The following is a 288,358-nucleotide window of genomic DNA, read 5'->3' on the forward strand; positions in this document are numbered from 1 at the left end:
AAAATTATGCAGCATTACCAGTTTGTTAATGGTCATCTCATGAAAAAATAATAATGTTTTTTTAGGCGGAAATCTAAATGTTGCCCTATCATTCAAACCCATTTAAAATACTGAAACTATACTGGAACAATTATCATTGACTCCAAAACGAACTAAAATATGTTCAGATTTATGTTCAGTTCTAGGTTTTTTTCTCCACATTTTGGGCAAAAATTGAATGGGGTTTTCTAGGTTTTTTCAAATGGAGTTTAAGCTTCTGAACCTGGCAGGTCACACTAATTTAAAGGTTGACTAAGCGTGATGTTGCAGCACCGCAGATTGAGATGAGACGCAAGACATTGTTCTCACACAGAGTATCCGAGCATGTGCACAGGTACGCTTCACACTGCTTCAACGTGGTAGCTACCGGATCAAAAGAGTGAAGAAGTTTAGTCTCGCCTTCAACGCTACTGGTTGTTGCGGAAATGTACCTAATAAATCTCAGTGGAGGCTGCTGAGGGGAGGATGACTCATAATAATTTCCCGGAACGGAGCAAATGGAATGGCATCAAAAACATGGAGACCATTCCGCTCCAGCCATTGCCACGAACCCTTCCTCACCAATTAAGGTGTCACCAACCTCCTGTGCTATAACTGTTTACTTTGTGCATCTACGTCATCTCGCAGAATCTACGTTTAAACCTAACCTATGACCTGACCTTTCGCCTTATGCTGTGTCAGAGTTATCGGAACCTCCTAGAAATTCTACTTGAAGTCGGAATTACAAGTGGCAAACTCTGATAAAATGATGAAATGTTGATGTTTCTCCACTGACCTTTTACCCACTTTCAACCAAAGATTACAACAAATACATTTTTGACATACTGTCAATGTTAAGCAAGCTAACTGACATTATAATGAAGAATTGTTCAGACTTCAAAAGCACTTGAACACAATCATGTCGGACGACCCCATCCCAAATCAGGAAGGACTGGAAAAGATTTAGACTCCAGCCACCTAAGCTCAATGCTTTCTGTGGTGGTGAGGCAGCCAGCGGGAATATACGGAGCGCAGGTGTTGGTAATGTTCTCTAGTTGCGCCGTGATTAGCTCAACGTGACTGCCAAGTCTAAGGGTAGAGTTGGAAAATTCAAGCCCCTTGGGTTCTGCCATAGAGTTACACTCGAAGTGCCCATCCAAGGAGGTCTCAAGGTCATTGGCCACAGATAAAAGGATGTCAAATTACGTTATATCTACCGCATTGATTGGACTGATCATGTCAAAATCATACTTTCAAAATCTTAGCTAGCAGTCATCATCATGAATCAAGTCGACAATCTACTGGCAAATATTGTTAATCCTTGCCATATGAAGAGAAATTATAGCTTAAACGTATCGGTGCTCAACGGCCATTGGATATAAACATTTCACAACAAGTTGGAAATCGCAAATTGAACAATGAGTAGTTTGGAAGGAGTCAGTGGCTAACTGCAAGCATTGCAAAGCAATCTCTAGCCTGCTATTCAGTGGACTGGCTGTGTGGAACCAAATCTTGGATTAAGTATCTCTTTTCCAAGTTTAAAATAATTAACATTCAACTTTGCCATGCTGTCAATGAAGCATGATTTGTGCCTCGCTCAAAACAACAGTTAACTCAGAACTGCGAAAACTTGACTTCAGTGAGTTCAAGACAACTGGGACCTCGGGGGAAAAAACAGGCTCCGACTGGAAAAATACGTTTTGAACGGTCATCCATTTCGGAATTTGAGCTGATTCCAGAGGCCGACCTAAAACAACGCCGCCAGAGGAGAGGGAGCTGGAGCAGTCTTCTAGTCAGACCTAGGAGGCGCGCGCACCCTTCACCGCTTCCGAATATATTACTCGCTAATATCCAGTCCCTAGATAACAAAGTTGACGAGATCAGGGCAAGAGTTGCTTTCCACAGAGACATCAGGGATTGTAACATACTCTGTTTCACGGAAACGTGGCTCTATCGGGATATCTTGTCAGAACCGGTACAGCCAACTGGATTCTCAGTGTATCGCGCTGACAGGAATAAACAACTCTCTGGGAAGAAGAAGGGCGGGGGTGTATGTTTCATGATTAACGACTCATGGTGCAATTGTATCAACATACAGGAACTCAAGTCCTTTTGTTCACCTGAAATATCAATCAATCAAGCTTATTTTATATAGCCCTTCGTACATCAGCTAATATCTCGAAGTGCTGTACAGAAACCCAGCCTAAAACCCCAAACAGCAAGCAATGCAGGTGTAGAAGCACGGTGGCTAGGAAAAGCTCCCTAGAAAGGCCAAAACCTAGGAAGAAACCTAGAGAGGAACCAGGCTATGAGGGGTGGCCAGTCCTCTTCTGGCTGTGCCGGGTGGAGATTATAACAGAACATGGCCAAGATGTTCAAAATGTTCATAAATGACAAGCATGGTCAAATAATAATCAGGAATAAATGTCAGTTGGCTTTTCATAGCCGATCATTAAGAGTTGAAAACAGCAGGTCTGGGACAGGTAGGGGTTCCATAACTGCAGGCAGAACAGTTGAAACTGGAACAGCAGCAAGGCCAGGTGGACTGGGGACAGCAAGGAGTCATCATGCCCAGTAGTCCTGACGTATGGTCCTAGGGCTCAGGTCCTCCGAGAGAGAGAAAGAAAGAGAGAAGGAGAGAATTAGAGAGAGCATACTTAAATTCACACAGGACACTGGATAAGACAGGAGAAGTACTCCAGATATAACCAACTGGCCCTAGCCCCCCGACACAAACTACTGCAGCATAAATACTGGAGGCTGAGACAGGAGGGGTCAGGAGACACTGTGGCCCCATCCGATGATACCCCCGGACAGGGCCAAACAGGAAGGATATAACCCCACCCACTTTGCCAAAGCACAGCCCCCGCACCACTAGAGGGATATCTTCAGCCACCAACTTACAATCCTGAGACAAGGCCGAGTATAGCCCACAAAGATCTCCACCACAGCACAAACCAAGGGGGGGCGCCAACCCAGACTATAGAAATAGAATTCCTCACAATCAAATGCCGACCGTATAATCTCCCAAGAGAATTCTCTTTGGTTATTGTCACAGCTGTGTATATCCCCCCTCAAGCCGAAACCACGACGACCCTCAAGGAACTTCACTGAACTTTATGCAAACTAGAAACCATATATCCTGAGGCTGTGTTTATTGTAGCTAGGGATTTTCACAAAGCAAATTCTAACAGCATATTGACTGTAGCACTCGCACTGGACCACTGCTACTCTAACTTCCGGGATACATACAAGGCCCTCTCCCTCCCTCCTTTCGGCAAATCTAACCACAACTCCATTTTGCTCCTCCCTTCCTATAGGCATGAACTCAAACAGGAAGCACCCATGCTAAGGACTATTCAATGCTGGTCTGACCAATCGGAATCAACGCTTCAAGATTGTTTCGATCACGGGGACTAGGATATGTTCCGGATAGCTTCCTAGAATAATATTGACGTGTACACTGAGATGGTTACTGATTTCATCAAGAAGTGTATAGGAGATGTTGTACACACTATGACTATTAAAACCTACCCTCACCAGAAAACATGGATAGATGGCAGCATTCACGCAAAACTGAAAGCACCAAGCACCACATTTAACCATGGCAAGGTGACTGGGAATATGGCAGAATACAAACAGAGTAGTCGTTCCCTCCACAAGGCAACCAAACAGGTAAAACGTCAATATCGAGACAAAATGGAGTCACAATTCAACTGCTCAGACATGAGACGTATGTGGCAGTGTTTAGAGTCAATCACGGACTATAAAAGGAAATCCAACCACCGACGTCTTGCTGCCAGACAAGCTAAACATGTTCTTTGCCCGCTTTGAAGATAACACAGCGCCACCGACGCAGCCACAACCAAGGACTGTGGGCTCTCCTTCTCCATTGCTGACGTAACTTAATTGAATTAAAACAAGTTAGTTGAAATCAAATAAAAGAATTTAAATATAGTAAGACATTGTTAGTTTGGCAAAAAAACCTAAGCCAACATTTGTGGGTTACATCTTTTGTCCAATGCAAAATAATTGCAAAAAAGGCAGATGACCTATGTAGCAAATTAGGCTAAAGTATCATTTGAGGGCTCACTAATGCAATAAAGTGAGCAGAAAGTAAACAAAATGTACACTAAATTGTTTGTCTTTCACAGATACCATTTAAAACAATCTCAGACACATAATAAATTAACACAATTAAGTTGAATTATTCTTTTTAATTAATTAGAATTAGACATTTAAACTTGTTAACCATCTCAAGGCTGCCGGCCCAGGTGGCATCCCTAGCTGCATCCTCAGAGCATTCGCAGACCAGCTGACTGGTGTGTTTACAGACATATTCAATCTCTCCCTATCCCAGTCTGCTGTCCCCACATGCTTCAATATGGCCACCATTGTTTCTGTACCCAAGAATGCAATGGTAACTGAACTAAATGACTATCGCCCCGTAGCACTCACTGCTTTGAGAGACTAGTCAAGTATCATTTCACCTCCACCTTACCGGTCACCCTAGACCCACTTCAATTTGCTTACTGCCTCAATAGGTCCACAGACGATGTAATCGCCATCACACTGCACACTGCCCTATCCCATCTGGACAAGAGGATAACATACAGTGGGGAGAACAAGTATTTGATACACTGCCGATTTTGCAGGTTTTCCTACTTACAAAGCATGTAGAGGTCTGTAATTTTTATCATAGGTACACTTCAACTGTGAGAGACGGAATCTAAAACAAAATCCAGAAAATCACATTGTATGATTTTTAAGTAATTAATGTGCATTTTATTGCATGACATAAGTATTTGATACATCAGAAAAGCTGAACTTAATATTTGGTACAGAAACCTTTGTTTGCAATTACAGAGATCATACGTTTCCTGTAGTTCTTGACCAGGTTTGCACACACTACAGCAGGGATTTTGGCCCACTCCTCCATACAGACCTTCTCCAGATCCTTCAGGTTTTGGGGCTGTCGCTGGGCAATACGGACTTTCAGCTCCCTCCAAAGATTTTCTATTGGGTTCAGGTCTGGAGACTGGCTAGGCCACTCCAGGACCTTGAGATGCTTCTTACGGAGCCACTCCTTAGTTGCCCTGGCTGTGTGTTTCGGGTCGTTGTCATGCTGGAAGACCCAGCCACGCCCCATCTTCAATGCTCTTACTGAGGGAAGGAGGTTGTTGGCCAAGATCTTGCGATACATGGCCCCATCCATCCTCCCCTCAATACGGTGCAGTCGTCCTGTCCCCTTTGCAGAAAGGCATCCCCAAAGAATGATGTTTCCACCTCCATGCTTCACGGTTGGGATGGTGTTCTGGGGGTTGTACTCATCCTTCTTCTTCCTCCAAACACGGCGAGTGGAGTTTAAACCAAAAAGCTCTATTTTTGTCTCATCAGACCACATGACCTTCTCCCATTCCTCCTCTGGATCATCCAGATGGTCATTGGCAAACTTCAGACGGGCCTGGACATGCGCTGGCTTGAGCAGGGGGACCTTGCGTGCGCTGCAGGATTTTAATCCATGACGGCGTAGTGTGTTACTAATGGTTTTCTTTGAGACTGTGGTCCCAGCACTCTTCAGGTCATTGACCAGGTCCTGCCGTGTAGTTCTGGGCTGATCCCTCACCTTCCTCATGATCATTGATGCCCCACGAGGTGAGATCTTGCATGGAGCCCCAGACCGAGGGTGATTGACCGTCATCTTGAACTTCTTCCATTTTCTAATAATTGCGCCAACAGTTGTTGCCTTCTCACCAAGCTGCTTGCCTATTGTCCTGTAGCCCATCCCAGCCTTGTGCAGGTCTACAATTTTATCCCTGATGTCCTTACACAGCTCTCTGGTCTTGGCCATTGTGGAGAGGTTGGAGTCTGTTTGATTGAGTGTGTGGACAGGTGTCTTTTATACAGGTAACGAGTTCAAAAAGGTGCAGTTAATACAGGTAATGAGTGGAGAACAGGAGGGCTTCTTAAAGAAAAACTAACAGGTCTGTGAGAGCCGGAATTCTTACTGGTTGGTAGGTGATCAAATACTTATGTCATGCAATAAAATGCAAATGAATTACTTAAAAATCATACAATGTGATTTTCTGGATTTTTGATTCCGTCTCTCACAGTTGAAGTGTACCTATGATATAAATTAGAGACCTCTACATGCTTTGTAAGTAGGAAAACCTGCAAAATCGGCAGTGTATCAAATACTTGTTCTCCCCACTGTAAGTAAGAATGCTGTTCATTGACTATAGCTCAGCATTCAACACCATAGTACGCCCCAAGCTCATCATTACGCTTGAGGCCCTGGGTCTCAACCCCGCCCTGTGTAATTGGGTCCTGGACTTCCCGACGGGCCACCCCCAGGTGGTCAGTCGTCTTCAACACCCAGGGCCCCACAAGGGTGCGTGCTCAGCCCACTCCTGTACTCCCTGTTCACCCATAACTGCGTGGCCATCATCAAGTTTGCAGACCAACAACGACGAGGAGGGAGGAGGTGAGGGCTCTCGGATTGTGGTGTAAGGAATATAACTTCTCACTCAACAAAACAATGGAGATAATTGTAGACTTCAGGAAACAGCAGAGGGAACCTCAGGAGGCTGAAGAAATTTGGCTTGTCAATTAAAACCCTCACAAACAGCCCTCCAGGACACCTACAGCACCCGATGTCACAAGAAGGCCAGAAAGATTATCAATGACAACAACCATCCGAGCCACTGCCTGTTCACCCCAGTACCATCCAGAAGGCGATGTCAGTACAGGTGCATCAAAGCTGGGACCGAGAGACTGAAAAACAGCTTCTATCGCAAGGACTGTTAATCAGCCATCACTAGCACAGAGAGGCTGCTGCCTACATACAGACTTGAAATCATTGGCCACTTTAATAAATGGAGCACTAGTCACTTTAATAATGCCACTTTAAAATGTTTACATCTTACATTACTCATCTAATATGTATATACTGTATTCTATACGGTCTATTGCATCTTAGCCTGTGCACTCTGACATTGCTCATCCATACTGTATATTTATATATTCTTAGTCCATTCCTTTTCTTAGATTTGTGTTTTAGGTATTTGTTGTGGAATTGTTAGATATTACTTGTTAGATATTGCTGCACGGTCGGAACTAGAAGCACAAGCATTTCGCTACACTCGCAATAACATCTGCTAACCATGTGTATGTGACCAATACATTTTATTTGATTTTTGATTTGAATTGTAAATTCGGAACTCGGACCCTTTTCTAGAGCTATGAGCTGAAGATCACTGACGTCATCATGATTCGACCTTGTTTTTTTCAGAGTTCCCAGTTGTCTTGAAAGCACCATAAATCCAGAGAATGACAGACTTTGATGACAACATTTGCCCACAAGAAGGACCTCCGTGTCATCTTCCTTTTCAAGTGAGCACAGCACAACAAGATGAGTCCAAAAATGTATTGTAATATGCAGGGAAGATATGTATACTGTAGCTAAGAAAGTAATAGTAAGTGTATGTTGTGTAGTAAGCTGTTAGTAGCCCATGTGTCTCACCCTTAGAATTTGGTCCCTCTCCCCCTCAGGACTTAGCCTACTGTTCTGACTAGGTGGTGCACATGTAACCTGTAGCCTGTTTTTGAGAAATGTCATCTATTGAATATTGTAAGAGCTTTCATTGTCTGCTTATATGCCCCCGTTATTTGTCCTACAGGTCTGACTTGGTATACAGGGAGAATAATGTAAGAACGACCCATGTTCTGAAATCTGTCGTTGTACATTTAAAAAGTGCTGAACAAATAGTTACAGTATATCGACAACTCACTCATTAACGTCTTAAACAAAATTACGGCTTGCCTGTTATCCGCTCATCGTTCCCTTTTGCAAAAGTTTGTACATCTCAATTGTTATATAGCTTATATAGGTCTATGTCATTAATATCTTATTCATCATTTTAGGCAATGTTGGAATGATTTCATTGTTTTGCTTACTTTGTGTATTATAATTAGCTGATGTGCTTTTCTTGATGAGGAGGAGATACTATATAATGTTGTTGGGTCTGTAACCATGTTTGCCAGTGAGTCTCTTCGCAATCAAATATTTATTTTTAACAAAAAGTTCAGCAATAGACCCAAGTAATTCCAGTTGAAATTGTGAGGGTTGTTTTGTTTGCGCAATGCACTGTCTGTGCGTCAGTATATTGTCTACAAAAGTTGATACTCGTGATTGTATTTTCCTTCCTTTTTTGACCAGATACAGTGCATTTGGAAAGTATTCAGACTCCTTCACTTTTTACACATTTTGTTACATCCTTATTCTAAAATTGATTAAATATTTTTTTCCTCATCAATCTACAAACAATACCCCATAATGACAAAGTGAAATAAGTTTTTTAGACATTTTTGCTAATTTATTACAAATATAAAACAGATATACCTTATTTACTTAAGTACTCAGACCCTTTTCAATGAGACTCGAAATTGAGCTCAGGTGCATCCTGTTTCCATTGATCATCCTTGAGATGTTTCTACAACTTTTAAAACACAAAACTATAAAAACCTTGGAAGAAAGAGGAGAGGAAGAGACAGGAGGAGAGGAAGAGAGGGAAGAATAGGAAGAGAGGAAGATGAGGGAGAGAGTGGGGAGAAGAGAGAGAGAGGTGCAAGATAGACATGAGCTTATGTTTACATGATATCTCAGCATTTATATACACTCCACTTTACTAAGCTCTTTTTTGTTTGTCATGATTATCTAATGTCCATTCACCAACAATCACTAATAAACTGTTCCGGTTCTTTCACCTACTTCTTTAATTCAGGATGTCTCCCCACAGAGGGGCAAAGTATTTGGTTAAATTACTTTATTATACTACACCTTGAAGATGGTTACTTATACAGCACAGAACAAAATAAATGTGTACACTTCCATGCTATGTAGCATGAAATAGAAACTTATGCAACTTTCATGGAAGTGTATGAGTTTCTTTTATAGCCTGTATTCTATAGGCAAGGAACTTCAAGCCCAAGATGGGAAGTTATGACAATAAAGAATGAACTAAAGGTCGCTCAGCCATGAGGAAGTTAGTCAACTAAACAGATGATACAGTAACCACAGACACACACAGCCTACCACCCACCCATATTTAAATGGGGAGTGTTCAAAGTCGGATTAGTGGCTGACGCATACACATATTGTGCATTACATTTCCTGGTAAATTATTATCTGGAAGTCCCAGGTAGAGTACAAAATTTGCAGAAGGCTCAACAAAACACTGCTGACCAGCCATATCACCTCTTACTGTACTACAAACATCCTTCTGTCCTCTGAAGATGTCCAGCTCTCAAACAACCACCACTAACGAGGCGGTGGTATTCACCCATGTCTACCCCTATGGGAACGGGATGGGGGTCGCAGGGGTCGCATCTGCTCCTCACTGTCTGGGACAGACGGTCTCTTCAGTGCTGGGAAGTTTCCGGGCAGGGCATCCAAAAGCGCTGGGAGTAAGAATTTATGTTTTACATCATTTGAAAATGATTTTTCATTTTGGTTGAACGAAGAGAAAAAATTATTTTCTGCTTTGTTTTTCTCTCACAGACCATACAGATCATGATTGGTTTGATGATGCTGTTGACAGGAATCGTGATGACTGCCGGACCACAAGTAGACAATATTGGAGTATTTAGTGGAATATTTGTCTGGGGATCTATCATTGTGAGTGAGCTGCTCTGTCTAATAATAATTTCTTACATTTCCTGTCTGTCGTGATGCAAACAAAACATCCTAATAATTGAATGGTCATATTTTGAAAAGAAATGCATTAAAAACAATACAGTATGTGCAATTAAAAAAAAATATATAAAATCTTTAATGTATAATGAATGACTTAACAAATTACTTTTATCAATGTATATGTATTTGGCTAGGCCTGTGCCATTCATACACTCATGCATTTCAGTTTCTGTTGACTTCTCTGTGGGAGGAATTCAACTTGAATTTGAATTTTGGTCATACTGTAGAAATATTTTTGTCCCACATGGTACTCTACTCCCTATATAGTGCACTACTTTTGTAGTGTACTATGTAGAGAATAGGGTGCCATTTGGTATGTAGGCTTGTATAATCTCTTCCCTGTTCCTTCTCAGTATGTAGTTGCAGGCTCTCTAACTGTTGCTGCTGACAACAAACTGAACAAATGTCTGGTCAGTATCAACTATTTTTGTCTCAATAAAGTTTAGGCTTTTGATTTATAAAGTTCCACTCTATTTTAAAAACATAGAATCTACTTCACATATAGGCACTCATGTTTTCATTCAACCCGTTTGTTTTCCTCCCACAACACAAGCAGTGGGGTGGGCACTGACGATTCAGCAACTGCGAATTGCCCCTTTAATAAAGACTTGCAATAATGATTGTCAACACACTGTATTTTATATTGCATTTCATTCTTCACAACCAATCATTCATTCCCATGTTCTCTTTCTGCTCTCTGTCCCTTAGGTAAAAGGCTGCCTTGGAATGAATGTTGTCGCCACTGTTACTGCTCTTATTGGCACCATTTTGCATTCTTTAGACAGTGCTGTGATCCTCTTGTACTACTACCACTACTGTGACTATCCAGGCAATCCTTCATACGACCCTCCATCCTATCTCTACTACCCTACGTCCTCTGTCTGTCAACAGTATCGGGTATATACCAAATGCTTATTCCTTTGGTCAGGAGATATTTGTAAATCGGTAAAGGGGTATTTATCATCTATAATCGTATTACTAGACTAATGTACGTACTGTTTAATGTTTTTTATTCGTTTAAATTATACTCCATGTGGAGCAGATATGTGATATCTCGAACATGCAAGCAATAGTGAATTAGATGCTATTGAGTTGCTATATAGATGCTATGCTATATAGATGCTATTACTTATACTTCTTGTTAGCCCACAGTGAAACAGGAGTCAAAGTTTAGTTGTACATAATTGCTCCAAACTGGAGGTGTAGTCTAGTTAAATGCTGTTTCCTGTTCCTCTCTGTCTATAGGTCAGGTCCCAGGGAATATCAGGTGTTTTGGCTGTTTTCTCCATGCTGGAGTTCATAGTGTCCATCTGTGTCTCGTCATTCGCCTGCAGAGCTGTCTGCCTGTGCTGCCGTTCCACGCCTGAGGTGAGTCTTTGGACATAGATTTCTGTCAAAATGTTGTCCAACATTTAGACAAATCTAGTTCCATATACAGTGTGGCCCGAAATTATTGACACCCTTGATAAAAATGAGCAAAAATGACTGTTTAAAATAAATAATACAATACTGAGATGCATCGTATGTGCCCAAAAATGTGTATTAATACAATTGCTCAGAGAAAGTGTTTTTGCTTAACAAGTAGTATTTTTTATTTCTAACAGGTATGGGTCAATATTAATGACACCCCTGTTTTCAATACCTCACTGTGCAAGGATAACAGCACTGACACGTTTTCTAAAATGTTTTATGATTTGGAGACCCCATTGGGAGGGATCTTAGACCATTCATCCATACAGAATACTTCCAGATCATTGACATCCTTCGTCTGCACTTATTTAATGTTTTTTTCTTCTGCTTAATGTATTCTTATTTCAACACCAAACCCACCACTGGTGTGTGTGAGGCGAAAGAGCTCTTTGTTCATGTCATCTGATCAAATCACAGAGTTCAATCCAAGTGACAATGCCGTTTAGCAAACTCCAGGCGTTTACATTTGTTGGATGACATGAAAATAGCTCATTGACCACACACACCAGTGGTGAGTTTGGCATCGAAATGGGAATGCAAGAGCAGAAAATATCACCATACCTACTGTAAAATATGGTGGTGGATCTTTGATGTTTTTGGGCTAATTTTCTTCCACTGGTCCTGGGCCCCTTGTTAAGGTCAAGTGCATCATGAACTTTACCCAGTGTAAGAGCCAATTTGGGTGTATCTTATATTATGGTATTTTTTAGGCAATTACACTCCCGACCACTAGGGGAAGACAAATGGTGGTAAACACACATCAGGTGATCTATAAAGACACAGGTGTTTGAACGTATGGTGTGTGTGGATGGTGAGAGAGCTTACAGTTTCTACCGAAATCAAATCAGAAATTTGATGAACAGACTTGTTGAAAAGATGGCATCCTATGACGGTGCCACGTTGAAAGTCACTGAGCTCTTCAGTAAGGCCATTTTACTGCCAATGTTTGTCTATGGAGATTGTATGGCTGTGTGCTCGATTTTATACACCTGACAGCAACGGGTATGGCTGAAATAGCCGAATCCACTAATTTGAAGGGGTGTCCACATACTTTTGTGTATATATAGTGTATGTTCTGGCAACTGTAAGAGCACTGAGCAGTCATGACACCTGTATATTCGATAATGAATTACTAGAATTGGACTTAAAATTGACATGTCTGTCTTTTAGCAAGTGTTCATCATTGGGAATCAAATACCGGTACCTCATGGCAGCATGACTCCAAGCAACGCACCTTACCCTCCTCAGAACAACTACGAGGTATGACATCTTTTGGAGGTTGAACTGCAGGGTCGCCATATCAAATAGGCTGCTCGTTATCTAAAATTTGAATGAAAAAGATCTCACCAGTGTCGTAGTTACTGAGTTTCTGGGGTAATTTTTTACATTTCCACTGCGAAAACTTTCATTTCAAATTGTGTAATCACCAAAACATTGGTCGCTGTATGAAATTCTGTGGGTCCGTACTTGCGAACATTAGAAAACGGTTGAGTTGAAGTTTAAGCGTCGTCCAATTAAAATCGTTGACGTGGTTGCAGGTGATAGAACCAATGTGTATAAACCCTGTATGACTGACAGGGGTTGCTGTATTGAAGCCACCGCACAGCCATCTTGGCTTTCCTCCTCCAATGTAAATAAGATTATGTAAGCTATCGAAATGCTTTTATTAATGTCTACATTTGTTTTTGACATGTTTATTCTATTACAGACACCTTAATGCATACTTTCACATTGTATTATGTGAGCTAAACTTCAAAGCTCTCAATGGCTAATACAATCCAGGGTTTATATACATCATTAGAACACTTTTCCATCACCTTAAAAACAGTCAAACAGAACCATCTGCTAATCAAAGTTACTAAAACACAACAATTTTCAACTAAACGATTAGCCCCTGGTGATTTTTGCCATTTGTGACTTTATAATTTTAACCTAACCATAGCTCTTGAGAACCCAAGCCGATACAGCCATAGGGTTCTAATTTGAACAGTTAACCACAGCAGGGCCAACATGTTAAACTTTCCCGATGCTCTGTCTAACCGTTAATAATCACTGCGTGCAATACGGTTTTGGAAAATTCTACTTTCATATCACCCCAAAATGATTTTACAAATGCAAAAGACACACTTACTCTGCGCTGTTTTAACACAGATTCCCACGGAGGTGTTTTGCATTGCACTTCCTGAGCTAATGGAAACTCGGAAGAAAAGAAAGAAACCTTTCACCTTTGTTATTTCCTTCCCTATATCTGTCTCTCCCCCAGCTCTGTTTCCCGTCTTCACATTAATGTTTGTACGTCGTTTTGTTACCTGTGTGCTGACGCTTTTCCTGTCTTGTTCCTTGTCTGTTCCTCATTAAATGTTTGACACCCCGTACCTGCTTCTCCACTCCAGCGTCGGTCCTTACATTATTATTAAAATATTAATGTGGTACTGACTCAACTAAATGAGAAGTCACACAACTCTACTTTTTTAAGTTGTGATTTTATCCCCCAGCATGCTCTACTGCATGTAGATTTTTGGGGGAGGAATAAAAAATAAAAAATGCATATACCTTGACTGATTGATTGATTCATCTTGAGCTACACATAGATAAATAACATAACACATTTTCTAAACGAATCCAATAATTTAGTTCGATTTTTTGCTTCCATTACTGAAATGGTTGTTCTAGTTTATTAATAAATGGCTTAGGTTGTCTCCTAACCCTGGCAGTAGTTATTCATTCAGGTTGCAGGTGATTAAAATGTTAAACTGTTGGATATTGTAACTCTGTAACATCACATTGCAAGCCAGCATAATATGATTAGCAGGTAGGGTGGCAAATTTCTGGTAAATTTCCCAGGTTTTTCAGGAATCTCAGCTGGAATTTGGGAATGTTACTGGAAATTTGCAACCTTACTTGCAGGCCACTGAAATAGGGTAAAGATAGGCCTCAAAATAAGGCCTCGTGTGTTTTCATGAAGTTTAAATATAATGATAACATTTGCCTTGCAACTCACAGGTGAAGGCCACAGAGTGAAAGTGAAAAATGTAACAACCACATCTCTGTCACTAACAAATACAGTTATGGGTGGTAACTCTACAATTCACTTGAAAAGGCACACTGGGAAGGCTTAGTGGTGGGGGGGGGTTACTCAGAATTTTCAAGTTGACATAACTCAAATCTGGTCCCACTACTACAGGGTCCAGTTCTGAGTAATGACAACAAAATCACCAAGTAACTGTACTCTGGAATATTAAGTGCAACAGGTTTCTTAAAATAAAATAGCAATGACAGCACATTGGGGTTTACAATTTGTGTTATACAAAAAACCTCAGTGGAAATGTGTGGTAAAACAGAAAACAGTAAGTGTATCTTTTTGTATTTCTACGGTTATTTTTGGATGACAATTTAACTGAGTGTTCATGGTATCCAAAACCACATCGCAATCAAGAATCAATTGTTTGTAGATGGAGCATTTTACAGTTGACCAAATCACCTCAGCTATTCAAAAGGGACATGGAATGACTCCAATGTACAGAAATGTTTTTTTCACATTTATTTAACTAGGCAAGTCAGTTAAGAACAAATTCTTATTTACAATGATGGCCTACACCAGCCAAACCTGGACGACGCTGGGCCAATTGTGCGCCGCCCTATGGGACTCCCAATCACGGCCAGTTGTGATACAGCTGGATTCGAACCAGAGTGTCTGTAGTCTAACACTGAGATGCAGTGCCTTAGACCGCTGCGCCACTCGGGAGCCCAAAAGGGCTAACCAAACCCATGACCTGACCCATCACATTATGTGTTACTTCCCCCCGTTTGCAAGAAGTGATATCCCAAAAAGCACTCAAAAACGATACAATCCAAATGGCTCCTATCCTCCCACGCCATGCTTTCTGGGTACTAGATGGCACTGCAGTGGATAGCAAACATTTTACGGGCTACTGACCAATTCTGCTATTATTGTGTTTTATTTTTTTAGATTGATGGTAACTTTTGCTGTACATAATGTCTCTGTCATTTCCTATGACCAAAAACAGCTTCTGGAAATCAGATCATAGATCACTAACCTCGAATTGGATGGCAATTTCTACTTCAACAAGTCGGCAGCGCTGAACGTTCTGCTTACTCCAGACCAGGCCCCGGGACTCAAGAGGAAGTGACGGCACAAGAGAAGCCAAACGAGCCAGCATCCTGACAAGACTATGTTGGCAAGCAAATAAACCGCCCCTAACCTCTGTTCTATATCTGACCATAACTCTATCCTTCTGATTCCTGCTTACAAGCAAAAACTCAAACAGGAAGTACCAGTGAAAAGCTTAATACGAAAGTGGTCCGATGAAGCGGATGCTAAGCTACAGGACGATTTTGCTAGCACAGACTGGAATATGTTCCGGAATTCATCAAACTCCTCAATGTTAATCACATCAGTTACCGGCTTCATTAATAAGTGCATTGACAACGTTGTCCCCACAGTGACTGTACGTACATATACCAACCAGAAGCCATGGATTACAGGCAACATCCATACTGAGCTAAAGGCTAGAGCTACCACTTTCAAGGGGCGGGACACTAACCCGGACGCTTTTAAGAAATCCCGCTACCACCTCCTCAAGTCATCAAACAGGCAAACCATCAATACAGGACTGAGATTGAATCTTATTACGCTCTGCAGGGCTTGCAAACTATCATGGACTACAAAGGGAAACCCAGCCACAAGCTGCCCAGTGACGCAAGCCTACAAAATTAGCTAAATGCCTTCTATGCTCGCTTCAAGTCAAGAAACACTGAACCATGCATTAGAGCACCGGCTTTTCCGGACGACTATAAGTAAGACCTTTTAAACAGGTTAACATTCAAAGACAGATTCACAGACGGATTGATAGAGTGCATAATCAGAGCATGTGTTGACCAGCTGGCAAGTGTCTTCATTTCCATTTTCAACCTCTCCCTGACTCAGTCTGTAATACCTACATACCTTGAAGCAGACCACCATAGTCCCTGTGCCCAAGAACACCAAGCTAACCTGTCTAAATGACTATTGCCCCTTAGCACTCATATCAGTAACCATGAAATGCTTTGAAAAGCGGGCCATGTCTCAAATCAACACCATTATCACAGACACCCTGGACCCACTCCAATTTGCATACCGTCCCAACAGATCCACAGATGACGCAATCTCTATTCAAAACCATAGTGCACTACAATCTCAGGTCCCTGGGACTGAACACCTCCCTCTGCAACTGGATCCTGGACTTCCCGACTTGTCGCCCCAGGTGGTGAGGGCAGGGAACAACACATCCGCCATGCTTGGTCCCGTGTGGCTCAGTTGGTAGAGCATGGCGCTTGCAACGCCAGGGTTGTGGGTTCATTCCCCACGGGGGGACCAGGATGAATATGTATGAACTTTCCAATTTGTAAGTCGCTCTGGATAAGAGCGTCTGCTAAATGACTTAAATGTAAATGTAAATGCTTAATTTCAACACGGGAGCCCCTCAGGGGTGTGTAGTGTCACGGTGCTGACTTTTGCCCGTTGCCTGCAGCAAAAGCCTCTATCCCGTCCTCTGGCTCGGCAGAGTACTTTAGGATTTTAGTTACTTCGGTGTAACAAGGGCCTAGCCGTGCGGCCCTACCAACCCTTCTATTTATTCAAACTGGCCCTTCTCGTGAGTTGGGTTTGTTCCTTCGTTCACGTTGTCACTCCCTTATTTCCCCGGTCTAGTGTGGGGCCCCGGTCTAGTGTGGATAGATGAGTACTTTATTACTTTATGTTTATAGATTCTTCCTATACTCCCTTACCTTGTGTCTTCCTCTCTTATATATCAATACCTAATAACTAATCTTCCGTTTGTTATTATGCTCGTCAGCTAGTAGTCACTTGGAAACTAGTATTGTTATGTTTGACTTTTCCAAAGATATATTATTGTCCACACAATGAAATATTCTTTAGTGCAATCACTTTAACCTATAACCAGGGTCACTTTCCGTTCAGTGAGAGTGTCAGAGGCGTTTGCTCTCCAGATCGTTACTCTGGCCTAGTTGTCAAAGTTTCAAGCTTTTATTAAGTCACTCTGTTTTTTGTCTTATACACGTTATTACAGTTAAATGGTTATACAGTCCTAATACATCAATAATGCTCAATCAATCCTTAATGCGTTATGCTGTGCCAGATAATATTGCAAATATAATCAGCTTAAACACTTCTTATAACTCTTAAACAAAGCAAATAACAATATATTTACCTTAATGCTCTATTCCCTCGGTCCTTCCCGAAACTGGTGTCTATAAGAGTGATATTGGCAGCCTCTGCTGTGTATAATATTTCAATCTCTTATTGTCTCCAAATTTCTTATGGTCACACTTTTCACTGCCTACTGCCTAGATATGGACCCCTTTCTGATGACCCTTGGCTCTCTACGAGGCTTACTTATATCTGGGCTTTTTCAATCCTTCAAACTGAAATTGTCTCTAGTACTCCAAAAGATAGAACTTGTTGCTCTCCAGGAGATTTCTCTCCTACACAACCGCGTCCTTTTACTCTTTTTAAATGGAGTGATTTTCCAGGATACAACACAATTCTCAAGATATACCAGTCAATATATTGCTCGTGCCTTAATGTCAAAGTAGTCAATACAAGCAGAGTATAGTGAAAGGTAATTTACCTTGTCTGATGATTCTCTATGATATCAAAATCATGTATAGCGAGGATCATGCCCTAGGCACTGACCTCTCCTTCTTTTATACCTCTCTTAGATACTCAGTTTGGGGAAGACACTTGGGAGTGCAATCAATTTTATCACATTGTGCCACTTCTCTTGCAGTATACTCAAAATTTGGTGGGACTCAGTCCAATGTTAAGTCTTTCAGCACTGATGCCCATAAGTCTTCTTCCGTTGGGGCATCGGTTTGGTAGAGCTGTTCATACCACTCTCCCTCAGTCTTCATGCCGATTGATTCTTGTTTTATGTCCAGTTCTTTTAGATCCTGTCCATTTGGCTCCCTCTGCTGGTTGATTTCTGTTGTGGCAGTCATTCCCCAGTCAATAGTTGGTCCTAGAGCCCACGGGTGTAGCTCTGGATCTGGACCGGTTACTGAGGGAGGGGTCTGATCTCTTTTGATTTTTGCTACAGTACTTAGTCCCCTCCTGTACTCCCTCTTCACCCACAACTGCGTGGCCACGCACAACTCCAACACCATCATCAAGTTTGCTGACGACACAACGGTGGTAGGCCTGATCACTGACAACGATGAAACAGCCTATAAGGAGAATAGCAGTGACCTGGCAGGACCTCTATACCAGGCGGTGGTAGAAGAAGGCCTTAAACATATTCAGACTGCAGCCACCCAGGTCATAAACTGTTCTCTCTGTTACCACATGGCAAGCGATACGGATGCACCATGTCTGGAACCAACAGGACCCTGAACGGCTTCAACCCCCAAGCTATAAGACTGCTAAATAGTTAACCAAATAGCTACCCGAACTATCTGCATTGACCCCCTTTTTCACAAACTCTTTTGACTAATCACATACGCTGCTGCTACTGCTTATTATCTATTGTGTTGCCTGGTCCACTTTACCCCTACCTATATGCACATATCTACCTCAATTACCTCGTACCCCTGAACATCGACTCTGTGCAGGGTACGGGTACCCCGTGTATATAGCCATGTTAGCATTACTCATTGTGTATTTATTCCTTGTTTTATTATTTTTCAAAACCTTTTCTATTTTTCTCTCTGCATTGCTGGGAAGGACTCGTAAATAAGCATTAGACTGTTAGTCTACACCTGTTGTTTACGAAGCATGTATCAAATTAGATTTGATTCTGTACCTAACACTAAAAATACAAAATGAATAATATAATAATGAAATGTAAATGTTTTAATTCAACGTAAACTAAATTTAAACGAACAATATAGCTCTGAAAACCTAACTGACACTAAATTCAAAATAAATATTGAAAACGAATACATGTCATTTAAAACGTAACTATATAATAACCTTGCAAGGATGTGATGATCATGCATTATTGGCACTCTACAGGCTCAATCCAGTAAGTAATCAGTTTCATTTAAAGATCCTGAGCATGTGTACTGTTGCTTTTTTGTTAACATCTCTTTATTGTAGAATTTCTATCAGCATGCAACCCAAACGGCTTCCTAATCCCTATATAGTGCACTACTTTGGCCCAGTATACTATATAGGGTATATGGTGCGGGCTATGGTCATAAGTAGAGCACTATATATTGGGAATAGGGTGCCATTTGTAACATAACTATACAGTAGTTAAGGTCATATATGTACTGTGTTGTTTCTACAGACTGGGAACTACCCAAAGGGTCCTGAGGGAGGCGATATGGGTACAGGGTTTCAACAGAACCACCTGCCTCCTCAATACACTCCTCTCATCCCTTGAGAATTGGGCCTCCGTGAATACATTGTTCTTTTTCTTGTTGAAATTGTGTTCTCTGGGCCTATTTTTCTGATCCAAGCCAGGCAACGGTTAGCACCACATTACTGATCTGAATAATTTGACAGTTTAATATTGATAGTGTATTGTAATGCAATGTTTCAGTATAATGTTTAGGTTACTATATGGTTGATTTTATAACTTCATGTTTTTGTCATTTCTATCTTTCTTTAATTGATATAATTTCATCATAATTTCTTATATAAAAGTATAATAGATTTATCAACTAAAATCAACCACTGCTATATGACAAAATATGATGCATCATTTTAAATAACACACAAATGCATATTTAACTTAATTAATGTCTTGAAACAATAAAACTGACAGAATATTTTTTTAGTTTGAAGTCACTTTTATCTTCTATACAATGTAATTAATGACATTCATATTTCGGGTAAATATTGATCTTTAAACTAATGCTAGACCTAAATAAATGTATATTTTTTGAGAAGTGGTTGAAGGGTCTGAAAACATCCTTATAAGGAGGGAGTGGTGCGTGGATGTTTACATTGGGCATTAGCCTATAATCTTTCTATCTTGAGTTTGTGCAACATTAAAGTTCATGAACAGTCAAAACCATGTGTTTCATGAAATGTTATGATCTTTTAAGAAACCAAAGTATGAAAAATGACTGTTGCTTCTACAGTGCCGTGAAAAAGTATTTGCCCCCTTTCTGATTTTCACTATTTTTGCATTTTGTTATATCGAATGTTATCAGATCTTCAACCAAAGTCAACTATTAGATAAAGAGAATCTGAGTTTACCAAAACAATATACACAAAAATATACACAACACTCCCTTCACAGAACAGTGCAAACTGGCTCTAACCAGAACAGAAAGAGGAGTGGGAGGCCTCGGTGCACAACTAAGCAAGAGAACAAGTACATTAGCGTGTCTAGTTTTGGAAACGGACGTCTCACAAGTCCTCAACTGGCAGCGTCATTAAATAGTTGCAGCAAATTACCAGTCTCAATGTCAACAGTGACGAGGTGACTCCGGGATGCTTTTGTAGGTAAACTTTTGAAGGGTAGGGTACTTGAGCTTGTACCTTTAAAAGGGAATACACCTCAGCAATTTATTGAAAGGTGAGTTTCAGACCTTTCTAAAATTATGCAACATTACCAGTTTGTTTATGGTCATCTCATGAAAAAATAATAATGTTTTGGTATGTCTATTTAGGCGGAAATCTAAATGTTGCCCTATCATTCAAACCCATTTAAAATACTGAAACTATACTGGAACAATTATCATTGACTCCAAAACGAACTAAAATAAAACAAACGTCATGATTTTTGATCAGTTCTAGGTTTTTTTTATCCACATTTTGGGCAAAAATCAAATGGGGTTTTCTAGTTTTTTTCGAATGGAGTTTAAGCTTCTGAACCTGGCAGGTCACACTAATTTAAAGGTTGACTATGCGTGATGTTGCAGCACCGCAGATTGAGATGAGACGCAAGACATTGTTCTCACACAGAGTATCCGAGCATGTGCACAGGTGCGCTTCACACTGCTTCAACGTGGTAGCTACCGGATCAAAAGAGTGGAGAAGTTTCGCCTTCAACGCTACTGGTTGTTGCGGAAATGTACCTAATACAACTCAGTGGAGGCTGCTGAGGGGAGGATGACTCATAATAATTTCTCGGAACGGAGCAAATGGAATGGCATCAAACACATGGAGACCATTCCACCAATTCCGCTCCAGCCATTACCACGAACCCTTCCTCACCAATTAAGGTGCCACCAACCTCGTGTGCTATAACCGTTTACTTTGTGCATCTACGTCATCTCGCTGAATCTACGTTTAAACCTAACCTATGACCTGACCCATCGCCTTATGCTGTGTCAGAGTTATCAGAACCTCCTAGAAATTCCACTTGAAGTCGGAATTACAAGTGGCAAACTCTGATGAAATGTTGATGTTTCTCCAATGACCTTTTACCCACTTTCAACCAAAGATTACAACAAATACGTTTTTGACATACTGTCAATGTTAAGCAAGCTAACTGACATTATAATGAAGAATTGTTCAGACTTCAAAAGCACTTGAACACAATCATGTCGGACGACCCCATCCCAAATCAGGAAGGACTGGAAAAGATTTAGACTCCAGCCACCGATGCTCAATGCTTTCTGTGGTGGTGAGGCAGCCAGCGGGAATATACGGAGCGCAGGTGTTGGTAATGTTCTCTAGTTGCGCCGTGATTAGCTCAACGTGACTGCCAAGTCTAAGGGTAGAGTTGGAAAATTCAAGCCCCTTGGGTTCTGCCATAGAGTTACACTAGAAGTGCCCATCCAAGAAGGTCTCAAGGTCATTGGCCACAGAGAAAAGGATGTCAAATTACGTTATATCTACAGCATTGATTGGACTGATCATGTCAAAATCATACTTTCAAAATCTTAGCTAGCAGTCATCATCATGAATCAAGTCGACAATCTACTGGCAAATATTGTTAATCCTTGCCATATGAAGAGAAATTATAGCTTAAACGTATCGGTGCTCAACGGCCATTGGATATAAACATTTCACAACAAGTTGGAAATCACAAATTGAACAATGAGTAGTTTGGAAGGAGTCAGTGGCTAACTGCAAGCATTGCAAAGCAATCTCTAGCCTGCTATTCAGTGGACTGGCTGTGTGGAACCAAATCTGGGATTAAGGGTCTCTTTTCCAAGTTTAAAATAATTAACATTCAACTTTGCCATGCTGTCAATGAAGCATGATTTGTGCCTCGCTCAAAACAACAGTTAACTCAGAACTGCGAAAACTTGACTTCAGTGAGTTCAAGACAACTGGGACCTCGGGGGAAAAAACAGGCTCCGACTGGAAAAATACGTTTTGAACGGTCATCCATTTCGGAATTTGAGCTGATTCCAGAGGCCGACCTAAAACAACGCCGCCAGAGGAGAGGGAGCTGGAGCAGTCTTCTAGTCAGACCTAGGAGGCGCGCGCACCCTTCACCGCTTCCGAATATATTACTCGCTAATATCCAGTCCCTAGATAACAAAGTTGACGAGATCAGGGCAAGAGTTGCTTTCCACAGAGACATCAGGGATTGTAACATACTCTGTTTCACGGAAACGTGGCTCTATCGGGATATCTTGTCAGAACCGGTACAGCCAACTGGATTCTCAGTGTATCGCGCTGACAGGAATAAACAACTCTCTGGGAAGAAGAAGGGCGGGGGTGTATGTTTCATGATTAACGACTCATGGTGCAATTGTATCAACATACAGGAACTCAAGTCCTTTTGTTCACCTGAAATATCAATCAATCAAGCTTATTTTATATAGCCCTTCGTACATCAGCTAATATCTCGAAGTGCTGTACAGAAACCCAGCCTAAAACCCCAAACAGCAAGCAATGCTGGTGTAGAAGCACGGTGGCTAGGAAAAGCTCCCTAGAAAGGCCAAAACCTAGGAAGAAACCTAGAGAGGAACCAGGCTATGAGGGGTGGCCAGTCCTCTTCTGGCTGTGCCGGGTGGAGATTATAACAGAACATGGCCAAGATGTTCAAAATGTTCATAAATGACAAGCATGGTCAAATAATAATCAGGAATAAATGTCAGTTGGCTTTTCATAGCCGATCATTAAGAGTTGAAAACAGCAGGTCTGGGACAGGTAGGGGTTCCATAACTGCAGGCAGAACAGTTGAAACTGGAACAGCAGCAAGGCCAGGTGGACTGGGGACAGCAAGGAGTCATCATGCCCAGTAGTCCTGACGTATGGTCCTAGGGCTCAGGTCCTCCGAGAGAGAGAAAGAAAGAGAGAAGGAGAGAATTAGAGAGAGCATACTTAAATTCACACAGGACACTGGATAAGACAGGAGAAGTACTCCAGATATAACCAACTGGCCCTAGCCCCCCGACACAAACTACTGCAGCATAAATACTGGAGGCTGAGACAGGAGGGGTCAGGAGACACTGTGGCCCCATCCGATGATACCCCCGGACAGGGCCAAACAGGAAGGATATAACCCCACCCACTTTGCCAAAGCACAGCCCCCGCACCACTAGAGGGATATCTTCAGCCACCAACTTACAATCCTGAGACAAGGCCGAGTATAGCCCACAAAGATCTCCACCACAGCACAAACCAAGGGGGGGCGCCAACCCAGACTATAGAAATAGAATTCCTCACAATCAAATGCCGACCGTATAATCTCCCAAGAGAATTCTCTTTGGTTATTGTCACAGCTGTGTATATCCCCCCTCAAGCCGAAACCACGACGACCCTCAAGGAACTTCACTGAACTTTATGCAAACTAGAAACCATATATCCTGAGGCTGTGTTTATTGTAGCTAGGGATTTTCACAAAGCAAATTCTAACAGCATATTGACTGTAGCACTCGCACTGGACCACTGCTACTCTAACTTCCGGGATACATACAAGGCCCTCTCCCTCCCTCCTTTCGGCAAATCTAACCACAACTCCATTTTGCTCCTCCCTTCCTATAGGCATGAACTCAAACAGGAAGCACCCATGCTAAGGACTATTCAATGCTGGTCTGACCAATCGGAATCAACGCTTCAAGATTGTTTCGATCACGGGGACTAGGATATGTTCCGGATAGCTTCCTAGAATAATATTGACGTGTACACTGAGATGGTTACTGATTTCATCAAGAAGTGTATAGGAGATGTTGTACACACTATGACTATTAAAACCTACCCTCACCAGAAAACATGGATAGATGGCAGCATTCACGCAAAACTGAAAGCACCAAGCACCACATTTAACCATGGCAAGGTGACTGGGAATATGGCAGAATACAAACAGAGTAGTCGTTCCCTCCACAAGGCAACCAAACAGGTAAAACGTCAATATCGAGACAAAATGGAGTCACAATTCAACTGCTCAGACATGAGACGTATGTGGCAGTGTTTAGAGTCAATCACGGACTATAAAAGGAAATCCAACCACCGACGTCTTGCTGCCAGACAAGCTAAACATGTTCTTTGCCCGCTTTGAAGATAACACAGCGCCACCGACGCAGCCACAACCAAGGACTGTGGGCTCTCCTTCTCCATTGCTGACGTAACTTAATTGAATTAAAACAAGTTAGTTGAAATCAAATAAAAGAATTTAAATATAGTAAGACATTGTTAGTTTGGCAAAAAAACCTAAGCCAACATTTGTGGGTTACATCTTTTGTCCAATGCAAAATAATTGCAAAAAAGGCAGATGACCTATGTAGCAAATTAGGCTAAAGTATCATTTGAGGGCTCACTAATGCAATAAAGTGAGCAGAAAGTAAACAAAATGTACACTAAATTGTTTGTCTTTCACAGATACCATTTAAAACAATCTCAGACACATAATAAATTAACACAATTAAGTTGAATTATTCTTTTTAATTAATTAGAATTAGACATTTAAACTTGTTAACCATCTCAAGGCTGCCGGCCCAGGTGGCATCCCTAGCTGCATCCTCAGAGCATTCGCAGACCAGCTGACTGGTGTGTTTACAGACATATTCAATCTCTCCCTATCCCAGTCTGCTGTCCCCACATGCTTCAATATGGCCACCATTGTTTCTGTACCCAAGAATGCAATGGTAACTGAACTAAATGACTATCGCCCCGTAGCACTCACTGCTTTGAGAGACTAGTCAAGTATCATTTCACCTCCACCTTACCTGTCACCCTAGACCCACTTCAATTTGCTTACTGCCTCAATAGGTCCACAGACGATGTAATCGCCATCACACTGCACACTGCCCTATCCCATCTGGACAAGAGGATAACATACAGTGGGGAGAACAAGTATTTGATACACTGCCGATTTTGCAGGTTTTCCTACTTACAAAGCATGTAGAGGTCTGTAATTTTTATCATAGGTACACTTCAACTGTGAGAGACGGAATCTAAAACAAAATCCAGAAAATCACATTGTATGATTTTTAAGTAATTAATGTGCATTTTATTGCATGACATAAATATTTGATACATCAGAAAAGCTGAACTTAATATTTGGTACAGAAACCTTTGTTTGCAATTACAGAGATCATACGTTTCCTGTAGTTCTTGACCAGGTTTGCACACACTACAGCAGGGATTTTGGCCCACTCCTCCATACAGACCTTCTCCAGATCCTTCAGGTTTTGGGGCTGTCGCTGGGCAATACGGACTTTCAGCTCCCTCCAAAGATTTTCTATTGGGTTCAGGTCTGGAGACTGGCTAGGCCACTCCAGGACCTTGAGATGCTTCTTACGGAGCCACTCCTTAGTTGCCCTGGCTGTGTGTTTCGGGTCGTTGTCATGCTGGAAGACCCAGCCACGCCCCATCTTCAATGCTCTTACTGAGGGAAGGAGGTTGTTGGCCAAGATCTTGCGATACATGGCCCCATCCATCCTCCCCTCAATACGGTGCAGTCGTCCTGTCCCCTTTGCAGAAAGGCATCCCCAAAGAATGATGTTTCCACCTCCATGCTTCACGGTTGGGATGGTGTTCTTGGGGTTGTACTCATCCTTCTTCTTCCTCCAAACACGGCGAGTGGAGTTTAAACCAAAAAGCTCTATTTTTGTCTCATCAGACCACATGACCTTCTCCCATTCCTCCTCTGGATCATCCAGATGGTCATTGGCAAACTTCAGACGGGCCTGGACATGCGCTGGCTTGAGCAGGGGGACCTTGCGTGCGCTGCAGGATTTTAATCCATGACGGCGTAGTGTGTTACTAATGGTTTTCTTTGAGACTGTGGTCCCAGCACTCTTCAGGTCATTGACCAGGTCCTGCCGTGTAGTTCTGGGCTGATCCCTCACCTTCCTCATGATCATTGATGCCCCACGAGGTGAGATCTTGCATGGAGCCCCAGACCGAGGGTGATTGACCGTCATCTTGAACTTCTTCCATTTTCTAATAATTGCGCCAACAGTTGTTGCCTTCTCACCAAGCTGCTTGCCTATTGTCCTGTAGCCCATCCCAGCCTTGTGCAGGTCTACAATTTTATCCCTGATGTCCTTACACAGCTCTCTGGTCTTGGCCATTGTGGAGAGGTTGGAGTCTGTTTGATTGAGTGTGTGGACAGGTGTCTTTTATACAGGTAACGAGTTCAAAAAGGTGCAGTTAATACAGGTAATGAGTGGAGAACAGGAGGGCTTCTTAAAGAAAAACTAACAGGTCTGTGAGAGCCGGAATTCTTACTGGTTGGTAGGTGATCAAATACTTATGTCATGCAATAAAATGCAAATGAATTACTTAAAAATCATACAATGTGATTTTCTGGATTTTTGATTCCGTCTCTCACAGTTGAAGTGTACCTATGATATAAATTAGAGACCTCTACATGCTTTGTAAGTAGGAAAACCTGCAAAATCGGCAGTGTATCAAATACTTGTTCTCCCCACTGTAAGTAAGAATGCTGTTCATTGACTATAGCTCAGCATTCAACACCATAGTACGCCCCAAGCTCATCATTACGCTTGAGGCCCTGGGTCTCAACCCCGCCCTGTGTAATTGGGTCCTGGACTTCCCGACGGGCCACCCCCAGGTGGTCAGTCGTCTTCAACACCCAGGGCCCCACAAGGGTGCGTGCTCAGCCCACTCCTGTACTCCCTGTTCACCCATAACTGCGTGGCCATCATCAAGTTATCAGACCAACAACGACGAGGAGGGAGGAGGTGAGGGCTCTCGGATTGTGGTGTAAGGAATATAACTTCTCACTCAACAAAACAATGGAGATAATTGTAGACTTCAGGAAACAGCAGAGGGAACCTCAGGAGGCTGAAGAAATTTGGCTTGTCAATTAAAACCCTCACAAACAGCCCTCCAGGACACCTACAGCACCCGATGTCACAAGAAGGCCAGAAAGATTATCAATGACAACAACCATCCGAGCCACTGCCTGTTCACCCCAGTACCATCCAGAAGGCGATGTCAGTACAGGTGCATCAAAGCTGGGACCGAGAGACTGAAAAACAGCTTCTATCGCAAGGACTGTTAATCAGCCATCACTAGCACAGAGAGGCTGCTGCCTACATACAGACTTGAAATCATTGGCCACTTTAATAAATGGAGCACTAGTCACTTTAATAATGCCACTTTAAAATGTTTACATCTTACATTACTCATCTAATATGTATATACTGTATTCTATACGGTCTATTGCATCTTTGCCTGTGCACTCTGACATTGCTCATCCATACTGTATATTTATATATTCTTAGTCCATTCCTTTTCTTAGATTTGTGTTTTAGGTATTTGTTGTGGAATTGTTAGATATTACTTGTTAGATATTGCTGCACGGTCGGAACTAGAAGCACAAGCATTTCGCTACACTCGCAATAACATCTGCTAACCATGTGTATGTGACCAATACATTTTATTTGATTTTTGATTTGAATTGTAAATTCGGAACTCGGACCCTTTTCTAGAGCTATGAGCTGAAGATCACTGACGTCATCATGATTCGACCTTGTTTTTTTCAGAGTTCCCAGTTGTCTTGAAAGCACCATAAATCCAGAGAATGACAGACTTTGATGACAACATTTGCCCACAAGAAGGACCTCCGTGTCATCTTCCTTTTCAAGTGAGCACAGCACAACAAGATGAGTCCAAAAATGTATTGTAATATGCAGGGAAGATATGTATACTGTAGCTAAGAAAGTAATAGTAAGTGTATGTTGTGTAGTAAGCTGTTAGTAGCCCATGTGTCTCACCCTTAGAATTTGGTCCCTCTCCCCCTCAGGACTTAGCCTACTGTTCTGACTAGGTGGTGCACATGTAACCTGTAGCCTGTTTTTGAGAAATGTCATCTATTGAATATTGTAAGAGCTTTCATTGTCTGCTTATATGCCCCCGTTATTTGTCCTACAGGTCTGACTTGGTATACAGGGAGAATAATGTAAGAACGACCCATGTTCTGAAATCTGTCGTTGTACATTTAAAAAGTGCTGAACAAATAGTTACAGTATATCGACAACTCACTCATTAACGTCTTAAACAAAATTACGGCTTGCCTGTTATCCGCTCATCGTTCCCTTTTGCAAAAGTTTGTACATCTCAATTGTTATATAGCTTATATAGGTCTATGTCATTTGTGTATTATAATTAGCTGATGTGCTTTTCTTGATGAGGAGGAGATACTATACAGTGAGGGAAAAAAGTATTTGATCCCCTGCTGATTTTGTACGTTTGCCCACTGACAAAGAAATGATCAGTCTATAATTTTAATGGTAGGTTTATTTGAACAGTGAGAGACAGAATAACAACAAAAATATCCAGAAAAACGCATGTCAAAAATGTTATAAATTGATTTGCATTTTAATGAGGGAAATAAGTATTTGATCCCCTCTCAATCAGAAAGATTTCTGGCTCCCAGGTGTCTTTCATACAGGTAACGAGCTGAGATTAGGAGCACACTCTTAAAGGGAGTGCTCCTAATCTCAGTTTCTTACCTGTATAAAAGATACCTGTCCACAGAAGCAATCAATCAATCAGATTCCAAACTCTCCACCATGGCCAAGACCAAAGAGCTCTCCAAGGATGTCAGGGACAAGATTGTAGACCTACACAAGGCTGGAATGGGCTACAAGACCATCGCCAAGCAGCTTGGTGAGAAGGTGACAACAGTTTCTGCGATTATTCGCAAATGGAAGAAACACAAAAGAACTGTCAATCTCCCTCAGCCTGGGGCTCGATGCAAGATCTCACCTCGTGGAGTTGCAATGATCATGAGAACGGTGAGGAATCAGCCCAGAACTACACAGGAGGATCTTGTCAATGATCTCAAGGCAGCTGGGACCATAGTCATCAAGAAAACAATTGGTAACACACTACGCCGTGAAGGACTGAAATCCTGCAGCGTCCGCAAGGTCCCCCTGCTCAAGAAAGCACATATACATGCCCGTCTGAAGTTTGCCAATGAACATCTGAATGATTCAGAGGACAACTGGGTGAACGTGTTGTGGTCAGATGAGACCAAAATGGAGTTCTTTGGCATCAACTCAACTTGCCGTGTTTGGAGGAGGAGGAATGCTGCCTATGACCCCAAGAACACCATCCCCACCGTCAAACATGGAGGTGGAAACATTATGCTTTGGGGGTGTTTTTCTGCTTAGGGGACAGGACAACTTCACCGCATCAAAGGGACGATGGACGGGGCCATGTACCGTCAAATCTTGGGTGAAAACCTCCTTCCCTCAGCCAGGGTATTGAAAATGGGTCGTGGATGGTTACTCCAGCATGACAATGACCCAAAACACACGGCCAAGGCAACAAAGGAGTGGCTCAAGAAGAAGCACATTAAGGTCCCGGAGTGGCCTAGCCAGTCTCCAGACCTTAATCCCATAGAAAATCTGTGGAGGGAGCTGAAGGTTCGAGTTGCCAAACGTCAGCCTCGAAACATTAATGACTTGAAGAAGATCTGCAAAGAGGAGTGGGACAAAATCCCTCCTGAGATGTGTGCAAACCTGGTGGCCAACTACAAGAAACGTCTGACCTCTGTGATTGCCAACAAGGGTTTTTCCACCAAGTACTAAGTCATGTTTTGCAGAGGGGTCAAATACTTATTTCCCTCATTAAAATGCAAATCAATTCATAACATTTTTTACATGCGTTTTTCTGGATTTTTTTGTTGATATTCTGTCTCTCACTGTTCAAATAAACCTACCATTAAAATTATAGACTGATCATTTCTTTGTCAGTGGGCAAACGTACAAAATCAGCAGGGGATCAAATACTTTTTTCCCTCACTGTATAATGTTGTTGGGTCTGTAACCATGTTTGCCAGTGACAGTCTCTTCGCAATCAAATATTTGTGTTCAACAAAAAGTTCAGCAATAGACCCAAGTAATTCCAGTTGAAATTGTGAGGGTTGTTTTGTTTGCATTTTGTCTGTGCGTCAGTCTATTGTCTACAAAAGTTGATACTCGTGATTGTATTTTCCTTCCTTTTTTGACCAGATACAGTGCATTTGGAAAGTATTCAGACTCCTTCACTTTTTACACATTTTGTTACATCCTTATTCTAAAATTGATTAAATATTTTTTTCCTCATCAATCTACAAACAATACCCCATAATGACAAAGTGAAATAAGTTTTTTAGACATTTTTGCTAATTTATTACAAATATAAAACAGATATACCTTATTTACTTTAGTACTCAGACCCTTTTCAATGAGACTCGAAATTGAGCTCAGGTGCATCCTGTTTCCATTGATCATCCTTGAGATGTTTCTACAACTTTTAAAACACAAAACTATAAAAACCTTGGAAGAAAGAGGAGAGGAAGAGACAGGAGGAGAGGAAGAGAGGGAAGAATAGGAAGAGAGGAAGATGAGGGAGAGAGTGGGGAGAAGAGAGAGAGAGGTGCAAGATAGACATGAGCTTATGTTTACATGATATCTCAGCATTTATATACACTCCACTTTACTAAGCTCTTTTTTGTTTGTCATGATTATCTAATGTCCATTCACCAACAATCACTAATAAACAGTTCCGGTTCTTTCACCTACTTCTTTAATTCAGGATGTCTCCCCGCAGAGGGGCAAAGTATTTGGTTAAATTAAATTACTTTATTATACTACACCTTGAAGATGGTTACTTATACAGCACAGAACAAAATAAATGTGTACACTTCCATGCTATGTAGCATGAAAAAGAAACTTATGCAACTTTCATGGAAGTGTATGAGTTTCTTTTATAGCCTGTGTTCTATAGGCAAGGAACTTCAAGCCCAAGATGGGAAGTTATGACAATAAAGAAGGAACTAAAGGTCGCTCAGCAATGAGGAAGTTAGTCAACTAAACAGATGATACAGTAACCACAGACACACACAGCCTACCACCCACCCATATTTAATGGGGAGTGTTCAATGTCGGATTAGTGGCTGACGCACACACCTATTGTGCATTACATTCCCATTTAAATGATTATCTGGAAGTCCCAGGTAGAGTACAAACTTTGCAGGAGGCTCAACAAAACACCGCTGATCAGCCATATCACCTCTTACTGTACTACAAACATCCTTCTGTCCTCTGAAGATGTCCAGCTCTCAAACAACCACCACTAACGGGGCGGTGGTATTCACCCATGTCTACCCCTATGGGAACGGGATGGGGGTCGCAGGGGTCGCATCTGCTCCTCACTGTCTGGGACAGACGGTCTCTTCAGTGCTGGGAAGTTTCCGGGCAGGGCATCCAAAAGCGCTGGGAGTAAGAATTTATGTTTTACATCATTTGAAAATGATTTTTCATTTTGGTTGAACGAAGAGAAAAATGAATTTTCTGCTTTGTTTTTCTCTCACAGACCATACAGATCATGATTGGTTTGATGATGCTGTTGACAGGAATCGTGATGACTGCCGGACCACAAGTAGACAATATTGGAGGATTTAGTGGAATATTTGTCTGGGGATCTATCATTGTGAGTGAGCTGCTCTGTCTAATAATAATTTCTAACATTTCCTGTCTGTCGTGATGCAAACAAAACATCCTAATAATTGAATCGTCATATTTTTTTAAAGAAATGCATTAAAAACAATACAGTATGTGGAATTTTAAAAATATATATAAAATATTTAATGTATAATGAATGACTTAACAAATGACTTTTATCAATGTATATGTATTTCGCTAGGCCTGTGCCGTTCATACACTCATGCATTTCAGTTTCTGTTGACTTCTATGTGGGAGGAATTCAACTTGAATTTGAATTTTGGTCATACTGTAGAAATATTTTTATCCCACATGGTACCCTACTCCCTATATAGGGCACTACTTTTATAGTGTGCTATGTAGAGAATAGGGTGCCATTTGGTATGTAGGCTTGTATAATCTCTTCCCTGTTCCTTCTCAGTATGTAGTTGCAGGCTCTCTAACTGTTGCTGCTGACAACAAACTGAACAAATGTCTGGTCAGTATCAACTATTTTTGCCTCAATAAAGTTTAGGCTTTTGATTTATATAGTTCCACTCTATTTTAAAAACATAGAATCTACTTCACATATAGGCACTCATGTTTTCATTCAATCTGTTTGTTTTCCTCCCACAACACAAGCAGTGGGGTGGGCACTGACGATTCAGCAACTGCGAATTGCCCCTTTAATAAAGACTTGCAATAATGATTGTCAACACACTGTATTTTATATTGCATTTCATTCTTCACAACCAATCATTCATTCCCATGTTCTCTTTCTGCTCTCTGTCCCTTAGGTAAAAGGCTCCCTTGGAATGAATGTTGTCGCCACGGTTACTGCTTTTACTGGCACCATTCTGCATTCTTTAGACAGTGCTGGGATCCTCTTGTACTACTGTGACTATCCAGGCAATCCTTCATACGACCCTCCATCCTATGTCTACTACCCTAGGTCCTCTGTCTGTCAACAGTATCGGGTATATACCAAATAGTAATTCCTTTGGTCAGGAGATATTTGTAAATCGGTAAAGGGGTATTTATCATCTATAATCGTATTACTAGACTAATGTACGTACTGTTTAATGTTTTTTATTCGTTTAAATTATACTCCATTTGGAGCAGATATGTGATATCTCGAACATGCAAGCAATAGTGAATTAGATGCTATTGAGTTGCTATATAGATGCTATGCTATATAGATGCTATTACTTATACTTCTTGTTAGCCCACAGTGAAACAGGAGTCAAAGTTTAATTGTACATAATTGCTCCAAAATGGAGGTGTAGTCTAGTTAACTGCTGTTTCCTGTTCTTATCTGGCTATAGGTCAGGTCCCAGGGAATATCAGGTGTTTTGGCTGTTTTCTCCATGCTGGAGTTTATAGTGTCCATCTGTGTCTCGTCATTCGCCTGCAGAGCTGTCTGCCTGTGCTGCCGTTCCACCCCTGAGGTGAGTCTTTGGACATAGATTTCTGTCAAAATGTTGTCCAACATTTAGACAAATCTAGTTCCATATACAGTGTGGCCCGAAATTATTGACAACCTTGATAAAAATGAGCAAAAATGACTGTTTAAAATAAATAATACAATACTGAGATGCATCGTATGTGCCCAAAAATGTGTATTAATACAATTGCTCAGAGAAAGCGTTTTTGCTTAACAAGTAGTATTTTTTTTTATTTCTAACAGGTATGGGTCAATATTAATGATACGCCTGTTATCAATACCTCACTGTGCAAGGATAACAGCACTGACACGTTTTCTAAAATGTTTTATGATATGGAGACCCCATTGGGAGGGATCTTAGACCATTCATCCATACAGAATACTTCCAGATCATTGACATCCTTCGTCTGTACTTATTTTATGGGGTTCTTTTCTGCTTAATGTATTCTTATTTCAACGCAAAACCCACCACTGGTGTGTGTGGCGAAAGAGCTCTTTGTTCATGTCATCTGATCAAATCACAGGGTTCAATCCAAGTGCCAATGCCGTTTAGCAAACTCCAGGCGTTTACATTTGTTGGATGACATGAAAATAGCTCATTGACCACACACACCAGTGGTGAGTTTGGCATCGAAATGAGAACGCAAGAGCAGAAAATAACACCATACCTACTGTAAAATATGGTGGTGGATCTTTGATGTTATTGGGCTAATTTTCTTCCACTGGTCCTGGGCCCCTTGTTAAGGTCAAGTGCATCATGAACTTTACCCAGTGTAAGAGCCAATTTGGGTGTATCTTATATTATGGTATTTTTTGGGCAATTACACTCCCGACCACTAGGGGAAGACAAATGGTGGTAAACACACATCAGGGGATCTATAAAGACACAGGTGTTTGACCGTATGGTGTGTGTGGATGGTGAGAGAGCTTACAGTTTCTACCGAAATCAAATCAGAAATTTGATGAACAGACTTGTTGAAAAGATGGCATCCTATGACGGTGCCACGTTGAAAGTTACTGAGCTCTTCAGTAAGGCCATTTTGCTGCCAATGTTTGTCTATGGAGATTGCATGGCTGTGTGCTTGATGTTATACACCTGACAGCAACGGGTATGGCTGAAATAGCCGAATCCACTAATTTGAAAGGGTGTCCACATACTTTTGTATATATAGTGTATGTTCTGGTAATTGTAAGAGCACTGAGCAGTCATGACACCTGTATATTTGATAATGAATTACTAGAATTGGACTTAAAATTGACATGTCTGTCTTTTAGCAAGTGTTCATCATTGGGAATCAAATACCGGTACCTCATGGCAGCATGACTCCAAGCAACGCACCTTACCCTCCTCAGAACAACTACGAGGTATGACATCTTTTGGAGGTTGAACTGCAGGGTCGACATATCAAATAGGCTGCTTGTTATCTAAAATTTGAATTAAAAAGATCTCCCCAGTGTCGTAGTTACTGAGTTTCTGGGGTAATTTTTGGAATTGGTAGGCCTGTGTCCTATCAGGTGTAAAAGCAGTCCTGCTCCTACTCTCTTCTGCTAAGGGCACTGCATAGAACCCATTTGCCAGGTCCAGGCATGTTTTATACTTGCCAATTTTCATTTCTGTTAGTGCCATGTTAGGGTCTATGTATGACCCCTAGTGTCTGTTTAGGGCCTTAAAATTACACCCCAGTCTTACTGTTTTATCTGGTTTAGGTACCCATTGCATAGGTGTATTAGTAACTGGGTTGGTTATCCTATCAATCTTTCCTTGTTGTTCCAGCTCTGCCAAGCTGATTAAGGCCTCTTTTGTGTCTGGCTATTTTGCATTGCTTCACTGGCTTATGTACTCCTCCAATTATTTTGTGTGCGAACTCTGGTCCCAGGGTTCCACAATCCTTTTTAAACTGCTGTATTATCTTACCTAGCTTTTCTATTATTTGATTAATATTTTTCTCTGGTAAGTCCGTTTCTGTTCTGACTCCCTCTATTGTTCTGGAACATTTACAGGTTAAAAATGGTTCATATTTATGACTCCCCTTGCTTGTAATTGTTTAGCGTCCGATAAGCTGAGGAGATTTTCTTCTCCTTGTCGCATATTTATCCCTAAGTGGTTTATTATTTTCATATCTTTTTTATGTCCATCCTGAGGTTTTACCCTGAGGTGTCCACTCTTTGCTCTGTGGTTGTCTTTTTTCTTTGACTAGCCTTTTCTAGGTTAGCCTCTCTTTGCATTTATTTGCTTCCATGTAAAGTCCCATTCCCCTACTCCTGTGCCAGTGTCTAACTGACCTAATAAATTTGCACATGGGTCACTATCTGTCTCAGCTCTTTCAATGTAGTTATGTCTATGTTTAACTTCCTCTTAACTGCTGCTTTAATGGCTGGGGTTTAAAACCGGCCTTTTTCGCTTCCGCTTCCTGTTGCCACAGCTAATACTGTCAGTACCAGATATGGTTTCTGTTTCCAAATATTGACTGACTGTCTCACTGTCTCCCTGTTTGCACTAATGAATTTTAAAGAACTCAACATTTCTATGTAGTAACCTATAAGATAATTATATAGTTCAACTTAATTAACCCGATACTCTCAATGATCCTGGGTCACAACAGATGCCATATATTCTTGTCATCTTTCTACTATTTAAAGACAAACCTTCAAATGATTAGCTAAGGCTATTAGCTATTGTTTTCTGTACTAATAAAATCTCTCTTTCGGGAGTCCACTGTATTTTATCTAACAATAATCTGGGTTAATCTTAACTCAGTCTCATCAATAATTTTATATAAGTTGCATAGTATGGGACCCATTATCTACAGTAATTTATTATCCCTAAGAACTGCAACATATTTATTTTCATAATTAAATTTAGTGCTTATAAAATCAAAAAATTTCTACCTTCATCTTTTTTTCTGCCCTGTTGGCTTAAAATATGTCCTAAATACTTAACATGAGTCTACCGGCATGGCTCTCAACATTACACTAGTGTCTCCTAGACTCGTTGGAGTCCCATCCTGTAGCAGGGCCATTGCCATGGGGTACCAGGGCTGTGCATAGAAGGCCACTTTGCCACAATACACACTTACATCCTCTGGCCCCCCTTCTTTTTCTGGGATGACTTTTATTAGAACCCAGTTTCGTATTACTACGAGTTCTGCCTGCCTTCCCCCTATTTCTGCTTGGGTTTTTAAGGGCTGGTTGCCATTTAAAGGTTAATTCCGACCATTTTTTTTTTTTTAAGGGTAGACTAACTCTCCATTGCTCTTTACCTTTAAATTTTATTTAGATTTCCTATTTAGTTCTAAACTCTATAGTACTCTCTTATTTCTCAGGGATTTTTTTTTATCATATAGTGTGTTACACACCCCATTCTGAGGTTAAAGTTTCCCTTACTTTCTCCCTCAAGTGGTATTACTTTCACTATGGCCCAGTCCTCTACTTGGCCTATCATCAGATCGCTGGAGGCGATAGTCCTTCTTACAAAGTGTTTATCATCCCAGAAGGTCTGTCTGCCTTTCCACCCGATCATTTATTTTACTGATGACTGCTCATTTCGTGTTAGATCTTTCCATTCATAACCTGGTACACATATGGCAAATCTACATTCTGGTAGACTAACATGTACCCTGAGCTCCCTTTCCTGCTCCAGACTACCGGCCTGGGCAGCTATTTGTGCCAGCGTTGCCTCTCCTAGGTCGAGTGCTGCTGCCATAATGTTTTAGTTTCTAGGTCGTATAGGTTCTGTTACTTAATCGCTTTTTAACTCTTCTATCGGGCCCCACGTTGGGCGCCAAGTGTCACGGTGCTGACTTTTGCCCGTTGCCTGCAGCAAAAGCCTCTATCCCGTCCTCTGGCTAGGCAGAGTACTTTAGGATTTTAGTTACTTCGGTGTAACAAGGGCCTAGCCGTGCGGCCCTACCAACCCTTCTATTTATTCGTACTGGCCCTTCGCGTGAGTTGGGTTTGTTCCTTCGTTCACATTGTCACTCCCTTATTTCCCCGGTCTAGTGTGGGGCCTTGGATAGATGAGTACTTTATTACTTTATGTTTATAGATTCTTCCTATACTCCCTTACCTTGTGTCTTCCTCTCTTATATATCAATACCTAATAACTAATCTTCCGTTAGTTATTATGCTCGTCAGCTAGTAGTCACTTGGAAACTAGTATTGTTATATGTTTGACTTTTCCAAAGATATATTATTGTCCACACAATGAAATATTCTTTAGTGCAATCACTTTAACCTATAACCAGGGTCACTTTCTGCTCAGTGAGAGTGTCAGAGGCGTTTGCTCTCCAGATCGTTACTCTGGCCTAGTTGTCAAAGTTTCAAGCTTTTATTAAGTCACTCTGTTTTTTGTCTTATACACGTTATTACAGTTAAATGGTTATACAGTCCTAATACATCAATAATGCTCAATCAATCCTTAATGCGTTATGCTGTGCCAGATAATATTGCAAATATAATCAGCTTAAACACTTCTTATAACTCTTAAACAAAGCAAATAACAATATATTTACCTTAATGCTCTATTCCCTCGGTCCTTCCCGAAACTGGTGTCTATAAGAGTGATATTGGCAGCCTCTGCTGTGTATAATATTTCAATCTCTTATTGTCTCCAAATTTCTTATGGTCACAATTTTCACTGCCTACTGCCTAGATATGGACCCCTTTCTGATGACCCTTGGCTCTCTACGTGTCATGAATCCCGTTTCCTGAGTCGGGTTTTTGCCTGTGTTCTGTCCTGGAGTGTTTTTTCCGGCGTCCTGGAACGCACCCTGTCTGGTTGCCGGGCAATGTAGCCAGTTGGGAGTTTTGATTACCCGCACCTGTATCCCATCAGCTATCTGCACACCTGATCCTGATCATCATCTCTCCTCTTCATAAGCCCGGACCTGACATCCATTCCCTGCCGGATCGTTATCCATGAACATTACTCACCCGGATCATTTACCCCATTCCCGCCTGGTCGTCGGAGGATTCCGCTACCCCATTGGATTCACCTATTTACTCCCATCAACTCACCACCGCTGCGCCACCTGGATATATCTACCCATTCACATTCACTTGTAAATAAATACTCACCTTCTTCCTACTCTCCTTGTCCTGGTCTGCTTCTGGGTTCGATTTTGAAAGAACGTGACACTACGAGGCTTACTTATATCTGGGCTTTTTCAATCCTTCAAACTGAAATTGTCTCTGGTACTCCAAAAGATAGAACTTGTTGCTCTCCAGGAGATTTCTCTCCTACACAACCGCGTCCTTTTACTCTTTTTAAATGGAGTGATTTTCCAGGATACAACACAATTCTCAAGATATACCAGTCAATATATTGCTCGTGCCTTAATGTCAAAGTCAATACAAGCAGAGTATAGTGAAAAGTAATTTACCTTGTCTGATGATTCTCTATGATATCAAAATCATGTATAGCGAGGATCATGCCCTAGGCACTGACCTCTCCTTCTTTTATACCTCTCTTAGATACTCAGTTTGGGGAAGACACTTGGGAGTGCAATCAATTTTATCACATTTTGCCACTTCTCTTGCAGTATACTCAAACTTTGGTGGGACTCAGTCCAATGTTAAGTCTTTCAGCACTGATGCCCATAAGTCTTCTTCCGTTGGGGCGTCGGTTTGGTAGAGCTGTTCATACCACTCTCCCTCAGTCTTCATGCCGATTGGTTCTTGTTTTATGTCCAGTTCTTTTAGATCCTGTTCATTTGGCTCCCTCTGCTGGTTGATTTCCATTGTGGCAGTCATTCCCCAGTCAATAGTTGGTCCTAGAGCCCACGGGTGTAGCTCTGGATCTGGACCGGTTACTGAGGGAGGGGTCTGATCTCTTTTGATTTTTGCTACAGTACTTAGTCCCCTCCTGTACTCCCTGTTCACCCACAACTGCGTGGCCACGCACAACACCATCATCAAGTTTGCTGACGACACAACGGTGGTAGGCCTGATCACTGACAATGATGAAACAGCCTATAAGGAGAATAGCAGTGACCTGGCAGGACCTCTATACCAGGCGGTGGTAGAAGGCCTATTCAGACTGCAGCCACCCAGGTCATAAACTGTTCTCTCTGTTACCACATGGCAAGCGGTACGGATGCACCATGTCTGGAACCAACAGGACCCTGAACGGCTTCAACCCCAAGCTATAAGACTGCTAAATAGTTAACCAAATAGCTACCCGAACTATCTGCATTGACCCCCTTTTCCACAAACTCTTTTGACTAATCACCTACGCTGCTGCTACTGCTTATTATCTATTGTGTTGCCTGGTCCACTTTACCCCTACCTATATGCACATATCTACCTCAATTACCTCGTACCCCTGAACATCGACTCTGTGCAGGATACGGGTACCCCTTGTATATAGCCATGTTAGCATTACTCATTGTGTATTTATTCCTTGTTTTATTATTTTTCAAAACCTTTTCTATTTTTCTCTCTGCATTGCTGGGAAGGACCCGTAAATAAGCATTTCACTGTTAGTCTACACCTGTTGCTTACGAAGCATGTATCAAATTAGATTTGATTCTGTCCCTAACACTAAAAATACAAAATGAATAATATAATAACGAAATATAAATGTTTTAATTCAATGTAAACTAAATTTAAACTAACAATATAGCTCTGAAAACCTAACGGACACTAAATTCAAAATAAACATTGAAAATGAATACATGTAATTTAAAACGTAAAAACTATATAATAACCTTGCAAGGATGTGATGATCATGCATTATTGGCACTCTACAGGCTCAACCCAGTAAGTAATCAGTTTAATTTAAAGATACTGTTCATGTGTACTGTTGCTTTTTTTTATCAGGATGTAACCCAAACGGCATCCTAATCCCTATATAGTGCACTACTTTGGCCCAGTATACTATATAGGGTATATGGTGTGGGCTTTGGTCATAAGTAGAGCACTATATATTGGGAATAGGGTGCCATTTGTAACATAACTATACAGTAGTTAAGGTCATATATGTACTGTGTTGTTTCTACAGACTGGGAACTACCCAAAGGGTCCTGAGGGAGGCGATATGGGTACAGGGTTTCAACAGAACCACCTGCCTCCTCAATACACTGCTGTCATCCCTTGAGAATTGGGCCTCCGTGAATACATTGTTCTTTTTCTTGTTGAAATTGTGTTCTCTGGGCCTATTTTTCTGCTCCAAGCCAGGCAACGGTTAGCACCACATTACTGATCTGAATAATTTGACAGTTTAATATTGATAGTGTATTGTAATGCAATGTTACTGTAACGTCCTGACCAGAGTTCTTATGTGTTTTGCTTGTTTAGTGTTGTTCAGGGCGTGAGCTGGGTGGGAATTCTATGTTGTGTGTCTAGTTCGTCTGTTTCTGTGTCCAGCCTAATATGGTTCTCAATCAGAGACAGCTGTGAATTGTTGTCCCTGATTGAGAATCATATATAGGTGGCTTGTTTTGTGTTGGGGATTGTGGGTGGTTGTTTCCTGTCTCTGTGTTTGTGTTCTGCACCAGATAGGACTGTCTCGGCTTTCACGGTTGTTATTTTGTAGTTTGTATAGTGTTCACGTTATTGTCATTCTTTATTAAACATGTTGAACACTAACTGCGCTGCATTTTGGTCCTCTCCTTCATCTCAGGAAGAAAGCCGTTACAGTTTCAGTATAATGTTTAGGTTACTATATGGTTGATTTTATAACTTCATGTTTTTGTCATTTCTATCTTTCTTTAATTGATATAATTTCATCATAATTTCTGATATAAAAGTATAATAGATTTATCAACTAAAATCAACCACTGCTATATGACAAAATATGATGCATAATTTTTAATAACACACAAATGCATATTTAACTTAATGTCTTGAAACAATAAAACTGACAGAATATTTTTTTTAGTTTGAAGTCACGTTTATCTTCTATACAATGTAATTAATGACATTCATATTTCGGGTAAATATTGATCTTTAAAGTAATGCTAGGGGGCCTCCCGGGTGGCGCAGTGGTCTAGGGCACTGCATCGCAGTGGAACACAGGAGTGATGGTTGCTGATAATGGGCCTCTGTACGCCTACGTAGATATTCCATAAAAAATCTGACATTTCTAGCTACTTTTGTGATCTACAACATTAAAAATGTCTACACTGTATTTCTGATCATTCTGATGTTATTTTAAATGGCCCCAAAAAATTCTGACATCTGACATTTCTAAGTGACCCCAAACTTTTGAACGGTGGTGTATATTTATTTTTTGTAAACTCAGATTCTCTTTATCTAATAGTTGACTTTGGTTGAAGATCTGATAACATTCGGTATAACAATATGCAAAAATAGAGAAAATCAGAAATGGGCAAATTCTTTTCATTTTTCATACTTTGGTCATCATACTTTGATCTGGTTTCTTAAAAGATCATACAATTCCATGAAACACATGGTTGATCAATTTGATGTGTTTTTAATGGACAAAAAATGTGCTTTTCTTTAAAAAACAAGGACATTTCTAAGTGATCCCCAAACTTTTGAACGGTAGTGTACTTTTATATTTAATTAACAAAGTTACGCAACAATGTGCAATTCCCCTGTGTGAAAAAGTAATTGCCCCCTTACCCACAAAAACTGGTTGTGCCACCTTTAGCTGCAATGACTGCAACAAAATGCTTCCTGTAGTTGTTGATCAGTCTCTCTCATCTCTGCGGACGAATTCTGGCCAATTCTTGCATGCAGAACTGCTTAAACTCAGTGACATTTTGTTATTTTATTTCACTTTTATTTAACCAGGTAGGCAAGTTAACAACAAGTTCTCATTTACAACTGCGACCTGGCCAAGATAAAGCAAAGCAGTGCAACACAAACAACAACACAGAGTTACACATGGAATAAACAAACATACAGTCAATAACACAATACAGAAAAAGTCTATATACAGTGTGTGCAAATGAGGTAAGATAAGGGAGGAAAGGCAATAAATAGGCGATAGTGGCAAAATAATTACAATTTAGCGTTAACACTGGAGTGAAACATGTGCAGAAGATGAATGTGCAAGTAGAGATACTGGGGTGCAAAGGAGCAAAAAAATAAATAACAATATGAGGTAGTTGGGTGGGCTATTTACAGATGGGCTATGTACAGGTGCAATGATCTGTGAGCTGCTCTGACAGCTGGTGCTTAAAATTAGTGAGGTAGATATGGGTCTCCAGCTTCAGTGATTTTTGCAATTCGTTCCAGTCATTGGCAACAGAGAACTGGAAGGAAAGGCGGCCAAAGGAGGAATTGGCTTTGTGGGTGACCAGTGAAATATACCTGCTGGAGCGCGTGCTATGGGTGCTATGGTGACCAGTGAGCTGAGATAAGGTGGGACTTTACCTAGCAAAGACTTGTAGATGACCTGGAGCCAGTGGGTTTGGCGACGAGTATGAAGCGAGGGCCAGCCAAAGAGAGCGTACAAGTCGCAGTGGTGGGTACTATATGGGGCTTTGGTGACAAAATGGATGGCACTGTGATAGACTGCATCCAATTTGTTGGAGGCTATTTTGTAAATGACATCGCCGAAATCGAAGATCGGTAGGATGGTCAGTTTTACGAGGATATGTTTGGCAGCATGAGTGAAGGATGCTTTGTTGCAATATAGGAAGCCGATTCTAGATTTAATTTTGGATTGGAGATGCTTGATGTGAGTCTGGAAGGAGAGTTTACAGTCTAACCAGACACCTAGGTATTTGTAGTTGTCCACATATTCTAAGTCAGAACCGTCCAGAGTAGTGATTCTGGATGGGCGGGCAGGTGCAGGCAGCGATCGGTTGAAGAGCATGCATTTAGATTTACTTGCATTTAAGAGCAGTTGGAGGCCACGGAATGAGAGTTGTATGGCATTGAAGCTCGTCTGGAGGTTAGTTAACACAGTGTCCAAAGAAGGGCCAGAGGTATACAGAATGGTGTCGTCTGCGTAAAGGTGGATCAAAGAATCACCTGCAGCAAAAGCGACATCATTGATGTATACAGAGAAGAGAGTCGGCCCGAGAAAGGAACCATGTGGCACCTCCATAGAGACTGCCAGAGGTCCGGACAACAGGCCCTCCAATTTGACACACTGAACTCTGTCTGAGAAGTAGTTGGTGAACCAGGCGAGGCAGTCATTTGAGAAACCAAGGCTGTTGAGTCTGCCGATAAGAATGTGGTGATTGACAGAGTCGAAAGCCTTGCCCAGGTCGATGAATACGGCTGCACAGTATTGTCTCTTATCGATGGCGGTTATGATATCGTTTAGGACCTTGAGCGTGGCTGAGGTGCACCCATGACCAGCTCTGAAACCAGATTGCATAGGGAGAAGGTACGGTGGGATTCGAAATGGTCGGTGATCTGTTTGTCAACTTGGCTTTCGAAGACCTTAGAAAGGCAGGGTAGGATAGATATAGGTATGTAGCAGTTTGGGTCTAGAGTGTCTCCCCTTTGAAGAGGGGGATTACAGCGGCAGCTTTCTAATCTTTAGGAATCTCAGATGATACGAAAGAGAGGTTGAACAGGCTAGTAATAGGTGTTGCAACAATTTCTGCAAATTCTTTTAGAAAGAGAGGGTCCAGATTGTCTAGCCCGGCTGATTTGTAGGAGTCCTTTCTCTGTTCATAAAAGGCTCATTTTACCATCCTTTCAGAATTTTCCTTTACAACACACTCTCACTCACTCTCTCTCCCTCTCTTATTGACGTAATAATTTCTCTTAATTCTCTGAAGGTAAGTTTTTCTTCTTGCAGCTTAAATAAACATACCTGGTTTTGTACCTCTTAAGTACTGCCTGTGTTGAGCACAAGGAGCTGTGGGCTTCTGCTATGGTGATGGTGGACCTCTGGAGACAGGCAGACAGGTTGCTCAGGTGTGTTAGTGTGTCATGCAGGAAGCCACATAAGCGGATAACAGCCGAATTGCAGATTTTGCAGCTCTTTCAGAACATCAGAACATCAGCTATCTGGATTTGGAGAAATGGGGGAGGCTTGGGCGAGTTGCTGTGGGGGGTGCAGGGCTGTTGACCAGTGGTAGGGGTAGCCTAGTGGAAAGCATGGCCAGCCGTATAAAAATGCTTATTGAAATTCTCAATTATAGTAGATTTATCGGTGGTGACATTGTTTCCTAGCCTCAGTGCAGTGGGCAGCTGGGAGGAGATGTTCTTATTCTCCATGGACTTTAGTGTCCCAGAACTTTTTGGAGTTGGTGCTACAGGATGCAAATTTCTGCTTGAAAAAGCTAGCCTTAGCTTTCCTAACTGCCTGTGTATATTGGTTCCTAACTTCCCTGAAAAGTTGCATATCACGGGGGCTATTCAATGCTAATGCAGAACGCCACAGGATGTTTTTGTGCTGGTCAAAGGCAGTCAGGTCTGGAGTGAACCAAGGGCTATATCTGTTCCTGGTTCTACATTTTTTGAATGGGGCATGCTTATTTAAGATGGTGAGGAAGGCACTTTTAACGAATAACCAGGCATCCTCTACTGACGGGATGAGGTCAATATCCTTCCAGGATAGCCGGGCAGGTCGATTAGAAAGGCCTGCCCACTGAAGTGTTTTAGGTAGATTTTGACAGTGATGAGGGGTGGTCGTTTGACCGCAGACCAATTACAGATGCAGGCAATGAGGCTGAGATCTTGGTTGAAGACAGCAGAGGTGTATTTGGAGGGCAAGTTGGTTAGGATGATATCTATGAGGGTGCCCGTGTTTACGGATTTGGGGTTGTACCTGGTAGGTTCATTGATAATTTGTGTGAGATTGAGGGCATCAAGCTTAGATGGTAGGATGGTGTGTTAAGCATGTCCCAGTTTAGGTCACCTAGCAGCACGAGCTCTGAAGATAGATGGGGGGCAATCAATTCACATATGGTGTCCAGGGCACAGCTGGGGCAGAGGGTGGTCTATAGCAAGCGGCAACGGTGAGAGACTTGTTTCTGGAAAGGTGGATTTTAAAAGTAGAAGCACAAATTGTTTGGGAACAGACCTGGATAGTAAGGCATAACTCTGCAGGCTATCTCTGCAGTAGATTGCAACTCCGCCCCCTTTGGCAGTTCTATCTTGTCGGAAAATGTTATAGTTAGGGGTGGAAATTTCAGTTTTTTTGGTGGTCTTCCTAAGCCAGGATTCAGACACGGCTAGGACATCCAGGTTGGCAGAGTGTGCTAAAGCAGTGAATAAAACAAACTTAGGGAGGAGGCTTCTAATGTTAACATGCATGAAACCAAGGCTTTTACAGTTAAAGAAGTCAACAAATGAGAGTGCCTGGGGGATGGGAGTGGTGCTGGGGGCTGCAGGGCCTGGGTTAACCTCTACATCACCAGAGGAACAGAGGAGGAGTAGGATAAGGGTACGGCTAAAGGCTATAAGAACTGGTCGTCTAGTACGTTTGGAACAGAGAGTAAAAGGAGCAGGTTTCTGGGTGCGCTAGAATAGATTCAAGGCATAATGTACAGACAAAGGTATGGTAGGATGTGAATACAGTGGAGGTAAACCTAGGCATTGAGTGATGATGAGAGAGATATTGTCTCTAGAAACATAATTTAAACCAGGTGATGTCACCGCATGTGTGGGAGGTGGAACTAAATGGTTAGCTAAGGCATATTGAGCAGGCCTAGAGGCTCTACAGTGAAATAAGACAATAATCACTAACCAGAACAGCAATGGACAAGGCCTATTGACATTAGGGAGAGGCATGCGTAGCCGAGTGATCATAGGGGTCCAGTGAGTAGTTAGGCTGGCTAGAGACACTGCGATTCAGACAGCTAGCGGGCTGGGGCTAGTAAGCTAGCAGAAGGGCCTTAGAGGGCCGTCACGACGGAAGAAGTCTGTTATAGCCTCCTCGTGCGGTTACGTCGGCAGACCAGTCGTGATGGATTAGTAGGGTTCCATGTAGTAAAGGGGGGTCCAGTCCAATTGGCAAAATAGGTATAGTGGCCCAAGATATTGGCAGATGGATCTCTTCAGCTAACAGTCCAATATGCTCTAGACAGCTAGCGGGCCGCGACTAGCAGGCTAGCAGATGGGCATTCAGTGGACGTTGCGACGGAGGGGCCTGTTGAAAAGAAAACCTCGGGCAGATTACATCGGTAGTCCAGTCGTGATGGTTAAGCAGGGTTCCGTGTAGTAAAAGGGGGCCAGGCCAGTTTGCAAAATAGATATAGTGGCCCAAGAAATTGACCGATGGACCTATTCAGCTAACAGTCCGATATGCTCTAGACAGCTAGCGGGCCGCGGCTAGCAGATGGTCATTCAGGGGACGTTGTAGGCAGTTGAAGAACCCCCTCGGGCATATTACGTCGGTAGTCCAGTCGTGAAGGATCGGCGGGGCTCCGAACCGGCTGTAAAAGGGGTCCAGGGTCCATTAAATATACAATTATGTTATCCAATATAGCTGGCGGTTGATTGTGCTAAATTAGCCTTCTACCTTTTGTTTACTTAAGGATCAACACTATAAGGCTGGTAAAGTCAATTGTGTCACAATTCTTTAAAATGTAAACAGCATCTGGAGACAAACATTAAAATAGAATGTTATATCAGTAGGCCTATCATTTTATATTTATATGAGGTGAACCAAAGCTTATCAAGAGCTATGAAATAACCTCCAATACTGAACCGCGTCTGCTAAATAGACTTGAAAAACAAGCTACAAAAGTACTAGTCTAGCTACAAGAGTAACAACATTTTCACTTACTCACACATCCACTCAAAGTCAGAAAGTAGTCTCGCTGTCACGTTCCTGACCTGTTTTCTCTTATTTTTGTATGTGTTTAGTTGGTCAGGGCGTGAGTTGGGGTGGGCATTCTATGTTATTTGTTTCTATGTTGGTTAATGGGTTGCCTGATATGGTTCTCAATTAGAGGCAGGTGTTTTACGTCTCCTCTGATTGAGAACCATATTAAGGTAGGTTGTTTCACATTGTTTGTTGTGGGTGGTTGTTTCCTGTGTCTGTGTCTGTATGCACCACACGGGACTGTTTGTTCGTTCGTTTTGTGTAGTCTATTTTCCTGTTCGTGCGTTCTTCGTGTTATGTAAGTTCGTTTGTTCAGGTCTGTTGACTTCGTTTATTATTTTGTATATTCTCAAGTGTGTTTAGTTTTCGTCTTGTTTAATAAATCATTATGTCATATAACTACCACGCTGCATATTGGTCCTCTGATCCTTCTCGCCTCTCCTCGTCTGAGGAGGAGGACGAAGTAGACGATCGTTACACTCGCCTTCTTGCCAGTGGCATGTACAGTCCTAAACAGTATCTTCATCTTCGTGCTGGTCTGCTCTGACATTGCCATTAGCTCCGTCACAGAGAGGGTCAAGAGGAGAGGCTCCGACTGAGCCCAGGACACAGACACACAGGCAATATGACACTTGCTGTGTTCATGGTCACGAATGTTCTCCAGCCTCATTGTTTTATTTCCGATGACAAATGAGTTGTTTCTGCTTTTATCTTTAGAATACTGGCGACACATAGAACAACTCATCACCACAGCCTCAGCATCATACTGTAGCCAGCCTCTTGAAACTCCTTTATCTCCAAACCTCCATTTCTCACAAAACGTTCTTTTTTTTTAAGTGATTCGTCCTCCTTTTCGGTGGTGGGTTTTTTGTTTCAATGGTTGGCTTATTCCAGGTAAATGTCACAACAGAACAGCTATTTAATGAACAGTAGCTAGCAGCAGACCCATGGCAAGTGTGTTTTTCGATGTCGAGTTGCTGATGTCCCGTACGGCAAACAGTGCCGCAAAACTAGGAGCGCTAGAGACGGTCTGTGGTTGGCAAACATGAGTAATTTCCTCCGAGCCATCATGCCAGATATTTTATTACATTACTATTTTGGTACAAACATTTACCCGCCAGTGTGGCGAATAGCCTTCTGAGATTTACTCGACAAACAGAAAATCTACCCGCATTTGGTGCTTGGCGGGTGTTCATTTTGGACCCTTGCATTACAGCACAGTTTTCTTTCGGAAATCTTATTTTCACCTCAGAGAGAAGCACATCAACAATTGGAATGAATGAACCTGCCTGAAATGACTCCTTATCTGTGTTGACCTGTAATACCCTTCAAGCCTAGAGCTTGGTGTGACCTGACGCCCTGGACAGCCTGGAAGTGCTACACCAATGTTGCATTGCTCGGCAAGGGTCACAGTATTTTCCCAAATCTCATTAAAGTGAGATCCCGCTCTATAACTGTTCAATGTGTCAACAAGATAATCAACCAGGGTAACAGCCGTACCCAAATTGAGTTGTGGGGACTGTTGTGGAGTTGTGGGGACAGCTCTGTCCCCACCAAAAACGTTGGTGAATGTTACAAGGAGGCCAACACACTTCAGATCTATTTGGGCTAATATACCTCTTGCCTCTACAGCTCTGTCCCCATTTCTCTCTTCAGATATTTCTTTCAGTAGACGTATGATGGCTGGCAGTCTGTCCCTCACTGTCTTGCAAGCATTGTATCTACATGCCCACCGTGTCTCTATCAGCTTTTTGTAACTCTCTCGGGGGCCCCTGAAACATCTCCCTCTGTACCTCTAGCCACCTTTGGTGCACATATGTCATATTGGTGCGGCTGGCTTCCGGGTTGGATGTGCATTCCGCTTCGCTCCACAGGTAGTATTACCATTTTCATTTTCATTACAGTACAACGGTTTGATTTGTTTGATCTTAGCTAGCTACATAGCCGTCTTTGTATCAAAGATAATTGTGTAGTTATTGAGGTTCGCTAGCCAGCTATTTTCGTCCTAACTTAACGTAACGTAGTCAACACTGCCAGCTAGCCAGCTAGCCACCGAATAGCAGCACTGGAGAAACGATTACATTACAACGGAACGACTTGATTAGTGTAGTGTTAGCTGGCTACATAGTTGTCTTTGCTATCTTTGTATCTAAGATAATTGTGTAGCTTAGAGTAGTTTAGAGTAATTATTCGGTTAACTAGCCAGCTATTTTCGTCCGCCGCGCTGCCGTTCTCCTACCTAGTCAACACTGCTAGCTAACACTGCTAGCTAGCCAACTTCTACCGAATAGCAGCACTGTAGAAACTCACATTACAACTTACATTACAACGGAACGACTTGATTAGCGTAGTGTTAGCTAGCTACATAGTTGTCTTTGCTGTCCTTGTATCCAAGATAATTGTGTAGTTTTGAGAAATTGTCGAGGTTACCTAGCCAGTTAGAGGTTACCTAGCCAGCTACACTTTCAAACAAAGTCAACAACGCAGCCACTGCTAGCCAGCCTACTTCACCGCCAGCAGTACTATATCATTTTAGTCAATAAGATTTTATTTTATTTTTGCAACGTAAGCTTAACTTTCTGAACATTCGAGACGTGTAGTCCACTTGTCATTCTAATCTCCTTTGCATTAGCGTAGCCTCTTCTGTAGCCTGTCAACTATGTGTCTGTCTATCCCTCTTCTCTCCTCTCTGCACAGACCATACAAACGCTTCACACCGCGTGGCCGCCGCTACCCTAACCTGGTGGTTCCAGCGCGCACGACCCACGTGGAGTTCCAGGTCTCCGGCAGCCTCTGGAACTGCCGATCTGCGGCCAACAAGGCAGAGTTCATCTCAGCCTATGCGTCCCTCCAGTCCCTCGACTTCTTGGCACTGGCGGAAACATGGATTACCACTGATAACACTGCTACTCCTACTGCTCTCTCCTCGTCTGCCCACGTGTTCTCGCACACCCCGAGAGCTTCTGGTCAGCGGGGTGGTGGCACTGGGATCCTCATCTCTCCCAAGTGGACATTCTCTCTTTCTCCCCTGACCCATCTGTCTATCGCCTCCTTTGAATTCCATGCTGTCACAGTTACCAGCCCTTTCAAGCTTAACATCCTTATCATTTATCGCCCTCCAGGTTCCCTTGGAGAGTTCATCAATGAGCTTGACGCCCTGATTAGTTCCTTTCCTGAGGCTGGCTCACCTCTCACAGTTCTGGGTGACTTTAACCTCCCCACGTCTACCTTTGACTCATTCCTCTCTGCCTCCTTCTTTCCACTCCTCTCCTCTTTTGACCTCACCCTCTCACCTTCCCCCCCTACTCACAAGGCAGGCAATACGCTTGACCTCATCTTTACTAGATGCTGTTCTTCCACTAATCTCACTGCAACTCCCCTCCAAGTCTCCGACCACTACCTTGTATCCTTTTCCCTCTCGCTCTCATCCAACACTTCCCACACTGCCCCTACTCGGATGGTATCGCGCCGTCCCAACCTTCGCTCTCTCTCCCCCGCTACTCTCTCCTCTTCCATCCTATCATCTCTTCCCTCTGCTCAAACCTTCTCCAACCTATCTCCTGATTCTGCCTCCTCAACCCTCCTCTCCTCCCTTTCTGCATCCTTTGACTCTCTATGTCCCCTATCCTCCAGGCCGGCTCGGTCCTCCCCTCCTGCTCCGTGGCTCGACGACTCACTGCGAGCTCACAGAACAGGGCTCCGGGAAGCCGAGCGGAAATGGAGGAAAACTCTCTCCCTGCGGACCTGGCATCCTTTCACTCCCTCCTCTCTACATTCTCCTCTTCTGTCTCTGCTGCTAAAGCCACTTTCTACCACTCTAAATTCCAAGCATCTGCCTCTAACCCTAGGAAGCTCTTTGCCACCTTCTCCTCCCTCCTGAATCCTCCTCCCCCTCCTCCCCCCTCCTCCCTCTCTGCGGATGACTTCGTCAACCATTTTGAAAAGAAGGTCGACGACATCCGATCCTCGTTTGCTAAGTCAAACGACACCGCTGGTTCAGCTCACACTGCCCTACCCTGTGCTTTGACCTCTTTCTCCCCTCTCTCTCCAGATGAAATCTCGCGTCTTGTGACGGCCGGCCGCCCAACAACCTGCCCGCTTGACCCTATCCCCTCCTCTCTTCTCCAGACCATTTCCGGAGACCTTCTCCCTTACCTCACCTCGCTCATCAACTCATCCTTGACCGCTGGCTACGTCCCTTCCGTCTTCAAGAGAGCGAGAGTTGCACCCCTTCTGAAAAAACCTACACTCGATCCCTCCGATGTCAACAACTACAGACCAGTATCCCTTCTTTCTTTTCTCTCCAAAACTCTTGAACGTGCCGTCCTTGGCCAGCTCTCCTGCTATCTCTCTCAGAATGACCTTCTTGATCCAAATCAGTCAGGTTTCAAGACTAGTCATTCAACTGAGACTGCTCTTCTCTGTGTCACGGAGGCGCTCCGCACTGCTAAAGCTAACTCTCTCTCCTCTGCTCTCATCCTTCTAGACCTATCGGCTGCCTTTGATACTGTGAACCATCAGATCCTCCTCTCCACCCTCTCCGAGCTGGGCATCTCCGGCGCGGCCCACGCTTGGATTGCGTCCTACCTGACAGGTCGCTCCTACCAGGTGGCGTGGCGAGAATCTGTCTCCGCACCACGTGCTCTCACCACTGGTGTCCCCCAGGGCTCTGTTCTAGGCCCTCTCCTATTCTCGCTATACACCAAGTCACTTGGCTCTGTCATATCCTCACATGGTCTCTCCTATCATTGCTATGCAGACGACACACAATTAATCTTCTCCTTTCCCCCCTCTGATAACCAGGTGGCGAATCGCATCTCTGCATGTCTGGCAGACATATCAGTGTGGATGACGGATCACCACCTCAAGCTGAACCTCGGCAAGACGGAGCTGCTCTTCCTCCCGGGGAAGGACTGCCCGTTCCATGATCTCGCCATCACGGTTGACAACTCCATTGTGTCCTCCTCCCAGAGTGCTAAGAACCTTGGCGTGATCCTGGACAACACCCTGTCGTTCTCAACTCACATCAAGGCGGTGACCCGTTCCTGTAGGTTCATGCTCTACAACATTCACAGAGTACGACCCTGCCTCACACAGGAAGCGGCGCAGGTCCTAATCCAGGCACTTGTCATCTCCCGTCTGGATTACTGCAACTCGCTGTTGGCTGGGCTCCCTGCCTGTGCTATTAAACCCCTACAACTCATCCAGAACGCCGCAGCCCGTCTGGTGTTCAACCTTCCCAAGTTCTCTCACGTCACCCCGCTCCTCCGCTCTCTCCACTGGCTTCCAGTTGAAGCTCGCATCCGCTACAAGACCATGGTGCTTGCCTACGGAGCTGTGAGGGGAACGGCACCTCCGTACCTTCAGGCTCTGATCAGGCCCTACACCCAAACAAGGGCACTGCGTTCATCCACCTCTGGCCTGCTCGCCTCCCTACCTCTGAGGAAGTACAGTTCCCGCTCAGCCCAGTCAAAACTGTTCGCTGCTCTGGCACCCCAATGGTGGAACAAACTCCCTCACGATGCCAGGTCAGCGGAGTCAATCACCACCTTCCGGAGACACCTGAAACCCCACCTCTTTAAGGAATACCTAGGATAGGATAAAGTAATCCTTCTAACCCCCCCCTCCCCCTTAAAAGAGTTAGATGCACTATTGTAAAGTGGTTGTTCCACTGGATATCATAAGGTGAATGCACCAATTTGTAAGTCGCTCTGGATAAGAGCGTCTGCTAAATGACTTAAATGTAAATGTAAATGTAAATATGTCCCTGACACAAAGACATAGTTTCTGCAAAAGAGAAAAGAAACAATAAGCTTCAGGGATGCATTTCACACTGTCAACTAATACTACATTTAAGGAATGTGCATTGCAGTGAACATAAAAAGCTAACTTGCTGATTTAATGTGTGCTTACACACCTGTGTTCTTTCCACTCACGACAGAGGCATCATCATATGCTTGCCCTACTAGGTAGTTCCTGTAGTCAAGGCCATACTTCTGCAGTATTTGGACAATTTTCTGTGGAAGTGCTGCAGCATCCAGGCTGCTTCAAAGGTGAGGAAACGTTCACATATTGACCCATTGTAATAGTATCGAATTACAAAGGACATGTGTTCCTTCTGGCTAATGTCTTTGGTCTCGTCGACCATAATGCTAAAAGCCTCACTTTGTGCAACTTCACTAATTATCGAGGTGTGGACCATTTCAGCCAAGGTATGTTGCATTTCTATGACTTGTCAATTTTCTTTTGCCTGTGTGATCATGCATGGCTAGCAGTTCCATAATAGAGAGGACATTTCCTTTATTCTGACCTGTGCTCTCTGTGCAGTGTTTTGCGTAGCTGTGAGGAGCAGGGTTTCTCCAACAGTTTTAATGTACTCTCTATTTTCCCTCACTAATTGATCATATTCTGCATTTAAGGAGGCTGAGAGAGAGGATTTGCTTGCAGTCAACTTTTCATATTCTGCCCGTGCTAACATAGCATTAGTATGTGATTCTGATTTGGCATGGCCTACAAATCCCACATCTTTGTAAGTTGCTTTTTTCCCAATTTTTTAACCCCTCTTCAGTTGTAAACACTGAATCACCTGAGGAGGGAGATACTGAAGTGCCGACAGGCATAGCAATAGGCAGAGTCTTTACTCTGAGAGTATTCCAGCCATTTATGCGTACTGTACCACTCTTTCATGAAGCCCCGTCTTCAATCCCCCTGAAGGGTAATAGGGAAAACTTCAGATGTGGCTGTTTAGGCCCCTCTGCTATTGACTGGGATATACAGTTGAAGTCGGAAGTTTACATACACTTAGATGGGAGTCATTAAAACTCGTTTTTCAACCAATCCACAAAATTCTTGTTAACTTCTCTGGGATAGGTGGGACGGTAGCGTCCCACTTGTTACGTAAATGGAAAAAAGCTGTCCTTGAAAGTCTTGATATGTTCGTCAAAAGAGAGATCAGGGTCCAGAGTAACGCCGAGATCCTTCGCAGTTTTTTTCTTCACAGGCTTCCAGCGAGGGCAATTTTGGGGCTTCACCATGTTTCATTGAAATGTACAGCTGTGTATCATCCGCATAGCAGTGAAAGTTAACATTATGTTTTCGAATGACATCCCCAAGAGGTAAAATATATAGTGAAAACTTTAAACAATGCCACTTTAAATATTGCCACTTTAATAATGTTTACATATCTTACATTACTCATATCACATGTATATATTGTATTTTTCACCTTGCCTTGCCTCTCGGCCATCGCTCATCCAAATGTATATATGTAAATATTCTCATTCACCCCTTTAGATGTGTGTGTATTAGCTGGTTGTTGGGCGAATTGTTAGATTACTTGTTAGATATTACTGCACTGTTGGAACTAGAAGCACAAGCATTTCGCTACACTCGCATTAACATCTGCTAACCATGTGTATGTGACCAATAACATTTGATTTGATTTGGTTTTGATTTGGACAGTTGGAAATTGGATTTGAATATTGAAATAATGTTGCAAATCTTAGAGAGACAGATAGTAAGGTTTATACAAATCTCCGCTGTTAAAAACTAAATGTTAGTCTAATCGTATTGTGAGATATTGTCTAGATGATTTTTATAGTGGAGATCAAGTTCACAGCATTGACCAACACTGATGCCTTTTGGACATCTCATATGTCTTTTTTGGTGCCATCTGGACAGGTCTTGATTTCCATATCCACGGATGTTGGTTTTTGGTCCACTCTGGACCAAATCTGAACTAATCATAGGCGTCTGTGTTTGGTTCAGATTTTGTCCGGTCTGGGCCAGTCTTGATTTGGCCCAAACGTAGAGGTCTACAAGTTATGTATTTTCAACTTTCAATCAGAACCGAAAATGAACCTGATTTCAACATCTGGAAAATACTATTTTCACCTTTCAGAAATTGACTTAAACGTCTGGAAAAATACGTATTGTAGACGTCTTTTTAACGTAATTTTGCTTACTGGGACTATTCTCGGAAGGGGCGGAAATGTAGTCCTCTCGCCTAGGGCGGCAGAGTGGCCAGTACGCTACAGTCATATGTGCACTTTCACTTTCTAAAAGTAATTTGAAGTGGCTTCCGTGCTGGCGGGAGATCTATTTTATCTTCGAAAATAACAATAACAACATGTTGTAGGCCTACAGATGAAAACTTTTTGATTGCGTCCATCGTCCAAACTGGAATGTAGACTATTTTCGTCTCGAATGCTTTTGCGCGTCTATCGTCTGAATGAATCTATCCACCCTGGGCCTGTATTGAAATGTAAATAGCCTACAATCATACTTTAATTTCTGAATCTATATGTGCAACCCAATTTGAACCGGTTCGTTAATTATTAAACTGTTAATAATATTCAGTCACATGGTAAATATATAGCTTTTTTTTTTCAACAAAGAAAACTGAATTGAAGAGGTGAACTGCATTTGCGATCGGCGCCAATGGACCCGTTGGATTTTTTGACAGATAAGCAGTTACTGCAATTTTTCCGCTGTAGTAGGACAGAAATGTCGTGCATGGAGCAACCACACACCTTTCTTAACCAGCTCCGAGACCACCACTTCATTCCAGAGAAAATGTACAAGGTGAGCAGTAGAGACCGCAACATTTCGACAGACATACCCGCCCACTCAAAGGTTCAATTTAATCCCATCGGTCACAATACCGAAAAACAACTTTTGTAAGCCTACTTTTGTAAGCTAAAAAACAAATAAATTGTTGAAATGTTTAGATATTTTGTTTAATGTTTAAGGGTCTAATTTACATATGTGCCTTAATTTTCAATGCGTTTACTTTAAAGGGGTCGTTATGAATTTGAAGGGGTCGTTATGAATTTGATTTATTGGCTGCTCGGTGGCAAGTAAATTCTGTATTTAATATTAAAGTACACCTACTGTAATATAAATACAGTAGCATAGCAAGTACTGTGTAATGACACAGTACATTACTGTAAAATTGACTGTGTTAGGTCTATACTGTAAAAAAAAAAGTTAATGATACCATCATTGAAATGAATGAATGATTGGATGAATGAATTACATTTATTGAGGTGAGGGTTTGTATTTTACTGTAATTACAAGGGATTGGTGCAAGATTTGACCAAATATTTAGGAAGAGGTCATCATCTGAGGAAGTCTGTGAAGGAAGAAACCAAATGGAAAAAGTGGTAAGCAAGTTATGTCCAAAAAAACAGATTTTCACCAAGTCAAATACATTCATTGTGTTAGAGGTATCATGATACTTGTATCTAAACCAAAGTAGATCATTACAAGATTGTTCTATACATCACATTAGTCGGGGTCTCTGTAAGCTTCAATATGAGTTCCTAAACCTAGCATAAAAGTGCTTCCTTGTAGCTGTGGGGGCTAATATATAAATGTTTGCCTTCTGGTAAATTGAGCCAATGACCATGGGGTAAGTTGAGCCAATTTAAGTGTTTTCTTCCCAGGCGTAATGCAAGGCATTATTGCTGGGAAATGAGTCAACAACAGGGCCTGGACTATATTAGAAGTGTTTGTTAGGTTAACTCACATTAACTCAGCACCGGGATTAAAAACTATAATTGAATATGTACAGCGGGATCTGTTAGCAGAAAAAGTATTTTATTAACAAAAGGTAAACAAATACATTTTCTTAACATAACTTTTTTGTTGTTGCAGTTTTACAGCAAATTTCCTGCAATTCTACACATTTTCCCATGTGGTGGGGAGAAGTTTTTGCATTTTTAAAAGCTATTTATGTGACATGGGCTAATTGAGTGAGTGACATAACGAGGAAATCTGCTGATGCACAACCAAGTTTCGAAATTGCATCTTGTGTATTCTACTATTCTAACTCTCAACAGTAAGTTGAGACCCCGACTGAGTCCCCCCCCCAAAAAAAGTATTTTTTTTTTTATTCGAAAAAAACATCTACACCTGCATATCTCAGCACTAAAACCCATATGAACCAGGTTTACACCTGTGGCTATGTCCCAATACTCTGATAAACCAGGGACCCTTGTGACTATTCAGCAAAACTCACATAAGGTCTACCATTGTGTAAGAGACACTAAACAAACATTTCATACCTCTGTGTCCTCATACAGTTGAAGTCGGAAGTTTACATACACCTTAGCCAAATACATTTAAACTCAGTTTTTCACAATTCCTGACATGTATTCCCTGTCTTAGCTCAGTTAGGATCACCACTTTATTTTAAGAATGTGACATGTCAGAATAATAGTAGAGAGAATTACTTATTTCAGCTTTTAATTCTTTCATCACATTCCCAGTGGGTCCGAAGTTTACATACATTCAATTAGTATTTGGTAGCATTGCCTTTAAATTGTTTAACTTGGGTCAAACTTTTCAGGTAACCTTCCACAAGCTTCCCACAATAAGTTGGGTGAATTTTGTCCCATTCCTCCTGACAGAGCTGGTGTAACTGAGTCAGGTTTGTAGGCCTCCTTGCTCGCACACGCTTTTTCAGTTCTGCCCACAAATTTTCTGTAGGATTGAGGTCCGGGATTTGTGATGGCCACTCCAATACCTTGACTTTGTTGTCCTTAAGCCATTTTGACACAACTTTGGAAGTATGCTTGGGGTCATTCTCCATTTGGAAGACCCATTTGCGACCAAGCTTCAACTTCCTGACTGATGTCTTGAGATGTTGCTTCAATATATCCACATCATTTTCCTACCTCATGATGCCATCTATTTTGTGAAGTGCACCAGTCCCTCCGGCAGCAAAGCACTCCCACAACATGATGCTGCCACCCCTGTGCTTCACGGTTGGGATGGTGTTCTTTGGCTTGCAAGCCTCCCCCTTTTTCCTCCAAACATAATGATGGTCATTATTGCCAAACAGTTCTATTTTTGTTTCATCAGACCAGAGGACATTTCTCCAAAAAGTATGATCTTTGTCCCCATGTGCAGTTGCAACCTTAGTCTGGCTTTTTATGGCAGTTTTGGAGCAGTGGCTTCTTCCTTGCTGAGCAGCCTTTCAGGTTATGTCGATATAGGACTCGTTTTACTGTGGATATAGATATTTTTGTACCTGTTTCCGCCAGCATCTTCACAAGGTCCTTTGGTGTTGTTCTGAGATTGATTTGCACTTTTCGCACCAAAGTACGTTCATCTCTTGGAGACAGAACGCGTCTCCTTGCTGAGAGTTATGACGGCTGTGTGGTCCGATGGTGTTTATACTTGCGTACTATTGTTTGTACAGATGAACGTGGTACCTTCATGCGTTTGGAAATTGCTCCCAAGGATGAACCAGACTTGTGGAGGTCTACAATTTATTTTCTGAGGTCTTGGCTGATTTCTTTTGATATTCCAATGATGTCAAGCAAAGAAGCATTGAGTTTGAAGGTAGGCCTTAACATACATCCACAGGTACACCTCCAATTGACTCAAATGATGTAAATTAGCCTATCAGAAGCTTCTAAAGCCATGACATAATTTTCTGGAATTTTCCAAGCTGTTTAAATGCACATTCAACTTAGTGTATGTAAACTTCTGACCCACTGGAATTCTGATACAGTGAATTATAAGTGAAATAATCTGTAAACAATTGTTGGAAAAATTACTTGTGTCATGCACAAAGTAGATGTCCTAACCAACTTGCCAAAACTATAGTTTGTTAACAAGAAATTTGTGGAGTGGTTGAAAAACGAGTATTAATGACTCCAACCTAAGTGTATGTAATCTTCCTACTTCAACTGTATGTAGCTACGGCCCTACTGTGCAGGGGTAGACCTGCTTTACAGTGTATGAGTAATCAGGCTTAGTTAACTAATTGGTGTTATACCACTGTACTATGGGTTTATCTATGAAATGATACGTGTATACAGGTCAAAGGTCACATGACTAAGATATGCAAATAACAGGGTTGGGGTGTGCAGAGAATAGCTGGATATACAGGTAACTGAAAAAATATAGGAAACACATAAAATTAGAGTTCTGGCGGCTCTGTTATCTGGGTGTTAGGGTTAGGGCATCGGGTTAATGGGGCTGGGGTGTGTGAGTAATTGGTTTTAGGTGTGTGGGTAAGTGGGCTGAAGTACAATGCCAAGCGTCACGTCTGGAAGAAATCTGGCACCATCACTACAGTGAAGCATGGTGGTGGAAGCATCATTCTGTGGGGATGTTTTTCAGCAGCAGGGACTGGGAGACTAGTCTGGATCGAGGGAAAGAGGAACGGAGTGCTCAGGACCTCAGACTGGGGCAAAGGTTTATCTTCCAACAGGACAACGACCCTAAGCACACAGCCAAGACAAGTAGGAGTGGCTTCAGGACAATTTTCTGAATGTCCTTGAGTGGCCAAGCCAGAGCCCAGACTTGAACCTGATCAAATGTCTCTGGAGAGACCTGAAAATAGCTGTGCAACGACGCTCCCCATCCAACCTGACAAAGCTTGAGTGGATCTGCAAAAAAAGAATGGGAGAAACTCCCCAAATACAGGTGTGCCAAGCTTGTAGCGTCATACCCAAGAAGACTCAAGGCTGTAATCGCTGCCAAAGGTGCTTCAACAAAGTACTGAGTAAAGGCTCTGAATATTTATGTAAATGTGATATTTAATTTTTTTATGTCTAAAAAATGTTTTTGTCATTATGGGCTATTGTGTGTAGATTGATGAGGGGAAAACAAAAATGTAATACATTTTAGAATAAGGCTGTAACGTAACAAAATGTGGGGGTCAAGGGGTCTGAATACTTTCCAAATGCACTGTATATAGATATTGCGGCTTAGGCGTAGGGGTAAATGTGTTTTAATTTTATTATAGTCAGAGCACTGCATGTTCCCATCAGTCACAATTGTGACTGAGATTAAAACATACTTTTTACATGGTTTTCAATATAAAATATAAAAAGCAATATGGATTACATGTTAGGGTTACTAATGGCATAAGTTTTGCATAGTGGCATGTCTGGGGAAAAATGGGTTAATCAAGCAGCGATAAATTAAATCCCACTAAGCACGAACCAATGTCGATGTCTTTTTTTATTCTTGTCCGGACTTCTTTTTTTTTTATGTCTTTTTTTTGGTGTGGTCTGGAGCGGCCTTGATTTCAACATCCACAGACGTAGATGTTTGGACCAAATGTGAACCAATCATAGACGTCTATGTTTGGTTCAGATTTGGTACTGTCCCGACCGGCCTTGATTTAGCCCAAACACAGATGTGTATGATTGGTTCATATTTGGTCCGGACTATATTTGTCCCAAACATAAATGTATATAATTGGTTCAGATTTTGTCCGGTCCGGACTGGACAGTACAATGCAGGGGAGTGCAGTACAATACAGTAGAGTACAGTACAATACAGTAGAGCACAGTACAGTAAATAAAACAAGTATAGTTCAGTACATTAGAGTACAGCACAGTAGAGTATAGTTCAGTATAATGTATTGTTGAATAATTTACTCTAATATACTCTACTGAACTAAACTGTACTATACTGTACTCTACTGATTTAAACTCTACTGTACACCTTACTGTACTGTACTGTGGTACTCTACTTTACTCTACTCTACCGAATAAAACCCTGATCCAACCTTGTAACAAAAATATTTTTAGAATACAGAATTCTTTGGTAAAATTCTTCTTCCTATTTTGCGAGTAAATGTTCCTAGAAGAACCTTTTGGGTTGCCACACTAGCGGAACCTTTCCGGTTGAAAAAGGTTCCTTGAGGAACCGCTCTGAAAAGGGGCATCGAGGGTCTTTGAGGAACCCCTGTGTAAAGGTCAATGATGTGTATAAACTCTGGATGACAAAGTGGGTGCTGTATTGAAGCCACCGTGCAGCCATCTTGGTATTCTTCCATTGTAAAAAATACATACATTTTTGACGAGTTTATGTGAGCTAAACATAAGATAAATATAAAACCATTTTCCTTAAACTATTTGGTTTTTGAGTATTAATGTTACTGTGGCCACTACAACAAAAAATACTTAAATACATTTCATTTTGTCCTGAAATACTGTATTACTGTATAGTAATTCCATTAATTCCTCTGGAGGACTGCTGTAAATCTCTCACGGAGAAGGTGACTTTTATCAATATATTTGGCTCTATTTACACTCAGATTCAAAAGTTCTAATTAGCATCAAAGTAGACATCCTGCAAGACTACAAATCCTTGCAAGCTCCTGCATGTCATTTCTAGCTGACACCTTTGCTAACAGGTATTGTCAATTTTAAACTTGCACAATACACTTCACAGAATTGTCCATTTAAAGAAATGTAGATAATTTATTCATGACTACATTTAGCTAACATTAGATAGTTAATCCAGAGATTCTTACCTTTGCCTCGATTCAGCAGTCTCGTCCAGATCATCATGGCATTTGTGGTTCTTTATGATAACTACATTAGTAGCTAATTAGCGTTTCATTTATGGGGGGGTAAATACAGGCGAATATATTGATAAAAGTCACCTTGTCCTAGAGAGATTTACACGGTTATCAAAACATCACGCCAGGGTAAGCCTACATGAAACACATCCCTTATTTTAAGTGTTTAAAAAAAAACGATGGGATAAACGATTGTAACCATTTCCCGGCTTGACTGCTAGGGGTTCCTTGAGGATCTCCAGGGTTCATCGGGTCAACACTAATTGTAAGAGTGTTCTGTGTACACTAAGACCATTCACTGTCCTATTACTACAATATAAATAACAGGTCTTTGAATGTTATTGTAAGAGTGGACTTTGGAGTTGATGATCATTGATTAGTAATGCCTGACGTGTGTCCATGAATTTCTGTCTGTAAAAAGGAACTGGGATTGGGATGGCAGTTGCTTCTAGAGAATCAAATCTAGCACTCTACTCCAGCCACAAATTGTTAACCCCCACAAATTGGACCATGGTGTTGTATTTGACCCCTCCTGCAGAAGCTGATTCAGTGTAGGAGTAAGGAGGTGAGGGAGAAGGGTGTGTACCAGGTGTTGGACTGGGTGGAGGCAGAGAGGCCCGACAGCATCAAGGTGTTCTGGAACTGTGTGTTCAGGGACCACCTCCTGCTGCAGTACCCCACGTTACGCCTGCTACGAAAACGCCTGCTGGAAGGTCAGTTCTGGAGTCTTCACTCTTATTATTGTATTATTATGGCATTTGTATGGATAGGTTAATATCTATATATAATTCTAACTCCTAGTATAGTATAAATGTAGTCACAATGGTGGATTCTTTGAAGTTGAGGTTCAAAGCCCTGTCTAATTTGTAATAATAATAATTTTTTATTAGGTGTACATGAATTAGGTTGCATGGTTGGCTCAATTTTGCCTCCAATCCCTTGTAGGGTCGTTCACATTTTATGAGAAACTGCCAGAGAAGGTGGAGAAGGAAGAGGAGGAGGATAAGAAGAAGAAGGGTTCAGTGGAAGGAGAAGAGGAAGACGAGGAGGAAAAGGAGACACAAAGGAAAAAGAGGAACCAGAAAAAGAGAAGTGAGAGTGCGGAGGAGCAGCCCAGCACGTCCACCCAGTCCAACCCCAGTCAGAAGAGGAAAGTTCAGAGGCCCAAATACTGTGAGTTCCAGGCTTCGTGTTCCCTGGGGGAAAGAGGAGGCCTTGAGTAGGGAAGTCTAAAGGACCTCTAACTTCAAACAGACATTTTCTTGAGTAAATATTGACTCCTGAATTCATAGCGTAGGTAGTAGGTTTGTTTTTTTGGGGGGGTGAAATATATTTGTTATTTCAAGTCACATCTTAATGACTGTCCCCAACGTGTCCCCATGCAGCTTCTCCTTTCAGTAAGAAGGAGAAAGCTGACATCTGGACCTGGCCCATCTACAAGACCCATCTCCCAGTCACCTGTGGGGACAAAGAAGGCACGCTCAACAGGGACAAGCTGGCCAAAGGTAGGTCATAACAAGGACTTTATGTGATGTGTTTGTGTGTAATGGTGGATGTGTTTTGGCTGAATATCCTTGCCTGCATGGATGGTCAGTCCTTGCCTCCATAGCTCTTTTTTTCTATCACCATCCCTGAGCTTTTAACGAATGGTTTGTTATTGTTCAAATTGCTGATTGCCCCTTTAAAAACTCCTCAAAACCAGGGCCCGTATCCACAAACATCTCAGAAAAGGTCCTAGGAATTTTTTTACGACAGTTTTTAAGACTTAAACAAAAACTCCCAGCCCAGAGTTGGTTTTAGGATGATGTTAAGACACTGATCAGACAAACTCTGACCCAGGAGTAAAATCAACTCATAAAAGTTTATCTCAGCGGGTAATCACGACATTTTGAGCTACCGCAAAGGAAAGATCGTGATGAGGCTCATTGACATTGTTGCAAATTATGGGGAATAACCAATCGCGATGAGGCATTACCAGCTGTAAACTCTATAGGTAACACGCAACCATGGTGAATGTGACTGTAGCCTACATCAAATGTTGCAATGATAAAAAGTTTAATATTATTTTCACCTGGCACGATCACTTTGCCAACCACAGGAGGTCGGTGGCACCTTAGTTGGGGAGAACTGGCTCGTGGTGATGGCTGGAGTGGAATGGAATCAAATATATCAAACGCATGGTTTCCATCTGATGCCATTCCATTCGTGCCATTCAGCCATTATTATGAGCCGTCCTCCCTTCAGCAGCCCCCACTGTTGCCTACTCTAATATGTTGGCATGCATATTTTTCTTTAATTCTGATGGTTGTTTAAAGTGGAATTTTTTACAAGATTACCTTTATTTCAACACACTTGTCACTCCCATTTAACAACTCTGAATCTCTTTGCCACAGGAGGCATCAAGTCACTTGCAGATAATGTTGCATACAACGTTACATACAACGTTTGAAAGGTCTATCATTTTCATTGAACACAAAGTCAGCGTAAGCCCAGATGCCGTCAATTGCCCAATTTATAGGCATGCCCAATTTTAACATGTATTTTTAGCAAAGTGATGTTGGATAACTGAAATAACATGATGTAGGGAAATAAAGAATCAAAATAAAAATGTAGGCATATAATTGTGAAATAGGCCTCTTGAAATCATTGCCGAAAGCTCAAGAGATACTGTTACAATTAGGTCTAGATCATTTATGGATTAATCATATAGAAATATCAAAAGATTATTTTAACCACTCCAAAGTAATTGCATGTGGTGCAGGAACCACTGACTCGCTGCATTTTTCTATTATCAAGACACCCGCTTGTAACTCTTAGCTTCACACCCCGTGGCCGCTGCTACGCTAACCTGGTGGTCCCAGCGCGCACGACCCACGTGGAGTTCCAGGTCTCCGGCAGCCTCTGGAACTGCCGATCTGCGGCCAACAAGGCAGAGTTCATCTCAGCCTATGCGTCCCTCCAGTCCCTCGACTTCTTGGCACTGACGGAAACATGGATTACCACTGATAACACTGCTACTCCTACTGCTCTCTCCTCGTCTGCCCACGTGTTCTCGCACACCCCGAGAGCTTCTGGTCAGCGGGGTGGTGGCACTGGGATCCTCATCTCTCCCAAGTGGACATTCTCTCTTTCTCCCCTGACCCATCTGTTTATCGCCTCCTTTGAATTCCATGCTGTCACAGTTACCAGCCCTTTCAAGCTTAACATCCTTATCATTTATCGCCCTCCAGGTTCCCTTGGAGAGTTCATCAATGAGCTTGACGCCCTGATAAGTTCCTTTCCTGAGGATGGCTCACCTCTCACAGTTCTGGGTGACTTTAACCTCCCCACGTCTACCTTTGACTCATTCCTCTGTGCCTCCTTCTTTCCACTCCTCTCCTCTTTTGACCTCACCCTCTCACCTTCCCCCCCTACTCACAAGGCAGGCAATACGCTTGACCTCATCTTTACTAGATGCTGTTCTTCCACTAATCTCATTGCAACTCCCCTCCAAGTCTCCGACCACTACCTTGTATCCTTTTCCCTCTCGCTCTCATCCAACACTTCCCACACTGCCCCTACTCGGATGGTATCGCGCCGTCCCAACCTTCGCTCTCTCTCCCCCGCTACTCTCTCCTCTTCCATCCTATCATCTCTTCCCTCTGCTCAAACCTTCTCCAACCTATCTCCTGATTCTGCCTCCTCAACCCTCCTCTCCTCCCTTTCTGCATCCTTTGACTCTCTATGTCCCCTATCCTCCAGGCCGGCTCGGTCCTCCCCTCCTGCTCCGTGGCTCGACGACTCACTGCGAGCTCACAGAACAGGGCTCCGGGCAGCCGAGCGGAAATGGAGGAAAACTCGCCTCCCTGCGGACCTGGCATCCTTTCACTCCCTCCTCTCTACATTCTCCTCTTCTGTCTCTGCCGCTAAAGCCACTTTCTACCACTCTAAATTCCAAGCATCTGCCTCTAACCCTAGGAAGCTCTTTGCCACCTTCTCCTCCCTCCTGAATCCTCCTCCCCCTCCTCCCTCTCTGCAGATGACTTCGTCAACCATTTTGAAAAGAAGGTCGACGACATCCGATCCTCGTTTGCTAAGTCAAACGACACCGCTGGTTCTGCTCACACTGCCCTACCCTGTGCTTTGACCTCTTTCTCCCCTCTCTCTCCAGATGAAATCTCGCGTCTTGTGACGGCCGGCCGCCCAACAACCTGCCCGCTTGACCCTATCCCCTCCTCTCTTCTCCAGACCATTTCCGGAGACCTTCTCCCTTACCTCACCTCGCTCATCAACTCATCCTTGACCGCTGGCTACGTCCCTTCCGTCTTCAAGAGAGCGAGAGTTGCACCCCTTCTGAAAAAACCTACACTCGATCCCTCCGATGTCAACAACTACAGACCAGTATCCCTTCTTTCTTTTCTCTCCAAAACTCTTGAACGTGCCGTCCTTGGCCAGCTCTCCTGCTATCTCTCTCAGAATTACCTTCTTGATCCAAATCAGTCAGGTTTCAAGACTAGTCATTCAACTGAGACTGCTCTTCTCTGTGTCACGGAGGCGCTCCGCACTGCTAAAGCTAACTCTCTCTCCTCTGCTCTCATCCTTCTAGACCTATCGGCTGCCTTTGATACTGTGAACCATAAGATCCTCCTCTCCACCCTCTCCGAGCTGGGCATCTCCGGCGCGGCCCACGCTTGGATTGCGTCCTACCTGACAGGTCGCTCCTACCAGGTGGCGTGGCGAGAATCTGTCTCCGCACCACGTGCTCTCACCACTGGTGTCCCCCAGGGCTCTGTTCTAGGCCCTCTCCTATTCTCGCTATACACCAAGTCACTTGGCTCTGTCATATCCTCACATGGTCTCTCCTATCATTGCTATGCAGACGACACACAATTAATCTTCTCCTTTCCCCCCTCTGATAACCAGGTGGCGAATCGCATCTGCATGTCTGGCAGACATATCAGTGTGGATGACGGATCACCACCTCAAGCTGAACCTCGGCAAGACGGAGCTGCTCTTCCTCCCGGGGAAGGACTGCCCGTTCCATGATCTCGCCATCACGGTTGACAACTCCATTGTGTCCTCCTCCCAGAGTGCTAAGAACCTTGGCGTGATCCTGGACAACACCCTGTCGTTCTCAACTCACATCAAGGCGGTGACCCGTTCCTGTAGGTTCATGCTCTACAACATTCGCAGAGTACGACCCTGCCTCACACAGGAAGCGGCGCAGGTCCTAATCCAGGCACTTGTCATCTCCCGTCTGGATTACTGCAACTCGCTGTTGGCTGGGCTCCCTGCCTGTGCCATTAAACCCCTACAACTCATCCAGAACGCCGCAGCCCGTCTGGTGTTCAAACTTCCCAAGTTCTCTCACGTCACCCCGCTCCTCCGCTCTCTCCACTGGCTTCCAGTTGAAGCTCGCATCCGCTACAAGACCATGGTGCTTGCCTACGGAGCTGTGAGGGGAACGGCACCTCCGTACCTTCAGGCTCTGATCAGGCCCTACACCCAAACAAGGGCACTGCGTTCATCCACCTCTGGCCTGCTCGCCTCCCTACCTCTGAGGAAGTACAGTTCCCGCTCAGCCCAGTCAAAACTGTTCGCTGCTCTGGCACCCCAATGGTGGAACAAACTCCCTCACGACGCCAGGTCAGCGGAGTCAATCACCACCTTCCGGAGACACCTGAAACCCCACCTCTTTAAGGAATACCTAGGATAGGATAAAGTAATCCTTCTAACCCCCCCCTCCCCCTTAAAAGAGTTAGATGCACTATTGTAAAGTGGTTGTTCCACTGGATATCATAAGGTGAATGCACCAATTTGTAAGTCGCTCTGGATAAGAGCGTCTGCTAAATGACTTAAATGTAAATGTAACTGGTTACGACAGCTCATGAGGTGTCCTAAATATATGTCGACTATGTGTGACTTATGACTAAAGGCTTCAAGGATAGCTTTTATTTTTTACCCATCAGCACTTACAATAAATGTTCTCTGCAGGAAACCCAGGTTTCAATCACAGTCCGGCACATGTGTACAATGGTCTATTTGACTTTGCATGGTTTTAATTTGTGGTGGTGTGTATGATGTCTGACTTCCTCATTGGTTTGTCCCAGGGGAGAGGTGCATTGTGGTTCAGATTTGCTGGTTGATGTCTGACTTCCTCATTGGTTTGTCCCAGGGGAGAGGTGCATTGTGGTCCAGGGTCGATGGTTCATCCCAAGTGGCTTTGAGGAGTTTGGGGGGAAGAAGAGCAGTAAGAACTGGAAGTACAGTATCCGCTGTAGAAACACCACTCTGGGAAAACTGATCCAGGTACAGCATATATTTTGATTTAATTTATTTGACCATTTAAAAACACAATTCAACCAGACGTGATAGCACAGAAAGGTTGACCAGCTTAGTCACTTTTCCTACTCTAATCAGGCCTATGTCATTTGGACAATGTTTCCATACACTACACTCAGGGATATATATAAAAAGGTCTGTATCATATACAATATCATATAGGGGAGACTGCCGTTGGTTGTCACAAATTTTACTATTGTGTGTATTTCTCAGCACCGGTATATCTTACAACACTCTTTTCAAATTTAGGAGAAACACCAAGGTCTTGGGTTGAAATGAGGGCTGACTCTTTTTATCTTCATATCTAATTACAAGATGGAGTCATTGTAAGACCTTTAAACAAGTTAACATTCACAAGGCTGCAGGGCCAGATGGATTACCAGGATGCGCACTCAGAGCATGCACTGACCAGCTGGCAAGTGTCTTCACGGACATTTTCAACCTCTCCCTGACCCGTCATCCACAGATGACACAATCTCTATTGCACTCCACACTGCTCTTTCCCACTTGGACAAAAGGAACACCTACTTGAGAATGCTATTCATTGACTACAGCTCAGAGTTCAGCACCATAGTACCCTCGAAGCTCATCACTAAGCTAAGTGCCCTGGGACCGAACACCTCACTCTGCAACTGGATGTTGGACTTCCTGACGGACGCACCCAGGTGGTGAGGGTAGGCAACAACACATCTGCCACGCTGACCCTCAAGACCAGGGAACGTAAGGGGTGTGTGCTTAGTCCCCTCCTGTACTCCCTGTTTACCTACGACTGCGTGGCAACGCGCGACTCCAACACCATCATTAAGTTTGCCGACGACATGACGGTTGTAGGCCTGATCACCGACGACGTTGAGAACCTAACGGGAGGAGGTCAGAGACCTGGCAGTGTAGTGCTAGGACAACAACCTCTCCTTCAACGTCAGCAACACAAAATAACTGATCGTGGACTACAGGAAACGGAGGGCCGAGCACACCCCCATTCACATCAACAGGGCTGTAGTGGAGCCGGTCCTGAGCTTCAAGTTCCTCGGTGTCCACATCACTAAGGATCTATCATGGTCTAAACACACCAACACAGTCATGAAGAGTGCACAAAAACGCCTCTTCCCCCTGAGGAGGCTGAAAAGATTTGGCAGGGGCCCTCAGATCCTCAAAAAGTTATACAGCTGCACCATTGAGACCATCTTGACTGGCTGCATCATCGCTTGGTATGGCAACTGCTTGGCATCCAACAGCAAGGCGCTACAGGGGGTAGTGCGTATGGCGCAGTACATCACTGGGGCCAAGCTCCCTGCCATCCAGGACCTCTATACCAGGCAGTGTCAGAGGCCCAAAAAAATCGCACCAACTGTTGTCACCTCACCAAGCTGCTTGGCGATGGTCTTGTAGCCCATTCCAGCCTTGTGTAGGTCTACAATCTTGTCCCTGACATCCTTGGAGAGCTCTTTGGTCTTGGCCATGGTGGAGAGTTTGGAATCTGATTGATTTATATCTTCTGTGGACAGGTGTCTTTTATACAGGTAACAAACTGAGATTAGGAGCACTCCCTTTAAGAGTGTGCTCCTAATCTCAGCTCGTTACCTGTATAAAGGACACCTGGGAGCCAGAAATCTTTCTGATTGAGAGGGGGTCAAATACTTATTTCCCTCATTAAAATGCAAATCAATTGATAAAAATGTTTACATGCGTTCTTCATGATTTTTTTGTTATTCTGTCTCTCACTGTTCAAATAAATCTACCATTAAAATTATAGACTGATCATTTCTTTGTCAGTGGGCAAACGTACAAAATCAGCAGGGGATCAAATACTTTTTTCCCTCACTGTGTGTATATATATATATATATATATATACAGTGGGGAGAACAAGTATTTGATACACTGCCGATTTTGCAGGTTTTCCTACTTACAAAGCATGTAGAGGTCTGTAATTTTTATCATAGGTACACTTCAACTGTGAGAGACGGAATCTAAAACAAAAATCCAGAAAATCACATTGTATGATTTTTAAGTAATTAATTTGCATTTTATTGCATGACATAAGTATTTGATACATCAGAGAAGCAGAACTTAATATTTGGTACAGAAACTATTGTTTGCAATTACAGAGATCATACGTTTCCTGTAGTTCTTTACCAGGTTTGCACACACTGCAGCAGAGATTTTGGCCCACTCCTCCATACAGACCTTCTCCAGATCCTTCAGGTTTCGGGGCTGTCGCTGGGCAATACGGACTTTCAGCTCCCTCCAAAGATTTTCTATTGGGTTCATCTCTGGAGACTGGCTAGGCCACTCCAGGACCTTGAGATGCTTCTTACGGAGCCACTCCTTAGTTGCCCTGGCTGTGTGTTTCGGGTCATTGTCATGCTGGAAGACCCAGCCACGACCCATCTTCAATGCTCTTACTGAGGGAAGGAGGTTGTTGGCCAAGATCTCGCGATACATGGCCCCATCCATCCTCCCCTCAATACGGTGCAGTCGTCCTGTCCCCTTTGCAGAAAAGCATCCCCAAAGAATGATGTTTCCACCTCCATGCTTCACGGTTGGGATGGTGTTCTTGGGGTTGTACTCATCCTTCTTCTTCCTCCAAACACGGAGAGTGGAGTTTAGACCAAAAAGCTTTATTTTTGTCTCATCAGACCACATGACCTTCTCCCATTCCTCCTCTGGATCATCCAGATGGTCATTGGCAAACTTCAGACGGGACTGGACATGCGATGGCTTGAGCAGGGGGACCTTGCGTGCGCTGCAGGATTTTAATCCATGACGGCGTAGTGTGTTACTAATGGTTTTCTTTGAGACTGTGGTCCCAGCTCTCTTCAGGTCATTGACCAGGTCCTGCCGTGTAGTTCTGGGCTGATCCCTCACCTTCCTCATGATCATTGATGCCCCACGAGGTGAGATCTTGCATGGAGCCCCAGGCCGAGGGTGATTGACCGTCATCTTGAACTTCTTCCATTTTCTAATAATTGCGCCAACAGTTGTTGCCTTCTCACCAAGCTGCTTGCCTATTGTCCTGTAGCCCATCCCAGCCTTGTGCAGGTCTACAATTTTAGCCCTGATGTCCTTACACAGCTCTCTGGTCTTGGCCATTGTGGAGCGGTTGGAGTCTGTTTGATTGAGTGTGTGGACAGGTGTCTTTTATACAGATAACGAGTTCAAACAGGTGCAGTTAATACAGCTAATGATTGGAGAACAGGAGGGCTTCTTAAAGAAGAACGAACAGGTCTGTGAGAGCCGGAATTCTTACTGGTTGGTAGGTGATCAAATACTTATGTCATGCAATAAAATGCAAATTAATTACTTAAAAATCATACAATGTGATTTTCTGGATTTTTGTTTTAGATTCCGTCTCTCACAGTTGAAGTGTACCTATGATAAAAATTACAGACCTCTACATGCTTTGTAAGTAGGAAAACCTGCAAAATCGGCAGTGTATCAAATACTTGTTCTCCCCACTGTATATATATATATATATATATTATATTTGTTTCCTTTATCATTTTACCCTAATCCTTCCACCCCTCCCCTAGTTGGAGTAAAATAATGGACAACAATACTTAGGCTTATACTTTCAGCTTATACATACTATATACATTTTACGGACACAGTGTAATTTACATTACTTCTATTTTTTATTCGTTTTTAGTCCGACACTTCAGCTACCCTCAACCCCTTCCATCTATCTCTAATTTCCATACATTTTTCAACCGTGCTGTAATGTTTCACAAAAGTTCTGAACCTTTCTATTCTCATAGTTTCTAAAGATGGTAAATTAAAGATTCAAATTGTACCTAAAATTATTATAATATTATTGATCAATTGACTATGGCTTTTCAAGTCTCCCAGCAGTGCTATTTGCAGAGTTAGTTCCAGGTAAATGTTGTAATTCTTCAGCCATTCCTACATTTACGTCATTTAACTGATGCTCTAATTCAGAGTGATTTACAGGAGCAATTAGGGTTAAGTGCCTTGCTCACGGGCACATCAAAAAGGGCTCTTAACCTCTAGGCTATCTATCTCTTCGCAGCAAAATCTGCAGAACTGGGATTGGTTGTATCCCTCATATACGTAACATTCTACTGGTTGCAAGAATTTAGTATAATAATTGAATGGAAAAACTGAAACGTTTTAACCCAGTGTTGTTTTGTGTATCAGTTCATCGGCACATCGAAAATCTTTTCCTAACTATTTTGCGACCTGCATGGCACAGCTTTCAATTTTTTGGTCGTTAAATGTGTCACGATCGTCGTAAGGAATGGACCAAGGTGCAGCGTGGTAGGCGTACATATTCCTTTTAATAAATGAACACCGAACAAAAAACAACAAAATTAACAAACGAAACGTGAAGCTATACAAATACACTACTCAAAAAAATTAAGGGAACACTTAAACAACACAATGTAACTCCAAGTCAATCACTCGTCTGTGAAATCAAACTGTCCACTTAGGAAACAACACTGATTGACAATAAATTTCACATGCTGTTGTGCAAATGGAATAGACAACAGGTGGCAATTAGCAAGACACCCCCAATAAAGGAGTGGTTCTGCAGGTGGTGACCACAGACCACTTCTCAGTTCCTATGCTTCCTGGCTGATGTTTTGGTCACTTTTGAATGCTGGCGGTGCTTTCACTCTAGTGGTAGCATGAGACGGAGTCTACAACCCACACAAATGGCTCAGGTAGTGCAGCTCATCCAGGATGGCACATCAATGCGAGCTGTGGCAAGAAGGTTTGCTGTGTCTGTCAGCGTAGTGTCCAGAGCATGGAGGCGCTACCAGGAGACAGGCCAGTACATCAGGAGACGTGGAGGAGGCTGTAGGAGGGCAACAACCCAGCAGCAGGACCGCTACCTCCGCTTTTGTGCAAGGAGGAGCAGGAGGAGCACTGCCAGAGCCCTGCAAAATGACCTCCAGCAGGCCACAAATGTGCATGTCTGCTCAAACGGTCAGAAACAGACTCCATGAGGGTGGTATGAGGGCCCGACGTCCACAGGTGGGGGTTGTGCTTACAGCCCAACACCGTGCAGGACGTTTGGCATTTGCCAGAGAACACCAAGATTGGCAAATTCGCCACTGGCGCCCTGTGCTCTTCACAGATGAAAGCAGGTTGAAAGCAGCATCCACCTCCACCAAATCAAATCAAATCAAATTTTATTAGTCACATACACATGGTTAGCAGATGTTAATGCGAGTGTAGCGAAATGCTTGTGCTTCTAGTTCCGACAATGCAGTAATAACAACAAGTAATCTAACCTAACAATTCCACAACTACTACCTTATACACACAAGTGTAAAGGGATAAAGAATATGTACATAAAGATATATGAATGAGTGATGGTACAGAACGGCATAGGCAAGATGCAGTAGATGGTATAGAGTACGGTATATACATATGAGATGAGTACTGTAGGGTATGTAAACATAAAGTGGCATAGTTTAAAACCTGTTTGGGCTATAGGGGGCGAATTGGAAAAACTGGAAAATATGCGCAAATTTTCAAACGGCCTTTTAATCAATTTCTGCTCTTACAATATGCATATTGTTAATAGTATTGGATAGAAAAGAGTCTCAAGTTTCTAAAACCGTTTTAATTTTTTCTCTGAGTGGAACACAAGTCCTTTGGCAGCACTTTCCCCGACCAGGAAGTAAAATGCAAGATGTTTATGCTCGCTTCAACGCTCTGCCTATACATGGTCATGCCACTTATGACCCGAAACACACCTCGTACGCCTTCCTCTGGGTGTCTAGAGGACGTCAGAGGAGAAATCATGCGTTTATCTTGTTTTGACGTGAAATAAGACCTATTTCTTTGACGTGACCGTCAATTTCAGGAAGTCAGAAGCGTGCGACTTGGGAGAGATATCATGTTTTGTTTTGCTGCCGTTTCGGATGTGAACTATCTCCAGCTCGGATTTGATTTGATAAATGAGACCATGTCATCGTAATGTATGTTTTTTCAATATAGTTTAATCAGATTATTTGAATTTTTTCGGGAGTTTTGCCGTGTTCCGTAATGTTTACTTTGTTTACGTTGGAGAGTTCCGTGCCACTCGACGAGTACCCCTGCTAAATGAAGATGGAAAGTTGCCATTCTGAATGGATTGAACGACTCTTCTGGACTAAGGACAACTTGATCAACATTCTGATGAAAGATCAGCCAAAGTAAGACCAAATTTATAATGTTATTTCATATATCTGTCGTGCATGTCAACTGGTCGCGCGCGCCCAAGTGTGTCTGTCTGGCGTGGCTATGCTAATTTAGCGCTACATTTAGTTTTCGATGTAAAACATTTAATAAATCGGAAATATTGTCTGGAATCACAAGAATCCTGTTTTTCAATTGCTGCACAGTATGTATTTCTCAGAAATGTTTTATGAGGAGTAATTAGGTATTTGATGTTGGTGTCTGTAAATGTTATGGCTGCTTTCTGATTGTAGCTGAAATGTAATTTATGATTTATACCATAAATATACACATTTTTCAAAAAAAAAAAATGCTATACAATAAATATGTTATCAGACTGTCATCTTATGAAGTTGTTTCTTGGTTAGTGGCTATATATATATCTTCATTTGGTCGAATTAGTGATAGCTGGTGATGGACGTTGGTGTTAGAAAGTGGTGTCTTTTGCTAAGGTGGTTAGCTAATAGATTTACATATTTTGTCTTCCCTGTAAAACATTTTAAAAATCGGACATGTTGGTTAGATTCACAAGATGTCTGCCTTTCATATGCTGTATTGGACTTGTTAATGTGTGAAAGTTAAATATTTTTAAAAAATGTTTTTTTTGAATTTGCCGCTCTGCCTTTTCAGTGGAATGTGGGAGGAGTTCCGCTAGCGGAACCCCTGGCCTCAACAGGTTTTAAAGTGGCTAGTGGTACATGTATTACATAAAGATGGCAAGATGCAGTAGATGATATAGAGTACAGTATATACATATACATATGAGATGGGTAATGTAGACTATGTAAACATTATATTAAGTGGCATTGTTTAAAGTGGCTAGTGGTACATTTTTACGTAATTTCCATCAATTCCCATTTTTAAAGTGGCTGGAGTTGAGTCAGTATGTTGGCAGCGGCCGCTAAATGTTAGTGGTGGCTGTTTAACAGTCTGATGGCCTTGAGATAGAAGCTGTTTTTCAGTCTCTCGGTCCCTGCTTTGATGCACCTGTACTGACCTCGCCTTCTGGATGATAGCGGGGTGAACAGGCAGTGGCTCGGGTGGTTGTTGTCCTTGATGATCTTTATGGCCTTCCTGTGACATCGGGTGGTGTAGGTGTCCTGGAGGGCAGGTAGTTTGCCCCCGGTGATGCGTTCTGCAGACCTCACTACCCTCTGGAGAGCCTTACGGTTGTGGGCGGAGCAGTTGCCGTACCAGGCGGTGATACAGCCCGACAGGATGCTCTCGATTGTGCATCTGTAGAATTTCTTCAGCCTCCTGAGGTTGAAGAGGCGCTGCTGCGCCTTCTTCACAACGCTGTCTGTGTGGGTGGACCAATTCAGTTTGTCCGTGATGTGTACACCGAGGAACTTAAAACTTTCCACCTTCTCCACTACTGACCCGTCGATGTGGATAGGGGGGTGCTCCCTCTGCTGTTTCCTGAAGTCCACAATCATCTCCTTTGTTTTGTTGACGTTGAGTGTGAGGTTATTTTCCTGACACCACACTCCGAGGGCCCTCACCTCCTCCCTGTAGGCCGTCTCGTCGTTGTTGGTAATCAAGCCTACCACTGTAGTGTCATCCGCAAACTTGATGATTGAGTTGGAGGCGTGCATGGCCACGCAGTCGTGGGTGAACAGGGAGTACAGGAGAGGGCTCAGAACGCACCCTTGTGGGGCCCCAGTGTTGAGGATCAGCGGGGTGGAGATGTTGTTACCTACCCTCACCACCTGGGGGCGGCCCGTCAGGAAGTCCAGGACCCAGTTGCACAGGGCGGGGTCGAGACCCAGGGTCTCGAGCTTGATGACGAGTTTGGAGGGTACTATGGTGTTAAATGCTGAGCTGTAATCGATGAACAGCATTCTCACATAGGTATTCCTCTTGTCCAGATGGGTTAGGGCAGTGTGCAGTGTGGTTGCGATTGCGTCGTCTGTGGACCTATTGGGTCGGTAAGCAAATTGGAGTGGGTCTAGGGTGTCCGGTAGGGTGGAGGTGATATGGTCCTTGACTAGTCTCTCAAAGCACTTCATGATGACGGAAGTGAGTGCTACGGGGCGGTAGTCGTTTAGCTCAGTTACCTTAGCTTTCTTGGGAACAGGAACAATGGTGGCCCTCTTGAAGCATGTGGGAACAGCAGACTGGGATAAGGATTGATTGAATATGTCCGTAAACACACCAGCCAGCTGGTCTGCGCATGCTCTGAGGACGCGGCTGGGAATGCCGTCTGGGCCTGCAGCTTTGCGAGGGTTAACACGTTTAAATGTTTTACTCACCTCGGCTGCAGTGAAGGAGAGCCCGCAGGTTTTGGTAGCGGGCCGTGTCAGTGGCACTGTATTGTCCTCAAAGCGGGCAAAAAAGTTATTTAGCCTGTCTGGGAGCAAGACATCCTGGTCCGCGACGGGGCTGGTTTTCTTTTTGTAATCCGTGATAGACTGTAGACCCTGCCACATACCTCTTGTGTCTGAGCTGTTGAATTGCGACTCTATTTTGTCTCTGTACTGGGACTTAGCCTGTTTGATTGCCTTGCGGAGAGAATAGCTACACTGTTTGTATTCGGTCATGTTTCCGGTCACCTTGCCCTGGTTAAAAGCAGTGGTTCGCGCTTTCAGTTTCACGCGAATGCTGCCGTCAATCCACGGTTTCTGGTTTGGGAATGTTTTAATCGTTGCTGTGGATACGACATCGTCAATGCACTTCCTAATGAACTCGCTCACCGAATCAGCATATTCGTCAATGTTGTCGTTGGACGCAATGCGGAACATATTCCAATCCGTGTGATCGAAGCAGTCTTGAAGCGTGGAATCAGATTGGTCGGACCAGCGTTGAACAGACCTGAGCGCGGGAGCTTGTTGTTTTAGTTTCTGTTTGTAGGCTGGAATCAACAAAATGGAGTCGTGGTCAGCTTTTCCGAAAGGAGGGCGGGGGAGGGCCTTATATGCGTCGCGGAAGTTAGTATAACAATGATCCAGGGTTTTACCAGCCCTGGTAGCACAATCGATATGCTGATAGAATTTAGGGAGTTTTGTTTTTAGATTAGCCTTGTTAAAATCCCCAGCTACGATGAATGCAGCCTCAGGGTGTGTGGTTTCCAGTTTACAAAGAGTCAGATAAAGTTCGTTCAGGGCCATCGATGTGTCTGCTTGGGGGGGAATATATACGGCTGTGATTATGATCGAAGAGAATTCCCTTGGTAGATAATGCGGTCGACATTTGATTGTGAGGAGTTCTAGATCAGGTGAACAGAATGACTTGAGTTCCTGTGTGTTGTTATGATGATCACACCACGTCTCGTTAATCATAAGGCATACCCCCCCGCCCCTCTTCTTACCAGAAAGATGTATGTTTCTGTCGGCGCGATGCGTGAAGAAACCAGCTGGCTGCACCGACTCCGTTAGCGTCTCTTGAGTTAGCCATGTTTCCGTGAAGCAGAGCACGTTGCAATCCCTGATGTCTCTCTGGAATGTTACCCGTGCTCGGATTTCATCAACCTTATTGTCAAGAGACTGGACATTGGACACACGTAAACGGTTAGGTGGTGGGGGTGGATTCTGTGGGTTTACTACAGTGCTAACCCCACTCACCCACCCCCGACGACCTATCTGCAGACAACGATGAGCATTATACATTATACCCTTTTTGTTTTTCTGTAAAGAAACAAACTGTACAGTTATTTCACAGGATGTTACATTCAGTCACTCAACACTCAAAAGCAATGTCTGTCCCCCTTTCTCTCCCCCTCCCATCATCATCCCACCAACCTCAGGAAGGTCATTTAACTTCACCAGACTTTAAAAGAAGAAAGAGTGCACAGGTAGGAGACCAAACTTTCAATGTACCACATCCTCTGGATTAACAGTCAAACTTTGACTATTTAGTTGTACAAATGCCCTCAAATGCTTAGTACATCCACATCATACTGTATATCTAGATAACAGTTCACCCACATCATTCTATGTAAAAAAAATACTTTGTAATAACTGAATAACTGTTCGGAGGTCCCTTATGAATGAATAAAACGGTAACACATCATGGTAATTCAGCTTCTGTAAGTACAACCTTATACCATACTGGGCATAGGAACATGTGGGACCATTGAAAATGCATAGAAAGTGCTGCATCGTCATAGCATCTGAGTACATGTTGTTTATGATTGTTAGTCATGAATCAGTTTTATTGCGACATCTAAACTTGACAACAGCTTAGCCTTATCCGTTGATATTGCGATGTTTATACGGGCATGAATTTATATTTCTTGTGCGTGATCATACTTTGACCAGTGATCATTTTGTTTGTCCATGTTCTTACCATATTAGATAAAGAAGAGTTTATTGTAACTGATATATGTAAAAGTGGTCTGTCCCTTTTCTCCTATCTAGGCCAAGAAAGCACTGTTTCCCTCCAACCAATCAATGGGCTCAATCACAGGTATGTGCACTAATCACAGCTCAATGGAATCTTTCTGAATCCTTTAGATATGACTATCTGGTAAAGGGGATGGTGTTGTCTCTCTAACTATGTGTTTTTGTTGTTATAAGGTTTTGTGACACAGGCCTGACCCTTCACACTTATATAATAAACCATCTTTCCCTAAACCTCTTTGTTTGTCTTTACTTCAGAATCTAAGGAGGATGACGATGATGATGAGGAAGAAGAAGCTGAGCAGGAAAAAGAGGAAGTCTTCAAAGTCACCTGTGGAGCCATCAATGGAATGCTACATAAGGATCGGTTTGCATCAGGTACATATTTTATTCTCAGAAGGTTTAATAAACAACATTCTATAGCTATCGCCATGTCTTTGAAACTATTGAAGGTACTGGAGACACTTTTACATGTTGGCAACCCTCTTTCTCTGGCTGCACCTCAAATACTGCCCCCACTTAGTGCTTTTATCAAGCAGAAAACCCATTTCAGAAGATCCACAAGGTCTGCCATGAGATGTGACTGTATAGTTCCCTTCAGGAAAAGCACCTTCAGTCAGACGGCTTTCATTGTGAGAGCTTCCCATGTCTGGAACTCATTGGCGTCAGACACACGTAACTGGAACACACAACCTGTCTGTAGTTTGTTAGGTGTGTAGATATTGTTTGTTAATTTTCTGTCTTTTGTTTGATTGCTTATTGTGGAATTGCTCTTCCTGTCTGCATACTAAGTGTTAGTTGTCATATGTTGCTGCTCTCTGTTCTGTATGTGCTCATTGTCTGTACTGCCCAGGCACTACGGTAGAAAGTTTGCCGACTGGCTAAAACCGGCACTTGTACTGAAAATGTCCCTGCAAAAATAAACGTAATAAAGTAAAGTAAATGACACACTTTTAGCTATTATCGATAATACGCTACAAGTTATTTTACCATAGCCCCTTGTCACTATGGTCAGCTGTAATGCTCCATATTGGATTTATACTAGGGTTATAATAGGGTTTCATTTGAGCTTGTCCTTCTGCCCCTATATTTTTTCCCACACAGGGTCGAGTGGAAAGAGCATCCGTACGGAGCTGTGCTGGATGACCCCGGTGGAGTTTGTGACGGGGCGGTCAGCTCTGGAAGATCCTTCCTGGAAGAAAGACATCCAGTGGGACGGGAAACCACTCAACGTCCTCATCGAGGTACAGATGGAAAGAGAACACAGAGAGAGAGAGATGAAGAGAGATGAGAGAGAAAAAATGTGTGTTTGGCACTTACCAACCTACTGTACAAGGAATGGTTTAAGATAGTCTGCAAGGTCTTTAAGGACCTGTGATGAAAACATTTCCCTTCTTCAAAAACGTTTTACTAGTACTACTACTGTCTTTGTTTGTTTCTCATTTTCAGAGTAAGATCTTGGTCATCCACTCTCTCCTGTGTAAGTGCAAGCTGTGCAGCTCCACGGCCAAAGACAGGGTACGTTTCTCCCTCGACCCTCGGGAACATGGTGGCACCCACTTACCAATCAGTCAATCACATTGGTTAAACGAATGCTTCAGTTTTAATAATGAAATTCCAAGATGTTTCTTAACATCACTGTAAAGGGAATGAATGAATGAATGAATGACATTTTCATGTCAAATCAGCAGTTGGCAACCCATCCCTTACAGGATTAATTGACACAAACAAATTACAATGATTCACAGTGATAATTATTCTGGTGTCCTGCGCAGTGTGCACCGCATAAATAATGAAAAAGAAATACGTACATACTAGTAGATAAGGTTATCCAAGCAATAATAATAATAACTCTAGAACAGTAAAAATAATAACAAATAAATACAGAAAAATTCAACAGAAGGTGTTTCAACCTGATCTTGTACAAAGAGAAGATTCAAGTGTGAGATCAGAGAGAAGATTGTAAGACATCCCTACAGACAATCTATACACATACGTGCACTTTGCTATATAGGAGCTAAATACTTTTAGAATGTAATTATAGGTTGCCCTTTTTCTTTTATTCCAGGCTTTATCAAAATATTCAGCAAACAGAAATACACAATGTACAAAAAAACATTTCAGTTTCTCCTCATCACTCAGCCACATATTGCCAGGGTAAATCTGGTGGGCTTTCTGGAATAAGGAAAAATATATCTGTCACGGCCGTCAAAGGAAGTGGACCAAAGCGCAGCGTGGTGAGCGTACATATTCCTTTTTATTTGAAATGACGCCGACAAAAACAATAAACAATAGAAAACAACCGTGAAGCTTAAGGGGGCTATGTGCCACAAACAAAGTAAACTTCCCACCACGAAAGGAGGGAAGAAGGGCTACCTAAGTATGGTTCCCAATCAGAGACAACGATAGACAGCTGTCCCTGATTGAGAACCATACCCGGCCAAAACATAGAAATGCAAAAACATAGAAAAATGAACATATAATGCCCACCCAAATCACACCCTGACCAAACCTAAAATAGAGACATAAAAAGCTCTCTAAGGTCAGGGCGTGACAATATCACGGTAGGAAGTGCAATAGATGATCAAATGAATGTTATTCTCTATTTCTTCAAGGTCACAATAGTTACATCGTTTTTCCTCATCCATTTTACCATTATACCGACCTGTTTCAATACGCAGGGGCAATATCCCTGATCTTACACATGGCGATCTCTTGCTTTTAGGTAGGTACATAATATACTGTATCTCTCACACACAAATTCACACTTAATCAAATAAAAGGTGTATGGGTTTATGAAACTTCTTAAGGCTAGGCGTCCCGCTAGCGGGACAACTTCCGGTGAAACTGGAGGGAGCGCAATTCAAATACATAATCATAAAAATTATGAATATTAAACATTTAGGAACATACAAGTGTCTTATATCAGTTAAAAGCTTAAATTTGTGTTAATCTAACTGCACTGTCCGATTTACAATAGGCTTTACAGCGAAGGACGGCGCCCCACATCAAAATATTTTTCCACCAGCACAGGTTTCATAAATTCACAAATAGCGATTAAATATTCACTTACTTTTTTTAAATGTTCCTCTGATTTGTGATCCAAAGGGTCCCAGCTACAATATGTAGTGTTGTTTTGTTAGATAAAATCCTTCTTTATATCCCAAAAAGTCTGTTTAGTTGGCGCCATCGATTTGAGTAATCCATTCGTTCAACATGCAGAGAAAGGAATCCAAAAAGCTACCGCTAAACTTGGTTAAAACAAGTCAAAATACGTTTCTATATAATCCTCAGATACCCTAAAATGTAATTAAACTATAATATTTCAAACAGAAAGAAGTATGTTTAATAGGAATATATGATATTAGCAGGTGCGCGTCCTCTTCATCGCGTGCGCAAAGACGGATTTCCAACTCTGAGTCCCTGTATCATAACTCATAATTCTTCCTCGTTTGGGAAGAAACAAGCCTGAAACCTTGAACAAAGACTACTGATATCCAGTGGAAGCCATAGGAATTGCATACTGGAAGCTAGATTTCAAAAATTCTGGAAAAAGAGAAAGCCCATGGTTTTCTTTGGATTTTCTCCTACCATTTTTTTATTTATTTATTTTTTATTTTTTTTTCTCCCCTTTTCTCCCCAATTTTCGTGGTATCCAATCGCTAGTAATTACTATCTTGTCTCATCGCTACAACTCCCGTACGGGCTCGGGAGAGACGAAGGTCGAAAGTCATGCGTCCTCCGAAGCACAACCCAACCAAGCCGCACTGCTTCTTAACACAGCGCACCTCCAACCCGGAAGCCAACCGCACCAATGTGTCGGAGGAAACACCGTGCACCCGCCCCCCTCGGTTAGCGCGCACTGCGCCCGGCCCGCCACAGGAGTCGCTGGAGCGCGATGAGACAAGGATATCCCTACCGGCCTAACCCGGACGACGCTAAGCCAATTGTGCGTCGCCCCACCTCCTACCATTTCTATTGTGTTATAGTCTCCTACATTAGTTTAACATTTCTACAAAAGTCAGAGTGTTTTCTTTCCAATGTTACCAATTATATGCATGTCCTGGCTTCAGGGACTGAGCAGCAGGCAGTATATTTTGGGCAAGTCAGTCAGGCGGAAATGGAGAAAAATAGACCCTAGCCTGAATCTCCCCCACCCATTTATTTTCATAGTGCGTTATCAGTTGTTTTTAGTGACTATATCTCCCTTAATTTGGTCTTCGTACAAATGTTAAAAGTCAAACTGCTGGAAAAGGTCTGACATTTTGGTTGCCCAGGCTCCTCCTGTGAAGAGATCCCATTGAAAAACATTCCCGGCAAGTCTATTCCAAAGTCTCACCATGCACACCTTCCATCTCACTTCACAGGGTTCCCAGTCCAGTTATTGCCAGTATAGGTGCAAACTTGTAGAAACCTAAAGAATAAGTACTGCTTTGAGATACCTCTTAGCAACTCACACTCCTGCTGAATAGTCCACAACAGGACACACACGTCTGATAAGGTTTGGAATATGTGGCATAACCAACATCTTTGAGTGTTTTTGTTTTTCCTATAAATCTCCCAAAAGCTCTACATGCTGAGTCAGCCAGGGCAGATGTGCTGTATTGAAAGTTCATATGTTCATCAAAATAAAGACCAAAATATTTATAATTGCCAGTAAACTCAAGAATGTCTTCACCACAAAATTTAAAACCAATTGACTGCACGTAATAACATTTTCCTCAGGTTTTGTTCCGTTTCTGCCATCAAAATAATATAATCAGCATTTCATCATCATTTCTTACGCCAGTATTTAACTGTTTAATTTATTTTGCCAAATCATTAATAAACATAGCAAACAGAGTTGGTGATAAGGCATGTCCTTGTTTTACACCCGAGGGTGTGGGAAATCAATCTGTACGATATTCGTTAACACACAAATAGACAGTTGGTGCTTGATTGTTAACCATTTCCTTCTCACCTTCCTCTCTTCTCTGTCTTGACAGCATGATCAGGATAACGATGACGACTGCTTCATCTGTAGAAGCCAGGGCAGCTTGATATGCTGTGATAAGTGTCCTCGCTCCTTCCATCAGAGATGTCATCTTCCTAATGTGGATGGCGGCGCCATGATGGGGTGAGAAGAGTTGAGGGTTGATGAGAGACAAGAGTGAGAGAAAGAGATTGATACAAGAGAGGTCTAATTGTTCTGTGTACTGTAGGTAAACGTAGCTGTCAGCTTATTTGTGCACTATTGAAGTGTGTGTGTGTGTGTGTGTGTGTGTGTGTGTGTGTGTGTGTGTGTGTGTGTGTGTGTGTGTGTGTGTGTGTGTGTGTGTGTGTGTGTGTAATCACAGCGATGATTGTCAATGGATGTGTACATTCTGTGTACTGAGGGCCAGTCAGTCGTGCCACTACCCCAAACAAATGACCTACCAGGAAGCCTTAACCTGCCGAATCTCTGACCACCTACTGGTGAGGAGCCTGAATTAATGACTTCTACCATTGGGCCAATTGCCTCAAATTGCCTGTCCATTATAAGCATCATTATATACTTCACATGAAATAATTATTCAGAATTAAATGTAAGCAATCTTTGACCAGTCATATAAAGGTGTGTTTACTCTGACAGGAATGCCAGTACCTCCTGCTGTGTCTATACCAAGCGGACAAGGACCACATCTTTGTGGCAGATCCTTGCATCCACGTAAGTTTGCTTGGTTCTCTCTCTCTCTCTCTCTGTGTGTTTCAAAGTTCACATACACAGTTGAAGTCGGAAGTTTACATACACCTTAGCCAAATCCATTTAAACTCAGTTTTTCACAATTCTTGACATTTAGTCCTAGTAAAAATTCCCTGTCTTAGGTCAGTTAGGATCACCACTTTATTTTAAGAATGTGAAATGTCAGAATAATAGTTAAGAGAATGATTTATTTCAGCTTTTATTTCTTTCATCACATTCCCAGTGGGTTAGAAGTTTACATACACTCAATTAGTATTTGGTAGCATTGTCTTTAAATTGTTTAACTTGGCTCAAACTTTTTTTGGTAGCCTTCCACAAGCTTCCAACAATAAGTTGGGTGAATTTTGTCCCATTCCTCCTGACAGAGCTGGTGTAACTGAGTCAGGTTTGTAAGTCTCCTTGCTCAAACACGCTTTTTCAATTATTCTATGGGATTAAGGTCAGGGCTTTGTGATGGCCACTCCAATACCTTGACTTTGTTGTCCTTAAGCCATTTTGCCATAACTTTGGAAGTATGCTTGGGGTCATTATCCATTTGGAAGACCCATTTGCAACCAAGCTTTATCTTCCTGACTGATGTCTTGAGATGTTGCTTCAATATATCCACATAATTTTCCTCCCTCATGATGCCATCTATTTTGTGAAGTGCACTAGTCCCTCCTGCAGCAAAGCACACCCACAACATGATCCTACCACCCCGTGCTTCACAGTTGGGATGGTGTTCTTCGGCTTGCAAGCCTCCCCCTTTTTTCTCCAAACATAACGATGGTCATTATGGCCAAACAGTTCTATTTTTGTTTCTTTAGACCAGAGGACATTTCTCCAAAAAGTACAATCTTTGTCCCCATGTGCAGTTGCAAACCGTAGTCTTGGCTATTTTATGGCGGTTTTGGAGCAGTGGCTTCTTCCTTGCTGAGTGGCCTTTCAGGTTATGACGATATAGGACTCGTTTTACTGTGGATATAGATACTTTTGTACCGGTTTCCTCCAGCATCTTCACAAGGTCCTTTGCTGTTGTTCTGGGATTGATTTGCACTTTTCGCACCAAAGTACGTTCATCTCTTGGAGACAGAACGCGTCTCCTTGCTGAGAGTTATGACGGCTGCGTGGTCCCATGGTGTTTATACTTGCGTACTATTGTTTGTACAGATGAACGTGTTACCTTCAGGGGTTTGGAAATTTGCTCCCAAGGATGAACCAGACTTGGAGGTCTACAATTTTTTTTCAGATTTCTTTAGATTTTCCTATTATGTCAAGCAAAGAGGCACTGATTTTTAAGGTAGGCCTTGAAATACATCCACAGGTACACCTCCAATTGACTCAAATGATGTAATTTAGCCTATCAGAAGCTTCTAAAGCCATGACATATTTTTCTGAAATTTTCCAAGCTGTTTAAATGCACAGTCAACTTAGTGTATGTAAACTTCTGACCCACTGGAATTGTGATACAGTGAAATAATCTGTAAACAATTGTTGGAAAAATTACTTGTGTCATGCACAAAGTAGATGCACTAACTGACTTGCCAAAACTATAGTCTGTTAACAAGAAATTTGTGGAGTGGTTGAAAAACGAGTATTAATGACTCCAACCTAAGTGTATGTAAACTTCCGACTTCATCTGTATGTTCAATTGCCAGGTGAGAAACTACACCAGTGTGATAAAGACCCCTATATGGCTGGACAGGGTTGTGGAGAAGCTGCAGCAGAATCTCTACCAAACAGTTCAACACTTTGTGTCTGATGTGTGGCTTATCTTCACCAACTGTGCCACATTTAACAGGGTAAGACTGCAGTATCCAATGTGAAGACTCAGGGCAACATTTTTTTAAACAAATCTTGGAATTGTGCTAATGCATGAATAACACTTTAACAATGTGTCTTTGTTTAATCCATAACAAATATGAATTAGGCTAAATGAGTTGTGTTTAATGCATTTCTAGTTTATTATGTTTTCTATACAAATGTGTCTGTCTTTTTTTTAATGAAGGATAATGCAGAGTTCCGTGGAATGGGCAAAAGATTGAAGGATCTATTTGAGAGAGAGTTCAAGAGTACATTCAGCATCCAACTTCAGCATCCAACTGCATCCAACTGCCAGTAGAGCCTTCATCAAGTCTGTACTGTTATCTCACTATGAGACAACAGGGAATTCACCATGCCCTGGTCCTTCTATACAGCCTTCATACAGATTTGCATGTACATTATTATCCATCTAGTCCTTTCATTAATTTCTTTCATTCGTTCTAGCAATCAAAATGGGTGTGTGATAATAATTGAAATAGAATGATGGTGATAACATTGCATTTCACACAGTAAATGTTGCTTTGCTAACTTCTCATGCAAGAGCCTTAGAATTCCTCACCTTCCAGGTTCTTACTTCTGGTTAGGCCTCACTAGATTCATGTCCAGGGATTCTGTCGAAAATAAACTCATGAATTTCGAAAATATTGTACAACATAGGTCTACTTGTTTGACTGTGTAGCCTACCAGAATGTGGCTCTGTTGAGGAGAATATCACCAGACAGAGCAGCAGCGCCCTCTTCAGGGCAGTTAGGTCAGCGTCTGCTTTGGGTCTCTGCCCTCATGCAGGACCTGCGCACGCTGCTAATGTCACCACAATTGCCAGCAGTGAATCCCTGCCCAGAAGCGTTGCGCATACATGCTTGGTAAAGAATGCTGCCATTTCTTTTCAGCTTGTTGTAAAGTCACAGATCCGAGAATGCAAATTCTGCAATAGTGGCTTATTTTGGGCTGTAGACACATTTGTTTATATCTAATTGAAAGACGAAAACTTTTTAATGATGGAGAGAAATAGGCATCCTATTTAGACGGGGTCGAGCGATTCCATAACCAAGACAGTGCGCTTGGTAGACGCGGTAATGTCGTTGAATATCACTGTGAAAAGTGAAGACTCCGGGTCCTTTGACGAAGAAGAGGAATCATCTTCGCTGCTTTCGGGCAAAAGAGCCTCGGAGTCTGCAGCTCGTCATGATATTTCTCCGGGAGAAGGCGGTCCAATAGAAGACCATGCAGGATATTCAACACAGCGTGGGCGGCTAGCAACTGAAACGACCAGCAAACCCATCGTACTGTGTACGTTGTTGGTACTGTATAATCAGACAGAGATAGCATATTTTTCAGTCTTGTCTCACAGGAACTTTAACTTTAGAAATACTAGTAGATAATAGCAGAATCTACCGCACACTCAGAGCTGATTAGCTAGTGAAGGTGATGTAGGCAAAAGGCAAAACTGGAGAAACAGGAAAATACTATTACAATCTATAATGAAAGAGCACACTTTTCCAGCGTGCCAGTGGCCATCAAAGCGGAGCATTTGCCCGCTAAAGTCGGTTACGACGCCGAACGACAGTCAGGTCAAGACCCTGGTGAGGACTACGCGCACGCAGAGACGGTTTCTGACAGTTTCTGCAGAAATTCTTCAGTTGTGCAAATCCACAGTTTCATCAGCTGTCCGGGTGGCTTGTCTCAGACCATCCCGCAGGTGAAGAAGTCCTCAGCTGGCGTGGTTACACGTGGTCTGCGGTTGTGAGGTCGGTTGGATGTACTACCAAATTTTCTGGAACGAAAATCCACTTATGGTAGAGAAATTAGCATTCAATTCTCTGGCAACACCTCTGGTGGACATTCCTGCAGTCAGCGTGCAAACGCACGCTCCCTCAAAACTTGAGACATCTGTGGCATTGTGTTGTGACAAAGCTACACCATTTAGAGTGGCCTTTTATTGTTTCCAGGACAAGGTCATGCTGTTTAATCAGCTTCTTGATATGCAACACCTGTCAGGTGGATGGATTGTCTTGCTCTCTTGCTCTCCGCCGTGGCCATCTGCAGGTACTGCATACCTCTTTCAATACACTCGCTGGGCGCACAATCTGAGGTAGCAACTGCGTCAGATCTACGAATCACCATTAGCTGCTAAGCAATGAACTAGACCCATCCACTTGGTTTGCAACTCAGTGCACCTGTGCTCCATACGCTCAATTTTATGCCTACGAACAAACAGATGTTGACCCATATCAAATTACAAAAAAATCGTAAACTAAAATGTTATTTGCTAAAAAAATGCCTTCAGCCTGTTTAAATTCGTCATATCTTGAAAAAAAAAATAGGGATATGCGTTTTGATTACGTTTTGCACCTTTTTTTCTGAAAATAATATTGATAACCATGACCAGAAAATGTTGCATTTTTGGTGCCATTTCAACCATTTCAGTCACCACAATGTGTAGCCAGGCGAGCAGTGCTAGTGCTAGTGCTCACCAAGTAGCCATAACCTGGTGATATCACATTATAGAGCACCCTGAATTGAAAATGTTTATGGTTCAAATAAATTATTTCATGGGCAGAAAACCCAATTCATCTCCATCGTTCATTGAAGTTGATGGGTAATTTATAACAAAACCTTTTGATATAGCCAAACATTTCAATGACTTTCACCAGTAAAATGGACAAACTTATTAGTGAAATGACAACATTGACCAGTGAACCATCATATTTGTGTATGTCAGATTAATAATGAAAGAGAAGGATTGCTGTTTTGAATTTGGTAAAGTTAGTGTGGAAGAGGGGGAAGCACGGTTGTTATTTATTAATAATGATATTGAGAATGCTAGCAGACTGTATTGCCACCCCTATTTGCCACGTCTTTAGTTAAAGGAGTGTGTCCACAGGCATGGAAGAAGCTAAAGTTATTCAACTACCTAAAAATAGTAAAGCACCCTTTGCTGGCTCTTTTATTTTTATTTTTATTTCACCTTTATTTAACCAGGTAGGCTAGTTGAGAACAAGTTCTCATTTGCAACTGCGACCTGGCCAAGATAAAGCATAGCAGTGTGAACAGACAACACAGAGTTACACATGGAGTAAACAATAAACAAGTCAATAACATGGTAGAAAAAAAAGAGAATCTATATACAATGTGTGCAAAAGGCATGAGGTAGGCAATAAATCGGATAATTACAATTTAGCAGATTAACACTGGAGTGATAAATCATCAGATGATCATGTGCAAGAAGAGATACTGGTGTGCAAAAGAGCAGAAAAGTAAATAAATAAAAGCAGTATGGGGGGTGAGGTAGGTAAATTGGGTGGGTAGTTTACAGATGGACTATGTACAGCTGCAGCGATCGGTTAGCTGCTCGGATAGCAGATTTTTAAAGTTGTTGAGGGAGATAAAAGTCTCCAACTTCAGAGATTTTTGCAATTCGTTCCAGTCGCAGGCAGCAGAGAACTGGAAGGAAAGGCGTCCAAATGAGGTTTTGGCTTTAGGGATGATCAGTGAGATACACCTGCTGGAGCGCGTGCTGCGGGTGGGTGTAGCCATCGTGACCAGTGAACTGAGATAAGGCGGCACTTTACCTAGCATAGCCTTGTAGATGACCTGGAGCCAGTGGGTCTGACGACGAACATGTAGCGAGGGCCAGCCGACTAGGGCATACAGGTCGCAGTGGTGGGTCGTATAAGGTGCTTTAGTAACAAAACGAATGGCACTGTGATAAACTGCATCCAGTTTGCTGAGTAGAGTATTGGAAGCTATTTTGTAGATGACATCGCCGAAGTCGAGGATCGGTAGGATAGTCAGTTTTACTAGGGTAAGTTTGGCGGCGTGAGTGAAGGAGGCTTTGTTGCGGAATAGAAAGCCGATTCTTGATTTGATTTTGGATTGGAGATGTTTGATATGAGTCTGGAAGGAGAGTTTGCAGTCTAGCCAGACACCTAGGTACTTATAGATGTCCACATATTCTAGGTCGGAACCGTCCAGGGTGGTGATGCTAGTCGGGCGTGCGGGTGCAGGCAGCGAACGGTTGAAAAGCATGCATTTGGTTTTACTAGCGTTTAAGAGCAGTTGGAGGCCACGGAAGGAGTGTTGTATGGCATTGAAGCTCGTTTGGAGGTTAGATAGCACAGTGTCCAAGGAAGGGCCGGAAGTATATAGAATGGTGTCGTCTGCGTAGAGGTGGATCAGGGAATCGCCCGCAGCAAGAGCAACATCATTGATGTATACAGAGAAAAGAGTCGGCCCGAGAATTGAACCCTGTGGTACCCCCATAGAGACTGCCAGAGGACCGGACAACATGCCCTCCGATTTGACACACTGAACTCTGTCTGCAAAGTAGTTGGTGAACCAGGCAAGGCAGTCATTAGAAAAACCGAGGCTACTGAGTCTGCCGATAAGAATATGGTGATTGACAGAGTCGAAAGCCTTGGCCAGGTCGATGAAGACGGCTGCACAGTAATGTCTTTTATCGATGGCGGTTATGATATCGTTTAGTACCTTGAGCGTGGCTGAGGTGCACCCGTGACCGGCTCGGAAACCGGATTGCACAGCGGAGAAGGTACGGTGGGATTCGAGATGGTCAGTGATCTGTTTGTTGACTTGGCTTTCGAAGACCTTAGATAGGCAGGGCAGGATGGATATAGGTCTGTAACAGTTTGGGTCCAGGGTGTCTCCCCCTTTGAAGAGGGGGATGACCGCGGCAGCTTTCCAATCCTTGGGGATCTCAGATGATACGAAGGAGAGGTTGAACAGGCTGGTAATAGGGGGTGCGACAATGGCGGCGGACAGTTTCAGAAATAGGGGGTCCAGATTGTCAAGCCCAGCTGATTTGTATGGGTCCAGGTTTTCCAGCTCTTTCAGAACATCTGCTATCTGGATTTGGGTAAAGGAGAAGCTGGGGAGGCTTGGGCGAGTAGCAGCGGGGGGGGCGGGGCTGTTGGCCAAGGTTGGAGTCGCCAGGAGGAAGGCATGGCCAGCCATTGAGAAATGCTTGTTGAAGTCTTCGATTATCACGGATTTATCGGTGGTGACCGTGTTACCTAGCCTCAGTGCAGTGGGCAGCTGGGAGGAGGTGCTCTTGTTCTCCATGGACTTTACAGTATCCCAGAACCTTTTGGAGTTAGAGCTACAGGATGCAAATTTCTGCTTGAAAAAGCTGGCCTTTGCTTTCCTGACTGACTGCGTGTATTGGTTCCTGACTTCCCTGAACAGTTGCATATCGCGGGGGCTCTTCGATGCTATTGCAGTTCGCCACAGGATGTTTTTGTGCTGGTCGAGGGCAGTCAGGTCTGGAGTGAACCAAGGGCTATATCTGTTCTTGGTTCTGCATTTTTTGAACGGAGCATGCTTGTCTAATATGGTGAGGAAGTAACATTTAAAGAATGACCAGGCATCCTCAACTGACGGGATGAGGTCAATATCCTTCCAGGGTACCCGGGCCAGGTCGATTAGAAAGGCCTGCTCGCAGAAGTGTTTTAGGGAGCGTTTGACAGTGATGAGGGGTGGTCGTTTGACCGCGGACCCGTGGCGGATACAGGCAATGAGGCAGTGATCGCTGAGATCTTGATTGAAGACAGCAGAGGTGTATTTGGAGGGCAGGTTGGTCAGGATAATGTCTATTAGGGTGCCCATGTTTACGGATTTAGGGTTGTACCTGGTGGGTTCCTTGATGATTTGTGTGAGATTGAGGGCATCAAGCTTGGATTGTAGGACTGCCGGGGTGTTAAGCATATCCCAGTTTAGGTCACCTAACAGAACAAACTCTGAAGCTAGATGGGGAGCGATCAATTCACAGATGGTGTCCAGGGCACAGCTGGGAGCTGAGGGGGGTCGGTAGCAGGCGGCAACAGTGAGAGACTTATTTCTGGAGAGATTAATTTTTAAAATCTAACAGCAGTCCAATCAGTTTGCTACCTGTTCTTAGTAAACTGATGGAGAGAATTGTGTTTGAACAAATACAATGCTATTTTTTAAAGATCAAGTTAACTACTGCCTTACAGCATGCATATAGCAGCTCCTGTTTTCTTTGCAACTTGTGGTAACTCTCAGCGGTTCTAAATCAATAGTTGTTTAGTAGTCCGAAAATGTCCGAAACATTTTGTTTGTTGCATGCATTATGTTTTGTGGACTTCACTGAACAGATTCTGCTCTCCGATTTTGTAATGAAACAAATGTGTGGTTGAGTTTATTCTGTCACTGTGTCTTCTTATTGTCCCGGGCTTAGGCCTTTATCTCACTGTGTCAAGGCATATGAACTAGTTTATATTTTACCCAAGCACTGCTACTGGTAGGCCTACCTCTTTTTATTTTAGTTTTTATACGTTCATCCACTATCAACATATTTACAGCCTCCAAAAAGTGGTGAATGGAAAGAGACATCTGTTACACAAAAACAACAAAAAGTTTAATGACATTTGGCGATTGTCATTAGGGCAGAATTAATGCCTCCACTGCTGTTGGCCACTCATCTCTGGCTTGGCAAAATGTCCGTTTTCTCCTTGAACCACGTGGCATTTTGGAGCATAGGCTATAGAGCCCCACAGTGAAGGTATCACAATACCCATAAAACCTGGCGGTCAAACAGGGAAAGGGGTCGAATCATTTTTCCACCATTCATTTTTTTTCCATTGGGGATTTTAGAAACACTTAAAATAAGGCTTGTGTTTCATGTAGGCTTAACCTGGCATGACGTTTTGATAACCCTGTAAATCTCTCTCGGACAAGGTGACTTATCAATATATTTGTCTCTATTTTCTCTGATTCAAAAATGCCAATTAGCATCAAAGTAGACATTATGCAAAACTACAAATCCCTGCACGCTCCTGCATGTCATCTCTAGCTGACACCTTTGCTAACAGGTATTGTGTCAATTTAAAACTACATTTAGCAAACATTAGATAGTTAATCCAGAGATTCTTACCTTTGCCTCGATTCGGCAGTCTCATCCAGATCATCATGGCATTTGTAGTTCTTAATGATAGCCACATTAGCATCGAATTAGCATTTCATTTTTGGGGGAGTAAAATACATGCGAATATATTGATAGAAGACACCTTCTCCTAGAGAGATTTAGAAGGTTATCAAAACGCCAGGATAAACTTACATGAAACACAGTCCTTATTTTAAGTGTTTCTAAAATCCCCTATGGGGAAAAATGTATGGTGGAAAAACAATTGGAGCCATTTCCGTTTCACCGCTAGGTTCTATGGGTATTATAAACTCATACTGTCAACTTTTCAGGGAGGTTAGGAACCAATATGCACAGGCAGTTAGGAAAGCGAAGGCTAGCTTTTTCAAGCAGAAATTTGCATCCTGTAGCACAAACTCAAAGTTCTGGGACACTGTAAAGTCCTTGGAGAATAAGAGCATCCCCTCCCAGCTGCCCACTGCACTGAGGCTAGGAAACACTGTCACCACTGATAAATCCACGATAATTGAGAATTTCAATAAGCACTTTTCTACGACTGGCCATGCTTTCCACCTGGCTACCCCTACCTCGGTCAACAGCCCGGCCTCCCCCATTTCTCCTTCACCCAAATCCAGATAGCTGATGTTCTGAAAGAGCTACAAAATCTGGACCCCTACAAATCAGACGGGCTAGACAATCTGGACCCTCTCTTTCTAAAATGATCTGCCGAAATTGTTGCAACCCCTATTACTAGCCTGTTTAACCTCTATTTCGTATCGTCTGAGATTCCCAAAGATTGGAAAGCAGCCACGGTCATCCCCCTCTTCAAAGGGGGAGACACTCTAGACCCAAACTGCAACAGAACTATATCTATCCTACCCTGCCTTTCTAAGGTCTTCGAAAGCCAAGTTAACAAACAGATTACCGATCATTTCGAATCCCACCGTACCTTCTCCGCTATGCAATCTGGTTTCAGAGCTGGTCATGGGTGCACCTCAGCCACGCTCAAGGTCCTAAACGATATAACAGCCATCGATAAGAGACAATACTGTGCAGCCGTATTCATCGACCTGGCCAAGGCTTTCGACTCTGTCAATCACCACATTCTTATTGGCAGACTCAACAGCCTTGGTTTCTCAAATGATTGCCCTGCCTGGTTCCCCAACTACTCTGATAGAGTTCAGTGTGTCAAATCGGAGGGCCTGTTGTCCGGACATCTTGCAGTCTCTATGGGGGTGCCACAGGGTTCAATTCTCGGGCCGACTCTTCTCTGTATACATCAGAGATTTTGCTCTGGCTGCTGGTGATTCTCTGATTCACCTCTACGCAGACGACACCGTTCTGTATACTTCTGGCCCTTCTTTGGACACTGTGTTAACTAACCTCCAGACGAGCTTCAATGCCATACAACTGTCCTTCCGTGGCCTCCAACTGCTCTTAAATGCAAGTAAAACTAAATGCATGCTCTTCAACCGATTGCTGCCCGCACATGCCCGCCCGTCCAGCATCACTATGGATGGTTCTGACTTAGAATATGTGGACAACTACAAATACCTAGGTGTCTGGTTAGACTGTAAACTCTCCTTCCAGACTCACATTAAACATCTCCAACACAAAATGAAATCTAGAATCAGCTTCCTATTTCGCAACAAAGCATCCTTCACTCATGCTGCCAAACATAACCTTGTAAAACTGACCATCCTACCGATCCTCGACTTCGGCGATGTCATTTACAAAATAGCCTCCAACACTCTACTCAAGAAATTGGAAGCAGTCTATCACAGTGCCATCTGTTTTGTCACCAAAGCCCCATATTATTATTGAGTCAGCACTGTAGGTTAATTGATTTAATAATTAATGTATGCACAAACAATACATAAACATCAATAAATATATCATTCAACATTTCAGTATCCTGCTCTCTCAATTCTCACACTACTTAAATCTTGAAAAAGATACTTTAGCAGCAATTGCTAGATGTCCACTTTTGGCCATATATCTTAGTCTTGGTAGCATCCCCTTTGTAGCAGCCCAAAAACTGCAGATGGATCAGACTCTGTGGGTGCTGGTTCTCGTAGGCAAGAAATCATTTTGGCGTAGACCTCTATTGCCTGATCATTCACATTGGGATGGACTCTCCTTCTGTCTCTCCATTGGGACTTGACCCACTGTGTGCTTGCTCCACTGGGGGCTTTTGGACTGGTGCTTGCACTGCGGGTGTCTTCTGAGTTCATTGTGCGTTTTATCATCTTCCTGAAAAGCAAACAAATTAGGTTTGTGTGAAACATTTTTTTCTCCCAAAGGCGTCTTATTACAGTAGCTAACAGTAGTAGTGTAATCACATGATCTAAATCAATGCTTCTCAAATTCCTAGAGTACTTCAAGAGTCGGATTTGAATAAGTATTATAACAACAAAGACATTACTTTAAACAAAGAAACAATGTGTCGTCCCCCCCCCCCCCCCCTTGGACATCATTGTACGTCATTGCACAATCGATAGAACAGTTGTTTCACCTTTTGCAGATCTCAGCTTTAATGAAATCATAATTCAAAGCCTCCATTTTAGCTTGTCAATCTTATTGGGAAGCCTGCTGTAGATGAATCCTATGATGCAGAATTTGTCCTTTATATCTGCAGCTGTTGCGAAGAAGGAGAAAAAAATATAATTATAATACTTTATTATCTGGACAAGACAGAAATGTATACACACACACACATACCACATTAGTTGGAGAGGCTGAATCTGCAGCCAAATGAACATGCATATGGGGTTGGCTTGGTTAGATACATCTGCCTATTATTTAACAAGCTTTAGCATGTTTTCAAGGTTATTAGTCTTTACATCTGACCAACAACTACTTTTGCCCACTTTAAACTGAGTTGGAGTGTGTCTGGCTTCTTTCTTTGTCTGCTAAACAAACTCTAGGAGGCAGGGCACAGCCTGGTTGCAAACAACTATAAGACTGGTGGGTAAACTATGGCCGCTTGATGTGAGTATGTTATGTAGCAAATCACAACTATCCTTTTTTTAGGATGCAATCCAGCAAACCATCAATCCTGTTCTGATCTGATGAGATGGCTGTAGAATTTTCTACAGCCTAGAATCAAGGCCTTTCCCAGTCATGAAGGATGAAGCTAGGCCCCTCTTGGTTCTCTTTGGCGAAGACTGAACTCAAGTTAGGGGTTATATGTCAAACTCTCTTACACCACTTTGACCAACATGTTATACCCCTGAGGTTGTAAAAGAATTATGGTGATATAACGTCTATCAATATTATAGGGCTGTGAAACACAAAGACGAATGGCTTCAGACTGAGCATTTCCCACTGGAAATTGCTGCTGACATTGAACATAGCTTAGGGTTAGGGTATTTACTTAATTTCAGACTCCTATGCCAATATTTCCAACATCTTATACCCCATAGGTTGTAAATAAACCATTTTTAGTGGATATAACTTGTCATTATTGTAGGACTGTGAAACCCACAGCCGAATGGCTTCAGACTGAGCATTTCTCACTATTTATTTCCATTTTATAACAGCTAGTGTCCATTTATTTACAGTAGTGTGTTGATTAATTATTGCTTTCTTCAGTGGAAATGCAGAATATGTATAAAAATGCTAAATATAAGCATGTTAATTAGTACTGAAACATGCAAACTACAAACATTTAACCAGTTAAAGGTAATGAATACATGACAACTAGATACAAATATAAAAAAAATTAAAAAAGAATAATACAAAAGTCGAGAGTTGGTTATAACAAACGAAGTGAGTGTGTGTATATGTATGTAAGTGTTTGTGTGCGTGTGTGTGTATTATAATTTCCCATCATAAAAATATATCCCCAATCAAATACCTTCATCGATACCACACATTTAAAAAAAAATAAACAGTATTTTTTTCTCCAATCTGGCAAACCTAATAAAATTCGACATAGCCTTGTATAAAATGCATTATGAAACAAATGGTGTAATGTACATGAATAAGTGGAGCCTTGTATTAAATGCATTATGAAGGAAATTGTGTAGACCTACTGTTGCCTACACACAAAAAAATGACCTTTCTGACCACAAGTGCACCAGTATCCCAAAGTATTAAGAAAAAACAAGCATAGAAAACAGTATTGGCAGCAATAAAATAAAAATAAAAACAACATAAGGCTACTGTTATATTATAATTATTTCAGTGACAACCCAGTGGATTAACAATATTGTGTTGTTAACACGTTTATTTTTAATATAAATACATGTGGTACACAAGAAAAAGGCAGCGTAGAACACCATTGCCCATCATGCATTGCTCTAATAACTAATAATATGTTTGCCCCCCAAAAATGTATTTTCTTAGGAATGAAGTCGCATAAAAATGGGTGTATTTTCCTACTAATTAAGTCGCACAAAAATGTGTCTTTTCAAACGAATTAAGAAATACTTTTTTGTACATATTTGCACGAATTGAGTGTGAGATTGTGATGCCCTGTTTGGGGGAGGGACGGTTTTGTGGTTCACATGAAATCTGCCGACCCGCTCATGGCCTATGGCGGCAGATTGACAAGGGCGGTATTTTCTGTGCTAAACTGACCAAGATGCTACTCCAACAACACATAAAACCTCACATAATTCTGCCCAAAAACAATGACAATTTCTCTCGACCAGTGGCATATGGGCTTTTTAGGGGAGCGCTGATGCCGCACTATGATAAGCAGTGCCCTCTTTGTAAAAGGCAGGGATGCAAAATATTTATCTTGTCCAAAATATTTATCTTGTCCATTCCCAGCCTGCTCCACCAACATTCCGTAAAAAAATGTAACATAAATCATGTAGCAGATATGGCATATGGTAGAATGAGTATGTGGCCTTTGCTGTAGCCTACAGGCCCGGAGATAAAATGTATGAAAATGTAATGAGATGGAAACTTTTTACATAAGGGTTCTCCAATCAAATAGCCGAACCTAAATGGCGCCCAATCAAATAGAAAATGTGCTGACATGTTAACAAACAACATATCCTGAAAACAGGACAGGTCAAAGTAAAATGTACAATATGGAATGGACAACCAGGCTTCTCACAACTGCTGTCCATGAGTTTCATCCCATACATCAGTGGTTTCAAGTTTGTATCTGTATATATTTTTTTCCGAGCTAATGGTAGCGAAAAAGGAAATACTTCTGCATTTCCCAAACTGTCAACACATTGCATATAGGCTCAGGATAACTAAGGATAAAGTTGGTAAGCTGATATTCAGAGCTTAAATAGCCAATCAGGACTAATAAAGCCAATGCCGGTGGGTCTACCATATCGATGGGCATTCATAAAATTCTATTGCGGGCCAACATGGTAGGCTACACCCCAGTAAGCGCGGGCCAATGTCTTTTTGACATATTTTTGGGGGGTCCTGTCCGCACCTGCAGTCTTTGCTTTGTGTTTTACAAATGGTAGGCTTCCCACATAGATGGGCATTCCTAAAATTCTGTCAGGCGACACTGTAAACTATACCTCAGTAAGCACTGACCGACACTGATGCCTTCTGGATGTCTTTTTTGGTCTTGTCCAATGTCTTTTTTGGTGCCATCTGGACCGGCCTCGATTTCCATATCCACAGATGTTGCTTGTTGGTCCACTCTGGACCACTCATAGGTTTGGTTCAGATTTTGTCTGGTCTGGGCCAGCTTTGATTTGGCCCAAACGTAGACGTCTATAAATTACATATTTTCAACTTTCATTCAGAACCGAAAATGAACCTGATTTCAACATCTGGAAAATACATATTTTCACCTTTCATTCAGAACCTAAATTGAACCTAACTTCAACGTCTTGAAAATTCGTATAGTAGAGGTCTTTTTAACGTAACTTTGCTAACTTGGGACTATTCTCGTAGGGGGCGGCAATTTTTGTTGTCTCGCCTAGTGCGACCAGGACAGGCCCGTCACATGAGCACTTTCACTTTTCAAACGTCATTTGAAGTGGACTTCCGTGCTGGCGGGAGATCTATTTTATCTTCGAAAATAAGAATAACAACATGTTGTAGGCCTACAGATGAAAACGTTTTGATTGCGTCCATCGTCTAAACTGGAATGTAGACTATTTTCGTCTCGATTGCTTTTGCGCGTCTATCGTCTGAATGAATCTATTCACCCCGGGCCTGTATTGAAATGTAAATAGCCTACAATCATACTTTCATTTCTGAATCTGTATGTGCAACCCAATATGAACCTGATCATTAATTATTAAACCGTTAATAATATTCTGTGACCTGGTAAATATAGCAATTTTTTCAACAAAGAAAACTGAATTGAAGAGGGGAACTGCATTTGCGATCGGCGCCAATGGACCCGTTGGATTTTTTGACAGATAAGCAGTTACTGCAGTTTTTCCGCTGTAGTAGGACACAAATGTCGTGCATGGAGCAACCACACACCTTTCTTAACCAGCTCCGAGACCACCACTTCATTCCAGAGAAAATGTACAAGGTGAGCAGTAGAGACCGCAACATTTCTATAGACATACCCGCCTGCCCACTCAAAGGTTACATTTAATCCCATCGGTCACAAAAACATGTAGGCCTACTTTACAGGCTTTAAATAAATTAAAGTTGTACTTAACAAATTAGTCACATATTCTGCATTATTAAGGTGAAGTATGATTCGGAGAAGTTTCATTAGATTTCTCAAAATTGTCACAAGCCAAGGATAAATCTCCAAGATTCAGACCTAGTTTTACACCAGAAGTCTGTATTCAATAGCTTAAAAAACAAATATTGTTGAAATGTTTTAATAGTTTAATGTTTAAAGGGTCTAGTTACATAGGCAATGTGCCTTTATTTTCAATACATTTACTTTAAAGGTGTCATCATGAATTTGACAGTAATTTATAGGAAGCTCGGTGGCATTTAAAATTAGGTATTTAATATTAAAGTACACCTACTGTAATATAAATACAGTATCATAGCAAGTACTGTGTAATGACACAGTACATTACGGTAAAATTGACTGTATTAGGCCTATACTGTAAAAAAAGTAAACGCTACCATCATCGAAAGGAATGAATGATTGGATGAATGAATTACATTTATTGAGGTGAGGGTTTGTATTTCACAGTATTTTACTGTAATTACAAGGGATTGGTGCAAGATTTGACCAAATATTTAGGAAGAGGTCATCATCTGAGGAAGTCTGTGAAGGAAGAAACCAAATGGAAAAAGTGGTAAGCAAGTTATGTCCAAAAAACAGACTTTCACCAAGTCAAATACATTTGTTGTGTAAGAGGTATCATGATACTTGAATCTAAACCAAAGTAGATAATTATAATATTGTTCTATACATCATTTGGAGTCTCTATAAGCTTAACTATTAGGTCCTAAACCTAGCATAAAAGTGCATCCTTGTAGCTGTGTGGGCTAATATAGTCAAAATATTTCCCATCTGTTAAGTTGAGCAAATTGAAGTGTTTTCTTCCCAGGCGTAATGCAAGGCATTATTGCTGTGATATGAGTCAACAACAGGGCCTGGCCTATGTTAAAAGTGTTTGTTAGGTGTTAAGCCTGTGTTAAAAGATGCTTAAAATTATTAAAAGACAAAAAGTGATTGTGAATTGTGTTTGGGAAATATAGATAGACGTGGTTTTTAAAAGGTAGTGGCAATTTCATTCACTACTGACATCTTTAGGCGGCTTAACTTATCCTGTCACGCAGCTCACCTTACCTCATAAGTTGTGCCAAGAGACAATTTTCAAAATTGTAATGTTATCATGAATTCTGATTATTTACGGGGATACACAACATCCTGAAATATATATAGATATCTTTGTTAGAAAGAACACTATATTTCCCTTGACGGAGTGATGGTGAATGTAAAAAATGGCTCAACTTACCCCACTGTCCCCTAAAGTGTTTACTTATCACAGCATATTCATTCATATTTGGTGTTTTATAGGGATGTTACGTCTCCGAGGCATGTGTTGAAATCGCTGAGCATCTAACATGCTGACCAGACCGGACGCGTCGCGTTGCAAAATAAATGTACACGTACATGCTATTCAATCATTGCACCCACACTGCTTGCGCACGTCAGCGAGCTTCTGCGTGGCCAGGCGCTAAAATAGAACTTGGTTCTATTACTGACGCTCAACGCACTGCAAGTCCTGCCTCTCCCATCTCCTCATTGGTTTTATAGGAGCATAAACCCACGTGGGTGATTGACAGATGAACTGATGTAACATTTAAGGCAAAATAACAACCCAATGTTTATATCCCAGGTCAAATTAGCTAGCAACAGCAAGCTAGCTAGCTAAATTGCCATAAATGTTTAATGCGTTTTGACCTGGCCCCAATACATATAATTGATTCAGAGTTTGTTTTGATATTTCAACCTGAGTGTCCTGATCGCATTGGGTGTGTGGGACCATATTCAACATGCGCGCCGATGCGTGTATCACTTCATCAGGAGTACATCATCAATGGCGTCCAAAGCTTCATTTGATCACGTGCTTTTTCAAATCGTGTGTTACAAAATCCCACTGATTTCTCTGTGGTTCCGGGGCTTTCTTCGATTCCAAGCTCCTTTCAAACACCGAACTGTATTGGACACGTTCTTACAAATATAGTTAGGATTTTGTACAAAAAGTTTCACCTGACCGGTAGCTAAGCTGGTAGAGTAGAGAACATTTAGTGACGTGAGGGTATGAAGTAGATTCCTGTTGAAGGCACACTATTTTGAAAATGGTTTTATGTGAAACAACACTTTCTACACAGTTGAAATATTATAATTTCTTTAGTATAGTATACGCTTCTGTCTTAAGCATCCTAAATAATGCCATAGATTCTGTTTTTGAAAAAGAGTAAACTTGAACGCAAAAAAGGGAAGCATGATGTAAGATGCAAAGCTGGTATTCCAACTGATTATAGGCTACTGAAGCCATCATGTGCTGCTATTTATTGCTAACCAGCAGATGTCACTAATGTGCATTGTGAACAGATAATGAAGCTCTGTTTTTCTGCACATTTTGGTGAAAGCACCGAAGCCTTCAGAAAGCATCGGTTTCCCATCACTAGTGTTTTATATCATTTGCACTTCTAGAGACCTTAAGAAAGGCTTCCAAATTGTCAGCAACTACAGGGCAAAACTGACCAAAAGGACATGGCAAATGCCTTTTACTCAACCATTTAGGGTTTAAGACTAGCTGCCACTCCAATCAAATCAAGTCAAAAAAATAATAATTCACCTTACAGTGAAATGCTTACTTACAAGCCATTAACCAACAATGCTGTTTTAAGAAAATACCTAAAAAAAAGTAAGAGATAGGAATAACAAATGATTAAAGAGCAGCAGTAAATAACAATAGCGGGGCTGTTAACAGGGGGTACCGGTACAGAGTCAATGTGCGGGGGGCACTGGTGTTGAGGTAATTGAGGTAATATGTACATGTAGGTACATTTATTATAGTGACTATGCATAGATAATAACAGAGAGGGGCAATGCAAATATTCTGGGTAGCCATTTGATTAGCTGTTCAGGAGTCTTATGGCTTGGGGGTAGAAGCTATTTAGAAGCCTCTTGGACCTAGATTTGGCCCCCCGGTACTGCTTGCCGTGCGGTAGCAGAGAGAACAGTCTATGACTAGGGTGTCTAGCATCTTTGACAATTTTTAGGGCCTTCCTCTGTAGTGCCTTGCGGTCGTAGGCCGAGCGGTTGCCATACTAGGCAGTGATGCAACCCGTCAGGATTCTTTCGATGGTGCAGCTGTAAAACCTTTTGAGGATCTGAGGACCCATGCCAAATCTTTTCAGTCTCCTGAGCGGGAATAGGTTTTGTCGTGCCCACTTCACAACTGTCTTGGAGTGCTTGTACCATGTTAGTTTATTGGTGATGTGGACGCCAAGGAACTTGAAGCTCTCAACCTACTCCACTACAGCCCTGTCAATGAGAATGGGGGCATGCTCGGTCCTCCTTTTCCTGTAGTCCACAATCATCTCCTTTGTCTTGATCACGTTGAGGGAGAAGTTGTTGTCCTTGCACCACATGGTCAGGTATCTGAACTCCTCCCAATAGGCTGTCTCATCGTTGTCTGTGATCGGGCCTACCACTGTTGTGTCATCAGCAAATTTAATGATGGTGTTGGAGTCGTGCCTGGCCGTGCAGTCATGAGTGAACAGGGAGTACAGGAGGGGGCTGACCACGCACCCCTGAGGGGCCCCTGTGTTAAGGATCAGCATGGCGGATGTGTTGTTACCTACCCTTACCACCTGGGGGCGGCCCATCAGGAATTCCAGGATCCAGTTGCAGAGGGAGGTGTTTAGTCCCAGGGTCCTTAGTTTAGTGATGAGCTTTGAGGGCACTATGGTGTTGAATGCTGAGCTGTAGTCAATGAATAGCATTCTCACATAGGTGTTCCTTTTGTCCAGGTGTGAAAGGGCAGTGTGGAGTGCAATAGAGATTGCATCATCTGTGGATCTGTTGGTGCAGTATGCAAAGGTTTCTGGGATAATGGTGTTGATGTGAGTCATGACCAGCCTTTAAAAGCATTTCATGGCTACAGACGTGAGTGCTACAGGTCGGTAGTCATTTAGGCAGGTTACGTTAGTGTTCTTGGGCACAAGGACTATGGTGGTCTGCTTGAAACATGTTGGTATTACAGACTCAGACAGGGACATGTTGAAAATGTCAGTGAAGACACTTGCCAGTTGGTCAGCGCATGCTCGGAGTACACGTCCTGATAATCCGTCTGGCCCTGCAGCCTTGTGAATGTTGACCTGTTTAAATGTCTTACTCACATTGGCTGCGGAGAGCGTGATCACACAGTCGTCCGGAACAGCTGATGCTCTCATGCATGTTTCAGTGTTACTTTCCTCGAAGCGAGCATAGTAGTTATTTAGCTCGTCTGGTAGGTTTGTGTCACTGGGCAGCTCTCGGCTGTGCTTCCCTTTGAACTTCCCTTGACTGTAATAGTTTGCAGGCCCTGCCACATCCGACGAGCATCGGCGCCGGTGTAGTACAATTCGATCTTAGTCCTGTATTGACGCTTTGCCTGTTTGATGGTTCATCGGAGGGTATAGCGGGATTTCTTATATGCTTGCGGGTCAGAGTCCTGATCCTTGAAAGCGGCAGCTCTACCCTTTAGCTCAGTGTGAATGTTGCCTGTAATCCATGGCTTCTGGTTGGGGTATGTACTAGAGGTCGACCAATTAATCGGAATGCCGATTAATTAGGGCCGATTTCAAGTTTTCATAACAATCGGTAATCAGTATTTTTGGACACCGATTTGCCGACTTTTAAAATACACTGCTCAAAAAAATAAAGGGAACACTTAAACAACACAATGTAACTCCAAGACAATGTAACTCCAAGCCTTTATTTTTTTGAGCAGTGTATATATATATATATATACAATGTGCATGTGTCTGCTCAAACGGTCAGAAACAGACTCCATGAGGGTGATATGAGGGCCCGACGTCCACAGGTGGGGGTTGTGCTTACAGCCCAACACCGTGCAGGACGTTTGGCATTTGCCAGAGAACACCAAGATTGGCAAATTCGCCACTGGCGCCCTGTGCTCTTCACAGATGAAAGCAGGTTCACACTGAGCACATGAGCACATGTGACAGACGTGACAGAGTCTGGAGACGCCATGGAGAACGTTCTGCTGCCTGCAACATCCTCCAGCATGACCGGTTTGTCGGTGGGTCAGTCATGGTGTGGGGTGGCATTTCTTTGTGGCGCCGCACAGCCCTCCATGTGCTCGCCAGAGGTAGCCTGACTGCCATTAGGTACCGAGATGAGATCCTCAGACCCCTTGTGAGACCATATGCTGACACATGCACATTTGTGGCCTGCTGGAGGTCATTTTGCAGGGCTCTGGCAGTGCACCTCCTTGCACAAAGGCGGAGGTAGCGGTCCTGCTGCTGGGTTGTTGCCCTCCTACGGCCTCCTCCATGTCTCCTGATGTACTGGCCTGTCTCCTGGTAGCGCCTCCATGCTCTGGACACTACGCTGACAGACACAGCAAACCTTTTTGCCACAGCTCGCATTGATGTGCCATCCTGGATGAACTGCACTACCTGAGCCACTTGTGTGGGTTGTAGACTCCGTGCTACCACTAGAGTGAAAGCACCGCAAGCATTCAAAAGTGACCAAAACATCAGCCAGGAAGCATAGGAACTGAGAAGTGGTCTGTGGTCACCACCTGCAGAACCATTCCTTTATTAGGGGTGTCTTGCTAATTGCCTATAATTTCCACCTTTTGTCTATTCCATTTGCACAACAGTATGTGAAATTTATTGTCAATCAGTGTTGCTTCCTAAGTGGACAGTTTGATTTCACAGAAGTGTGAATGACTTGGAGTTACATTGTGTTGTTTAAGTGTTCCCTTTATTTTTTTGAGCAGTGTATATATATTTTTTTACACCTTTATTTAACTAGGCAAGTCAGTTAAGAACACATTCTTATTTTCAATGACGGCCTAGGAACGGTGGGTTAACTGCCTTGTTCAGGGGCAGAACTACAGATTTTTACCTTGTCAGCTCGGGGATTCGTTTTTGCAACCTTCCGGTTACTAGTCCAATGCTCTAACCACCTGCCTTACATTGCACTCCACGAGGAGCCTACGTGGCAGGCTGACTACCTGTTACGCGAGGGCAGCAAGAAGCCAAGGTAAGTTGCGAGCTAGCATTAAACTTATCTTATAAAAAACAATCAATCTTAACATAATCACTAGTTAACTACACATGGTTGATGATATTACTAGTTTATCTAGCGTGTCCTGCGTTGCATATAATCGATGCGGTGCCTGTTAATTTCTCATCGAATCGCAGCCTACTTCGACAAACGGGTGATGATTTAACGAGCGCATTTGCTAAAAAAGCACTGTCGTTGAACGAATGTACCTAACCATAAACATCAATGCCTTTCTTTAAAATCAATACACAAGTATATATTTTTAAACCTGCATATTTAGTTAATATTGCCTGCTAACATGAATTTCTTATAACTAGGGAAATTGTGTCACTTCTCTTGCGTTCCGTGCAAGCAGTCAGGGTATATGCAGCAGTTTGGGCCGCCTGGCTCATTGCGAACTGTGTGAAGTCCATTTATTCCTAACAAAGGCCGTAATTAATTTGCCAGAATTGTACATAATTATGACATAACATTGAAGGTTGTGCAATGTAACAGCAATATTTAGACTTAGGGATGCCACCCGTTAGATAAAATACGTAACGGTTCCGTATTTCACTGAAAGAATAAACGTTTTGTTTTCGAATTGATAGTTTCCGGATTCGACCATATTAATGACCAAAGGCTCGTATTTCTGTGTGTTATTATGTTATAATTAAGTCTATGATTTGATATTTGATAGAGCAGTCTAACTGAGCGATGGTAGGCAACAGCAGGCTCGTAAGCATTCATTCAAACAGCACTTTCGTGCGTTTGCCAGCAGCTCTTCGCAATTATTCAAGCATTGCGCTGTTTATGACTTTAAGCCTATCAACTCCCGAGATTAGGCTGGTGTAACCGATGTGAAATGGCTAGCTAGTTAGCAGGGTGCGCGCTAATAGCATTTCAAACGTCACTCGCTCTGAGACTTGGAGTGGTTGTTCCCCTTGCTCTGCATGGGTAACGCTGCTTCGAGGGTGGCTTTTGTCTATGTGTTCCTGGTTCGAGCCCAGGTAGGAGCGAGGAGAGAGACGGAAGCTATACTGTTACACTGGCAATACTAAAGTGCCTATAAGAACATCCAATAGTCAAAGGTATATGAAATACAAATCGTATAGAGAGAAATAGTTCTATAATTCCTATAATAACTACAACCTAAAACTTCTTACCTGGGAATATTGAAGACTCATGTTAAAAGGAACCACCAGCTTTCATATGTTCTCATGTTCTGAGCAAGGAACTTAAACGTTAGCTTTTTTACATGGCACATATTGCACTTTTACTTTCTTCTCCAACACTTTGTTTTTGCATTATTTAAACCAAATTGAACATGTTTCATTATTTATTTGAGGCTAAATTGATGTATTATATTAAGCTAAAATAAGTGTTCATTCAGTATTGTTGTAATTGTCATTATTACAAATAAAATAAAACATTTAATCGGTCGATTAACCTCTCTGGTACCAGTTCCGCTAGCGTCCCACCTTGACAACAGCCAGTGAAATTGCAGGGCGCCAAATTCAAAACAACAGAAATCCCATAATTAAAATTCCTCAAACATACAGGTATTACACCATTTTAAAGATAAACTTCTTGTAAATCCAACCACAGTGTCCGATTTCAAAAAGACTTTACTGCGAAGCACACCATGCGATTATGTTAGGTCAGCACCTAGTCACAGAAAACCATACAGCCATTTTTCCAGCCAAAGAGAGGAGTCACAAAAAGCAGAAATAGAGATAAAATGAATCACTAACCTTTGATGATCTTCATCAGATGGCACTCATAGGACTTCATGTTACACAATACATGTATGTTTTGTTCGATAAAGTTCATATTTATATTCAAAAATCTCAGTTTACATTGGCGCGTTATGTTCAGAAATGCATTGTCTCAAACAAACATCCGGTGAAAGTGCAGAGAGCCACATCAAATTACAGAAATACTCATCATAAACATTGATAAACAATACAAGTGTTAAACATTCGAATAAAGATAAACTTCTCCTTAATGCAACCGATGTGTCAGATTTCAAAAAGGCTTTACGGCGAAAGCACACTTTGCGATTATGTTAGGTCTGCGCCTAGCCACTGAAAAACATACAGCCATTTTCCTACCAAGGAGAGGTGTCACAAAAGTCAGAAATAGCATTCAAATTAATCTCCATGTTAGACAATAAATGTTTGTTTTGTTTGATAATGTCCCTCTTTATGACCAAAAACCTCCTTTTTGTTTGCGCGTTTTGTCCAGTAATTAGGCGCGTGCACTAAGTCCAGGCGAAAAGTTTTGAAAAAGTACAATAAAAGTTATTAGAAACTTGCCAAACGATGTTTAAAATCAATCCTCCGGTTGTTTTTGTCATAAATAATAAATAATATTTCAACCGGACAAAATCTTCGTCAATAGAAAAAGAGAAACAAGAAAGGCGCGTTCCCGATCAGGCGCAGGACTCATGGCTGGAAATTTCCACTGGCCACTGATTGAAAGTGCTGTATCTTCCTAATTTTTCAGAGTAAAAGCCTGAAACAATGCCTAAAGACTGGCCACATGTAGAGGGAGCCACAGAGCTCGTGAACTGGGTCCTAAGTCTTTGTATGGTGGATAGCCTTTCAATGGAAAAACAGCCTTTCAAAATAATAGTACTTCCTGGTTGGATTTTCCTCCGGTTTTTGCCTGCCATATCAGTTCTGTTACACTCACAGACATTATTTTAACAGTTTTGGAAACTTTAGAGTGTTTTCTATCCTAATCTACTAATTATATGCATATCCTAGCTTATGAGCCTGAGTAGCAGGCAGTTTAATTTGGGCACGCTTTTCATCCAAAATTCCGAATGCTGCCCCCTACCCTAGGGAAGTTAATCAGTATCGACTTTTTTTGGTCCTCCAATAATCGGTATCGGCGTTGAAAAATCATAATTGGTCGACCTCTAGTATGTACGTACAGTCACTGTGGGGACGACGTCCTCGATGCACTTATTGATAAAGCCAGTGACTGATGTGGTGTACTCCTCAATGCCGTTGGAAGAATCCCAAAACATATTCCAGTCTGTGCATGCAAAACAGTCCTGTAGTTTAGCATCTGCTTCATCTGACCATTTTTTATAGACCGAGTCAATGGTGCTTCCTGGTTGAATTTTTGCTTGTAAGCATGAATTAGGAGGATAGAATTATGGTCAGATTTGCCAAATGAAGGGCGAGGGAGAGCTTTGAACGCGTCTGTGTGTGGAGTAAAGGTGGTCTAGAATATTTTTCCCTCTTGTTGCACATTTAACATGCTGATAGAAATGATGTAAAACTGATTTAAGTTTCCGTGCATTAAAGTCCCCGGCCACTAAGAGCGCCACCTCTGGATAAGCATTTTCCAGTTTGCTTATAGCGGTATACAGCTCATTGAGTGCGGTTTTAGTGCCAGCATCGGTCTGTGGTGGTATGTACTGTAGACGGCTACGAAAAATACAGATGAAAACTCTCTTGGTAGATAGTGTGGTCTACAGCTTATCATGACATACTCAAAACTTCCTTATCATACAACCTCGAGACTTCCTTAGATATTGTGCATCAGCTGTTGTTTACATAAATGCATAGGTCCCCACCCCGTGTCTTACCAGAGGCTGCTGTTCTGCCCTGCCTGTAGAGTGTATAACCCGCCAGCTGTATGTTCTTAATGTCGACGTTCAGCCACGACTCGGTGAAACATAAGATATTACAGTTTTTAATGTCACGTTGGTAGGATAAACATGCTTTCAGTTCATCCCATTTTATTTTCCAGCGATTGAACGTTAGCTAGCAGGACGGAAGGCAAGAGCAGATTAGCCACTCATTGCCTGATCCTCACAAGGCACCCTGATCTCTTTCCGCGAAATCTCAGTTTCCTTCTCCAGCGAATAACGGGGATCTGGGCCTGGTCGGGTGTCTGTATTATATCCCTCCCGTCCGACTCATTGAAGAAGAATTGAAGAAGATCTCTCATTGAAGAAGAACTCTTCGTCCAGTTTGAGGTGAGAAATCGCAGTTCTGATGTCCAGAAGCTCTTTTCGGTCATAAAAGACGATAGCAGCAACATTATGTTACGAACAACGCGAAAAAGAAAACTAAATAGCATGGTTGGTTAAGAGCCGATAAGACGGCAGCCTTCCCCTCCGTCGCCATCACTACAACCAATCTGTCCCCTATACATTTTAAATTGATGGGGCACTATAACCACATATGAGTTAAATTGGTACAGCATTCTCAATCACAGGTGCAATAAATATAGCCTCTTACAAGGTACGCCTCAAAATATGTTCACGGTACAGAAACAACAATACCAAAGACCCACTATTGGTCAAAAGATTTTCTGTGGGGTGGAATTACAGTACCATTCAAAATACAGCAATTCTACCAAAATGCACCATTTATAGTATGCTGCAGTAAAACGTTAAATTTGTATTTTTTTACTGTTGATAATACCTCAAACTACCGTATAAATTAGTTTTCCATTACAGTGTTGAATCCATGATGCTCGTTGGGTTATGGATATACTATCAAGATTATCTTACTGCTGATTTTACCATTATCTATGAGCCATCATTCAATATGTTTAAAGCAGTGATTTTGACCGTAAAATGTTGGCCATGTATAGACCCATAAACTGAATTAATGTAATAACTGATCAAATATGTAATGTCAATAGGTTTGTTTAGTGTCTCTTACACAATGGTAGACCTTGCTATATAGTCAGAAGGGTACCTGGTTTATCAGAGTATCGAACCTGGTTCGTATGGGTATGTGTGCTGAGATATGCAGGTGTAGATCCAGTTTATATTAGTTGTGGGACTCATAAAAAGTGTAGACCCGGTTTGTAGGAGTACTGGAGCTGAGGTGCAGGGCCATAGCCAGGGTCTGAGTTTTAGAAAAAAAAAATTAAACTCTAAAATGCTGTTTGGAGAACAGCAGAACAAGCAAAAACAACAACCATTATCACAGTAGTTGCTGAAGCTTCAGTTACCTCAGTTGATCTACCAACACATAGCCTATTGGCTATACAATTAGCCGCTACACGTTAACTCAGCACCGGGATTCACAATTATAATTGAATATGTATAGCGGGATCTGTGAGCAGAAAAAGTATTTTATTAACAAAAGGTAAACAAATATGTTTGCTTAATATAACTTTTTTGTTGTTGCAGTTTTACAGCTAATTTCCTTCAATTCTACACATTTTGCAATGTGGTGGGGAGAAGTTTTTGCAGTTTTAAAAGATACTTAAGAGACATGGGCTAATTGAGTGACTGTCAGTGAGTGACATAACGAGGAAAACTGCTGATGTACAACCAAGTTTCAAAATTGCATCTTGTGTATTCTACTATTCAAACTCTCAACAGCAAGTTGAGACCCCGACTGAGTTCCCCCCGCCCCAAAAAAGTATTTATTTAATTTAATTCAAAAACATCAGAGAGGTCCGGACCTCAGTGTCCTCATATGTAGCTACGGCCCTGCTGTGCAGGGGTAGACCTGGTTACAGTTTATGAGTAATCAGGCTTTGTCACATTTAAACCTGGCTTAGTTGACTAGCTGGATATACAGGTAACTGAAACAATTAAATAAACACTTAAAATTAAAGTTCTGGCGGCTCTGTTATGGTGTGTGGTGCATTTTCCTGACATGGTTTAGGTATACTCAATATCTTAGAGGGCAAAGTAAACACCAATAAATACACAGCCATTCTGAGTGATCACCTTCAATCTATGATGAGTCATTTCTCACCTGATGGGAGTGGTCTCTTCCAGGATGACAATGCACCCATCCACAGGGCAAGAGTGGTGACTGAATGGTTTGATGAGCATGAAAACATTGAAAACCATATGCCATGGCCGTCTCAGTCACCAGATCTCAACCAAGTTGAACACTTATAGGAGATTCTGGAGCGGTGCCTGGGACAGCTTTTTCCACGAGCATCAACAAAACACCAAATTATGGAATTTCTCGTGGAAGAATGGTGTCACATCCCTCCAATAGATTTCCATACACTTGTAAAATCTATGCCAAAGCGCATTGAAGCTGTTCTGATGACTTGTGGTGGCCCAACGCCCTATTAAGACACATTATATTGTTCTTTCCTTTAGTCAGTTATCTGTTGGTGACTTGGGGAATACATTTTTTACATTTACATTTTTAGTTATTTAGCAGACGCTCTTATCCAGAGCGACTTACAGTAGAGTGCATACATTTTATTACATTTTTACATACTGAGACAAGGATATCCCTACCGGCCAAGAGCAGACGCTCTTATCCAGAGCGACTTACAGTAGAGTGCATACATTTTTATTACATTTTTTACATACTGAAACAAGGTTATCCCTACCGGCCAAATCCGGACGACGCTATGCCAATTGTGCGTCGCCCCACGGATCTCCCGGTTGCGGACATAGACATAGACGTACGTCTATGTCTGAAACTGATCAAATCTGAACCAATCATAGACATCTGTGTTCCACAAGTTTGGACAGCACAGTACATTACATTACAGTAAAGAAAAGTTGACTACAGTACAGTAGAGGACAGTACAATACAGTAGAGCACAGTACAGTAAATAAAAGCATGTGTAGTTCCATACATTAGAGTACAGCATAGAAGAGTATAGTTCAGTATAATGATCTGTATTGTTTAATACTTTACTCTGATGGACTCTACTGAACTAAACTGTACTGTACCGTACTCTACTGATTTAAACTCTACTGAACACCTTACTATACTGTACTGTAGTATTCTACTTTACTCTACCGAATAAAACCCTGATCCGACACTGTAACAAAACAAATTGTAGTCTACAAAATTTTTGGGGTAGAATTCGTCCTCCTATTTTGCAAGTGAAGGTTCCTGGAAGAACATGTTGGGTTACAACACCAGCTGAACCTTTCCGGTTGAAAAAGGTTCCTTGAGGAACCGCTCTGAAAAGGATATTTGAGGGTCTTCGAGAGAACCCCCCGTGTAAAGGTTGTTGTGGCAATTCTTACAAAAGGACACTCGAAGTCAATCTTAAATGAATCATTGTTTATCGTCAGCGCGCTGGAGAGGTTCCAACCAACTCAATGCACCATAGTACACATGTCAAACAGGAGCTTTCCTGGGCAGACCCGGCAGTTGTCTTATATACGGCTACACAAAGACAAGTTATATTTGCGATTAATAATTCATTAATCATTACCGTTTTGTTTCATTCATGTGACCGGCCAATACTGGTTCATAACATGTCACGAGGCTTCTCCTCTCTAAGCTGAGACCTTGAGACCTATCTTTTGTTTGTTCTCAAAACAAGGTCTGGGCGTACTGCCAAATTGCAGCTACTGATAAGAGGAGGATTTGTTCAGTCAACCACTTGCATGAACACAGAAATAGGTTTATAGAACAGCGCATGAATAGAACATAGAAATGAGTTATAAGGAAAGCACAAACATTAAAATTCCCATTACAAGGTCAATGATGTGTATAAACCCTGGATGACTGACAGTGGGTGCTGTATTGAAGCCACCGTACATACATTTTTGACGAGTTTATTGTATTGCAGACACCTTAATACATACTTTAAATTATAGAATGTGAGCTAAACATAAATAAAAGAAATAAAAACATTTTCCTTAATTAAACTATTTTATTTTTGTACTAATGTTACTTTCCCCAAAACAACAACAAAATACTTAAATACATGTAATTTTGTCCTTGAAACATTTTATTGAAATACTGTATTACTGTATAGTAATTCAATTAATTCCTCTGGAGGACTGCACTTAATCTCTCTCGGACAAGGTGACTTTTATCAATCGGCTCTATTTATGCTCAGATTCTAAAATGCCAATTAGCGTCAAAGTAGACATCCTGCAAGACTACAAATCCCTGCAAGCTCCTGCACGTCATTTCTAGCTGACACCTTTGCTAACGGGCATTGTGTCAATTTTAAACTTGCACAAGACATTTCACAGAATTTTCCATTTAAAGAAATGTAGCTAATTTATTAATTACTACATTTAGCTAACGTTAGATAGTTAATCCAGAGATTCTTACCTATGCCTCGATTCATCAGACTCGTCCAGATCATCATGGCATTTGTTGTTCTTTATGATAACCACATTAGTAGCTAATTAGCATTTCATTTTTGGGGGGGGTAAATACAGGCAAATATATTGATAAAAGTCACCTTGTCCTAGAGAGATTTACACGGTTATCAAAACGTCATGCCAGGGTAAGCCTACATGAAACACAGCCCTTATTTTAAGTGTTTTTAAAAAATGATGGGAAAAATGAATGGTGGAAAAAAGATACTAACCATTTCCCGGTTTGACCGCGAAAGGTTCCTTGAGGATCTCCAGGGTTCATCGGGTCAACAATAATTCTAAGAGTGTTCTGTGTACACTAAGACCATTCACTGTCCTATTACAAGCTGGGTACAAACAATATAAATAACAGGTCTTTGAATGTTATTGTAAGAGTGGACATTGGAGTTGATGATCATTGATTAGTAATACCTGACGTGTGTCCATGAATTCCACTCTGTCACATGAACTGATTGGGATGGTAGTTGCTTCTAGAGAATCAAGTATCACTCTACACCAGCCACAATTTGACCATGGTTTTGTATTTGACCCCTCCTGCAGAAGCTGATTTGGTGTAGGAGTAAGGAGGTGAGGGAGAAGGGTGTGTACCAGGTGTTGGACTGGGTGGAGGCAGAGAGGCCCGACAGCATCAAGGTGTTCTGGAACTGTGTGTTCAGGGACCACCTCCTGCTGCAGTACCCCACGTTACGCCTGCTACGAAACAGCCTGCTGGACGGTCAGTTCTGGAGTCTTCACTCTTATTATTGTATTATTATGGCATTTGTATGGATAGGTTAATATCTATATATAATTCCAACTCCTAGTTTAATATAAATGTAGCCACAATGGTGGATATTTTGAAGTTGAGGTTCAAAGCCTTGTCAAATTTGTATTTAATATAATTTGTTATTAGGTATACATGAATTAGGTTGCATGGTTGGCTCAATTTTGCCTCCAATCCCTTGTAGGGTCGTTCACATTCTATGAGAAACTTCCAGAGAAGGTGGAGAAGGAAGAGGAGGAGGAGGAGGATAAGAAGAAGAAGGCTTCAGCGGATGGAGAAGAGGAGGAGGAGGAGGAGGATAAGAAGAAGAAGGCTTCAGCGGATGAGGAAGAGGAAGAGGAGGAGGAGAAAAAGACAGGAAGGAAAAAGAGTAAAAAGAGAAGTGAGAGTGCAGAGAAGGGCAAGCCCAGCACGTCCACCCAGTCCACCCCCAGTCAGAAGAAGAAAGTCCAGAGGGTCAAATACTGTGAGTCCCAGGCTTCATGTTCCCTGGGGGAAAGAGGAGGCCTTGAATCAGAAAGTCTAAAGTACCTCTAACTTCAAACAGACATTTTCTTGAGTAAATATTGACTCCTGAATTCATAGTGTAGGAAGTAGTGGGGGGAGGGAATATTTTCATTTTTATTTTCAAGTCACATCTTAATGACTGTCCCCAACATGTCCCAATGCAGGTTCTCCTTTTTGTAAAGGGGAGAAATCTGACATCTGGAACTGGCCCATCTACAAGACCCAGCTCCCAGTCACCTGTGGGGACAAGGAAGGCATGCTCATCAGGAACAAGCTGGCCACAGGTACACCGTAACAATGGACTTAATATGATATGTTTGTGTGTAATGGTGGATGTGGTTCGGCTAGAATAACCATGCCTGAGACATTAAAAGGGTCAATCTGCAGTTGCTACATCCATTTTTGGACACAAATTCTGAACCAGGAGTAAAATCAACTCATAAACCTTTATCTCAGCTGGTAATCATTACAGTTTGAGGTACCGCAAAGGAAAGATAGTGATGAGGCTCATTGACATTGCAAATGGGGAATAACCAATCGCGAGGAGGCATTACCAGCTGTGAACTTTATAGGTAACATGCAACCATGGTGAATGTGACTGTAGCCTACATAAAATGTTGCAATGGTAAAAAGTTGGATATTATTTTCGCCGGCACGATCACTTTGCCTACTGTAATATGTTGACATGCATCTCTTTTTTTAACCAATTCTGATGGTTCTTAAAAGTGGAATTTTGCTAATATTACCGTGATATCAACTCTGAAATTTTTTGGCACATTAGGCATCAATTCACTTGCCAATAACGTTGCATTCATCGTTTGAAAGGTCTATCATTTTTATCGAACACAAAGTTAACATAAGCCCTAGATGTCTTCAATTGCCCAATTTATAGGCATACCCAATTTTTACATATTATTTTAACAATGTGATGTTATGTAGGTAAATAAATAATCAAAAGAAAAACGTGTTTATTTATTAGCCTAGTGGTTATAAGTATTTAGGCATATACTGTAGTTGTGAAATAGGTCTCATGTGACATCATTGTCAAAAGCTCAAGACATACTGTTACATGTACAGTAGGTCTAGATTATTTATGGACTGATCATATCAAAACATTATTTTAACCACACCTAAGTAATTGCATGTGGCGCAGGAACCACTGACTCTCTGCATTTTTCTATTACCAAGACACCTGCTGATAACCCTTAACTGGTTAGGACAGCTCATGATGTCCTAAATATCTGTCGACTTGGTGTGACTCTTATGACTAAAGGCTTCAAGGATAGCTATAGTTTTTTACCCATCAGCACTCACAATAAATGTTGTACTCTGAGACCCTTTGTGAATACGGGCCCAAATCTAATGCATAGACTTTAGTGGGTTAACACAGTATTGTGATGTGCAGGAGACCCATGTTTCAATCACAGTCAGGCACATGTGTACTACGGTCCATTTTACTTTGCATGGTTTTAATTTGTGGTGGTGTGTATGATGTCTGACTTCTTCATTGGTTTGTCTCAGGGGAGAGGTGCATTGTGGTTCAGGGTTGCTGGTTGATGTCTGACTTCCTCATTGTTTTTTTTTCAGGGGAGAGGTGCATTGTGGTCCAGGGTCGCTGGTTCACCCCAAGTGGCTTTGAAGAGTTTGGGGGGAAGAAGAGCAGAAAGAACTGGAAGTACAGTATCCGCTGTAGCGGCACCACTCTGGGAGAACTGATCCAGGTACAGCAAATATTTTAATTTAATTTATTTGACCATTTAAAAACACAATTCAACCAGACGTGGATACAATTGATTTAAAATCATCAAATAAAACACAGAAAAGTTGAACAGCTTGGTCACTTTTCATACTCTAATCAGGCCTATGTCATTTGGACAATGTTTCCATACAATACTACACTCTGGGATATAGTATATACAGTACCAGTCAAAAGTTTGGACACACCTACTCATTCCAGGGTTTTTCTTTATTTGTACTATTATTCTACATTGTATTCTTCATTGTATTCTACATTGTGGAATAATAGTGAAGACATCAAAACTATGAAATAACACATATGGAATCATGTAGTAACCAAAAAAGTGTGAAACAAATCCAAATATATTTTATATTTGACATTTTTCAAAGTAGCCACCATTTGCCTTGATGACAGCTTTGCACAATCTTGGTATTCTCTCAACCAGCTTCATGAGGTAGTCACCTGGAATGCATTTCAAACCAACAGATGGGCCTTGTTAAGTTAATTTGTGGAATTTATTTCCTTCTTAATGCATTTGAGCCAATCAGCTGTGTTGTGACAAGGTACAGAAGATAACCCTATTTGGTATTTTACCAAGTCCATATTATGGCAAGAACAGCTTAAATAAGCAAAGAGAAATGACAGTCCATCATTACCTTAAGACATGAAGGTTAGTCAATCCGGAAAATGTCAAGAACTTTGAAAGTTTCTTCAAGTGCATTTGCAAAAACCATCAAGGGCTATGATTAAACTGGTTCTCATGAGGACCGCCGCAGGAAAGGAAGACCCAGAGTTACCTGTGCTGCAGAGGATAAGTTAATTAGAGTTAACTGCACCTCAGATTGCAGCGCAAATATATGCTTCACAGAGTTCAAGTAACAGACACATCTCAACATCAACTGTTCAGAGGAGACTGCTTGAATCAGGCCTTCATGGTCAAATTGCTACAAAGAAACCACTGGTAGGCAACAAAACATCTGCCACACTGACCCTCAAGACAAGGGCCCCTCAGGGATGCGTGCTTAGTCCCCTCCTGTACTCCCTGTTCACCCACGACTGCGTGGCCACGCACGACTCCAACACCATCATTAAGTTTGCCGACGACATTACGGTAGTAGGCCTGATCACCGACAAAGTTGAGAACCTAAATTGAGGAGGTCAGAGACCTCCTAGTCCCACGACAACAACCTCTCCCTCAACGTCAGCAAAACAAAGGAACTGATCGTGGACTACAGGAAACGGAGGGCCGAGCACACCCCCATTCACATCGACAGGGCTGTAGTGGAGCCGGTCGAGAGCTTCAAGTTCCTCGGTGTCCACATCACTAAGGATCTATCATGGTCCAAACACACTAACACGGTCATGAAGAGGGCAAGACAACGCCTATTCCTCCTGAGGAAGCTGAAAAGATTTAGCATGATCCTCAAAAAGTTCTACATCTGCACTATTGAGAGCATCTTGACTGGCTGCATCATCACTTGGTATGGCAACTGCTTGGCATCCAACCGCAGGGCACTACAAAGGGTAGTGCGTATGGCCCTGTACATCACTGGGGCCAAACTCCCTGCCATCCAGGACCTCTATACCAGGCAGTGTCAGAGGAACCAGCCACCCAAGCCATAGACTGTTAATTCTGCTACCGCATGGTAAGCGTTACCAATGCACCAAGTCTGGAACCAACAGGACCCTGAACAGCTTCTACCTCCAATCCATAAGACTTCTAAACAAGACTGCTAAAAAGCTAATCAAATGGCTACCCAGACAACCTGCATTGACCCTTTTTTGCAATAACTCTCTTGCACTGACTTTATGCACACAACCTGGACTCTACCCACACATTAACACATACTTACACTGACACCCAACCCACATACATAAAAACACCCATACCCACTTGGGATTCATATTTTCCAGAGAATCTACCAAGTCTCAATACTAGGAATAATTCATAATTATCCAGAGTCCTGGGAAATTCCACAACAACCGGAAGTGCCTATTTAAAGCGTTTTTAAAGATATGGTCCCTATGCCAGGGTTCTCCCCAAATAAGAGGGGGCTGCACCACCTTGTCGGCTGGGCTGCACCATTACGTAAAGATTTCAGAGCAAATAAAACTGCTTGCTTAACCCGGAAGCCAGCCGCACCAATGTGTCGGAGGAAACACCGTACAGCTGGTGACCTGAAGTCAGCGTGCATGCGCCCGGCCGCCATAAGGAGTCACTAGAGCGCGATGGGACAAGGACATCCCAGCCGGCCAAACCCGAACGACGCTGGGCCAATTGTGCGCCGTATCATGGGTCACCCGGTTGCGGCCGGCTGCGACACAGCCCGGGATCGAACCCAGATCTGTGGTGACGCCTTGATAGAATGATCTTTAATCGCCAATGACATTGTTGTGAATTGCAAAACCGTCCGTTCATAAATTCTGAGCGTTATCATGTTCGTCAATTAATTCAGCGCATTTCAGCAGTAGGCTATCTCGACACAGAGCACGTTCAGGACGCACAGAGCACAACCCGACTATAGCATTGTCAAATCATACAAACGGCAGCCAAATGACAATTCAAATGACCAAAGTTGCTAAGCTTGCAAGATAACCTAATAATCAACGAATGTCAGAATATTTTGGCAAAGTCTAGTTGATGATTATAAAGATACCAGATCAGCTCATGAATAACGGGAAAGTGAAGAGTGTAAATAGTTTGAATATCAAGGTATCTTAATATCCATATCTACTCTCATATCGTTTGTTGATCACACATTCTCTACCGAAGCTCTCATATGGGCAGCTAGTACGAGACAGTGCAGAGAAGCGGGGAAATGTTATAGCGGTATTTTGATATGTGTAGGCAAGAGACGTGCTTTCAGAATGCAACCTATATATTACAGAATAAAGTTAGGAATTTTCATGCGTGACAGGAGTCAGGATTTGGGGTTTCAGTGGGATTGGATAGGAAAGTAGCCTAGGTGTAACGGGTGTTGTCGTCGGATGAGGAATAATCGGACCAAAGCGCAGCGTGGTAAGTGTTCATGCTTTTTATTTAAACTGAACACTATAACAAAATAACAAAGAGAATGAACGAAACCGAAACAGTCCTGTCAGGTGCAGAAACACAAAACAGAAAATAACTACCCACAAAGCATCGGTGGGGAAAAGCTACCTAAGTATGGTTCCCAATCAGAGACAACGATAGTCAGCTGTCCCTGATTGAGAACCATACCCGGCCAAAACAAAGAAATACAAAACATAGAAAAAAGAACATAGAATGCCCACCCAAATCACACCCTGACCAAACCAAAATAGAGACATAAAAAGCTCTCTAAGGTCAGGGCGTGACACTAGGCTCTAGGACAGGAGAAGATCGCCTTTTCCCTCATGCCTCTCTGAATTGTTAACAGACTTCATGTCTGTGACAGAGACGCATAGACCTATCAAATTTGTGACTGTCTGAAGAGTCACAATGACAGCTCAAAGAGGCACACTTTCTTTTATAGGCCATACTTAGGGGTTAGACCCTGTAGGGTTTATTACCTGCATTCGGGTCGCGTGTGCAATCCGGCAGTGTCAATTATGCGTGTGCTTTGAATTCATGCTCACTTTGTGTGAAGTAAATACGCTAAGCTCAAGGCTTCCATGCGACAACCTGTTAGGATAATTTAATTTTTTGCTAATCTAATGCTGCTCATGTTGTGTATTTTATGGAATTGCATTAGTGCCAGACATTGGGGGAAAATGTCATTACATTTCTTAAGGAAATGGGAAGTGTAAGTGTTTCCGGGACAGTCCCGGGATCCCGGTTACCGATGTCAATCCCGAACACCCACACACATAACATGCACACACATGCATACTAACAACGCTCACACACACATTTTCACTCTCACCACATATGCTGCTGCATCGTGGGGTTAGATGTCACATAGTATGGGGTTGGTTGTCACAATGCTTGATTGTTGCTTATTGCTTTTGTAGCAAGAAGTGAAGAATGTAGCAAACAGATTCTTAGAAATAGCCTTTCTTTGATCAAACAATATTCCTAATAAAATTCTGCATTTTATGCCTTAAGAATAAAAAGACATTTTACTGCCGCCCTACATATGGGCAATACCAAAACAAGTGATCTAATGATTCTGTCTCTTTGCAGCAAAATCTCCAGAGCTGGGATTGGTTGTATCCCTCATATACATTACATTCTATTGGTTGCAAGAATTTAGTATAATAATTAAATGGAAAAACAAACTTTTTAATCCAGTGTTGTTTTGTGTATCAGTTCATAAACCACGTGCTATGGAATCGGGACATCGAAATCTCTTCCTAACTATTTTGCGCAGCTTTCAATTTTTTGGTTCTTAAATGAAACTGGTATACTTTTTTGTAATCACAATTTTCTTTAACAAATGTTGGTCTTTAATGTAGGGTCGACAGACAACTTCCTTACCTTCTTCCCCTTCCACATGCCTCTTTATTTGTGTAGTAATGCTGCAATCAGTTGGTTGTACATTTGGATATAGCATATTTCCATATATTTTTGTTAGCTGCATGTGTGACAACTCCAACAGTCATATTTATGATATAATTAACAAAGATTATATCATTTTTTAGTATATTTGTATATTTTAGTATATTTGAGTTTAACCATAATATTTGTTGTAATATTTGTTCTGTCTTTTCTGATGCATAAAACTGAAATTAAAACCAGCTTTCTATAGCCTGTTTTAAAAATAGCGATATTCTGGAGATCATTTTATTCTCAAATAACTGAAAGTGAGAAGTTGTAATCTGAATAAAGGGAAAAAGGATATTTTTAACATGGGGTGAGCCATTCTTACTAATCTGCTGGAAAACCAGTTCGGATTTCAGTACAACGTTTGTATGGCTGAAGCCTTTAGTGAGAGGTTCAAGGCTTTAATCATGTCCACCCTCCGAATGCATATTCATTATATAAATATGCCTGTTTAATTTTGCCTGGCTTGCCATTCCAAATAAAGTGGAATATTTTTTGCTCATATAATATTTTTTTTTAAGTCGTTCGGTGTTCTTAACTGACTTGCCTAGTTAAATAAAGGTAAACATTTAAATTAAAATAAGTAAATAGGTAGACTGGGATATGACTCAATAGTTTAAGATGCTAGTTAACTCGTGGCTTGACCTAGGGACTCAGAAATAGGTTTGAAATATAGCTCTCCCTTTTTCCTCTTTTCAACAAATGTACGTGTTCATGGATACTCCCATAATTCAAACATTTACAAAGAAAATAGAAAATATCACACATTGTTTTACTTGTACTTATAAAAAATACAGTCCCCTCACCTCAATGTTTTGTCATGCTGACATGAACTGACCAGGTGGATGAGTTATTTTGAAGAATTCACACAGCTCCATTTCGGTTGGTAGTAATTAGCACTGTGACAACCAACCCGTGAGACAACCAACCCCGGTCTCCCCTACTCTTACCACAGCATATCGGTTTATCATTACATATACCAGACAATTGGGCCAGACAGAGCAACGAACTATAGCTACATTATAACCGTTTTGTTTTTCTGTAAAGAAACAAACTGTACAGTTATTTCACAGGATGTTCCATTCAGTCACTCAACACTCAAAAGCAATGTCTGTCCCCTTTTCTCTAACCCCTCCCATCACCATCCCACCAACCTCAGGAAGGTCATTTAACTTCACCAGACTTTAAAAGAAGAAAGAGTGCACAGGTAGGAGACCAAACTTTCAATATACCACATCCTCTGGATTAACAGTCAAACTTTATTTGACTATTTAGTTGTACAAATGCCCTCAAATGCTTAGTACATCCACATCATACTGTATATCTAGATAACAGTTCACCCACATCATTCTATGTAAAAAAAATACTTTGTAATAACTGAATAACTGTTCGGAGGTCCCTTATGAATGAATAAAACGGTAACACATCATGGTAATTCAGCTTCTGTAAGTACAACCTTATACCATACTGGGCATAGGAACATGTGGGACCATTGAAAATGCATAGAAAGTGCTGCATCGTCATAGCATCTGAGTACATGTTGTTTATGATTGTTAGTCATGAATCAGTTTTATTGCGACATCTAAACTTGACAACAGCTTAGCCTTATCCGTTGATATTGCGATGTTTATACGGGCATGAATTTATATTTCTTGTGCGTGATCATACTTTGACCAGTGACCATTTTGTTTGTCCATGTTCTTACCATATTGGATAAAGAAGAGTCTATTATGTGACTGATATATGTAAAACTGGTCTCTCCCTTTTCTCCTATCTAGGCCAAGAGAGCACTGTTTCCCTTCAACCAATCAGCGGGCTCAAGCACAGGTATGTACACCAATCACAGCTCAATGGAATCTTTCTGAATCCTTTAGACATGACTATCTGGTAAAGGGGATGGTGTTGTCTCTCTAACTATGTGTTTTTGTTGTTATAAGGTTTTGTGACACAGGCCTGACCCTTCACACTTATATAATAAACCATCTTTCCCTAATCCTCTTTGTTTATCTTTACTTCAGAATCTGAGGAGGATGACGATGAGGAGGAGGAGGAAGAGGAGGAGGAAGAAGAAGCTGAGCAGGAAAGAGAGGAAGGAGAGAGAAGAGATCAGGCAAACACTGCTGAAGAGAGCAGTACAGGAGGCAGCCATTGTGGTGTGAAAAAGACTGTCTTCAAAGTCACCTGTGGAGCCATCAATGGAATGCTACATAATGATCGGTTTGCATCAGGTACATATTTTATTCTCTGAAGGTTTAATAAACAACATTCTATAGCTATTGCCATGTCTTTGAAACTATTGAAGGTACTGGAGACACTTTTACATGTTGGCAACCCTCTTTCTCTGGCTGCACCTCAAATACTGCCCCCACTTAGTGCTTTTATCAAGCAGAAAACCCATTTCAGCAGATCCAGAAGGTCTGCCATGAGAGGTGACTGTATAGTTCCCTTCAGGAAAAGCACCTTCAGTCAGACGGCTTTCACTGTGAGAGCTTCCCATGTCTGGAACTCACTGCTTTCAGCCACACGTAACTATGCAACATTCAACCTGTCTGTAGTTTGTTAGGTGTGTAGATATTGTTTGTTAATTTTCTGTCTTTTGTTTGGTTGCTTTTTGTGTCATTGCTCTGTCTGTCTGTGTACTAAGAGTTAGTTGTCATATGTTGCTCTCTGCTCTGTATGTGCTAATTGTCTGTACTGCCCAGGGACTACGGTAGAAAGTTTGCCGACTGGCTAAAACGGGCACTTTTACTGAAAATGTTCCTACAAAAAATAAACGTAATAAAGTAAAGTAAATGACACACTTTTAGCTATTGTTGACAATACACTACATGTTATTTTACAATAGCCCTGTGTCCCTCTGGTCAGCTGTAATGCGCCATATAAAATGTATATTAAGGTTATAATAGGGTTTCATTTGAGTTTTTCCTTCTGCCCCTATCTTCTCTGTTGCCCCAGGGTCGTGTGGAAAGAGCATCCGTACGGAGCTGTGCTGGATGACCCCGGTGGAGTTTGTGACGGGGGAGTCAGCTCTGGAAGATCCTTCCTGGAAGAAAGACATCCAGTGGGACGGGAAACCACTCAGCGTCCTCATCGAGGTACACAGGGAAGAAGAACAGAGAGAGAGAGAGATGAGAGAGAAAAAATGTGTGTTTGGCACTTACCAACCTACTGTACAAGGAATGGTTTAAGATAGTCTGCAAGGTCTTTAAGGACCTGTGATGAAAACATTTCCCTTCTTCAAAAACGTTTTACTAGTACTACTACTGTCTTTGTTTGTTTCTCATTTTCAGAGCAAGATCTTGGTCATCCACTCTCTCCTGTGTAAGTGCAAGCTGTGCAGCTCCACGGCCAAAGACAGGGTACGTTTCTCCCTCGACCCTCGGGAACATGGTGGCACCCACTTACCAATCAGCCAATCACATTGGTTAAACAAATGCTTCAGTTTTAATAATGAAACTCCAAGATGTTTCTTAACATCACTGTAAAGGGAATGAATGAATGACATTTTCGTGTCAAATCATCAGTTGGCAATCCATCCCTTACAGGATTAATTGACACAAACAAATTACAATGATTCACAGTGATAATTCAGTGATAATTCTTCTGGTGTTCTGCGCAGTGTGCACTGCATGAAAAATAAATCAGTACATAATAGTAGATAAGGTTTTTCAACCAATAATAATAATAACCCTAGATCGGTAAAAATTATACAGAAATACAGAAAAATTCAACAGAAGGTGTTTCAACCTGATCTTGCACAAAGAGAAGATTCAAGTGTGAGATCAGAGAGAAGATTGTAAGACATCCCTACAGACAATCTATACACATACGTGCACTTTGCTATATAGGAGCTAAATACTTTTAGAATGTAATTATAGGTTGCCCTTTTTCTTTTATTCCAGGCTTTATCAAAATATTCAGCAAACAGAAATACACAATGTACAAAAAAACATTTCAGTTTCTCCTCATCACTCAGCCACATATTGCCAGGGTAAATCTGGTGGGCTTTCTGGAATAAGGAAAAATGTATATATCGCGGTAGAAAGTGCAATAGATGATCAAATGAATGTTATTCTCTATTTCTTCGAGGTCACAATAATTACCTTGTTTTTCCTAATCCATTTTACCGACCTGTTTCAATACGCACGGGCAATATCCCTGATCTTACACGTAGCGATCTCTTGCTTTTAGGTAGGTTGCACATAATATACTGTATCTCTCAAACACAAATTCACCCTTAATCAAACAAAAGGTTCTCAATTTGGGTTTATGATTCATCTCCCCCACCCATTTATTTTCATATCACACCATCAGTTGTTTTTAAATAGTATCTATATCTCCCTTCATTTGGTCTTCGTACAAATGTTAAAAGTCAGGCTGCTGGAAAAGGGCCGACCGACATTTTGGTTTCCCAGGCTCCTCCTGTGAAGAGATCCCATTGAAAAACTTGTCTGGCAATAGTCATATCCAACAGTCTATTCCGAAGTCTCACCATGCACGCCTTCCATCTCACCTCACAGGGATCCCAGCCCATGTCCCCACTTATTGCCAGTATAGGTGCAAACTTGTAGAACCCTAAAGAATAAGTACTGCTTTGAGATACCTCTTAGCAACTCACACTCCTGCTGAATAGTCCACAACAGGACACACACGTCTGATAAGGTTTGGAATATGTGGCATAACCAACATCTTTGAGTGTTCTTGTTTTTCCTATAAATCTCCCAAAAGCTCTACATGCTGAGTCAGCCAGGGCAGATGTGCTGTATTGAAAGTTCATATGTTCATCAAAATAAAGACCCAAGTATTTATAATTTCTAGTAAACTCAAGAATGTCTTCACCACAAAATTGAAAACCAATTGACTGCACGTAATAACATTTTCCTCAGGTTTTGTTCCGTTTCTGCCATCAAAATAATATAATCAGCATTTCATCGTCATTTCTTACGCCAGTATTTAACTGTTTAATTTATTTTGCCAAATCATTAATAAACATAGCAAACAGAGTCTTTGATCAGGAGTCTCCTTGTTTTACACCCGAGAGTGTGAGAAACCAATCTGTACGATATTCGTTAACACACAAACAGACAGTTGGTGCTTGATTGTTAAACAATTCCTTCTCACCTTCCTCTCTTCTGTCTTGGAAGCATGATCAAGATAACGATGACGACTGCTTCATCTGTAGAAGCCAGGGCAGCTTGATATGCTGTGATGAGTGTCCTCGCTCCTTCCATCAGAGATGTCATCTTCCTAATGTGGATGATGCTATCCTGGGGTGAGAAGAGTTGAGGGTTGATGAGAGACAGAGTGAGAGAAAGAGATTGATACAAGAGAGGTCTGTTTGTTCTGTGTAGGTAAACTTAGCTGTCAGCTTATTTGTGCACTGTTGAAATGTGTGTGTGTGTGTGTGTGTGTGTGTGTGTGTGTGTGTAATCACAGGGATGATTGTCCGTGGATGTGTACATTCTGTGTACTGAGGACCAGTCAGCCGTGGCGCTACCCCAAACAAATGACCTACCAGGAAGCCTTAACCTGCCGAATCTCAGACCACCTACTGGTGAGGAGCCTGAAGGAATGACTTCTACCATTGGCCCAACTGCCTCCAATTGCATGTCCATTATAAGCATCACCATATATTTGACATGAAATAATTATTCAGAATTAAATGTAAACAAGCTTTGACCAGTCACATAAAGGTGTGTTTACTCTGACAGGAATGCCAGTACCTTCTGTTGTGTCTATACCAAGCGGACGAGGAACACATCGCTGTGGCAGATCCTTGCATCAATGTAAGTTTGCTTGGTTCTCTCTCTCTATGTGTGTGTGTGTGTGTGTGTGTCAAAGTTCACATATCTCCGTCTGTATGTTTCATTGGCAGGTGAGAAACTATACCAGTGTGATAAAGACCCCTATATGGCTGGACAGGGTTGTGGAGAAGCTGCAGCAGAATCTCTACCAAACAGTTCAACACTTTGTGTCTGATGTGTGGCTTATCTTCACCAACTGTGCCACATTTAACAGGGTGAGACTGCACTACTGCAGAATCCAATGTGAAGACTCATCAAGACACAAATCTTGGAACACTTTAACAATGTGTCTTTGTTTAATCCATAACAAATATGAATTAGGCTAAATGAGTTGTGTTTTATGCATTACTAGTTTATTATGTTTTCTATACAAATGTGTGTGTCTTTTTTTAATGAAGGATAATGCAGAGTTGCGTGGGATGGGCGAAAGATTGAAGAATCTATTTGAGAGAGAGTTCAAGAGTACATTCAGCATCCAACTTCAGCATCCAACTGCATCCAACAGCCAGTAGAGCCTTCATCAAGTCTGTACTGTTATCTCACTGAGACAACAGGGAATATTCACCATGCCCTGGTCTTTGTATACAGCCTTCATACAGACTTGCATGTACATTATTATCCATCTAGGACTTTCATTATTTATTTCATTCGTTCTAGCAGTCAAAATGGGTGTGTGATAATAATTGAAATAGAATGATGGTGATAACATTGCATTTCACACAGTAAATGTTGCTTTGCTAACTTCTCATGCAAGAGCCTTAGAATTCCTAACCTTCCAGGTTTTTACTTCTGGTTAGGCCTCACTAGATTCATGTCCAGGGATTCTGTCGACAATAAACTCATGAATTTCGAAAATATTGTACAACATAGGTCTACTTGTTTGACTGTGTAGCCTACCAGAATGTGGTTCTGTTGGGGAGAATATCACCAGACAGAGCATCAGCGCCCTCTTCAGGGAAGTTAGATCAGGGGCTGCTTTGGGTCTCTGCCCTCATGCAGGACCTGCGCACACTGCTAATGTAACAGTTGTTAAAGTACTGTGTGAATTTCACCAGGTTCATATATTAATATGGCATGTTGATTTGTTTTTATGCATGCCTGCATCCTGGGAGTAGGGGAGTGTGTACTTACACGGAACCCAAACCGGCTGCGTAGTGCGCCATCGTGCGCTATCGTGCATAAATGTATTTTGCCCCCCCACACCAAACGCGATCACGACACGCAGGTTAAAATATCAAAACAAACTCTGAACCAATGACATTAATTTGGGGACAGGTCGAAAAGCATTAAACATGTATGGCAATTTAGCTAGCTAGCTTGCACTTGCTAGCTAATGTTAATTTGTCCTATTTAGCTAGCTTGCTGTTGCTAGCTAATTTGTCCTGGGATATAAACATTGAGTTGTTATTTTACCTGAAATGCACAAGGACCTCTACTCCGACAATTAATCCACACATAAAACGGCCAACCGAATCGTTTCTAGTCATCTCTCCTCCTTCCAGGCTTTTTCATCTTTGAACTTATATGGTGATCCATCTAAACTTTCATTGTATTACCACGACAACCGGCAACAAAGTTCGTCTTTCAATCACCCACATGGGTATAACCAATGAGGAGATGGCACGTGGATACCTGCTTCTATAAACCAATGAGGAGATGACTTTCAGCGCGATCTACGTCAGAAATAGGAAAGACTTCTATTTTAGCCCTTGGCGTCGCAGACGCGAGCAGTGTGGGTGCAATAATTGAATAACATTTCTACATTTATTTTGCGACGCTCGCGCACGCGACGTGTCCGATCTGGTCAGCATGTTACGTTTTGCCCTGCGTGCTCAAATCATTTTGATGCACTATGAGAGGTAGGCACGCTTTTTTTGTCGTCTTCAGAAAAGTTTGATTATTTTAAAACCTGTTCGGGACAGGGGGCAGCATTTTCACTTTGGACGAATTGCGTGCCCAAACTGAATTTCCTCCTACTCTGTCCCAGAAGGTAATACATGCATATTATTATTACTATTGTATAGAAAACACTCTGACGTTTCTAAAACTGTTTGAATTATGTGTAAGTATAACAGAACTCATATGGCGGACAAAAACCTGAGAAGAAATCCAAACAGGAAGTGAGAACTCGATTTTCAAAACAGTGCCAAATGATATCCCTTTTAGTTATGGATGAGCAAACACTTCCTAGGGCTTCCACTAGATGTCACCGTCTTTAGATTCTGGTTATATGATTCTACTATAAAGGAGGGGCTCATAGGAGCTATTTTACTGAGTGGTCTGCAGAAATTCTCGGTCTCATTGTGCGCGCTCACGAGAGAGTGCTCTCGTTCCAATGCTCTTTCATCAGACAATGAAATTCTCCGGTTGGATCCTTATTGATGATTAATGTTAAAAACATCCTAAATATGGATTGCATACATCATTTGACTTGTTTCTACGACCTGTAACGGAACTTTTTGAGTTTTTGTCTGGAGGGATTGCTCGTGCGTCATGAAAATGGATTACTGAACATGCTAACAACAAGTGGCTAAATGATGGGCTTTATGGAACAAATCAGTCATGTATTGTCGAACTGGGAATCCTGGGAGTGCCTTCTGATGAAGTTATTCGAAGGTAAGTGAATATTTATAGTGTTTTTGTAGCTTCTGTTGACGCCAAAATGGCGGCTATTTCTTTGGCTGGATTGTGCTCTGAGCGCCGTTTTCAGATTATTATTTTTCTGTACATTTTTTTTTTTTAATCTGACAGTGGTTGCATAGAGGATAACTTTATCTTTAATTCTGTGAATAACACTTGCATCTTTTATCAATGTTTATTATGAGTATTTCTGCAAAATCACCGGATGTTTTGGAATCAAAACATTACTGCACGTAACGCGCCAATGTAAACTGAGATTTGTTTTAATATATATATGCACATTATCGAACAAAACACAAATAAATGTATAACATGATGTCCTATGACTGTCATCTGATGAAGATAATCAAAGGTTAGTGATTCATTTTAACTATATTTCTGCTTTTTCTAACTCCTATTGTTGGCTGAAAAAATGGCTGTGTGTGTTTGTGACTTGGCTCTGACCTAACATAATCATATGTTGTGCTTTCACTGTAAATCATTTTTGAAATCGGACACCATGGGTAGATTAACAAGATGTTTATCTTTCATTTGCTGTATTGGACTTGTTAATGTGTGAAAGATAAATATTTATAGAAAAATATTTTTGAATTTCGCGCGCTGCCTTTTCAGTGGAATGTTGTGGGTGTTCCGCTAGCGGAACCCCTGAGCTAGAAAGGTTTTAAGCACAAAATCATACACACAGTGTTTTGTTCATGAATAATGTTGTATATTTAGAGGTTACTCATACGTGGATGGTATTGTTAAGATGCACATGTAACTACTTTTTAGGATGATATTAACATTCTGAATTCAACATGTGGTTAATAGCTAGCTAAGGTATTAGCAGGCTATTGTATGTGTGAACGATGGCTAGCTCCTCGAATGATCCCAGTCCCTTGTATTGTGCATCTGTTGTAGAAAGAGGCGATGATTCGCAGAACATATGTGCTCAACAAATGTTTTATTTTCTTTTGAATGCAGATGCAGGATGCAGAGAGTGAATTCTGCTTAATTAAAACAACCTGATCTCCAAAGTCCACGTCTATAGTCTCAATCAACCACACACCACGCAGTTACAGCGGTGCAGTACAGCACTGGTTACATTGGTGTCTTCTAGACCCGGATTCATCGTTGATCGACGTCAGCTCAATCACTGCTGCGCTGCTGCTCTAGAGACTCTAATTACATCATTGAGGTACTCTTGCCGCCCTGTGGCAAAAAATGGAACTGCAGTCTTTTCTTTCCTGTTTTTTTTCTTCTGAAAACTTTGTATTGAGAGCGCTGTTTATGTTTAACTAACATAGAAGTGTGTTCATCAACAGACATTTTATCATAACATTAGTGGTTTAGTGGCATGGAATCTTATAATGTTGATGAACCCAAATTCACTTTCTCATACTCTGATCAAACTCCATGTTTTGCTCCACAAAATGTTTGGGATGAAAGCCCTTCATCTAGTGTTAATCCAAATGCCCCTGTAGATGGTCTAGCTGATCTGGTCACTCAGCTAGCCCGGGAAATAGGGAGCTCCATTAGGGAAGAACTACAGAGTGGCAGGTCCAGTACTTATGAGCTACCAGTAAGACCAGAGAAGATAAGTGATCATCATTCAGAGTCGGTAGGATATGTAGACCTCGGTAAATTTAAGTTCATCATGCAATCAGACATGAAGGAACCTCCTACATATAGAGGAGATGGTACAGACAAATGCTCCATTCATGAATGGGAGGAGTTGATGAGAATATACTTGGAGGGGGAAGGGATGTCCTGTTGGGGAACAATCGGATGAGATGATTAGTCGATTATCTGGAAAAGCAAGAGACATGGTAAAGATACATTTACACAATGAGAGAACTGTTGATCCTACAGAGAAGCCAGAGATTGTATTTGACATTCTGAAACAGAATTTCAGCGAATTGGCCTATTCATGCATGCATTTGGCTGATTTTTACAATACTAAACCTGTACACGGAGAGGCTGTTATGGAGTATTGGGTTAGATTGAACAAGGCCGTAGATGTCGCTGACGAGGGCCTTAAGAGACAAGGTAAGAAGATTGATAGCTCCAACTCCGATGTCGTCAGGATGTTTGTAACATACTGCCCTGCCCCCAAACTGGCAGCAGTATTCCAATACAAGTCTGCTGAGAAATGGACTGCGAGTGAAGTACAGGAGAGAATCTATGAACATGAACGCCGCAGGAAGGCCACCATGTGTCAATCTACCACTGTATCCTCAAAGCAAGTAACAGTACATCCGCAGACAACTCCGTTTGAAGGCTGGGTCAATGCTGGTGCGCGCAGTGACACTTCTCTCACATCAAGCGCCAAACAAGATGGGCAGAGTGCAAGTATTGCGAAACTCATTCACCTGCTTGAACGTACCTTAGAGAAGAGCATACCACCCGTTATGGTTTCACAGACACAGGCCAAGGCACCATCTTTCCCCGCCCAGCCCTTCAGGCGTAGGGAATGCAGGGTTTGTGGCGCAACAGATCACTCCACTGTGATGCACTGTAAACATGAGAACCTGTGCCTCTGGTGCTTTTCCCCAGATCATGGTCATTGGAAGTCAAATTGTCCAAAACGGGGAAAGCTATGCCAATCCTGGTGGCAAGAGACGCCCACCACAACAGCAGAGAAACTCACCACAGCAGCAAATTAAAACTGACACGCCCGCAGGTGAAGGGGGGAAATGTGGGTGTTCAACTGTCTGCCCCCAAGAAAGAATCTGATGATCTCGAGAAAACATGAGATTTTGTGCTCTGATGTGAAAGGAGAGAAAATTGTTTTGCTAGGTTCACAAGAGGTTGTGGCTTTTTCAGATGTGTTTTACACCTCTGTGTCTGTACATGGGAAAGTGCAGCTTACAGGCATGCTTGACACTGGGTCTATGGCCTGTACATTGAGTGAACATGCGGAGCAGAGACTTTTGGAAGCAGGTGCCCTTCCTCAGCATTATCAGCCTCCTACAGAGTTAGTGTTAGTGGGGTGTGGGGGGAAGAAGGCCTCAGTGTTTTTATGACTTGGAGATGCAAATCTATGGGATTGATGTTAAAGTGCCCACCCTAGTTGTTCCTGGACAGCGTGATGATCTCATCCTGGGATCGAATGTCATTAAACATCTATTGTATGAGATGAAGGGCACTGACGAATACTGGAAGCTCGTCAACAACATGGATGGCCAGACCCACTCACCAGAGGGTGAGCAGTTTCTGCAGATGATAAGTGTCACAAGATGGAAGGGACAGAAAGTTGATGGCAAGATTGTGACAGTGAAGCTCACTCAAGCTGTGACTCTTTCGGCCAAGACTGAACACTTAGTTTGGGGTAAACTTCCTAAAAATGTGGCATTGTCTCCAGGCAGCACTGTAATAGTCGAGCATACCAGGTCAAAGGTCATGCCCAGAAACATACTTGTGGGTTGAGTTATTACGCCCATGTGGGGAGATGGCTGGGTCCCTTTTTAAAGGTAGTAAACTGTTATGACCAACATCTCACCCTGAGACGTAACATGAAGCTGGCCGATGTGTCTACATGCTTGGCTGTTGAGGATGCAACAATCTTTCAGGGCCTTCATGAAGTGAGGAAAACCCCAATGGAACAGAAGCAGGATGACAATGGCGGCCACAACCTGAAACAAAGATTGTCTGATCTAGGATTAGGAGACATTGACATTGATGGATGCCAGGTAACTGACCAGTGGAAGGAGAAGCTTGTGAATACCATCACAAAATATGAAGACATCTTCTCAGACATCTTCTCTTGGTCTTTGCACCCACCGAGGAACAGGCTCTACAGCGACTTGAAGTTGTGTTTAGCCGTCTAAGAGCCAACAATCTCAAACTAGCACCCAAGAAATGCCACGAAGAACAGTGAAATTCCTCGGACATATCATTAAAGACGACGGTGTGTCAGTGGATCCTGAGAAGGTGGAGGTCATTGCCAAGATGAGCCAAGCTCAGCTGATGGAGGCAGACGGATGCACTCCCTCTGCTCGCCGGCTGAAATCCTTCTTGGGTTTGGTATTATATTACCAGCACTTCATTCCTGACTGTTCTGCCATAGCCAGACCTTTGTTAGCACTCACTGGGGTTCAAAAGAGAAGAGGAAGAGATGGGAAGAAGGGCAACAGTGGGATTTTCGGGAAGCTGACTCTATCGGATTGAACTGTGGAGTGTGTCGTTGCATTCCAGAAGCTGAAGGATGCTTTTTTGAATTGTGTCATGCCAGCTCACCCTGATTTTGAGAGGCCGTTCATTCTCTTCACTGACGCATTCTTTGGATGGTCTCGGAGCTGTGCTTTGTCAAGTGCCTGAGAAGATAAAGCAAGGCCCATAGCATTCGAGAGCAAGACCCTGAGTAAGTCGCAGGGAAGGTATCCAGCACACAGACTTGAATTTCTAGCACTGAAATGGAGCGTGTGTGAGAAATTCAGTCACTGGCTTAAGGGGCACGAGTTCACTGTCTGGACAGATAGTAACCCGTTAACGTACATCATGACAAAACCCAAGATGGACGCTTGCGAGCAAAGATGGGTTGCCAAGCTGGCACCGTACAACTTCGATTTGCACTGAGCCGCGACCCCTTCGCAGTGACTGTCGCGCAGACTGATGAGGGAGTCCTACCTAGCACTTCTGTCTGAGGCTGTTGGGACGTTGAATGATGATGTCCAAGATGCCTTCCGTTGGGCTTCTTTTTCCCAGGAGATATTCTCCTTGACCACTGCTGAAGTGAAGGCCATATGTCAGCTCCATATCGACTGGGAATGTTCAACGGAGATGCAAGCCATCCAGCTTGGTTCCAACACCCAACAGCTGCTTTCTCCTGGTATTGACACTTTCCCTGAACTCTCGCACAAGGAACTTTGAGATCTCCAGCTGCAAGACTCTGTGACTTCCAAGGTCATCCCTTTCGTCTTCAATAAGAAACGGCCCACCAGACGAGATCGATACAATGTTTCTTCTAAAGTGGTGTTGCTGATGAAACAGTGGGACCGCTTGATCCTAAGAGAGGGAGTTCTGTATCGTGTCACTAAGGAGAGTCACACAAACCGGAGAAAGTTCCAGTATGTATTGCCAGAGGTGTTGAGACTCAAAGCAATGACCGGCATTCACGACCTTGCAGGACATCAAGGCCAAGCTAGAACTCTAGCCCTGGCCAGACGGAGGTTTTTCTGGCTTGCAATGGAGAGAGACATCAAGGAGTATGTGCGCTGCTGCCAGCGATGCGTTCTAGCAAAGACTCCAGAGCCAGCGGCTAGAACCCCGTTAGAGAGCATCAAAACCTGCTCTCCCATGGAGTTGGTGTGTTTGGATTTTTGGACAGCAGAAGACAGTAAGAAGAACTCAGTTGATGTTCTGGTGGTGACTGACCACTTCACTAAACTTGCCCATGCAGAAACCAGACAGCCATGCAAGTAGCTCCTAAATTGTGGGATCATGTCTCCTGTGTCTACGGATTTGCTTCAAGGATCCATACTGATCAGGGTGCGAATTTCGAGAGCGAGCTAATAGCAGAACTGCTTAAGCTCTCCGGTGTCTAACAGGACTTTAGGTAGCATGCTCAGGAGTCTGCCCTTGAAAACCAAAGAACATTGGCGTGAACAAATCCAGTCATTGACATTTGCCTACAATGCCACCGTTCACAAGACTACGGGCTATGCTCCATTCTTTCTCATGTTTGGTAGGGTCCCTCGGCTACCAGTGGATGTGATGTTCCACAATGTTTTGGACGACTCCAGTGTTGTGGATTGCAACAATTATGTCGAGACTCTGATCACTGAGCTGAAGGAAGCTATGAGTGTTGCCCAAAGGCACACTGACAAGCAACAGAGACGACAAGGTCGGGAGTACGACAAGCGGGTTAAAGGCATCAGTTTGTCCATGGAAGATCGTGTACTCATCGCCAACCAGGGTGAAAGGGGCCGCCGAAAGTTGGCTGACAAGTGGAATCCCGAGATTTTCACAGTGACTTCAGTCAATCCACAAACTCACACGTACATAATCCAAGACCGTTACGGCAGAGAGAAAGTGGTTCACAGGAATCTACTGCTGCAGGTGAATTTCCTGCCATTTGAAATTGATGATTCAGTGCACTTCAATGACAGTGATGCTGCAGGACCCTCAATCAATGTAGATGCAGGAGAGGCCACCCACTCCGGCGATGGACTGGACAGGGAAGACATGGAGGACTCTGTGGAGGAAAGTGCATCTTGGGTGGCGGAGGATTCAAGCGATTACTCCGAGCTCTGGACATCGGATGGAAAGTCAGAACCAGAAGAACCTTGCTTGCCTGAGGAAAATGACCTGGGAAGCACCTCTGAAATCCTGGAGCTGATTCCTTCAAACCCTCCTCTGATCAATGATCTAAGGCCGGAGCCGCTGTTAGTCACCATGGCCCCTAGCCCAGTGGCAGGTCGCACAAAGGCGGGGAGGGTAGTTAAACCAGTCAAGATACTAATTGAGTCAATCCACCAGAAGGTGCAAGTTTAACATAGTACAGAGATATAATTTAGTACAGAATGACAGTTTTTTTAAGGCTAAGAAGGTAGGTAGAGTGTAAGAGGCACTACGCATCTAGGGGCAGTTGAAGGCCTGACCAACTTTCACTTGCCCTGAACCCTATGGGTAGCTTTGAGTTGAATTCAGAATTATGCCTTGAGCTTGGTAGGTTATTTTGTTCAGTTTTACAAGGTTGGTGAAATTCAGGAGGGGTGAATGTAACAGTTGTTAAAGTACTGTGTGAATTTCATCAGGTTCATATATTAATATGGCATGTTGATTTGTTATTATGCATGCCTGCATCCTGGGAGTAGGGGAGTGTGTACTTACGTTTTGCCCTTCGTGCTCAAGTCATTTTAAAGCACTATGAGAGGTAGGCATGCTTTTTCTGTCGTCTTCAGAAAAATTTGATTATTTTAAGCACAAAATCATACACACTGTGTTTTGTTCATGAATAATGTTGTATATTTAGAGGTTCCTCATAAGTGGATGGTATTGTTAAGATGCACTTGTAACTGTACGTTTTAGGATGATATTAACATTCTGAATTCAACATGTGGTTAATAGCTAGCTAAGCTTTTAGCAGGCTATTGTATGTGTGAACGATGGCTAGCTCCTCGAATGATCCCAGTCCCTTGTGTTGTGCATCTGTTGTAGAAAGAGGCGACAATTCGTGGAACATATGTGCTCTACAAATGTTTTATTTTCTTTTGGATGCAGGTATGTGGTTTTATCTATGTAAAATATATTGTAATGACCCGGCTGGGTCATAAAGGGAAAAGAAATGGACTCTAGGTGTGCAGGTCAGAACACAGGTTTATTCCTAAACTGGGCTATTGTTCCGGCCACAGCCCACGCCGCTAAATGCCGAACGTACACAATGTTACCCTGTCGAGTTAAGAGTCACTCTCATAGGAACAGATCAAGGCCCCGAACAGAAGAAAAAGAACAATGAGACAGTAATCCCTATTTATGCATTTCCAAATCCTGCGGGATTACCCATCATACCCCCCCAACCTTTCCATCTGTCCTGACATATTTAACCCCTGCTAGTAGCCATGAGAACCATAACACACCCACAAACACAGAACACAATACCGGGTCGTTACAATATGTTATGTGTTGATGCATAATAAGGAGAGGCTGTACTAATTTTTGTATTCTAAAATCATTTTGATGCAATATGAGAGAGAGGCTGATTCGCAGAACATACAGTGGGGAGAACAAGTATTTGAAACACTGACGATTTAGCAGGTTTTCCTACTTACAAAGCATGTAGAGGTCTGTAATTTTTATCATAGGTACACTTCAACTGTGAGAGACGGAATCTAAAACAAAAATCCAGAAAATCACATTGTATGATTTTTAAGTAATTCATTTGCATTTTATTGCATGACATAAGTATTTGATTACCTACCAACCAGTAATAATTCTGGCTCTCACAGACCTGTTAGTTTTTCTTTAAAAAATAGCATTGTATTTGTTCAAACACAATTCTTTCCATCAGTTTACTAAGAACAGGTAGCAAACTGATTGGGCTGCTGTTAGAGCCAGCAAAGGGTGCTTTACTATTTTTAGGTAGTTGAATTACTTTAGCTTCTTCCATGCCTGTGGACACACACTCCTTTTAGACTTTGGTTAAAGACGTGGCAAATAGGGGTGGCTATACAGTCTGCTAGCATTCTCAATAGTTTCCCATCTAGGTTGTCTATACCTGCTGGCTCATCATTATTAATGAATAACAACAACCTCTTCCACACAAACTTGACCAAATTCAAACAGCAATCCTTCTCTTTCATTATTAATCTTCAATACACAAATATGATGGTTCACTGGTCAATGTTGTCATTTCACTAACAAGTTTGTCCACTTTACTGGTGGAAGTCATTGAAATGTTTGGCTATATCAAAAGGTTTTGTTATAAATTACCCATCAACTTCAATGAACGATAGAGATGAATTGGGTTTTCTGCCCATAAAATAATTTATTTGAACCATAAAACATTTTCAATTCAGGGTTCTCTACCAGATAATGTGATATTACCAGGTTATGGCTACTTGGTGAGCACGAGCACGAGCACTGCTCGCCTGGCTACACATTGTGGTGACTGAAATGGCATCAAAACTGCAAAATTTTCTGGTCATGGTTATCAATATTATTTTCAGAAAAAAGGTGCAAAACGTAATCAAAATGCATATCCCTATTATTTTTTTTCAAGATATGACGAATTTAAACAGGCTGAAGGCATTTTTTTAGCAAATAACATTTTAGTTTATGATTTTTTTGTAATTTGATATGGGTCAATATCTGTTTGTTTGTAAGCATAAAATAGAGCGTATGGTCCACAGGTCCACTGAGTTGCAAACCAAGTGGATGGGTCTAGCTCATTGCTTAGCAGCTAATGGTGATTTGTAGATCTGACGCAGTTGCTACCTCAGATTGTGAGCCCAGCAAGTGTATTGAAAGAGGTATGCAGTACCTGCAGATGGCCACGGCGAGGAGCAAGAGAGCAAGTTTTTTGCTGAAAAAACACTAACCCTTAACCTTAACCCTAACCCAAGGTCTATCCCTTAAAACAGTTAGATGAAGTGCTTTCGGAAGAGTATTCAGACCCCTTGACTTTTTCCACATTTTGTTACGCTACAGCCGTATTCTAAAATGGATTAAATACATTCACTGCAGCCACCCTGGCCCCCAGCCCCGCTCACCCCGTTATCCAAAACCTCCCATGTTCCAGGAACTCCACGACCCGGTCCACCCCATCTGCAGCACCCACCCCCAGCCTGATCAGAAGCCCCAAGAAGTGGGCGCGGAGCACCGAAGCGACCAGACCTCTGCTATCCAGAGAGGTCCAGTCTGCTACTGAGAGGGCTGCTACTCTTCTAAGTAGCCCGACGGGGCCCCTCTGGCCGTGGCTCTCAACACCAGTTCCAAACAGAGGTGGTGGTCCAGCAGTCTTGTTGGTGGCAGTGACTCTGCTTCCCCTGGACTCTCCTCCTCTATGTCTTCCAGTCCCAGTACTGACCATGCTCCAAGAGAAAGAGAGCTCCCAGACCCACCACAACCAGAATGGCCCTTACAAACGCCCTTTAACGTCCCATGATGCTCCAGCATCTAGCCCCCCCCTTTTTTTATCTCCCCTGGATGGAGAACGATATGTCTCTCTCCGTTTCCTCTCCCATTGCTTTTTTTTCCCATTAAACAATACTTTTTTATTGAATGGCCTAAACTGTACAGTCAATGCGTGAGTTCAAGCGGATCAGTTTTGTCAAGTCGGTCACTACCTTTCAAAGTGTGTTGCATTGTGGGGTAAAAAATAACCAGACTTGCACCTACATGTCCACAGCATGAACTTGACAAAACTAACGTGATCTAAGGTCATGAAGTTTGACTGCAAGTTTCTGCAGTTGTATTTGACCAACTTCAGCCATCGCCTGCATTGTCGAAGGATCTATTTTCAACCAATCATTAAGTTGTTTTTGTTTGACCATGCAAACGGGACCAAATACGTGAATGTGATATTTGAGGCTCTCTCGCACTGATTAATTGTACAATGTAGACTTACACACACATGATTTCAGTTTGTGAGTGTGTGATAATATACTGAACAAAAATATAAATGCAACATGTAAAGTGTTAATCACATGTTTCATGAGCTGAAATAAAAGATCCCAGAAATGTTCCATGTGCACAAAAAGCTTATTTCTCTCAAATTGTGTTTACATCCCTGTTAGTGAGCATTTCTTCTTCACCAAGATAATCCATCCATCTAAAAGGTGTGGCATATCAAGAAGCTGATTAAACAGCATGATCATTACACAGGTGGACCTTGTGCCGGGAACAATAAAAGCCCACTTTAAAATGTGCAGTTTTGTCACACAACACAATGCCAGATGTCTGCAATTGGCATGTTGACTGCAGGAATGTCCACCAGAGCTGTTGCCAGAGAATAGAATGTTCATTTCTCTACCATAAGCCACCTCCAATGTCGTTCCAGACAATGTGGTAGTACGTCCAACCGGCCTCACAACCGCAGACCACGTGGAACCACGCCAGCCAAGGACCACATCTGGCTTCTTCACCTGCGGGATGGTCTGAGACAAGCCACCCAGACAGCTGATGAAACTGTGGGTTTGCACAACCTAAAGAATTTCTGCACAAACTGTCAGAAACCATCTCTGTGTGCTCATCATCCTCACCAGGATCTTGATCTGACTGCAGTTCGGCGTCGTAACCAACTTCAGTGGGCAAATGCGCACCTTCGATGGCCACTGGTACGCTGGAGAAGTGGGCTCTTTCAACTGTAGCGGACAGATGGCAGACAGCGTGTATGGCGTTGTGTGGGCAAGTGTTTTGCTGATGTCAACGTTGTGAATAGAGTGCCCCATAGTGGCGGTGGGGTTATGGTATGGGAAGTCAAAAACTAGGGACAACGAACACATTAGCATTTTATCGATGGCAGTTTGAATGCACAGAGATACCGTGACGAGATCCTGAGGCCCATTGTCGTGCCATTCATCTGCCGCCATCACCTCTTGTTTCAGCATGATAATCCATGGCCCTATGTCGCAAGGATCTGTACACAATTCATGGAAGTTGAAAATGTCCCAGTTCTATTACACGACCAGCAAACTCAACAGTTGGTCTGGATCGACGTGTAAGACAGCGTGTTCCAGTTCCCACCAATATCCAGCAACTTTGCCCCTACATGCCCCTACCTTTTTTTAAGGTATCTGTGAAATCCATAGATTAGGGCATTATTTATTTCAATTGACTGATTTCCTTATATGAACTGTAAGTCAATAAAATCAGTAAAATATTTTAGTATATAAAGATTTTTTTTATAAACAAACGTCAAATCAAATCAAAGTTTATTTGTCACGTGCGCCGAATACAACAGTGAAATGCTTACTAACCAATAGTGAAAAAAAATGTGTTCGGTGAACAGTAGGTAAGTAAAGAAAGAAAACTACAGTAAAAAGACAGGCTATATACAGTAGCGAGGCTATAAAAGTAGCGAGGCTACATACAGACACCGGGTTAGTCAGGCTGATTGAGGTAGTATGTACATGTAGATATGGTTAAAGTGACTATGTATATATGATGAACAGAGAGTAGCAGTAGCGTAAAAGAGGAGTTGGTGGGTGGTGGGACACAATGCAAATAGCCCGGTTAGCCAATGTGCGGGAGCACTGGTCTCAGGTCTCTGATCTCCTCCCTATAGGTTGTCTCGTCGTTGATCAGGCTTATGACTGTTGTGTCGTCTGCAAAGTTAATGATGGTGTTGGAGTCATGCCTGGCCATGCAGTCGTGGGTAAACAGGGAGTACAGGAGGGGACTGAGCACGGACCCCTGTGGAGCTCCAGTGTTGAGGATCACCGTGGCAGATGTGTTGCTACCTACCATCACCACCTGGGGGGCGCCCCGTCAGGAAGTCCAGGATCCAGTTGCAGAGGGAGGTGTTTAGTCCCAGGATCCTTAGCTTAGTGATAAGCTTTGAGGGTACTATGGTGTTGAACGCTGAGCTGTAGTCAATGAATAGCATTCTCACATAAGTGTTCCTTTTGTCCAGGTGGGAAAGGGTAGTGTGGAGTGCAATAGAGATTACATCATCGTGGATCTGTTTGGGTGGTATGCAAATTGGGGTGGGTCTAGGGCTTCTGGGATAATGGTGTTGATGTGAGCCATTACCAACCTTTCAAAGCACTTCATAGCTACAGACGTGAGTGCTACGGGTCTGTAGTCATTTAGGCAGGTTGCCACTATGGTGGTCTGCTTGAAACATGTTGGTATTACAGACTCATTCAGGGACATGTTGAAAATGTCAGTGAAGACACCTGCCAGTTGGTTAGCACATGCCCGGAGCACACGTCCTGGTAATCCGTCTGTCCCCGCAGCATTGTGTATGTTGACCTGTTTAAAGGTCTTACTCACGTCGGCTTCGGAGAGCGTGATCACACAGTCGTCCGGAACAACTGATGCTCTCATGCATGCCTCAGTGTCGCTTGCCTCGAAGCGAGCATAGAAGTGACTTAGCTCGTGTCACTGGGCAGCTCGCGGCTGTGCTTCCCTTTGTAGTCTGTAATAGTTTGCAAGCCCTGCCACATAAGACGAGCGTCGGAGCCGGTGTAGTATGATTCAATCTTAGCCCTGTATTGACGCTTTGCCTGTTTGATGGTTTGTCGCAGGGCGTAGCAGGATTTCTTGTAAGCTTCCGGGTTAGAGTCCCACACCTTGAAAGCGGCAGCTCTACCCTTTAGCTCAGTGCGAATGTTGCCTGTAATCCATGGCTTCTGGTTAGGGTATATACGTACAGTCACTGTGGTGGGGACGTCGTCGATGCACTTATTGATAAAGCCAGTGACTGATGTGGTGTACTCCTAAATGCCATCTGAATAATCCCGGAACATGTTCCAGTCTGTGATAGCAAAACAGTCCTGTAGTTTAGCATCTGCTTCATCTGACCACTTTTTTATAGACCGAGTCACTGGTGCTTCCTGGTTTAATTTTTGCTTGTAAGAAGGAACTAGGAGGATAGAATTATGGTCAGATTTGCCAAATGAAGGGCGAGGGAGAGCTTTGTACACGTCTCTGTGTGTGGAGTAAAGGTGGTCTAGAATTTTTTTCACAATATACTCTACTTCAGGCAAGCAAAATCTAGAGACTTCCTTAAATTTCGTGCATCAGCTGTTGTTTACAAATATGCACAGACCGCCTCCCCTCGTCTTACCGGAGTGTGCTGTTCTATCTTGCTGGTGCAGTATATATCCCGCTATCTGAATATCCATGTCGTCATTCAGTCACGATTCCGTGAAACATAGGATATTACAGTTTTTGATGTCCCGTTGGATGGATATTCGTGATCGTACCTCGCTAGTTAGCTAACAACTGTCACAATGTATTTATTTATTGTTTATTGTGCAGACGAAAATATAGTTTTAATAATCCTATGATTCTAATACAACTGTTTGTTTTGCCAGGAAGATGCTCACATCAATACAATTCTGATCTTTCATTATAGATTGTAATAGTATTTCTAAACTGTGCAGACTTTTTCCTGTTTCTCCAGTTTTGCCTCTAGCACCTTCACTCGCTAATCAGCTCTGGGTGTGCAGTAGATTCTGCTATTATCTACTAGTATTTCTAAAGTTAAGGTTCCTGTGAGACAAGACTGAAATATATGTTATCTCTGTGATTATACAGTACCAACAACTTACACATAAATAGGCTGCCTATGTGGCTGTTTCTCTCAATGCTTATGAGAAGGAAAAAGTTTGTATTTCAATTAGATATAAAGAAATGTGCATACAAACCCCACAATCAGCCACTGTTGCAGTATTTGCATTCTCTGACCTGTGGCTTTACAACAAGAGAAATGGTTGCATTCTTTACCAAGCATGTCTGTGCAACGCTGCTGTGCAGCTCTGGGCAGGGATTCACTGCTGACAATTGTGGTGACGATACCAGTGTGCGCAGGCCCTGCACGAGGGCAGAGATGCAACGCAGACCCTGATCAAACTGCCCTGAAGAGGGCGCTGCTGCTCTGTCTGATGATATTCTCCCCAACAGAACCACATTCTGGTAGGTTAGTGGTCGCCAACCTTTTCTGAGTCAAGATCACTTTCGCAGTCAAAAAGCAAGCTGAGATCTACTGCTCATATGATTATGTATTTTTTTACATTAACCTCACACAAACCGTTTTGTAGGAATGAGGTTTGGGCAGTTGGCCTAATACATTATCACAGCATATTGGCTATATGATTGGCCTGCCAATATTGTTAATCAGACCATATTATATTTCAGAACACGAGCTTTGATAACAAAATATATCAGTTGGTTTAGCACTTGTGAGGCACTGTAGAGCATGAATTGAAATAATTAGCTTTTTTGTTTTACTGGACTGATGGTACCTGCATCGGATGGTCAACAAGGTCAAATCACGATGTCAGTGATCTCCAGGTCGAAAAATCGGAGCTCTAGAAAGATGCCAGAGTTTCCGACTTTGAATTCCGAGTTGGATGACCTTTCAAAACGATTTTTCCCAACCGCTTCTCACGGTCTTTGCGCTCTCCTTCCTTTCCTCCCGTGAAACTGACCAGAGAGAGGGGACACCGTCTTCCACCTGATGGCGAAACACGAGTCGCACCGCATCTGCCTCATACACAAATTCATGTTGTTCCTATGACCAGAGAAAGTAAAATATCTCTTAATATTAAAATCGACACGACGAGCTGCTAATAATAATAAAATGCAGGGCTATCGATACTTGCCTACTCATTCTTTGCAGCTGCAGCCCGAGCGGAAGTACAGAGAAGCGCGTTTTGTAATAGTGTTGAATAAAAACAGTGACAGTGCTGAATATCAACTTAACCATGAACTCACTCATGAAAACCGCAGCTCTTTGCTGTATTCGTTGACAGTCTCTCTGTGGTCATGGTTTTAAAAGTTATTAAATCTTACGTAGGCTGGTAGCTTATTAAACTTGGCTGTGGCCAGGGTCATGGAAGCTCTGTAGCCACGGTGATTTGAGCTATCCGATTGGGCAGCACAGTAGGTGCACTTGATTTAGTCACGGATTTGCCGGTCCGTCGGGTAGGCAGTTTGTCTCATGGGAACACTTTGCTTACCCGGTGCGCAGGACTTTCTGAATCAAGTGCACCTACAGGCAACAGCTCAACACGATTTTAAAAAAGGAGCGCAAGCCTTTATGATCGACTAGGAATGCCTTGAAGATCGACTAGTCTATCGATTGGTTGGCGACCACTGTGGTAGGCTAAACAGTCAAACAAGTAGACCTACAGTATGTTGCAGAGGTGGGACCAAGTCATTGTTTTACAAGTCACAAGTAAGTCTCAAGTCTTAGCACTCAAGTCCCAAGTCAAGACCGTCAAGTCTCAAGTCCTAAACAAGTCATAGTGTGCTCTTCACCAAATGTAATACCATTTCATATTTTTAACAAGAGTAAAAGTATATTACATTTACTCAAATCATGAATGCTTTCAAAAATATCTATATGTATTACTTTCCAAATAAACGTTATATTTCCATTGAAATACAGTTGAATTTGGAAGTTTACATACACCTTAGCCAAATACATTTAAACTCAGTTTTTCACAGTAAAAATTCCCTGTCTGAAGTCAGTTAGGATCACGACTTTTATTTTAAGAATGTGAAATGTCAGAATAATAGTAGAGAAAATTATTTCAGCTTTTATTTCTTTCATCACATTCCCAGTGGGTCAGAAGTTTACATACACTCAATTAGTATTTGGTAGTGTAACAGTATAACTTTAAACCGTCCCCTCGCCCCGACACGGGCGCGAACCAGGGACCTTCTGCACACATCAACAACAGTCACCCACGAAGCATCGTTACCCATCGCTCCACAAAAGCCACGGCCCTTGCAGAGCAAGGGGCAACACTACTAATAGGTTTCAGAGCAAGTGACGTAACTGATTGAAACGCTACTAGCGCGTACCCGCTAACTAGCTAGCCATTTCACATCCGTTACACTCACCCCCCTTTCAACCTCCTCCTTTTTCCGCAGCAACCAGTGATCCGGGTCAACAGCATCAATGTAACAGTATAACTTTAAACCGTCCCCTCGCCCCGACACGGGCGCGAACCAGGGACCTTCTGCACACATCAACAACAGTCACCCACGAAGCATCGTTACCCATCGCTCCACAAAAGCCACGGCCCTTGCAGAGCAAGGGGCAACACTACTAATAGGTTTCAGAGCAAGTGACGTAACTGATTGAAACGCTACTAGCGCGTACCCGCTAACTAGCTAGCCATTTCACATCCGTTACACTCACCCCCCTTTCAACCTCCTCCTTTTCCGCAGCAACCAGTGATCCGGGTCAACAGCATCAATGTAACAGTATAACTTTAAACCGTCCCCTCGCCCCGACACGGGCGCGAACCAGGGACCCTCTGCACACATCAACAACGGTCGCCCACGAAGCATCGTTACCCATTGCTCCACAAAGGCCGCGGCCCTTGCAGAGCAAGGGGCAACACTACTAATAGGTTTCAGAGCAAGTGACGTAACTAATTGAAACGCTAGTAGCGCGTACCCGCTAACTAGCTAGCCATTTCACATCCGTTACACTCACCCCCCTTTCAACCTCCTCCTTTTCCGCAGCAACCAGTGATCCGGGTCAACAGCATCAATGTAACAGTATAACTTTAAACCGTCCCCTCGCCCCGACACGGGCGCGAACCAGGGACCCTCTGCACACATCGACAACAGTCACCCACGAAGCGTCGTTACCCATCGCTCCACAAAAGCCACGGCCCTTGCAGAGCAAGGGGCAACACTACTAATAGGATTAGACTATTATTCTGACATTTCACATTCTTAAAATAAAAGTCGTGATCCTACTAATAGGTTTCAGAGCAAGTGACGTAACTGATTGAAACGCTACTAGCGCGTACCCGCTAACTAGCTAGCCATTTCACATTCGTTACAGTAGCATTGCCTTTAAATTGTTTAACTTGGGTCAAACGTTTCGGGTGGCCTTCCACAAGCTTCCCACAATAAGTTGGGTGAATTTTGGCCCATTCCTCCAGACAGAGCTGGTGTAACGGTGTCAGGTTAGTAAGGCCTCCTTGCTCGCACACGCTTTTTCAGTTCTGCCCACAAATGTTCTATAGGATTGAGGTCAGGGCCTTGTGATAGCCACTCCAATACCTTGACTTTGTTGTCCTTAAGCCATTTTGCCACAACTTTGGAAGTATGCTTCGGGTCATTGTTCATTTGGAAGACCCATTTGCGACCAAGCTTTAACTTCCTGACTGATGTCTTGACATGTTGCTTCAATATATCCACATAATTCTCCTCCCTCATGATTCCATCTATTTTGTGAAGTGCACAAGTCCCTCCTGCAGCAAAGCACCCCCACATCATGCTGCTGCCACCCCCGTGGTTCACAGTTGGGATGGTGTTCTTCGGCTTGAAAGCGTCCCCCTTTTCCCTCCAAACATAACGATGGTCATTATGGCCGAACAGTTCTATTTTTGTTTCATCAGACCAGAGGACATTTCTCCAAAATGTACGATCTTTGTCCCCATGTGCAGTTGCAAACCGTAGTCTGGCTTTTTTGGAGCAGTGGCTTCTTCCTTGCTGAGCGGTCTTTCAGGTTATGTCGATATAGGACTCGTTTTACTGTGAATATAGATACTTTTATACCTGTTTCCTCCAGCATCTTCACAAGGTCCTTTGCTGTTGTTTTGGGATTGATTTGCACTTTTCGCACCAAAGTACGCTAATCTCTAGGAGACAGAACGCGTCTCCTTCCTGAGCGGTATGACGGCTGGGTGGTCCCATGGTGTTTATACTTGCGATTATTGTTTGTACAGATGAACGTGGTACCTTCAGGCATTTGGAAATTACTCCCAAGGATGAACCAGACTTGTGGAGGTCTATAATTTTTTTTCTGCAGTCTTGGCTGATTTCTTTTGATTTTCCTATGATGTCAAGCAAAGAGGCACTGAGTTTGAAGGTAGGCCTTGAAATACATCCACAGGTACACCTCCAATTGACTCAAATTATGTCATTTAGCCTATCAGAATTTTCCCAAGCTGTTTAAAGGCAGTCAACTTAGTGTATGTAAACTTCTGATCCACTAGAGTTGTGATACAGTGAATTATAAGTGAAATAATCTGTCTGTAAACAATTGTTGGAAAAATGACTTGTGTCATGCACAAAGTAGATGTCCTCACCGACTTGCCAAAACTATAGTTTGTTAACAAGAAATTTGTGGAGTGGTTGAAAAACGAGTTTTAATGACTCCAACCTAAGTGTATTTAAACTTCCGACTTCAACTGTACATGGGTAACCATGAGAAAGACACACCCCCCCAATAGTGATGACTATCAAGGATCGCTATGGGGCGCAACCTTAACACACACACACACACTCTCTCTGTGTGGTTACAGTAGGGTAACGTATGTCAATGGTTTTAAGAACAGCAGTAACATCAGGCAGGATTTAGGCTACCAACTGCCTAGCCAGTTGTAGCTCAATCTTGGGTGCAATGTTCACTTTCCCGTACTGACTGACTGTGTGGAGGCTCATTGATTTAACGTTACGTTAGCCTACATGATACACCAGTAAAGTAATAAAATGTATATCTGTCGGCGATCTTAGCCACGACTTACTGTTCTTTGTGCAGCTTCAAATGTCGAACAAAGTTGGAAATTGTTGCAATCCGTTTTTTCTTGATACAGCGTCGTTAATTTGGGGTATCATCTTTCCAAGGGCTCCATCTGAATTCACCCGCCGACGTTCCTCTGCACTGCCACGCACAACTTTTTCTCAGCTGGTACAATTTGATTGGCTGCTGTCCGATTCAAACTGTAATCCGTTAAATGAAGAGTTGATGCGCTGCACACTTTAATAGCATCATTTTTAATATTTGGGCTTGGGGACGGTATCAAGGCAGGTCGAGTCATAATTCTCAAGTCCAAGTCAAGTCACGAGTCATTGGTGTTAAAGTCAAAGTCGAGTTGCAAGTCATCATAATTGTGACTCGAGTCCAAGTCATGTGACTCGAGTCAACACCTCTGGTATGTTGTACATTGTTTTAGAAATTCATGAGTTTATTTTCGACAGAATCCCTGGACATAAATGCATGTAAGGCCTAACCAGAAGTAGAAGCCTGGAAGGTAAGAACTTCTAAGGCTCTTGCATGAGAAGTTAGATAAGCAACATTTACTGTGTGAAATGCAATGTTATCACCATCATTCTATTTCAATTATTATCACACACCCATTTTGACTGCTAGAACAAATGAAAGAAATTCATGAAAGGACTGTATACAAAGACCAGGGCATGGTGAATATTCCCTGTTGTCTCATAGTGAGATAACAGTACAGACTTGATGAAGGCTCTACTGGCTGTTGGATGCAGTTGGATGCTGAAGTTGGATGCTGAATGTACTCTTGAACTCTCTCTCAAATAGATCCTTCAATCTTTCGCCCATCCCACGCAACTCTGCATTATCCTTCATTAAAAAAAGACACACACATTTGTATAGAAAACATAATAAACTAGTAATGCATAAAACACAACTCATTTAGCCTAATTCATATTTGTTATGGATTAAACAAAGACACATTGTTAAAGTGTTATTCATGCATTAGCACAATTCCAAGATTTGTTTTCAAAAACGTTGCCCCGAGTCTTCACATTGGATACTGCAGTAGTGCAGTCTCACCCTGTTAAATGTGGCACAGTTGGTGAAGATAAGCAACACGTCAGACACAAAGTGTTGCACTGACTGGTAGAGATTCTGCTGCAGCTTCTCCACAACCCTGTCCAGCCATATAGGGGTCTTTCTCACACTGGTGTAGTTTCTCACCTGGCAATGAAACATACAGACGGAGATAAACTCAGCAAAAAAAAGAAACGTCCCTTTTTCAGGACCCTGTCTTTCAAAGATCATTCGTAAAAATCCAAATAACTTCACAGATCTTCATTGTAAAGGGTTTAAAACACTGTTTACCATGCTTGTTCAATGAACCATAAACAATTAATGAACAAGCACCTGTGGAACAGTCGTTAAGACACTAACAGCTTACAGATGGTAGGCAATTAAGGTCACAGTTATGAAAACTTAGGACACTAAAGAGGCCTTTCTACTGACTCTGAAAAACACCAAAAGAAAGATGACCATGGTCCCTGCTCATCTGCGTGAATGTGCCCTAGGCATGCTGCAAGGAGGCATGAGGACTGCAGATGTGGCCAGGGCAATAAATTGCAATGTCCGAACTGTGAGACACCTAAGACAGCGCTACAGGGAGACAAGACGGACAGCTGATCGTCCTCGCAGTGGCAGACCACGTGTAACAACACCTGCACAGGATCGGTACATCCGAACATCACACCTGCGGGACAGGTACAGGATGGCAACTGATGGGTCAAATTGGGGTCATGATAGGGGCTGCACCAAATGTTTGATGTGTTATAATAATTGATTATGCTTATGTTGTATTAATAGAAGGGGAGGGGCTATGGGACCCCTCTACATTTATAGGGTCCTAGACTACAGATTAACAATATATATATCCATTGTACGGTTTTAGAATTGTTCCACAGTATTTTCTAAGTCTCTGCCTCTTATAAAGAAATGGTCTGTGAGAAAGCATTTCAAAGATAAACAAAGAGCCCTGCAGGGGAGTAGAGGAGATAAGAGGCTAGTCAGACATACCTCTATAAATCAACTTGGGGGAGTGGACATTTACTGCTGAGGCCTAAGAAAACACTGGAACTATTGTATCTCTTGCAAGTTTGTATAGCTGTGTATACATGGGCTTGGTCAAGCATGATAAAAGCAACTTGGACTTTTCCTATGGGGCACTCATGAGAGACATCAGTTATATGTGTGATGTTTGATCTTTGACTTCCGTCTACAGCTATATTTTTATTAAAATTGTTATTATTTATAAGTGCACATTTTGAGTGTTCCTTATTTGTTAAGTAAATAAAACGGAGCACAGAAAAACGGAACCAACACAACAACTGCCCGAGTTACACCAGTAACGCACAATCCCTCCATCAGTGCTCAGACTGTCCTCAATAGGCTGAGAGAAGCTGGACTGAGGGCTTGTAGGCCTGTTGTAAGGCAGGTCCTCACCAGACATCACCGGCAACAACATCGCCTATGGGCACAAACCCACCGTCGCTGGACCAGACAGGACTGGCAAAAAGTGCTCTTCACTGACCAGTCGCGTTTTTGTCTCACCAGGGGTGTGGTTGGATTCGCGTTTATCTTCGAAGGAATGAACGTTACACCGAGGCCTGTACTCTGGAGCGGGATCCATTTGGTGGTGGATGGTCCGTCATGGTCTGTGGCGGTGTGTCACAGCATCATCGGACTGAGCTTGTTGTCATTGCAGGCAATCTCAATGCTGTGCGTTACAGGGAAGACATCCTCCTCCCTCATGTGGTACCCTTCCTGCAAGCTCATCCTGATATGATCCTCCAGCATGACAATGCCACCAGCCATACTGCTTGTTCTGTGCGTGATTTCCTGCAAGACAGGAATGTCAGTGTTCTGCCATGGCCAGCGATGAGCCTGGATCTCAATCCCATTGAGCACGTCTGGGACCTGTTGGATCGGAGGGTGAGGGCTAGAGCCATTCCCCCCAGAAATGCCCAGGAACTTGCAGGTGCCTTGGTGGAGTGGGGTAACATCTCACAGCAAGAACTGGCAAATATGGTGCAGTCCTTGAGGATGAGATGCACTGCAGTACTTAATGCAGCTGGTGGCCACACCAGATACTGACTGTTACTTTTGATTTTGACCCCCCCCCCCCTTTGTTCAGGTACACATTATTCCATTTCTGTTAGTCCAATGTCTGTGGAACTTGTTTAGTTTATGTCTCAGTTGTTGAATCTTGTTATGTTCATACAAATATTTACACATGTTAAGTTAGCTGAAAATAAATGCAGTTGACAGTGAGAGGACGTTTCTTTTTTTGACAGTTTCTTTTTTTGACAGTGAGAGGACGTTGAGTTTATATGTGAACTTTGACACACACACACACACACACACCACACACCACACACACACACACACACACACACACACACACAAGAGAGAGAGAACCAAGCAAACTTACGTTGATGCAAGGATCTGCCACAATGATGTGGTCCTTGTCCGCTTGGTATAGACACAGCAGGAGATACTGGCATTCCTGTCAGAGTAAACACACCTTTATGTGACTGGTCAAATATTGTTTACATTTAAGTCTGAATAATTATTTAATGTCAAGTATTTATTGATGGTTATAATGGACAGACTGAAAGATAGATATATAGATAGATTGGTCAAATTGCCTGTCAATCAATGAAACAATGGTAGCAGTCATTTGTTCAAGCTCCTTACCAGTAGGTGGTCAGAGATTCGGCAGGTCAAGGCTTCCTGGTAAGTCTTTTGACTGGGGTAACGCCACGACTGACTGGTCCTCAGTACACAGAATGTACACACCCACGGAAGATTATCCCTGTGATTACACACACACACACACACACACACACACACACACACACACACACACACACACACACACACACACACACACACAGCTGACAGCTAAGTTTACCTACACAGAACAAACAGACCTCTCTTGTATCAATCTCACTCTCTCATCAACTGTTCTCACCTCAGCATAGCATCATCCACATTAGGAAGATGACATCTCTGATGGAAGGAGCGAGGACACTCATCACAGCATATCAAGCTGCCCTGGCTTCTACAGATGAAGCAGTCGTCATCGTTATCGTGATCATGCTGCCAAGACAGAGAAGAGAGGAAGGTGAGAAGGAATTGGTTAACAATCAAGCACCAACTGCCTGTTTGTGTGTTAACGAATATCGTACAGATTGATTTCCCACACCCTCGGGTGTAAAACAAGGAGTCTCCTTATAACCAATTCTGTTTGCTATGTTTATTAATGATTTGACAAAATACACTTAAAAGTTAAATACCAGAGAAAGATATATACTGATGAAATGCTGATTATATTATTTTGATGGCAGAAACTGAACAAGACCTGCGGAAAATGATATTAAGTACTGTCAATTGGTGTTAAAGATGGAGACACGTGATCAATAAAAACATTTAAAAAACTTAAAATGCATTTTAGAAAACCAAGTACTAAGAGAAGTGTTTTTCAGTTTTAGTTTTGGTGGAGAAATTCTTGAGTTTACTAGCAATGACAAATATTGGGGTATTTATTTTGGTGAACATATGACCTTTCTATATGGCACATCTGACCTGGCTGACTCAGGAAGTAGAGCTCTTGGGGGAGTCATAGGAAGAACAAAACCACTCAAAGATATTAGTTATGCCACTTATTCCAAACTGTATCAGACATGTGTATGTCTCCTGTTCTATTCAGGAGGAGTGTGGGTTGCTCAAAGCAGTACATGATTTTCTGCTTACGTGATTTCCCCCCCCACAAGTTTGCACAATAACTGGGGACTTTGGAATAGACTGTGGGATATGCCATTTGCCAGAATACCCATCAAAGTTTTTCAATGGCATCTCTTCATATGGGGAGCATGAGCAACTGAAATGTCTGAACTTTGCCAACAGTCTGACATTGAACATTTGTTTGAAAACAAATTAAGGGAGATATAGATGCTCTTTTAATATATTTTTTTAGGGGGTAGATCAGCTTTAATATTGCAGATACATTGATAGGAGCCACAATCTAATTGTCTGCATCATTTCAAATCCCCCATATATTTTGGGGTAAATATACAGTACCAGTCAAAGGTTTGGACACACCTACTCATTCAAGGGTTTTTCTTTATTTTTAGTATTTTCTACATTGTAGAATAATAGTGAAGACATCAAAACTATGAAATAAGACATATGGAATCATGTTATAACGACACAGGGCGAGACCCAGATACAGACACCGGAGGCAGATGGTTCGAGTCTCTGATATTTATTGAAAAACAAGAGGCAGGCAAGAGACAGGTCGCGGACAGGCAGAAGTTCATAAACCAGGTCAGAGTCCAAAAGGTATGGCGCGGCAGGCAGGCTCGAGGTCAGGGCAGACTGAATGTTCAGGCAGGCGGGTTCAGTGTCAGAGCAGAGAAAGGGTCAGAAACGGGAGGACTAGAAAAACAGACTAGGAAAACAGGAGCACGGAAAAACACGGTGGTTGACAAGACAAGATGAACTGGCAACAGACAGACAGAAGACACCGGTATAAAGACACAGGGAATAACGGGAACAAATGGGAGACACCTGGTGCAGGGTGGAGACAAGCACAAGACAGATGAAGCAGACCAGGGTGTGACACATATAGTAACCAAGTGTTAAACAAATCAAAATGTATTTTAGATTCTTCAAAGTAGCCACCCTTTGCCTTGATGACAACATTGTTGGCATTCTCTCAACCAGCTTTATGAGGAATGCTATTCGAACAGTCTTGAAGGAGTTCCCACATATGCTGAGCACTTATTGGCTGCTTTTCCTTCACTCTGCGGTCCAACTCATCCCAAACTATCTCAATTGGGTTGAGGTCATCTGATGCCGCACTCCATCCCTCTTACTTGTTCAAAGAGTTCTTACATAGCTTGAAGGTGTGTTTTGGGTCATTGTCCTGTTGAAAAATAAATTATAGTCCCACTAAGCACAAACCAGATGGGATGGTGTATCGCTGCAGTATGCTGTGGTAGCCATGCTGGTTAAGTGTGCCATGAATTCTAAATAAATCACTGAGTGTCACCAGCAAAGCACCCCCACATTATCAAACCTCCTCCTCCATGCTTCACGGTTGGAACCACACATGCAGAGATCATCCGTTCACCTACTCTGCATCTCACAAAGACACGGCAGTTGGAACCAAAAATCGCAAATTTTGACTCATCAGACCAAAGGACAGATTTCCAACGGTCTAATGTCCATTGCTTGTGTTTCTTGGTCCCAGCAAGTTTTTCTTCTGATTGAAGTACTTTAGTAGTGGTTTCTTTGTAGCAATTCGACCATGAAGGCCTGATTCACGCAGTCTCCTCTAAACATTTGATGTTGAGATGTGTCTGTTACTTGAAACATTTATTTGGGCTGCCATTTCTGAGGCTGGTAACTCTAATGAACTTATCCTCTTTATCAGAGGTAACTCTGGGTTTACCTTTCCTGTGCCGGTCCTCATGAGAGCCAGTTTCATCATAATGCTTAATGGTTTTTGCAACTGCATTTGAAGAAACTTTAAAAGTTCTTGAAATTTTCCGGATTGACAGACCATGTCTTAAAGAAATTCTAGACTGTCGTTTCTCTTTGCTTATTTCCGCTGTTATTACCATAATATGGACTTGGTCTTTTACCAAATAGGGCTATATTCTGTATACCTCACCTACCTTGTCACAACACAACTGATTGGCTCAAACGCATTAAGGAAAGAAATTCCCAAAAATTACTTTTAACAAGGCACGCCTGTTATTTGAAATGCATTCCAAGTGACTACCTCAAGGCTGGTTGAGAGAATGCCAAGAGTGTGCAAAGCTGTCATCAAGGCAAAGGGTGGCTACTTTGAAGAGTCTCAAATATAAAATATATTTGTTTAACACTTTTTTGGTTGCTATATGATTCCATATGTGTTTTTTTATATAATTTTGATGTCTTCACAATTATTCTACAAGGTAGAAAATAGTACGAAAAAAGAAAAACCCTGAAATGAGTAGGTGTCCAAACTTTTGAATGGTACTGTAAATTTGTCATATACTGTATTTTCCTTTATTATTTTCCCCTAACTCTATCATCCCGCACCTAATTGGACAAAATGAATAGACAACAATACATTCGCTTCTAATTCCAGCTTGTACATACTCTATACATTTTACAGACACAGTATATTTTACATTAGTTATCTTAATTTTTATCCCACCCTTTAGCTCCCCTCAAACCCTCCAATCTATCTCTGAACACCCTCCAGTTTTGTGGTGATATCTCACAAAAGTCCTGAACCCTTCTATTCTCGTAGTTTCTACAGATTGTAAATTGAAGATAACAAAAAAAATTTAAGAGTATTATTATATTATTGATCGATTTGAGTAGGACTTTTCAAATCACCCAGCAGTGCTATTTGCAGAGTTAGCTCCAGGTAAATTAAATTCTTCAGCAATTCCTGAACCTGCAACCAAAAACAAGCTACATATCGGCAGTACCAAAAAAAAAAGGTGATCTAACGATTCTGTCTCTTCGCGGCAAAATCTGCAGAACTGGGATGGTTGTATCCAACCTATAATAATTATATAACATTCTATTGGATGTAAGAATTCTATATAATAATTTAAATTGAAAAGGTTTTGAATCCGGTTGTCATTTTGTGAATTAGTTTGACAAACCATTGGTCCTTAAATGAAACTGTTATACTTTTTATTTATCACAATTTTCTTTCAACCAATTTTGACAGACAAGTTCCTTACCTTCTCCCCCTTCCATTTTTGCTGACTTAGACACTATTAAAAAAAACAAGTGACGACGCAATATGAAAATAAATGGGTGGAGGAGATTAATCATGAACCCAAATTGAGAAACTTCTGTTAGATTAGGGGGGATTTCGTGTGTGAGAGATATATTGTGTACAACATACCTAAAAGCAAGAGATCCCTATGTGCACAGGTAAGATCAGGGATATGGCCTCTGCGTATTTAAACAGGTGGGTGAAATGGAAGAGAAAAGCCTAACTATTGTGACCTCGAAGAGATAGAGAATAATATTTATTGGATCCTTTATTGCCCTTTCTACCACGATACGCTTGCCCTTATTCCAGAAAGTCCACCAAATATACCCTGGCATTACTGTATGTGGCTGAACGATGAGGAGAAACTGAAACAGTTTTTTGTCCATTGTGTACTTCCGTTTGCTGAATTTTTTTGATAAAGCCTAAAAGAAAAAGGGTGACCTATTATTAAATTTAAAAAATATTCAGCCCCAGACAACTAGCAAAGTGCATATATGTATATACAGTGTATTCGGAAAGTATTCAGACCCCTTCACTTTTTCACATATAGCCTTATTCTAAAATTTATCAATTTGTTTTTATCCCTCCTCAATCTACACACATTACCCCATAATGATGAAGCAAAATCAGGTTTTTAGAAATGTTTGCAAATGTATTCAAAATAGAAAACGGAAATATCACATTTATATAAGTATTCAGACCCTTTACTCAGTACTTTGTTTTAGCACCTTTGACAGCGATTACAGCCTCGTGCCTTCATGGGTATGACACTACAAGCTTGGCACACCTGTATTTGTGGAGTTTCTCCCATTCTTCTCTGCAGATCCTCTCAAGCTCTGTCAGGTTGGATGGGGAGCGTCACTGAACAGCCATTTTCAGGTCTCTTCAGAGATGTTCGATCTGGTTCAAGTCCGGGCTCTGGCTGTGGTACTCAAGGACATTCAGAGACTTTTCCTGAAACCACTCCTTCGTTGTCTTGGCTGTATGCTTAGGGTTGTTGTCCTGTTGGACTGGGGCGAAGGTTCACCTTCCAAGGTCCTAAGCGCTCTGGAGCAGGTTTTCATCAAGGATCTCTCTGTATTTTGATCCGTTCTCTCGACCCTGACTAGTCTCCCAGTTCCTGATGCTGAAAAACATCCCCACAGCATGATGCTGCTACCACCATGCTTCACAGTAGGGATGGTATAGGCCAGGTGATGAGCGGTGCCTGGTTTCCTCCTGGCGTGACGCTTGACATTCAGGCCAAAGAGTTCAATCTTGGTTTCATCAGACCAAAGAATCTTGTTTTTCATGGTCTGTCCTTTAGGTGCCTTTTGGCAAACTAGTACACTGTCAACTATGGGACCTTACCTGGACAGGTGTGTGCCTTTCCAAATCATGTCCAATCAATTGAATTTACCACAGGCGGACTCCAATCAATTTGTAGAAACATCAAGAATGATCAATGTAACCAGGATGCACCTGAGCTCAATTTCGAGTCTCATAGCAAAGGGTCTGAATACTTAGTCGGAAGTTAACATATACTTAGGTTGGAGTCATTAAAACTCGTTTTTCAACCACTCCAAACATTTATTGTGAACAAACAAAAGTTTTGGCAAGTCGGTTAGGACATCTACTTTGTGCATGACACAAGTCATTTTTCCAACAATTGTTTACAGACAGATTATTTCACTGTATCACAACTCTAGTGGGTCAGAAGTTTACATACCCTAAGTTGACTGTGCCTTTAAACAGCTTGGAAAATTCCAGAAAATGATGTCATGGTTTAGAAGCTTCTGATAGGCTAATTGACATAATTTGAGTCAATTGGAGGTGTACCTGTGGATGTATTTCAAGGCCTACCTTCAAACTTAGTGCCTCTTTGCTTGATATCATGGGAAAATCAAAAGAAATCAGCAAAACAATTGTAGACCTCCACAAGTCTTGTTCATCCTTAGGAGAAATTTCCAAACGCCTGAAGGTACCACGTTCATCTGTACAAACAATAGTATGCAAGTATAAACACCATGGGACCACGCAGCCGTCATACCGCTCAGGAAGAGACGCGTTCTGCCTCCTAAAGATGAACATACTTTGGTGCAAAAAGTGCAAATCAATCCCGGAACAGCAAAGGACCTTGTGAAGATGCTGGAGGAAACAGGTACAAAAGTATCTCTCTCCACAGTAAAACGAGTTCTATATCGACATAACCTGAAAGGCCTCTCAGCAAGGAAGAAGCCACTGCTCCAAAACCGCCATAAAAAAGCCAGACTACGGTTTGCAACTGCACATGGGGACAAAGATTGTACTTTTTGGAGAAATATCCTCTGGTCTGATGAAACAAAAATATAACTGTTTGGCCATAATGGCCTTTGTTATGTTTGGAGGAAAAAGGGGGATGCTTGCAAGCCGAATAACACCATCCCAACCGTGAAGCACGGGGGTGGCAGCATCATGTTGTGGGGGGTGCTTTGCTGCAGGAGGGACTGGTGCACTTCACAAAATAGATGGCATCATGAGGGAGGAGAATTATGTGGATATATTGAAGCAACATGTCAAGACATCAGTCAGGAAGTTAAAGCTTGGTCGCAAATGGGTCTTCCAAATGGGCAATGACCACAAGCATACTTCCAAAGTTGTGGCAAAATGGCTTAAGGATAACAAAGTCAAGGTATTGGAGTGGCCATCACAAAGCCCTGACCTCAATCCTATAGAAAACTTGTGGGCAGAACTGAAAAAGTGTGTGCGAGCAAGGAGGCCTACAAACCTGACTCCAAAATTCACCCAAATTATTGTGGGAAGCTTGTGGAAGGCCACCCAAAACGTTAGACCCACGTTAAACAATTTAAAGGCAATGCTACCAAATACTAATTGATTGTATGTACACTTCTGACCCACTGGGAATGTGATGAAAGAAATAAAAGCTGAAATAAATAATTCTCTCTACTATTATTCTGACATTTCACATTCTTAAAATAAAGTGGTGATCCTAACTGACCTAAGACAAGGATTTTTTACTAGGATTAAATGTCAGGAATTGTGAAAAACAGAGTTTAAATGTATTTGGCTAAGGTGTATGTAACTTCCGACTTCAACTGTATTTAAATAAGGTATTTCTGTTTTTTTATTTTTAATACATATACAAAAATTTCACTTCGTCATGATGGGTGGGGTATTGTGTGTAGATTGATGAGGATTTTTTTTATTCAATCCATTTTAGAATAAGGCTGTAAGGTAACAAAATGTGGAAAAAGTGAAGGGGTCTGAATACTTTCCAAATGCACTGTAGATTGTGTACAGGCCTGTCTCACACTTGAATCTTCTCTTTGTTCGTGACCAGGTTTAAACACCTTCTGTTCCATTTTTCTGTATTTATTTTTATAATTTTTACTGATCTAGGGTTATTATTATTATTGCTTGTATAACCTTATCTACTATTATGTACTGATTTATTTATGCTGCGCAGAACACGAGAAGAATTATCACTGAGTTATCACTGTCAATCATTCTAATGTTTGTTTTCAGTCAATTAACACGAAAATGTACTTAATGACTTACTTAATTCATTCATCATCCCCTATTCAGTGATGTTGAGAAACATCTTGGAATTTCATTATTAAAACTGAAGCATTTATTTAAACTATGTGATTGGCTGATTGGTAAGTGGGTGCCACCGTGTTCGTGAGGGTCGAGGGGGAAACTTACCCTGTCTTTGGCCGTAGGGCTGCACAGCTTGCACTTACACAGGAGAGTGTGAATGACCAAAATCTTACTCTGAAAATGAGAAACAAACAAAGACAGTAGTAGTACTAGTAAAATGTTTTTGAAGAAGAGAAATGTTTTCATCACAGGTCCTTAAAGACCTGGCAGACTATCTTAAGCCATTCCTTGTACATTAGGTTGGTAAGTGCCAAACATACATTATTTTCCCCTCATCTTTCTTCCTCTCTCTCTCTCTCTCTCTGTTCTTTTCCCCTGTGTACCTCGATGAGGACGCTGAGTGGTTTCCCGTCCCACTGGATGTCTTTCTTCCAGGAAGGATCTTCCAGAGCTGACTCCCCCGTCACAAACTCCACCGGGGTCATCCAGCGCTGGTCCGTACGGATGCTCTTTCCACACAACCCTGGGCCACAGAGAAGATAGGGGCAGAAGGACAAACTCAAATGAATCCAATATGGGTCACTACAGCTGACCAGAGTGACATAGGGCTATGGTAAAATAACCTGTAGTGTATTATCGATAATATTACGTTTATTTTTGTGGGTACATTTTCAGTACAAGTGCCGGTTTTAGCCAGTCAGCACATTTTTGACCATAGTCCCTGTACAGACAGACAATGAGCACATACAAAGCAGAGAGCAACATATGACAACTAACACTTAGTACGCAGACAGAAAGAGCAATGACACAAAAAGCAACCAAACAAAAGACAGAAAATTAACAAACAATATCTACACACCTAAAAAACTACAGACAGGTTGATTGTTGCACAGTTACGTGTGTCTGAAAGCAGTGAGTTCCAGACATGGGAAGCTCTCACAGTGAAAGACGTCTGACTGAAGGTGCTTTCCTGAAGGGAACTATACAGTCCCCTCTCATGGCAGACCTTGTGGATCTGCTGAAATGGGTTTTCTGCTTGATAAAAGCACTAAGTGGAGGCAGTATTTGAGGTGCAGCCAGAGAAAGAGGGTTGGCAACATGTAAAAGTGTCTCCAGTACCTTCAATAGTTTCAAAGACATGGCGATAGCTATAGAATGTTGTTTACTAAACCTTGAGAGAATAAAATTTGTACCTGATGCAAACCGATCCTTATGTAGCATTCCATTGATGGCTCCACAGGTGACTTTGAAGACTTCCTCTTTTTCCTGCTCAGCTTCTTCCTCCTCATCATCATCGTCATCCTCCTTAGATTCTGAAGTAAAGATAAACAAAGAGGTTTAGGGAAAGATGGTTTATTATATAAGTGTGAAGGGTCAGGCCTGTGTTATTCACAAAACCCTATAACAACAAAAACAGAGTTAGAGAGACAACACCATCCCCTTTACCAGATAGTCATGTCTAAAGGATTCAGAAAGATTCCATTGAGTTGTGATTAGTGCACATACCTGTGATTGAGCCCGTTGATTGGTTGGAGGGAAACAGTGCTTTCTTGGCCTAGATAGGAGAAAAGGGACAGACCAGTTTTACATATATCAGTCACATACCAGACTCTTCTTTATCTAATATGGTAAGAACATGGACAAATAAAAATATCAATGGTCAAAGTATGATCACGCACAATAAATATAAATTCATGCCCGCATATATGTCACAATATCAACGGCTAAGGCTAAGCTATTGTCAAGTTAGATGTTGCAATAAAACAAATTTATGACTAACGTTCATAAACAACATGTACTCAGATGCTATGACGATGCAGTACATATAGTCAAATTAAGTTTGGCTGTTAATCCAGAGGATGTGGTATATTGAAAGTTTGGTCTCCTACCTGTGCACTCTTTCTTCTTTTAAAGTCTGGTGAAGTTAAATGACCTTCCTGAGGTTGGTGGGATGATGAAATGAAGGGGGAGAGAAGGGGAAACAGACATACCATTCAGTCACTCAACACTAAAAAGAAATATCAGTGAAATACCTGTACAGTTAGTTTCTTTACAGAAAAACAAAAAGGGTATAATGTGTAGCTATAGTTCGTTGCTCTGTCTGGCCCAATTTTCTGGTATATGTAATGATAAACCGATATGCTGCCCCGGAGACCGGGGTTGGTTGTCTTACGGTTTGGTTGTCAAAGTGCTAATTAATTCCCAATCTAAATGGAGCTGTGTAATATTTTAAAAGTTAAAATGTGTGAATTCTTTGAAAGAACTCATCCACCTGGTAAAAATTCATGTCAGCATGACAAAATATTGAGGTGTTTTACGTTTTTCATAATGTTTGTATTATTTAGTAAATGTTTGAATTATGGGAATATCATAATAGGGGTGAAGCGAGATAAATATTTTTAACCTATTTATCTCGCTCTGCTGTGTGCATCTCGATAGCTGTCACTCAAATGGCAAGGGGCTGAAGCTCATTGGATAGAACTCTAATTGCTAGGGGGTTGGCCCACATGGGGGTAAATGTAGGGAAAATTATACCACACAGATCCCAGTAAACAATCACTTTTAAACTAGGGATTTCATGACTAATTAAGGTGAGAGTCATTTCGCTCATAGGTTATGCATGTGTGAACTACACATTGACACATCCAGCCCAAGGCGGGAGGTTGGAAAAAAATGCTTACTAGTCGCAAAAGTTCCGGAGCATGTCTTTAATTCGATCAAAGAAAGGCTTGGCTGGCCTCCCGAGTGGCGCAGCAGACTAAGGCACTGCATCGCAGTGCTATAGGCGTCACTACAGACCCGGGTTTGATCCCGGGCTGTATCACAACCAGCCGTGACCGGGTGTCCCATAGGGCGGCGCACAATTGGCCCAACGTCGTCCGGGTTAGGGGAGGGTTTGGCTGGGGGTGCTTTACTTGGCTCATCGCGCTCTAGCGACTCCTTGTGGCGGGCCGGGCGCCTGCAGGCTGGTATACAGTGTTTCCTCTGACACATTGGTGCGGTTTGCTTCCGGGTTAAGCGGGCGGGTGTTAAGAAGTGCGATAAGGCGGGTCATGTTTCGGAGGGCGCATGACTCGAGCTTCGCCTCCCAAGCCGGTTGGGGAGTTGCAGCGATGAGACAAGATCGAAATGGGAGAGAAAAAGGGGGGGAAAAAAAGAAAAAAAAGAAAGGCTTGGCTATTTCTAAGAATGTGTTTGCTATATTGTTTCACTTCTTGTTTCAAAAGGAATAACTACTAGCAAACATTGTGACAACCAACCCCATACTGTGTGACATCCAACCCCACGATGGGGCTGGTTGTCACAAGTGGGAAGAGTGTGTTTGATGGCGTCTAAAATCAAATCAAATTACATTTTATTTGTCACGCTTCTGAAACAACAGGTGTAGAGTAACTAATGGATCCATTTCCAACAATGTAGAATTAATTAAAGATAATTTGTTAATTGAGGTAGGGGTAAAGTGACTAGGCAACAGGATAAATAGACAGTAGCAGCAGCGTATGTGTGAAAGTGTGTGTGTGTGTATGTTAAGGATTAACATGGGAAACCGGGATCCGGAATACTGTTCACATTTCATCCCAAAATAAAATGACATTTTCCCACAACATGAGCAGCATCAGATTAGCAAAAAATAAAATAGCACATTATCCTAACAGGTTGTTGCATGGAAAACTTTAGCCTAGCGCATTTACTTCACACAAAGTTGGTACTAATTCAAAGCACACCATAATTGACACTGCCGGACTGCACATGCGACCCGAATGCAGTTAATAAAACCTACAGGAAGCCCCTACAGTATAGCCGATAAAACAGGGTTCCCAAACTGGCGGCCTGCGGGCTGAATTTGGGCCGCTGGTGGTTTCATTTGACCCACCAAGTTTCCGTTTTTTTTGGGGTTGAATTTTAATTGTTGGACATAAAAAAAGAACTCTAAAAATCGCAGGAAATTAGCTCCAAGTGATTTTATTTCGTGAAATCTGTTCAAGTATTTCCACACACCTGTAATCATATCATATACAAATTCAAGCAAGGTTCAAATTATTATGTTTTAGTCAAATTTTATATCTGTTTGGGCTTCTTGCGGTCAATTTGCAGTCTACAAATGATTTGTAATTATGTTCTGGCCCCCCGACCATCCGCTCAAGAAAAAAACGTCTAACCGCTGAATCTAGTTGATGATCGCTGCTATAAAAGAACATGTGCCTCTTTGAGCTGTCATTGTGACTCTTCAGACAGTCACAAAGTTGATAGGTCTATGCACAATTCACTGCATTTGCATCTCTGTCACAGACATGACGTCTGTTAACAATTCAGAGAGGCATGAGGGAAAAGGCTACAGTTGAAGTCGGAAGTTTACATATACTTAGGTCAGAGTCATTAACACTCGTTTCTCAACCACTCAACAAATATCTTGTTAACAAACAAAAGTTTTGGCAAGTCGGTTAGGACATCTACTTTGTGCATGACACAAGTAATTCTTCCAACAATTGTTTACAGACAGATTATTTCACTTATAATTCACTGTATCACAATTCCAGTGGGTCAGAAGTTTACATACACTAAGTTGACCGTGCCTTTAAACAACTTGGAAAATTCCAGAAAAAGATTCAATGGCTTCAGAAGCTTCTGATAGGCTAATTGACATAATTTGAGTCAATTGGAGGTGTACCTGTGGAAGTATTTCAAGGCCTACCTTCAAACAGTGCCTCTTTGCTTGACATCATGGGAAAATCTAAATAAATCAGCCAAGACCTCAGCAAAACAATTGTAGACCTCCACAAGTCTGGTTCATCCTTGGGAGCAATTTCCAAACGCCTGAAGGTACCACGTTCATCTGTACAAACAATAGTATGCAAGTATAAACACCATGGGACCACGCAGCTGTCATACCGCTCAGGAAAGAGCTGTCTCCTAGAGATGAACATACTTTGGTGCGAAAAGTGCAAATCAATCCCAAAAGAACAGCAAAGGACCTTGTGAAGATGCTGGAGGAAACAGGTACAAAAGTACCTATATCCACAGTAAAACGAGTCCTATATCGACATAACCTGAAAGGCCGCTCAGCAAGGAAAAAGCCACTGCTCCAAAACCGCCATAAAAAAAGACAGACTACAGTTTGCAACTGCACATGGGGACAAAAATTTTACTTTTTGGAGAAATATCCTCTGGTCTGATGAAACAAAAATAGAACTGTTTGGCCATAATGACCCTCGTTATGTTTGGAGGAAAAAGGGGGAGGCTTGCAAGCCGAAGAACAACATCCCAACCGTGAAGCACGGGGGTGGCAGCATCATGTTGTGTGGGTGCTTTGCTGCAGGAGAGACTGGTGAATTTCACAAAATAGATGGCATCATGAGGGAGCGAAATGATGTGGATATATTGAAGCAACATGTCAAGACATCAAGAAGGCATTCACCTAGCTAAACAACATTAACTGACATGGACTAGTTGATCTGATGAGGAAAACTGATGATGCACTACCCAATGTCTAAGTTTCACCTTTCAAAAGTAAGTTGACAGCGAGACTGAGTTCCAAAAAAATATGTACAGTATGTGAACACACTTTCCAGCTGGTTAGTGCATTTTCTGAGTATGCGTCCTGGTAAACTGTCCGGCCCTGCGACCTTGTGAATATTAACCTGTTTAAAGGTCTTACAGTGACTCCGTGTTGGAATAAGATGAGGCTAAAAAGGGCCCCCATTTCAACCCAACACCTTGGTGTTTCTCCTAATATTGAAAAGTCTTGTAAAATATGCTGGTGCTGAGAAATACACACAAGAGTAAAAAGTGTGACAACCAACCCCAGTCTCCCCTATATGATATTGTATATGATACAGACCTATATATATATCCCAGTGTAGTAGTGTATGGCAACATTGTCCAAATGACATAGGCCTGATTAGAGTATGAAAAGTGACCAAGCTGTTCAACTTTTCTGTGTTTTATTTTATGATTTTAAATCAATTGTATGCACATCTGGTTGAATTGTGTTTTTAAATGGTCAAATAAATCTAATCAAAATATATGCTGTACCTGGATCAGTTCTCCCAGAGTGGTGCCGCTACAGCGGATACTGTACTTCCAGTTCTTTCTGGTCTTCTTCCCCCCAAACTCCTCAAAGCCACTTGGGGTGAACCAGCGACCCTGGACCACAATGCACCTCTCCCCTGAAACAAACCAATGAGGAAGTCAGACATCATACATACCACCACAAATTAAAACAATGCAAAGTCAAATAGACCGCAGTACACATTTGCCTGACTGTGATTGAAACCTGGGTCTCCTGCACATCACAATACAGTGTTAACCCACTAAAGACTATACATTAGATCTGGGCCCGTATCCACAAATGGTCTCATAGTAGAACATTTATCGGGTAAACATAAAAGCTATGCATGATGCCTTTAGTCATAAAAGTCACACCTACTCGACAGATATTTAGGACACTTCATGAGCTGTCCTAACCAGTTAAGAATTATCAGCAGGTGTCTTGGTAATGGAAAAATGCAGTAAGTCAGTGGTTCCTGCGCCACATGCAATTACTTTGGAGTTGTTAAAATAATGTTTAGATATTTCTATATGATCAATCCATTAATAATCTAGACCTACTGTACATGTAACAGTATGTCTTGAGCTTTTGACAACGATTTCAAGAGGCCTATTCTACAAGTATATATACTTATAAACACTAGGCTAATAAATACACCAGTTTTTCTGTTATTTCAAGTTATCCATTTGGAGAGCAACATCACTTTGTTACAAAAAATATGTCTAAATTGGGCATGCCTGTAAATTCGGCAATTGAAATTGAAATTGAATTGAAAGCATCTAGGGCTTATGTTGACTTGTGACTTGAGGATGAATATGTATGAACTTTCCAATTTGTAAGTCGCTCTGGATAAGAGCGTCTGCTAAATGACTTAAATGTAAATGTTCGATGAACATGATAGACCTTTCAAACGTTGTATGCAACATTATCGGCAAGTGACTTGATGTCTCCTGTGGCAAAGCAATTCAGAGTTGTTAAATGGGAGTGACGAGTGTGTTGATATAAAGGTAATCTTGTGAAAATAATCCACTTTTAGAAACCATCAGAATAATAAAAAAGGTTATATTTGCCAACATATTAGAGTAGGAAAAGTGATTGTTCCAGGCTAAAATTATATAAAACTTTTTACTTTTGCAACATTTGACTACAGTCAGATTCGCCGTGGTTGTCTGAAGCGCTTTACCTATAGAGTTCACAACTGGCAATTACATTTACACTTAAGTCATTTAGCAGACGCTCTTATCCAGAGCGACTTACAAATTGGAAAGTTCATACATATTCATCATGGTCCCCCCGTGGGGAATGAACCCACAACCCTGGCGTTGCAAGCGCCATGCTCTACCAACTGAGCCACACGGGGCAATGTCTCATCACGATTGGTTATTCCCCATCATTTGCAACATTGTCAATGAGCATCATCACTATCTTTCATTTGCGGAAGCTCAAAATGTTGTGATTCCCCGCTGAGATAAACTTGATTTTAATCCTGACTCAGAATTTGTCTGGGAAGTATCTTACGATATCCTAAAACCTACTGTGAGTTGTCTTTTTGTTGTCTTAAAACTTGTTTTAACAGGATCCCTAGGACCTTTTCTGAGATGCTTTGTGGATATAGGCTCTGGTCTCAGGGCTGGAGAAATGTAACCACTCTCAAATTCATAAAATGGGCTATGGATGCAAAGACTGACCATCCATGCTATTAACATTCTAGTTTTAACCATGCTTTGAGGGTTTGTTTACATTTACTTTGTGAACAAACATTGGAGTTAAACAAGCTTATATTTTGTTCTGATGGGGTAAGACAGTTGAACTAAGTTCATGAGGCATTTATAAGTTATATTCTTCAAGAATCAATGGATACATATCATAAATGTCCAAAAACCAATGTAGCAACTGCAAATTGTCCCTTTAAGGTCTCAGGCACGGTTATTGGGACCGAACCACAGCCACCGTTACACAGAAACACAGAGAATCACATCACATTAAGTCCATTGTTACGACCTACCTTTGGCCAGCTTGTTCCTGATGAGATTGCCTTCTTTGTCCCCACAGGTGACTGGGAGCTGGGTCTTGTAGATGGGCCTGGTCCAGATGTCATCTTTCTCCCCCTTCCTGGAAGGAAAACCTGCATGGGGACACGTTCCGGACAAACATTAAGATGTGACTTGAAATTAAAAAGAAACATATTTCACCCCCCAAAAAAAGGTTACAGAGGGACTTTAGACTTTCTGACTCAAGTCCTCCTCTTTCCCAGAAGGCAGCATGAATCCTGGGACTCACAGTTGGTCGGCCTCTGGACTTTCCTCTTCTGACTGGGGTTGGACTGGGTGGATGTGCTGGGCTGCTCCTCCTCAGCACTCTCACTTCTCTCTTTCTGTTTACTATTTTTCCTTCTTGTCTTCTCCTCCTCTTCTTTCTCCTCCTCTTCCCTTTCCTCTGAAGCCTTCTTCTTATCCTCCTCCTCCTCTTCTTCTCCTTCTGCTGAAGCCTTCTTTTTATCATCCTCCTCCTCTTCCTTCTCCACCTTCTTTGGCAGTTTCTCATAGAATGTGAACGACCCTGCATGGGATTGGAGGCAAAATTTAGCAAACCATGCAACCTAAATCATTTACAACTAATTAAAACAATTAGAATATACATTTGACAGGGCATTGAACTTCAACTTCTAAGTATCCACCATTGTGACTACATTTATACTCTACTAGGAGTTAGAATTATATTTAGATATTAACCTATCCATTCGAATGCCATAATAATATAATAATAAGAGTGAAGACTCCAGAACTGACCGTCCAGCAGGCGGTTTTGTAGCAGGCGTAACGTGGGGTACTGCAGCAGAAGGTGGTCCCTGAACACACAGTTCCAGAACACCTTGATGCTGTTGGGAGTCTTTGCCTCCACCCAGTCCAACATCTGGTACACACCCTTCTCCCTCAGCTCCTTACTCCTCATCCGAATCAGCTTCTGCAGGAGGGGTCAAATACAAAACTATAGTCCAATTTATGAGGGTTGTCAAATTAAGGCTGGAGTGGAGTGATAGACTTGATTCTCTAGCAACCACCATCTCAATAAGTTCCTGTGACAGACAGGGATTTATGGACACACATCAGGCCTTATGAATCAATGATCATCAACTCCAATTTCCACTCATACAATAACATTCTGAGACCTGTTACCAGCTAGCAATAGGACAGTAACTGGTGTTAGTGTACACAGTACACTCAAGAGCATACAAAATAGGATAAATAATTTTACCAAATCAATTCTGTAGACTACAATTTGTTTTGTTACACGGTTTAATCGGGGTTTTTTCAGTAGAGTATAGTAGAGCACAGTACGATACAGTACAGTATAGTTTACTTTAGTAGAGTACAGTACAGTACAGTATAATACATTAGAGTACAGTACAGTTTAATTCAGTAGAGTACAGTTTAGTTCAGTAGAGTAAAGTAGGGTAGAATACAGTACTATACTCTGTGCTCTACTGTTTTGAACTATACTTTACTTTTATTTACAGTACTGTACTCTGCTGTGCTCTACATTACTGCACAGTGCTGTCCAAACCTGTAAAACATTGATGTCTATGATTGGTTCAGATTTCTCAACAAATCATAGACATCTGTCAATGTTTGGGCCAAATCCGGACTGACCAAATCTTGCCCAAATATACACATCTATGTTTAGGCCAAATAAAGGCCTGTCCCGACTAGATGTCTGTGGACGTTGAAATCAAGGCCAGTACAGACCGGACCAAATCTGAACCAAACATTGACGTCTGTGATTGGTTCCGATTTGGTCAAGTCCAATCCGTACCTCCCAATAAGAGTCAGGTCAGGACAAAAAAAATAATACATCTAAAAGACGTCGGCGTGGGTCCGTGGTTGGTAGGATGTAATTTAGCGCTGCTTGCTTAAACTTTGAGTGGGCGGGTGTGTGTATAGAAACTTGGTAGTCCAGTCTACTGCTCTCACCTTGTACATTTCTTCCGGAATGAGGTGGTGGTCTCGGAGCTGGTTAAGAAAGGTGTGTGGTTGCTCCATGCACGACATCTCTGTCCTACTACAGCGGAAAAACCGCAGTAACTCCTCATCTGTCAGAAAATCCAACTGGTCCATTGGCGCAGACGCAACTGCAAGTCTTCAATACACTTTTCTTTGTCGAAAAAAATCCAATATTTACCAGGTCACTGAATATTATTAATAGTTTAATAATGAACGATCCGGTTCATATTGGGTGGCATATATATACACTTATAAATTAAAGTTTGACGTGATGTAGACTATTTACATTTCAATACAGGCCCCGGGCGGATTGATTCAATCAGACGAGTACCGATAGACGCGGGTTTGGACGAAGGACGGAGAGGACGTAATGACAACGTTTTCAACTGTAGGCCAACAAGTTGTTATTAAAGTTATTTTCGAAGATAAAATAGATATCCCACAAGCACGGAAGTACACTTCAAGTGATGTTTGGAAAGTGAAAGTGAAAGTGTGATTTCATATGAGCCACAAGGGGAGAGGCTATGGATTTTTTGGAAAGTGAGTATTCATGTGATTTCATGGGCTACAAGGGGAGAGGCTATAGATTTTTTTTAACTCATTGTTCTATATTTGAGGAGCTCCGTGGACCCTTCTTGTTCGGAAGTAATTTAGCCATTTTAGCCATTGGCGCAAGGGTTGACAGGTCTCGCTGAAATGTCTAGCCCAAATACCACTCAACATTGAACCACAAGGCATGGAAATGAGCCCATTTTCTTCTGCAGTAAGCGAGGAGTTGCCACCTTTCCCCATAACGTTATCGAGCGAATAAAGAAGGAATATCAACATAACTTATAAAGACATAAGAAGCAAAATTCGGTTTTCCATCAAAATAATCATTATTGAGAGCTAACTTGACTAACAAAGGAATTTAAGGAATTAAAATGATAATCCTTTCTCATTAAACTCGCTAGATCATTTTCCATTAATGGATGTCGATTTAACTGCTGTGATTGTAAATAGAATATGCACATGTGCATAATATAGATACATTTGACAGGAGTTTGTTTGAGGGATGAAAGTTGGACAGAGGATCTCGAAATCTGTGAAAGAAATACGTGGACGAAGTTTATGAATCGAATTGCAAATTTCAGGCAATTGTGACTTTATTATGTGCCAGATTTTAAGACTACAAGCCGTTATAAATGGCCAATTTTCGAGATTGACTTGTTATTTCAATAGGAATAGGCTAGGCCTACTGGCTAAAATCTGGGTTTATATTGTAATTAAACTTTGCCATAGTTTGGTTAGCTAGATGCAGGTAGCCTACAGCCCCTGATCGGCATACATCTAATTTCAGATAGCCAACAGTAACCTAGACAAGATGCAGGCAAGATGTAAAATGAACGATTTATCAGCTTGCTTGGTTCAAATTCACAGACAAATTTATTCAACATGAATAGCAAGGCGATTTCGAGGTATGAAGTGTATGTAGAAATTTCCGTGCCAACAGAATTGTATTTTACTTTTATAATTTGTGTTAGGATATTACATTTTAATTTTATAATTTGAGTTAGGATATTTAATTTGAATTCAATATTTTTGAATTCGTAATTCACAAATGTAATAATTAAATTCTTAAATTGAACTTGTATTTCATGATTTGAAACTGAATTGAACAAATGTTTGTTTTAATTCAATTTAAATTTTATTCAAATTCAATATTTTATATATTCAGTTTCAATATGGTAGATATTGCATAAATTTGATGTGTATCAAGTTTACAAACTATAATTTCAACTTGACCAAAGTTTCATTTACTCAATTTCTCAGATGGATTCAGTTTCCAAACTGCTCTCAACAACATCCTGGTACTTTGCCAGCCAGGAAAAGTAGAAGAACAATGATACATCTTACTCCCTTCTAGCCAATCACAAAGTAAAACCACAGATAAATTAGAAAACCTGAATTCATTAATGGCGGTTGCGTTGACTGTCTTTGCTGGTAGAAGAAGCAAGAGACAGGAATGATCACTGAGCAGTAATATTAACTAACTCTTCTAAGAAAGGAGTCGTCTTTGATATAACACCTTATCAAGCACAATGGCGCGATGCCACTGTACCACCACTGTCAACGGGAAGTTTGAACTGTCACTCATGCAGCTAATTAGTGGAATGCAGGATAGGTGGTAACGTTAGCTAGGTAGAAAAGGTCAAAATATATATATTGCGATCGCGTTGCTAACTTAGCTGCTTGTCAACTGCAATGTAAACTCTTGGGATAACTAAAACTAAGAGAAACTGTAATACATTGGTTGATGTTGAATTATATTAAATCAGAGCAATCAAAACAGCACAAATCAGGCTTCTTATGAAGGTAGCTAGCAATACTAGCAACGGTTTACTCCATACCATGGCCTGGTTAGCCAGATCCAGATGTTGAGACGTGTTAACCTGTGGCCATGGTTTCCTCCCCAGTCTTATACAGTTATTTGTTTGCAACCAGGCTGTGCCCTGCCTCCTAGAGTTTGTTTAGCAGATGAAGAATGAAGCCAGACACACTCCAACTCAGTTTAAAGTGGGCAAAAGTAGTGACATTTGACATCCTCCAACATCTACATAAGTTGGTCAGATGTAAAGACTAATAACCGTATCTTGCTGAAGCTTGTTAAATAATAGGCAGATTTATCTAACTAAGCCGATCCCATAAGTATGTTCATTTGGATGCTGATCCAGCCTCTCCAACTAATGTGTGTGTGGGTGTATATACATTTCTGTCTTGTCCGCATAAAAGTATTATAAATAAAAAATATATATCCTTCTTCGCAACAGCTTCAGCTATAAAGGACAAATTCTGCATCATATGATTCATCTACAGCAGGCAGGTCAAAATCAGGGGACCATGTTAAAGCTAGGACAATAGCCACACCTTCAATTCCTCTAGGAATTAATTGAGAAACATTGATTTAAATCATGTGAATAAACTACTGTTCATAGATGCCTTTGGACATTTTTTTCCTCTCACACAAACATGATTTGTTTTGCTTTTCAGGAAGATGATAAAATACACAATGAGCCTAGAAGACCCCTCTGCAGTGCAAGCACCAGTCCAAGCCCCAGTGGACCAAGCACAAATTGAGAGACACCCAAGACCTCCAGAAGGAGAGTCCATCCCAGTGTGAATGATCAGACAAAGGAGGTCTACAACAAAATTATTTCTTGCCTACGAAAACCAGCACCCACAGCCACAAAGTCTGATCCTCTGTTTGGACCACCACCCAGGACAATGGATCGGATCCCAGTAGGCGACCCAAAACAACGGCGCCGCAGAAGGGGCAGACAGAGCAGTCTTCTGGTCAGGCTCCGTAGACGGGCACATCGCTTACCTCTCCTGAGTATACTACTCGCCAATGTCCAGTCTCTTGACAAGGTAGACGAAATTCGAGCAAGGGTTGCCTTCCAGAGAGACATCAGAGATTGTAACATTCTTTGTTTCACGGAAACATGGCTCACTCGGGATACGTTATCAGAGTCGGTACAGCCACCCGGTTTCTTCACGCGTCGCACCGACAGAAACAAACATCTCTCTGGTAAGAAGAAGGGCGGGGGTGTATGCCTTATGATTAACGAGTCGTGGTGTGATCATAACAACATACAGGAACTCAAGTCCTTTTGTTCACCTGACCTAGAATTCCTTACAATCAAATGCCGACACATTATCGACCAAGAGAGTTCTCTTCGATTATAATCACAGCCGTGTATACCCCCCCAAGCAGACACCTCGACGGCCCTGAAAGAACTTCATTGGACTCTATATCAACTGGAAACCACATATCCTGAGGCTGCATTTATTGTAGCTGGGGATTTTAACAAGGCTAAATCTGAAAACAAGGCTCCCTAAATTGTATCAGCATATCGAATGCCAAAACTCTGTACCATTGCTACTCTAATTTCCGCGACACATACAAAGCCCTCCCTCGCCCTCCTTTCGGCAAATCTGACCACGACTCCATTTTGTTGCTCCCAGCCTATAGACAGAAACTAAAACAGGAAACGCCCGTGCTCAGGTCTGTTCAACACTGGTCCGACCAATCTGATTCCATGCTTCAAGATTGCTTCGATCACATGGACTGGGATATGTTCCGGATAGCATCGGACAACAACATTGATGTATACGCTGATTCGGTGAGCGAGTTTATTAGCAAGTGCATCGGTGATGTGGTACCCACGGTGACTATTAAAACCTTCCCCAACCAGAAACCGTAATACACTACATGCTGTTTTACCATAGCCCCATGTCACTCTGGTCAGCTGTAATGCGCCATATGAAATGTATATTAAGGTTATAATAGGGTTTCATTTGAGTTTTTCCTTTTGTCCCTATCTTCTCTGTTGTAAGAAGAATGCTGTTCATCGATTACAGCTCAACATTTAACACCATAGTACCCTCCAAACGCGTCATTAAGCTCGAGGCCATCGCTCATCCATATATTTATATGTAAATATTCTTAATCTTTCCTTTACACTTGTGTGTATAAGGTAGTTATTGTGAAATTGTTAGATTACTTGTTATATATTACTGCACAGTCGGAACTAGAAGCACAAGCATTTCGCTACACTCTCATTAACATCTGCTAACCATGTGTATGTGACCAATAAAATTTGATTTGATTTGATCTGCAGTTTTTGGTCTTCGACCAAGGGGATGTTACTAACACTTCGATAGATGGCCAAAAGAAATTGCTGCTAAAGTATCTTTTTCAAGATTTAAGTAATGAGTTAGAATTGAGAGAGCAGAGATATTGAAATGTTTAATGATATGTTTATTAGTGTTTATACGTATTTGTTGTGCATACGGTGCATTTGGAAAGTATTCAGACCTCTTTACTTTTTCCACATTTTGTTACGTTACAGCCTTATTCTAAAATGGATTAAATCGTTTTTCCCCCACATCAATCTACAAACAATACCCTATAATGACAAAGCAAAAACAGGTTTTTAGACATTTTTGCAAATTTATATACAGTGGGGAGAAGAGGTATTTGATACACTGCCGATTTTGCAGGTTTTCCTACTTACAAAGCATGTAGAGGTCTGTAATTTTTATCATAGGTACACTTCAACTGTGAGAGACGGAATCTAAAACAAAAATCCAGAAAATCACATTTGTATGATTTTTAAGTAATTCATTAGCATTTTATTGCATGACATAAGTATTTGATACATCAGAAAAGCAGAACTTAATATTTGGTACAGAAACCTTTGTTTGCAATTACAGAGATCATACGTTTCCTGTAGTTCTTGACCAGGTTTGCACACACTGCAGCAGGGATTTTGGCCCACTCCTCCATACAGACCTTCTCCAGGTCCTTCAGGTTTCGGGGCTGTCGCTGGGCAATACGGACTTTCAGCTCCCTCCAAAGATTTTCTATTGGGTTCAGGTCTGGAGACTGGCTAGGCCACTCCAGGACCTTGAGATGCTTCTTACGGAGCCACTCCTTAGTTGCCCTGGCTGTGTGTTTCGGGTCGTTGTCATGCTAAGACGGGATATACTGTGTTCAATACCGGAGGAAAACAAAGTGTAGCGAGCTTTCAGTTCACGCGCCTCTAATAAAGATTACACTTCCCTCTACCCTCGTTCTGAACAGTGCTACTTCTTCATTTCTCAAAGGAAAAACCTCAACCAATTTCTAAAGACTGTTGACATCCAGTGGAAGCGATAGGAACTGCAAGAAAGTCGCTTAGAAAACTGGATTCCCATTGAAAAGAGAGTGACCTCAAAAAAAGAAAATTCTGAATGGTTTGTCCTCGGGGTTTCGCCTGCCAAATAAGTTCTGTTATACTCACAGACATGATTCAAACAGTTTTAGAAACGTCAGAGTGTTTTCTATCCAAATCTACTAATAATATGCATATCTTAGTTTCTGGGCCTGAGTAGCAGGCAGTTTACTTTGGACGCGCTTTTCATCCGGATGTCAAAATACCGCCCCCTATCCCAAATAAGTTTTTAAAGAACAAGTTAACTACTGCCGTTCAGTATGCATATAGAAGCTCCTGTTTCATTTGCGACTTGTGGTAACTCTGTGGTTCTAAATCAATAGTTGTTTAGTAGTCCGAAAATGTCAGAAACATTTTGTTTGTTGCATGCAATATGTTTTGTGAACTTCACTGAACAGATTGTTCTCTCTGATTTTGTAATGAAACAAATGTGTGGTTGAGTTTATTCTGTCTTCTTATTGTCCTGGCCTTAGGCCTTTATATCACTGTGTCAAGGCACATGAACTAGTTTATATTTTACCCAAGCAATACTGGTATGCCTACTTTCAAAGATGGCGCCAACAGAGATGATAGCCTCGCTTCGAGTCCTTCGGAAACTATGCAGTATTTTGTTTTTTTATGTATTATTTCTTACGTTGTTACCCCAGGAAATCTTAAGTTTTTATTACATACAGCCAAGAAGAACTATTGGATATAAGAGCCACGTCAACTTACCAACATTATGACCAGGAATACGACTTTCCCGAAGCGTATCCTTTGTTTGGAGCAAATCAAATCAAATCAAAATCAAATTTTATTAGTCACATACACATGGTTAGCAGATGTTAATGCGAGTGTAGCGAAATGCAGTAATAACAACAAGTAATCTAACCTAACAATTCCACAACTACTACCTTATACACACAAGTGTAAAGGGATAAAGAATATGTACATAAAGATATATGAATGAGTGATGGTACAGAACGGCATAGGCAAGATGCAGTAGATGGTATAGAGTACGGTATATACATATGAGATGAGTACTGTAGGGTATGTAAACATAAAGTGGCATAGTTTAAAGTGGCTAGTGGTACATGTATTACATAAAGATGGCAAGATGCAGTAGATGATATAGAGTACAGTATATACATATACATATGAGATGGGTAATGTAGGGTATGTAAACATTATATTAAGTGGCATTGTTTAAAGTGGCTAGTGGTACATTTTTACATAATTTCCATCAATTCCCATTTTTAAAGTGGCTGGAGTTGAGTCAGTATGTTGGCAGCGGCCGCTAAATGTTAGTGGTGGCTGTTTAACAGTCTGATGGCCTTGAGATAGAAGCTGTTTTTCAGTCTCTCGGTCCCTGCTTTGATGCACCTGTACTGACCTCGCCTTCTGGATGATAGCGGGGTGAACAGGCAGTGGCTTGGGTGGTTGTTGTCCTTGATGATCTTTATGGCCTTCCTGTGACATCGGGTGGTGTAGGTGTCCTGGAGGGCAGGTAGTTTGCCCCCGGTGATGCGTTCTGCAGACCTCACTACCCTCTGGAGAGCCTTACGGTTGTGGGCGGAGCAGTTGCCGTACCAGGCGGTGATACAGCCCGACAGGATGCTCTCGATTGTGCATCTGTAGAGGTTTGTGAGTGCTTTTGGTGACAAGCCGAATTTCTTCAGCCTCCTGAGGTTGAAGAGGCGCTGCTGCGCCTTCTTCACAACGCTGTCTGTGTGGGTGGACCAATTCAGTTTGTCCGTGATGTGTACACCGAGGAACTTAAAACTTTCCACCTTCTCCACTACTGACCCGTCGATGTGGATAGGGGGGTGCTCCCTCTGCTGTTTCCTGAAGTCCACAATCATCTCCTTTGTTTTGTTGACGTTGAGTGTGAGGTTATTTTCCTGACACCACACTCCGAGGGCCCTCACCTCCTCCCTGTAGGCCGTCTCGTCGTTGTTGGTAATCAAGCCTACCACTGTAGTGTCATCCGCAAACTTGATGATTGAGTTGGAGGCGTGCATGGCCACGCAGTCGTGGGTGAACAGGGAGTACAGGAGAGGGCTCAGAACGCACCCTTGTGGGGCCCCAGTGTTGAGGATCAGCGGGGTGGAGATGTTGTTACCTACCCTCACCACCTGGGGGCGGCCCGTCAGGAAGTCCAGGACCCAGTTGCACAGGGCGGGGTCGAGACCCAGGGTCTCGAGCTTGATGACGAGTTTGGAGGGTACTATGGTGTTAAATGCTGAGCTGTAATCGATGAACAGCATTCTCACATAGGTATTCCTCTTGTCCAGATGGGTTAGGGCAGTGTGCAGTGTGGTTGCGATTGCGTCGTCTGTGGACCTATTGGGTCGGTAAGCAAATTGGAGTGGGTCTAGGGTGTCCGGTAGGGTGGAGGTGATATGGTCCTTGACTAGTCTCTCAAAGCACTTCATGATGACGGAAGTGAGTGCTACGGGGCGGTAGTCGTTTAGCTCAGTTACCTTAGCTTTCTTGGGAACAGGAACAATGGTGGCCCTCTTGAAGCATGTGGGAACAGCAGACTGGGATAAGGATTGATTGAATATGTCCGTAAACACACCAGCCAGCTGGTCTGCGCATGCTCTGAGGACGCGGCTGGGAATGCCGTCTGGGCCTGCAGCCTTGCGAGGGTTAACACGTTTAAATGTTTTACTCACCTCGGCTGCAGTGAAGGAGAGCCCGCAGGTTTTGGTAGCGGGCCGTGTCAGTGGCACTGTATTGTCCTCAAAGCGGGCAAAAAAGTTATTTAGCCTGTCTGGGAGCAAGACATCCTGGTCCGCGACGGGGCTGGTTTTCTTTTTGTAATCCGTGATAGACTGTAGACCCTGCCACATACCTCTTGTGTCTGAGCTGTTGAATTGCGACTCTATTTTGTCTCTGTACTGGGACTTAGCCTGTTTGATTGCCTTGCGGAGAGAATAGCTACACTGTTTGTATTCGGTCATGTTTCCGGTCACCTTGCCCTGGTTAAAAGCAGTGGTTCGCGCTTTCAGTTTCACGCGAATGCTGCCGTCAATCCACGGTTTCTGGTTTGGGAATGTTTTAATCGTTGCTGTGGGTACGACATCGTCAATGCACTTCCTAATAAACTCGCTCACCGAATCAGCATATTCGTCAATGTTGTTGTTGGACGCAATGCGGAACATATTCCAATCCGCGTGATCGAAGCAGTCTTGAAGCGTGGAATCAGATTGGTCGGACCAGCGTTGAACAGACCTGAGCGCGGGAGCTTGTTGTTTTAGTTTCTGTTTGTAGGCTGGAATCAACAAAATGGAGTCGTGGTCAGCTTTTCCGAAAGGAGGGCGGGGGAGGGCCTTATATGCGTCGCGGAAGTTAGTATAACAATGATCCAGGGTTTTACCAGCCCTGGTAGCACAATCGATATGCTGATAGAATTTAGGGAGTTTTGTTTTTAGATTAGCCTTGTTAAAATCCCCAGCTACGATGAATGCAGCCTCAGGGTGTGTGGTTTCCAGTTTACAAAGAGTCAGATAAAGTTCGTTCAGGGCCATCGATGTGTCTGCTTGGGGGGGAATATATACGGCTGTGATTATGATCGAAGAGAATTCCCTTGGTAGATAATGCGGTCGACACTTGATTGTGAGGAGTTCTAGATCAGGTGAACAGAATGACTTGAGTTCCTGTGTGTTGTTATGATGATCACACCACGTCTCGTTAATCATAAGGCATACCCCCCCGCCCCTCTTCTTACCAGAAAGATGTATGTTTCTGTCGGCGCGATGCGTGAAGAAACCAGCTGGCTGCACCGACTCCGTTAGCGTCTCTTGAGTTAGCCATGTTTCCGTGAAGCAGAGCACGTTGCAATCCCTGATGTCTCTCTGGAATGTTACCCGTGCTCGGATTTCATCAACCTTATTGTCAAGAGACTGGACATTGGCGAGTAGTATGCTAGGGAGTGGAGCGCGATGTGCCCGTCTCCGAAGCCTGACCAGGAGACCGCTACGTTTGCCCCTTTTACGGCGTCGCATAGGGTCGCCGGCTGGGATCAGATCCATTGTATTGGGTGGAAGGCAAAACACTGGATCCGTTTCGGGAAAGTCATATTCCTGGTAGGAACGATGGTGAGTTGACGTTAATCGTATATTCAGTAGTTCCTCCCGACTGTATGTAATGAAACCTAAGATTACCTGGGGTACCGATGTAAGAAATAACACATAAAAAAACAAAATACTGCATATTTTCCAAGGAATGCGAAGCGAGGCGGCCATCTCGGTCGGCGCCGGGATGGCACCACCCAGGACAATGGATCTAATCCCATAAGCCGACCCAAAACAACGGTACCGCAGAAGGGGCAGACGGAGCGGCCTCCTGGTCAGGCTCCGTAGACGTGCACATCGCCCACCACTCCCAAGTATACAACTCGCCAATGTCCAGTCTCTTGACAACAAGGTAGACGAAATTCGAGCAAAGGTTGCCTTCCAGAGAGACATCAGAGATTGTAACATTCTCTGTTTCACGGAAACATTGCTCTCTCGGTATATGTTGTCGGAATCGGTTCAGCCACCGGGCTTCTCCATGCATCGCGCTGACAGAGATAAACACCTCTCTGGGAAGAGTAAGGGCTGGGGTGTATGCTTCATGATTAATGACTCATGGTGTAATCATGATCGTGGACTTCAGGAAACAGCAGAGGGAGCACCCCCCTACCCACATCGACGGGACGGTAGTGGAGAAGGTGGAAAGTTAAGTTCCACGGCGTACACATCACAGACAAACTGAAATGGTCCACCCACACAGACTGTGGACACACAGATCATCAGGCATTTGTAGTTCTTTATGATAGCCACAGGCAAATATATTGATAGAAGACACCCTGTCCTAGATTTAGGAGGTTATCAAAACGCCAGGGTAAGCCTACATGAAACACAGCCCTTATTTTAAATGTTTCTAAAATCCCATATGGGAAAAATGTATGGTGGAAAAACAATTTGGAGACATTTTCCTGTTTGAACGCTATGTTAGGGTTGCGTCAATTCAATCTGGTATAAGGACAAGTAAGACGATGAGTCACCGATTGTATACTATATACTTTTTATTAACTAAGCAATAAATGGCAAATGCAACTTTCGTATATACGGGTTCAATATAACATCACGCAGGATGAGACACAGAACTCGGCTACGCCCCAAAACTCCCCCTTATATACTCTAACAGTTGTTAGTTCCTGCTTCAGAGTAGGCCTGTTAGAGTAGAGGTCCAGTGTGGTTTTAGACTTACTGGCCTATCGCTGGTGTTGGCGCTTAAGCTAGTCCAGCCCCTTAGCGCTTCGGAGGGTCCGCTGCTGTCTTGATAGAGTGTTGCTGTCTTGCCCCACACTCTTGTTGTTGCATTCACAGTTCCTGTTTTCTTGTACTTTCGGTACTTTTCCATCCTAGCTCCGCCTCGTGATGTGCACCCCTCCCCTCCAAGATTAGTCAAGTCATGCTATATGTTTAGCCATACTTTGTTGCACAATTATAACACACACACATACATGTTCATCTCCCCCCCCATACAATCAATAAAACTCAGACCTCACACTAGGTTTTATGTTTTATGGGTATTATGACTCATACTGTGGTAATCTATACCACTTGATTTCAGGTCCATTCACCATTTTTCATGCCTCTGACATATGGTAATGATAAATAACAGTGTAATAGCCTACAGTTTTCTTGACATTTTGTTTTCATTATTGTGATAGTCTCTTGTTTTACCGGTACAGCATACCCCCACTATTTTATTTTTTTTCAGGACCATGGACCATACCACCATACTTTCTCCTCTGGTCAAAACACCTCATTACAATACATGTATTAAGAACAAGATCAAACTAGCTGAAACGAGTGACTTACGATTCCCAACATAGCAGCTTCTTGTCATTGTTGGCAGTGTTGCCCACAGCGAGTATTCAGACCCCTCTAGCGACACATTTTCAAAAAAGCGACTAGCGACAAATCTAGCGGCTTTTCCTGTGTTATTGGAGACTTTTGGAGACTTTGACAGGAAAGCATCGTTCTTACTCTTCTCAACGAGCAGCGGGTGCTGCCGTGGGCCCCACCCCCGTCGCAAAGCACTCACAGGCGGCCCAGTCCTCCCAGCTGCAGTCAGAGCAGGAGATGTTCACCCCTCCGTGTCCAGACTGCAAATGAATTGCGCATGCGGGAAGCCGCCGGTGGCTGATCCCGCCCTGGCTTACATTAAGGGCGGGATGTAAATGTAAAAAACTAAACAAAAAAACTAAAAAATGTAATTAAATAAAAAACTAAGTAACTCCGCCAGTTTGTCTCTTTTGGGTCACTTTTGCCGGTCCCAAGCCCGGATAAAGGAGGAGGGTTGGAATTGTGACATAAAAAAAGAAACAAGAATCGACAGAAGAAAGTTCATTTGTAGTTCTAAACATATTTAGGGTGTTTTTAACTCACTTTTTGTCTCTCCCAAGACGTTATTCCTCTCTCCTACAGCGTCCATCACAATTACATGCACATGGCCAATTATGCAAATTAGGTGATGACGTCATTTAGCGACTTTTAGGACAGCCAATAGCTACTTTCCTTACTGAGGAGTTGGCAACACTAATAGCTATCTGGCCATCCAGAATCACAACAACTCATGGACTTCTGCCCCATTTGAAACGTGCGCATCGTTTTCAGCGAACCCATCTATTGCAATTCTACAGAGAGCCAAACATGGTTGCAATGTCCGGATTTTTTTTTTAGCTAAATTGTGTGTTGAGACTTTTCACGTTAGTGAGAAGAGCGAGCGCACGTTATGACAACTTTTTACCAGTTGTAGGTAGGCTATTTAGATTGTCATTATGGAGACCTATTTCCATAATACATTAACTCGCTACAACTGATGCTCATTAAGAAATAACGGTGACAAAGCACAGTGAAACAAATAGGCGCTCTAGAGTGCATTAGATCAATTCGCTAGGAGGTGGTTTAAACTGCATTCGGATGTCGACTTTCCTTATGGAGAACCATAGCAAGCGAAGGGTTTTACGCATGCTCAGTGGACATTTGAAATTGAAGTTATGGAACTCCCTCATGTGCATTAAATGTGGAGAATGATAGCCTACATTTGCATCTGTTGGGTATCAAGTAGCCTATATGTAACAGGGTTGGTTATGTTTCCACTTACCTCTAAAGAAATGTGTATTTAATTCCAATGACAATAAGGCGCGTTGTTATTGGCCCTGCTTGCAGATAGTGGGAGATCACGAACGTCAGGTCTCCCCAGTATGAGAATGTGATGCAAGACGTAGGTCACGTTCTGAATACTATATTATATTTTTATATTTTACAATGTGTACAAGTTTGCTGTACATTGCTGATTTATACATATGTGGGTATATGGTACCTGTTACGGATTGAGGGGCTTTGGTATATGATTGATGTACATAAATGTGTTAGCTAGCATGCACTAATGTAATGGTCACATAAGCCCACTGCTAACACAGTTGTTTTCATGCTACAGCCTCTGTTTACATGTTGCTTATGATTGCATTTCACACTAATTTTGGATTATAATGACATTTTAAGGCTCGTATGAATGTTCTGCTTAATATGTTTGTGTCATCGTCGCAAATCAACTGAATTATACTTTTTTTTTTAAACACTACAACTTCAACCAGTAAAATGTCTCTTTGGCTAACTTTTGCTACAGCCTATATCAATGAGCGTTAGCATTCTAGTTAACAACTGCTGCATCCAAAATAGTCGAGCACTTATGAATGGGACCCTGGACAAGCCGGATCTAATCCCCTTGCCTAAGAAAAAAGCCAGTGCCATATGTTGTCGTGGCCAATAAGGCATTCAGACTGAAATCTAACACTCTGAAGCCCAACCAAGAACCTAGCTGGTAGACGAGAGCAGGATCTTCAATTACAAATAAGCACTATCCTTGGTTATTTTCACCAAATAGCAAAGAACTGAAATAATCATGCCACGGTTTTCTTATTTTTTCCAGCAAGGCTTTCAAGAGCAAGGCGCTGTGTGGAAAATGACTTTGGCATCAAGACCACCAGTGGCGAGTGTTCAGATCATTCCTGACCTCGTCCTAGCAGCAACAGCTCTTCACAACTTCACAAGGTCGCAGAAGAGCACACAACAGGTGTACTCAACCCCAGAATTGGACAGGGAGGAAGTGGGGAGTGGAGTGGTGGTGCCTGGCCAGTGGCGCTCCGAGGCTCCTACAGTCCATGCTGCATATCAGGGTAAATTCCATCAATAACTACGCCAGGGAAGGCAAGAATGTCAGAGACGAGAACAATGACTACTTAAACTCGCCGGAGGGTGGATTCAACTTGCAGTGGAACCTTTTCCAATAATCAGTCACATTTTAACACCATCTTGCTGTAGCCCTAATTATTTCAGAAACTAGTATGCCAACTTTGTTTCCTATATCGATTAAAATATTGAATTCCATCTCATGCATTATTATTATTATTTCTTTGTACTTATCATAAAAATAAAAAGTATAGAGTAATGAGTCAGCACTGTAGGTTAATTGATTTAATAATTAATGTATGCACAAACAACACATAAACATCAAACATGGCTAGCTGGGGACATGCTGTCGGAGTCTGTACAGCCAACGTGATTTTCAGTGCATCACCCCGACAGGAATAAACATCTCTCCGGTAAGATGAAGGGCGGGGGTGTATGTTTCATTATTAACGACTCATGGTGTAATTGAAACAACATACAATAACTCAAGTCCTTTTGTTCACCTAACCTAGAATTCCTCACAATCAAATGCCGACCGTATTATCTCCCAAGAGAACTCTCCTCGGTTATCATCACAGCCGTGTATATCCCCCCGCAAGTGAATACCAAAACGGCCATCAGGAACTTCACTGGACTTTATGCAAACTGGAAACCATATATCCTGAGGCTGCTTTTATTGTAGCAGGGGATTTTAACAGAGCTAATTTGAGAACAAGGCTACCTACATTCTATCAGCATATCGATTGCAGTACACGAGCGAGTAACATGCTCGACCATTGATACTCTAACTTCGGCGATGCATACAAGGTCCTCCCCCGCCGTCCTTTTGGCCAATCCAATCATGACTTCATCTTTTTGCTCCCCTCCTATAGGCAGAAACTAAAACAGGAAGCACCCGTGCTTAGGACTATCCAACGCTGGTCTGACCAATTAGATTACACGCTTCAAGATTGCGTCGATCACGTGGACTGGGATATGTTCCGGGTAGCCTCAGAGAATAACATTGAGATATACGCTGACTCGGTGAGCGAGTTTATAAGGAAGTGTATAGGATATGTTGTACCCACTGTGACTATTAAAACCTTCCCTAACCAGAAACCGTGGATTGATGGCAACATTCGCGCAAAACTGAAAGCACGTACCACCGCAATTAATCATGGCAAGGCGAATATGTTGTAAAACTTTGAGGCTTAAAAAATTGGGCTTGTCACCGAAAACCCTCACTAACTTTTACAGGTTCACAATTGAGAGCATCCTGTCAGGCTGTATCTCCGCCTGGTACGGCAACTGCACCGCCCACAACCACAGGGCTCTCCAGAGGGTGGTGCGGTCTGCACAACGCATCACCGGAGGCAAACTACCTGATTGTTAAACAGCCACCACTAGCACAGAGAGGTGGCTGCCTACCTACAGACTTGATATCATTGGCCACTTTAATAAATGGAACACTAGTCACTTTAATAATGCAACTTTAATGTTTACACATGTCGCATTACTCATCTCATATATATATACTGTATACTGTATCCTTCACTATCTATTCTTTACTATCTATTGCTTCTTAGCTGCTCTGTCACTGCTCATCCATATATTTTATACTTATACATTCTTATCCCATTCCTTACTATATTGTGTGTATTAGGTTTTGTTGTGGAATTGTTTGAGTTTATTTTTTATTTTTACAGGGACAGTGCACATTAATCAACGTTTCAGTAAAAGTGCCAGTTTTAGCCAGCCGTCTTATTTTCAACCGCAGTCCCTAAGCAGGTTATTAAAAACACTTACAATAACAATACAGACAATCATTGAGCAGTGAGCACACACAGAGCAACATAGGACAAGCAAGACGTAGCATGCAGACAGAGCAACATAGCACAAAATGCAACAAGACAAAATCCATAAAAGCAACTAAGTGTTTCCACACCTCACAAGCTACAGACAACATGGAAAGCGGCAATACACAACTAGGGATTATGTTCACAAATCTGATTGGCCTTTAGCCATGTCTTCATGTTTTTTGTGAAAGTGTGATTGGTGGTGCAGTTATGTGTGTCTGATGGCAGTGTGTTCCAAACATGGGAAGCTCTCACAGAGAATGCAGATTGACTAAAGGTGCTTTTCCTTAAGGGAACTACACAGTCACCTCTCATGGCAGACCTTGTGGATCTGCTGACATATGTTTGGGTTTTCTGTTTAACAAAAGTACTGAGTGGAGGGTATTACCTGTTAGATACTGCTGCAATGTCGGATCTAGAATTATAAGCATTTCTCTACACTAACATCTGCATGTGAGCAATACAATTGGATTTGAATTGATCAGACAAACTCTGACCCAGGAGTAAAATCAACTCATAAAAGTTTATCTCAGCGGGTAATCACGACCGTTTGAGGTACCGCAAAAGAAAGATAGTGATGAGGCTCAATGGAATCAAATACATCAAACACATGGTTTCCATCTGATGCCATTCCATTCGCGCCGTTCAGCCATTATTATGAGCCGTCCACCCCTCAGCAGCCTCCACTGTTGCCTACTCTAATATGTTGGCATGCATATTTTTTGTTGTTTAAAGCAGATTTTTTTTACAAGATGACCTTTATATCAACACACTTGTCACTCCCATTTAACAACTCTGAATCTCTTTGCCACAGGAGGCATCAAGTCACTTGCAGATAATGTTGCATACACTCTTACATACAACGTTTGAAAGGTCTATCATTTTCATTGAACACAAAGTCAGCGTAAGCCCAGATGCCGTCAATTGCCCAATTTATAGGCATGCCCCATTATTTATTTTTTGGGATGACTTGAAATAACATGATGTAGGGAAATAAAGAATCAAAAGAAAAACTTAGGCATATAGTTGTGAAATAGGCCTCTTGAAATCATTGCCAAATGCTCAAGAGATACTGTTACATGTACAGTAGGTCTAGATTATTTATGGATTGATCATATAGAAATATTAAAACATTATTTTAACAACTCCAAAGTAGTTGCATGTGGCACAGGAACCACAGACTCGCTGCATTTTTCTATTATCAAGACACCTGCTGATAACCCTTAACTGGTTAGGACAGCTCATGAAGTGTCCTAAATATCTGTCGAGTAGGTGTGACTTTTATGACTAAAGGCATCATACATAGCTTTTTACCCATCAACCAGATAAATGTTCCTACTATGAGACCCTTTGTGGATACGGGCCCAGATCTAATGTATAGTCTTTAGTGGGTAAACACAGTATTGTGATGTGCAGGAAACAGAGGTTTCAATCACAGTCAGGCACATGTGTACTACAGTCTATTTGACTTGGTTTTAATTTGTGGTGGTATGTATGATGTCTGACGTCCTCATTGGTTTGTCTCAGGGGAGAGGTGCATTGTGGTTCAGGGTTGCTGGTTGATGTCTGACTTCCTGATTGGTTTGTCTCAGGGAAGAGGTGTATTGTGGTCCATGGTCGCTGGTTCACCCCAAGTGTCTTTGAGGAGTTTGGGGGGAAGAAGAGCAGTAAGAACTGGAAGTACAGTATCCGCTGTAGAGACACCACTCTGGGAAAACTGATCCAGGTACAGAATATATTTTGATTTAATTTATTTGACCATTTAAAAACACAATTCAACCAGACGTGATAACACAGAAAAGTTGAACAGCTTGGTCACTTTTCATACTCATATCAGGCCTATGTCATTTGAACAATGTTACCATACACTACACTCTGGGATATATATATAGGTCTGTATCATATAGTCTGTATAATATAGGGCAGACTGCGTTGGTTGTCACACTTTTTACTCTTGTGTACCTACTGGTGCTGAGAAATACACACGAGTAAAAAGTGTGACAACCAACGCAGTCTCCCCTATATGATACAAAACTATTTTCAATATTAGGAGGAACACCAAGGTCTTGGGTTGAAATGGGGACCGACCCTTTTTATCTTCATATCTAATTCCAAAATGGAGTCACTGTAAGACCTTTAAACAGGTTAACATTCACAAGGCCACAGGGCCAGATGGATTACCAGGATGCGTACTCAGTGCATGCACTGACCAGCTGGCAAGTGTCTTCACTGACATTTTCAACCTCTCCCTGACCCAGTCTGTAATACTTACGTACCTTCAATCAGACCCACCATAGTCCCTGTGCCCAAGAACGCCAAGGTAACCTGTCTAAATGACTATCGCCCCATAGCACTCACATCTGTAGCCATGAAATGCTTTGAAAGGCTGGTCATGGCTCACATCAACACCATCATCCCAGACATTGTGGACCAACTCCAGTTCGCATACCGGCCCAACCGATCTACAAATGACGCACTCTCTATTGCACTCCACACTGCCCTTTCCCACTTGGACAAAAGGAACACCTACTTGAGAATGCTGTTCATTGACTACAGCTCAACGTTCAATACCATAGTACCCTCGAAGCTCATCACTAAGCTAAGTACCCTGGGACTGAACACCTCCCTCTGCAACTAGATGTTGGACTTCCTGACGGACGCACCCAGGTGGTGAGGGTAGGCAACAACACATCAGCCACGCTGACCCTCAAGACCAGGGCACGTCAGGGGTGCGTGCTTATTCCCCTCCTGTACTCCCTGTTCACCCACGACTGCGTGGCCACGCACGACTCCAACACCATCATTAAGTTTGCAGACGACGTTGAGATAACCTATAGGGAGGAGGTCAGAGACCTGGCAGTGTAGTGCAGTGTAGTGCTAGGACAACAACCTCTCCTTCAATGTCAGCAAGACAAAGGAACTGATCATGGACTACAGGAAACGGTGGTCCAAGCACGCCCCATTCACATCGACAGGGCTGTAGTGGAGCCGGTCCTGAGCTTCAAGTTCCTCGGTGTCCACATCGCTAAGGATCTATCATGGTCCAAACTCACCAAAACAGTCATGAAGAGGGCACGACAATGCCTATTCCCCCTGAGGAGGCTGAAAAGATTTGGCATGGGCCCTCAGATACTCAAAAAGTTATACAGCTGCACCACTGAGAGCATCTTGACTGGCTGCATCATCGCTTGGTATGGCAACTGCTTGGCATCCAACAGCAAAGCGCTACAGGGGGTAGTGCGTATGGCCCAGTACATCACCGGGGCCAAGCTCCCTGCCATCCAGTACCTCTATACCAGGCGGTGTCAGAGGAAGGCCCAAAAAATGTCAAAGACTCCAGCCACCGAAGCCATAGAATGTTAATTCTGCTACTGCACGGTAAGCGGTACCAATGCACCAAGTCTGGAACCAACAGGACCCAGAACAGCTTCTACACCCAAGCCATAAGACTTCTAAACAAGACTGCTAGATAGATAATCAAATGGCTACCCAGACTACCTGCATTGACCCTTTTTTGCAATAACTCTCTTGCACTGACTTTATGCACACAACCTGGACTCTACCCACACATTCACACATACTTACACTGACTCCCCGACACATACATACAAACACACACCCACTTGGGATTAATTATTTTCCAGAGAATCTACCAAGTCTAAATACTAGGAATAATTCATAATTATCCAGAGTCCCGGGAAATGTCCATAACAACCGAAAGTGCCCATTTAAAGCGTTTTAAAAGATATGGTCACTATGCCAGGGTTCTCCCCAAATAACAGTGGCGCTGCGCCACCTTGTCTTCTTGGCTGCACAACTATGTAAAGATTTCAGAGCAAATTAAACTGATATTTAGTAATGTTAGAATTAACTTATAATAATTTTTTCATTATATATTTTTTTCTTGTGACATCCAATTAGTAGTTACAGTCTTGTCCCATCGCTGCAACTCCCTTACTGACTCGGGAGAGGCGAAGGTCGAGAGCCATGCGTCCTGCAAAACACGACCCGCCAATCCGCACTGCTTCTTGACACACTGCTCGCTAAACCCGGAAGTCAGCCGCACCAATGTGTCGGAGAAAACACCATACAGCTGGTGACCTGAAGTAAGCGTGCATGTGCCCGGCCGCCACAAGGAGTCGCAAGAGGGCGATGGGACAAGGACATCCCAGCTGGCCAAACCCTCCCCTATCCCAGATGACGCTGGGCCAATTGTGCGCCTTCTCATGGGTCTCCCGTTCACGGCCGGCTGCGACACAGCCCAGGATCGAACCAGGATCTGTAGTGACGCCTTGATAGAATGATCTTTGATCGCCAATGACGTTGTGAATTGCAAAACAGGCCGTTCATAAATTCTGAGCGTTATCATGTTCCTCAAATAATTCAGCGCATTTCAGCAGTAGGCTACAGTTGAAGTCGGAAGTTTACATACACCATAGCCAAATACATTTAAACTCAGTTTTTCACAATTCCTGACATTTAATCCTAGTAACAATTCCCTGTTTTAGGTCAATTAGGATCACCACTTTATTTTGTTCTGGGTGGGCATCTATCCGCGGTGGCGGCTCAGGTGCGGGACGCAGACCCCACTCCACCACTGGCTCACCCCACTTTGGTGGCACCTCTGGTGCTGGCACCCTCGCTGCGGGCCCCAGACCGGGCACCCTCGCTGCGGGACCCGGGACCGGGCACCCTCCCTGCGGGACCCGGACCGGGCACCCTCGCTGCGGGCCCCGGACCGGGCACCCTCGTTGCGGGCCCCGGACAGGGGACCGTCGCTGGAGGCTCCGGACAGGAGACCGTCGTTGGAGGCTCCGGACCGGGGACCGTCGCTGGAGGCTCCGGACTGGAGGCCGTCGTTGGAGGCTTCGTGCCATGACTCCTCGCTGGAGGCTTCATGCCATGGATCATCACTGGAGGCTTCTTGCCATGGATCATCACTGGAGGCTTCGTGCCATGGATCATCACTGGAGGCTTCTTGCCATGGATCACCACTGAAGGATTTGTGCCATGGATCATCACTGGAGGCTTCTTGCCATGGATCATCACTGGAGGCTTCGTGCCATGGATCATCACTGGAAGCTTCTTGCCATGGATCATCACTGGAGGCTTCGTGCCATGGATTATCACTGGAGGCTTCTTGCCATGGATCATCACTGGAGGCTTCGTGCCATGGATCATCACTGGAGGCTTCTTGCCATGGATCATCACTGGAGGCTTCGTGCCATGGATCATCACTGGAGGCTTCTTGCCATGGATCATCACTGGAGGCTTCTTGCCATGGATCATCACTGGAGGCTTCGTGCCATGGATCATCACTGGAGGCTTCGTGCCATGGATCATCACTGGAGGCTTCGTGCCATGGATCATCACTGGAGGCTTCTTGCCATGGATCATCACTGGAGGATTCGTGCCATGGATCATCACTGGAGGCTTCTTGCCATGGATCATCACTGGAGGCTTCTTGCCATGGATCATCACTGGAGGCTTCGTGCCATGGATCATCACTGGAGGCTTCGTGCCATGGATCATCACTGGAGGCTTCTTGCCATGGATCATCACTGGAGTGAAGAGACGTATGGGCAGTCTGATACGTGGAGCTGCCACAGGGCTCACCAGGCTGGGGAGACATACAGGAGGCTTGGTTCTTGGCGCTGGCACCGGATACACTGGGCTGTGGAGGCGCACTGGAGGTCTCGAGCACAGAGCTGGCACAACCCGTTCTGGCTGGATGCCCACTTCCACCCGGCATTGTGGGACGCTGGCACAGAGCACACCGGCCTGTGAATGCTCACTCGAGACACCGTGCGCATCACCCCATAACACGGTGCCTGACCAGTCACATGCTCCCCACGGTAAGCACGGGGGAGTTGGCTCAGGTCTAAACTCCGACTCCGCCAATCTCCCCGTGTGCCCCCCCCCCAAAAAAAAATTGGGAGCTGCCTCTTGGGCTTCCGTGACCGGGTCTTGTCCCCTGCCATTCTCTCCTCCCCGGTCCAGCTCGTCCTCCAGGATGGCGCACGCTGCTTGGTCCCTTGGTGGTGGGTAGTAATGTCACGGCTGTCGTTGAAAGAAGACCAAGGTGCAGCGTGGTGAGCGTACATTTTCCTTTTTATTACAAACTGTCGCCAACAAAACAATAAACGAAAAACAACCGTGAAGCTTACAGGGCATTAGTGCCACAAACAAAGTTAACTACCCACAACAAAAGGAGGGAAAAAGGGCTACCTAATTATGGTTCCCAATCAGAGACAACGATAGACAGCTGTCCCTGATTGAGAACCATACCCGGCCAAAACATAGAAACACAAAATCATAGAAAACAAAACATAGAATGCCCACCCCAAATCACACCCTGACCAAACCAAATAGAGACATAAAAAGGCTCTCTAAGGTCAGGGCATGACAGATGTCTTGGCTGATTTCTTTTGATTTTCCCATGATGTCAAGCAAAGAGGCACTGAGTTTGAAGGTAGGCCATGAAATACCTCCACAGGTACATCTCCAATTGACTCAAATTACGTCAATTAGCCTATCAGAAGATTCTAAAGTCATGACATCATTTTCTGGAATTTTCCAAGCTGTTTAAAGGCACAGTCAACTTAGTGTATGTAAACTTCTGGCCCACTGGAATTGTGATACAGTGAATTATAACTGAAATAATCTGTCTGTAAACAGTTGTTTTAAAACTTACTTGTGTCATACACAAAGTAGATGTCCTAACCGACTTGCCAAAACTATAGTTCGTTAACAAGAAATTTGTGGAGTGGTTGAAAAACGAGTTTTAATGATTCCAAGCTCCGGCGCCATTTTACAATCATTACAAGAATAAATCAGTCTGTGAATTTGAACCAAGCAAGCTGATAAATCCTTCATTTTACATCTTGCCTGCATCTTGTCTAGGTTACTGTTGGCTATCTGAAATTAGATGTATGCCGATCAGGGGCTGTAGGCTACCTGCATCTAGCTAACCAAACTATGGCAAAGTTTAATTACAATATAAACCCAGATTTTTGTCAGTAGGCCTAGCCTATTCCTATTGAAATGACAAGTCAATCTCGCAAATTGGCCATTTATAACGGGTTGTAACCTTAAAATCTGGCACATAATAAAGTCACAATTGCCAGAAATTTGCCTAACATTCGTTTTAAAATTTTGTCCAAGTATTTCTTTCAGAGACTTCGATATCCTCTGTCCAACTTTCATCACTCAAACAAACTCCTGTCGGATGTATCTATAGTTATGCACATGTCATAAGGTTTTATTTACAATCACAGCAGTTAAATCGACATTAATTGATGGGAAATTATCTGGGGTGTTTAATGAGGAAGAATTATAATTTAAATTCCTTTGTTAGTCAAGTTAGCTCTCAAGAATGATTGTTTTGATGGAAAACCGAATTTTGCTTCTTTTGTCGTTACAAGTTATGTTGATATTCCTTCTTTATTCGCTCGATAACGTTATGGGGAAAGGGTTTATTGGCTAAATGAGGCAACTCCTCGCTTACAGGCCTTGTGGTCCAGTGTTGAGTGGTCATTGGGCTAGACATTTCAGCAAGACCTGTCAACCCTTTCCCCCAGGCTACAATGGCTAAATTACTTCAGAACAAGAAGGGTCCACGGAGCTCCTCACATATAGCTCATATGAAATCACATGAACACTTTCACTTTCACTTTCCCAAAAATCCATAGCCTCTCCCCTTGTGGCTCATATGAAATCACATGAACACTTTCACTTTCCAAACATCACTTGAAGTGTACTTCCGTGCTTGCGGGATATCTATTTTATCTTCGAAAATAACTTTAATAACAACTTGTTGGCCTACAGTTGAAAACGTTTTCATTACGTCCTCTCCGTCCTTCTTCCAAACGCGCGTCTATTGGTATGTGCACTCGTCTGAATGAATCAGTCGGTTCCTGTATTGAAATGTAAATAGTCTACATCACGTCAAACTTTAATTTATCAGTGTATATATATGCAACCCAATATGAACCGGATCGTTCATTATTAAACTATTAATAATATTCAGTGACCTGGTAAATATTGGATTTTTTCGACAAAGAAAACTGTATTGAAGAAGTCTGCGCCAATGGATCCGTTAAATTTTCTGACAGATGAGGAGTTACTGCGGTTTTTCCGCTGTAGTAGGACAGAGATGTCGTGCATGGAGCAACCACACACCTTTCTTAACCAGCTCCGAGACCACCACCTCATTCCGGAAGAAATGTACAAGGTGAGAGCAGTAGACTGGACTACCAAGTTTCTATACACACACCCGGCCACTCAAAGTTTAAGCAAGCAGCGTTAAATTACATCCTACCAACCACGGACCCACGCCGACGTCTTTTGGTTGTATTTTCTTTTGTCCTGACCGGCCTCTTTTTTTTGCGTGGGGGGGGGGGGGGGGTGGACTGGACCAAATCGGAACCAATCAAGGAGGTCAATGTTTGGTTGGTCCGGTCTATACTGGCCTTGATTTTAACATCCACAGACATCTAGTTGAATTTGTTCTCAACTGACTTGCCTAGTTATATAAAGGTAAAATAAAATTGGCTATAATTGGTTCAGATTTGGTCCGGTTGGGATTTGGCCCAAACATTGACAGATGTTTTTGGTTGAGAAATCATAGACATCTATGTTTCACAGGTTTGGACAACACAGTAAATAAAAGTATAGTTCAATACAGCAGAGCACAGTCTAATGTACTAATCTACTCTACTGAATTAAACAACTGTACTCTAATGTATTAAACTCCACTATATGTTACTGTACTCTACTGAAGTAAACTATACTGTATTGTACTATAGTTTACTCTACTGAATAAAACCCAGATTAAACCGTGTAACAAAACAAATTGTAGTCTACATAATTTATTTGGTAAAACTAACACCAGTTACTGTCCTATTGCTAGTTGGTAACAGGTCTCTGAATGTTATTGTATGAGTGGAAATTGGAGTTGATGATCATTGTTTCATAATGCCTGATGTGTGTCCATAAATTCCTGTCTGTCACATGAATTGATTTGAGATGGTGGTTGCTAGAGAATCAAATCTAGCACTCCACTCCAGCCTTAATTTGACAACCCCCACAAATTGGACCATAGTTTTGTATTTGACCCCTCCTGCAGAAGCTGATTCAGTGTAGGAGTAAGGAGGTGAGGGAGAAGGGTGTGTACCAGGTGCTGGACTGGGTGGAGGCAGAGAGGCCCGACAGCATCAAGGTGTTCTGGAACTGTGTGTTCAGGGACCACCTCTTGCTGCAGTACCCCACGTTACGCCTGCTACGAAACCGCCTGCTGGACGGTCAGTTCTGGAGTCTTCACTCTTATTATTGTATTATTATGGCATTATTATGGCATTTGTATGGATAGGTTAATATCTATATATAATTCTAACTCCTAGTAGAGTATAAATGTAGTCACAATGGTGGATTCTTTAAAGTTGAGGTTCAATGCCCTGTCAAATTGATATTATAATTGTTTTAATTAGTTGTAAATGATTTAGGTTGCATGGTTTGCTAAATTTTGCCTCCAATCCCATGCAGGGTCGTTCACATTCTATGAGAAACTGCCAAAGAAGGTGGAGAAGGAAGAGGAGGAGGAGGATAAAAAGAAGGCTTCAGCAGAAGGAGAAGAGGAGGAGGAGGAAGAGGAGGAGGAGGATAAGAAGAAGGCTTCAGAGGAAGGAGAAGAGGAGGAGGAGGAGGAGAAAGAAGAGGAGGAGGAGAAAACAAGGAAAAAGAGTAAACAGAAAGAGAGAAGTGAGAGTGCTGAGGAGGAGCAGCCCAGCACATCCACCCAGTCCAACCCCAGTCAGAAGAGGAACGTCCAGAGGCCGACCAACTGTGAGTCCCAGGATTCATTCTGCCTTCTGGGAAAGAGGAGAACTTGAGTCAGAAAGTCTAAAGTCCCTCTGTAACCTTTTTGGGGGGTAAAATATTTTTATTTTTAATTTCAAGTCACATCTTAATGTTTGTCTGGAATGTGTCCCCATGCAGATTTTCCTTTCGGGAAGGGAGAGAAAGATGACATCTGGACCTGGCCCATCTACAAGACCCAGCTCCCAGTCACCTGTGGGGACAAAGAAGGCATTCTCATCAGGAACAAGCTGGCCAAAGGTAGGTCGTAACAATGTACTTAATGTGATGTGATTCGCTGTGTTTCTGTGTAACGGTGGCTGTGGTTCGGCCCAAATAAACGTGCCTGAGACCTTAAAGAGGCAATCTGCAGTTGCTACATTGGTTTTTGGACATTTATGATATGTATCCATTGATTCTTGAAGAATATAACTTATAAATATCTCGTGAGCTTAGTTTAACTGACTTACCCCATCAGAGCAAAATATAAGCTTTTTTTACTCCAATGTTTGTAAACAAAGTAAATGTAAACACACACTCTATACCCTCAAAACATGGTTAAAACTAGAATGTTAATAGCATGGATGGTCAGTCTTCGCATCCATAGTCCATTTTATGAATTTGAGAGTGGTTACATTTCTCCAACCCAGAGACCAGAGCCTATATCCACAAAGCATCTCAGAAAAGGTCCTAGGGATCCTGTTAAAACAAGTTTTAAGACAACAAAAAGACAACTCACAGTAGGTTTTAGCATGTCGTAAGATACTTCCCAGACAAATTCTGAGTCAGGATTAAAATCAACTCATAAAAGTTTATCTCAGCGGGTAATCACGACAGTTTGAGGTACCGCAAAGGAAAGATAGTGCTGACTCTCATTGACATTGTTGCAAATGATGGGGAATAACCAATCGTGATGAAGCATTGCCAGTTGTGAACTCCATACTGTAGGTAACACGCTTCAGGCAACCAAGGCGAATCTGACTGTAGCCTACATCAGAAATGTTGCAATGGTAAAAAGTTTGATATAATTTTCGCCTGGCACGATCACTTTTCCTACTGTAATATGTTGGCATGCATAACCTTTTTTATTTTATTATGATGGTTTCTAAAGGTGGATTTTTTTTTACAAGATTACCTTTATATCAACACTTGTCACTCACATTTAACAACTCTGAATTGCTTTGCCACAGGAGACATCAAGTCACTTGCTGATAATGTTGCATACAACATTGCATACGTTTGAAAGGTCTATCATTTCAGCATAAATCCTAGATGCCTTCAATTACTCAATTTATAGGCATGCCCAATTTAGACATATTTTTTTTAACAAAGTAATATTGCGCTCCAAATTGATAACTTGAAATAACATGATGTAGGTCATTAAATAATCTAAAAGAAAAACGTGTTTATTTATTAGCCTAGTGGTTATAAGTTTTTAGGCATATAGTTGTGAAATAGGTCTCATGTGACGTCATTGTCAAAAGCTCAAGACATACTGTTACATGTACAGTAGGTCTAGATTATTTATGGATTGATCATATAGAAATATCAAAACATTATTTTAACAACTCCAAAGTAATTGCATGCGGGGCAGGAACCACTGACTTACTGCATTTTTCTATTACCAAGACACCTGCTGATAACCCTTTTAACTGGTTAGGACAGTTTATGAGGTGTATAAAATATCTGTTGACAAGGTGTGACTTTTATGACTAAAGTTATCATGCATAGCTTTTATGTTAACCCATCAGCACTTACTATAAATGTTATACTCTGAGACCCTTTGTGGATACGGGCCCAGATCTAATGTATAGTCTTTAGTGGGTTAACACAGTAGTGTGATGTGCAGGAGACACAGTCAGGCACGTGTACTACGGTCAATTTGACTTTGCATGGTTTTAATTTGTAGTGGTGTATGATGTCTGACTTCCTCAATGGTCTGTCTCAGGGGAGAGGTGCATTGTGGTGCAGGGTCGCTGGTTCACCCCAAGTGGCTTTGAGGAGTTTGGGGGGAAGAAGAGCAGTAAGAAGTGGAAGTACAGTATCCGCTGTAGCGGCACCACTCTGGGAGAACTGATCCAGGTACAGCAAATATTTTAATTTAATTTATTTGACCATTTAAAAACACAATTCAACCAGACATGGATACATTGCATTTAAATATATATAACATATTCATCAAATATAACACAGAAAAGTGGGAGGAGTGGCCACGTGTGTCGCTATTATGCGTGGAAATACTTAGGAACAGATTTCCCAAATGTAAAATCACTTGGAGCTGATTTCCTGGTGTTTTTACAGTTTTTTATGTCCAACAATAAAAATTCAACATCTGGTGCTCAGAAAACTTGGTGGGCCAAATAAAACCACCAGCGGGCCAAATTCAGACCGCAGGCCGCCAGTTGGGGAGCCCTGTTTTATAGGCTATACTGTAGGGGTTTCCTGTAGGTTTTATTAACTGCATTCGGGACGCATGTGCAGTCCGGCAATATCAATTATGCGTGTGCTTTGAATTAATACCGACTTTGTGTGAAGTAAATACGCTAGGCTGAAGGCTTCCATGCGACAACCTGTTAGGATAATGTAATATTTAATTTTTTGCTAATCTGATGCTGCTCCTGTTGTCTATTTTGTGGAATTGCATTAGTGCTGACATTGGGGAAAAATGTCACTTAATTTTCTCGGGGAAATATGAAGAGTGTTGCTGGGTCAGTCAGGGATCCCGGTTACCCATGTAAATCCCTAACACAAACACACACACACACACACACACACACACACACACACACACACACACACACACACACACACACACACACACACACACACACACACACACCATATGCTGCTGCTACTGTTTATTATATATCCTGTTGCCTAGTCACTTTACCCCCATTTACAGTACATAGTTACCTCAATTACCTCGTTATCTTTAACTCTGCATTGTTGGAAAAGGACCTGTAAGTAAGCATTTCACTGTTAGTTTACACCTGTTGTTTATGAAGCGTGTAAATAAAATATAATTTGATTAGATTTTATAAACCATCAAACACATTCTGCCCACTTCTTACAACTAGCCCAATCGCGGCGTTGGATGTCACAATGTTTGCTAGTAGTTATTCCTTTTGTAACAAGAAGTGAAGCAATATAGCAAGCACATTCTTAGAAATAGCCTTTCTTTTGATCAAACAATATTCCTAACAAAATTCAGCATTTTATGCCTTAAGAATAACATATGACATTTTGAGTAAATGGTGTGTGACAGGAAAAATATGTGTTTGAGAGAGAGGCAACAAAGGGATCTCTTTATAACACAAGCACAAAAGATCTTGGGATTTATTGTGCACTGGCAGTGGCAATGTTGATAGTGACAACCATCCCCAGCTATCCCCTTAATGACAATTGAAGACATGCTCCGGAACTTTGGCAACTAGTAAGTATTTTTTTAAACCTCCCGCTTTGGGCTGGATGTGTCAATGTGTAGTTCATACATGCATAATCTATGAGCAGAATGACTGTCTTATTTAATTAGCCATGAAATCCCTAGTTTAAAAGTGATTGTTTACTTTGAGCTGTGCGGCACCATTTTCCCTACATTTACCCCCATGTGGGCCACCCCCTTAGCAATTAGAGTTCTACCCTATCAGCTTCAGCCTCTTGCCATTGACAGCTATCAAGGTGCACATACAGCAGAGCAAGAGAGCAATGACATGGTGCACATATCTGCACATATGTGATGTAGGTCGCAATTTTCGGTGACCACTTTTCAGAACTACTGGATAACAAGTATGCAAAATACCGGAGAATCTTTTTAAGATACCACCTAGGGACTCATAAATAGGTTTCAAATATATCTCTCCCTTTCTTCTTTTCAACAAACGTACGTGTTTATGGATACTCCCATAAATCAAACATTTATGAAAATACCACTTTAAAAAAATACTTTTACCTATAAAAAAGATCAATTAAATTCACCTCAATATTTTGTCATGCTGACATGAATTGACCAGGTGGATGAGTTCTTTCGAAGAATTCACACATTTTTACTTTTAAAATATTACACAGCTCCATTTAGGTTGCTAGTTATTAGTACTGTGACAACCAACCCGTGAGGCAACCAACCCCGGTCTCCCCTACTCTTACCACAGCATATCGGTTTATCATTACATATACCAGACAATTGGGCCAGACAGAGCAACGAACTATAGCTACACATTATACCCTTTTTGTTTTTCTGTAAAGAAACAAACTGTACAGTTATTTCACAGGATGTTCCATTCAGTCACTCAACACTCAAAAGCAATGTCTGTCCCCTTTTCTCTAACCCCTCCCATCACCATCCCACCAACCTCAGGAAGGTCATTTAACTTCACCAGACTTTAAAAGAAGAAAGAGTGCACAGGTAGGAGACCAAACTTTCAATATACCACATCCTCTGGATTAACAGATTAACTTCATTTGACCATTTAGCTGTACAAATTCCCTCAAATGCTTAGTTATTTGCTAATTTATTACAAATATAAACAGTAATACCTTATTTACGTAAGTATTCAGACCCTTTCCTATGAGACTCAATATTGAGTTAATGTGCATCCTGTTTCCATTGATCATCCTTGAGATGTTTCTACAACTTGATTGGAGTCCACCTGTGGAAAATTCAATTGATTGGGCATGATTTGGAAAGGCACACACCTGTCTATATACGGTCCCACAGTTGACAGTGCAAGCCATGAGGTCGAATTAATTGCAGGAGCTCTATGGGCAGCATAGAAGGTTCCCAAAAACACAGTGGCCTCCATCATTCTAAAAATGGAAGAAGTTTGGAATCACCAAGACTCTTCCTAGAGCTGGCCGCCTAGCCAAACTGAGCAATCGGGGGAGAAGGGCTTTGGTCAGGGAGGTGACCAAGAACCCGATGGTCACTCTGACAGAGCTCCAGAGTTCCTCTGTGGAGGATGGGAGAACCTTCGAAAAGGACAACCATCTCTGAAGTACTCCACCAATCAGATGGAAGCCACTCCTCTGTAAAAGGCACATGACAGCCCGATTGGAGTTTGCCAAAAGGCACTTAAAGAACGCAGACCATGAGAAACAAGATTCTCTGGTCTGATGAAACCAATATTGAACTCTTTCGCCTGAATACCAAGCGTCACGTCTGGAGGAAACCAGACAGTTTTAAAATAAGGCTGTAACGTAACAAAATCTGGAAAAAGTCAAGGGGTCTGAATACTTTCAGAATGCATTGTATCTTACTCCAATATTTAACTGTTTTAATTTATTTCACCAAATCATTAATAAAACATAGCAAACAGAGTATTTGATCAGGAGTCTCCTTGTTTTACACCCGAGAGTGTGAGAAACCAATCTGTATGATATTCGTTAACACACAAACAGGCAGTTGATGCTTGATTGTTAACCATTTCCTTCTCACCTTCCTCTCTTCTCTGTCTTGGCAGCATGATCAAGATAACGATGACGACTGCTTCATCTGTAGAAGCCAGGGCAGCTTGATATGCTGTGATGAGTGTCCTCGCTCCTTCCATCAGAGATGTCATCTTCCTAATGTGGACGACGCTATCCTGGGGTGAGAAGAGTTGAGGGTTGATGAGAGACAGATTGAGAGAAAGAGATTGATACAAGAGAGGTCTGTTTGTTCTGTGTAGGTAAATTTAGCTGTCAGATTATTTGTGCACTATTGAAATGTTTATGTGTGTGTGTGTGTGTGTTTTTGTGTGTGTGTGTGTTTTTGTGTGTGTGTGTGTTTTTGTGTGTATGTGTGTGTGTGTGTGTGTGTGTGTGTGTGTGTGTGTGTGTGTGTGTGTGTGTGTGTGTGTGTGTGTGTGTGTAATCACAGGGATGATCGTCCGTGGAAGTGTACATTCTGTGTACTGACGGCCAGTCATTCGTGGTATCACCCCACACAAATGACCTACCAGGAAGCCTTGACCTGCCGAATCTCTGACCACCTACTGGTGAGGAGCCTGAATTAATTTGGGCCAATTGCCTTCAATCAATCAACTGTCTGTCTGTCCATTATAAGCATCACTATATACTTGACATGAAATAATTATTCAGACTTAAATGTAAACTATCTTTGATCAGTCACATAATGGTGTGTTTACTCTGACAGGAATGCCAGTACCTCCTGCTGTGTCTTTACCATGGGGACGAGGGCCACATCTTTGTGAAAGATCCTTGCATCAATGTAAGTTTGCTTAGTTCTCTCTCTGTGTGTGTGTGTGTGTGTGTGTGTGTGTGTGTGTGTGTGTGTGTGTGTGTGTGTGTGTGTGTGTGTGTGTGTGTGTGTGTGTCAAAGTTCACATATATCTCCATCTGTGTGTTTCATTGCCAGGTGAGAAACTACACCAGTGTGATAAAGACCCCTATATGGCTGGACAGGGTTGTGGAGAAGCTGCAGCAGAATCTCTACCAGTCAGTGCAACACTTTGTGTCTGATGTGTTGCTTATCTTCACCAACTGTGCCACATTTAACAGGGTGAGACTGCACTACTGCCGTATCCAATGTGAAGACTCCAAGAAAATGTTGGAATTATGCTAGTCAACTTTACTTGTGCTAATGCATGAATAACAATGTGTCTTTGCTAAATGAGTTGTGTTTATTGCATTTCTAGTTTGTTTATTATGTTTTCTATACAAATGTGTCTGTCTTTTTTAATGAAGGATAATGCAGAGTTGCGTGTGACGGGCGACAGATTGAAGGATCTATTTGAGAGAGAGTTCAAGAGTACATTCAGCATCCAACTTCAGCATCCAACTGCATCCAACAGCCAGTAGAGCCTTCATCAAGTCTGTACTGTTATCTCACTATTTTTTATTTTATTCATTTTATTTCACCTTTATTTAACCAGGTAGGCTAGTTGAGAACAAGTTCTCATTTGCAACTGCGACCTGGCCAAGATAAAGCAAAGCAGTTCGACACATACAACAACACAGAGTTACACATGGAATAAACAAACATACAATCAATAATACAGTAGAACAATCTATATACAGCAGGTGCAAATGAGGTAGGATAAGAGAGGTAAGGCAATAAATAGGCCATGGTGGCGAAGTAATTACAATATAGCAGTTAAACACTGGAATGGTAGAATGTGCAGAAGATGAATGTGCAAGTAGAGATACTGGGGTGCAAAGGAGCAAGATAAAAAAATAAATACAGTTTGGGGATGAGGTAGATTAGATGGGCTATTTACAGATGAGCTATGTACAGGTGCAGTGATCTGTGAGCTATGAGACAACAGGGAACATTCACCATGCCCTGGTCTTTCTATACAGTCTTCATACAGACTTGCGTGTACATTGTTATCCATCTAGTCATTTTATGAATTTATGTAATTCATTCTACCAGTCAAAATGGGTGTGTGATAATAATTTAAATAGAATGGTGATAAAATTGCATTTCACCTCTCATGCAAGAGCCTTAGAATTTCTTACCTTCCAGGTTCTTACTTCTGGTTAGGCCTCACTAGATTTATGTTCAGGGATTCTGTTGAAAATAAACTCAGGAATTTCTGAAACATTGTAGAACATACTGTAGGTCTACTTGTTTGACTGTGTATTAGCCTTCCAGATTGTGGTTCTGTTGAGGAGAATATCATCAGACAGAGCAGAAGCGCCCTCTTCAGGGCAGTTTGGGCAGCGTCTGCTTTGCGTCTCTGCCCCACGCTGATAACGTCACCACAATTGTCAGCAGCGAATCCATGCCCAGAAGCGTTGCGCAGACCTGCTTGGTGAAATACGCAGCCATTTGGCTTCAGCTTGTTGTAAAGCCACAGGTCTGAGAATGCAAATACTGCAATAGTCGCTTATGTTGGTTTGTAGGCACATTTCTTTATATCTAATTGAAAGACACATTTCCAGGCAAGAGCAGTCCATTTAAAATGAATTCATTCTTCCCTCGCCCTGCAAGTGTCAACTCGTCAGATGTCATGATACCTCATCAGAAGTGTCCACGTAGGGCTGAGGGGAGAGGGTGTGTCTTTTAAGTGTTTGGAATGCGACCTCAGAGTCCTTTGACAAAGAAGACGAATCATCTTCGCTGCTTTCGAGTAAAGAGTCTGCAGCTTCATGATATTTTCCGGGAGAATGCGGTCCAAAGGATGACCATGCAGGGTATAAAATACAGCATGGGCGGATGGCAACTAAAACAACTACCAAACCCAAAGTACTTTGTAAGTTGTTGTTGGTACTGTATAATGAGATAGAGATGTATATTTCATATTTCAGTCTTGTTTCACAGGAACTTTAACTTTAGAAATACTAGTAGATAATAGCAGAATCTACCGCACACCCAGAGCTGATTAGCTAGCGAAGGTGCTGGAGGCAAAAACAGGAGAAAAAGGAAAATGCTATTACAATCTATAATGAAAGATCAGAATTGTATTGAAATTATGAGTTATCGCAAAATAAAATGTTTGCGGATCTTCCAGTCAAAGCAAACAGTTGGCTTAGAATCATAGGAGAGAGGCTCAAATATCACATTCATGTCTTTGGTCTCGTTTGCATGGTCAAACAAAAACAACTTAATGATTGGTTGAAAATAAATCCTCCCACCATGCAGGCGTCGGCTGCAGGATGAAGTTGGTAAAAAGCAACTGCAGAAACTTGCAGTCAAAGCTTCATGACCTTAGATCACATGAGTTTTGTAAAGTTCATGCAGTCAACATGTAGGTGCAAGTCTGGTTATTTTTAACCCCGTAATGCAACGCACTTTGAAAGGTGGTGACCAACAATGGTCACCGATTTGACAAAGATAATCCTCTTGAACGTGCGCATTGACTACAGTTTAGACGATTCAATAAAAAGCAATTGTTAATGAAGAATAAACAATGGGAGAGGATATGGAGAGACAGATCGTTCTCCATCCAGAGGAAAAGAAAACACAAGGAGGACATAGAAGGAGGAGGCTTCCTTTTTTTCCCTCTATCAGTTAGGTTAGTATTGTGGAGTTACTACAATGTTGTTGATCCATCCTCAGTTTTCTCCTATCACAGCCATTAAACTCTGTAACTTTTTTAAAGTCACCATTGCCCTCATGGTGAAATCACTGAGTGGGTTCCTTACTATCCAGCAACTGAGTTAGAAAGGACGCCTGTATCTTTGTAGTGACTAGATGTATTGATACACCATCCACGGTGTAATTAACTCCCTCATGTTTATCTACCAATAGGTGCCCTTGTTTGCGAGCCATTGGAAAACCTCCCTGGTTTTTGTGGTTGAATCTGTGTTTGAAATCCACTGCTTGACTGAGGGAACTTACAGATAATTGTGTGGGGTACAGAGATGAGGTAGTCATTTGAAAATCATGTTAAACACTATTATGTGACTTGTTAAGTCAATTTGTACACCTGAACTTATTTTGGCTTGCCATAACAAAGGGATTGAATACTTGTTGAATCAAGACATTTCATCTTTTCATTTTTTATTAATTTGTGAACATTTCTAAAAACACAATTCCACTTTGACATTATGGGCTATTGTGTGTAGACCAGTAACACACAATCTCAATTTAATCAATTTTAAATTCAGCCTATAACGTGGAAAATGTCAAGGGGTGTGAATACTTTCTGAAGGCACTGTAGCTATACCCAGGGGAGTCATTTGGGTTTTTGCATTGGAATTATATTGAAATGTGCTTATATCACGCTATACCACAATAAACATAAAGTTTAAATGCCAACACCATTGAGTGCTTTTGACCAAAAGTGACAGGTTGGCACAGAGCACAGCAGAGATTCCATCAGCACCATCGACAGTCCCTTGCACTCTAAAGCAAGGCCATTGAAAACCTAGGCTAGCTACGGAAGTCATTTTGCCATTCCATGCCCTCGATTTCTGCTGAAATGACACCACTGACAAGATTTTGATAAAAACCAACCAGCTAGATTGTTTCTTACCTTGGCAGCATCATGCTGTGAGGATGTTTTTGAGCGGCAGGGACTGGGAGAGAGATCCTTGATGAAAACCTGCTCCAGAGCGCTCAGGACCTAAGACTGGGGCGAAGGTTCACCTTCCAACAGGACATGACCTTAACCACACAGCCAAGACAACGCAGGAGTAGCTTCGGGACAGGTCTCTGAATGTCCTTGAGTGGCCCAGCCATAGCCCGGACTTCAACATCTCTGGAGAGACCTGAAAATTGCTGTGCAGCGACGCTCCCCATCCAACCTGACAGAGCTTGAGAGGATCTTCAAAGAAGAATGCAAGAAAATCCTCAAATACAGGTGTGCCAAGCCAAGACTCAAGGTATGTAATCACTGCCAAAGGTGCTTCAACATGGTACTGAGTAAAGGGTCTGAATACTTATGTAAATGTTACATTTTTTGTTTTTGATTTATACATTTGCAAAAAATTTGAAAAACCTGTTTTTGCTTTGTCAATACGGGGTATTGTGTGTAGCTTAGTAAGGGTGAAAAAAACAAACAATTTAATCAATTTTAGAATAAGGCTGTAACGTAACGAAATGTGGAAAAAGTCAAGGGGTCTGAATACTTCGAGAATGCACTGTATTTGCACGGGTGTTGCTGGGCCAAAGACGAAGTCGAGGGCCGACAAACCTTGCCAATATATCCTCCAACCACCGGCTTCAAGGACATTAACCCTTTTATACAATGGGTTACCAACATATTCATATTATTATTTACATATTTTCATAAATGTTATTTTGATTCAATTATTAATTCTATTTAATCCTTCCACAAGATATAGTCCCGACACACATCTAGGGTTGCTACCCAAGCCGGCTGGTCGTTCATCCTATCGGTTCGGTTGCCAGAGATGCGACCCAGTCGTTCAGTCTTTTTGTTCTGTATCTATAGATGTGACCCGTTCGTTCTAAATGTTCCATTGCCATACTGGCTGGCAACGTTCTTATGCCTTGCTTGCTAGCATGCCAACTATGGCTAACTTAGTCACATTAAAAAGTGTAGCCAGAATAACAGCAAAGTTCACATATATCTCTGTCTGTATGTTTCATTGCCGGGTGAGAAACTACTCCAGTGTGATAAAGACCCCTATATGGCTGGACAGGGTTGTGGAGAAGCTGCAGCAGAATCTCTACCAAAAAGTGCAAAACTTTGTGTCTGATGTGTTGCTTATCTTCACCAACTGTGCCACATTTAACAGGGTGAGACTGCACTACTGCAGAATCCAATGTGAAGACTCAGGGCTAACATTTTGATTATAGTAGTCAACTTGTGCTAATGAATGAATAACACTTTAACAATGTGCCCTTGTTAAATCCATAACAAATATGATTTAGGCTAAATGTGTTATTTATTGCATTTCTAGCTTGTTTACTATGTTTTCTATACAAATGTGTCTGTCTTTTTTTCTGAGGGATAATGCAGAGTTCCGTGGAATGGGCGAAAGATTGAAGGATCTATTTGAGAGAGCGTTCAAGAGTACATTCAGCATCCAACTTCAGGGGGCGGGCAGACAGGCAGAGCCAAGCACGAGCTAGCGAAATCCTATTGGCGCGTTCTTTCGTCATCTGCATATTTCCGTTAGGGAACGCCTACTACGTGGGGTGCGCGTGTGCAATAACTCGATTCGCCTTTGCACTCCTAAACAACGTCATTAAAAAAAACAAAAAACGTTTGCAACGGGTAAAGTCTACTAACTTTAGTCCACTCTGTTCATAACATATTATAGTTTTGGGAACAGAAAACTTTATTGAGATCAAATGTTTAATCGATGAGAACATTTGCAGAATGTCGGCCAAAATCCATCTAGTTCAATCTTCTCCCACTGTCCGCCAGTGGTCTTCCTCTCAGTACCATATTTGGTAGCGATTGGAAACGTCAAGCGGATGCTTCACATTTAAACATCCAGTGAAATATCTGTCTCATTGTTCTATCTGTGATGTCACCTTCATAGTTTTTTTATCTGCTTTGTGCGTGCGTTTTTAAAAAAAAGATTTGCTGTCGAAAATAAACCAAAATTTTCTAAAACATTGTACACAGTTTGACTGTGTGTAGAATGTGGTTCTGTTGAGGAGAATGTCAAACAGAGCAGCAGCGCCCTCTTCAGGGCAGTTTGGGCAGCGTCTGCGTTGCGTCTCTGCACTCGTGCAGAGCCTGCGCACGCTAGTACACGTCACCACATTTGCCAGCAGAGAATCCCTGCCCAGAGCTGCGAAGCAGCGTTGCGCAGATATGCTTGGTAAAGTACGCAGCCATTTCTCTTCAGCTTGTTGTAAAGTCACAGGTCTGAGAATGCAAATACTGCAATAGTGGCTGATGTTGGGGTTTGTTGGCGAATTTATTTATCTAAATGAAAGACTAAAACTTTTTCCTTCTCATAAGCATTGAGAGAAACAGCCACATAGGCAGCCTATTTAGACGTGATCGAGCAATTCCATAACCAAGACAGTGCGCTTGGTAGACGCGGTAATGTCGTTGAATATCACTGTGAAAAGTGAAGACTCCGAGTCCTTTGACGAAGAAGACGAATCATCTTCGCTGCTTTCGGGCAAAAGAGCCTCGGAGTCTGCAGCTCGTCATGATATTTCTCCGGGAGAAGGCGGTCCAATAGAAGACCATGCAGGATATTCAACACAGCATGGGCGGCTAGCAACTAAAACGACCAGCAAACCCATCGTACTGTGTAAGTTGTTGGTACTGTATAATCAGACAGAGATATTTTTCAGTCTTGTCTCACAGGAACTTCACTTTTACTTTAAAAACACTATTAGATAATAGGCCGAATCTACCGTACACCCAGAACTGAATAGTGAATGTATTTGACGTAAAAGTCAAACTGGAGAAACAGGAAAAAGGCTCTGCACACTTTAGAAATATTTGTATAATCTATAATGAATGATCAGAATATTATTGACATTATGAACTATCGCAAAATACTAAACTGTATTTGACGGTTTTGCATGTGACACCAGCCTCTCTTTCTGTCCACTAGATCCTGTGAGTGCTGACCGTTTCTTTTCCTCTACTTCTGCAGATGGCAAAACCATCTTAAAGATAGCCCCAGGTGAGTCCTATTTTTCCCGTTAAAGAGTGAGGGAGATAGAGGGGAGTAAAATAAAGAGGGAACATCAAATAAATACAACTCCTTCCTATATTTCTTGGTCTAAGCACCAACTTTAGATGTACCATTTATCTGCAGCACTCGGAACCAAATCTCACATGCATGCTGGCTAGCTGATCGAGCGACTTACAGTACTTATATACTTATTAAACATCCCTCTTCTCTAACCTCCTTCCTCTCCTCCTCAGCCGCAGTCATGACCCTCCCGACTCCTCGGCCTCCTCCCCAGGTTTCCCCAGAGTTCTCCTACCAGGCCATTGTGTACTTGATCGAAGCAGTGGGGCGCCGCTGGAGCCTGTATGGGACGCGGGAGCGTTCTCAGCTCTTCCAGAGTGTGCAGAAGGAGTTGGAGGAGCAGGGTCATTGTCTTCCCGTTGAGAAGATCCGCCGCAAGTGGAACAACTTGATCGTCACCTACAAGAGGGTCAAATACAGAGGCAGGGAGACCGGCCAGGCCAGAACCTCCTGGGAGTACTTTGAGGTACTTGTTTGTTTTATTATAATAGACGTGTGTTGTTTAGCAAGAAAACCGATGGGTGTGCATCTTCTGGGCAAAACAGACAGGGTTGGCTTAGAATCATAGGATTATTGAAACTATATTTAGTCTCCAAATATTTATTGAAAACACAATAAGCACTTTTTGTCTCTCAAATACATTGTGACAGTTGTTAGCTATCTAGCGAATTTGAGCCATATTATCATAGACGTGGTATAAGTCAAAACACCTTAAAACATTACATCACAAACAGGTGAGCTTCAATGCCATACAACTGTCCTTCCGTGGCCTCCATTTGCTCTTAAATACAAGTAAAACTAAATGCATGCTCTTCAACCGATCGCTGCCTGCACCTGCCCGCCTGTCCAACATCACTACTCTGGACGGCTCTGACTTAGAATATGTGGACAACTACAAATACCTAGGTGTCTGGTTAGACTGTAAACTCTCCTTCCAGACTCACATCAAACATCTCCAATCCAAAGTTAAATCTAGAATTGGCTTCCTATTCCGCAACAAAGCATCCTTCCCTCATGCTGCCAAACATACCCTTGTAAAACTGACCATCCTACCAATCCTCGACTTCGGTGATGTCATTTACAAAATAGCCTCCAAAACCCTACTCAATAAATTGGATGCAGTCTATCACAGTGCCATCCGTTTTGTCACCAAAGCCCCATATACTACCCACCACTGCGACCTCTACACTCTCGTTGGCTGGCCCTCGCTTCATACTCGTCGCCAAACCCACTGGCTCCAGGTCATCTACAAGACCCTGCTAGGTAAAGTCCCCCCTTATCTCAGCTCGCTGGTCACCATAGCAACACCTACCTGTAGCACGCGCTCCAGCAGGTATATCTCTCTGGTCACCCCCAAAACCAATTCTTCCTTTGGCCGCCTCTCCTTCCAGTTCTCTGCTGCCAATGACTGGAACGAACTACAAAAATCTCTGAAACTGGAAACACTTATCTCCCTCACTAGCTTTAAGCACCAGCTGTCAGAGCAGCTCATAGATTACTGCACCTGTACATAGCCCATCTATAATTTAGCCCAAACAACTACCTCTTTACCTACTGTATTTATTTATTTATTTTGCTCCTTTGCACCCCATTATTTCTATCTCTACTTTTTCTATCTCTACTCTACTTTTTTATTTTTTATTTACTTGCTATATTGTATTTACTTCGCCACCATGGCCTTTTTATATTTTTATTTATATATATATTTTGTTTGCCTTCACCTCCCTTATCTCACCTCACTTGCTCACATTGTATATAGACTTATTTTTCACTGTATTATTGACTGTATGTTTGTTTTACTCCATGTGTAACTATGTGTTGTTGTATGTGTCGAACTGCTTTGCTTTATCTTGGCCAGGTCGCAATTGTAAATGAGAACGTGTTCTCAATTTGCCTACCTGGTTAAATAAAGGTGAAATAAAAAATAAAATAAAAATACAAGCCACCTACGATGCCCCACATGGCAGTTTCTTGTCATTGTTGCTAGCTATCTGGCTGTTCAGGATCACAGCAACGCATAGCCTTCTACTCATGCGTAGCTCACGCATCATTTTCGTGACGTTTTCAGGTAACCGTCTATTCATTTTGTTGAAAATGTTCTAGTGGTCTTGTAGTGAATGCTCATCAATTCTAGTGACATTGGGGGTGTATTATGAAAGTAAGAAACAAGATAGTTTTAAGCTGCCCAAGAGTGCTAACAAGACCCTCTTATCTCAACCTTCTGTCTCTTTCTGTCTGTCTCTCACTCGCTCATAAGATGATGGATGCCATGCTTGGTGACACCATCGGCGCCGAGACCACTAGCAGCCCTACCCTAGTAACCAGCATCCCTAAGGTGAACGTCGCCACGGAAACCGCCAAAACAGACCAGAAGCCCCTCCTTCCCCATGGCAACCTCATCACTGCATGCACTCGGACACTCACCCTTGTCCCCTCCTCCCTCCCACTCCACACGCCAGTTCCCTCCACCCTCCCTCTCTACACCTTTGTCAGATCCCTCCCTCCCCCTACCCCCGTCCGCTCCTCCCTCCCTCTTCCCACCCCCTTGGACACGCCCTCCCCCAGGATAGCCAATAACACAGACCCTCTACAGCCGAACCCCTCCCCTGCTCCGGTCGCACAGGACCCTGCCTCACGTCACATCCCCTCCAACCTCAGCCACGTACACCTCCGCAGAAAGAAGCGCCGTTGCTTCTCCTCCAAGGGTTCCTCCATTGCCTCCCTTCTGGCCCAGCAGCAGAAGCGAGCGGAAGAAGGCACCTCCTTGCTGCAGGAGTTCCTGAGGAGGCAGGAGGGGCAGGCCAAGGAGGAGCAGGGGCATCGCAGCAGGACAGAGGCCCGGGGGAGGAGGCGCGAGAGGAGGGAGGCGCGCATGGCAGAGTCCCTGGGTAGGATGGCCACGGCTCTGGAGCTGCTCTCCTCCAAACAGGACACAGTCATTGCCCTGCTGCAGAGACTGGCTGAGAGAGACAGGAAGTGACCGTCATCGCCCCAGGTTGTCACTAGCTTCTATAGCCACAGCCATAATTATGGCTAAACCCCGCCTATTTTTACTATTCATCTTTTAAATTTTTTATTTTTAAACCTAACATTAACCACACTGCTAACCTTATGCCTAATCTTAAAATAAGTACAAAAAGCTCATGTTTGTTTTCATGAATTTTGAGTTTATGGCTATATAATCTAGTGGAAACGCTGCTGCAGAGACTAGCTGAAGTGACACTGTAATCGCCCTACTGCAGAGCCTGGCCGAGAGAGACGGGGAGGCTGACTCAGCATGCGACCGAAGGGGTACTCTTTTTCCCTATATTGTGCACTATCTGAGCTAAAACCCAGTAAAAACCCACCTTGTGTCCCAGGTCTAAATTGGTCCCTGATTAGAGGGGAAGAATTAAAATTAGCAGTGGAACTGGGTTCGAGGTTCATATTCGAATTTGCCTAATGTAAGGAATAGGGTGCCATTTTGGGCGAAGACTCAGATAATGTTAATTGATTGTGTTTTAGAATTTACAATGGAATAACAATTGATTGATTTAAATGGTTTATTAATTAATGATTGATCATGATAATCAAAGTGATATACAATAGCAGCATTTGGTTGCAGCATTTATGGTTGGAGAAACCGGTATGGTGAGTGGAAACCACAATTTAGGCCTACACAGATGGATAAGGATTGTGAAATAGTAGGCGAGACTTGTTCTCACTAGTCTGGCATCTGGTCCAACCAGTAACCCCCTAAACACACACGGCCTTCTCAACTGTTTGATTGTCAGGCAGCATGCATGAGGCCGATTCAGACCGAGGCAGATGCAGACACTCTGAGACAGGCTTAGAGAACAGCACCTGTCGCTACAGTAAGTGAATTGTTTGACAAAGAGTATCTTAAATGATAGCAATGTTTTATAAATGGGTGTTTTCATAGTGTTGCCAGCTTGTTAAAAAAAAACAAAAAAAAAACACATACTGTATAGTCAAGGTGCGTAAATCGAATCATTGAGGATGACACAAAAGTCTCGACTTATTTCCATCGTGGTTCTCTAATCTATAGATGGAACCAGTACCTCGGTGATGGAGAGGGATCTCCTTAGAAGAGGCACCTTCAGTGGTCAACATGAGACAGACTGAAGGAACTGATCCACTCTGAGGGGGTGGGGATATCAGATAACCAAATTCTGGTTTCACCTTTCACCTCAACTCATCCAATGGAGACAGAAACAATGGGAGGGTGATTGACTGTACAGTTTAGGTGATAAAATAAAATAAAAAAAATCATCAAAAACAAAACGATGGGAGAGGGAACAGAGAGAGACAGATCGTTCTCCACCCAGGGGAGAAGAAAAGACGAGAAGGACTTAGGAGGAGGGGGTAGATGCTGGAGCATCATGGGACGTCAGTGGGCATTTGTAAGGACCATACTGGTAGTGGTGAGTCTGGGAGCACTCTTTCTCTCTCTTGGAGTATGGTCAGTACTGGGACTGGAAGACATAGAGGAGGAGAGTCCAGGGGAAGCAGGGTCACTGCCACCAGCAAGACTGCTGGACTACCACCTCTATATGGAGCTGGTGTTGAGAGCCACAGCCAGAGGGGGTGCCATCGGGCTTCTGAGAGGACTAGCAGCCATCTCAGTGGTTTGGATAGCAGAGGTCCTGTCTGGGTCTAATGGCCTGGTTGCATCGGTGCTCTGCGCCCCCTTCTTGGGGCTTCTGATCGGGCTGGGGCTGGGTGCTGCAGATGGGATGGGCCGGGCGGAGGAGTTCCTAGACCCTGGGGTGTGGTGGGAGGTTGTGGGTAACGGGGTGAGCGGGGCTGGGGTGGGGGCCAGGGTGGCTGCAGTGAGTGGGGTGGTCATCGCTGGTTTGATGAGCATCATGACGGTCAGGGCAGTGAAGAATGTGGCAAAGAGCGGCGAGATCAGGATGGCACAGTTCATTACCGTGTCAGTGGCTGTGGGGGCTGCTAGGATGGTGCTGTGTTTGGTTCCCGGGTGCATGGCCACAGGAGCCTTGGTAGTATCCATCCTAGGGACCGGGAGGGACCTCCACAACTTGGTGGCCCTAGTCGTGCTGGGGTTGGGGTGGTGTGCAGGGCAAAGGTGGCTTGGTGGTGGTGTGTCAGTTTTCTTGATGTGGGATAAATTGGGGCAACTCTCACCCAGACATCTAATAGGAAGGTTAGTGGGCTTGACTGTAGCTGTGGTTGGATCCATGTGCCTGGGGTTCTCTCTGCAGATGTACTCAGCCCTGGTCAGTGTGTTACTGGGTGCTTCTATAGCCTTTCTGTCCTGGAGGGGTGGGGAGGCTGTTTGTCAAGTTTTTGCTGAGGTGGTAGAGAGATTATTTTTAGCTATAAGCATCAATACATATCATGGACAAGAAGAGAGACTTTTGAATACCTTTGGATGGGGAAAGAGGCCTCTCAATACTTGATATATTTGTCTTCTAATTTTGTTGTGATTAATTACTGTGATTAGTAGTCTCAAATGCATTTATTTCCCAATATGATTTACTGTTACAAATGTTAAAAGTTTAGAATTTGTTGAATAGGGCTGCAGAAAGTACATTTTGTAGTGAACTTTAATATTTGCAACCACAAAACACAATAAAACTACATACCCTTTTCCAGAAAGGAGCACATTTTAGAAGTTTAGAATTCAGAATACAGACAGGTGTAGTAGGTAGCCTGTAGAATGAACAAGACTATGAAAACATGATTTCCACTAGATGGCACAGCCACAAGGTCAAAATTGTCTATCCTAAAAATGTATGAAAATAAAAATGTGCTTTTTGATCTTGAATTAAGGTTAGGGTTAGGCACAAAGTTAAGTGTTGTTAGGCTCCCAAGTGGCACAGAGGCCTAAGGCACTGCAGTGCTAGAGGTGTCACTACAGACCCTGGTTCGATCCCGGGCTGTATCACAACCAGCTGTGATCGGGAGTCCTGTAGGGCGGCACAGAATTGGCCCAGCGTCGTACAGGTTAGTGGAAGGTTTGGCCGGGGTAGGCCGTCATTGTAAATAATAATTTGTTCATAACTGACTTGCCTAGTTAAATAAAGGGGTTAGGTTTAAGAATCTTTATTTTAGAAATAGGCAGGGTTTATGACTTTGTGGTTGTGGTAAATGTGACGACCGGAAAACATTGTGGGACAAGCGCCAAGCCAGAGATATTAGAGAAAAGTAACTCCAAACCACAGGAGATTGGTGGCACCCTAATTGGGGAGGACGGGCTTGTGGTAATGGCTGGAGCGGAATTGAAACCTCTTAAGAATCTGCCCCTTTTTTCAATTTTTGCCTAAAATGACATACCCAAAACTAACTGCCTGTAGTTCAGGCCCTGAAGCAAGGATATGCATATACAGTTGAAGTCGGAAGTTTACATACACTTAGGTTGGAGTCATTAAAACTCGTTTTTCAACCACTCCACACATTTCTTGTTAACAAACTATAGTTTTGGCAAGTCGGTTAGGCCATCTACTTCGTGCATGACAGAAGTAAGTTTTCCAACAATTGTTTACAGACAGATTATTTAATTTATAATTCACTGCGTCACAATTCCAGTGGGTCAGAAGTTTGCATACACGGTTGACTGCCTTTAAACAGCTTGGAAAATTCCAGAAAATGTTGTCATGGCTTTAGAAGCTTCTGATAGGCCAATTGACATAATTTGGGTCAATTGGAGGTGTACCCATGGATGTATTTCAAGGTCTACCTTCAAACAGTGCCTCTGCTTGACATGGGAAAATCTAAAGAAATCAGCCAAGACCTCAGAAAAAAAATTGTAGACCTCCACAGTCTGGCTAATCCTTGAGAGCAATTTCCAAATGCCTGAAGGCACCATGTTCATCTGTACAAACAATAGTACGCAAGTATACACAACATGGGACCACGCAGCCATCATAACGGTGAGGAAGAAGACGCACTCTGTCTCCTAGAGATGAACGTACTTTGGTGCGAAAAGTGCAATTCAATCCCAGAACAACAGCAAAGGACCTTGTGACGATGCTGGAGAAAACCGGTATGAAAGTATCTATATCCACAGTAAAACGAGTCCTATATCGACATGACCAGAAAGGCCGCTCAGCAAGGAAGAAGCCACTGCTCCAAAACCGCCATTAAAAAGGACAGACTATGGTTTGCAACTGCACATGGGGACAAAGATCGTACTTTTTGGAGAAATGTACTCTGGTCTGATGAAACAAAAATATAACTGTTTGGCCATAATGACCATTGTTATGTTTGGAGGAGAAAGGGGGATGCTTGCAAGCCGAAGAACACCATCCCAACCATGAAGCACAGGGGTGGCAGCATCATGTTGTGGGGGTGCTTTGCTGCAGGAGGGACTGAAGCAACATCTCAAGACATCAGTCAGGAAGTTAAAGCTTGGTCGCAAATGGGTCTTCCAAATGGACAATGACCCCAAGCATACTTCCAAAGTTGTGGCAAAATGGCTTAAGAACAACAAAGTCAAGGTATTGGAGTGGCCATCACAAAGCCCTGACCTCAATCCTATAGAAAATGTGTGGGCAGAACTGAAAAAGCGTGTGTGAGCAAGGAGGCCTACAAACCTGACTCAATTACACCAGCTCTGTCAGGAGGAATGGGACAAAATTCACCCAACTTATTGTGGGAAGCTTGTGGATGGCTACCTGAAATGTTTGACCCACGTTAAACAATTTAAAGGCAATGCTACCAAGTACTAATTGAGTGTATGTAAACTTCTGACCCACTGCGAATGTGATGAAAGAAATAAAAGCTGAAATAAATCATTCTACTATTATTCTGACATTTCACATTCTTAAAATAAAGTGGTGATCCCAACTGACCTAAGAGGGAATTTTTACTAGGATTAAATGTCAGGAATTGTGAAACTGAGTTTAAATGTATTTGGCTAAGGTGTATGTAAACTTCCGACTTCAACTGTATATGCATACGGTACCATTTGAAAGGAAACATTTTGAAGTTTGTGGAAATGTGAAATGAATGTAGGAGAAATATAGCACAATAGATCTAGTAAAAGATAATACAAAGAAAAAAAACTTTTTTTTGGTACAATCTTTGAAATGCAAGAGAAAGGCCATAATGTATTATTCCAGCCCAGGTGCAATTTAGATTTTGGCCACTAGATGGCAGAAGTGCATGTGCAACGTTTTAGACTGATCCAATGAACCATAGCATTTCTGTTCATTTAAAAAAAAATCAAGACTGCCCAAATGTGCCTAATTTATTTATGAATAACTTTTCATGTTCAAAATTGTGCATTCTCCTGAAACAATAGTATGGTATTATTTCACTGTAGTAGCTACTGTAAATTGTACAGTGCAGTTAGATTAACAAGAATTTAAGCTTTCTGCCAATATCAGATATGTCTATGTCCTGGGAAATGTCCGTGTTACTTACAACCTAATATTAATCGCATTAGCCTACGTTAGCTCAACCTTCCCGTGGAAGGGACACTGATCCTGAAGAAGTTTTAATGGAATGGTATCAAATAAATCAAACACATGAAACCATGCCATTTAATTTGCTCCATTACAGATATTATTATGAGCAGTCCTCCCCTCAGCAGCGTAGTCCACATTTTGTTTTATAACTAACCCATTGTTCTGTCTGTGGTACTGTATCTGGACAAGCCTGAGATCCGTTTAGTTCGCTTGAACGTTTGCTATGTTGCGGAACGGTTTGTACTGAACGACACGTTTACCCAAAACGTTATTGAACCGACTGAGGTACGTTTGCTCCGGTTTGGCGGGTGTGGCTTAAAGTAATGAGTGTATTTAAAGGGCAGTGGTACTGTTGACAGCGTTCCACCAACCAAATACAGTACAGTATGACAACCCGTCCCCGTTCTTCAACTGGTCATTCATTTCCGTTCAATTGAGAGTTCCAGAACGTAAATGCCTACTGAAGGCAGCCCTGCTGTTTCATTTGTTTGAGTGACAACTGGAAAAGCCAATAAAATGAACACGCGGCATCGCCTATTGTCCAATCACCTTATTGGGAAAGGGAATATATGTTCCATTGCCTATACGAACGACCTGGATGTAAAATGAGTAAGAAGCGCATTCGGGGGAAAATGGTTTAAATATCTATGAGAAAAACCCATAAGAGCATTCAGCCACGTTGATGTTTTCTGGAAGGAACGGGGGGATAAAACTCTCTATTCACTAACTATGTTGCATAGTGGAATGTAAACAAAACTGTCAAGTTTACATTTGTATCTACCGCAATTAAAATGAGCACTCGAGACTTTCGATTTGCTGAAGTTTTCTCGTACGAAAGCTTGGTGCATGCAATGGCAGGAGCAGTGGTAAGTAAACTTTGTTTATGTGCATTGCCTTTTTTTAAATAATATGTTATTGCAGATTCTCTGCATTACATGAAAACAAGGGGCAGTATTTCTTTAAATTGCTATCTGACAGGCCAATACTGCCAAACCTGTATCCCCTATAAATAAGGTTAGCCTAATATCAGCAAAAGTTCACATTTTGAAGAACCTACATTTGACAGTAGGCCTATATGTTTTTAGGGGAGTGTGACAGCAATGACCGTTTTCTTCCCACTTGACACTGCAAGACTACGGCTGCAAGGTAAGGCTAGCTATATCTTTATGGCTTTGTGCCAAACTGAATAGAGGACATAAGATATCTCGGTGCAAGTCTCATATTCTCTCTGTTCTTCTTTTTCTATAGTGGATGAGAAGAGGAAAGCCAGGTCCACTCCTGCCATTCTGTCAGAGATTGTCAAGGAAGAGGGGTTGTGAGTAAACAAGAGCTCTGTCTCTGTCTTTCTCTCACTCTTCTTTCTCTCTCTGCTCTTTTAGCCTTTTTTGTATTTGAACAGAATCAGCTGAGGTTGTGTCTGTCCCCCTGCCTGTCCTCTCTGCAGGCTGGCGCCCTACAGGGGCTGGCTCCCAGTGATCTGCAGTCTCTGCTGCTCCAACTTCGTCTACTTCTACTGCTTCCACAGCCTGAGAGCCAGCTGGCTCCGGGGACACAAGTCAACTCCAAGCAGAGACCTGCTAATGGGCACCGCTGCAGGTAGGCCTACATAAGACCCATACGCTGATACTAACTTACCAAGTTATTAAGACGTAATAACACTTAAACAGTGTCATGGAATGATTCTGAGCTTTCTCACTCCCCATCTCTCTCTCTCTCTCTCTCTCTGCAGGTGTAGTGAACGTGCTTATGACCACTCCACTGTGGGTGGTCAACACACGACTCAAGCTTCAGGGGGCAAAGTTCCGCAATGAGGACATCCGTCCCACTAACTACTCAGGCATCATGGGTAAAGGCAGCTGCAGTATGAGCGTTGGAAACAGATAAAGTTGTAGATGTGTGCCAGTATAATGTCTCTCTCTCTCTCTCTCTCTCTCTCTCTCTCTCTCTCTCTCTCTCTCTCTCTCTCTCTCTCTCTCTCTCTCTCTCTCTCTCTCTCTCTCTCTCTCTCTCTCTCTCTCTCTCTCTCTCTCTCTCGAGCATCGTACAGACACATACACACTCTCCCTCTGTCTTTCTCTTTTTCTTTCAAACACGCAGGCAAACACACATTGTACTACTGTTGTCCTAGTCTGGTTTCTTTGTCACTATGTCAGATTGTCTCTAGGGTAAACAGTGTCCCTCTCTCCTCCCCTCAGATGCCTTTGTGCAGATCATTGAGGACGAAGGGGTGGGGGCCCTGTGGAACGGGACATTCCCCTCTCTCCTGCTGGTGCTCAACCCGGCTGTCCAGTTCATGATCTATGAGGGCTTGAAGAGGCAGATGAGAAGCTTGGTTCACAGAGAGGTAATGGGAGGGGGCGGAGGGATTACTTGCAAAGACGGGGGGAAATTATTGATGGGAATTGAATTCTCATTGATGGGGAAAAGCCCTTCAGTCCTCCCTCACTAACAAAAAAATGTGTAACAGAAAAGCAAAGCGGAATCATTAGCTTTATCTGTCAACCAGTACTTTTATTTTTTGTATGTAACCTTTATTTAACTAGGCAAGCCAGTTAAGTACAAATTCTTATTTACAATGATGGCCTACCAGAAGGCAAAAGGCCTCCTGCGGGGACAGCGGCTGGGATATAAAAATTTAATAAAAATTTAGGACAAAACACATCACGACAAGAGAGACACCACAACACTACATAAAGAGAGACATAAGACAACAACACAGCATGGCAGCAACACATGAAAACACAGCATGGTAGCAACACAAAAAATGGTACAAACATTATTGGGCACAGACAACAGCACAAAGGGCAAGAAGGTAGAGACAACAATACATCACGCGAAGCAGCCACAACTGTCAGTAAGAGTGTCCATGATTGAGTCTTTGAATGAAGAGATGGAGATAAAACTGTCCAGTTTGAGTTTTTTTGCTGCTCGTTCCAGTCGCTAGCTTCAGTGAACTGAAAAGAGGAGCGACCCAGGGATGTGTGTGCTTTGGGGACCTTTAACAGAATGTGACTGGCAGAAAGGGTGTTGTATGTGGAGGATGAGGGCTGCAGTAGGTATCTCCGATAGGGGGAGTGAGGCCTAAGAGGGATTTATAAATATGCATCAGTACACATCTTGATTGAAAATACTGATTTAAAAAGTACAAATATTGACATTAACAAACACTTCCATTGTATTGGAAGTCATACCTCCAATATATAAAAATACCCTGGTATGCTGTATTATCATATACCTGCCCAACCCTATTTAAACTGGAACTAGCTGATCCTGATACTGTTTCTGTACATTTCTCTAGCTGTTGTCTCTTGAGGTCTTTCTGATTGGTGCCATAGCCAAAGCAGTGGCCACCACAGTCACATACCCACTACAGACTGTACAGTCCATCCTGAGGGTAAGAACAGTGTGTGTATGTGATCATGCGTGTGTTTGTGTGAATGTTCCTCATGAAAAAGTACTACTGAATCACTTCTACCCAAGATCTACACAAAACCTGGTTTTGCTATTTGTTTGAGATGTGTATTAAACCAATAGTGATTTATGTAGTTATTTAAGTAGTAATGAGTGATAAATTGGGGCGTTTCAAGACTTGTGAACACTATGTATTTCCTAGTTACTGTGTAACTACTGAGCTTTTGGGTATCTATTACTTAAAACCTACACATTCTACCACAATTCCTACATGTTCACTATTGAATTACTACTTAATGCCTACACATTCAGTGTGTAGTGTTGTCAGTACTGATTTGCTCCTGATACCTTTTCATTTCCTACATAAACCCTTTTGAATTACAAATGAAGACTGACACATTTACAACTGTTTGCCTATTCAAAATCCCTATTGACATCTTCTTGTGTCACTACTGTGTCTCTACTAGACTAGTGCACATGTAGTTATATCATCAAACAAGAAATGTTTATACAAATGTAATAGCAAAAAATATTACATGAATTACATATTAAATTAGATATTTACACTTTTTGTTAATCCTTATCTATATTTAAAATATAAAGACAAGTACAAGAAACAAACAATTATAAGCCATTGTCAATCCTCTGCTAACAGAAGTCACATAAGACAAACAAATAAATATTTGATAAACAATATTAATCTTACCAACAATGGCCTCCAGTCTTCTTATGTCGAGGGCCTCCTTGGTAACAGGTCAAAAGAGGTAAGTAGAATGGGTAAGTATACCAGTATGAGCATACTGTACATCTGCATACAAACACACCTTCTTATTAACTAGCATGCCGAAAACAGGGGCTACATAGCTACATTTCAATGGTGCTAGCAAACAGCTCGGCTACCAACATCAAATAGTTAAACACTCTACCTGATTACTACTGGAAACACTACTGTTTTCCTACTGAACACTACAAAACTCTACTTGTGTATCTTGAGGTGTGTGTAAACTACACATTCAATACACAATCCCTACAAGGCTCTACATTGCCGCTAATGCACAAATAGGTTCTGTGTAGTAATTCTGTAGTACTCTTTCATGAGGGGCTGTCTTTCTGTCCTGTGACTGTGTATGAGTGTGTCTGCCAGTTTGGATGTTGCGTTTTAGTGCTCTGCTGTGAACATTGGGCTGTCCCAATGTTTAGTGTTATTCCAGTGGAATAAGCTCTCCGTGTGTTAATTTCACTGCTCGTTATCTGCATCTCGTTCTCAGTTCGGTCAACACGCGCAGCACACAGACGGATCACCATTGCTGAACAGCCTGAGAAGTGTGATGCATCTGCTGATCAATAGAGTGAGGTTGGTCCACACACACACCTGCCTACCTTATTTCAACATTTTATTTACCAAGCACCATGACTGCTACCACACCCAGCCTTAGTCAGTGGTTGCGTTCCAGGTTGTCTTAATGCCGTCGTGCTGTGCATCTCAGAGGATTCTTATACCATATTAATGTGTTTCCTGAGATGTCAAACACTTCTCCAGGCGTTGTGAGATCTGATCATATGTGCAGCACCATTGCAATTAAGACTACCTGGAACGCAGCCAATGCCTTCATCTCCTACATATTCTGTTTTTCGACGCTCTCTCCCACCATTAGGAAGAATGGCATGCTGGGCCTGTTCAAAGGCCTGGAAGCTAAACTCCTACAGACTGTCCTGACCGCTGCCCTCATGTTCCTGCTCTACGAGAAGATTGCCAGCAGCACTTTCAGGGTCATGGGAGTGAAGAGGCCTGCGTCCAGCCACTAGCCTGTCTGTTACATCAGACATCCGATCCCATATTGCTCCCTATCTGTCCCCCCCGTAGCCCTAACCCCTCAATGTTGGCATGTCTAAAGGGTCTGGATAGGTATAAGCAGTGTAGCTAGGGGTAAATCTTCCACCGTATTGCTTCTATCTTACATATATGCAAGCGTCAAAGGGTTAGGGCCAAAGGGAGGGGAAGGGATCGAACTGAGACCAGCTGAGACTGTACCAGAGATATTAGAGAAAGGATGAGATAGCAGTCCCATTGGGCAATGAATGGAGTAATGTATAACGCTTCATCCAGAAGACTGTCGACCAATCACTTGGTCCACGCGGTGCATTCTGGGCAACTCTGGGACAAGAAGAGCTCTCCTTCAAACAGTGAATGGGAGTCAATTGGGCGCTAGCTCAAAATCCCCAAATTAGCATGAATAACCCAAACATTTTTCCTAACCTTAATTCTCCTAATCTGCTGCGTAAATTCTCCTAACCTGCTACGAAAACCCAAATCTGACGTTCATTTGACAAAAGCTGTATCCCTTCTAGCCATGACCGAGCTCTCCTTGTCCCAGGTTTTTTGTCTATTTATTTTTCTGTAACTGCCATTTTTGTGGAAGTAGACACCACTTGTTCCTCAGACTCCTGTGGATTTCACCATTTTGTACTTTCCATGTTCTTCTAAGATTAGCTGCTTAACTAAATCCACAAATTATTTAGTGATGCATTGTTGCTCTTGTCAAATCACTGAGAATTTTTTTCATTGTGTCATTAACTGTCTCTCTGACAAAGTATAGAATAATTAAGGGATGTAATTAAATGCATTTTTGTACAGTGCCATGTCATCGATTCTCAGAAAGGTATAAATAAATGTTGCTTCTCAAATAAGTACATTTTAGTTTTTTTTACCATATGCATTCACTGTCATTTTCAGATTGTCATTTTAAAAAATCTGTTTATCCTCTGATTTGCGTACTTCCTTTTACTGATGTGGAGCTTTTTTTCTTCTTTTTTTTTCTCAGTAATATAATTTTGGACCAGTAGATGGGGTCACAGCCCCACAAAATAATAAAGGTTTAAAATGTAGCGTTTACTACGGTGCTATATGTTTAATCAAATTATTGGTATGTATTCCGTTTAACTATAAAATGTTCGAGTTAACAAAGCATATTTTTATCCACATGTATGCTATTTTAATCTGTTTCACGTCATACGTATGCGTCGGCCGGAAATTGAATTTCCATCGCCTCTTGTTTTTGTTCCCAGTTAGATTCTGTTCAGCAGCTGGGTTAGGTAGGCTTTTTGTGTTCGATATTTACGAAATATTTGGTTAGTTTGAACAACTTTAATATCAATTCAAACGGTGTTTGGACAATAACGCAGAGCCATGTCTAAACGCGCTTCTTTTCACACACAACTGTCCTCCATCATGGAAATATTGTCTAGAACCGCAATGGCTCATGTGTGCAAACTGGTTGACGACGAATACGCGGGAATTTCTTTAGAAAATGAGGCTCTCACTGATAAATTGCATAATCTGGAAAGTGAACTGACAATTGTGAAAAGCACAGCTCCCAAGCTGGCTGGAAACTATCGCTCTGTTGGTGTTCAAACTGGTGAAACTATCACCAGAATAGACAGAGGTATGTTGTGGTCCTTTGATAATGCATACATGACAAGGAGGAGGATGCATGTTGTTGACAAGAATGCATGCACAATGGGGATTTTATAGTCTTCATTCCTTTCCCTTTTAGTCTATTCGTCCTATAGGGGCCACTGTTTTCAATGTGTTTGACACAATATTCCCAAGTGCCAATTCAGTTCTGCATTCTCTTCCAGGGCTAAACGGGTCCCCCACCATCGAAGGAATATTTGGGAAGGAATGGTGCCTTGATCTATGGAACCATGGGGATCCCTACAACACAGAGAACAGTCCGCAACACATTGCAAAAGTGAGTGAGTAGACTGAGGACAGTTTCCCTTGCCTCATCCGCTGTTCTTCATCTGCACTGATATGAGAAAACACTAGGCAGGATTGTGGAAACCAACAGAGGACTCAGACTTACCAGAGGACATGCTGTCAGATGCCCAGCTCTTTGAAATGAGTGAATCAGAGGCTCCCCTACATTATTGACACTTACCCCTTCTGTCATGTTTAGAAGTCTTATTCCTTCAATGCATTTTGTTATTTAGTGTCTGCATTTTTCAAGTGGCTCTAAAAATATTTGTCTTATTCTCATAGTCAACAGGGGCGCCTTCAGGCCAAGCTGATGTTAAAGAGGAGGATTGTGAGGTGGAAATCATAAACAGCAGAGACCAACAGGAAAGACCAACAATAATTTTAGATGGTAAGTTGTTAGAGGTTTTAACCTGAGATGTTTGAATTGCCTGGCTGGTGTAGTGCTAAATCGCATAGGTTTAACTGTATGCGTTTGATGACATGCACAGTTATAAGACACTGTGACCCTCTCTTATTTGGTCATCGTGGAGGTTGGACATTGTTTTTCATGAATAGGTGGACAGGCAATCGAAGCCACAACTCGTATGTGTATTCTTCTTTTTGTCTTTTCTCTGTTGCTTCAGGAGATGACGACTTATTGGACAATGGAAGAGAAGGGCCCTCCAATGAGTATCCATCCTTTGATTCCTTCCGCCAGGACAGGCCAGGGAGACGGGATAAACAGGTACTGGAGATGTCAACTACGGATGTCTCCACAGGACACACTTTACGTTTCATATCCATCGACGGAGTGGAGGAGGAATATGGCGAACATGTCTTTCCCATTGAGGACGATGAGACAAATGAGTTCCTACCAGACGATACCGAGCTGTTGCCCAACGAAGCACAAGATGAACACATCACAAAGCCAACGTATGCAAAGAAGTCTTTAGCAAAGTCAAAAAGCAAAGCTGGAAAGACTGCTGGGAAGACTAAGACTTTCAGTTACTTTAACAGGTTTAACTTGCACTCCCATAGTAAATCCGACACAAACAAGTTAAGTTGCGTGATTTGTAAGAAGACTTTCTTGCGGCAGAACCATCTGACGATGCATATGAAATCTCACAAATCGCTGTACTGCAGTGTGTGTAAGAACTGTTATCCTGGGAAAACTCAGCTCAAAAAACACAAATGTGTTGCTCCCGATTATCTGGCCTCGAACAGCTCGAAGTACTTTTGCCATTACTGCGGCAAGTCTTTCAGCTGTCCGTCAAGCCTGAGGATACACCACCTGGTGCACACTGGAGAGAGACCCCACACGTGCACTGTCTGCGGGAGAGGATTCACACAGAAGGGCAATCTGAAATGTCACATGCGCCTTCACACTGGTGAGAAACCGTTCAAATGCCTCACATGCGAAATTGGTTTCACCCAGAAAGTATACCTCACTCAGCACTTGGCCAAAGCTCACGGTCAAAAGGAAGATAATAAGAAAAAGAAGGCGCAAGTGCACAAATGTTCTAAGTGTCAGTTGTCTTTCGTCAATCAGCAACTGCTCCAAACACACATGACTGTTCATAAAAATAAATGAAGTATTTTTGGTTGATTGCAATACTCTTGACTTAAAGGGGCAAGCTGCAGTTGCTACATCTATTTTGGGACTTAGAAATTATGTACTCATTTATTGTTGAATATAACTTATTAATGCCTCATGAGCTTAGTTGAACTGTTGTACCCCATCAGAACTCAAAATAAACACTTAACATTTGTCATTTAGCAGACGTTCTTATCCAGAGCAACTTACAGGAGCAATTAGGGTTAAGTGCCTTGATCAAGGGCACATTGACAGATTTTTCACCTTGTCAGCTCTGGCATTCGATCCAGTGACCTTTCGGTTACTAGGCCAACACTCTTAACCACTAGGCTGCCACCCTAAATAGCCTCAAAACATGGATAAAACCATTTTGATGGTCAGTCCTTGCATCGATAGCTCTATGAATGAGTTGTTAGCCTACATTTCTCCAGGCCCAGCCATCTGCTTTTTACCCAAACGCGTGGGGATGCCTCTATCTGAACCGCTGATTGCGTGCCTGCTCTGCTCAAACTGGAGAACCAAATACTGTCTAATGTATGTCATACTTCACAATATTCTAGTGACCTTGTCAAGGGGTTTGGACGCTGGACATGGGAGTCCCAGTCGGGAGACCCCCCCCTCCCCCAAATACACTACAGTATGTTGTAGGCTTTATTTGTCAATTCGCTACAACACTAACAGGGTGTATTAGGTATGATTTACCTACAATAAAAGTAAATCGAAGTTTTATTTTGCAAAGAACGTGGCGCATGAGTATTGCACAGTTCATAAGTACTGTAATGTTTACCTACCACTAGCCTGTTCTATATTTTAGGCTCAAGGAATTAACCTGCCAATGTTTGATGCAAGATGGCAGTTGGTACTGTATCTGCATTGTCCTCTATACATTGGTACAAATGACATAAGATATCATTAAATGGATGTTTTCAAGTTCTGTTCCCAGCAGTGCATTTTATACTTGTTTTGTACATAATGCTTCCATGAGTGTCAGTTGTTTTTCTGGAATATATTCATTTGCTTTCATAATTAAAACAGCATTAAGGGTATAACATTTCAATCATTTAATCATTGCCATGTTTACATTTTTATAACATATGGAATACAAATGTAATGTGAGTACAAATAGGTAAATGTATTACTGTACCCATTTAATTCATTACAGAAAATTATTTGGCACACGTTTACGTGACCGGTCTACTACACTGGCATTCTTCACAGTAGCACAAACAACTGGTATCAGGACCACCACTGTTTAGCACAAACAGTACATGTCTTTAGAGATACTTCAAAAATGTCTAGTCTCTTGCCAATTGTGTGACAACAAGGCAGTGTGTGTGCAATCCTACAATCAGAGCAGAGGGAAAACTTGAATGAAACAGTTATCTGCCATGTAGTGAAGAGTAACAGCTTGGTCATTAGGGCACACAGTAGCGCAAAACAGTTAACTTTTAAAAAATCTACCTACTGAAAACCATGATTACAATACGGCTAAAGATGTTTCAGTTGACAGTTTTCAAAACAAGGTTGAAATGTAAATAAAATACAATTAATTGAAACATTGGTGTGTGTTAAAACCGTGTTTATAGGTGTAGCTCTTCCCACAGTCGACACAGCTATAAGGCTTCTCCCCGGTGTGACTCCGGAGATGGACATTCAACGAGCTCTTCTGAGAGAAACTCTTCCCACACTCTGTGCAACTGTAAGGTTTCTCCCCAGAGTGTGTACGCTGATGCAGCTTCAGGTATGTCTTCTGAGCAAAGCGCTTCCCGCAAACGGTGCAGCCAAACGGTTTCTCTCCGGAGTGGCGTCTGATGTGGACTTTCAAGTAGCTCAAATAACCAAAGCTCTTCCCACAAAACAAACAGTCAAACTGCTGCTTCAGGTCTTTTCCAGTTCCCTGCTGGTGGCTTGGACGGTTTCTTGGTGCGTACGTGTTGCGGGGAGGATAGTCCATGTACATCCCATCGGCTGTGTCAGGGCCAGGCTCTGCTGTGTGGTCAACCAGACCAGCCAGAGTGGGGTCTTCCATGAGACTCTCAATGGATGTGGGCTGCTCTGTGTCAGGCTGTACCTGATGGCTGCCTGTAGGGTATGTGTTCAAGTCCCCCTTGTATAGGTGAAGTTGACTGGCAGCTGCTCTCGCTACTGCTGGAGCATCCTCCACAGCTACGCTCCCTGTACAGTACAAATTAAAACAAATCAATACCGGCATCACAGCTGTGAAACAATTCAATAACCAGTCCCATATAGGGCTATTGCAGTGACTGTATTACTGCCACACCGGCAATCATGAGTCACAACTGCAGTAAAATTAGTAGTACCCAACTCGCTAACTCATCAGGTCCTAATGGTCTGGTACTCAGGGCACTACTTTCTCTAACCACTCTGACACCAATGCAAATGCAGTTGAAAATCACATCAAGTCAGAAGTTTACATACACTTAGGTTGGAGTCATTAAAACTCATTTTTCAACCACTCCACAAATGTCTTGTTATCAAACTATAGTTTTGGCAAGTCGGTTAGGACATCTACTTTGTGCATGACAAGTAATTTTCCCAACATTTCACTATCACAATTCAAGTGGGTCAGAAGTTTACATACACTAAGTTGACTGTGCCTTTAAACAGCTTGGAAAATTCCAGAAAATGTTGTCATGGCTTCTGATAGGCTAATTGACATCATTCGAGTCAATTGGAGGTGTACCTGTGAAGTATCTAAAGTATCTATATCCACAGTAAAACGAGTCCTATATCAACATAACCTGAAAGACCGCTCAGCAAGGAAGAAGCCACTGCTCCAAAACCACCATAAAAAAGGCCAGACTACGGTTTGCAACTGCACATGGGGACAAAGATCGTACTTTTTGGAGAAATGTACTCTGGTCTGATGAAACAAAAATAGAACTGTTTGGCCATAATGACCATCGTTATGTTTGGAGGAAAAAGGGGGACGCTTGCAAGCCGAAGAACACCATCCCAACCGTGAAGCACGGGGAGTGGCAGCATCATGTTGTGGGGGTGCTTTGCTGCCGGAGGGACTGGTGCACTTCACAAAATAGATGGCATCATGAGGTAGGAAAATTATGTGGATATATTGAAGCAACATCTCAAGACATCAGTCAGGAAGTTAAAGCTTGGTCGCAAATGGGTCTTCCAAATGGACAATGACCCCAAGCATACTTACAAAGTTGTGGCAAAATGGCTGAAGGACAACAAAGTCAAGGTATTGGAGTGGCCATCACAAATCCCGGACCTCAATCCTACAGAAAATTTGTGGGCAGAACTGAAAAAGCGTGTGTGAGCAAGGAGGCCTACAAACCTGATTTAGTTACACCAGCTCTGTCAGGAGGAATGGGCCAAAATTCACCCAACTTATTGTGGGAAGCTTGTGGAAACATTTGACACAAGTTAAACAATTTAAAGGCAATGCTACCAAATACTGAGTTTATGTAAACTTCTGACCCACTGGGAAGGTGATGAAAGAAATAAAAAGCTGAAATAATTCATTCTCTCTACTATTATTCTGACATTTCACATTCTTAAAATAAAGTGGTGATCCTAATTGACCTAAGACAGGAAATGTTTACTTGGATTAAAATGTCAGGAATTGTGAAAAACTGAGTTTAAATGTATTTGGCTAAGGTGTATGTAAACTTCAACTGTATATCTTTGGACTTCTAAGGCTTGTATCATTCACAACGAAAGTTGCCAAATAACTCTAAATCTGTTTCAAATGATCCATTTTACGCTCAACATAGCCACTTCATATGTGCACATCCATTCTATTTTATTCAGGTAACTTCAATTATATTCTTCTTACTATAAAATCATAATATAAAGTAATGGCACAGATCTTATAAGCATATATTGCCTGCTAAATGAACAAGCCTATGGCATGGTGCATAGCCAGATAACATACAGTTGGCCAACTCATTCTGTTCTTCTGAAATACATTTGTCATATAATGTTTCTTTAGACCTGTCATAAATTCATTATTTTAGGTTGTGCTGTGTAGTCAATTGATGTATTCAACTTTTTTAAAATGCAGATATTCCAAAGGCGCGCATCAGAGGCTTGTACGAGTGGAGCCTGGAGATGCTAAACGTATTTATGTTATTTAACAGTCAATTACCGTGAGACGAGCTGTCTTTCGCATGACAATAACAGGCTGACAAAATGTAATCACCGCCACAGCCCTAGTTCCTTAACAAGTCATAGTAGCATACAACTCTTATCCAGAGACTTACAATTGCAACTTGCATCCTTCCTTCATGAAAGGATATCATTTATTTTACATATGAATGAGCTGTCCGAATTTCAATGATCACGACACATACTTTTTCTGTTGCTTGCATGTCCCCTCTGCTGGTCCACTGGCTGATCCTCAAACAGCTCTTCTTTGATAAACACCAAGTCAGGCTCATTGTCCACCAAGTCTACTGCCTACACATGACAGGTGAGTGACCGTTACTAGACAACACATGGTTATTTTTTATTCTGAATGTAACAGAAGCACCTTTGTAACCTTCATTGTGATCCGAGAGTATAACCCTTCCCAGTCCCAATTCACTCCTTAACCCTTTCCCTAGGCCCTAACCCTTTGATCTGAATGGTCTGGATAGGTATAAACACTCAGCTTCCACCACATTGCTTGGTCTTTAATCTTACAGATCTGCAAACATCAAATCGGTAGGACTATTGTCAGGGGAAGGGAGCAAATTGGGACAGCCTGGCTAGCAGATGCACTATTCAAGAATATTAATAAATCTGACCTGAGTGACCTCATCATCGCCCAAGATTGCCGATCCAATTGTTGTCTCTTTATCCTGAGGGATTGACTCCGCATCTCTCCATAGATCCATGCACCAGTCCTTACCAAAGACACCCTCTATCGCGGGGGCAGACTGCCTCTCTGAAAATGGAAGCGTCTATCATGAATATACTGACCGTGGCTGAACCAGCCTCCATTCATCTTCTCATTAAACAGCTCTGCAAGCGTTATAACGTTAAAATATGTTACTCACCAAATATGCCTGCAACTATCGCCATTTACTGCCATTACGCCCGGTATGTACTTCCAAAAAAGGTCTAAATAAAAATCGATAAGCTAAGTATTGTTTTTTGACCCGAAGAGGTGCCTATTGGTAGCTCTTCCAGGTCAAAAACAATACATAGACAAAATGTCCGGTTGCTTATACATTTTTATTTAGACTGTTTTTGGAAGTACATACATGCTTGCAGAGTTGTCTACTGAGAAGATGAATAGAAGCTTTGTGGGCAAAGAGGAGATTGTCATATCAAATCAAACTGTATTTGTTATGTGTTCGTAAACACGTGTAGACTAATTGTTAAATGCTTGCGTACATGTTGTCGCCTGCAACTGTGTTAAAACCGGTTAAAACAGTGCAGTAACTGTATAATTTGTATTTTTGAAATGTTTTTTGATGTAATATGAAAGTAGAGAGCTTTATGTTTCTAGAACTGTACCGCAATTGAGAAGTTGCTGACCTTTTCCAAAATAATGATACAAGGAATAAATACACAGTGAATAACTTGTAAAAAAATAACATGGCTATATACAGTGAATACCAGTACTGATTCGATGTGCAGGGGTATGACGTAATTAAGGTAGCTATGTACATATAGGTAGCGGTAAAGTGACTAGGCAACGGGATAGATAATAAACCGTGGCAGCAGCGTGTGTGGTGAGTGTGAAAGTGTGTGTGGGCTTATGTAGTGTGTATGTTGGGGTGTAAGTATGTGTGTGGATAGAGTCCAATGTGTGTATAGAGTCGGTGCAAGAGAGTTAGTGCAAAAAAGGTTCAATGCAGGTAGGCCGGGTAGCCATTTGATTAGCTATTTAGAAGTCTTGTTGGTTTCAGACTTGGTGCACCGGTACCACTTTCCATGCGGTCGCAGAAAACGGTTTATATCGCTTGGGTGGCTGGCATCAGACACATTTTGGGTTCTTCCTCTGACACTGCCTGGTGTAGAGGTCCTCGGTGGCAGGGAGCTCGGCCTCATCCATCGATGTGGATGGGGGCATGCTCACCCCTCTGTTCCTGTAGTCCACGATCTGCTCCTTTCTCTTGCTGACGTTGAGGGGGAGGTTGTTGTGCTGGCACCTCATTGCCAGGTCTCTGACCTCCTCCCTATAGGCTGCCGCATTGTCGGCAAACTTGATGGTGTTGGAGTTGTGCGCAGCCACGCAGTTGTGGGTGAACAGGAGGGGACTAAGCACACAACCCTGAGGGGCCACGGTGTTGATGGTCAGTGTGGCAGATGTGTTGTTGCCTACCCTCACCGCCTGGGGGAGGCCAGTCAAGAAGTCCAGGAACCAGTTGCTGACCTCCCAGGGTTCTGAGCTTGGAGGGGACTATGATGTTGAATGCTGAGCTGTAGTTTAACAAACGGTTAAATTACCATACACCTTTACAGGTTAGGGTTCCGACACGGACCAATGTTCATGACACAGCGCTCGTTTACGGAAAACAGCTGGAAGACAGAGGCGTACCTGTGCTAATTAACGTTCGCCATCTGTGTCTCCGAACACCTTCGTGTAAACGGAAGATGGACGCCACAAACATGTTGTCGCCTGCAACTGTGTTAAAACCGGTTAAAACAGTGCAGTAACTGTATAATTTGCATTTGTGAAATGTTTTTTGATGTAATATGAAAGTAGAGAGCTTTATGTTTCTAGAACTGTACCGCAATTGAGAATTGAGTCACGTTTAGATGGAGTAACGTTATTTGGCTGTTTGGCCGACGTCACATAAAAAGTTATCAAAACTAACAATGTACTGATTACATCACCCAAAGAATAGCCCGCAATTACACAGAATGTGTGCAGCTAATTGCGGGCTATTCTTTGGGTGCTGAAATCACTAGTTGTATCTCAATTCTGCCCACACTAGTCTTAACTCGTTAATCGTGGAATGTATTTTCATCGGCTACAGTAGCAAGCTAGCTAACGTTACCGTCTAAAAATGCTCACCTCGGTTCTCTGTTGCTCGATGCGTAAATATTTGTCCCGAGACCTGAACTCCATTCTGACAACGGCTGGCAATGACCCTTTTACGCTCGTGCAGTTTTACAGTCTTTAATTCAATCTCTAGCAGATAACATTTCTTCTTTAATGCCTCGTTCTCATTCATGTGTTGGGATATTTCAGAACGGAGAACGGCCGAGCACTCGTCGACAAGTTTACCGATTTCAACCACAGCAGCTTTGCTTAGCATTTCCATAATGCAAGATAACTGGTTCTGAAAACTTCCCCGATTTATCATCGTATTCATGATTTTGTTTTAAAAATAAACTAAGTCCAACGTGTATGATAGGCTGGCGATATTAATAAAATGGAATAATAATAGACATTGATTGGGTGGCTAGCTAGCTGAAATAGACCAGGGATAAGAGAAATTACGAGATAGGAATCCCATTGGCCAAAGAACTGCGAATGTATAAAGCCTCACCCATCAGACTGCCGACCAATCGCGTTTAAGTTGTCAAGCTGCGTCACGCGGTTGCTAAACTGATCGTCACGCAATCCCTTCTCAAAGTCGGGGTATGCCTATTTTCCTCGAAAGTACGATGCAAAAGCTATACGATATTACAGATAAGTTAATTATCTCACATCTCCGAAAATATTTTTAATGTTGTACTTCTTGTCTAAATTCATGCTAATGTTGGGGGTTTAGAGCTAGCCCAATTGACTCCCATTCACTCCTTGAAGGAGAGCTCTCCTTGTCCCAGAATCGCCCAGAATGCACCGCGCGGCTCATTGACGACGCATGGGCATCGTAGACAATGGGCTGTAATTGAATGCAATGGAGTTTCCCATCTTCTCAAAAATATCTCTGAATAGACCTCTCGCTCATGAATCTAAACATTACCGCTTTGAATTGTGGGATACTTTACCGTAAATCCCATAATACTTTACCGTAAATCCCATAAGTAAAGGTCACGACCACATTTTTGTTGTGCTTTAATTCATGGTTTACGTCAAATATCCCACAATCCAATGCGGTAATGTTTAGATCCAATTAAAAACTACACCCTTGGCAATCGGCTGTTACTTTCACGGCTATATTTCACCTCCAAAACCGATTTCAAATGAGGAAAACGATATCCAGGCTGTATCACATCCGGCCGTGATTTGGAGTCCCATAGGGCGGCGCACAATTGGCCCAGCGTCGTCCGGGTTTGGCCGTCATTGTAAATAAGAATGTGTTCTTAACTGGCTTGCCTAGTTAAATAAAGGTTACATTTGAATAAAATAAAAATGTCAGACAGCAAAATAGAGACCTGGCAAATGTTGAAAAATAGGACAGCTTAATTTTTCTGAAAAGCAAAGACTAATATTCTATGAGGAAAACTTTGAATGACTGAAGTCCAGCAAATCCACTGCAGAGGCTGTAGGCCTATGGTTGGTACTAGTACGGATGAGGTCTATTTGTCCATCTGTCCTCTTGTAAACTGGACTCACTGTAAACATGCATGCTAAACTCTGTATGTACACCCATGTGTTTCTTAAGGTTACAGTTTTTAGTAAATCCCTTCCCACATTTCACACAAACATAAGGTTTTTCTCCAGTGTGGGTGCGCTGGTGCATATCGAGAGTGCATTTTTGAATGAAGCTCTTGCCACAGTCGAGGCAGCGATATGGCTTTTCTCCGGTGTGTGTGCGTTGGTGGGTATAAAGATGCCCTTTCTGTGCGTATCTCTTTCCACACAGCGTGCATCGGTACGGTTTCTCTCCAGTGTGACTTCGCTGGTGTATTTCCAGCTGACTAGAACACCTGAAGTTCTTGCCACATTGCATACAGCCAAATCGTTTAGCTCCTGATGTTCTCAGGCTGTGGATCTTCATGTTCGACTTTGCCACACTGAAGCTCTGAGAGGGCACATTTGTTATACCACCACAGCTGTTTCCAGTTATGGAGTTTCTCTGTGCAGCAGGTGTGATCTGCTGCGCATCCTGGCTCTGTGAACATGCAGGTGGCGTCCAATGCGTGTCCAGGTCCTCCAATTGCACCCCGGAGGGCTGAGTGCTGTGGTTCACCTGGCTCTCAGTAAATATAGGGTGGTTGTCTGAGCTGTCTGGACAATGCTGAAGCACATCGAGACACCCAACATCTGTATCAAGTGATGTTGCTGCTCCTGTTTGTGACACAGGAAGGAATGTATAAGTATATCTTTTAGAACATAATTAAACAGTTCAACCTTTATATTCAGTTACACAAGACAAGCCGATGCTTCTGCATTTTGCCTATTGCACTATATTACCCAACCTTCTGGGTTACCCAACTGTTCAGCAATGCCGATACAAGTCACTGTCCTCCCTGACAGTGTACTATTTGGCACCCAGGCCCTCATGTGATTTTTAACCCATCAACACTCACCATTTTCATTTATGAGTTCGGTCTTTGGCCCACTACCCCATACGTCCACCTCTGAAGGTTCCTCCTTGATCACAATCAACTCAGGCTGGTCTCTCACCACTGTGGTAGGCTTTAGGGTAAATAACAACAGCTTAGCAAAAAAATGGTAACTAGAAGGACATTACAGTAAGGCTACTTGACAGAAGGAATGACAGTTAACTTACCACTGTTTCCAAAACAAGAGCACCATCTTCAATCTGATGGATGACGTGCATCTCTTGGGGAGGACAAATATTTTCCCAGGAACTCTCACTAAGCATACAAGAAAACAAATAGATTAAATTCTGCCAGATGAAAAGGGTTGTGTTCAATCAATAAATCAAGTATTTAATAAAATCATTTTTACATCAGCATTTATCAAGAACTGCTTTACAGTTACCCAGCCTAACCCCAAAGAGCAAGCAGAAGCCACAGGATTCAAGCAACACAGGGTTTCATGCAGAATCATTCTAATATCTGTGATTTGTGGCCAGTATAATCCAGACCTGGGTCAAAAACTATAGCAAATTAGAAATGTGCACTTTTGGGACTCAAATACAGCACACGTCTTTGACCCAGATCTATTCACACACACAAGTACATTACCTGCCCATAGAATATTCAATAAGGGTCAACTTTACAAACCTTTTTTTGATTGCAGGTATTTTGGGCTCAGACTGAGGTCTTTCACAATAATCGTTCATTGAACCATCTCTCGCTCTTGTTGGCGTTTTCGTGCGTGTATCTGCCGTTGCGTCCTGCCTGTGCCCTCCGTCGATCCAAAGCAAATTCTCCATCAGCTGCAGTTTCTCTGTAAGTGTTGCTATTTCATTCCGACCACGCGTTATTTCTAATTTTAAAACCTTTGATTCGATGTCGACTAGTTTGCTTATTTCTGAAACTGCTGCTTTTGATAACGCGTCCATGACAGAAACGAGCTGTGCTTGAAAACAAAAGGCTGTCGACATTTTGGCAAACGTATTTATATAAAACTCAAATCTGCCGATAACTGTATGTATTACTTTCAACGAGCTGTCAAATATTTAGTTTGTTGTATATAACAATGTGTGCCTCGAGTTCTTTGTACAAACATGTACACAACAAAGACGCATGGTTCCATCTACAGGATCGGAGGGGAAATCACCAAGGATCACAGCAAAGAGAACTGGCAACTTTGCATCTAAAAAGCATTTGGGAGAATAATTTTTGAACATTTTCATTGAATAACTACCATAACTATATCGAGTAAAGGGGGTTCAATTAGTATACGTAGGTCATAGTCTGTTACTATACTGTTAATTATCAGTTAGTTGATTTACTTCTAATATCGTATACAATCCAGATCATCAAAAACGATTAGAGTGTACTACAGACCGTTCTTAGGCTTAAATCCAAATACAGTGCACATAAAACACACAGCATTTGAGGCAATCACAATCACTACAATTACCAGAATTCAACATAACAGGGCGGTCCTGGATATTTGATTGGCTAGTGGAGGAATAGTTTCAGGAAGTGCTGCGAGTTGCAAATTGCGGTCGCTGACAAAAAAAGAGAAGGTAATTCTACAAGATTAATTTTGAGTAATATGTTGGTTTTTCACACGCTTTATTAGAGCTAATAGTATGAATTTGATACCTGTCTGGAACTGGTGAGCTTCACCTACTCTCCAGATTGAGATGCAAGCTATCAATGGCACTGCAAAACTCTCTTACATGCACCATAGTGGACACTTAACGTGCATCAGTGAGATTATGCTGATAAATCCGACTGTTATACCAGTTTTCTGGTTACACAGCCTGAAACTAAGCACTGCAAAAACTTGGAAAGTTTCTTTACAAGCCAGAAAGTTAAATATAATTACATTTGAACTTAGTCTGATGTACAGGCAATGTAATGCGTAGTCACATTCAGACTACAGTGAGGTGTGAATTTTCCCGAAGAGTACTCACTATCATCATTATTATTATAGACCAGTCCACTCTTGCCTTTTTTTGTTATATTTATTGGTAGCTGGCCCGCTTCTTTTGAATTGGGGGAATTCTGCAATATCATGGTGAATTGTATAACAATGTGGTGTATTGACAGTGACACTTCCTCCTTACTGGTATAAGAAGTGCATCACTGATTATAAAATAAACTGTTTTCTGTTACCTCATCCTTCTTTTTTCCCCTTCTTCTATTCCAGTCAGGATGTCAGGCAGAAGAGTAGTGGTGTTCCCCTCAGCAGCAGAGCTTGGTCCAGCTCTGGCTCACCTGGTAGCATCTCGGGCTGACAAGGCCCTGTTGGACCATGGCCGGTTCTCCCTGGGCCTCTCAGGGGGCAGCCTGGTGTCCATGCTCAGCAAGGAGCTGCCCGCCCTGCCAGACCTGGACTGCAGCCATTGGCTAGCAGGGTTCTGTGATGAGAGGCTGGTTCCCTTCGACGATGGAGAGAGTACCTATGGACTGTACAAGGTAACATAATCTCATCGTTTACTGGTCCTCGCCTCTGCAGCTGCATATATTAAAATCAGTTCACTGTAAACCTGCTATGCACAAAAGATGGCAATTAATATACAATGAATGTACAAAATATTAAGAACACCTGTTATTTCCATGACAATTGAGACATGGATTGTGTGCAGTATGTGTGCCATTCAGAGGGGGAATGGGCAAGACAAAAGATTTAAGTGCCTTTGAACAGGGTATGGTACCAGGTGCACCGGTTTAAATTTGTGTCAAGAACTGCAACACGGCATGGTTTTTCACGCTCAACAGTTTCCTGTGTGTATCAAAAATGGTCTACCACCCAAAGGACATCCAGCCAACTTGACACAACTATGGGAAACATTGTAGTCAACATGGCCAGCATCTGTGTGGAACGCTTTTGAAACCTTGTAGAGTCCATGCCCTGAAAAATGTAGGCTGTTCAGAGGGAAAAAAGGGGGTGCAACTCAATGTTAGGAAGGTGTTCCTAAAGTTTTGTACAGTCAGTGTATGTGCATATTCTTATCCTACAGCCTGATGTCTGTATTTTTCTGCAAGCACACATATTTAATTCAGGGGCAGGGCATTTACCTTTCTCTAGTTTTCATTAAAACCTTTTAAGGCCAGTTCTATCAAGTGTTGATCCTATTAGGATCAACACTTATATTCACTTATATTCATCCTAACTCTTTATATTCAATCATGTTTTGTTTTTGTCAACAGAATCAGTTGTTCTCCAAAATCAACATCCCAGACAGTGGGGTCCTGGCGATTGACTCCTCCTTATCTGTACAGGAGTGTGCTGAGGATTATGCCCGCAAACTGAAGGAGGTACACACACACACACACACACACACACACACACACACACACACACACACACACACACACACGTATATACACACACAGTGAATGTATCACTTCTATGGTTATGAAACAAAGAAAAGTTATGACATGAAACACTGAGATATTATAGTCTATTTTGGTATGAAAGGTAGACTCAGCGATATGATGTAGATGCAAAAAGTAAACCGCATAGTTGGTCAATTTCCACAACAACTAAGAGTGTTGAAGCGCAAGACTTTACTTCTCTGCTGTTTTGGTGCCCTGTCTACCACGCTGTGAACAGTGTGAAGGGAACCCGTGCAGATACTGTGAGTAACTGTGTGTGAGCGAAGTGTTGCATCTCGCTCACCTCAATATCTCCGGTGCTGCTCATGGCAACGTCATTTCGACTGAGTCTACCTTTTTAATTATTTTGTCTCATGTACATATAGGCCTTCCCGAAGGAGGATATCCCTGTGTTTGATCTGTTGCTGCTGGGCATGGGGCCTGATGGACACACCTGTTCTCTCTTCCCAGACCATCCCCTGTTGGAGGTGAGCACAGTCTACACCCCAGTTCCAGGTTGTCTTTATTGCACTGTAGACTCGTTCCATGTTGACTCCCAGGTTGTCTTCTTTTTTTGCGGTCGCGTTGCACTGATTATCAAATCTCACAACGCCTGGTGAAGTGTTTAACATTTTCTATGATAAAGCAATCTTCTCAGACGACCTGGATCCCCGCCTGTATCACTCACTGGATTGTAATTCTGGTATCGAAGGAGCTAAAACGGATAACTGTTTACATCAATGTTACTGATACGTCTTCTTTTTTAACCATGCTGTCTTGTGATGATCAGATCATGACGTTCCATCTGGTTCTCCATGAGGGTTAAAAAACTTTTTAAAAGGCGTTGCTTGGTTTGGGAGCGTAATTAAAGCTGTTAGATACTATTCTCATCAGATAGTCTTTCATAATGGAAGAACTGTCATCTGTTATGGGAGAACAGAAAACCCTCAGCATACATGTCGGAAGCAGCCCTCTCCCAGTTTCATGTTATTTGAACTGGAAATTAGCCATAACCCCTTTACAGTTAGTTGAATACAAATATTTATGTTTAACACATGTAAGGGAAGGCGTTCATGTTGACAGAAACATCATGTATTGTAGTGCAAATCCATGAATGCATGATCGCAAATTACTGTCAGACCGACATGGGGCTTTTAACAATATTAGAAAATCTCACACCCATTCACACACCCATTTTATAAATCCCCCTGGGAACCCACCCTTCAGTCTATCATAATTAGAACATTTTTTAACGACACTTATAGATACAGTTGAAGTCGAAAGTTTACATACACCTTAGCCAAATACATTTAAACTCAGTTTTTTACAATTCCGGACATTTAATCCTAGTACAAATTCCCTTAGGTTAGTTAGGATCACCACTTTATTTTAATGTGAAATGTTAGAATAATAGTAGAGTGATTTATTTCAGCTTTTATTTTGTTCATCACATTCCCAGTGGGTCAGAAGTTTACATACACTCAATTAGTATTTGGTAGCATTGCCTTTAAATTGTTTAACTTGGGTCAAACGTTTCGGGTAGCCTTCCACAAGCTTCCCACAATAAGTTGGGTGAATCTTGGCCCATTCCTCCGGACAGAGCTGGTGTCAGGTTTGTAGGCCTCCTTGCTCGCACACGCTTTTTCAATTCTGCCCACAAATTTTCTATAGGATTGAGGTCAGGGCTTTGTGATGGCCACTCCAATACCTTGACTTTGTTGTCCTTAAGCCATTTTGCCACAACTTTGGGAGTATACTTGGGGTCCATTTGGAAGACCCATTTGCGACCAAGCTTTAACTTCCTGACTGATGTCTTGATGTTGCTTCAATATATCCACATAATTGTTCTACCTCATGATGCCATCTATTTTGTGAAGTGCACCAGTCCCTCCTGCAGCAAAGCACCCCCACAACATGCTGCTGCCACCCCCGTGCTTCACGGTTGGGATGGGGTTCTTCGGCTTGCAAGCCTCCCCTTTTTCCTCCAAACATAACGATGGTCATTATGACCAAACAGTTCTATTTTTGTTTAATCTGACCAGAGGACATTTCTCCAAAAAAAGTACAATCATTGTCCCCATGTGCAGTTGCAAACCGTAGTCTTGCTTTTTTATGGCAGTTTTGGAGCAGTGGCTTCTTCCTTGCTGAGCGGCCTTTCAGGTTATGTCGATATAGCACTTGTTTTACTGTGGATATAGATACTTTTGTACCTGTTTCTTCCAGCATCTTCACAAGGTCCCTTGCTGTTGTTCTGGGATTGATTTGCACTTTTCGCACCAAAGTACGTTCATCTCTAGGAGACAGAACGCGTCTCCTTCCTGAGCGGTATGATAGCTGCGTGGTCCCATGGTGTTTATACTTGTGTACTATTGTTTGTTCAGATGAACGTGGTACCTTCAGGCGTTTGGAAATTGCTCCCAATGATGAGCCAGACTTGTGGAGGTCTACAATTTATTTTCTGAGGTCTTGGCTGATTTCTTTAGATTTTGCCACGATGTCTAGCAAAGAGGCACTGAGTTTGAAGGTTGGCCTTGAAATACATCCACAGGTACACCTCCAATTGAATCAAATGATGTCAATTAGCCTATCAGAAGCTTCTAAAGCCATGACAACATTTTCTGGAATTTTCCAATCTTTTTAAAGGCGTAGTCAACTTAGTGCATGTAAACTTCTGACCCACTGGAATTGTGATACAGTGAAATAATCTGTCTGTACGCAATTGTTGGAAAACTTACTTGTGTCATGCACAAAGTAGATGTCCTAACCGACTTGCCAAACTATAGTTTGTTAACAAGAAATTTGTGGATTGGTTGAAAAACTCGTTTTAATTACTCCAACCTAAATGTATGTAAACTTCTGACTTCAACTGTAATATGCAGTAGGTTTAAATATGGATTCAAAGGTATGGGGCTATACATGAATGTACAGACAGTATTTTGTGGAGTCTCAGTGTAAGGTTTAAAAAAATATCTTTAGATTCTTCCTTTCAGTTAATTTAGGTCTGGTTCTGTCCAGTACTGTGTTTATTTAATGTGTTCCTTTACACACACGGATACACCTGTCCTGTCATGCATGTGTTGTTTTAGTCACTCCACTGGCTATGTATGGACCGTTCTTGTGTTTTGGGTTTACCACTCTTTTAGGAAACCCAGAAAATTGTGGCCCCAATCGGTGACTCGCCCAAGCCCCCACCACAACGTGTGACCATGACATTTCCCATGGTGAACTCAGCCCGCTGTGTGGTCTTTGTGTCAACAGGGGGCAGCAAAGCACCAGTGCTAAAGGTACTGTATCCTGTCCTCCAAACTAGCATCCTCTCTGATGCACTAATATCTCACTCTGATCCTAACCTATTAAGAATCAAGAAATGTCACTATGAAGACTTGATTCAGTTTATTTGTATTTATGTTTACCTGTGAATGCACTGTTATAAAAAAAATTATAATCACTAAAATAAATGTCGCTGTACAACAGTAATGGATTGAGAGCATTTCTGTGGTTGTTGATAACACTACGACAAGTGTGCGATTCCTTTCAACTTGTGAGTTTCTGTTTTGGTCTCCCACAGCAAGTGCTGGAGGGTGGGGAAGGCCCGGCCCTACCTGCAGCCAGAGTGGTCCCCAGCCAAGGTGAGCTGTTCTGGCTCATAGATGAACCAGCTGCTGCCTCCTTGACACTCCAGGTGGAGAGACCAGGCTCTGCAGCAAAACTCTAAAGACCAAAGAGAAGGACAAAAAGGAATTCAAGAACTCAACATCCACAGAGAAAAATGTACAGGATATCACTGAACATTCCTGTTTCTATTTGACAGTGTTATGTTTTAGACATGAGATTAAAACCTACATATCATGAAAATGGGATGTAAGTGAATGAATGAATAGGAAAAACATTGGATTGTTAACACATCAGTTGTAGAACTGTGCTGAGTGTATGTATCGTGATGGGGAAACCATTTGAAGTAGTTGCTGGATGATTAATTCCAGAGGAAACGGTGTAACGTCATAATAATACAAATAGATTTACTATTAAAGTTTCAGGGTTCTGATGTCATGAAAACTTTAGTGTGTACAATCTCGTGAAACTGTATGGGATTCCAACTAGCTGCTTGTATGGTAGCTAGCCTCAGCCAGAAAGTCTCCATATGGGACCAGTGTTTACTTTGTTACTAATCTGTTGACCTCTGTACGTTAAAGTTCGACTTTGCATTTGACTATCAAAGTGGGCGATATAATTTAGGACATGCACTTCTGTCTAACCAAAAAATGTTGGATTTTGATGATAAACTTAAATGGCACATGCCCTTGGCTAAAGGGTACAATGATGAAAAGAAAGATGTGTACAGAATTATCAATATTAACATTAAGAATTGATGAATAAAGGTAAAACAAATAAATTGCTAAATTCGTAGTAGTTTCCACATGCAAAAATTATTATTCAATATGTTATAAACTTGCTGTTACATTGTAACAACCACTGTGTAATTTAGGCCCATCCCCTTTAAACATTGAGAGACATCTCCTTTAATCCTCTGGTTGAATATCGCTGAGACTGTTTGCAGCGTTGTAATTGAGGTGTTGCGTTTTTGTCGGTGGTGACATATTTTCATATGAAAGGGCTTCAAGTCAGTGAAATATTTGCTCCTTCTGCATAGTGTGTTTCTTTGTTAGTTTATAACTTGCTTTTCTCCACTTGCTGTGCTTTGCGATGCACGGGTACAACTTCCTTCTGTCCACCGCCCTGACGATACTGTTCTCCGGACCAGCTCAAGGATACTTCCCCGAAGAGCGCTGGAGCCCCGAATCTCCACTTCTTGCCCCGCGGGTCTTCATTGCCCTCGTCTGCCGCAACTCTGAACATTCTCTGCCTTATTTCCTTGGAAATATCGAACGTCTGAATTATCCCAAGGACCGCGTGGCAATTTGGTAAGTGTGTTTAAATGTGAGGTATGGTCTCTGTTTTATGATGGTATTGATGTGGCTAGCATATTAGTTAGCTAACGTTACTGTAATTTACAAGGGCAGGGTGTCATTCCTCGTTACTGGTCAATTTTATGTATGTTTAGATGACAGTCAAACGTAACTTTCCTAGCACCAACCATAATGTAAGTTACATATGCAAGATCAGAACTACAGCTATCATTACAAATGTTCTGAAAAGATGAATCCGGGCGAGGGGGCGCGACTTTCCTTGCAGCGAGTCTGAAAGTTTTTAGGGGGAAAGGGGGGGTAGTCATTTTCCTGCAACGTCACCAGAGTGCACTGTATGGTGCATATTGTTCAATTGAATTGGTCAGATGTTTGGCATTTCTTTTGAAATAGAGGCCACTACTACTAGCCAGTGCCTACGTGGTATTTATTCACCCATTGGAAACACAGAAAGGATAGAGCCCCCCTGCCTGTAACCTGTCAACCCGTCTTCTACTGTATTTCTCCTCACCTTCGCCAAGGAGAGAATATCCCCTCTGTCTAAAAACTATCCACTCTTCTGATTTCTGAATGTGTCGCCCTAAGGGCTAGGCTAAATACTGATCTGTTAGTTCAGCTATTAAACTGAGATGATGACGACAGGAAATATAGCCACAGGAAATATCTTGACTGTCCCACATGATGAAAGCGGGAGGGGACTGTGGATCTTCATATTTTAGCAGTCTAAATGAGTGGGTGGTGGGATGGAGGTCAATTAGATTTTTTCTTGGTATTGACCAGGTCAGATAAGATACTGTGTAGCCTATTGCTAAAGGCTACACAGTATCTTATCTTAGGCTACTACTGATGAATCAAATCAAATTTTATTGGTCACATACACATGGTTAGCAGATGTTATTGCAAGTCTAGCGAAGTGCTTCTAATTCTAACCATGCAGCAATATCTAACAAGTAATCTAACAATTCCACAACAACTACCAAATACACACAATCTAAGTAAAGGAATGGAATAAGAATATATACAGTTGAAGTCGGAAGTTTACATACACATTTAAACTCAGTTTTTCACAATTCCTGACATTTAATCCTAGTAAAAATTCCCTGTCTTAGGTCAGTTAGGAGCACCACTTTATTTGAATGTGAAATGTCCGAATAATAGTAGTGAGAAGTATTTATTTCAGCTTTTATTTCTTTCATCACATTCCCAGTTGCTCAGAAGTTTACATACACTCAATTAGTATTTGGTAGCATTGCCTTTAAATTGTTTAACTTGGGTCAAACGTTTCAGGTAGCCTTCCACAAGCTTCCCACAATAAGTTGGGTGAATTTTGCCCATTCCTCCTGACAGAGCTGGTGTCACTGAGTCAGGTTTGTAGGCCTCCTTGCTCACACACGCTTTTTCAGTTCTGCCCACAAATTTTCTATAGGATTGAGGTCAGGGCTTTGTGATGGCCACTCCAATACCTTGACTTTGTTGTCCTTAAGCCATTTTGCCACAACTTTGGAAGTATGCTTGGGGTCATTGTCCATTTGGAAGGCCCATTTGCAACCAAGCTTTAACTTCCTGACTGATGTCTTGAGATGTTGCTTCAATATATCCACATAATTGTCCTACCTCATGATGCCATCTATTTTGTGAAGTGCACCAGTCCTTCCTGCAGCAAAGCACACCCACAACATGCTGCTGCCACCCCCGTGCTTCACGGTTGGGATGGTGTTCTTCGGCGTGCAAGCCTCCCCCTTTTTCCTCCAAACATAACGATGGTAATTATGGCCAAACAGTTCTATTTTTGTTTCATCAGACCAGAGTACATTTCTCCAAAAAGTACCATCTTTGTCCCCATGTGCAGTTGCAAACCGTAGTCTGGCTTTTTTATGGCGGTTTTGGAGTAGTGGCTTCTTCCTTGCTGAGCGGTCTTTCAGGTTATGCCGATATAGGACTCACTTTACTGTGGATATAGATACTTTTGTACCTGTTTCCTCCAGCATCTTCACAAGGTCCTTTGCTGTTGTTCTGGGATTGATTTGCACATTTCGCACCAAAGTACGTTCATCTCTAGGAGACAGAATGCGTCTCCTTCCTGAGCGGTATGATGGCTGCGTGGTCCCATGGTGTTTATACTTGCGTGCTATTGTTTGTACAGATGAACGTGGTACCTTCAGGCGTTTGGAAATTGCTCCCAAGGATGAACCAGACTTGTGGAGGTCTACAATTTATTTTCTGAGGTCTTGGCTGATTTCTTTAGATTTTCCCATGATGTCAAGCAAAGAGGCACTGAGTTGGAAGGTAGGCCTTGAAATACATCCAATACCTCCAATTGACTCAAATGATGTCAATTAGCATATCAGAAGCTTCTGAAGCCATGAAATAATTTTCTGGAATTTCCAAGCTGTTTAAAGGCACAGTCAACATAGTGTATGTAAACTTCTGACACACTGGAATTGTGATACAGTGAATTGTAAGTGAAATAATCTGTCTGTAAACAATTGTTGGAAAAATTACTTGTGTCATGCACAAAGTAGATTTCCTAACCGACTTGCCAAAACTATAGTTTGTTTAAACTTCTTACGCTACCGTCCCACCTGCCCAACATCCGGTGAAATTACAGAGCGCGAAATTCAAATGACAGAATTATAAATATTTAACTTTCATAAAATCACAAGTGTAATACATCAAAATGAAGCTTAACTTCTTGTTAATCCAGCCGCTGTGTCAGATTTCAAGAAGGCTTTACGGCGAAAGCACACCATGCGATTATCCGCATACAAAACCATGAAAAACATATTTCAACCAGGCAGGTGCGACACAAAAGTCAGAAATAGAGATATAATAACTGCCTTACCTTTGATGATCTTCTTCTGTTGGCACTCCAAAAGGTCCCAGTTACATCACAAATGGTATTTTTGTTCGATAATGTCCTTTTTCATATCCATAAAAACTCAGTTTAGCTGGTGCGCTTCAGCCAATAATCCACCCAGTTTCCCTCCATCAAAATGCATACAAAATGAATCCCAAACGTTACTAATAAACTTTTCCAAACAAACCTTAGGTACCCTAATACGTAAATTAACGATAAAATTTAAGACGGAGAATCCTTATTGTCTTTACCGGAGAAAAATACCAAAGAACAAGCTCTCATTGACACGCTTGGAAACACTACAGCCAAAATGGGAGCTACCTAGAAAAACTACAATTTCTGGCTAATTTTTCCAAAAACCAGCCTGAAACTCTTTCTAAAGACTGTTGACATCTAGTGGAAGCCCTAGGAACTGCAATCTGGGAGGACTTTGCCTTATAATAAAAGTGACAGTCATTGAAAATAGTGGTATTTATTTATTTATTTTTTGGGGGGGGTGGTTTGTCCTCGGCGTTTTGCTTGCCTTATCAGTTCTGCTGTACTCACAGACATTATTTTAACAGTTTTAGAAACTTTTATGTGTTTTCTATCCAAATCTACCAATTATATGCATATCCTAGCTTCTGGGCCTGAGTAACAGGCAGTTTACTTTGGGCACGCTTTTCATCCGGATGTGAAAATACTGCCCCCTACCCAAGAGAGGTTAACAAGAAATTTGTGGAGTGGTTGAAAAACGAGTTTTAATGACTCCAACCTAAGTGTATGTAAACTTCCGATTTCAACTGTACATATAAATATATATGGATGAGCAAGAAGCGGCATAGGCAAGATGCAATAAATGGTATAAAATACAGTATATACATATGAGATGAGTAATGCAAGATATATAAACATTATTAAAGTGGCATTATTAAAGTGATTAGTGATCCATTTATTAAAGTGGCCAAAGAGTTCAAGTCTGTATGTAGGCAGCAGCCTCACTGTGTTAGTGATGGCTGTTTAACATTTCAAGGACACACGTTCCGCTAGCGGAACCTCTCGACAACATTCCGCTGAAAAGGCACCGCGGGAAATTCAAAAATATTTTTTTGAAATACAGTGGGGCAAAAAAGTATTTAGTCAGCCACCAATTGTGCAAGTTCTCCCACTTAAAAAGATGAGAGAGGCCTGTAATTTTCATCATAGGTACACTTCAACTATGACAGACAAAATGAGGGGGAAAAATCCAGAAAATCTCATTGTAGGATTTTTAATGAATTTATTTGCAAATTATGGTGGAAAATAGAAGAAATAGTAGAAATCAATATTATTCTCTGAGGCTACCCGAAACGTGTCCCAGTACGCGTGATCAAAACAATCTTGAAGCGTGGATTCCGATTGGTCAGACCAGCGTTGAGTAGTCCTTGTCACGGGTACATCCTGTTTGAGTTTCTGTCTATAGGAAGGGAGGAGAAAAATGTAGTTGTGGTCAGTTTTCCCAAAGGGTGGGCGGGGATGGGCCTTGTATGCATCTCGGAAGTTAGAGTAGCAGTGATCCAGTGTATTGCCAGCACGAGTTCTACAATCAATATGCTGATAGAATTTAGGTAGCCTTGTTCTCAAATTTTCTTTGTTAAAATCCTCAGCTACAGAAAATGCAGCCTCAGGATATATGGTTCCCAGTTTGCATAAAGTCCAGTGAAGTTCCTTGAGGGCCGTTGTAGTATCGGCTTGATGGGGGATATACACGGCTTTGACAATAATCAACGAGAATTCTCTTGGGACTTATTGTTAGTGAATGAGTTGTGTACAGGCCAATGAGGCCAATGCGCTTGGACTGAGTGGAACATTGCCATAATTACAATGAACTTTTTGAAATCCTCTCAAACTAGAGTAACTGACAACATTAGTTTAGATTTAACACTTTGTGACAAACAAACCATGACAAACAAGATTGTCTGGTCTGATGAAACCAAGATTGAACTCTTTGGACTGAATGCCAAGCGTCAGGTCTGGAGGAAACCTGGCATCATCCCTACCATAAAGCATGTTGGTGGCAGCCTCATGCTGCGGGGATGTATTTCAGCGGCAGGGACTCGGAAACTAGTCAGGATCGATGGAAAGATGAACAGAGAAAAGTACAGCGAGATCATTGATGAAAACCTGCTCCAGAGCACCCAGGACCTCAGACGGGGCGAAGGTTCACCTTCCAAGAGGAGATCGACCCTAAGCACACAGCCAAGACAACGCGAGAGTGGTTTCGGGACAAGTCTCAATGTCCTTGAGTGGCCAGACTCCAGACTTGAACCCTATCGAACATCTCTGGAGAGACCTGAAAATAGCTGTGCAGCGACGCTCCCAATCCAACCTGACAGAGCTTGAGAGGATCTGCAGAGAAGAATGGGAGAAACTCCCCAATACAGGTGTTTAAAACTTGTAGCGTCACACCCAAGTAGACAACGCTGTAATCGCTGTCAAAGGTGCTTCATCAAAGTACTGAGTAAAGGGTCTGAATACTTATGTAAATGTGATAGTTACATTTTTAAATTTTATATATTTGCAAACATTTCTAAAAACCTGTTTTTGCTTTGTCATTATGGGGTATTGTGTGTAGATTGAGGGGGGAAAAAATAAGTTAATATATTTTAGAATAAGGCTGTAACGTAACAAAGTGGAAACAGTCAAGCGGTCTGAATACTTTCCGAATGCACTGTAAATAGAAATAATGAAGTGTCTTACTCGCCTCCATGGCTGGTCCTCTTTCCTATTCTTTGAAGGTTGAAGGAGCCACAGTTATACACCTGAGCCTGCTTACTTGCTCTACACAATCCATCAATCAGGTTTATACACAAGTGTGTAGTTGTGGGTTATAGGGTGTCTAATTGTTCTACATTTTTTTTCAATATGGGTGACTCTTAAAAGAGACTTTTTTTCCATACAGACATCACCTTTACCCGAACAGCACCCTCAAGTGAGAAGCAGAAATCAAAGGGAGAGAAACTGGGAATTGAATAACTGCAGCTAACATAGCTAAGTAATAAATAAGAATAAAATAAGAATACTCTTATTTCAATATGAATGGCTGTTAAAAGAGCCTTTGGTTGTGCATAGTGGCACACGGCAGAGAGCTGCAGGTCCCCTCCTGATCCTCGTGTCCATCCTCCTGACGTTATGCAGGACACAGGTAGCCTTCACACACGCCTAAATTCCCCCACCGGGCAGTTCCAGATGGCCCTGGTCAACCAACCATGCAATGTCCTACACGGTAACTGTAGCCAATCGTTTTGATGGAATCTCCAGTTGTGAGGTATCTGTAGGAATATGGAAGATAATGTCATTTATTAGACTTTTACATCACCAGGTCATTGTGGATTACTAAAGTATAATATCTCTTATAACAAATCATGATAACATTGGATAGATGGATGCATGTGCACACACGTGTGCATGTGTAGCACGTGACAACAGCGGGATCATATCAAGGATAGCATCACAAATCAATACATAAATACCACTTGGAGCTTGCTGATGAGTTGATCAGCAAGCTTCAAGCTTGTTTCTGGGGAAGGAGGAGGGGGATGGGGTTCACCATTTACACCCAAACAACATGCTCAAACAGGGTATGAGGCTCTGAGGCCCAAGCTGTCTGCTTGGCTGTGCTGGAGAGGATTGGAATGCTCTAAAATGATCTTCACTCACCTACTTTAGGCCTACCTCCATGAATGGGCCACAGTGTAGTGAGGTCACAGTATACCACGGCGTTACGGCTAGACTCTAGTCCTTGAATATACTAGCCTAACTGTGGTGGATGTGTGGGCTTAGGCTATACTCCAATTGACAGTAAATGTGTTACTGCTTGTGTAAAAAATAAAAAATAAAATTATTCAATGTTATACCAAAACGAAGCATTTTATTTATATGTGTTTGTAAGCCCATTAAGTAACATCTGTGCTTTTTCCAAACAGTTTCCTATGTTAAAAACATGGTTCATGTACTCTCGTAAACATAGAGCTATGTTATAAACACGGCCTTACAGTAACAAACAGTTTTGCACTTGGATTTCCATAATAGGCTAAAGGATATCTTACTGCTGCGTCAATGTTTTGTCAGCTCATGTTGAGATAAGTCCAGGTCCCAGCTCCAGACCACTTTTGTATACATCCAGCTATATGCCTCAGACCCAAAATGAATGTAAAATGTCATGATTGGAGTTGAAACATAGGCCTATCTGGACCTACACAACCAATCGCTTGGGCAGAATGACAGTGTAGGCTACCCCTGCATACGGTTTCTGGAGAGCACAGGAGGAGCGGATTTCGACTGTACACAAGGCTCGGAGAGTCCTGGATGTGAAATCGGTTTGATGAGTATGTAGGTACGTCTTGGACGGCTAGAGTGAGGAGGCAGGAGAGAACAAACTTAGCAAGGATCTGCCGTGTTCTCACAGACCAGTGTGACATCAGCACTCCAGCACTCCACACTGAGAAGATAGAATCTGCTTTAGCTGCCTGCCGTCAAGGGCTGGAGAATTACAAGCTGTGCTGTCAGTGGCACAGTTGTGCTTAGAGGTTTAGGCCAGACCAGCACTCTGACTCTGTTGCCTGCCTAGAAACAACCCCTAGGCACTATTCTGCATGATTTGGATAGGTTAAGGCTAAGCAATATGCGGAGTAGCTCCTCCCTTGGGCCCCATCCAGAAACGGCCCCTAACCCCTAGGCACTGATCTGGATGAATTTGACAGGAAGGCCAGCAGAATAAACATGAAGATAGTTAGCTCCTCCTTCCCCTCTGCTTACAGAATAGCCTACCTAGCCAATCCTCTCAGATCTACATGCCTAGAGGAGATATGGGATAGGGGTTGTCTCTTGACGGGGCCTAGATAGGTGTTGTAACTAGAGAACGACCGATATGGATTTTTTAGGGCCAATACCGATTTTTGGGGATCAAAGATGGACGATATTTTAAGCCGATATGCAATATCATTAATATAATTTTGCAGCGACAGCTGTGTAAATTCATCAATATACATATATATATATATATACAGTGGGGAGAACAAGTATTTGATACACTGCCGATTTTGCAGGTTTTCCTACTTACAAAGCATGTAGAGGTCTGTCATTTTTATCATAGGTACACTTCAACTGTGAGAGACGGAATCTAAAACAAAAATCCAGAAAATCACATTGTATGATTTTTAAGTAATTAATTTGCATTTTATTGCATGACATAAGTATTTGATCACCTACCAACCAGTAAGAATTCCGGCTCTCACAGACCTGTTAGTTTTTCTTTAAGAAGCCCTCCTGTTCTCCACTCATTACCTGTATTAACTGCACCTGTTTGAACTCGTTACCTGTATAAAAGACACCTGTCCACACACTCAATCAAACAGACTCCAACCTCTCCACAATGGCCAAGACCAGAGAGCTGTGTAAGGACATCAGGGATAAATTGTAGACCTGTACAAGGCTGGGATGGGCTACAGGACAATAGGCAAGCAGCTTGGTGAGAAGGCAACAACTGTTGGCACAATTATTAGAAAATGGAAGAAGTTCAAGATGACGGTCAATCACCCTCGGTCTGGGGCTCCATGCAAGATCTCACCTCGTGGGGCATCAATGATCATGAGGAATGTGAGGGATCAGCCCAGAACTACACGGCAGGACCTGGTCAATGACCTGAAGAGAGCTGGGACCACAGTCTCAAAGAAAACCATTAGTAACACACTACGCCGTCATGGATTAAAATCCTGCAGCGCACGCAAGGTCCCCCTGCTCAAGCCAGCGCATGTCCAGGCCCGTCTGAAGTTTGCCAATGACCATCTGGATGATCCAGAGGAGGAATGGGAGAAGGTCATGTGGTCTGATGAGACAAAAATAGAGCTTTTTGGTCTAAACTCCACTCGCCGTGTTTGGAGGAAGAAGAAGGATGAGTACAACCCCAAGAACACCATCCCAACCGTGAAGCATGGAGGTGGAAACATCATTCTTTGGGGATGCTTTTCTGCAAAGTGGACAGGACGACTGCACCGTATTGAGGGGAGGATGGATGGGGCCATGTATCGCGAGATCTTGACCAACAACCTCCTTCCCTCAGTAAGAGCATTGAAGATGGGTCGTGGCTGGGTCTTCCAGCATGACAACGACCCGAAACACACAGCCAGGGCAACTAAGGAGTGGCTCCGTAAGAAGCATCTCAAGGTCCTGGAGTGGCCTAGCCAGTCTCCAGACCTGAACCCAATAGAAAATCTTTGGAGGGAGCCGAAAGTCCGTATTGCCCAGCGACAGCCCCGAAACCTGAAGGATCTGGAGAAGGTCTGTATGGAGGAGTGGGCCAAAATCCCTGCTGCAGTGTGTGCAAACCTGGTCAAGAACTACAGGAAACGTATGATCTCTGTAATTGCAAACTAAGGTTTCTGTACCAAATATTAAGTTCTGCTTTTCTGATGTATCAAATACTTATGTCATGCAATAAAATGCAAATTAATTACTTAAAAATCATACAATGTGATTTTCTGGATTTTTGTTTTAGATTCCTTCTCTCACAGTTGAAGTGTACCTATGATAAAAATTACAGACCTCTACATGCTTTGTAAGTAGGAAAACCTGCAAAATCGTCAGTGTATCAAATACTTGTTCTCCCCACTGTATATATCAATTTTAAAATCACACATTGTTTTTACCAAAGTTAAATGTAATTAACTACGTAACAACATAATGTTATTCGAATGGTAAATCTCTTGATAAACTGGGTAAATGAAGATGGCGTAAGGCCTCACAATACAGGTGAATGCATATTCAATAAGGGTGTGCATGCATTGATTGAGTTATTGAGGGGGGCGGCAGGTAGGTGAACAAGGCAGTTAACCCAAATCAAATCAAATTTTATTTGTCACATACACATGGTTAGCAGATGTTAATGCGAGTGCAGCGAAATGCTTGTGCTTCTAGTTCCGACAATGCAGTAATAACCAACGAGTAATCTAACCTAACAATTCCACAACTACTACCTTATACACACAAGTGTAAAGGGATAAAGAATATGTACATAAAGATATATGAATGAGTGATGGTACAGAACGGCATAGGCAAGATGCAGTAGATGGTATCGAGTACAGTATATACATATGAGATGAGTAATGTAGGGTATGTAAACATAAAAGTGCATAGTTTAAAGTGGCTAGTGATACATGTATTACATAAAGATGGCAAGATGCAGTAGATGATATAGAGTACAGTATATACATATACATTATATTAAGTGGCATTGTTTAAAGTGGCTAGTGATACATTTTTGATCAATTTCCATCAATTCCCATTATTAAAGTGGCTGGAGTTGAGTCAGTATGTTGGCAGCGGCCACTAAATGTTAGTGGTGGCTGTTTAACAGTCTGATGGCCTTGAGATAGAAGCTGTTTTTCAGTCTCGGTCCCTGCTTTGATGCACCTGTACTGACCTCGCCTGCTGGATGATAGCGGAGTGAACAGGCAGTGGCTTGGGTGGTTGTTGTCCTTGATGATCTTTATGGCCTTCCTGTGACATCGGGTGGTGTAGGTGTCCTGGAGGGCAGGTAGTTTGCCCCTAGTGATGCGTTGTGCAGACCTCACTACCCTCTGGAGAGCCTTACGGTTGTGGGCGGAGCAGTTGCCGTACCAGGCGGTGATACAGCCCGACAGGATACTCTCGATTGTGCATCTGTAGAAGTTTGTGAGTGCTTTTGGTGACAAGCCGAATTTCTTCAGCCTCCTGAGGTTGAAGAGGCGCTACTGCGCCTTCTTCACAACGCTGTCTGTGTGGGTGGACCAATTCAGTTTGTCCGTGATGTGTTCCCCGGTAGGCCGTCATTGTAAATAAGAATTTGTTCTTAACTGACTTGCCTAGTTAAATAAAGGTTACAAAAATGTAGCTTGTTTTGGCTAGTCAGTGGAGTGTATCTATGGCGCTACAGATAACAAAATCTGTTTGTCTTCTTCTGAGTATTTTGTAATTGGAATAACACTGGGCTGAACTACACTCCAATGTATTTTAAAAATACAAAATACTTTTCTATAAAAATGTTTTATAGCGGCTCACATCTTGTGGCCCCCCTTTCACCCTTCATTGGTATCAGAAGTCTGATACAGTATGGTGTGATAAGAGCGTCTGATAAATGAACTAAATGTATATGTATAAATGTATGTTGAAGGAAAAAGTACTTGATACAATTGTGATATGTAGTTGTCTCACCTGCATTCGGAAAGTATTCAGACCCCTTGACTTTTTCAACGTTTTGTTACGTTACAGCCCAATTCTAAAATGGATTCTATGAATTTTTTCCCTAATCAATCTACACACAATACCCCATAATGACAAAACAAAAACAGAAATTGTTGCTAATTTATTGAAAATAAGTCAAATTTACATTAGTATTGAGACGCTTTGCTAAGACAGCGCAAAAGGGGCTTCGGGACAAGTCTATGAATGTCCTTGAGTGGCCCAGCCAGAGGCCGGACTTGATGCCGATCGAACATCTCTGGAGAGACCTGAAAATAGCTGTGCAGCGATGCTCCCCATCCAACCTGACATAGCTTGAGAGGATCTGCAGCGAACAATGGGGGAAATTCCCCAAATACAGGTGTGCCAAGCTTGTAGCATCATACCCAAGAAGACTCAAGCCTGTAATTGCTGCCAAATGTGCTTCAACAAAGTACTGAGTAAAGTGTCGAATACCTATGTAGATGTCATATTTCAGTTTTTTTTGTTTTATACATTTGCTAACATTTCTAAAAACCTGTTTTTGTTTTGTCATTATGGGATATTGTGTATAGATAGATGAGGGGGGAAAACGATTTCATCCATTTTAGAATAAGACGTAACAAAATGTGGAAAAAGTTAAGGGGTCTGAATACTTTCCAAATGCACTGTATCTTAAGATGAATGCACTATTTGTAATTCACTCTGGATAAGAGCGTCTACTAAATGACTAAAATGTAAATGTAAAAATGAACAATTGCAAAGCATGCTGAGTATTATTCTAATGAGCTCCGCCCTGAAACAAGGCCAATAATAAACCTAGTGTGCTTTGCAGTTCAGTTCGGTTGACATATACATTTTGGTCATTTAGCAGACACTCTTATCCAGAGTGACTTGCCCAACTAAGGTAGATAAACAACAATATATTACAGTCATAGCAAGAAACGTTTTTGTAACTGTTACTGAGAATGTTGTTGCTGTTCGTGCCAGCTACTTGCAAATTTATTTTGTTATTTTAAAATACAAAAAACATGTATTTTAATAAAATACATTACAAAATATAAATATTTTTTTAGTTTATTTTGATACATTGATCTTTATGGTATTTTGTATCTGTATGTTGTAATTGTATTTAGTAATTTTTGTCCATCCCTGCTACTGATCAACGTTTGCATAGGTGCATCACTCCAGCATGTCACGCCTGTATGGAAGGACGTCATTATAGGCACTGCTCTTAGTTTGAGAATATAAAATAACATCTATTCAATGCAAATGGGTCTACATTTAAGTCATGATTTGTGATCACGGATACTTATGAAACTAGTATTTTTTTGTCATTTTCCATGATCGGGAATAAGTCTTTTTTTCAGCTGTCAGGAGCATCTCTAAACAACTCAGCTGCAAAGACGAAATTCCAAACAACTCAATTGGCTATTTCAGCTATGTGTTAAGAAATGGGCGGGTTGTAACTTGATCCTACTGCTACGATTCGATAGAGCGAGGCTGTAACTCCGCTCCCTTTCACATCTCATCATATCTCTCTCCATCGCTCATACACTACATTGACAAAAGTATGGGGACACCATTTCAAATTTGTGGATTCAGCTATTTCAGCTACACCCGTTCACACAGCCATGTAATCTCAATAGACAAACATTGGCAGTAGAATGGCCTGTACTGAGGAGCTCACTGACTTTCAACGTGGAACCGTCATAGGATGCCACCTTTCCAACAAGTCAGTACGTCAAATTTCTGCCCTGCTAGAGCTGCCTCGGTCAACTGTAAGTGCTGTTATTGTGAAGTGGAAACGTCTAGGAGCAACAATGGCTCAGCCGCAAAGTGGTTAGCCACACAATCTCACTACCGAGTTCCAAACTGCCTCTGGAAGCAACATCAGCACAATAACTTTTCGTATGGGAGCTTCATGAAATGGGTTCAATGGCCGAGCAGCCGCACGCACGCACACAAGCCTAAGCCTGTCCACATACTTTTGGTCATGTACTTGGTCCACATACTTTTTGTCCCTGTACCTAAGAAAGCAAAGGTTCTTGAACTAAATGACTATCGCCCTGTAGCACTCACCTCTGTCATCATGAAGTGCTTTGAGAGGTAGGAAACAACATCTCCTCTTCACTGATCCTCAACACTGGGGCGCCACAAGGGTGCGTGCTCAGCCCCCTCCTGTACTCCCAATTCACCCATGACTGTGTGGCCAAGCACGCCTCCAACTCAATCATCAAGTTTACAGATGACACAACAGTAGTAGGCTTGATTACCAACAATGATGAGACTGCATACAGGGAGGAGGTGAGGGCTCTGGGAGTGTGGTGCCAGGAAAATAACCTCTCATTCAACGTCAACAAAAGTTGACTAAAGAGATGATCGTGGACTTCAGGAAACAGCAGAGGAAGCACCCCCCCTATCCACATCGATAGGACCGCAGTGGAGAAGGTGGAAAACTTCAAGTTCCTTGGTGTATACATCACTGACAGACTGAAACGGTCCACCCACACAGACAGTGTGGTGAAGAAGGCGCAACAGCGCCTCTAACCTCAGGAGGCTAAATAAATAACAGCTTCTATCTCAAGGCCATCAGACTGCTAAACAGCCATCACTAGCACATCAGAGGTGGCTGCCTATAGACATAGATTAGGAATCACTGGCCACTTTTAGAAATGGATCACTAGCCACTTTAATAATGTTTCTGTATCTAGCAATACTCATCTCATATGTATAAACTGCATTCCACACAATTCTACGGTATCTTAGTCACTTTTAAATTGTGTTTACATATTGCATCTCCCATTTCATATGTGTGTATATACTGTATTGTATTCTATACTACACTACTGACTGTTAAACAGCCATCTCCAGCACATCAGAGGCTGCTGCCTATAGACATAGATTAGGAATAACTGGCCACTTTAAGGAAATGAAACACTAGCCACTTTAATAATGTCTCCGTGTCTTGCATTACTCATCTCATATGTATAAACTGTACTCTATACTATTCTACAGTGTCTTAGTCACTTTAATTATGTGTAAATATTGCATCACCCATCTCATATGTATATACTATGCCACTGTATCTTAGTCCAATGCCGCTCTAACATATACAGTGGGGAGAACAAGTATTTGATACACTGCCGATTTTGCAGGTTTTCCTACTTACAAAGCATGTAGAGGTCTGTAATTTTTATCATAGATACACTTCAACTGTGAGAGACAGAATCTAAAACAAAAATCCAGAAAATCACATTGTATGATTTTTAAGTAATTCATTTGCATTTTATTGCATGACATAAATATTTGATACATCAGAAAAGCAGAACTTAATATTGGGTACAGAAACCTTTGTTTGCAATTACAGAGATCATACGTTTCCTGTAGTTCTTGACCAGGTTTGTACACACTGCAGCAGGGATTTTGGCCCACTCCTCCATACAGACGTTCTCCAGATCCTTCAGGTTTCGGGGCTGTCGCTGGGCAATACGGACTTTCAGCTCCCTCCAAAGATTTTCTATTGGGTTCAGGTCTGGAGACTGGGTAGGCCACTCCAGGACCTTGAGATGCTTCTTACGGAGCAACTCCTTAGTTGCCCTGGCTGTGTGTTTCGGGTCGTTGTCATGCTGGAAGACCCAGCCACGACCCATCTCAATGCTCTTACTGAGGGAAGGAGGTTGTTGGCCAAGATCTCGCGATACATGGCCCCATCCATCCTCCCCTCAATACAGTGCAGCCGCCCTGTGCCCTTTGCAGAAAAGCATCCCCAAAGAATGATGTTTCCACCTCCATGCTTCACGGTTGGGATGGTGTTCTTGGGGTTGTACTCATCCTTCTTCTTCCTCCAAACACGGCGAGTGGAGTTTAGACCAAAAAGCTCTATTTTTGAATCATCAGACCACAGGACCTTCTCCCATTCCTCCTCTGGATCATCCAGATGGTCATTGGCAAACTTCAGACGGGCCTGGACATGCGCCTGCTTGAGCAGGGGGACCTTGTGTGCGCTGCAGGATTTTAATCCATGACGGCGTAGTATGTTACTAATGGTTTTCTTTGAGACTGTGGTCCCAGCTCTCTTCAGGTCATTGACCAGGTCCTGCCGTGTAGTTCTGGGCTGATCCCTCACCTTCCTCATGATCATTGATGCCCCACGAGGTGAGATCTTGCATGGAGCCCCAGACCGAGGGTGATTGACCATCATCTTGAACTTCTTCTATTTTCTTCTATTTTCTAATAATTGCGCCAACAGTTGTTGCCTTCTCACCAAGATGCTTGCCTATTGTCCTGTAGCCCATCCCAGCCTTGTGCAGGTCTACAATTTTATCCCTGATGTCCTTACACAGCTTTCTGGTCTTGGCCATTGTGGAGAGGTTGGAGTCTGTTTGATTGAGTGTGTGGACAGGTGTCTTTTATACAGGTAACGAGTTCAAACAGGTGCAGTTAATACAGGTAATGAGTGGAGAACAGGAGGGCTTCTTAAAGAAAAACTAACAGGTCTGTGAGAGCCGGAATTCTTACTGGTTGGTAGGTGATCAAATACTTATGTCATGCAATAAAATGCAAATTAATTACTTAAAAATCATACAATGTGATTTTCTGGATTTTTGTTTTAGATTCCGTCTCTCACAGTTGAAGTGTACCTATGATAAAAATTACAGACCTCTACATGCTTTGTAAGTAGGAAAACCTGCAAAATCGGCAGTGTATCAAATACTTGTTCTCCCCACTGTATGTATATATATACACTGCTCAAAAAAATAAAGGGAACACTAAAATAACACATCCTAGATCTGAATGAATGAAATATTCTTATTAAATACTTTTTTCTTTACATAGTTGAATGTGCTGACAACAAAATCACACAAAAATTATCAATAGAAATCAGATTTATCAACCAATGGAGGTCTGGATTTGGAGTCACACTCAAAATTAAAGTGGAAAACCACAATACAGGCTGATCCAACTTTGATGTAATGTCCTTTAAACAAGTCAAAATGAGGCTCAGTAGTGTGTGTGGCCTCCACGTGCCTGTATGACCTCCCTACAACGCCTGGGCATGCTCCTGATGAGGTGGCGGATGGTCTCCGGAGGGATCTCCTCCCAGACCTGGACTAAAGCATCCGCCAACTCCTGGACAGTCTGTGGTGCAACGTGGCGTTGGTGGATGGAGTGAGACATGATGTCCCAGATGTGTTCAATTGGATTCAGGTCTGGGGAACGGGCGGGCCAGTCCATAGCATCAATGCCTTCCTCTTGCAGGAACTGCTGATACACTCCAGCCACATGAGGTCTAGCATTGTCTTGCATTAGGAGGAACCCAGGGCCAACCGCACCAGCATATGGTCTCACAAGGGGTCTGAGGATCTCATCTCGGTACCTAATGGCAGTCAGGCTACCTCTGGCGAGCACATGGAGGGCTGTGCGGCCCCCAAAGAAATGCCACCCCACACCATGACTGACCCACCGCCAAATCGGTCATGCTGGAGGATGTTGCAGGCAGCAGAACGTTCTCCACGGCGTCTCCAGACTCTGTCACATCTGTCACGTGCTCAGTGTGAACCTGCTTTCATCTGTGAAGAGCACAGGGCGCCAGTGGCGAATTTGCCAATCTTGGTGTTCTCTGGCAAATGCCAAACGTCCTGCACGGTGTTGGGCTGTAAGCACAACCCCCACCTGTGGACGTCGGGCCCTCATACCACCCTCATGGAGTCTGTTTCTGACCGTTTGAGCAGACACATGCACATTTGTGGCCTGCTGGAGGTCATTTTGCAGGGCTCTAGCAGTGCTCCACCTGCTCCTCCTTGCACAAAGGCGGAGGTAGCGGTCCTGCTGCTGGGTTGTTGCCCTCCTACGGCCTCCTCCACGTCTCCTGATGTACTGGCCTGTCTCCTGGTAGCGCCTCCATGCTCTGGACACTACCCTGACAGACACAGCAAACCTTCTTGCCACAGCTCGCATTGATGTGCCATCTTGGATGAGCTGCACTACCTGAGCCACTTGTGTGGGTTGTAGACTCCGTCTCATGCTACCACTAGAGTGAAAGCACCGCCAGCATTCAAAAGTGACCAAAACATCAGCCAGGAAGCATAGGAACTGAGAAGTGGTCTGTGGTCACCACCTGCAGAACCACTCCTTTATTGGGGGTGTCTTGCTAATTGCCTATAATTTCCACCTTTTGTCTATTCCATTTGCACAACAGCATGTGAAATTTATTGTCAATCAGTGTTGCTTCCTAAGTGGGCAGTTTGATTTCACAGAAGTGTGATTGACTTGGAGTTACATTGTGTTGTTTAAGTGTTCCCTTTATTTTTTTGAGCAGTGTATATATATTTCATCCATTCCTTACTTAGATTTACGTGTTTTTGAGCATTTGTTGTGAAACTTAGATATTACTTGTTAGATATACTGTACTGTCGGAGCTAGAAGCACGATGTAGTGTATCACTTGTTGCTGTTTATTGCGATGACATTTGCTACCAAGCCATAAATGTGCATAATATCTAGCAAGGAGAGCGAAGGTAGGAAAAACTATGCAAGTCAATATACGGATACGATTGCAGCTGGTCAGATCGGCAAACCAGTAAATAGAAAACGTTACTCAGCAAGTCAGATGGCTCGTTGCCGAAAATAGTGCATGTAGCTAGCTAGCCACATTTGCTATTAGCTCCTATCTGATATCTTAGCACCATGTTTATCTAGCCAGCTAGAGAGCAATAGTAAAGATCATTAGACAAAGGGTATGAGAAAATGAATGTTTTTGTCACTTTTTGGGGATAGGCCTCTGGTATACACATGCATAGGAGATCTGATACGTTTTGCTCTATGATACCATTTTCATCAGCTAATGTCACTTTTTGTGAATTTTGTAATAAAAAAGCACACAAGGCTTTATAATTCATAAAAGGTCATGTTAACTGAGTGATTTTATTTCATAGAACAAAACGTATATTATCTCCTAAGCCTGTGTTAACTTCAGGGTTCTGATCTAGAAGCACGGTTTTGACTGCTCCTACAGTTTTGCATCGGTACTACAGTTTAACTAATGCCCCGGCCCAAAAAGACGATTTCCATACATAGATTTCCACAAAGAGAAGTCAGATTAGAAAATTCCTAATAAGACACTTTAGTCATCGCCTTTGTGTTTTTCATCACTCACAGGCGAAGATATTACAATTTTATATTTATCCAATGTCTGACATGTTTTTGGGTGACTTGATGACGTCGTCGCTTCTCGCGCTGCTCTCTGTGCGCGCTGAGTGCTAGTGCGCATGTATTATTGGTCCGTCTAAAGCGGACGCTGGATTGGCCCAGTGTCGCCCGGGTTAGGGGAGGGTTTGGCCGGCTGGGATGTCCTTGTCGCATCGCGCTCTAGTGACTCCTTGTGGCGGCCGGGCGCATCCAGCTGTACGGTGTTTCCTCCGACACATTGGTGCGGCTGGCTTCCGGGTTAAGCGAGCAGTGTGTCAAGAAGCAGTGCGGCTTGGCAGTGTCGTGTTTCGGAGGACGCACCTTCGACTCTCCCGAGTCCGTACGGGAGTTGCAGCGATGGAACAAGACTAGAAAAGGCCAATATCGGCGGATATATCGGCCCGACTGATTATCAGTCGTTCTCTAGTTGTAACAGGATTCCCCGTTCCTATTCACATAGGCGGAAAGATGTGGTTTGAGTTGGAACCGCCGCAGAATGGAATCAGGCACGCAAACTGTCAGTCTGGCACAATAACTCTCTCAAACACACACACACAGTCCTTTTCAGTAGCTAATAACCATGAAGTTTCACTTCCCCAGCATTCTTGCTGGGGAAGTAACCCGGCAAGGATGGGTGATGGATATTAGAGCTGCTTTGGTATGGGCATACGACATGCTTGTATGCAATTCAATGCTGGAATCGGTATCCCACGGCTCCTGACAATAGGCCACAATGAAGTGAACACTGAAGTACTGTCATCTGAGGCCTGATATGCTCTTTCACATTCACTGTCTCTACTTTATTCAGGTCTACTTCCAATGCCACGTCTCCTATAAACGTCTGTGTGTGTATCTATGTGCTTATTACCTCTTGCACTGTTGACCAGGAAAGGAAAAAATTGTAATGTGCCTCTGTCGCTGCGTTGTACAGGGTAGCGACGGACCACAATGTGGACAACACTACAGCCATCCTGCGTGACTGGCTCGTCAAGGTCCAAAAACTGTACCACTATGTGGAGTGGAGGCCGCAGGAGGAGCCCACGTGAGTTCCTCTCATGTTCACTTTATAAACTGTGTGTGTTTCTGTATCTATCTGTCTCATTTATACAGGAGAGGTAACACTTTATATTACATTTATAAGTCATTTATAGATGGTTAATATGTGAGTTATAAACTACATATTAACTATGTATAAACCCTTAACATCCTCCTTAAAGACACCTTAATGTACAGTGTCACCGGAGAGCCACCTTAATGTAAAGTGTTACGGAGAGGCACCTTAATGTAAAGTGTCACCGGAGAGGCGCCTGCATGTAAAGTGTTACGGAGAGGCACCTTAATGTAAAGTGTTACGTAGAGGCACATTAATGTAAAGTGTTACGTAGAGGCACATTCATGTAAAGTGTTACGTAGAGGCACATTCATGTAAAGTGTTACGGAGAGGCACATTCATGTAAAGTGTTACGGAGAGGCACATTCATGTAAAGTGTTACGGAGAGGCACATTCATGTAAAGTGTTACGTAGAGGCACATTCATGTAAAGTGTTACGTAGAGGCACATTCATGTAAAGTGTTACGTAGAGGCACATTCATGTAAAGTGTTACGGAGAGGCACATTCATGTAAAGTGTTACGGAGAGGCACATTCATGTAAAGTGTTACGGAGAGGCACATTCATGTAAAGTGTTACGGAGAGGCACCTTGCTGTAAATTGTTCCCAGAGAGGATGTACTGAATGTCCTGTTTGATTATGTTTGTCACTCAGAGAGTACCAGGATGCAGACAGTCCGAAGCAGTGGACCAACCTCCGCTATGCACACGTGATGAAGCTACGGCAGGCAGCACTGGACTCCGCAAGAGACATGTGGGCAGACTACTTCATGGTACTTCTTTCTCCAGTCTCCATGACGGCCCCACCCTCTTTTACAGATAAACCGGGTGCGTCCCGAACGGCACCCTATTCCCTACATAGTGTGTAGGGAATAGGGTGCCATTTGAGGCGCTGTCAAGTCTTTCTCCACGACGACCCGCCCTATTTTACGGAGGTGCAGAGTTCTCCTTATAAGAACAATAACGCAGTAAGAGAGCAGCAGGAGTCATGTTTTGCTGTCTCACTTCTGGTTTAGAGGAAACCAATTCATCTGGCTTGGTGTTACTATGTACCATTCTGTAACAAACCTGGCTGAATCTTAAATATGACAGCTTTGAGTTCTATTCTTGCACCCCAAAGCATGAACACGTTGTCCAGGACTCGCAGGGGTATAATTTTGGGAAGGAGTGAAAACACAGATGAGGAAGTTTTGTTCTTGAAATGTGCCTTTTGTCATCAGTAATGTTGTGCAATTAAAGCTGGGTTAAAATAGAGCAGCTAAAGTTTATGAATGAAAACAAATACTATTTGAAACCAGGTCTGTGGCCAATACTGCCTCTTCATTCTAACACTGGTTCTGGTGGCTGGACTTAGGCTAAAATGACATCCATTGTTCAAAGTGTCACTAGAGAGGATTGGCATTGCAGAGTGATGTTTAAAGCGTGAAGTGGATTAAGTGTCTCACTGTTCCCTCTCCCCGTTCTATCACACTCTCACACACACACACTCACACCCTCTTCCACTCTCCCCTGTCGAGGTGGCGGACTGTGATAACCTATTGACCAATCCTAATGTACTGTGGAAGCTCATCAAGGAGAAGAAGACCATCGTAGCTCCCATGTTAGAGTCCCGTGCAGCCTACTCCAACTTCTGGTGTGGCATGACCTCCCAGGTATGCTACTATGTGTGTGTGTGTGGGTGTGTGTGTGTGTGTGCTTGTGTGCAGGCGTGCGGTCGTGTCCTCCCCAGATACTTTGCATGCGATCATGCATTAAAGTGAGAGCACAATAACCTTGATTGAAGCGCCTAGAAGTGCTCATCGTATTCTGAACAGTTCTCCCTCGTCCTCCTCCAGGGTTACTATAAGCGCACCCCGGCCTACATCCCTATGAGAAAGCAGGTGCGTAAAGGATGCTTTGCGGTTCCCATGGTGCACTCCACCTTCCTGATTGACTTGAGGAAGGAGGCGTCACGCCAGCTGGCCTTCCACCCCCCTCACCCAGACTACAGCTGGGCCTTCGATGACATCATTGTCTTCGCCTTCTCCGCTCACATGGCAGGTACTGTTAACGTGTTCTCTCTCTTCTCTCCTGTTTAGTAGCTTTCACATACAATACTGCATGATAATGATTTGGTGCACTTCATTGTGTTTGCCCTCTACGCTCGCATGGCAGGTAGGCCTACTGCTGTTATTCTGTTCACATGGCAGGTAGGCCTGCTGTGGTTATTCTGGTCACATGGCAGGTAGGCCTGCTGTGGTTATTCTGTTCAAATGGCAGGTAGGCTTGCTGTGATTATTGTGATCACATGGCAGGTAGGCCTGCTGTGGTTATTCTGTTTTACATGGCAGGTAGGCCTGCTGTGGTTATTCTGTTTTACATGGTAGGTAGGCCTGCTGTGGTTACTCTGTTTTGCATGGCAGGTAGGCCTGCTGTAGTTATTCTGTTTTACATGGCAGGTAGGCCTGCTGTGGTTATTCTGTTCACATGGCAGGTAGGCCTGCTGTGGTTATTCTGTTTTACATGGAAGGTAGTCCTGCTGTGGTTATTCTGTTTTACATGGCATGTAGACTTACTGTGGATATTCTGTTTTACATGGCAGGTAGTCCTACTGCTGTTATTCTGTTTACATGGCAGGTAGGCCTGCTGTGGTTATTCTGTTTTACATGGCAGGTAGGCCTGCTGTGGTTATTCTGTTTTACATGGTAGGTAGGCCTGCTGTAGTTATTCTGTTTTGCATGGCAGGTAGGCCTGCTGTAGTTATTCTGTTCACATGGCAGGTAGGCCTGCTGTAGTTATTCTGTTTCACATGGCAGGTAGTCCTGCTGTGGTTATTCTGTTTTACATGGCATGTAGACTTACTGTGGATATTCTGTTTTACATGGCAGTTAGTCCTACTGCTGTTATTCTGTTTACATGGCAGGTAGGCCTACTGCTGTTATTCTCTTCACATGGCAGGTAGGCTTACTGTGTTTATTCTGTTTTACATGGCAGGTAGGCCTACTGCTGTTATTCTGTTCACAGGGCAGGTAGGCCTACTGCTGTTATTCAGGATTGCTACCTTTTAGATCCGAGTTTTCCACAACAGTAATGAATAAGATTATATGGACAGGGAGGACCTGATTCTAGATCAGCTCTCCGCCTCCCACAGGCGCTTTGTGAATAGGCTGAGGCTACGACTATGTAGATTTCACCCCTGCCCCACCCCCGTCCCGCCCCTCAGGGGACTTCTTTCTCAAATCTAAGGATCAGAAATCACGTTCTGCACGTGTTTTTTTTGTTGTCTTTTTTTGTGCAAAATTCCTGGGGGGTTAACAGACAGTGGTGAGTTTCCAGAGTCAGTTTTTTCTAATTCTATCCATAGACATAGTGTATGCTTTGTGTAAGATATCTTAATTATACTTTTGCATAAATACATAAGTGTCATCTTTTTAAGGATTATATTTTTAGGCGTGACACAAAGAACCTCATCTACAGTGACACTTGTAGTGTGAATAGCCATAGCAAAGCAACGTGTAAATGTTTGTAGTAACCTTGTCGTTAATAACAAACGTCTCTTCTCCCGCTACACTACTCTTCCTCCGTCTTCCACAGATGTGCAGATGTTCCTATGTAACAGAGAGACTTATGGGTATTTCCCCGTGCCACTGCGAGCCCACAACTCCCTGACAGACGAAGCAGAGAGCTTCCTACATTCCTTGTTGGAGGTCAATGGTGAGTGTTATGTCATATTGTCACAGGTCAAAAGGTAGTCGGCTCTAATGTCCATACTAGCATCCGAATGGGCAAAACTGGTCGAAATGACGTCTTTTTGACGTCTCACTGGGTTACCACTTAGGATGGATGCTCAATACATTGCCTCATTCTAAGTGGTAGGCCAGTGTGGATATCGGAACACAGCTGGAAGTTGGAGCTTTTCGTTCTTCTCTAACTTATGTTACTGGTCAGCGTGTGAGTTGTTTCTCATTCCTATCATTTTTCTCCTTTCTCACGTTAGTGCGGAACCCTCATGTGCTGCCCTCGGAGTACATCCCGGCCCCCATAAAGATACAAGATAAACTGGGCTTTGATGAGGTGGGATATGAGCCAGCTCAGAATGTGGTTGCTGAGTTTATTGACCCCTAGCCCCTATGCCCACATTGTCAAACTCTTTCAATGGAGGTTGAGTGTCTGCGGGTTTTCAAGATCACTGATTAGTTAAGAACGCCCCTTGCGTGGTTGTCTAGCTCTTAATTGGACACAATCGAAAGTAAATGACAAAAACCAGCAGACACTCGACCCTCCATGGAATGAGTTTGACACCTCTGCCCTAGGCACTCCTGAAGATGTGTAAGGATCTAATGGCATTAAGCAGTAAGGCAATTGCTTCACCATGTCTTCTGGTAGGCTCGGAAAGAATTGTCAACACATTTCATACACCTATCCAATTGTTTCCGAGTGTCTAAGGGTAACTGTCGTTTTGGAATTTATCACTAGAATTAAGAATGTCTCTTTTGCACCCTTCAGCTCGAAATGACTCCCTCTTTGGGTGTCATTTGGTATTGCATGTATTGACTCACTACCGTACAGTAAGGCCCATGTATTGCGTGTGTGCAGGTGTTCATGATCAACCTAAAGAAACGGACCGACCGGCGGGATCGCATGCTGAGGACTCTGTACGAGCAAGAGATTGCCTGCAAGGTCATTCAAGCGGTGGACGGCAAGTAAGTTGACCCCTTTTTGGAGGTACTCCTCTCTCTGCACGTCATACACTTCATGTACCATTAAAGGTAGACTCAGTGATGGGACATCACACACAGCAGAAGTTGCCTCACTGTTTATAATGTCATGTCGCTAAGTCTTCAAGCGCTCAAAATGACCCTGTTTTTTCTCTCTCCATCTCTATTTGTGTCTCTCTTTATCTCTGTCTCTTTCTCTCTTACCCCCCCCCCCCCTCTCCTGCCCCTCCCTCTCTCCCCCTCAGAGCGATGAACATCAGTGAGATCAATGCCCTGGGGATCCACATGCTACCAGGCTACAGTGATCCGTATCACGGCAGGCCCCTCACTAAGGGAGAGCTGGGCTGCTTCCTCTCACACTACAACATCTGGAAAGAGGTGAGCCCTGCAGCTGCAGGCCAGGGTAGTGTTCAGTAGGGACAACATTTTTAGAAACGGTGTGAAACAGGGGAGGTAGTACCTGAACTTGTCCAATAAGAACACATATTTTCATTATTTGTTCAATAAAGTTTTGCTTCAGTGTGCTTTCCTAATGAATACATTAGGGTTGGGCTCAATTCATCATATTATTGAGAATGGCTCAAATTCTTGAATTTAATTTGAATTGAATTGAATTTGAATTGAAGTAGTAAACCGGATACAGAATTGCAATTCAAATTTGAATGAAAGAAAATAGAATTTAATTCAATGAAATTCAAATGCCTCTTCTATTCTACAGTACATCTTGCACATAAAACATCAAACATGTTGTGATATCCATGCAGGATAAATTCTTAAAATGAATGGCCAAGGAAAACAAAACCTGTATGCAAATAACATTGAAAAAGGACATTGGCCTGTATGCGAATAAGTTATATTTCATTAATCACTGAAACTGTTCAATTTGGGGGAAATACAATATTTCCCAGAATGTATTAGTTTAACCCTCAAGTTGACCCAGAGGCCTTCAAAAAGAAGCCAAAGAAATGAAATGGTTGGTGGAAATATCATTGGCTATTCTAGTGATATAGTCTTTGGTATCTGGAAGTGTGACCTGTCAGATTCAATGAAACTCTCATGTTCTATGATTTCTTTTACTTAAATTAGACTTCACTCAAATTCAACATCCTGTAGGGTGTGGCCTATTCAATTCAAAATTCAACGCATGCTGGGATGTGTTTTTCAATGATGTTAAAGGTAATTATGATGCAACTATGATGGTGATACGATATGGATTACAATTATCATCCTGAATATTAAGGCTATACACACTACATGTTACACACATAGACACTCAACCATGCAAATTGGCAGGGTTATTATTTATTTGGACAACACACATTATAGTCTTACTCTTATTGTCACGGTTTTCTAAAGTAGAACCCAGAAGCAGACCAGGACAAGGAGAGTAGGACGAAGGTGAGTATTTATTTACAAGTTTAAACGTAGAGGTAGAAAGATCCAGGTGGCGGAGCGGGCAGCGGAGGTGAGTTGATGGGAGTGAATAGGCAGATCCAAGGGAGTAACAGAAGCCACCGACGACCAGGCAGGGATGGGGTGAGTGTTCCGGGTGAATGATGTTCATGGGTAACGATCCGGCAGGGAATGGATGGCAGGTCAGAGCTTATGAAGTGGAGGGGTGATGATCAGGACCAGGTGTGCAGATAGCTGATGGGATACAGGTGCGGGTAATCAGAGATCTCCCAACTAGCTACGTCGCCCGGCAACCAGACAGGGTACGTTCCAGGACACTGGAAAAACACTCCAGGACAGAACACAGGCAAAAACAGACTCAGGAAGCGGGATTCGTGACACTTATACAGACATCGTACACACTCTCACTAAATCACATCCAATATCATACACATCAACCTACTTAGATTTACTACACACATAATATCTTGTCTCAATTTTCTAACATCTGTGGCATTGGCTCACAGGCAACAGAATAAAACAAATATTGCTAGAACTTATTTCTTGAGTTTTAAATATCAGACATTTGAAAGCTCTAGTTTTGACCTCTGATAGCAGTAACTTTACAAGCACTAATTATGGTCAATTTAGACTGAGAATAGTATCTAGTTATGGTAAGGGATTAAATAAATATAGCCAGTTATAATTGTTAAGTACCTCAATGGACCGTAAAGGAAATCACTCTACAAACTATCATCACCGTATAAATATTATGGACACATTAGAAATAGTGGATATTTAGAGACTAAAAAACCCAGACCTAGTGAGATATACATGGGAGAGACTTAATCAAGCTAGTCGTCTTCATTATTTTCATGTCTCTTTCACTCTTGCAAAAAGGTTAAAAAAGCTTTGATAGGAGACAGAATGCGATAGGATCATCATCTAATTGGCTTTCACATAACTTAATAGAATTTCCACGTGGACGGGGATATTTAATCAAAGTTTACTGGAGAACTACATATTTTTAACTAAGACAAAATCATTTATAACTGAATGTTTCCAGTATAATATAGGTTCAACAAATCACATTATTGTTTGGGATACCTTTTAAATGTACCTTCAGCGGTCATTCAAGTCAATAATAAATAGGCCGTTTCTGGCTAAAGAGACAGGACTAACAAGGTAAATAAATGAACTAATAGTACAGGTAGATAGCAATAAAAACAATACTACAGAAATACAAAATAAGTTAGAGGAAAAACAAAAAGAAGTAGAGGGACTTATTCAAGAACGATCTAATGTAATCTATTACAAAAATAAAGCAAACTGGATGGAATATGGAGAAAAATGCACAAAATTCTTCCTGAATCTCCAACACAGGAACGCTAACAAAAATAACTTGCAGAAACTCGTTACTGAAGACGGAGTCATCAATGATTCTCCAAATTATATTTTAAAAGAGGAAGCTAAATATTTTAAGCAGATGTTCTCATTTCCGTCTCATCCTCTCCCACTGAATGAAGATTACGGGAAGGAATTCTTTCCAAATAATACAAAAATGGAAAATTAACAAATGTACAGAAAGATCAGTGCGAAGGTCAAATTACAGACGAAGAACTTTGAGGCTATTAATTCCTTTCAGTCTGGAAAAACCCCAAGGCTTGTGTTTTGCGGGTTCTATTTAATGAAGCTGCCAGTTGAGGACTTGTGAGGCGTCTGTTTCTCAAACTAGACACTCTAATGTACTTGTCCTCTTGCTCAGTTGTGCACCAGGGCCTCCCACTCCTCTTTATATTCTGGTTAGAGCCAATTTGCGCTGTTCTGTGAAGGGAGTAGTACCAGATCTTCAGTTTCTTGGCAATTTCTCGCATGAAATAGCCTTAATTTCTGAGAACTAGAATAGACTGATGAGTTTCAGAAGAAAGTTCTTTGTTCCTGGCCATTTTGAGCCTGTAATCGAACCCCAAAATGCTGATGCTCCAGATACTCAACTAGTCTAAAGAAGGCCAGTTTTATTTCTTCTTTAGTCAGCACAACAGTTTTCAGCTCTGCTAACATAATTGCAAAAGGGTTTTCTAATGATCAATTCGCCTCTTAAATGATAAACTTGGATTAGCTTACACAACGTGCCATTGGAACACAGGAGTGATGGTTGCTGAAAATGGGCCTCTGTGCGCCTATGTAGATATTCCATAGAAAATCTGCTGTTTCCAGCTACAATAGTCATCTACACTGTATTTCTGATCAATTTGATGTTATTTTAATGGCCCAAAAAATTGCTTTTCTTTCAAGAACAAGGACATTTCTAAGTGACCTGGTAGTGTATGAACGGTAGTGTATGTTGCGTAGAAATCCTAAGAGGGTGGCCAGCAGAGATAGGTGGGATGGTCTGAGGGAAGCTGACGGTTGGGATGTGGAATTGGAGACAAGTGGGAGTGAAGTTGCTGGGCGGCAGATTGACCATCATTCTAAGATAAAATTATAAAAAATAAAGTCAAAATAAAACATAATAAAAGGTACGTTTGAATGACTCTGAGGGGCAATGTTTTTACAGATAATTCTGGTTTGCTTGAGGCTGATGCCTTGCAGGTGTTTGTACACATGTATATACACACACTCATTCAAATACACACGGACACACACACATGTAAATAGTGCCAGACATGCACTCAAACATATACAGTTGTCCTTGCTGTTGTGATTTTAGTTGTCCTTGATGTCCTTTGTTTTTTGTATTGTTGTTTTCTGTTTTCCTTTGTCTTTTTTCTCTTTAGTTAATTTTCTTGGTTGTTGGTGCATTAGGGGTTTTTTTTGGGGTGGGAAATGGAATTAATTACAGACCCCTCCCACAGGGGGGGCTGTGGGAGGGGTCTCGGATGGTTGAGGGGCAGCTATTGGGGAACTGTGGGGGGATCTTGGAGGGTTCGGGTCCCCGTTTTTGGCCTTGTGGGAGATCTGTCGACATGCCCTTGAGCAGGGCATTGACCCTGGATACTTCTGTGTGTCGCTCTGAATGGGAATCTGTTGGATGACTGGTGTGTAGTTGTTGAGCAGCTTCACTGCAAGTATATTGTATGTTTTTTTGAATCCATATTTATTTAATTTTTTTTTAACTGATGAGTTGAATATGGAGTCAATTCCAAAATTCTGAATTGAGCCCAACCCTGGAACACACCTCTGACTGCCACTCTCAGGTATAGATAGAGTGTACATCCGTTTCTTTGCGTCCTCTGAATGTGACGGTCGCTGTTTTCTCTCTGTCTATCTCTGTGTGTGTTCAGATCGCAGAGCGGGGTCTAAAGAGTTCCCTGGTGATCGAGGACGATCTGCGTTTCGAGGTCTTCTTCAAGCGACGCCTGATGAACCTGATGAGTGAAGTGGAGAGCCAGGGTCTAGACTGGGACCTGATGTGAGTGTTCCATAGACTGTTCCACTCATAGATATACATTCAATTACTGTTGTGTTCTGATGACTGAAGTGGAGAGCCAGGGGCAAGACTGGCACCTGATGTAGGTGTTCCATAGACTGTACATCATCCACTATACACACTGGATATCCTCTATTATAGATCAGTGATTCTCAACCTCTGGTCCGGGGACCGGCATTGGTCCCTGGGATGTCGCTGGCCGATCCCTCAGACACATGATACAGTATTTGGTTAGTTCTTAAGTGTTAATTGTAATGTTAGAAGTCATTTTAAAAGAGTTAAGAACCCCCGTTCTAGCTTGCTGACTCAGCACTTACTGTCTACCCTTCCCATGTGGTGTAAACTTCAACTTCTTCAACTTCCTCTTTTCCCCAACTGTTCTTCCTCCCAGTTATATCGGCAGGAAGAGGATGCAGGTGGACCGCCCTGAGAAGTCCGTGCCCAATATACACAACCTGGTGGAGGCCGACTACTCCTATTGGACGCTGGGCTATATGATGTCATTACAAGGAGCCCAGAAGCTGCTGAGGGCAGAGCCGTTGAAGAGGATATTACCCGTAGATGAGTTCCTCCCTGTCATGTTCAATAAGCACCCTGTGTAAGTTTACCCCTCTCTGTCGCACGCTTTCTCTCTTTGTCTTTCTGTCGCCTGTCTTTTCGGGTAAATCTCAAAAGTATTTTCCTGGATTCCTTGAGTCCTCTCTTCTCGCCTCCTTTTCAAAGTGCAGCAAACGAAGGGAGCATTAGAGGAGAAAGATATTCTCTTCCGAAGCTCCCCTCACCCCCCTTCACGTTTTAAGGAGGTAGCGAGGAGAGAAGATACTTGAGAAAAGACTTGAGATTCACCCCTTTTCACCTATTTCTCTTTTCAATGTTTCCCTTGACATCTTTATCTCTTCTCTCTCTTACCTCTCTCTCCAGCTCGGACTACATGGAGCAGTTTGAGGAGCGAGACCTGAAGGCCTTCTCGGCCGAGCCTCTGCTAGTGTTCCCCACTCACTACACAGGAGACGCGGGCTACATCAGCGACACAGAGACCTCCGTGGTGTGGGACAACGAGAAGGTGCGTACGGACTGGGACCGGGCCCGCTCGGGGAAGACACAGGAGCAGGCGGAGATCAGCAGCGAGGCCCAGAACTCTGACGTACTCCAGTCACCTCTGGACAGCACAGCCACACGGGACGAACTATGAGAGGGGAATGGGTGGAGAGGAAGGGGATGGGATTGGTGATTGAGGATAGATAGAGAGAAACGCTGAAGATTAAGAACCACCATGGGTTTATTTTTTATGTTTTAGCCCCCTTTCTTGGCATCATTGCAGCGACAGAATGTATAGTACATGGGCGCCTGTTTTTGTTTCATTTTTTAACCAAAGAGAACAAGTTAAAAAAAGGGATCGGTTGCATTCTTTTCGGGGAAAAAATATTCCATTTACTTTTTCATTTCAGAAATATGTTAGACTCACATTTTTTTGCTGCATTTACTTGACCTAAATACAGGGTGGGATCTGTATGTCAACAGTGATCTGGTTGGACTGTCTATTACATTTCAGTGAAGTGATTGGCCTGTGAACTGGAACTTTGTTTCTGATTGGTCACTACCATGCCTCAAGTGCCTTATAGCCTAGTTCATCATGCCAAAGTTCACAACTGACCTGAGTAGACCTTGTGACCCCTAGAATTTATAAATCATTTATTAATTGTTAATTAATTAACATGTGTGCATGTACTATACCAGTGTACTGTACCAGTCTTTCTGAAAGGACTGGAAAAGACAAGCATCTGCATGCTTTTGGATACGGCTTTAAGATGACCTTTTTCATTTGTTCATTTTCAAACTATAGGTAGACCTGACATCTTTTGCATCAATTAGAGATGTATGCTTGAAAGTTGTGTGTGCTGCTTCGCAAACGAGTCCCATCGTTTTACGAAAACCTCACCAAGGAGCTCAAAGTCCTATCCTATGACATATGAGATTAATACCAATACAGTAGTAATTAAAAAAGCAACAGCTCCCAAAGTGAATGACTTGGCTACCCGCCCTCCCTGTCAGACCCTAACCATTGAGTTACAGTAGTGCTCTTTATAGCAGTGGAGTACGTCTTTTTAGAAACCAACAGCTCTTAAAGTTAATAACTATGGGTAGAATCCTAACTTCCACTTAAATCAAATCTTCCTAATCTCTTAATTCAATCAATCAAATGTATTTATAAAGCCCTTTTTACATCAGCAGATGTCAGAAAGTGCTATACAGAAACCCAGCCTAAAATCTCAAACAACAAGCAATGCAGATGTAGAAGCACGGTGGCTAGGAGAAACTCCCTAGAAAGGCAGGAACCTAGGAAGAAACCTAGAGCGGAACCAGGCTCTGATGGGTGGCCAGTCCTCTTCTGGCTGTGCCGGGTGGAGATTATAAGAGTACATGGCCATTTTAAGGCCAGATTGTTCTTCAAGATGTTCAAACGTTCATAGATGACCAACAGGGTCAAATAATAATCATAGTGGTTGTAGAGGGTGCAACAGGTCAGTACCTCAGGAGTAAATGTCAGTTGGCTTTTCATAGCTGAGCATTGAGAGGTCGAGACAGCAGGTGCGGGAGAGAGAGAGAGAGTCGAAAACAGTAGGTCCGGGACAAGGTAGCACGTCCGGTGAACAGGTCAGGGTTCCATAGCCGCTGGCAGAACAGTTGAAACTGGAGCAGCAGCATGACCAGGTGGACTGGGGACAGCCAGGAGTCATCAAGCCAGGTAGTCTTAAGGCATGATCCTAGGCCTCAGGTTCTCTGGGAGGGGCGAGAGAGAGAGAGAGAGAGAGAGAGAGAGAGAGTATTAGAGGGAGCATACTTAAATTCACACAGGATACCAGATAAGACAGGAGAATTACACCAGATATAACAGACTGACCCTAGCCCCCCAGCACATAGACTATTGCAGCATCAATGCATCACTACGAGTGAAAATTCAACTTAAGTAGATGTTAGGATTCACCCCTATCCTCCTCCCCTGTCAGTCCATGGCCATTGAGTTACAGTAGAGCTGTTCATAGCAGTGGAGTACTCCTTTCCCCCACCTGCCACCTCTGGTTTGTTTCCAGACTAACGCCTTGTTGCCTTCACACAGAGTTATACGAGGGTCACAGGCGGGAGCGGCCACAGAGACCGCAGTAGACGCCTCACACTTTTGTGGTTGAGGAGGAGCCATGTGAGATATTAAGATTCAGTTGAGATTCACTCATAGTAGTCTAAGAGATTACATTGTCTGTCATAACAGCGTTTTTGTAACCTCATACCAAATAATAAAATATTTGGTTAAAAAAGAGTAACGATAATTGTGGTCTCTATTCCTCCACATGGTCAAATTAGAGATTTCTCTATTTGGCTAGATGTTGCACCACTGAAACCGTATCAAAGTTATTTGTCTGTCTGTCTGTGATTATAGGGTTGTTGGGTGACAAATTGCCATCCCCCCTCTTATTCTGTGCAACAATTGCAGAGTTCCTTTTTACATGTGCCATAACTCAGTGAACAAACTTTAACCAATATTTAAAAATAACTAACTATAGGATCTCCATGCATTCTACTTACCAGAAAGTTACTAAAAATGGAAGCCTAAAATCAGGGATTTCTAAATCATTTTTTAAAAAGCTTATTAAATATCAGTGATACTATCAAGAGCAGTGTGCGGTTTCCTTTTTCCTTCATCTTGTTCAATTGTTGCCATGCACCTGCAAATAAGATTGCTCAGATGTGCGAGTGCCTTTAGATGCCAAATGGGAATAAGACATATCTGGATTAGACCTAGGCTAGGCTTACTTTGCTTCATGTGTGCTCTATAAAACAGTTATTTTGCTCCCAGTGTGGTGGCCCGCGAAAATTTAACCTTGATAGGCCTTGTGTCCCAAATGTGTTATTTTCAAGTGGTTTATAAATCAAACGTTTAAAAAAATCTGAAAAACCAGGGTCGAGATGACGAAAAGAATGTTGCGACATACAGTAGGAATGTGGTTGGACAAGATGCCTAGCGGAACAAGACTGTACGTAGGGAGGGAAAACCCTAGTTGATAGACCTGAAAACATTGTTCTATGACACGGTTTTACTTCTCAAAGAGATTGAGGATACCAGTCGGAGGATATGAGACAACCGATAACGGCTGAGTGGACTCTGGGCTAGGATGCGCCAAGGACACTGCCTATCCAAACTGACCATTACACACCTCTGAGGGAAATTGATTGATTTCCGAATGGATTTTGTTCTACATTGCATGAAATGGAAGGAATGTTTTTGATTTTAATCAATATAGCCTACCACATTTTGAGCTAGGCTATTTTAATGCGCGTTAGCCAAAGTTTGCCAAATTGTTTTGTGTTGCGTGCCTATATGGAATTTGACAGCTAGAAATGTCTTTGTTGGAGTTGAATATGCGCCAGCCGTGTGGTGTAAAACATACGCCCACTGAACAGGGAGAGAATGATTCTCATTTACCGGGAATGAACACCACACTGATCCCGTGTCAAAACGGTAGTGGTATTCGTAGGATGAAATACTACGATATAACATGGACAGTGTCAAGACTCCGCGCAGTGGCCGAATGTCTGAGACAACTTCGGCTGCTTTTTGAGGACTGTTGCGGTAAGTCAATGGAACATATTTACGACTTTAACAAAAATTGTTTTCTTTGTAGGTCTAATGATTTACAGACAAGACGAATATGACTATGCAGTTATCTCATGTTATCTGAAGATTTTCGCGTCTGCCAAGGCATGCCACACATAGCCAAGTTCATGCGAGGACAAACAAAAGGACTGTCTGGGAAGATTCGTTCATGTCCTAGGTTGCAGTTATACACATCCCGGGTTCAATTAGTAAATCGGAAATGTCAGAGTTTCCTAGTTCCAACTAGCACCTGAACGCGGCATAATGCCCATAGGCTTCACATCGTGACGTGTTTCATTACGACGTACGTCATCACGGAGTCTTGCCCAATGATCCGTGGATTGCTGATAGGCATAGCTTTCAAACCAATAAGTTTTTCCGCCAACTTTAGCATCTTGCCAACTATTTTTTATATAGGCCTATGTAGGCCAAAGTTTTTTTTTTTTTACCAGAGAAGTTGATTGGCCCTTGTCGATGTCACGAGCTTTGATGCATTGCTGTTTTCATTTATAAAGCCCTTTTACAAAAGTTCCACTGTACCTAACATCATACTAACTTAGACATACCAGTTACCACACCCAGTCTCAGGGATGGCTAACTCTGGAAATTCCTTTGGTCTCTTCTAGGTAGCCTAAATTAGCGTAGTTTTCTTGCACCTTATTTGTGGAACAAACTTCAAAATGTTCTTACATTTTCGGTGCCTCTAGGACAGGGGCGGGCAAACTTTTTGGCTGGATTTTGAAATTCAACGGAGGGCCGCATTTTTGGAGGGACCAATTGTTTGTTAAAATCTATTTGCAGGGGCCTCTCGAGTGGCACAGGTTCGATCCCAGGCTGTGTCACAGCTGGCCGTGACTGGGAGACCCATGAGGCGGCGCACAATTGGCACAGCGTTGTCCGGGTTAGGAGAGGGTTTGGCAGGCCAAGATTTCCTTGTCCCATCGTGCTCTGTAACTACCAATTGGATACCATGAAATTAGGGAGAAAAAAAGTGTTATTTTTTAATATTTTTTTCTATGTCTCACAAGCCGGATTGAAGTGCTTTGCCCCCCCTTGCTCTAGGGCAATTCAGAAAGCTGATTGAGGACCTTATTACTGATGAACGTTTGTTTTTTATGGCTGTTTTTTTTCTGCTTGCATTTTGTATTTATATTGATGTGTATTTTCTGTAATTGATGTAAATCAGGGCTCATCTGTAAAAGTTTTTAAAAAGCCTATACTTTTATTTCCGCCAAACGACCTAGTCATGATTGCGGTCAAGTTCTGCCTATGGCTTCATTGTCTTACATCAGATAGGCGGATTCCGCCTGCAAAGGGTAATGGAATAGATCTAAAGTAGACTGGCTACTTTTGCCATCAGTGGAGGCTGTTGAGGGGAGGACGGCTCATAGCCTAATAATGACTAGAATGGAGTGTAATGGCTGTAATTTAATTGTATCAAACAAACGTGTTTGATACCATTCCATTTACTCTATTCCAGCGATTATTATGAGCCGTCCTCCCCTCAGCAGCCTCCACTGGCTGCCCATAACATTCAGAAATATTACACTTAGGTGACATTGTCTGCTGAACCCCATTTCTGCCTCAAACCAGTCTGAATTAATCTAAGCTAAAATAATAAATATGTCAATGAGGGAGTCTTGGTCACTCCATTTTACATCTAGCGAAGGATTATTGTGCGTCAATGAGCAGCAGTGAGTACATAAGTGTTTTTGCAGCATATGACATATGCTCTGTTGTTTGCCATTATTTCATGCCCTTGTACCTTCCTCATTATTATTTGCGATTCTGCAACATGGAATTATAACAGATATGATTTAAATGGAGTCCACAAAGGTTCTTACTGTGTGGTAGGCTAATAGTTTGCTTGTCAGCCTCAGTAAAGCCTGCAGTGTATTTCTCAACCTTTTAGATTGCTTTTGTCAGTAAGCATGTAAAGAACAGAATTTGATTCAATCACATGAAGGACAAAACACTCAAATGTACAGAAAATGGTTAATGCATTTGATTGAAACAATAGTCCACTCGTGTATTTCAGCACCAATCAATGACAGATTTTTCTTTTCACCAAATCTCAGTTTGGACATTGGTTAGGCTAGTGGTTCCCAAACTGTGGGGTCGGCAGGTGGAGCACGGGGGTCTGGCTTTAGGAACTCAGGTCTGCTTTCAACTTACTCTTGAAAGTTGTAATAGTAGAATATACAAGGTGCAATTTCAAAATTGGGTAGTGCATAATCAGTTTTCCTCTTGTCATGTTTAGTCATTGCATACTCTAGACAGCTATTTATAACTTGTCAGAAGTGTCCAGATCAACTAACCCATTTTTTATTCAGTTTTTTTTAGCACATAGATATTGTTGTAATTTTTCTGTCACTCAAATATCACTTGAATACACATTAAACATGGCAAAATGTATAGAATTGCAAGAACATTTGCTTTAAAACTGCAACATTTTCTTTGCACCCCATGACAAAATGTGGAGAATTGCAGGAAAGAAGCTTTAAACCTTCAAAATTCTCTCCACCAACAAGAGGTGTGTGTGAACAGTTTGTGTCATGAACAGTGCTTGTGCCCATATAAATAGATGTGGGAGGGGGGCGCGGGACGTTCCCGAATGCTGGAATGGGTGCCCGAGCGAAGAAGTTTGGGAACCCCTGGGTTAGGCTACAATTAGGCTGTGGAAATGTTAGCTAAATGGAGGCGAGTGCTGCTCATGATCATCTGGTCCGGTTGGCTCATTTATTAGCAGTGATCAGAACTTTTTGCCAGCATGTTATGCAGGCTACCGTAACAAGTTAATTATTTATTTCTCTTCAGTCGCTTAGCCCAGGCCTATAGCCTACTGCCAACTAAAAGCCTGTCTTAATCAATCAATATGATTTTGTTGAACTGAATCTCTGTCTGTAGCCTATATTTAGCTCATTCTCTGTCTGAGCAAATAAGTGGAGGTAGTATAGCTCAATCTATTTGTTTTCTCATCTATCACTGATCAGAAATATTTAGCATGCGATAATGTAGCCTAAATCAACTGTAGGCCTATTATTTTTTGCTTGATCGAGCGGATAGGCCCACAGAGGTTGTTAAATATGTTCATGAGACTCAAATGCTTTTGGGAAAAATAGATTGCTATTATTTTTGAATCGGTATCATGATGAAGACACTCAATGTTTGAGCCTATGCCTGCTCCCTAACGAAGCAGAGTGAGGGTAGAAAGGAGATGAAACGAGGATCATAAAACCACAGGCTTGCCTTGGGCTCTGTTTCAAAATACCCCTTTTTTTATATGACAGCGGTTCCACATGTTGAAAAATATTATTTGTATTTTATTCTGTTTTATTTCATTATGTTCTTAGCCTGCTATAAAATATACACCGCGTGTACAAAACATTAGGAACTCCTATCTTTCCATGACATAGACTGACCAGGTGAATACAAGTGAAAGCTATGATCCTTTATTGATGCCACCTGTTGAATCCACTTCAATCAGTGTAGATGAAGGGGAAGAGACAGGTTAAAGAAGGATTTTTATGCCTTAAGACAATTGAGAATTTGATTATGTATGTATGCTATTCAGAGGGTGAATGGGCAAGACAAAATATTTAAAGGCTATTCCATGCGAGAAATTGACAAGAAACTGAAGATCTCGTACAACGCTGTGTACTACTCCCTTCACAGAACAGCGCAAACTGGCTCTAACTAGAATAGAAAGAGGAGTGGGATGCCCTGGTGCACAACTGAGCAAGAGTACAAGTACATTAGAGTGTCTAGTTTGAGAAACAGACGCCTCACAAGTCCTCAACTGGTAGCTTCATTAAATAGTACCCGCAAAACACCAGTCTCAACGTCAACCGTGAAGAGGCGACTCCGGGATGCTGGCCTGCTAGGCAGAGTTGCAAAGAAAAAGCCATATCTCAGACTGGTCAATAAAAATAAAAGATTAAGATGGGCAAAAGAACACAGACACTGGACAGAGGAAGATTGAAAAAACGTGTTATGGACAGACGTATCTAAGTTTGAGGTGTTCGGATCACAAAGAAGAACATTCGTGAGACGCAGAAAAAATGAAAATGACGCCATCTGTCAAGCATGGTGGAGGCAATGTGATGGTCTGGTGGTGCTTTGGTGGTGGCAAAGTGGTAGATTTGTACAGGGTGAAAGGGATCTTGAGGAAGGAAGGCTATCACTCCATTTTGCAACGCCATGCCATACCCTGTGGACGGCACTTAACTGGAGCCAATTTCCTCCAACAGGACAATGACCCAAAGCACAGCTCCAAACTATGCAATAACTATTTAGGGAAGAAGCAGTCAGCTGGTATTCTGTCTATAATGGAGTGGCCAGCACAGTCACCGGATCTCAACCCTATTGAGCTGTTGTGGGAGCAGCTTGACCGTATGGTACGTAAGAAGTGCCCATCAAGCCAATCCAATTTGTGGGAGGTGTTTCAGGAGGTGCTTCAGGAAGCATGAGGTGAAATCTCTTCAGATTACCTCAACACATTGACAACTAGAATGCCAAAGGTCTGCAAGGCTGTAATTGCTGCAAATGAAGGATTCTTTGATGAAAGCAAAGCTTGAAGGACACAATTATTATTTCATTTAAAAATCATTATTTATAATTTTGTCAACGTCTTGACTATATTTCCTATTGATTCTGAAACTAATTTCATGTATGTTTTCATGGAAAACAAGGAAATTTCAAAGTGACCCCAAACTTTTGAATGGTAGTGTGTGTGTGTGTGTGTGTGTGTGTGTGCAGTATATATATATATATACAGTGGGGAGAACAAGTATTTGATACACTGCCGATTTTGCAGGTTTTCCTACTTACAAAGCATGTAGAGGTCTGTCATTTTTATCATAGGTACACTTCAACTGTGAGAGACGGAATCTAAAACAAAAATCCAGAAAATCACATTGTATGATTTTTAAGTAATTAATTTGCATTTTATTGCATGACATAAGTATTTGATCACCTACCAACCAGTAAGAATTCCGGCTCTCACAGACCTGTTAGTTTTTCTTTAAGAAGCCCTCCTGTTCTCCACTCATTACCTGTATTAACTGCACCTGTTTGAACTCGTTACCTGTATAAAAGACACCTGTCCACACACTCAATCAAACAGACTCCAACCTCTCCACAATGGCCAAGACCAGAGAGCTGTGTAAGGACATCAGGGATAAATTGTAGACCTGTACAAGGCTGGGATGGGCTACAGGACAATAGCCAAGCAGCTTGGTGAGAAGGCAACAACTGTTGGCACAATTATTAGAAAATGGAAGAAGTTCAAGATGACGGTCAATCACCCTCGGTCTGGGGCTCCATGCAAGATCTCACCTCGTGGGGCATCAATGATCATGAGGAATGTGAGGGATCAGCCCAGAACTACACGGCAGGACCTGGTCAATGACCTGAAGAGAGCTGGGACCACAGTCTCAAAGAAAACCATTAGTAACACACTACGCCGTCATGGATTAAAATCCTGCAGCGCACGCAAGGTCCCCCTGCTCAAGCCAGCGCATGTCCAGGCCCGTCTGAAGTTTGCCAATGACCATCTGGATGATCCAGAGGAGGAATGGGAGAAGGTCATGTGGTCTGATGAGACAAAAATAGAGCTTTTTGCTCTAAACTCCACTCGCCGTGTTTGGAGGAATAGAAGGATGAGTACAACCCCAAGAACACCATCCCAACCGTGAAGCATGGAGGTGGAAACATCATTCTTTGGGGATGCTTTTCTGCAAAGGGGACAGGACGACTGCACCGTATTGAGGGGAGGATGGATGGGGCCATGTATCGCGAGATCTTGACCAACAACCTCCTTCCCTCAGTAAGAGCATTGAAGATGGGTCGTGGCTGGGTCTTCCAGCATGACAACGACCCGAAACACACAGCCAGGGCAACTAAGGAGTGGCTCCGTAAGAAGCATCTCAAGGTCCTGGAGTGGCCTAGCCAGTCTCCAGACCTGAACCCAATAGAAAATCTTTGGAGGGAGCCGAAAGTCCGTATTGCCCAGCGACAGCCCCGAAACCTGAAGGATCTGGAGAAGGTCTGTATGGAGGAGTGGGCCAAAATCCCTGCTGCAGTGTGTGCAAACCTGGTCAAGAACTACAGGAAACGTATGATCTCTGTAATTGCAAACTAAGGTTTCTGTACCAAATATTCAGTTCTGCTTTTCTGATGTATCAAATACTTATGTCATGCAATAAAATGCAAATTAATTACTTAAAAATCATACAATGTGATTTTCTGGATTTTTGTTTTAGATTCCGTCTCTCACAGTTGAAGTGTACCTATGATAAAAATGACAGACCTCTACATGCTTTGTAAGTAGGAAAACCTGCAAAATTGTCAGTGTATCAAATACTTGTTCTCCCCACTGTATGTGTATAAATATTTTTTTTAAATTGCATGTGTTGACTGTATCTTGTCTGTTTAATGAACAAAATAAGTATTGATTTTATGTGCATGCTGCAGCCATATAGGCTGCACAGACCAGTAACATAACAAAATATGTTTTCCTCAACTTGTTTCTCTAACTTTATAGTAAGTCAAGCTAGCTTGCAGAGCGGCTAGGCAAGATTGAAGATGCCACCACAGATAGAACAGTGAGCCGTTCTTCTTCTTTGGGGTTTAACGGCGGCTAGCATTCAATATGTTGCATTACCGCCCCCAACAGTACTATAATATAAATCCATTATACTTTGTGATATAAAAAAAGAATACTAAAAAAACACAGTTCCAACTAACCCTACACTCATTAAAAACCCACAACCCCATTCCACTACTTTGACCCTTCCTGCTTCAGCACTATGCCACCGGCCTGGGAGGACGGGACACCACCACTCAACACATCCTGTAACTCTTCTGAAGTTAAATCTCGTATACCCAAATACCTCTCTGCAGCTGCCACCACATCTATTTTCTGGGATTTATGTTCCATTTCTACAGTTGATAACCATTGCAATGAACACTAAGAAGCCAACCTTACTGAAGCATAAATCACTCGTTGGCTTATCCCTCTGTGCTGGCACAGATCTACTACTCACAGGGATCCTCACCCTTGACCCATCCTCCTCTACTTTCTTTACTGCCTCAGCATATGACACCTTCTGCACTACTCAGACTCTAGCCACCATAACCTGCTTCTCTCATACCTGACACTTCCGATCCCCAGCAACAGTTGACACACACAATTTTATCCACCAAAACTACACAATCCTCTATCCCATGCCCTCCTGTACACTTCCCACATCTTAGAATCTCCCATCGATACACTGCAGCGACATGACAATAAACAGCGCAGTGGATTCGGCACAAAAGCTCTAACAAGAACTGATACAGTGCATTTGGAAAGTATTCAGACCCTTTCCCTTATTCTAAAATGGAGTAAATAAAACATTTTCATCATCAATCTACACAGAATACCCCACAATGACAAAGCCAAAACAGGTTAAAAAAAAAATATTATTACTTATTTACATAAGTATTCAGACCCTTTGCGATGAGACTCGAAATTGAGCTCAGGTGCATCCTGTTTCCATTGATCATCCTTGAAATATTTTTACAACTTGATTGGAGTCCACCTGTGGTAAATTCAATTGATTAGACATGATTTGGAAAAGCACACACCTGTCTACATAAGGTACCACAGTTGACAGTGCATGTCAGAGCAAAAATTAAGCCATGAAGTCGAAGGAATTGTCCGTAGAGCTCCGAGACAAGATTGTGCTGAGGCACAGATCTGGGGAAGGGTACCAAAACATTTCTGCATCATTGAAGGTTCCAAATAACACAGTGGCCTCCATCATTCTTAAATGGAAGACGTTTTGAACCACCAAATCTCTTCCTAGAGCTGGCCGCCCGGCCAAACTGAGCAATCGGGGGAGAAGGGCCTTGGTCAGGGAGGTGACCAAGAACCCGATGGTCACTCTGACAGAGCTCCACATGACAGCCCACTTGGAATTTGCCTAAAGGACTCTCAGACCATGAGAAACAAGATTCTCTGGTCTGATGAAACTAAGATTGAACTCTTTGACCTGAATGCCAAGCGTCATGTCCGGAGGAAACCTGGCACCATCCCACGGTGAAGCATGGTGGTGGCATGCTGTGGGAATGTTTTTCAGTGGCAGGGACTGGGAGACTAGTCAGAATCAAGGGAAATATGAACGAAGCAAAGTACAGAGAGATCCTTGATGAAAACCTGCTCCAGAGCGCTCAGGACCTCAGACTGGGGTGAAGGTTCACCATCCAACAGGACAATGACTTAAGCACACAACCAAGACAACACAGGAGTGGCTTCGGGACAGGTCTCTGAATGTCTTGAGTGGCCCAACCAGAGTCTGGACTTGAACCCGATTGAACATCTCTGAAGAGACCTGAAAATAGCTGTGCAGCGACGCTCCCAATCCAACCTGACAGAGCTTGAGAGGATCTGCAGAGAAGAATGGGAGAAACTCCCCAAAACAGGTGTGCCAAGCTTGTAGCATCATACCCAAGAAGACTCAAGGCTGTAATTGCTGCTAAAGGTGCTTAAACAAAGTACTGAGTAAAGGGTCTGAAATACTTATGTAAATATTATATTTCCATTTTTTTTAAGGCTTTGTAATTATAGGGTATTGTGTGTATAGTGATCAGGGGAATGTATTTTTTTTAAATAAATGTTATAATAAGGCTATGTAACATAACAAAATGTGGAAAAGGGGAAGGGGTTTGAATACTTTCCGAATGTACTGGATATCCTAACATGACTTTTTCGGGTAAAGACTGACTCAAAACTCAAAAGGACTGACAGTGAATCTCTCTATTTCACCACGCTCACCACCGGGTCTGCTTTGCACCAAACGGCAGGCATCACAAACACCATCACAACATCTTCAACTTCTATTTCTCCACCTTCACACTTAACGCTACCCCAGAAATCACTAATTTCATCGGTGCCCTGTTCCCAAGAGCAAAGCAAAAAACAGATTTTGACCCAAGTTGCGTGACACGGAGCACCCGCTCCCTCTGGTCAGAAGAAACACAAACAAATATCATAAGTCCACTACAGGTTACCTTCACTGATTCAACTGCACCCAACTCCTTTCCCATCCACCCTGAAACCACAAATGGATCCACCAAAAGCCAAGGATCCACTTTCTCCAAAAATGTCACTTATACTGGACCAGATTCTTCTATATCATGTCCATTGATGCCAGGCTCGGGGTCCGAGCTCTTCACCACACCTTCCACCTCACTTAACTCACCCTCATTCACTTCCATTTTACCTCAAGAACTCACTGTTTGCACTTGACACCAATCTCCTCCAGGTCTCACTCTGTTTTCACTTGACACCAATCTCCTCCAGGTCTCACTCTGTTTTCACTTGAGACCAATCTTCTTCGACGCCCGTCTCCATTTGTATCGCCATCTTCCTCAGATTCATATCCAACCTCTGCTTTCCTCATTCTCTTCCACCTCTTCTTCCTCTTTTATCCTCCTCCATTCCTCCTGCTCACCTCGGGAAATGTGTCTTTTCCTGGCGCCGACATTTTGAGAGCATGAGCAGTCGCATAACTGTCCCCCGACGAACAATGAGCTAGATATTTAATTGACGTATAAATGTCAAGCATCCGGTTGCCGTTTCCACTCACTACCAAATATGGCGATGAAAGGAAGCCCATTGGCCTGCTGTTGGAGAAGATGGAGCGAGATCAATTTCTGCTGACATTCTGCAAATTTTCTCATCACTGAAACATTTGATCTCCAAACAGTTTTCTATTTCCAAAACAAAAATGTGTAACAAACAGAGTGGACTGCGTTTTGTAGACTTTACCCGTTGCCAAAGTTTTACAAATTTGCGTTGTTTAGAAAGGGTGCAAGGGCGAATTGAGTTATTACATTTAAGAGTAGGTGTTCCCTAACGGTTAATAGGCAAATAAATGCTAGAATGCGCCAATAGGCTCGTGCTTGGCTCTGCCCACCTCATACCTCATTGCTCTTTCCACTGATTCATTTGCTCCCATTGGAATTGACAGGCTCTGGTCCATCTTGATTTATTTATAAAAAATCTTTGATACCACTGTAGCTAGCGACCTCCACCTAACAATTATCATCAAAAACAAATGTCATTACCATCACAATAAACTTAAACGGGAGGCAACTCTCATATAATATAATTGGCTTAATAGCCAATGTTTATTATTTAACATTACTTTTAAAATAGTACTCACTTATAGGAATGGGTAATTGTTTACAAGTTGCTAGCTATCCCATAAAGCCATCACCGAAAACCACATATTCTCATAATTTTCTGTGGTTAGGTTCATCGGTGGACTCTGGCTGGACCAGAGATACTAACCCCTTTCCCCTTTTGTCTGTGGAGATACTTTTGATGAGATGGCAATCGTATTAACACCCATTGTGTACTTTGCCCATGCGTCGTCAATGGGCCGCATGGTGCATTCTATGCGATTCTGGGACAAGGAGAGCTCTCCTTCAAGGAGTGAATGGGAGTCAATTGGGCGCTAGCTCAAAAACCGAACATTAGCATGAATTTCGTTAACAACAAGTACATGATTACAAATATTTTCTGAGATGTGAGATAATGAACTTGTTCTCTGTAATATCATATAGCTTTGGAATCATGACATGATGTATTTTCTAGGAAAATCTGCAGTTTTCTCGACTTGCTAACTGGTTGAACGCGGGACGTGTATAACTACAACCAATTAGTAAGTCGGACATTTCCGAGTTTCCTAGTTCCCACTCTCACGTGAATGCGGCATCATACACTGACTTGGGAATGGATTCAAATCAAATCAAGTTTGACTGGTTGCATACACATGTTTAGCAGATGTTATTGCGAGTGTAGCGAAAGGCTTGTGTTTCTAGCTCCAACAGTGCAGTAATATCTAACAATTCACAACAATCACTGCACACGATACTCACAAACCTAAAAGTAAAAGAATGGAATTAAGAAATATATAAACATTGGTGATGATTAAAGGTGCTGCATGGTCAATCTGACATCTGCATTGGCTGTTTAGCATTTACGGTGTTATGGCCACTTCAGAAGTCAGGGCATTCATACTTGAGTTGAGGTGCCAAGATGGCGGTTTGAACAGACGCTTTTTTACAGAGCTCCGTACCTAACTTCAGAAAGATTGTGAAAAAAAACAAGTTTACAGTCATTACTATTTTTATTTGTTCAAGATATAAGACCTTTCCTGTTACTGGAATAATAATTGGATAATTTATTTCGGCATGTCCATGCAAAGTCGTGACAAAAAAAGAAAGAAAGAAGTTAGCCGCTCTATTGCTAATCAACAAGAGAGAAACGTGCTTATAGACAACTGCCATAACTACGCTTGCTCTATGGATAATATCATGCTTTCAAATGCTGTTGAGGAGGACGAATTCCCCTCTTTACCGGTTACTCCGTGCAAACCTCCACCCTCCAAAAAACCCAACATGAACTCTGACATCGTGGCTACCCTCTCCTTACTCATCAACTCCAGGTCTGACGCCATTGGGAAAAGGGTTGGCGCGAACACCATGGTTATCGAAGGCTTGAAAAAGACTGTGGAGTTTGCAT

At 42.4% G+C, this 288,358-nt stretch overlaps 12 protein-coding genes and 2 long non-coding RNA genes across 30 annotated transcripts; 10 read left to right on the forward strand and 4 right to left on the reverse strand.

Annotated features, from left to right (window-relative positions):
* Positions 1–9,180: 9,180 nt before the first annotated feature.
* LOC139581047 (membrane-spanning 4-domains subfamily A member 4A-like) lies at positions 9,181–19,799 on the forward strand. The gene is made up of 7 exons (XM_071410382.1): positions 9,181–9,483; positions 9,578–9,694; positions 10,126–10,182; positions 10,481–10,669; positions 11,018–11,140; positions 12,413–12,502; positions 19,552–19,799. Exons 1-7 carry the CDS (start codon positions 9,313–9,315, stop codon positions 19,645–19,647), a joined length of 843 nt encoding a protein of 280 aa, XP_071266483.1. The 5' UTR covers positions 9,181–9,312; the 3' UTR covers positions 19,648–19,799.
* Positions 19,800–31,557: 11,758 nt separating this feature from the next.
* LOC139581051 (membrane-spanning 4-domains subfamily A member 4A-like) lies at positions 31,558–40,751 on the forward strand. Of its 2 annotated transcripts, XM_071410397.1 has the most exons (8): positions 31,558–31,617; positions 31,652–31,858; positions 31,953–32,069; positions 32,502–32,558; positions 32,857–33,036; positions 33,385–33,507; positions 34,779–34,868; positions 40,504–40,751. In XM_071410397.1, the coding sequence occupies exons 1-8, from the start codon at positions 31,573–31,575 to the stop codon at positions 40,597–40,599; spliced, it is 915 nt and encodes a 304-aa protein (XP_071266498.1). In that variant the 5' UTR covers positions 31,558–31,572; the 3' UTR covers positions 40,600–40,751. The 2 variants fall into 2 exon arrangements, with proteins under 2 accessions (XP_071266498.1, XP_071266505.1); XM_071410404.1 differs by having other exon boundaries at positions 31,559–31,858.
* Positions 40,752–55,203: 14,452 nt separating this feature from the next.
* On the forward strand, positions 55,204–86,549 carry LOC139581143 (nuclear body protein SP140-like protein). 2 transcript variants are annotated; one of them, XM_071410609.1, is made up of 15 exons: positions 55,204–55,788; positions 62,076–62,250; positions 62,483–62,710; positions 62,923–63,042; positions 67,692–67,825; positions 77,788–77,835; positions 78,401–78,449; positions 78,641–78,760; positions 79,487–79,626; positions 79,832–79,900; positions 83,368–83,498; positions 83,719–83,836; positions 83,994–84,068; positions 85,742–85,885; positions 86,092–86,549. In XM_071410609.1, the coding sequence occupies exons 1-15, from the start codon at positions 55,645–55,647 to the stop codon at positions 86,203–86,205; spliced, it is 1,809 nt and encodes a 602-aa protein (XP_071266710.1). In that variant the 5' UTR covers positions 55,204–55,644; the 3' UTR covers positions 86,206–86,549. The 2 variants fall into 2 exon arrangements, with proteins under 2 accessions (XP_071266710.1, XP_071266717.1); XM_071410616.1 differs by lacking the exon at positions 77,788–77,835.
* Positions 86,550–94,725: 8,176 nt separating this feature from the next.
* On the reverse strand, positions 94,726–98,693 carry LOC139568119 (uncharacterized). The gene is made up of 3 exons (XR_011673523.1): positions 98,304–98,693; positions 95,321–95,443; positions 94,726–95,058 (listed from the first exon to the last, which is right to left on the reverse strand). It is a non-coding gene; the product is annotated as an uncharacterized lncRNA (long non-coding RNA).
* Positions 98,694–98,740: 47 nt separating this feature from the next.
* On the forward strand, positions 98,741–127,714 carry LOC139581123 (nuclear body protein SP140-like protein). Of its 2 annotated transcripts, XM_071410579.1 has the most exons (15): positions 98,741–99,277; positions 114,084–114,258; positions 114,491–114,772; positions 114,978–115,097; positions 116,401–116,534; positions 122,215–122,262; positions 122,834–122,882; positions 123,074–123,283; positions 124,011–124,150; positions 124,346–124,414; positions 126,200–126,327; positions 126,492–126,609; positions 126,767–126,841; positions 126,931–127,074; positions 127,258–127,714. In XM_071410579.1, the coding sequence occupies exons 1-15, from the start codon at positions 99,134–99,136 to the stop codon at positions 127,369–127,371; spliced, it is 1,950 nt and encodes a 649-aa protein (XP_071266680.1). In that variant the 5' UTR covers positions 98,741–99,133; the 3' UTR covers positions 127,372–127,714. The 2 variants fall into 2 exon arrangements, with proteins under 2 accessions (XP_071266680.1, XP_071266688.1); XM_071410587.1 differs by lacking the exon at positions 122,215–122,262.
* Positions 127,715–148,380: 20,666 nt separating this feature from the next.
* LOC139581061 (nuclear body protein SP140-like protein) lies at positions 148,381–169,908 on the reverse strand. 2 transcript variants are annotated; one of them, XM_071410418.1, is made up of 15 exons: positions 169,570–169,908; positions 168,388–168,562; positions 167,879–168,157; positions 167,604–167,723; positions 165,583–165,716; positions 161,439–161,486; positions 161,056–161,104; positions 160,743–160,862; positions 159,933–160,072; positions 159,655–159,723; positions 152,155–152,282; positions 151,878–151,995; positions 151,612–151,686; positions 149,205–149,348; positions 148,381–148,991 (listed from the first exon to the last, which is right to left on the reverse strand). In XM_071410418.1, exons 1-15 carry the CDS (start codon positions 169,711–169,713, stop codon positions 148,878–148,880), a joined length of 1,857 nt encoding a protein of 618 aa, XP_071266519.1. In that variant the 5' UTR covers positions 169,714–169,908; the 3' UTR covers positions 148,381–148,877. The 2 variants fall into 2 exon arrangements, with proteins under 2 accessions (XP_071266519.1, XP_071266529.1); XM_071410428.1 differs by having other exon boundaries at positions 168,388–168,586; positions 169,570–169,706.
* Positions 169,909–193,180: 23,272 nt separating this feature from the next.
* LOC139581161 (nuclear body protein SP140-like protein) lies at positions 193,181–202,824 on the forward strand. Of its 2 annotated transcripts, XM_071410642.1 has the most exons (11): positions 193,183–193,654; positions 194,549–194,723; positions 194,965–195,264; positions 195,418–195,537; positions 197,225–197,358; positions 199,631–199,678; positions 200,733–200,860; positions 201,131–201,248; positions 201,407–201,481; positions 201,629–201,772; positions 201,958–202,824. In XM_071410642.1, the coding sequence occupies exons 1-11, from the start codon at positions 193,511–193,513 to the stop codon at positions 202,069–202,071; spliced, it is 1,500 nt and encodes a 499-aa protein (XP_071266743.1). In that variant the 5' UTR covers positions 193,183–193,510; the 3' UTR covers positions 202,072–202,824. The 2 variants fall into 2 exon arrangements, with proteins under 2 accessions (XP_071266752.1, XP_071266743.1); XM_071410651.1 differs by lacking the exon at positions 199,631–199,678 and having other exon boundaries at positions 193,181–193,654.
* A 4,092-nt stretch (positions 202,825–206,916) lies between these two features.
* On the forward strand, positions 206,917–213,981 carry LOC139581181 (uncharacterized). 9 transcript variants are annotated; one of them, XR_011676162.1, is made up of 6 exons: positions 206,953–207,903; positions 208,213–208,284; positions 208,530–208,822; positions 210,614–211,647; positions 212,130–212,210; positions 212,405–213,981. XR_011676162.1 is itself a non-coding variant. In XM_071410691.1 (5 exons), the coding sequence occupies exons 1-4, from the start codon at positions 207,690–207,692 to the stop codon at positions 211,334–211,336; spliced, it is 1,302 nt and encodes a 433-aa protein (XP_071266792.1). In that variant the 5' UTR covers positions 206,953–207,689; the 3' UTR covers positions 211,337–211,351; positions 211,599–213,981. The 9 variants fall into 9 exon arrangements, 3 of the variants coding, with proteins under 3 accessions (XP_071266815.1, XP_071266792.1, XP_071266775.1); XR_011676164.1 differs by having other exon boundaries at positions 210,614–211,351; positions 211,599–211,647; positions 212,130–213,981; XR_011676165.1 differs by lacking the exon at positions 212,130–212,210 and having other exon boundaries at positions 210,614–211,351; positions 211,599–211,647.
* Positions 213,982–217,386: 3,405 nt separating this feature from the next.
* Positions 217,387–222,893, forward strand: LOC139581294 (peroxisomal membrane protein PMP34-like). The gene is made up of 9 exons (XM_071410888.1): positions 217,387–217,660; positions 217,880–217,940; positions 218,043–218,109; positions 218,239–218,390; positions 218,524–218,640; positions 218,990–219,138; positions 220,093–220,188; positions 221,474–221,559; positions 221,861–222,893. The coding sequence occupies exons 1-9, from the start codon at positions 217,586–217,588 to the stop codon at positions 222,009–222,011; spliced, it is 954 nt and encodes a 317-aa protein (XP_071266989.1). The 5' UTR covers positions 217,387–217,585; the 3' UTR covers positions 222,012–222,893.
* A 225-nt stretch (positions 222,894–223,118) lies between these two features.
* On the forward strand, positions 223,119–226,468 carry LOC139581173 (zinc finger protein 649-like). The gene is made up of 4 exons (XM_071410663.1): positions 223,119–223,648; positions 223,845–223,957; positions 224,248–224,353; positions 224,589–226,468. The coding sequence occupies exons 1-4, from the start codon at positions 223,393–223,395 to the stop codon at positions 225,533–225,535; spliced, it is 1,422 nt and encodes a 473-aa protein (XP_071266764.1). The 5' UTR covers positions 223,119–223,392; the 3' UTR covers positions 225,536–226,468.
* Positions 226,469–226,584: 116 nt separating this feature from the next.
* Positions 226,585–236,041, reverse strand: LOC139581208 (zinc finger protein 24-like). Of its 2 annotated transcripts, XR_011676167.1 has the most exons (7): positions 235,604–236,041; positions 235,144–235,231; positions 234,941–235,049; positions 233,633–234,698; positions 230,311–230,450; positions 229,876–229,981; positions 226,585–227,713 (listed from the first exon to the last, which is right to left on the reverse strand). XR_011676167.1 is itself a non-coding variant. In XM_071410731.1 (4 exons), exons 1-4 carry the CDS (start codon positions 232,831–232,833, stop codon positions 227,085–227,087), a joined length of 1,176 nt encoding a protein of 391 aa, XP_071266832.1. In that variant the 5' UTR covers positions 232,834–233,623; the 3' UTR covers positions 226,585–227,084. The 2 variants fall into 2 exon arrangements, 1 of the variants encoding a protein (XP_071266832.1); XM_071410731.1 differs by lacking the exons at positions 233,633–234,698; positions 234,941–235,049; positions 235,144–235,231; positions 235,604–236,041 and adding an exon at positions 232,533–233,623.
* pgls (6-phosphogluconolactonase) lies at positions 235,640–242,725 on the forward strand. Of its 2 annotated transcripts, none has more exons than XM_071410908.1 (6): positions 235,640–235,771; positions 237,147–237,415; positions 238,151–238,258; positions 238,705–238,806; positions 241,462–241,602; positions 241,887–242,725. In XM_071410908.1, the coding sequence occupies exons 2-6, from the start codon at positions 237,152–237,154 to the stop codon at positions 242,031–242,033; spliced, it is 762 nt and encodes a 253-aa protein (XP_071267009.1). In that variant the 5' UTR covers positions 235,640–235,771; positions 237,147–237,151; the 3' UTR covers positions 242,034–242,725. The 2 variants fall into 2 exon arrangements, with proteins under 2 accessions (XP_071267009.1, XP_071267000.1); XM_071410899.1 differs by lacking the exon at positions 235,640–235,771 and adding an exon at positions 236,047–236,517.
* Positions 242,726–242,874: 149 nt separating this feature from the next.
* On the forward strand, positions 242,875–275,452 carry LOC139581136 (procollagen galactosyltransferase 1-like). Its single transcript, XM_071410597.1, has 12 exons — positions 242,875–243,240; positions 262,436–262,546; positions 263,269–263,386; positions 264,131–264,265; positions 264,449–264,653; positions 266,187–266,306; positions 266,590–266,666; positions 267,189–267,295; positions 267,556–267,688; positions 271,987–272,114; positions 272,524–272,730; positions 273,054–275,452. The coding sequence occupies exons 1-12, from the start codon at positions 243,023–243,025 to the stop codon at positions 273,322–273,324; spliced, it is 1,830 nt and encodes a 609-aa protein (XP_071266698.1). The 5' UTR covers positions 242,875–243,022; the 3' UTR covers positions 273,325–275,452.
* On the reverse strand, positions 273,411–286,561 carry LOC139581329 (uncharacterized). 2 transcript variants are annotated; one of them, XR_011676206.1, is made up of 2 exons: positions 286,063–286,561; positions 273,411–274,913 (listed from the first exon to the last, which is right to left on the reverse strand). It is a non-coding gene; the product is annotated as an uncharacterized lncRNA (long non-coding RNA). The 2 variants fall into 2 exon arrangements; XR_011676205.1 differs by having other exon boundaries at positions 286,050–286,561.
* Between the last annotated feature and the right edge of the window lie 1,797 nt (positions 286,562–288,358).

Source organism: Salvelinus alpinus, chromosome 1 (genome assembly GCF_045679555.1).
Source record: "Salvelinus alpinus chromosome 1, SLU_Salpinus.1, whole genome shotgun sequence".
In the NCBI taxonomy this organism is placed as follows: Eukaryota; Metazoa; Chordata; class Actinopteri; order Salmoniformes; family Salmonidae; genus Salvelinus; species Salvelinus alpinus.

Bases quoted from the DNA above. Each gene is read 5' to 3' on its own strand.
- LOC139581047 (XM_071410382.1), top strand. From the start codon at position 9,313: ATGTCCAGCTCTCAAACAACCACCACTAACGAGGCGGTGGTATTCACC. The intron at 9,695-10,125 runs GTGAGTGAGCTG...GTTCCTTCTCAG, and splicing joins TTGTCTGGGGATCTATCATT to TATGTAGTTGCAGGCTCTCT. The intron at 12,503-19,551 runs GTATGACATCTT...TTGTTTCTACAG, and splicing joins CTCCTCAGAACAACTACGAG to ACTGGGAACTACCCAAAGGG.
- LOC139581051 (XM_071410397.1), top strand. From the start codon at position 31,573: ATGATTATCTGGAAGTCCCAGGTAGAGTACAAACTTTGCAGGAGG. The intron at 31,859-31,952 runs GTAAGAATTTAT...TTTCTCTCACAG, and splicing joins GGCATCCAAAAGCGCTGGGA to ACCATACAGATCATGATTGG. The intron at 32,559-32,856 runs GTCAGTATCAAC...TCTGTCCCTTAG, and splicing joins ACAAACTGAACAAATGTCTG to GTAAAAGGCTCCCTTGGAAT.
- LOC139581143 (XM_071410609.1), top strand. From the start codon at position 55,645: ATGGACCCGTTGGATTTTTTGACAGATAAGCAGTTACTGCAATTTTTC. The intron at 55,789-62,075 runs GTGAGCAGTAGA...CCCCTCCTGCAG, and splicing joins TTCCAGAGAAAATGTACAAG to AAGCTGATTCAGTGTAGGAG. The intron at 63,043-67,691 runs GTAGGTCATAAC...GGTTTGTCCCAG, and splicing joins CAGGGACAAGCTGGCCAAAG to GGGAGAGGTGCATTGTGGTC.
- LOC139581123 (XM_071410579.1), top strand. From the start codon at position 99,134: ATGGACCCGTTGGATTTTTTGACAGATAAGCAGTTACTGCAGTTTTTC. The intron at 122,883-123,073 runs GTATGTACACCA...TCTTTACTTCAG, and splicing joins ATCAGCGGGCTCAAGCACAG to AATCTGAGGAGGATGACGAT. The intron at 124,151-124,345 runs GTACACAGGGAA...TCTCATTTTCAG, and splicing joins CACTCAGCGTCCTCATCGAG to AGCAAGATCTTGGTCATCCA.
- LOC139581061 (XM_071410418.1), bottom strand. From the start codon at position 169,713: ATGGACCAGTTGGATTTTCTGACAGATGAGGAGTTACTGCGGTTTTTC. The intron at 168,158-168,387 runs GTCAGTTCTGGA...AATCCCATGCAG, and splicing joins ACAAAACCGCCTGCTGGACG to GGTCGTTCACATTCTATGAG. The intron at 149,349-151,611 runs GTAAGTTTGCTT...TTTCATTGCCAG, and splicing joins TGGCAGATCCTTGCATCAAC to GTGAGAAACTACACCAGTGT.
- LOC139581161 (XM_071410642.1), top strand. From the start codon at position 193,511: ATGGATCCGTTAAATTTTCTGACAGATGAGGAGTTACTGCGGTTTTTC. The intron at 195,265-195,417 runs GTGAGTCCCAGG...GTCCCCATGCAG, and splicing joins CGTCCAGAGGCCGACCAACT to ATTTTCCTTTCGGGAAGGGA. The intron at 201,773-201,957 runs GTGAGACTGCAC...TTTTTAATGAAG, and splicing joins ACTGTGCCACATTTAACAGG to GATAATGCAGAGTTGCGTGT.
- LOC139581181 (XM_071410674.1), top strand. From the start codon at position 207,690: ATGTCGTTGAATATCACTGTGAAAAGTGAAGACTCCGAGTCCTTTGAC. The intron at 207,904-208,212 runs GTAAGTTGTTGG...TCTGTCCACTAG, and splicing joins CAGCAAACCCATCGTACTGT to ATCCTGTGAGTGCTGACCGT. The intron at 208,285-208,529 runs GTGAGTCCTATT...TCTCCTCCTCAG, and splicing joins CATCTTAAAGATAGCCCCAG to CCGCAGTCATGACCCTCCCG.
- LOC139581294 (XM_071410888.1), top strand. From the start codon at position 217,586: ATGAGCACTCGAGACTTTCGATTTGCTGAAGTTTTCTCGTACGAAAGC. The intron at 217,941-218,042 runs GTAAGGCTAGCT...CTTTTTCTATAG, and splicing joins TGCAAGACTACGGCTGCAAG to TGGATGAGAAGAGGAAAGCC. The intron at 218,641-218,989 runs GTAAAGGCAGCT...TCCTCCCCTCAG, and splicing joins TAACTACTCAGGCATCATGG to ATGCCTTTGTGCAGATCATT.
- LOC139581173 (XM_071410663.1), top strand. From the start codon at position 223,393: ATGTCTAAACGCGCTTCTTTTCACACACAACTGTCCTCCATCATGGAA. The intron at 223,649-223,844 runs GTATGTTGTGGT...ATTCTCTTCCAG, and splicing joins TATCACCAGAATAGACAGAG to GGCTAAACGGGTCCCCCACC. The intron at 223,958-224,247 runs GTGAGTGAGTAG...TTATTCTCATAG, and splicing joins GTCCGCAACACATTGCAAAA to TCAACAGGGGCGCCTTCAGG.
- LOC139581208 (XM_071410731.1), bottom strand. From the start codon at position 232,833: ATGAATACGATGATAAATCGGGGAAGTTTTCAGAACCAGTTATCTTGC. The intron at 230,451-232,532 runs GTGAGCATTTTT...TTCCATTTTCAG, and splicing joins TCGAGCAACAGAGAACCGAG to AGAGGCAGTCTGCCCCCGCG. The intron at 229,982-230,310 runs GTCAGATTTATT...TGTCATGTGTAG, and splicing joins GCGATGATGAGGTCACTCAG to GCAGTAGACTTGGTGGACAA.
- pgls (XM_071410908.1), top strand. From the start codon at position 237,152: ATGTCAGGCAGAAGAGTAGTGGTGTTCCCCTCAGCAGCAGAGCTTGGT. The intron at 237,416-238,150 runs GTAACATAATCT...TTTTGTCAACAG, and splicing joins GTACCTATGGACTGTACAAG to AATCAGTTGTTCTCCAAAAT. The intron at 238,259-238,704 runs GTACACACACAC...ATGTACATATAG, and splicing joins ATGCCCGCAAACTGAAGGAG to GCCTTCCCGAAGGAGGATAT.
- LOC139581136 (XM_071410597.1), top strand. From the start codon at position 243,023: ATGCACGGGTACAACTTCCTTCTGTCCACCGCCCTGACGATACTGTTC. The intron at 264,654-266,186 runs GTACTGTTAACG...CGTCTTCCACAG, and splicing joins CTTCTCCGCTCACATGGCAG to ATGTGCAGATGTTCCTATGT. The intron at 266,307-266,589 runs GTGAGTGTTATG...TTCTCACGTTAG, and splicing joins TTCCTTGTTGGAGGTCAATG to TGCGGAACCCTCATGTGCTG.